Genomic DNA, 288,358 nt, shown 5'->3' with positions numbered 1-288,358 from the left:
TACCTCTTATCCATCAAAACTCCAATAATCATCAGCATCACATAATCTCAATACTGCAATAATACCTCTTACGTCGATACATATAAACCTTATCATCAGTATCATTTACCTTTTCTCTTGTCCACCAAAACTCCAATAATCATCAACTTCACACAATCTCAATACCTCAATAATACCTCTTCAATACGTCGATACATATAAACCTTATTACCAATATCATTTCACTTCCATAGCAACTCTTTCCTCGAGTCAGTCTCTCCGAACAAGTACAGATAAAATCCTAGTGCAAACTTCAATTCATCATCCTATACAATCCGAAGACACAATGTCCACACACAACCTCTGTGTAATCCATCTGACCTAAATCTTCTACTCATTATGAATTATAAGATACATTTTGGTTACCTTGTCCATCATTAAACAAAAGAAATGCATACATGACCTCTAACAGCCTTTGGTTCGAATAACTCTCAGTAAGTAAGTACGAGTACGTAGTATGAAAGATCACATAAGACTTTGACTGAATAAATCGTAATATTTCACAGTGTGTACACCACTTCAAGAATCATGGCAAATCAGAAACATACATGTGGAGTATTTCTTGTGTCAAGTGTCACTTCCTATTTCAATTGCTCACGAAGAATGCAGTGTAATAACTGTCAATGGTCTAAGCCTAGTGTTGGTATGTCATGTCGTTAGCTTCCTTCCTATTACATTTATACACCTTCCATAAAAACTCCAGCTCATGTGACTTCAATGAAGTTTCTTGTACCAACGTCGTTCGTAGAATTGTAGCAGTTCATTTTCTTATCTTAAAAATATAAGGCACTGAGCGTAAGCAAAACATGCAATAGATGGTAAATATACCAGTAGAGAACATAATGTCAACAAGTGGATGCAGCACAATTCCTACAACGAGGCTCTGCCAAGCGAACAATCTATAATTAATACCATAGTGTGACCTAATCTCCATGTTTGTACACCGTATATCAGCATTTCTATATACCAAATTAAAGAGTAGTTATGACAACAAAACAGAAATGTGTAAATATGTAATCCATACGCACAGCAGCAAACATATATCTTACGTAATAAACAGGTCATTAGCATCATATCAGCATAAGCAAATAAATGTTCGTATGTAATCTTAATAAGTAAACATGAAGGCGCAAGCAGATAAATCACAAAGTATAACTTACATACATAACCACAGTCAGCACAATTAATCAGGTGACAATTATAATTTAAATAAATAAGCACAGCAGGCACATAATTAAAAAATATGACATCAGTGAAAAAGCATAGCAGCCAAGCGATGCATAATATACATAAGTAACAGCCCTGTTCATTAATCAATCATTGTCAAAATCAGTAAACACAAAGTATAAATCACGTAATCGCGAGCAGCAAATTACGTCTAAAGTACGTACCTAAGTGGAAATATGTTACCTGAAAAATAAACTCAATTAATAGTTACCTTTTTAGTTTATTAGTTTCTTCTTCGAAATTACATTCTTCCTGAAATTTTCTCGATAGCAAGTCGTCTTAACGTCGGACACGCACAGAATTTACCTGAAGTTCTTAAATATTTTATAGAACCGTATCCTGAAAAATACTGAACGTTAATAACATAATTCATCAAGTCACTATAGCTTTATACTGAATTTAATCGGAGAAATTAGACTGTGTATTTGTTTACGGCTGTCAGTGCATTCGCACTGAGCGCTCGATCAGCTGTAGGCGCGTGACGTAGGAAGTAATTGTTTGCGGTCAACGACTGCCTTGTGCGGCGCGCAGACTTGACTGTTGCTTGGAGTATGTGCCGCCGCCAAAACACAGCGCGGTATCCTTGTATTCTCTGCAAGTTTACATGTAGCTGTTAGTTTCTCAAAAGTATGTCATTCCACAAAAATTTTAACGTTCGATATGTGATGTATTCCCTTAGAGCGCCGAGATTTAAGAGTTTCTACTTCGACAGTGTTATCATGAATAATTTTGCGAATTCTATATGTTGTAAAGCAGAAAAAATTTGCGACACAATCCCTTTCCTTTGTGAGACAGACGATGAGACTTAATTAACACCTTTTGACCAACTGACAAGGTCTTTAAACGACCAGGACGTTTTGCTGATTTCTCTCTTCTAGCAGCCGCAGATGCAATATTTTGTAGGGCCAGGTTGACAACTTCAGAATGCCGCAGTTTCCGTGCAGGCGGGAAAGGAACTACACTCCTGGAAATTGAAATAAGAACACCGTGAATTCATTGTCCCAGGAAGGGGAAACTTTATTGACACATTCCTGGGGTCAGATACATCACATGATCACACTGACAGAACCACAGGCACATAGACACAGGCAACAGAGCATGCACAATGTCGGCACTAGTACAGTGTATATCCACCTTTCGCAGCAATGCAGGCTGCTATTCTCCCATGGAGACGATCGTAGAGATGCTGGATGTAGTCCTGTGGAACGGCTTGCCATGCCATTTCCACCTGGCGCCTCAGTTGGACCAGCGTTCGTGCTGGACGTGCAGACCGCGTGAGACGACGCTTCATCCAGTCCCAAACATGCTCAATGGGGGACAGATCCGGCGCTCCTGCCGTCGTAGCGGAAGGAGCTCTCAGCCAGTGATGGCCGGTGCAACGGTAGCTATTGGGGTTTAGGCCTCGCTGGCCGCTCTGCTCTACAGAGAGTTCCTTTCGAGGCGCCAGTAGCGCTCGGTGGATCGGTGGAAGGTTGAGCTTGCTCCCTTTCGTCGAAAAGCCGCGTAGCTCGCGGAGAAGCTCTATTGTCGTCAAGAGTCACTGACTCACAGTAACCCGTAACTTCGGTTACAAACCTAGCGAGACTCTCTCGTTCTGTGTTAGGGTTGATCAGTGCCAGGGGCCCGTTCACGTCGGACCACCCCGCGTACTGTAGGCCACTTCTCTTCCTCCGCACCTCCTTTAGGTGCCGCGCCACTGCACCAACGGCGCACGGTAGGCCGTAGGGCATTCCCCCTCTTCTATAGGACCTACTATTAGCCTTTTCTTTTCAGAAAAAGCATAATTGTCGTGCCCACCCATACCAAATAAAGCTCCTGCAAACACACGATGGCAGATTCCGCCGGTGTTTCCCCCGCCCTAACCCGCAGCAAGGCTGCAGCTAAAGAGGCGCGAGAGTCGGCTGTTCCCGTCGACGTCAGCGTCCCGCTTGCCGCCGTTGAGGAGGTGTTGGCCGACAAGGACCGGCAGATCGCTGCGCAAGCGCAGGAACTGCTGAGCCAGCGTCGATTGATAACCGACCTCTGCGGCACAAGTGAGTCCCCCACGCGGACAAGTACACTGCACATAACATTACATTCACCTGCATCTGGTGACTCATGCACCACTGTCCCACTGCGGCAACCGACTCCAACGGCGGAACCGGCAGCCGCAGATGCGGACACAGAACAACACTACACTGGGCCCTGGCAGGTGGAGGGCCCACGACGCAAACAAAGAAACACCACGCAAACAAGCGAGCAACCACACTCGCAAGGTAGCCGAAAGGCGCTGCTACCTACACCAAAACCCGCGCTTCATGTTAGGAACACCAATACAACAACAAACACGACCCGACCTGCGGTCAGCAACACCACACAAGTACCAACCGCAGCTACGCCCACACAACAGAAGACTGGTTTTCCCCCAGTTGTAATCCAGAACTACGGGGACCTCAGCGTCCTCAACACAACATTCGCGGAAAGGCACTCACCTTGCACGCTACACACGAAGTACTCTGGGGATAGGGCCTCACTGTACGTATCAACTAACAGTGAATATAAAGATCTCCTTATCTTCCTCAAAGAAAAGGAAATCGAGCACTATACGTACAGGACCGCCGAAGAACGGACACAGCAGTACGTGGTAAAGGGAGTGGACCCCAACACCCCAAACAACACAGTACAAGCGGCGCTTAACTTCCTTGGATTCGACTGCAAAAGTGCTTCCAGGATGACAGGCTTCCGCTCCCACCACCGTCTACCACACTACCTGGTCGAGATGGCCGATACGGCCGCCTCCCGCGGCCTTCTGCAGATAAAAAGCCTTCTGCGGATGGACGTAAGGGTAGAAACCTACGAACCGCCACAAGTCCCCCAACAATGTAACAACTGCCAGCGGTTCGGTCATTCGGGCCTCCGCTGCGGCCTGGCACCCCGTTGCCGCGGATGCGCTGGCAATCACGCTTCCAACGCATGCACACTAATACACGAAAACATACGCCGTTGCGCCAACTGTGGCCAAGCCCATGCGGCCAACTACAGGGGCTGCAACGTATACAGAGAGGCGCAGAGGCGCAAAAACCAACAGTCGAAGCCACCCAACGTCATAACACGACCAAGGCCCGCACCAAACCCTGTCAGGAACGGTGTGTCGTTAGCCATGGCTACACGCCCTGGAGGAGCAGTGCAGGCCGCGGAACCTCTGCGCCCAGCACACACACCTATCACAACCGCTGCGACAGCAACACAATCGTCTCAGCCAACACACGACACTGCACCCACACCGGTACCAACACCAGCCCCCAGAAACAACACGACCCCACCCCCTGTAGCCACTGCCTGCGAACCTACACATGACACACAAGAAAACACACTAACACAGGGAACCCCAGAACCAAAAACCCAGAGAAGGCGTAGGCGAACACGTGGAAACAGGAGCGGGAACACGCGCGCACCGCAACAGAATGCCCAGCGACAGCAAAACAATGACACACAGACACACAGTCAGCAAGCCAGCAACACCAGCACACACACTACTCCTCCCCCCACCACATCTAATACACAGGCACCTCAAAATGTTCCACACAACAACAACACAAGCGCCAGCCCATCCATAACCCCAACACCGGCACCAGCAGCCGCTAACACCACAACTGAGCCACAGGCCGACACACACAACGCCAACACAACATCTGGGGGTTTATTGGAAACACTATTCCCCCGTCACACGACCACCCAGATCCTTCACAAGATCTGGGCGGCCGTCACCACACTCTTCACACAGCTCACGACTGCCCAACCCGGGCAGTACTGGGCTGCCATACAAACAGCGTTCACCACACTGTTTACACACATACATGGATAACACACCACACCCCGCCCCCATCGCAAACAACCAGACACTGACACAGATCCTGTTCTGGAATGCAGACGGGATCAATAACAAAAGGGCGGAATTCGCCGCGTTCATGGAGCGTAAGGGTATCCTTATCGCACTGCTGAGCGAAACTAAGCTCAAACCACGCAACCAACTAAACTTCACCGTCTACTGCGTCTATCGTACCGACCGACCGGACGGCTCCGGTCACGGCGGAACAGCCATCATCATACACAAAGACATAGAACACACAAACATAGTGCTCCCTGAACTCGAAAAACTAGAGGCAACCGCCGTCAGGGTCGTGTTCAACGGAGCCTACACTACACTGGTGTCAGTATACAACAGCCCTAAAAACATCAAAACACGCGACATCAGCACAATACTCAACATATCACCGCGCGTAATAGCCGCTGGAGATCTTAACGCAAAACACCCGGACTGGAACTCACGAATACGAAACTCCAACGGCAAGAAACTATACGAACATGCACTAGGACGAAACTACATCACACTAGCGCCGACCGAACCGACGCACATTCCCTACCGGAGGGGACACAGGCCAGACGTGTTAGACATGGCCCTCATCAAGGGCATAACAACGACACTCAACGTTGCCGTTGAAAACGATCTGCCCTCAAATCACCAACCCGTTATACTGTACATTGAAGAAACACTGCAGAACATGGAACAACGCAGGATGTTAGACTACAGGCGCGCGAATTGGACCCAGTTCAAGGAAACGCTTGACAGTCGCATCCCACCAACCCACGCGATTAACGAGACAGCCCAAATTGACGAGGCAGTCGAAACCCTCACCGGCGCCGTCCAGGACGCAATAGCCAACACCATACCAATCCGCACGCCACAACAACACAGTGCTGCTCTGCCCCAGGAAATCCTGGGCCTAATCTCAATGAGGAACCGCCTCAGGAGACACTGGCAGTGTACCAGGCGCCAGCACTTCAAACGGCACATTAACAGGCTCCAGGGTATAATCCGGGAAAAAAATACAAACATTCAAGACACAACAGTGGGACCAGAAACTCGAAGGGCTAGACACCACGCGGCCTGGCGTGTGGCAGCTAGCCCGACACTTCACCAGGGAGAAACTGTACACCCCCACGTTACAAGGGCCAGACGGACCAGCATATTCTGCGGAAGAAAAAGCGGAACTGATGGCCCTCACACGCGCAGCGTCATTCACACCGAACCTGGATCCCTCAGACCCAGCATTCACACTTGATACGGACCAGGAGGTCACACGCATCTTGGCCCAACCAGCGCGCAACAACATCCGACAAGCTAGTACAGCAGAAATCAAATGGGCCATCATGCATACCACCGCTAGGAAGGCCCCTGGTCACGATGGCATTCAAAACCGTGTCCTCCAGGAGTTCACGGACAAAGCTGTAGACTACCTAGCACACATTACGAATGCCATACTCAAACACCAACACTTCCCCGCCTTTTGGAAGACGGCCAAGGTCCTGATGTTCAGGAAGCCGGGGAAAGACCACTCCCTCCCACAAAATTACCGACCCATCAGTCTGCTGAGCGCGCTCAGCAAGATCGTTGAGAAGGTAATATTAAAACGACTCACCAGGCACTGCATCACAAACGACACCCTGAGACCGGAGCAATTCGGTTTCAGGAATCACCACTCAACAACACAACAACTCCTCCGCGTCGTTGAATACATAACACACGGATACAACACAAGCAAGGCAACTGGGGCGGTGTTCCTGGACATCGAAAAGGCTTTCGATTGTCTATGGCACAACGGCCTAATACGCAAACTCAGTGACGCAGGGTTCCCCGACGGGCTCGTACGTCTCATACACTCATATCTCACGGACAGGAGTTTCAACACTGACGTGCAGGGCAAACAATCGACACGACATGGTATACAGGCAGGAGTACCCCAAGGAAGTATCCTAGGGCCCTTACTGTTTAACCTCTACATCAACGACCTCCCAGCTACACATAACACGACGGTAGCAATATACGCGGATGACACTGCTATCCTCGCGCAAGATTGGAAGCCGTCTAACATTAACTCACGACTACAGACCGCACTCAGAACGGCGGAGCCTTGGCTGGTGAAAAGGCGTGTTAGAGTAAACGTCGACAAGTGCGAGGCCGTTCTGTTCACTAGAAGACCGAAGCAACTGCGCAAACATCAGCACTGCAACCCAATAACACTACACACACGCCCAATACGTTTCCGCGAGAAGGTCAAACACCTCGGTGTCTGGCTGGACAGGAAACTACTCTGGGGGGACCACATTCAACACGTGACCAACAAAGCTAACGCGAGGCTCAAACAACTCTACCCTATGCTTAACAGGCGTAGCACACTAAACAGGAGGGTGTCTAGGTCCATGTACATGACACTTATTAGACCCCTGATGACGTACGCAGCCCCTGTCTGGGGATACGCTGCGCCAACTCGCCTGCGCCGTCTGCAGCTCATACAGAACAAAGTACTCAAAATCATAAGCAACGCTCCGCGCTACACACGCATCGCGGACCTTCACCGGGAATACCGGCTAGATACTATCTTGCAGGTATTCCAAAAACTATCCACACGACTGTACAATAACACGAGACACTCGCGCAACCCGTTTATCCTTTCTCTGGGTAACTACGACCACAACCATAGATGGAAGCATAACAGACCAAAGACATTACTGGCTAGGAACTGAACATCTATGGTCTATAGAACGCTAACACGACAGTACTGGCGAGCCCCTGCAACACAGTTATTACTGGAAACCCAGATGTGCGACTAGCCGAAAAACAGGCAATCGCAGGGAAACAGTACTGTACACAGCACGCAAACCAGCCACACACACCCCCCTACACAGTCCGTGAGCCGATCTATGACCGATCGCCCACTAATCCACAACGACCTTGAACTGTTGCAGGGACGCAGCAACTGCAGCAAGCGCCGCAACAAGCTACAACAACGACAAAGGTAACGATGCACGATACCTCGAACTAACACAACCACACCTTGCATGCACTGTCGCAGATAGCAAGCCGCTACTGCCCTTACTACCCGTCCTACTGTCGCAGAGGTTTTTTTCCCTTGGCGCTGGCCTTGGCACTTTTTTTCCTCTGCTCTTACAACCGCTACCCTTCGATCGCTTTCGACCACTTCTATCTCCTGATGGACCATGTTAATGAGTAGTCTTACCCAGACGCATGGATAACATCACAACCTGCATCCTGTGACGCCTTGATTCAAAACTAACATGCATACGGAGGTGACAGTAGAACTTTTGTGTTGGTCACCACGTTGGTGCGGGCGTGGAGGGGCCCCATCCTTTATAAAAGGAGATCTTGCTGGCCAGGGTAGTTGACTTACACCTTTTAGAGCACGTTGGGTGGCACGGGATACATGCGGACGTGCATTGTCCTGTTGGAACAGCAAGTTCCCTTGCCAGTCTAGGAATGGTAGAACGATGGGTTCGATGACGGTTTGGATGTACCGTGCACTATTCAGTGTCCCCTCGACGATCACCAGTGGTGTACGGCCAGTGTAGGAGATCGCTCCCCACACCATGATGCCGGGTGTTGGCCCTGTGTGCCTCGGTCGTATGCAGTCCTGATTGTGGCGCTCACCTGCACGGCGCCAAACACGCATACGACCATCATTGGCACCAAGGCAGAAGCGACTCTCATCGCTGAAGACGACACGTCTCCATTCGTCCCTCCATTCACGCCTGTCACGACACCACTGGAGGCGGGCTGCACGATGTTGGGGCGTGAGCGGAAGACGGCCTAACGGTGTGCGGGACCGTAGCCCAGCTTCATGGAGACGGTTGCGAATGGTCCTCGCCGATACCCCGGGAGCAACAGTGTCCCTAATTTGCTGGGAAGTGGCGGTGCGGTCCCCTGCGGCACTGCGTAGGATCCTACGGTCTTGGCGTGCATCCGTGCGTCGCTGCGGTCCGGTCCCAGGTCGACGGGCACGTGCACCTTCCGCCGACCACTGGCGACAACATCGATGTACTGTGGAGACCTCACGCCCCACGTGTTGAGCAATTCGGCGGTACGTCCACCTGGCCTCCCGCATGCCCACTATACGCCCTCGCTCAAAGTCCGTCAACTGCACATACGGTTCACGTCCACGCTGTCGCGGCATGCTACCAGTGTTAAAGACTGCGATGGAGCTCCGTATGCCACGGCAAACTGGCTGACACTGACGGCGGCGGTGCACAAATGCTGCGCAGCTAGCGCCATTCGACGGCCAACACCGCGGTTCCTGGTGTGTCCGCTGTGCCGTGCGTGTGATCATTGCTTGTACAGCCCTCTCGCAGTGTCCGGAGCAAGTATGGTGGGTCTGACACACCGGTGTCAATGTGTTCTTTTTTCCATTTCCAGGAGTGTATTTCAGAAATGTGATTTGTCGGTGCTTTATTTTTTAATATCAATAGAGGCGGTAAAGAAGTTGAATCATTAGGGAGTTCATTCAGAATATTTTGAAAAATATGAAGATACTGATCCCATGTTCTATGATTCTGATGACAATAAAGTCGACACAACTTATTGATTTCCTTCATCCATCTCTCTGAAGCGTTAGATTGAGGGTGAAAAAGTGAAATGAAAATTGGTTTAATCTTATGACGCCGTAGAGTACAAAGCCAAATTTTAGAGCGAAACTGTGATCCATTATCTGATATAACCTTATCAACATGACCCACTTCTTTAAGAAAATGTTTGATGAAAGCATTAGATACTGAACGAGCTGTTGCTTTGCGTAAAGGTGTAAAACACACATATTTTGATGTCAATTCCACTGCTACCAAAATGTACGCAAAACCATTAGTAGAACGAACCACTGGACTGAACAAATCGACTGCAGCCATGTCCTTTAATTTCGCTGGAATGATAGGAAATAACGGTGCTCTGTGAGAAATAGTTGGCGGCTTAGCCTTTTGACATAATTTGCATTTGGCAAGAACAGATCGAATACGTTTTTCCATATTACTGAAGTAGCAATTTTCTCGTAATTTATGAAAGCATTTTCTGGGACCAAAGTGTGCATAACTGAAATGTGTGCGCCAAATCAATTTATTAATCCACTCATCAGGAATACAAACTAACCAAACAGAGTTGTCGACCGATTTTCGTTTAAAGAGAATATCATTGCGAACTAAATAATGCTGTCTAATCGCTACACTTTCCTTTCTCCTCCACTTCTCCTTAATGTCCTTCCAGACTGGATCCTTATTTTGCTCCTTAGCGATGTCCTGGAGCGAAGACGAAATAAAATTCTCAAACGCAACACCTTGAATATACATCAAACAATAATTGTTTTCCTTGCAGTCCTCCTCAGCACTTTGTTTCAAACCCACAGGTGCACGTGATAAAGCATTAGCAATAATATTTGAAGAACCCTGTATGTAAACAATACTAAAATCAAATTCCTGTAGGTACAGCGCCCATCGTGACAATCTTCCATGAGTTAATTTTGTTGACATAAGAAATTCCAGAGCACGATGATCGGTGTAAACCTTAGTATGTCTGCCAAACAAAAATGTCCGAAATGTTGTGAAAGCCCATACAACAGCCAAGGCCTCAAGTTCCGTAATCGAATAATTCTTTTCTGATTTAGAGAGAACACGACTTCCAAATGCAATAGTCTTCTGTACTACAACGCCGTTTTCTTCTATCTCTTGAAATAAATGTGCACCTAGGCCTTTGTATGATGAGTCCGTCGCCAAACAAAAATCGTTAGATAAATCCGGATGTGAAAGAAGTGGAGCAGTAACTAAAGCATCACGAAGTTGTTCAAATTCTGACTGAGCTTCCTCATCCCAACACCAATTAGAATTCTTTCCAGATAGTTCACATAAACGAGGTGTGGCCAAATCGTCCAATCTAACAAAGCGTCTCAGAAAATTACAGACACCAAGGAAACTACGAACATCACGTTTTGTGGTAGGAACAGCATAATTACGAATAGCGTCTAGCTTCTCTGGATCAGGAAGAATACCTTCTGTAGAAATAATATGACCAAGAAATTTCACCTGAGAACGACCAAATTCAGATTTTTCCAAATTCACTGTAATGCCAACTCTTGCAAAAATACGTAATAATGAATCCAAAATTTTGTTATGTTCGCTCCAAGAACGTTTAGCAATAAGAATATCGTCAACATATGAAGTAATATTGTCACGAAGATAAACAGGTAAAATTTCGTTTAAACTACGAATGAATGCTGCTGAAGATACAGTAAGTCGAAACGGTAATTTCCGAAATTGGTAACAGTTACCAAAGGCTAAAAAGGCAGTGTATTTTCTACAATCAGGGTGGAGTTCTATTTGCCAAAAACTTGCCCGCATATCAATCGTGGATAAAACTTAAATTCCATGGAAATGTTGAAGAAGTTCATCTAAATTTTGTGGACGGTCAGTTTCAGGAATGATGATATTATTTATCTGTCTGGAATCCAGAACCAAACGAATTGACCCATCCTTTTTAAGAACGACGTGTAATGGGCTGGTATAAGGACTGACTGCTGGCTCAATAATGCCTTGATCTAACATGTATTGAAGTTCGCTCTTAACCTTGTCTCTGTAAGCCAAAGGAATAGCGTACGTTTTCCCCCGAAATGGTGTGTGTTCCTTTACTTTAAATAAATATTGTAAGCCTTGTATAGTACCTGTGTGATGACTAAATACTGTAGCATGTGAAGTCAAAATTTGGTGCAGTTCTTCTCTTGCAACGTCATCTGGCACTTCAGCTTTCTTAACCTTTTCATTAATTAATTCTTCGCTATTAATTATATCATCCATCGCGTCTCTGTATCTATTGTCATTGTCATGAATGAACACATTGTCGTCATAATGCTCAACGAAAACATCAGAAGTAAGAAACCTTAAACATTTTGTATCTGATTCAGATCTGGTTAAACACTCGAAAAATTTCAAACATTTCGGCATTCCGGCAACAGTCAAATTCACACTTCCTTCTTTAAAGTTCAAAATTGCCTTATGTGTGTTAAGAAACTCCATACCTAATATAATTTGTGTACTGAGTAATGGAACAATAATAAAATTAGCAGAAAATTCGTATCCTTGACAAATGAAATTTAGGTTGGTCTGTTGTTTGACTTCCACACTTTTTCCAGAAATAGCTCCTCGAATTGTAGTTTTAGAAACAGGTAACACAGGACAAGCAATAGTTCTTACACATATACGAAAAACTAATTCACTAATGACATTCAATGGGCTCCCAGAATCTGAAACTGTAGTGAGCTTATTCTTACCCACACACACTTCAATAACAGGATGTAAAAATGCGTCTACATTATTTTCCTTTTCGTCTAGCAAAATGTCTCTCATGTCTTCCAGGCGTACATAGTGTAAAGTCGTAGTGTCATTACTTTCTGAACCGTCTATATTGCTGCCAGAACCCGAAGCTACAAGTCATTGTCGATTGCTTGCATCACGTCTTTGATTATTCGCGTCATTTCGCGAATCAATTTCTACGATTTGCACATGTCTCTCTGAAGTTCTGTCACGTGGAGGATGCCAATTAGGTCCCTCCTGTCTGTTAGATGCAAATTCTTGGTTGTGTCTGTTATTAAAATTTCTATTTTCCTGTCTGTCTGCATGACTACTTCTTGTGTAATTAAGACTGTCACTTCTGAAATTATTGTTGTATCTACTACCCTGGTTATTTCTGTAGTAAGAATTTCTATTACTGTATAAATAATTTCTGTCTTGATGATACCGATTACTGTTTCCGTATGATTGATCATTCCGGTAGGAATTTCCGTTATTATAACTGTCTGTGTAATTTCTGTTAGAACGTCTGTTATTGTCATAAGGCTGGTATCTATTGTCCTGTCTGTTTCGTCTGTCATTCTCAAAATTACCGCTATAACGTCCGTTCCGATCACTATCCCTTTTCTCTGACAATCTATTGTAATTACTGTTACTGAAAAAATTACAAGAAGTCCCGTCGTCGTTGTCATACTCAAGTTCTTGTAGCAAAGTCTTAAAAGTCTCAATGTCGTCTTTACATCTTCCAGCTAAAGCAATTTGTCTTATGGATTGTGGCAGCTTAGTTAAACAAATGCGAATTAATTCAGTCGGGCTATAAGGGCTGGAAAGGAACTGATTCTTTCGAATCATGTTTGACTCTGTCTTGTGTGTTTTCGGACCAATATGCCGATAGAAATGCATGATAAAAATCATTTAAATTATTACAATCTCTAATAAGTACGCGCATGCGCGTCGCCGGTTCGTTTTCTAAATATCCACACATATATTCCAGTTTGTGACTTAGTGGCCAATTTGGTGGAAGTGCGTACATAAATTGATCTAACCAGATGTATGTCGTTCTTAGAATTGCGAAAGATCTTAAATTTCCGAACAGTTAAGAAATGTTTATAGTCAAAGTTTTCTCCTCATGGCGACAAATACCTACCGCGTCTGTCCCAGTCCCAATGACGATTATTGTCAAGTTCGCGCGCCTGGCGCTCTCTTGTTGCATCCCGTAAATGAAACAAATTACTTTCTTCAAACCCTTCCGCTATCTGTGGTTCTAAATTTCTTTTGCTGTCTTTTCCTACGATTTCGCCTTCAATTTGTTTGACTTGCTTTTGTAATGCCTCAAATTCCCTTTTAACGCGTTCATTAAATTTTCCCTGATTTTCAACATGCTTATTTATGTTCTGGTACTCTTCGGTTTCTGCAAATGGCAATGGAGCTGTATCATCCGAATCTCCGTCCCCATTTAAACTAAGACTTTAAGTCACCTATTTTTTCTTTCTGTTTATTTACGTCTTCTGTAAGTGTCGCGACTCGGTTTTCAGTATTGACGCATTTAGTAGTTAACTGTTTATATTGCTGTGTTAGGTTATTTATTCTGTTATTTGGTACGGATTCCTCGATTCTCTCAAATATTTCTTCCTTATCGTGTGCACGTTGTAAATTTAACTCTGAAAATTTCTGTACTATCACGCGATCTCTTTCCTCCTGTTCTCTATCCTGTTCCTTTTGTCTGATTTCTATTGAAATTAATCTATTATTGTGAGCATTCAAACTCGGTTGTACTTCTTCTCTAATTTCTTTCTTTAATTCATCTTTCATGTTTTTGAAACATGTCCCTATTCGTGAGTCTAACCGTGTTTCCATTGTTTCCATCTCTGTTTTAATTGTTCCTATTTGTGATCCCAGTGAGTCTAACCGTGTTTCCATTGTTCCCATATCAGTTTTAATTTCAGATCGTAACTGTGATCCCACTGTTTTTAATTCAGATCTTAACTGTGTTTCCATTGTTCCCATATCAGTTTTTAATTCAGATCCCAAAGTTCCCATCTCTGTTTTAATTGTTCCTATATCAGTTTTAATTGTTCCTATTTGTGATCCCAAATTTAATATTGCACCCCTCAACTGCTCCATATGAACTGGTTCAAAATTCCTTTCGCCCCTAACATTTCCCACAAAACCAGCTTCCTTCGTCATAGCTGTAAAGCTATCTTTGTTCGATACTATTCCAGAATCTTCTGTCGTTAATCTCGAATTCTGAAAATTTTCTAATTGTGAAAAGTTTTGAATTGGTTCCGGACTATTTTCCCTACTTATTAAATTGTTTTCAACTTCATTATTCATCACACTGTTCTCCTGTGTTGGCGAGTTCGCCATGTTAACAATTTCGTCATTCTCACTATCCATCATTTTTGCCTTTTTCATCGATCGCGTAATCATTTACAAAACATACAAAACTCGTCACTATACAAAAATTTCACACAATGACGCTTTATCACCAACAATATCATTCACACGAAATGCTTCCCTCAAACACGATTAACGAACAATTGAAATCTTCCTAACTGCACAAAATTGTCAAACCCGTATACAAGACAACAAAAATTAAATTCTGCAAAAAAATACCATTAGAAGAATAACAATTACCAAATCTACACATGCAATATAGACTACAATTACTAAACTACAAATTACTACAACAATACTACTGTCTGCTATTTTTACAATCAGAAGAATTCCAAGGGACGATCCGAAGCAGCGGTCGCCACGTGCATGGGGGCTTACTTAAATAAGGAATGCAAATAATTTTTATTTTTCGTAGCTGTATGTTCGGTTACGCTGTCTCGTAAACGGTTGGCCCTGACTAGTTTTAGTACGCAATCTGACTGCATAGAATAACAACAAGGAATGAAAGGAAATTTCCATTAACACAATTAATTAATTAAGTCCCCAGAAACTATAAAACGTACGAAACCAAAGTACAAGTGTAACTGTTCTGTGTGTGGAAGTGTGATTCAACGTACACATCTGGCACGGTTCTTCTTCAATAAGACAAGAAATTTTAAATACCATTTATACTGAAGTAATTAAAAAAAAAATAGAAATACTATAATTGCGTAAGGAAACCAAAATTACACTCTGATACAAGAACACAAGCCAGATGCTTTGTTGACTGAACCTGTAATGACGCATTATTTAAGACATTGAAATAATAAAAAGAAAATGGAATTTTTTTTACCTTCATATATATTGACGAAAAGCACTCTGATCATTACAATATCTCCATTCGAACAACATCTGCTGTCTAGCCCATCAAACAACTGCATACGACATGGCCACAAATAGCACAGCTATCAATATCCTCTCAGCAAGATCTGCACAAGCACTCACTAAGACGACATCTCAACAACGACTTGACTCCTACTACTTCTCAACAAGCACTGACTACTGCCACATCTCGACAAGCACTGCCAGTGGAGGCGGCCGAATAAAACTCTTTGGCGCAATCTCCGGCGCTGTGGCTCAGTGCAGCCACCTTTCAACATGTGTCCGGAAACGCTTAATTTCCATTTTAGAGCTCATTTTAGTTTCGTCAGTATGTACTGTACTTCCTCGATTCACCGCCAGTTGGCCCAATTGAAGGAAGGTGATGTTGACTTCGGTGCTTGTGTTGACATGCGACTCATTGCTCTACAGTACTAGCATCAAGCACATCAGTACGTAGCATCAACAGGTTAGTGTTCATCACGAACGTGGTTTCGCAGTCAGTGCATTGTTTACAAATGCGGAGTTGGCAGATGCCCATTTGATGTATGGATTAGCACGGGGCAATAGCCGTGGCGCGGTACGTTTGTATCGAGACAGATTTCCAGGACGAAGATGTCTCGACAGGAAGACGTTCGAAGCAATTGATCGGCGTCTTAGGGAGCACGGAACATTCCAGCCTACGACTCGCGGCTGGGGAAGACCTAGAACGACGAGGACACCTGCAGTGAACGAGGCAATTCTTCGTGCAATTGACGATAACCCTAATGTCAGCGTCAGAGAAGTTGCTGCTGTACAAGGTAACGTTGACCACGTCACTGTATGGAGAGTGCTACGTGAGAACCAGTTGTTTCCGTACCATGTACAGCGTGTGCAGGCACTATCAGCAGCTGATTGGCCTCCACGGATACACTTCTGCGAATGGTTCATCCAACAATGTGTCAATCCTCATTTCAGTGCAAATGTTCTCTTTACGGATGAGGCTTCATTCCAACGTGATCAAATTGCATATTTTCACAAACCATCATGTGTGGGCTGACGAGAATCCGCACGCAATTGTGCAATCACGTCATCAACACAGATTTTCTGTGAACGTTTGGGCAGGCATTGTTGGTAATGTCTTGATTGGGTCCCATGTTCATCCACCTACGCTCAATGGAGCACGTTATCATGATTTCATACGGGATACTCTACCTGTGCTGCTAGAACATGTGCCTTTACAAGTACGACACAACATGTGGTTCATGCACGATGGAGCTCCTGCACATATCAGTCGAAGTGTTCGTACGCTTCTCAACAACAGATTCGGTGACCGATGGATTGGTAGAGGCGGACCAATTCCATGGCCTCCACGCTCTCCTGACCTCAACCCTCTTGACTTTCATTTATGAGGGCATTTGAAAGCTCTTGTCTACGCAATCCCGGTACCAAATGTATAGACTCTCCGTGGTCGTATTGTGGACGGCTGTGATACAATACGCTATTCTCCAGAGCTGCATCAGCGCATCAGGGATTCCATGCGACGGAGGGTGGATGCATGTATCCTCGCTAACGGAGAACATTTTGAATATTTCCTGTAACAAAGTGTTTGAAGTCACGCCGGTACGTTCTGTTGCTGTGTGTTTCCATTCCGTGATTAATGTGATTTGAAGAGAATTAATAAAATGAGCTCTAACATGGAAAGTAATCGTTTCCGGACACATGTCCACATAACATATTTTCTTTCTTTGTGTGTGAGGAATGTTTCCTGTAAGTTTGGCCGTACCTTTTTGTAACACCCTGTATATACACACAGAGGGCAGCTAACCCCCTGACCGAAGACGCTGAGCTACCGTGCCGGCAATCGACTGAACTGCCCAAGCGCGACTCACGACCGGCCCTCACAGCTGTAATACTGCCAGTACGTCGGCTCCTACGTTCCAAGCTTCACAGAAGCTCTCCCACGAACCTTGCAGGACTAGGAATCCTGGAAGAAAGAATACTGCCAAGAGATGGCTTAGCCACAGCCTAGGGGACGTTTCCAGAATGAAATTTCCACTCTGCAGCGGAGTCTACGGTGATATGAAACTTCCTGGCAGATTAAAATTGTGTGCCGGACCTAGACTCAAACTCAGTCTGCAGGAGAGCTTCTGTGAATTTTGGAAGGTAGGAGACGAGGTACTGGCAGAATTACAGCTGTGAGGAGGGGTCTTGCCGGCCGGTGTGGCCGAGCGGTTCTAGGCGCTTCAGTCTGGAACTGCGCGACCGCTACGGCCGCAGGTTCGAATCCTGCCTCGGGCATGGATGTGTGTGATGTCCTTAGGGTAGTTAGGTTTAAGTAGTTCTAAGTTCTAGGGGACTGATGACCACAGACGTTAAGTCCCATAGTGCTCAGAGCCATTTGAACAATTTTTTTTTTTTTTTTTTTGAGGGGTCTTGAGCCGTGCTTGGGTACCTCACAGTCTGCCTTCGACGGTGCTGCGGCACGGACGTCTGTTTACGTCCCTGCTGTGGAAGTTCGGGTGAACGCGGTTGTTCACCTATTCGGCGTACTCGCACGTTTCGAAGACTCGATATAGCATGGCACGTGCATACCGAAAGTCGTCTCTCAAGATTAGTTTTTCGAATATACGAGACCGAAAGCCTATGAAATTGAGAGGTTCATACGAGCCGAAGTTAAAATTGACTACAACGAACTTATTGGAATACACCTCTCCATAGTGAGCAGTGCCGTTTACGTCAAACTGATTATCGATGCAGTGTGTGGCAGAATCATTCGAGATACTAAACATGGACTCAAATTCCGTCACTATGATGGACATGTTGGAGAAGTGACTACTGATCACGCACGACTGGGCTTATGTGTAAGGTGACAACGGCCTTGCACCTTACATGAGTCCATTTAACGTGACACTTTAGGTTTTGTTAGAATAATACTCTAAATTACGGTGAAGGAAATCTATATGGAAACGCATCGGCACGCGAGAATTCCGCGATTTTGTAGTTATAAGATTTTGCGCAAAGGCAGTACGCGAGATAGAGCTCGGCTACGTCCCTGCCTAACCGCCGAAGGCCACAGCCTGACGGTATTAATGGTGAACTGGGGTATTTCTGTACGAGTAATCCGTTTAGAGCGGCCACAGCGGTCGCTAACCTTAGAGAGACGCGCGGCTGCAGGTGTTCAAGTGTTTACCAAAACAGAGCAGTGGATAGCTGGACGGGCTTTCCTGTGCGTGCTCTCGCGTATGTCCCACTAATTTTACGCCTTCGAGTAACTCAAGTGGGGCAGGCCAGGAGTTCCGAATAACAAACTTTCAATGCAAGAATCTGTGTTCGCTACGACGAATAATCTCGAGTGGTCTCCTGGGAGAAAACTTCCAGTAAATGTGTTATTGTCCACAGCTGTGGTTCTTCCCAGCCGGCGAGGGCGGAGTTAACTTGTGAAATTTTGTAGAAATGAAAGAATTGTGGAAAAGAGTTCTATTCCCAGTCCGTACATTGGTCGGCACTGGCAAACTGGGTATTTTGAGAGCTTCTCGTGATGTGATTTGTTCGGTAAAAGTTGAGGTGAGAAAACAAAGGTGAAGAGCGATCTTGCTGGACTCTCGATCGTGGTCTTCCGTTCTGGGCTCTCGTACTGAGAGGACGTTAGCCAAGTCGTCTCCCCTCTTGGTCATTCGTTCTGAGAGGACGTTAGCCGCGCGAGCTCATTGCTGACGGAAACATTGTGGCAATTAGAGAAGTTTACAGACAGCAGTCTGGTGTTCGAATACTGTAGGATTGTACTTTCCGAGACGCCACACGCAGATCGCACGGCCGTGCCCTCGCCGTCGGACACCGCCGCTACAACAGGAATATTACGGTGAGATCGCTCCCGCTTCGGCCTGTGTTAAGAGTAACGTTAAATTGTTGGATCAATTGCAATTGCTGTTTCCACAGAAGTTTCACAGCACTTAGGAGTGTAGTGGTTCTTCGTAAATATGTTATAAGAGATCGCGTTTTTGGACCGATTTTGACACAGTTACTGCCAATGCCAGTTAGAAGGATAATTTGTAAATTGTTCATTGTGTTTTATTCAGCATTGATCTGAAGGTTATAATAAAATTATTGTGATTCAGTAGAGCCTTTCCTTCAGTAGTTGATCCTGAATTCACCCTTCTGCTTTATTTTATTTTTGTGTATGTGTTTGATGTCATTGAACACCGAGTGTTCATGATCGTTCATGTTTGGAAGTAAAAATAGGTGTGATTTATCGTCAACATTACCACCGCAGATTAATCAGGGGTGACAGGGCCACTTTTAAATCTAGCGTTATCCATTTTCGCGTCCAGTTCCACCCCCAATTTCTCGGTAAGTTGTTTGTCAGGGGCGAACACACGCAAAAATCGGACCAGCAACGGGTGGGGTGTTACATATGAAGCATACGTATTTTCGAACTTCCCATCGAGGTTCCATCTGACTTTGTGATTGACGCCCTACGCCCCTATGGAAGAGTGCTTAGTCATGTAGAGAAAAAATGGTCCAGCTTCACGACCTACCGCGTTCTCAATGGGGTGCGTCAAATCAGAATAGAACTGACACAACATGTACCCTCATACTTGTTGATCGGCGGTTGCAGAACAATAGTATATATAATGGACAGCCCAAAAAATTCTTTGGATGCGGGAAAGAGGGTCACGACCGCTCCGAATGTAGGCAGTGGAGGATTGTACAAGCTCCAGTTGGCGAACCCGTGCCTACGTCCACGTTGGCGCCGCTGACACTAACGCATGCAGACGCATTTCGAACCGATCCTATCCAGAAGAATGACCAGCTCCAACATCCTAACAGTTTACAGCAACCGACTGCAGCAGAGACAGCCATCTGTAGCGAAACGACGTACACTTCTGCCACTCCGGCGCCAACGACGCTGTTAACCGACCGGAAAGGACCGGTAGGAGGTATGGGAATTGATCCTACGGTTGTGCCGACAGCTGCTTTCGTCCCTGAGCACCGGGAGTCACTTCCGTACTCGGATACGGAGGCGCACACGCGCAAACAACGATCGCCGAAGCACCACAAGAAACAACGGCTAGCGCCGTCGGACACCAGCTTAATGCATTCCACGTCAGATGGACTTGCATGTAACGACGATACAGTGAATACTGATGCGCAACGGGAGGTTCTACCTCCAACACAGCAGTACGACGCGAATCACACGAGACAGGGGTTCAATGCAGACCCACCGGACGATGACCCACTGGAAGGAGTCCCTCCACCCACCGCAGCAACACACCCACCTTCCGTCAGCCGGGCCGGAAAAACCCGACGAGAGATGGAGCTCCAACACAGGAACTGGGCCGACGAATCCGATACTGATCCACAGACCAATGTTGCAGCCGCAATGGCGAGTGTGGCGTCCACCGGATGTTAACCACACAGACGATGCAGACTGTCGCACAGACAACATGTCGCCGAGCAGCATCACATAAGTTAACATAAGCGTTCATGTGCACTTTACGCACTGAGGAACAGCGGCAGGCGCATCGAACAGCCTCTATTAATATTAATACAATTATAACGCCGGTCAAATTACAATTATTACGAGACATGCTGCATGCGTCAGACGTCGACATCGTCCTTCTGCATGGAGTATGTGTCGAGAGCTTCCCCGACCTATATGAGTACGATACATACATTACACCCACTACAGACGGCGGTAGTGGAACAGCGATACTTCTACGTGGCGGCATAGTAGCCGAGGACGTGGTGTACCTGCTGTCAGCGCGAGGAATGGCGCTCACAGTGCTAGGAGTATGGATCATTAACATCTACGCACCATCGGGGTCCGACAGACGGCGTGATCGATTCCGAAATTGTGCAGAGGAGATTGCACCGCTATTCTTATGCCGGTATGAACATGTCTCATTTGGAGGTGACTTCAACTGCGTGCTCTCACTAAAGGATCAACACGCTGCGGCAACTGATGCAAGACATGAATCTCATCTATACACGGGAGACGATACATGGCGACAGACATGGATATACCTACGTCACAAGTCACTCTGCAAGTCGCCTCGATCGAATTTACGTAACACATAGTCTCGAAATCTGCGATCTTCGAAGCGGAATTGTGGCCCGTTGCCTTTTCAGATCACATAGCATATATATGCACGGTCTCTCTACGTCGTCAACGAGTGTGGAGGAATCGCAGTGTTTGGAAATTGAATGCAGCGCACCTAAGGGAACCTGAGTGCAGATGGTTAATCTAAGACACTTGGCAAATATACACTGCTGGCCACCGTAAATGCAACACCAAGAAAGACAAGAGGTAGCACAACAAAATTTATTTTGTAGATAACATGTTGACCAAGTATCAAATGATTACGTTTACAGACGTCTGTGACATGTGGTTCCTGCCAGAATCAGTAGCCAGAGTAGCCGCCATTGTTGGAAATCACCGCTGCCACACGTCTCGGCCTTGAGTCAAAGAGACGTTGGATGTGTTCCTGGGGTACAGCAGCCCAAGCAGCTTCCACACGTTGCCAAAGATCATCTGGTGTGGGAGCTGGGGATGTAATCTGGGTCACTCGTTGAGCAACCATGGACCACATGTTTTCTATCGGCGAAAGATCCGGAGAGCGAGCTGGCCAGGGAAGCACTACAATCTGGTTATTGAAGAAGAGCCTTTGGACAATGCGTGCCACGTGTGGTCGCGCATTATCCTGTTGAAATATGGCTGTGGCCGAGCCCTGAAGGTAAGGAAGGACAACTGGCTCCAGCACCTCGGATATGTAGCGCCGGCTATTTAAAGTACCGGCAATGCGTACTAGAGGCGTGCGAGAGTAATATCCAATACCGCCCCATACCATGATACCCGGTGCAAGACCAGTGTGGCGGTGCATAATGCAGCTGTCCAGCATCCTCTCTCCACGGTGTCTCCACACTCGAATCCGACCATCGTGGTGCTGCAGACAGAAGCGTGCCTCGTCAGTAAAGACAACGTCATTCCATTCTGCCGTCCACATCCGTCTGTCATCACACCATTGGCGACGGAGACGTCTGTGGTTCTGCGTCAATGGTAGACGAAGCAATGGACGTCTTGCGGACAGACCACTCTGCTGTAAACGGCGTCGAATGGTACGCACAGACACTGGATGATGCGTTACAGACGCAATGTGCTGTGCTATGGTTCGGGATGTCACTGAGCGATCCGTCAGTGCCATGCGCACAATTTGCCTATCAGCACGCGCAGTGGTGCATCGAGGTGAATGCGATCGACCACGTCGGTCCGTCGTACCCTCCTGCATCCAACGGTCACATATCCGCATTACAGTTGTTTGGTTTCGTCCAACACGACTAGCGATTTCTCTGTATGATAATCCTCAATCTCGGTAAGCCACTATCCTTCCTCTGTCGAACTCGGATACTTGATCAAACGATGTTCGCTGTTGTCTACGAGGCATAACTGATCGTCTTGTGAAACAACCACAAGGTAAACACACGTGCCGAACGTACACTCGTCGAAATCGCCAAGCCTTAAATGGCGCTATGAGGTGGCGCCACAGGCGCGCGTGATGTGCGTCTGCGCTGAAATTGTAATCAGTTGCGTATCTCATCGCTGCAAACCCATGGTGTAAATTTCACTTGATTCGGATGCTTCCTTCAGGGTGTTGCATTTACGGTGGCCAACAGTGTAGTTAAGGCTAACCGATCATTGACCTTCTTCTTCTGTGCTGGATGCACACGCATTGCCCGAACTCTTACGGGACTCGGTAAGATTGTCTGCAGCGAGTAATGAGTGTAATGGGCAGGGGTATTACGAATGTATTGTGTGGACATTAAGTTGGGAATGTGGGTCTCACGGGGAGTGTGCAAGGGATAAAATCCCTGCAGTCGCACTATCCTCTTTGCGCTCAGTGGCTCACATAGATAGAGCGTCTGCCATGTAAGCTGGAGATCCCGGTTTCGAGTCCCAGTCGGGGTACACATTTTCAACTGTCCCCGTTCATGTATATCAACGTCTGTCGACAGCTTAGGGTCTTGATTTCATTATCATTTCAGTTGCAAATATGTGAACGACGCCTCCCGACATATCCGACGACGTTGCAGTGGTGGCTGGAATGCTTTAAGCCTGCATTGCGCCGAGCGTTAATTGCATACGGAAGAGAGCAGATGATGTGGAGGCGCCACACGACGGAATTTTATTTCACGATGCCCTGCAAACTTTCTGTACAAGCGCCTTCACATTCCCAAATAATTTCCATAACGCGCCGCCGTCTGGAGGGCGTCGCAGTCCACGCAAGGGCCTTTGGATGAGTCCGTGGAGAATCACAGTCGATGTATCACGTTGTCAGCGAAAAACAACATAGCCGCAGAACCTTAATACAGACGGTCGTACTGCCGGATGGTCACCGTATGGCAACGCAAAAAGACATTGCCAACGCCGTTGTAGAGCAATACCGTCATCTCCATGAAGAAGAGGAACACGATCAGGCAGTCTTTCATGAAGTCCGACGAACGCTATCCGCTTGCCTCGACGAGACGGCCAATCGAGAGTTAACAGGGGACGTCACAGTTGACGACGTAATGGAAGCGCTTGATAAGAGAGCGTCGCACAAGTCGCCAGGGCCCGACGAGTTTCCGTTCGAGATTTATCGTTTGTACATTAAAAGACCTCATGACTCCGAGATGGAGTGCCATGTACCGCGAATTGATGTCTCCCAATGTGCCCTTCTTAATTGCGATTACAAGATCTAAAATGGCTCTGAGCACTATGGGACTTAATTCTGAGGTCATCAGTCCCCTAGAACTTAGAACTACTTAAACCTAACTAACCTAAGGACATCACACACATCCATGCCCGAGGCAGGATTCGAACCTGCGACCGTAGCGGTCGCGCGGTTCCAGACTGTAGCGCCTAGAACCGCTCGGCCACTCCGGCCGGCTACAAGATCTACACCAGGATACTTGCAGCTCACTCTACCAAACCCAACTAGGAGGGGATAGCAATATACAAACGGCACTCAGCGACTACCGCCATGTTATCGCACTGGCAACAACATGTCGTCTCCGGGGTGCACTGGTATCAATAGACTTCGATCACACTTTTGACAGGGTGATCCATGCCTATCTCATAGAAGGGATGACGCATATGAAGTTTTGTCACCGTCGTTATGAGACTACTCCACGGCGCCTGATCCAGAGTACTCATCAATGGACGCTTGGTGGGGCCCATCACCATCTCACGATCGGTCAGACAAGAGTGCCCGCTGTCGACGATACTGTATGCCATTGCTGTCGAGACGCTGCTCTGCAGGCTCCGGAATCGACTCCAAGGAATGACGATAAGGCACAACAAGTTTATATACAGAACATACGCGGATGACCTAGTGTTTCTAGCACGGTCGGGCGACGAGGCAAGAGTGGCCTTGCATTGGATTAATTTGTATGGTATGGCTACGGGAAGTCGTATGTATATGGCAAAGTCGGGAGCGATGAACATCGGGAGAGGACTCCCGAGGGGAAGTGTAGCACCATTGCAACCGATAAACAATATGAAATGCCTAGGAATTATCTTCACTACAGACGTTCGACACACGACGGCACTGAGCTACAGACATCTTACGCAAACAATTCATACAAGTGTCCGAAGTCAAAGATTAAGGGCTCTGGACATGATACAATGGGTCACCTTTGCCAACACTTATCTAGCTTCTCGCATCCCCCACCTGGCACAAGTTCTTCCTATGCCGGTGGTGTTGGCGTGCCGAATCTGGCGGCATTAGGATATTTTGTGAGAACAGATCTGCTTTTAAGGTTGGATACGACACCCTCACCCTTCCTAGTAGTCGTGGAGGTCTTGGACTAGTCCACGTCCGCTACCAAGCAGCGGCTATTTACGTAAGCACGATGATAAAGATGTGGACACGACACCGGACAAGTTTGATGGGCACCTTGATAGACGAACTGGCTCCACCTTCTCGTTTGGCACCGGTAGCGGTGTCTCACATCTCACCATCGCTTGCCCCACATGCGAACCTTTTTTGTGGAACACAGTTACGTACACATGGAACTACCGACTACCAGGATGGCAACGGCACTTGATATATATCGTATCTTGACTCGACGATGGCCGAATAAAGCCGTATTGCGACGACAACCAACAGTTACATAGTCAGTGTTATGGTGTACAGTGCACCACCCACACCTTGACACGGGGACGCGAGCGTTGTGGTATCAGGTGGTAGATGAGAAATACGTGAGTCGTTCCAGGTTGCATATAATCCATATGGCGGATGAACCAATGTGTCCGCGGTGCTATGCTATAGACACGGAGGAACATCACCTGATATGCGAGCCTTCTGCAGATGTGTGGTGTTTGGTCCAAAAAATGATCGCCTTCCTCCTTCGGGTGGTGCCGCAAGCAATAGAACCGCGGATACTACTTCTACCAGATATGACCAATTATCCCTGAACGAAGAAAAACGCAGTGACTTGGATTCGGGGACTGACTGTCTTTGCCTTTTCCGAGACGGCAGTAAGAATGTACTCGATTTTTGGGCCTTACTACGAGAACGTCACTTATAGATTATGAAACATCCGAGGTATCGAACATATTACGCAAATTTTTTAGAGAGTGCCTTGCTTGATCCCCCACTCAGCTGGGGTGTCCTGGGTAGGAGAATGTAATTATTGCATATAAGTATTCAGAACAAGAAAGGACCAGGACAGTGGAGAGGATCCCCCACCATACGTGAAGACGAACCCGGTTCCAACGCGAGGTACAACGGGATTAGCGAGGAACGAGCCCAAGAAGAGTGATGTGGTCCATTATTGTTTTATACTGATAGAAGCAGTTTATGTTTTTATTGTTACACCATTATATACAAAAAGTCCACTTATTTACGTTTTCCAGAAATATTTGATTTTATGTAGGACATCATCTTATATTTAAAAAAATCGGTAGAGGGCTATCCCGCCAAACGGCAAAATCCTGCGTTCGAGTCTCGGTCCGGCATACAGCTTTAATCTGCCAGGAAGTTTCAATATAACGAGAATTTGTAAAAGGATTTTTATATCTGGGAAAAACTCATTTGTCTCTTGATGCGTCTCTGCAGTCCTTCAGATTTTTACTGTCTTTCCAAACCTCCTTCCAAAGCGTTATTTCTGGTGCTGCAGCTGTAAACACGTGAAGCGCCACTACCTACAGCGTTTCTGTTTTTACGAAGGCACTTGGTATAAGGGTGAACGGGTCGAGAATTGAAGAGTGCTCTGCCCTCGAAAAGCGACTCTCCAGCTGCCCTAGTACAACAAAATCGATGAAAGGGAGGAATACATTCAATAGGATACAAAACACCGCATGACGTTACTCTCGGGCTCGAAGGAACATAACAGAAAGAAAATGAAATGCTTCATCATGCATAAAGCATGTATATGAATTAAAGGTTTATTTTACCTATAGTATTCTTTAGCATCAAGTGTTTCTGTATTTAATCAATGAATTGAACGTTTGGCGATTCTGGGTGAGTGCACTGGGATGTCCAAAAGTTCTACAATACGACAAGCATCTTGAAAAATTTCTTCATATTTAGTTTCTTATTACATTGTCTACCATCCCATAGCAAAAGTTAGGATCTAATGCAACAGCTTGAAGACACCGTTAAAGCGTAACAGTAATGTCAAATACAGCAGCAGTACCGTCAGAGGTAAGACAAAATCGAATCGCTGAACAGAAGCAAAAGATTTACAACTTCCGATGACGGAGAAGTTCTGTACTTTCCTTCAAGGAACGGTATGATAGAGTCAAAGAGCTTTTTGGAATGAATGGGTGCCTTAGGCCTTTCAAGCCAGCGTGTTTCACTAAGACTAAGTAACTTTTTTCGGTTCCGGACAGCTCGCTAGATAAGTTTCGACCTGTTTGCAGACTCACGCACAAAATTGGTAAGAGTACTTACTACTCCCACCACACTGCGAACACTAAACCTTCACGACAGCTAGGTTTAGTTAGTGTTGTGCCCAATGCATATAACTCGCTAGCGCTTGCAGCTGCGTTATTCGAGATTGTTGATACCTCCGTCATAACTGTGACCTCTCGAATTCTCAACTTGTAGGCCGACTTGATTTAATTCTTGAACGATTCGATCGCCTAATGCGGTACCAGCCACGTCAGTTGCATACAGAGAGCATGTGAACTCTTGGCGTGCTATGCTCTTTTGTAAATCCAAATACCTGACACACACACAGAATTGAACTTTTGTATCCAGTGGCTTCGGTTGTTCGTCGCCAAGAACAGCATAATGATATCCTTCTTTAACTTTGTTGAGTGCATTTTTCCTTGTTGTTGTTGTTGTTGTTGTTGTCTTCAGTCCTGAGACTGTTCTGATGCAGCTCTCCATGCTACTCTATCCTGTGCAAGCTTCATCTCCAAGTACTTACTGCAACCTACATCCTTCTGAATCTGCTTAGTGTATTCATCTCTTGGTCTCCCTCTACGATTTTTACTCTCCACGCTGCCCTCCAATGCTAAATTTGTGATCCCTTGATGCCTCAGAACATGTCCTACCAACCGGTCCCTTCTTCTTGTCAAGTTGTGCCACAAACTCCTCTTCTCCCCAATTCTATTCAATACCTCCTCATTAGTTACGTGATCAACCCATCTAATCTTCAGCATTCTTCTGTAGCACCACATTTCGAAAGCTTCTATTCTCTTCTTGTCCAAAGTATTTATCGTCCATGTTTCACTTCCATACATGGCTACACTCCATACAAATACTTTCAGAAACGACTTCCTGACACGTAAATCTATACTCGATGTTAACAAATTTCTCTTCTTCAGAAACGCTTTCCTTGCCATTGCCAATCTACATTTTATATCCTCTCTACTTCGACCATCATCACTTATTTTGCTCCCCAAATAGCAGAACTCCTTTACTACTTTAAGTGTCTCATTTCCTAATCTAATTCCCTCAGCATCACCCGACTTAATTCGACTACATTCCATTATCCTCGTTTTACTTTTGTTGATGTTCATCTTATATCCTCCTTTCAAGACACTGTCCATTCCGTTCAACTGCTCTTCCAAGTCCTTTGCTGTCTCTGACAGAATTACAATGTCATCGGCGAACCTCAAAGTTTTTATTTCTTCTCCATGGACTTTAATGCCTACTACGAATTTTTCTTTCGTTTCCTATACTGCTTGCTCATTATACAGATTGAATAACATCTGGGACAGGCTACAACCCTGTCTCACTCCCTTCCCAACCGCTGCTTCCCTTTCATGCCCCTCGACTCTTATAACTGCCATCTGGTTTCTGTACAAATTGTAAATAGCCTTTCGCTCCCTGTATTTTACCCCTGCCACCTTTAGGATTTGAAAGAGAGTATTCCAGTCCATTTTTCCTTATGACATTATAAACAATCAATCAGTTAAGTCTGAGTTTGTTTCTCAGATATATAGCATTTCTCAGCGCTGCCTCTATGTCTTTTGGGAAAGATGAATCACCTGAGTCAATACGGAATTTTAAAATTGCTCAAAATTGTTTCTTGGCCAATTTCATCACTTAATGTTCCATAATCTCGGTGGTATATTTTCTCGACCACATAATGTCATAGTCTTTACTACAGAAATCAGCCGTTCTCTATTTGAGCTGTCCACAGCTCATGGTCTAGTGGCTAACGTTGCTGCGTCTGGATCACTGGGTTCCGGGTTCGATTCCCGGTCGGGTTGGGGTTCTTCTCTGCCCGAGGACTGGGTGTTTGTGTTGTCCTCATTATTTCATCATCATTCGTAACAGTGGCTAGACTGGACTGCGAAAAAGAATTTGGACTGTGTATAAATTGAGAATTTGTACGAAAGTTGATGGCCGCGCAGTTGAGCGCCCCACAAACCAAACATCATGATCTGTTTGATTTAACCATTTTCAGTTACTCAGTTTCAATTAAAATTTTGACAGCCCTTTCAGGATTTTCGTGTGAACTTTCGAAATATGTACTCTTTAACATAGCCATATTGTGATAATCGGTGGCGGAACGGTTTCTTACGAATGTTAGTGCTTTTTTATACTCTCTAAGACAGAAAAAGTGACACACCATGAAGGAGTTACGCAAACTGAAAGCAGATAAATATTAACGCTGGTATCGACGGAAAATGCGAAATTGTGTAGTTAGGAGGCCTATGGATGAATGTGTGACGCTGCTGTGCAGTTTCACCATGTAGCTGGCAAGGATTATAAACGGTGCCTTGTCAGGATCAGGGCATAAAATCTTTGACAATGTCATTCTGGGTACTCAGTTGGACAGTAATTATGCCTCGCAGACAGGCGAGTAAACAGGATAGACAGATGTTAGCATTTGAGACAGGACGTGTAGTTGGAGCAAAGAAGCCAGTTAGAGTAATCGACGAATCGCTCGACATTTGAATAGGAACGATATCACTATTCGACAATGTTGGCAGGAATGAGTGGACCATGACCGAACACAGCGTCAAGGAGGGAGCAGTCGGCCTAGATAACGGCATAATATGAGGATCGAGCAATCGTCACAGAGACACCCAGAGCACCTGGTGCTTCATTGACCACAAGGACCTGTTGATGGTTCACAGAATGGAGGCTGAGCACAATGAGCTTCTTGCACCGACTGCCATTGTCCTCTGCACACCAATAAGCCCGTCTGCAGTGGTGTCAGGCACATTCGGTGTGGAATCTCATTGACTGTAGTAGAATGATCTTCAGTGATGAGTCCCATTTCGAACTGAGCCCCGATTATCAGAGAAGTCCTGTCTGGGCACATGCCGGACAGCAATGCGACAGCAACCTGACTGTCGACCACCATACGGCCTGACAACCAAGGCCATTTCTTTTCGCCGGCCGGAGTGGCCGTGCGGTTCTGGGCGATACAGTCCTGAAGCCGAGCGACCGCTACGGTCGCAGGTTCGAATCCTGCCTCGGGCATGGATGTGTGTGATGTCCCTAGGTTAGTTAGGTTTAATTAGTTCTAAGTTCTAGGCGACTGATGACCTCAGAAGTTAAGTCGCATAGTGCTCAGAGCCATTTGAACCATTTGAACCATTTCTTTTCATAGCACGACTACTTTGGCTGTTATCCGCGTCAGCTCTCTAGCACAGTTGTGCGTCGAAGATATTCTACGCTCCGTTTTGTTGCTCTCCATGGCAAGGCATTCTAGGCTTACATTTCAGCAATAATGCCCACCCGCACATGGTGAGAGTCTGTATGCTTGTCCTGGTGCTCGCCAAACTCTATCTTGGCCAGCAAGGACGCTGGATCACTCACCGACCGAGAACGTTTGGAGCATTATATGCTGGGCTCTCCAACCAGCTCAGGACTTTGACGACCTGACGCGCCAGTTGGGTAGAATTCGGCATGATATCGCTCAGGAGGACATCCAACAACTCTGTCAATGAATATCAAGCCGTATAAGTGTTTGCATGACGGACACAGGTGGACCAACGCGTTATTGACCTGCTCAGTTTCTGAAGCTGTCTGTCTTGAATAAATCATCCTGTTTTTCTAGAGATGTTATTATTTGTTTGCCTGTGCATATACATCACATCTAGCTATTTCTTTATCTTTGGGATAATTCCTTCGTGGGGCATGGTTTTTTTTCTTTGCGTTTTTCCTTTTTTCTTAGAGTGTTCTTGCAAAATGGATACGTGACTAAAGATCTTAGAGCCACAGAATGCTTGCCACAGTATAGTATGCAAGGCAAACCATATGCATCTTTCTGTTGTTGGCTACAGACTTGCCAAGAGTATTCCTTTAGCCAAACCGATCGAAATTTCTTTCTTGTGACTCCTCTGTCTGCTCTAGATATCCATAATTACGAGGTGGTTCTGGAGACTCTTTCAGATGTTCACAATTAAGCTCGTCATTGAGTACTTTTCCTGTTACAAAAGAAATATCAAAACGATTTTCAGTGCAAGTATTGTATGCACCAGCCACTGCCACTAGCACTGGTTCGGGCTCTGTAACAATAGCAAACATAAACAACAAGTTGTACACAAAGTAGAGTATCTTCACAATCAAATCAATAACTTACCAACAACTAAAATAACTCTTTGAATCTACTCTGCAGGCGTATTTAAAAACGGTCAATAGCCGTTTGATCTGACTCCTCCCAAACAGGCCTCAGAAGGCCCAACGGTAGCGACAGACCGCCGTGTCGTCCTCAGACGACGGACGTCACTGGATGTGGATACGGAGGGGCATGTGGTCAGCACACCACTCTCCTGGCGGTTGTCAGTTTTCGTGACCGTAGCTGCTACTTCTCAGTCAAGAAGCTCCTCAGTTGACCTCACAAGGGCGGAGTGCACCCCGCTCGCCAACAGCGCTCGGCAAATCAGGACGGTCGCCCATTTAAGTGCTAGCCAATCTCGATAGCGCTTAACTTTGGTCATCTGACGGGAGCCGGTGTTACCATTGGGGCAAGGCCGGTGGCAATAGCCCTTTAAAGGTTTACAGTAGTTCTCATCAGTCAATAAAAACAGCTTTTCTATTATCATGGGAACAACTTAGAAAACGCGAAAAAAATCAGCTATTCCCTATGAAATTTACTTATTTGCTAACCTACTTGACTAAAATGTATGAAACAGCTGATTTTATTTCGCGATTTTGAAGCTGATTTTGGATAAATAACGTGGTATAAAACTATGAAATTTCACGGCAACGGTGGGCGCGTGAAGAAAGCTAGTTAGGGTTCAAAACCAAATAAACCTCCCTTGTAGGACAGGCAGAGAGGATCAAGTCTCCATGCTTCAGCCCATAGCCAATCACACCATACCGGCCAAAAGATCAACGGAATCAACCGAATAAAATGTCACAAACTCGACTAATCATTTTAATATGAATTTCATTTAAGTGTAGACAAAATAATCATAAGGATGTACCTGATAAATTTTTGAGTTGACAATGAGAAGTTGTTGCCATTGTTTTCAGGTAATATTGCTTCATTTTTTTCTTGATTCGCCCTCTTCTTTCTTTCTCTTCAGTATAAAAAAAAGAGAACGAAGATCTAGGTGTTTACGTTTCTATGTCTTTTTTTTAATATGACAAAAAGGACGCATCGATAACAATTAAAAACACTTGATAGCTCATTGTATTGTGTTCAAGTCAACAAACTGCACATAAGCCTATGAATACAACAGCGCTAACAGCACACTCATATCTGAAGTAGCACGTGCTGCCACAACGCGGTCGGGCGTGTGGAGATGGGAGTCGGGCTGCGTCTCGAATGAGAGGCATGCCGATTAAAAACTCATAACGCAAATAGTCTGTTATAGAAATTTAAAATTTGAAAACATATTATTCCTGCTTCAAATGGATTAAGTAAAGATAAGTTACGAAACTTGTACTGTAGGTAATACAGAACTAAGGAAGTGGGGTATTATGTACTTTAATTTGAGATTTGTTAGCGTTGGATCCAGAAGCTCTTATTGTGTGTGTGTTTGGGGGGGGGGGGGGGGGCTTGAGTCCCTTATCCCTTCCCCCCCCCCCCCCCCTGGATCCGCAACCGTGGGTAGCTATTATTTTATTCACTCATTTGCCTTCTCCTGGGAAATATTTATTTTATACATTCCTTAACTTCTCGGTTACAACCAGAACGGGTAATTTCCAAGAATGATTGCCTATCGAAGTCGCTGGGTACAAACGATATATATCGAACGTGCGATCGTAAATCGATCATGCGACTCCGGTGGCGGGCGTTACGATCAGTTATTTGTGATCGTCATTTTTATCTGTTTCCCGTTGTTCCCATAGTTGCTCTAAATTACATACCTCCGCAAATTATTTGTGAGTTGCTAGGGAAACCCAGACGATTTATGTCGTTAGTGAGTGGGATGAATAGTGTTCTTGATGTTTCTTCGGCGGATTCTCTAACATGGAAAAATCTAAATCCATGTTTGTCCAGCGTAGAAAATTGTTTGACTTTTTGTCGGAAATATGGAGTACTATCAGACGACGGAAGAAGGGACTGTGTAGACTGTAGACTGTGGTGTTGCGAAGTGTGTAAAACTTCGTAAGAACAGTATCGATGCTGAAATACCGTTACAATTCCATGGCGGACAGTGCGGAAAACGAACGAGTATCAGGAGGAATACATGGTTCGACTCTTCCAAACAATGCATCCAGACCACCGTAATGGACTTTAACATGACGAAAACACCGACGACGAGTAAGGTAAGTCGTCTCCTTTGCAATTGCATGTATTTTTGCAACGCTCTTCTTCTGTCATTGCTGTAGTGACAGCCGTAAAATTACTCATAACGCCCGCTACCAGTGTTGCATGATCGATTTACGATCGCACGTTCGATATGTATCGTTTGGACCCAGCGACTTCGATGGGCAATCATTCTTGGAAATTACCCCAGAACGACTAGTACACCTATAAACGACGCAAGCTAGGATTTTTTGATTAAACAGCTTTCACGACTTGTAACATTCAAAACACCTGAAGATAATGTTTCAAATGGCTCTGAGCACTATGGGACGTAACAGCTGAGGTCATCAGTCTCCTAGAACTTAGAACTACTTAAACCGAACTAACCTAAGGACATCACACACATCCATGCCCGAGGCAGCGTTCGAACCTGCGACCGTATCGGTCGCGCGGTTCCAGACTGAAGTGCCTAGAACCGCTCGGCCACTTCGGCCGGCGATAATGTTTCCAGACAATTAAGATGGCGGACATTGGCTTCAAGCTTCTGTATCTTTAATTCAAGTAATTGGTTTGTTATGTGTAAATAAAATCAACAGACTGACTTTATCTTGTTAATAAATATGTAATGATGTTCGCGTGTTTGTTTCGCAATAGGAAAGACACAATATTCAGTCTAGTTATATGAATGGTAACGGTAAGTGAGGAGACTTTTATTAGTGATTTAAGCTTTATTGTGCATGGAGAGGGTGTTAATGTGTCCTCTCATCCTACCCTACTGCCCATTAAAATTGCTACACCACGAAGATGACGTGCTACAGACGTGAAATTTAACCGATAGGAATAAGATGCTGTGATATGCTAATGATTAGCTTTTCAGTGCATTCACACAAGGTTGGCGCCGGTGGCGACACCTACAACGTGCTGACATGAGGAAAATTTCCAACCGATTTTTCATACACAAACAGCAGTTGACCGGCGTTGCCTGGTGAAACGTTGTTGTGATGCCTCGTGTAAGAAGGAGAAATGCGTACCATCACGTTTCTGACTTTGATTAAGGTCGGATTGTAGCCTATCGCGATTGCGGTTTATCATATTGCGACATTGCTGCTCGCGTTGGTCGAGATCCAATGACTGTTGGCAGAATATGGAATCGGTGGGTTCAGGAGGGTAATACGGAACGCCGTGCTGGATCCCAACGGCCTCGTATCACTAGTAGTCGAGATGATCGGCATGGCTGTAACGGATCGTGCAGCCACGTCTCGATCCCTGAGTCAACAGATGGGGACGTTTGCAAGACAGCAACCATCTGCATGGACTATCAGCTCGGAGACCACGGCTGTGGTTACCCTTGACGCTGCATCACGGACAGGAGCGCCTGCGATGGTGTACTCAACGACGAACCTTGGTGCACGAATGGCAAAACATCATTTTTTCGGATGAATCCAGGTTCTGTTTACAGCATCATGATGGTCGCATCCGTGTTTGGCTACATCGCGAAGAACGCACATCGGAAGCGTGTATTCGTCATTGCAATACTGGCATATCACCCGGCGTGATGGTATGGGGTGCCATTGGTTACACGTCACGGTCACCTCTTGTTCCCATTGACGGCACTCTGGCCGTTACATTTCAGATGTGTTCCGACCCGACCCTTCATTCGATGCCCGCGAAACCCTACATTTCAGCAGGATAATGCACGACCGCAGGTTGCAGGTCCTGTGTGGGCCCTTCTGGATACAGAAAATGTTCGACTGCTGCCCTGTCCAGCACATTCTCCAGATCTCTCACCAATGGAAAACGTCTGGTCAATGGTGGCCGAGCAACTGGCTCGTCACAATACGCCCGTCACTACTCTTGATGAACTGTGGTATCGTGATGAAGTTGCATGTGCAGCTGTACCTGTACACACCATCCAAGCTCTGTTTGACTCAATGCTCAGGCGTATCAAGGCCGTTATTACGGCCAGAGGTGGTTGTTCTGGGTACTGATTTCTCTGGATCTATGCACCCAAATTGCGTGAAAATATAATCACATGTCGTTTCTAGTATAATATATTTGTTCAATGAATATCCGTTTATCGTCTGCATTTCTTCTTGGTATAGCAATTTTAATGGCCAGTAGTGTATTATAGTTGAAGTCTGATGAAGTAAGTTCCATGTTAAGGCACCAGCTAATCTGAATTACTTTTTCTAGCAGATGATTTTGATGCAGAGTAATTTTAGGTGGTTTAACCGTGTGGAATTAGAGCCTTAACACTCCATATAAGAGATTGGAGAAACGAGATATAGGAGATAGGAGTAGTAGCCCGTATCAGTTCAAGAGCAGTTATTGCAGTATTGTGCTTACAACCAAAGAGCAAGTAGACATAATATTTCTTTTTCATTACTGGAGCAGTGACTCTGAGCTGTTGTAGCTATAATGCAGGGTAAGTCAAAAGGTGGTGGTGGTGGTGGTTAGTGTTTAACGTCCCGTCGACAACGAGGTCATTAGAGACGGAGCGCAAGCTCGGGTTAGGGAAGGATTGGGAAGGAAATCGGCCGTGCCCTTTCAAAGGAACCATCTCGGCATTCGCCTGAAACGATTTAGGGAAATCACGGAAAACCTAAATCAGGATGGCCGGAGACGGGATTGAACCGTCGTCCTCCCGAATGCGAGTCTAGTGTGCTAACCACTGCGCCACCTCGCTCGGTAAGTCAAAATGGCACAGCACATTAGTGATGCACAGAAGGTTGCTCGTGGGCAGTTCTGTGCAGAAATTATGCTTCAGATAGAGGACGACGAGACATTCCTGAACACATTAATCTTCAGCGATGAGCCACTATTTCATGTGAGTTGCATGGCGAACAACCACAACTGCAGAATATGAGGCAGCGAAAATCCACAAGCAATCCTAGAACACGTTTGTGACAGACCCAGAGTTAACGCGTTTTGTGCCCTTAAGAAATTGGAAATGTACAGCCCTTTGTTTTTCATGGAAAAAACCTGTCGGAAGAAACTATCGCTAGTATTGTGTATCTTGGTATGCTTGAAAACTTTTCAATTCCACAGATCGGCGAAGATGACCGAGAAGGGATGGTTACTACCAGCAAGACGGTGCACCACCTCATTTCCTCACGTCGATAATCGCTTCCCAGGTCGGTGGATTGGGTGTGAAGGGCAAATCGCATGCTCCCCAGACTTGACAACACAGGATTTCTTTCCCTAGGGTTTGATTGAAGATCGTCTGTATGTTCCTCCCCCACCAAACCGTTTAGCCGACTTGAGAGATAGGATCTACACTGTCATTGCACAAATTTTGCCATGTTTGCTGCTACAAGTGTGGGAGAAATTGAATACCAGTGGGATATTTGCCGCGTCACAAGTGGTAGTTACGTCGAACCAAAATGACACTTGATACTTTTATGAGAAACTTGAGGTTAAGTGACATTTCTATTCATTCTGTAAGTTATCTCAATACAATTCTGTATCATTCCAAAGTTATTGCGTCCTCTTTCATTCACCCTGCATATTGAATTATATTTATTACTGCCTGTAATAGATACCCACTGTCTACCTAAGAGAACGACTGTCAGGAGAGATTATTACAAATTGAATATTGAGATACGATTTCTTAAGTGCACCTGTAAATATATATGACGCGCTCATTGTTTCAGGAGTGTCGATTGGTTTCTTCGTTTAGCGTGGAAGAGATCTAGAGTTTAAGTATATCTGAAAATGAATCACCAAATTCGGCGGTTAGGCGCTTTTGGTAGCAGCAAGATCGATTATACCAAAGTCATGTAATGACCTTATCATTTATCTTTCCATTAAACATTTCATAGGACCCACTGAAAACCATGAGATCACTACCGAAAACGTCACCTTCTACAATTGTAACAAGACGTTTTGAATGACACGTAGCCCTATCTCTTGGTAGTTGCTATTATTACCATTACCATTATTGTTATTATTATTGTAATATTTTGGCAGTTGACTTAGCGTCATTTGCCTTCTAGTTTCCCAGTATAGTGTTGTTAAATCTGAATTACAATGATTTGATCTTGTACACTCCAAATGTTACTTTTTCATGATCTAACCAACCATGTGAGACAAAATAAATTCTGAAGACTACAGAATGAAGAATTTATGCAAGTGGGCAGCCAACGAATCATGTCCAGTAGCCAAGTGGAATACGGCGAATGGTTATCTTCTTGGTCGTCCATGAGGTTTTTCCAGATATCTCTCTCACATTAAATTTTATTGAATCGTTTTAATTCATCTTGAAATAACATGTTAATAATGCGTTTCACTGCAGAATACGATATGTCAGTTTTTCGAAACTGTTTAACTTTTGTGCCTTTTTGGCTCGAAAAATTGCTTTTTCTTTATCATCTCTGTCACTGGGAGTACTTCTGTTGTAGTGATTTAATTACTTCTTGGATTTCTTTAACTTGAATAATTTTTTGTTTTTGTGTGTTTATAATTGCTGATATTGTTACTCTGGAATTGCAAAACATTTAATGTGTGTAAGAAGTTATTCAACTGAGTTACTACAGTTCTGATTGCTTCAACTTTACCTTCAAAATTTGAGAGATGGTGTCGTAAAGTTTGACAGCAAGAGAAAATTTTGCTATATATTCCTACACCAACGTTTTTTTTCCATTATGAGCTGTAAATATAGATTTTGGCCTCTGATCTTCAGGGTATCCAGGTTCACTGTTTCCAGTGCTGTAGTTCTCATTAAAATTTATCTGTTTCACGTTTTATATCTATTTCGTCTAGTTGGTATTTTAACTGAGAAATCTGTAGAAAGTGGGACAATAAATTATTGAGCATCAACTTCTGGAAGCTTATGTTGTGATCTTACGCCTCCTACCTTTTGGATGAGGCCTATCTGTGTTTTCGGGTGTATATTACTATAATTATACTAGTGACCTACCTCGATTTCGCATGAGTAACACTAAGTATCTTCGACTGGATGATGTGTGGCGTATCGGTAATATTGTTTATGGACCATGGTATAGAGCTGTTAATAAAAGTCAGGGAACAGCGTTAGATAACTGCATAACGTCACTTCCATGTAACAAATGATTTAAGCAACGTATGATAGGAAAGTTCTCAGGAAGCATGAATGTCTTCTGTTACATGATTAACTGGAGTTTGCACTCACATCTCGCTATAATGGGGGGAAGCACATAGTGATTTAATCAATCTATTTACAAACAAAGTGTTATTCTATGTGGATTGTTGGTGTGTGTGTGTGTGTGTGTGTGTGTGTGTGTGTGCGCGCGCGCGCGCTCGTGTGTGTGTGTGTGTGCGCGTGCGCGCTCGTGTGTGTGTGTGTGTGTGTGTGTGTGTGTTATTGGATATGTATTTTATGCATAGCATGTGATGTATCAGTATGTGGCTAAGAGTGGATGATATCAGGAGGCCAGAAATGAAAAAGTAACAATAAAAAAGACACCATGCCTGATTTAGATGTATGGCCTCGTGACAGCTCTCCCGCTGTATCACACTGATTCTTTATATACTTTCACTGACGCAATTCTTTGTCGCAGATTCCTTGTGGTCCTGCCACCAATTGGGCATGCATCTAGGTCTGATTGAAAGAAAAGCAGAAAGCTGAAGGTTGAATCATATGCTGTGCTATTGAAAAAACTTGCGTTATGTAGACCAAGCAAGGCTTTAAAGTAACTGTTTAATTTTTACATCAAAAATTAAAAATCAGGTTTTGAAGTAGTGTATTTTTTCGCTATGCGTTTCTTGTCAAATGATTGCAGGGAAACTATTTAATTATTTAGCAACGTCACGTTGCAGCTGGACAAGAAATCAGTTATCTTTTTGTTTTTGGTCATATTTATTACGATATATCGAACTTAAATAACTAGTTGCCCATCGTTCAAAGAATTTGCTAATCTGACGGAAGCACACTTTGCCAAGCTGAAGTTGTATTCTTTCGAAATGTGTCCCTCAATCATCTACAGAAGTGTTTCGAAATTTTCTGTAGCCATTTGCAAGCAATTTCTGAGTCACATACCATTCTCTGTGTGTAAAGTATCACGAAGATGGTGCCCATGTCTGTTTCCTTCAGATAAAGAATAGGTGAATACCTTAAGACATGACCACAATGAGCACACTGCGCTGAACACGTTGCGCCTGTTGTTACATCAAATGAAGTATAGCAGATGCACTCCGTTAGATAGGTGCTTTGTCGTGTTGTGGAGAGCTGTACCTTCAAGAAGTCATACAGTCCACCGCTATATGGTAATGCCATCTTTTTTACAGCGGTGGTGGACTTGAATTCATAATAGTTCAGCTGATATGCGTCAAATATTTATACATTACATGCACAAATCTTCCTCATGAATCAGTCTATCCACTAAAGAAAACCGTATCAAAATCCCTGCAATAGCTCCTGAGGTTAACCAAAACTTAGAGACGGAAAGGGGCAGGTGACTTCAGTTTATATGTATATAGACAGATAGCTGGAAGATGGATAGATGAATATTTATAATTTACACATTTTACACGATTGGATAGATGAATCACCCTCCCCCCCCCCCCCCCCCCCCCATGAACCATAGACCTTGCCGTTGGTGGAGAAGCTTACGTGCCTCAGCGATACAGATAGCCGTACCGTAGGTGCTACCACAACGGAGGGGTATCTGTTGAGACGCCAGACAAACGGGTGGTTCCTGAAGAGGGGCAACAGACTCTTCAGTAGTTGCAGGGGCAACAGTCTGGATGATTAACTGATCTGGCCTTGTAACACTAACCAAAACGGCCTTGCTGTGCTGGTTCTGCGAACGGCTGAAAGCAAGGGGAAACTACGACCGTATTTTTTCCCGAGGGCATGCAGCTTTACTGTGTGGATAAATGATGATGGCGTCCTATTGGGTAAAATATTCGGGAGGTAAAATAGTCCCCCATTCGGATCTCCGGACGGGGACTACTCAAGAGGACGTCGTTGTCAGGAGAAAGAAAACTGGCGTTCTACGGATCGGAGAGTTGAATGTAAGAGCCCTTAATCGGGCAGGTAGGTTAGAAAATTTAAAAAGGAAAATGGATAGGTTAAAGTTAGATATAGTGGGAATTAGCGAAGTTCGGTGGCAAGAGGAACAAGTATTTTGGTCAGGTGAATTTTTTTTTTTTTTTTTGTCATCAGTCTACTGACTGGTTTGATGCGGCCCGCCACGAATTCCTTTCCTGTGCTAATCTCTTCATCTCAGAGTAGCACTTGCAACCTACGTCCTCAATTATTTGCTTGACGTATTCCAATCTCTGTCTTCCTCTGCAGTTTTTGCCCTCTACAGCTCCCTCTAGTACCATGGAAGTCATTCCCTCATGTCTTAGCACATATCCTATCATCCTGTCCCTTCTCCTTATCAGTGTTTTCCACATATTCCTTTCCTCTCCGATTCTGCGTAGAACCTCCTCATTCCTTACCTTATCAGTACACCTAATTTTCAACATTCGTCTATAGCACCATATCTCAAATGCTTCGATTCTCTTCTGTTCCGGTTTTCCCACAGTCCATGTTTCACTACCATACAATGCTGTACTCCAGACGTACATCCTCAGAAATTTCTTCCTCAAATTAAGGCCGGTATTTGATATTAGTAGACTTCTCTTGGCCAGAAATGCCTTTTTTGCCATAGCGAGTCTGCTTTTGATGTCCTCCTTGCTCCGTCCATCATTGGTTATTTTACTGCCTAGGTAGCAGAATTCCTTAACTTCATTGACTTCGTGACCATCAATCCTGATGTTAAGTTTCTCACTGTTCTCATTTCTACTACTTCTCATTACCTTCGTCTTTCTCCGATTTACTCTCAAACCATACTGTGTACTCATTAGACTGTTCATTCCGTTCAGCATATCATTTAATTCTTCTTCACTTTCAGTCAGGATAGCAATGTCATCAGCGAATCGTATCATTGATATCCTTTCACCTTGTATTTTAATTCCACTCCTGAAACTTTCTTTTATTTCCATCATTGCTTCCTCGATGTACAGATTGAAGAGTAGGGGCGAAAGGCTACAGCCTTGTCTTACACCCCTCTTAATACGAGCACTTTGTTTTTCATCGTCCACTCTTATTATTCCCTCTTGGTTGTTGTACATGTTGTATATGACCCGTCTCTCCCTATAGCTTACCCCTACTTTTTTCAGAATCTCGAACAGCTTGCACCATTTTATATTGTCGAACTCTTTTTCCAGGTCGACAAATCCTATGAAAGTGTCTTGATTTTTCTTTAGCCTTGCTTCCATTATTAGCCGTAACGTCAGAATTGCCTCTCTCGTCCCTTTACGTTTCCTAAAGCCAAACTGATCGTCACCTAGCGCATTCTCAATTTTCTTTTCCATTCTTCTGTATATTATTCTTGTAAGCAGCTTCGATGCATGAGCTGTTAAGCTGATTGTGCGATAATTCTCGCACTTGTCAGCTCTTGCCGTCTTCGGAATTGTGTGGATGATGCTTTTCCGAAAGTCAGATGGTATATCGCCAGACTCATATATTCTACACACCAACGTGAATAGTAGTTTTGTTGCCACTTCCCCCAATGATTTTAGAAATTCTGATGGAATGTTATCTATCCCTTCTGCCTTATTTGACCGTAAGTCCTCCAAGGCTCTTTTAAATTCCGATTCTAATACTGGATCCCCTATCTCTTCTAAATCGACTCCTGTTTCTTCTTCTATCACATCAGACAAATCTTCACCCTCATAGAAGCTTTCAATGTATTCTTTCCACCTATTTGCTCTCTCCTCTGCATTTAACAGTGGAATTCCCGTTGCACTCTTAATGTTACCACCGTTGCTTTTAATGTCACCAAAGGTTGTTTTGACTTTCCTGTATGCTGAGTCTGTCCATCCGACAATCATATCTTTTTCGATGTCTTCACATTTTTCCTGTAGCCATTTCGTCTTAGCTTCCCTGCACTTCCTATTTATTTCATTCCTCAGCGGCTTGTATTTCTGTATTCCTGATTTTCCCGGAACATGTTTGTACTTCCTCCTTTCATCAATCAACTGAAGTATTTCTTCTGTTATCCATGGTTTCTTCGCAGCTACCTTCTTTGTACCTATGTTTTCCTTCCCAACTTCTGTGATGGCCCTTTTTAGAGATGTTCATTCCTCTTCAACTGTACTGCCTACTGCGCTATTACTTATTGCTGTATCTATAGCGTTGGAGAACTTCAAACGTATCTCGTCATTCCTTAGTACTTCCGTATCCCACTTCTTTGCGTATTGATTCTTCTTGACTAATGTCTTGAACTTCAGCCTACTCTTCATCACTACTATATTGTGATCTGAGTCTATATCTGCTCTTGGGTACGCCTTACAATCCAGTATCTGATTTCGGAATCTCTGTCTGACCATGATGTAATCTAATTGAAATCTTCCCGTATCTTCCGGCCTTTTCCAAGTATACCTCCTCCTCTTGTGATTCTTGAACAGGGTATTCGCTATTACTAGCTGAAACTTGTTACGGAACTCAATTAGTCTTTCTCCTCTTTCATTCCTTGTCCCAAGCCCATATTCTTCTGTAACTTTTTCTTCTACTCCTTCTCCTACAACTGCATTCCAGTCGCCCATGACTACTAGATTTTCGTCCCCCTTTACATACTGCATTACCCTTTCAATATCCTCATACACTTTCTCTATCTGTTGATCTTCAGCTTGCGACGTCGGCATGTATACCTGAACTATCGTTGTCGGTGTTGGTCTGCTGTCGATTCCGATTAGAACCACCAGGTCACTGAACTGTTCACAGTAACACACCCTCTGCCCTACCTTCCTATTCATAACGAATCCTACACCTGTTATACCATTTTCTGCTGCTGCTGATATTACCCGATACTCATCTGACCAGAAATCCTTGTCTTCCTTCCACTTCACTTCACCGACCCCTACTATATCTAGATTGAGCCTTTGCATTTCCATTTTCAGATTTTCTAGTTTCCCTACCACGTTCAAGCTTCTGACATTCCACGCCCCGACTCGTAGAACGTTATCCTTTCGTTGATTATTCAATCTTTTTCTCATGGTAACCTCCCCCTTGGCAGTCTCCTCCCGGAGATCCGAATGGGGGACTATTCCGGAATCTTTTGCCAATGGAGAGATGATCATGACACTTCTTCAGTTACAGGCCACATGTCCTGTGGATACACGTTACGTGTCTTTAATGCAGTGGTTTCCACTGCCTTCTGCATCCTCATGTCGTTGATCATTGCTGATTCTTCCGCCTTTAGGGGCAATTTCCCACCCCTAGGACAAGAGAGTGCCCTGAACCTCTCTATCCGCTCCTCCGCGCTCTTTGACAAGGCCGTTGGCAGAATGAGGCTGACTTCTTATGCCGGAAGTCTTCGGCCGCCAATGCTGATTATTTATCAAATTTTACGCAGTGGCGGGGATCGAACCCGGGACCGAAGACGTTTTGATTATGAATCAAAGACGCTACCCCTAGACCACGGGTACAGCCCAGGTGAATACAGGGTTATAAATAAAAACTCAATTGGGGGTAATGCAGGAGTAGGTTTAATAATGAATAAAAAATAGGAATGCAGGTAAGCTACTACAAACAGCATAGTGAACACATTATTGTGGCCAAGATAGATACGAAGCCCACACCTACTACAGTAGCACATGTTTATATGCCAACTAGCTCTGCAGATGACGAAGAAATTGATGAAATGTATGATGAGATAAAAGAAATTATTCAGATAGTGAAGGAAGACGAAAATTTAATAGTCATGGGTGACTGGAATTCGATAGTAGGAAAAGGAAGAGAAGGAAATGTAGTAGGTGAATATGGATTGTGGGTAAGAAATGAAAGGGGAAGCTGCCTGGTGGAATTTTGCACAGAGCACAACTTAATCATAGCCAACACTTGGTTCAAGAATCATGAAAGAAGGTTGTATACATGGAAGACAGGTTTCAGATAGATTATATAATGCTAAGACAGAGATTTAAGAACCACGTTTTAAATTGTAAGGCATTTCCAGGGGCAGATGAGGATTGTGACCACAATCTATTGGTTATGAACTATAGATTAAAACTGAAGAAACTGCAAAAAGGTGGGAATTTAAGGACATGGGACATGGATAAACTGACTAAACCAGAGGTTGTACAGAGTTTCAGAGAGAGCACAGGGGAACAATTGACAAGAATGGAGGAAAGAAATACAGTAGAAGAAGAATGGGTAGCTTTGAGGGATGAAGTAGTGAACAGACGAGGACTAGTAGAAATACTTGGGTGACAGAAGAAATATTGAATTTAATTGATGAAAGGAGAAAATATAAAAATGCAGTAACTGAAGAAGTCAAAAAGAAATACAAACGTTGCATGGGGGCTTGATTATTTTTAATGCAAATATTTTTTTTATTTTTTGATTTAGTAGCTGTCTGTTCGATTACGAAGTCTCGTAAACGGTTGGCCCTGCCTAGTTTTAGTACGCAATCTGACTGCATAGAATAACAACAAAGAATGAAAGAAAATTTCCGTTAACACAATTAATTAATTAAGTCCCCAGCAACTATAAAACGTACGAAACCAAAGCACAAGTGTAACTGTTCTGTGTGTGGAAGTGTGATTCAACGTACACATCTGGCACGGTTCTTCTTCAATAAGACAAGAAATTTTAAATACCATTTATACTGAAGTAATTAAAAAAATAGAAATACTATAATTGCGCAAGAAAACCAGAATTACACTCTAATACAAGAACACAAGCCAGATGCTTTGTTTACTGAACCTGTAATGACGTATTATTTAAGACATTGAAATAATAAAAAGAAAGGGGAATTTTTTTACCTTCATATATATTGACGAAAAGCACTCTGATCATTACCATATCTCCATTCGAACAACATCTGCTGACTAGCCCATCAAACAACTGCATAAAACATGGAACAAGCACTCCCTACTACAACATCTCAACACCGACTCACTACTACCACATCTCGATAAGCACTCTCCACCACGACTTCTCGACAAGAACTTTTCACTACGACATCTCAGCAAGCACTGCCAGTGGAGGCGGCGGAATAAAACTCTTTGGCGCAATCTCTGGCGCTGTGGCTCAGTGTAGCCACCTTTCAACGTCTCAAAAATGAGATCGACAGGAAGTGTAAAATGGCTAAGCAAGCATGGCTAGAGGACAAATGTAAGGATGTAGAGGCTTATCTCACTAGGGGTAAGATAGATACACCTACAGGAAAATTAAAGAGACCTTTGGAGAAAAGAGAATACTTGTATGAATATCAAGAGCTCATATAGAAACCCAGTCTAAGCAAAGAAGGGAAAGCAGAAAGGTGGAAAGAGTAAATAGAGGGTCTATACAAGGGCGATGCACTTGAGAGCAATGTTATAGAAATGGAAGAGGATGTAGATGAAGATGAAATGGGAGATATCATACTGCGTGAAGAGTTTTATAGAGAACTGAAAGACTTAAGTCGAAATAAGGCCCCGGGAGTAGACAACATTCCATTAGAACTACTGACAGCCTTGGGAGAGCCAGTCCTGACAAAACTCTACCATCTGGTGGGCAAAATGTATGAGACAGGCGAAATACCCTCAGACTTCAAGAAGAATGTAATAATTCCAATCCCAAAGAAAGCAGGTGTTGACAGATGTGAAAACTACCGAACTATCAGTTTAATAAGTCACGGTTGCAAAATACTAATGCAAATTCTTTACAGACGAACGGAAAAACTAGTAGAAGCCGACCTCGGGGAAGATCAGTTTGGATTCCGTAGAAATATGGGAACACGTGAGGCAATACTGACTCTACGACTTATTTTAGAAGCTAGATTAAGAAAAGGCAAACCTACGTTTCTAGCATTTGCAGACTTAGAGATGCTTTTGGCAATGTCGACTGGAATACTCTCTTTCAGTTTATGAAGGTGGAAGGGATAAAATACATGGAGCGAAAGGCTATTTACAATTCGTACAGAAACCAGATGGCAGTTATAAGGGTCGAGGGACATGAAAGGGAAGCAGTGGTAGGGAAGGGAGTGAGACAGGGTTGTAGCCTCTCCCCGATGTTGCTCAATCTGTATATTGAGCAAGCAGTAAAGGAAACAAAAGAAAAATTCGGAGTAGGTATTAAAATCCATGGAGAAGAAATAAAAACTTTAAGGTTTGCCGGTGACATTGTAATTCTGTCTGAGACAGCAAAGGACTTGGAAGAGCAGTTGAACGGAATGGACAGTGTCTTGCAAGGAGGATATAAGATGAACATCAACAAAAGCAAAACGAGGATAATGGAATGTAGTCGAATAAAATCAGGTGATTCTGAGGGAATTAGATTAGGAAATGAGACACTTAAAGAAGTAAAGGAGTTTTGCTATTTGGGGAGCAAAATAAGTGATGATGGTCGAAGTAGAGAGGATATAAAATGTAGACTGGCAATGGCAAAGAAAGCGTTTCTGAAGAAGAGAAATTTGTTAACATCGAGTATAGATTTAGGTGTCAGGAAGTCGTTTCTGAAAGTATTTGTATGGAGTGTGGCCATGTATGGAAGTGAAACATGGACGATAAATAGTTTGGACAAGAAGAGAATAGAAGCTTTCGAAATGTGGTGTTATAGAAGAATGCTGAAGATTAGATGGGTAGATCACATAACTAATGAGAAGGCAGTGAATAGGATTGGGGAGAAGAGGAGTTTGTGGTACAATTTGACTAGAAAAAGGGATCGGTTGGTAGGACATGTTCTGAGGCATCAAGGGATCACCAATTTCGTATTGGAGGGTAAAAATCGTAGAGGGAGACCTAGAGATGAATATACTAAGCAGATTCAGAAGGATGTAGGCTGCAGTACGGACTGGGAGGTGAAGAAGCTTGCACAGGATAGAGTAGCATGGAGAGCTGCATCAAACCAGTCTCAGGACTGAAGACTACAACAACAACAACAAGAACAACAACAACAACAGATGAATCACTTTCTCATACGGAAACAGTACTAACAAGATGTATAGATTAAATACCGTCTTTTGCACCTGTAATGAATGTCTTACTAAGACCAAGCGCATTTCGCTTTATTCTAAAATATCTTCAGTCATCACTGTAGCAATATTTTTTTCCCTTATAATTCTGTTTGCTAGGATCACGAACAGTTCGCGTGCTTTAACTTATTACTATAAACTGTATTAATTCTGATCATTACTCACTGTTCTGCTCTTTCACGTATAAACACACAGCACTTCCATTAATACTAAATATATTCACGCGTTTGTGTCGTGAAGAACCACTGTCATTTCGTGTGCTTTGTTTTGCTATTGCGGGGTACATTTGTCTTTTGTTTGGTTTGATAGTGGTGGGATCGTCTGCTATTGCTTTGTGTGTGTGGGTGTGGGTGGTTGTGTGTGTGTGTGTGTGTGTGTGTGTGTGTGTGTGAAGGGAGCTAACACGTCCTAACTATTGAGTGTGTAAATTATTGCTTTACTACGACAGAGTGGTGGGTGATCCAAGTTGGGGATATAGCCTAATTTGTGATATTATTTTGTGATATCTAGGGGGCTGTTCTTTTTCTATAATGTGTTTTATTGGTTTAAGTAACGTATGGCTTTTGAAGTTTATTTGGTCGTTTATTATGTGTTTCTTCTGTATTACTATTTTTTGAATTTGAAAGTTCTCTCGTAAAGTTAAGAGATGTTTCTTGTTACTCTGACTATTTTCATGCCTTTTTCTATTGTGATAGGGTAGTGGTTTCCTTGCTGGAGGTATTCTGAAAATGTTGAATGGTTGGTGCCATATTTCCATGTATACTTTATTTCAAACGTTCTGCTGGTCTGTCCTTAAGTATATGCTAGAATTGGTAAAGCCCAGATTTTTTTGTACATGTCAATGTCGTCTGCCTTCTTTAGACATTTCTGTATGGAGTTATTGCTTTGGAATGCAGTTTTTATTCCTTGTTTCTTAAAGATATTTCCAATTCTGTGTGTCTGTCTGTTTGCATATGTGAGTGTGTACCAGCTTGTCTGTTGTGCCCTTGCTGTGTTGTGGTGGTGATGTTGGTGTTTGTGTTTGTGGTGCGTCTCTGGATTTGTGTGATGTTTTGTTGTTTTTATTTTTATGTTTCTCTGGAGTTTCTTGTTCAGGTTTCTTACAAGGGATTCTTGGTATCTGTTTTCCTATCTGAATGATTATGTTCAGCTCCTTATTACAGTTATGCTTGTCAAGTGATACTGTGTTTAGGGTATGGAACATATATCTGAGGGCAAATTCTTTTAGGGGTCTGTCTCTGGTTAGATGACTGATGCAATATAGTGTCTGTTGTAGTGTTTCTCCTCTACATGTTGAATAAGTGTTCGTTATTTTTGTGATGGATATATCTAGGAAGTTCATTTGGAGTGCTTGTTCAGTGTCTAGGGTGAACTTTATGTTTTTCTGTTATGTGTTTGTCCGCAGCTCGTGGTCGTGCGGTAGCGTTCTCGCTTCCCGCGCCCGGGTTCCCGGGTTCGATTCCCGGCGGGGTCAGGGATTTTCTCTGCCTCGTGATGACTGGGTGTTGTGTGATGTCCTTAGGTTAGTTAGGTTTAAGTAGTTCTAAGTTCTAGGGGACTGATGACCATAGATGTTAAGTCCCATAGTGCTCAGAGCCATTTGAACCATTTGTTATGTGTTTATCTCTACATGTAATTGTTCCCTTTTATTTTCTGGTTCATCTGGCAAGCAGAGGATGCCATCCACGTATTTCCACCAATACACTATATTGTATTTTCCTGGTAATATTTTCTGAAAGATTCCTTCTTCAGTTTTGTTCATTAAGATATTTGCTAATTTTCCTGAACTTAGGGATCCCGCTGACGATCCATCTTCTTGTAGGTAGAATTCTTTATTGAATTTAAAGCAATTTTGGTTGGTAATGACGAGTAGGAGTGTGTGTATGTGCCAGGATGTGTCAAAGAGAGTAAGTTGCCGTCCAGGATTCATCCTCTTCACTCTTGCATGTGGAACGAAACAAATAGTTGCCAGAAAAGTGGAGATTTATTCCCCTTCTCTTATTCTACGGGGTACATTTGGTCTATAGTCCGCTACGACCGCGGAAAGAACCGCGCATGGTGGCGGAGAGCATTTCGCCCTCAATGGGAGGAGCAGGCGGACGCGTCCATTAGGAGATGAGGGCTGGTAGACAGGAGAGCGATCTGCTGCTGTGGCCACTGTCTTGCCAGCTAACCCACACACCCCACGTGACCGACCTCTACTCTCCCATTGGTTGGCTTTGAACTTTGTGAAGGCGTTACTTACTCAGCAGCCCCGTGGATAGGTACCTAGCTCACCGGAATCGAGCATGGCATCCATCCCTGTTGCTGTGGAGCTGCCTGATTACTTAACCCACATCACGCCATTGAAGCGCAATGGTGGTCACAAGAACGCATTGCAAAATTTGAAAAAGAAAATAATTCTCTTTTCTACCCCTAACACCACTTTGGGCTGCACGGGTGCTCATCTCTGGTATGTGTTCTTGTGGTAACTAATTGTAAGTATCTAGGTGTTGCTATATTATCATGGTTGTTTCTTCTAACTCAAATGAGACCAGCATAGCTATATCTGGAATATATAAGCCTTTTATCTGGTTTATTAGTTCTTCTGTGTTTTTCACTGTTCTGTCTTTTGTGTTTTATGCCGCTGTGTGAGTACATTTAGCATGTGTTTGTTTTGTCATTTCTGACATGTGTCATGGGAGTATCTACTTTGTGAATCTTTGGTTGACTCAGAAAGGTTGGGACATTAGGTTTGATAGTCTCATATGAGCTTATTATCTGTCTTCAAGTATACACTCCATAGTCTTAGTATCTTTTCGTTTTTGTGCGGAACCTTTTTGTTAGGTCTGACTTTAGTTTCATGATTTTATTCTGGGAAATTAATTCTTGTATCTTGTTACTGTTTTCTGTTTATCCCCTTGTCCTCCTTTGTCATGATTATGTTGTCTCTGTGTAGTTTTTCTCTAAGGCTTTTCAGAGTTTTAGCTTCTGTGGTTGTCTCTCTTGTTTTATTTTGTTCATGTATCAATGGTGTTTTTAATTTCTTCGCCTATTAGTTCCCTTGTTAGGTCTATGTTCAAGGTGCTTCTGTCCTTCCTCTGTTCTGGAGACAGTATGTTCTCAGATTCTATGATTAGATTTTCTATGAAATGATCATTTACTTTTGTGTTTACATTGTGTTTTAAACTTTTCTGTAGTAACTACGTTCCTTCATCGTTAAGTTTTCTGTCTGTGAGGTTTATGACGTGTGGGGAGAATTGGTGTGGGCGTTGTTCGTCCATAAGTGTCTTTAGTTTCTTATTCTGTCCTTGCTTTGACTGTTCACGCGTTACATGTGTGTTCTTCAGCTTTGTGCGGTATATAGCAGAGAAGGGTGTTATTATTTATAGTGTCAGCTAAGTGTATTTCATACAATTTAGGAAACAGTTTGTTATTTTTGTGCTTAACGTTGTAGTATTTGTTGTGACTTAGCAAGACAGCCAAGTCACTACGAGAGGAAGCCGAAAGGCACGCGTTAAGCTCACGCAGATTGGCGTGAGGTCTGGAACAGGATACGTAATGAATGCTATAAAGAAAAGTACGTAGCTTCTGGAATACTTAACTTTAATCCACATTTGTAGAACATCGCTCTTGATGATACATTAATAGAATTCTCAATATCAATTGAATACGGCGCCTTGCTAGGTCGTAGGCAATGACTTAGCTGAAGGCTATGCTAACTATCGTCTCGGCAAATGAGAGCGTATTGGTCAGTGAACTGTAGCTAGCTAGCTACGTCGGCTGTACAACTGGGGCGAGTGCCAGTACGTCTCTCTAGACCTGCCGTGTGGCGGCGCTCGGTCTGCAATCACTGACAGTGGCGACACGCGGGTCCGGCGTATACTAATGGACCGCGGCCGATTTAAAGGCTACCACCTAGCAAGTGTGGTGTCTGGCGGTGACACCACAGTATTAACCTTTGAAAACTTATTTCAATAGCTTCTAATCCAGTCAGGACTCTCATGGATACTAAAGGAGTTGATCTTTGCTCCACCAGAAATAGTTCTTAGTGCTTGGTCATCGACTATCTCTAACACTGTATAACGCAAAGTGGTCTACATAAGATGATATTGTTGCTAGTCTTCACATATACATTCAACCTATAGCAGGAGCAGTGTAAAATTGGACTAGTTGGATCTCGTTCCATGATTCCATTGGTCTGGAACGCAGTGTTTGTAGTTCCTGCGCAACTGAGTCGCCATCTTGCATCACCTTGTGTGTATGATGTTTGTCAATAGCTCTTTTACCATTAATATTTACGCAGTACGTGTTTTGTGCCTTAATAGACCTGTTCTGTGTAATGTGCTTCCACTCATTAGTAACTTCCGTTTTTCTTCGCTCATTTGTTTCTTTGCAAATGAAAATTTCCCAAGAAGGTAGTGTGTTACCAGAGCCCTACAAAATTTACACAATCAGTGTATTGGGTGACCATTTCGGCCACTCTGAGTACTGCATGACCTAGAGCAATGTAGTCTTCTTCCTTATATCCTCAGGCATATTCAACTCATGAACTCATGGCCAAGGTTGTGCGGGCGCTGCCGCCACCACAGTCATTATTTTAGTATTACTACTACTACTACAAACGTGTTACACTGCAAAAGTATTTCAAAGTTTATAATTAAAATTAGTTAGATTACAACTTAAATAATTAGTGTGAAGTTTGCCGCAGCATGTTCGCTGTACGTTCAGAAAAACCTGGTGTGTAGCTGGAACAAGCTGTTTATAATGAGTCATCTAGATAGGAGGCTGTCAGGCTGTATCAGTATTTATTCTTGTTGATACTTATAAATCAAATGTGACCTCGGAACGATATGCTGAACCTAAGATGCATAAGTTCTCGAAGCAACACTAATGATCGTGGTATATTTATTTCCGTCCACCAGAATCCATTAACTGCATGAAGTAGCAAAACATGGTTTCAAAGATATATCTTCTTGAAGATTTAAAATTTCCATGAGGGTATTTTTGTTGTGTCGATGCAACTACAAAATACTAGTTTTTTTTCCGCCAGGCGCGTTTCGCTTTATTGAGGTAAAGAATCATCAGTGGTCTGTATTTGCGTTATTTGGGCCACGGAAATAGGCCTAGACATTGAATTTTCTTTACAGTTTGGAATATTGTATACGAATGTGTTTCAGCATTCGTCAACTGCACAAGCGACTCTGTCCTCTTTCACTCGAAATGATAAAGTGAGGTTTGCATACAGTTTTTGCTCTAAACCTGATTGACTGGTTTCACATACAGCATTTTAGGGCGTATCAAGCAGCTTCATCCTCATGTGGGCTACGAATTTCTCTGTAGCATTATCTATAAATGACATTTCCTCTACACGTTTACTTGAAGCAACCTTCGTAATTTTGCTACTTAGTTTTTCGTATAATTTTGTGAATCAGTTTAAGCAGGTCGAAGAAGTCTGGAAATCAGTAATTCGGTAATGTTCAATCCATTTCCAATTCAGAGGGCCCAGTCTAATACATCTCTCTTAGGTAGCGGTGTATTGACTGTTGACCAATCATCCAACAGTTTTTCTTTCACACTTTTGCGAGTATTTCGTGTAAATGTGTCTTCCATTTATACAATTCACGTTTAGATCTTGCGGAACGAAACCAACTTCAAGCGTATACTCCCTCCCTCACATACCTAAAAATTTGACAGCCTTAGCGTTCTCACTAAAAGCTGTTACTGTTCTTTTTTCTGGGCTTGGAAGATACTCTATTTTTGTTTTGGACTTATTAGCATCGTAATGATAGTTCGAATCACGATTCACGCAGTTTTCCAAGTTACTTCTGTTTTTTTCTAACGTTTCCACAATTTCTAACGAAATGTCGACATCATGCGACTAAATGTCCAAGAAATTAAAAATGAATAATATATATGTAGATCTTCAGGAGAAATAGGTGATTTTGATTGCTTACCTGGTTCTTCATATTTCATCTTCGCAACGTTAAAACCATTAATTGGATTCCACATTACTGGTGGAACTCTGGACACTGCACAAAAACGGTTCAAATGGCTCTGAACACCATGGGACTTAACTTCTCAGGTCATCAGTCCCCTAGAGATTAGATAAACCTAACTAACCTACGGACATCACACACATCCATGCCCGAGGCAGGATTCGAACCTGCGACCGTAGCGGTCGCGCGGTTCCAGACTGTAGCGCCTAGATCCGCTCGAGCACTCCGGCCGGCGACACTGCACAAAGACAGGTGATATTAGCAAGCATATACGAAGAAATCACATAGAAAATTAATTCAGCTTTATCTCTCATCGTTAACACCTAGCGATACCGCAAAGGCAACTGGATATTACATGAGTTGCAAATTCTAGCGACAATAACTGAACAGTTGCGTCAGAGAGCTATCAACGGTAATTGACATTCTCTTTACAAATTACGAACGTTTTGTGCTGCGTTACCTGTGTACCGATATGCCGACAACGAAGGTCCTGTGCCCGTCGTGTTGCGCATACGCTATCTTCTACAGATACAGCAGGGATGTACACTTCTCCAGCCGCCTGGCGAGCTACGAATCTGGTATTTTTAACATTTTTTTAAATACTTGCAGTGTGTCTTAGCAACTAAAATCTTGACGTTGTGTTTCTGTCGATATATTACAATATACTGGGCCGTTCCCTTGTAGGATTCCTTTTGTATCCCGCCTGGGAGGCGGCGTGTGGGTAAGGAACAGGAACAGAAAAAGGTACTAATGTCTCGGTACTGCCGATACTGTTAAAAGCACCTTTACTAGTGGATAAACATATGCAAACATATTACATAACTTGCAAGGTGGTGCGAAGTTGAAGCGAAGTGTCCTGGCTGGCTGCACCTGACGAAATGGGGCAGAATCTGTAGCTAGAGGGCGCTGCCGTCGGTGTCTCGTGATAGTGCCAACCTTTGAAACTATGTGTCATCGTTACACAATTCCATACTCATATTCGTCGATTTTGCCAATCTGAGATCTTGCACTATGCTACGTTTCATTCTGTCACCATAACCTACAATCCAAAACATAATAAAGAAACTAAATAAAAGCTGTATGTTTTGTTGCATACGTACAGGGTAACACGCAACGACATCATTTCGTCATGGGTCAAAGCCGGCGTTCCGTATCGACGGTACAACCCACCCGAACCCTTGACGTTTCATATTCGTATTGCAGAGGTATAACGTTAATAACATGTGTAATTCCTAGTAGTAACATAGCACATGACAGTGGCTAAAACTGCAGAGGAAGAGAATAAAATCTTTCTTGCGGAGCTACTCTCGCCGCGGTAAGGCTCGGGGAAGGAGGATTGTCAACAGCAACACGTGTCTCTGCGCCAGCGCTGTCCAACAACGCGACAGCCCCCTCCCCCCATGCCTACACCACTGCCGCAACCACGGCACCACGGTGTCCGTCGTATGTTCCCATGGCGCCTTCATAAGCAAATTTCTAGTCCGACGATTTCTAATATTAAAACAACTTTCAGAACAAAACTATTTCTGTACACTCAAAGTTTACTCATTATTATCCTGAACAAATATTAGACTTCAATTGTTGGTAGTTTGAAACTGTTTGGGACAGAGTCACTTTAATCTAACGAAACTTTGGCACAAACTGTAAATTCACTCTTTTTGAACATTGTTGTTTGTACCGATAGCTTCTTCCTGGGGAATGTTTTTGGCACCGTTCATTATAACCTGAGAGCTATTGAGTGTAGGTTCAGTTATGTGTTTTGTGTGTGATCGATTATTCTTAATATATATTGGTTAAAGACAAAGTACTTACAGTTATAACAGTGACTGGGAAGTGCAGTAGTGTTTTGTCGAATTCAAAGGACATACCATGTATTTAGTGTGTAAAAGCAGTGTGGCTGTTCCCAAGAAAAGTAATGCAAATAAGAATGTCATTCACTGACAAATCGCGCATACTTTAATAGTGATTTTCCTGTTAATTCTGAATTACGAAGACGAAGTTAGAGACTTAAATTCTATATTAACCTTGCAGCAATGAGAGTTTGCAAAGCCAACTCATAAAAATAGTAACATAAAACGGCCTCTTCTAAAATCTTATGTTTTAATGCAAAAGAGAAGATCTGTCAGTGAAGTAGTTAAGGAGCGATGATCAATGCCGCAGAATCTCTATTCGAAGGTCACAAAGAAAAATCTGCACTTATGTCTTCTGTAAAATGACTTCACTTTTCTCACGAAACTGTTGCTAGTCGTGTTGAACAGATTTCAAAAAATTTAGAATCTCAAATTTTTCAGGATTTGCAATCGTGTGAATATTTATCACTTCAGTTTTGTAAAAACATTGTATTTCCGATATTGAAAAGTTGTGTTTAATAGAATAGTGTTTCACAATTTTACGGTTATGGAGGTGTTTGTGAAAGTGTTGCCACTTCATGAACGTACTGGGGAAGCAGACACATTTAATGCATGACTGAAATTTGTGGAAGATAGCAATTTTGCACTCTCTAAACTTGTAGGTATAACAACAGTGACTTGAAAGAATTATGACTTCAATGATAGAAAGAAAAATGAGTTTCTTGCTCTTTTTCTGAAGTTGATTCATTTTCAAAACTTCTTTCGTATCATTGTATCATCCGCCAGGAAGTTTTATGTGCAAAGGTTTTGAAGTTTCATCAAGCCATGAAGGTTATTACTCGTGTAGTAAATTACATCCGATCATATTCTACACGTCACCGATCGTTCAGACATCGTTAGCTTGTATCAGATTCTGAGCAAAATGACATAATTCTTCATGCAGACGTAAGGTAGCTTAATACTAGGAAAACTCTGAAAAGACTCTACGGTCTTCTGAATGAAATAAGAGATTTTCAGATATCATCTTCTGTGCAATATTTTCAAGAACTTGACGAGATACCATTGCTTCTAAATTTAGCTTTCTAGGCAGCTATCATCTCAAAATTAAATGAACTAAACCTTCAGTTTCAAGGGAAAAATAGCAACATTTCAAACATGATATGTACAGTAATTTGCTTTTCAGAGAAAGCCAAAAATATAGATTTCACATTTAAAAAGAAAATCCCTCTCACACTTTCAAGCTTTGAATTCAAGTACGGAGTCCGTAAATGTCGTCGAATATGATTGTCTATCTTTTGCTAAGCATCCTGAATTCCTACTCACAGAATTTAGTAACAGGCTTAATGCAGAACAAGATAGCGAAGTGTGCGCTGATATGAAACTTCCTGGCAGATTAAAACTGTGTGCTGACCCGAGACTCGAACTCGGGACCTTTGCCTTTCGCTGTGAGGACGGGGCCTGAGTCGTACTTGGGTAGCTCAGATGGTAGTGCACTTGCCCGCTAAAGGTGAAGGTCCCCAGTTGGAGTCTCGGTCCGGCACACAGTTTTAATCTGCGAGGAAGTTTCATATCAGCGCACACTTCGCTGCAGAGTGGAAATCTCATTCTGGAAACATCCCCGAGGTTGTGGCTAAGCCATGTCTCCGCAATATCCTTTCTTTCAGGAGTGCTAGTTCTGCAAGGTTCGCAGGAGAGCTTCTGTAAAGTTTGGCAGGTAGGAGACGAGGTACTGGCAAAAGTAAAGCTGTGAGGACGGGCCGTTAGTCGTCCTTGGGTAGCTCAGTTGGTAGAACACTTGCCCGCGAATGGCAAAGGTCCCGAGTTCGAGTCTCGGTCCGGAACGCAGTTTTAATCTGCCAAGAAATTTCAGGTTTGATACAGTCTACGACACTTGAACCATAGATTACATTTGTCTGTAATCCATTCGTTTCAGCTGACATTACTGAACTTGAAGATAGGATATGTGAGATGTTCGGAAATTATGATCTTTAAGAAACAGAAAGGGAAATTTTAAATTCTTCATTTGTGTGGCCATAGTATCCGTAGTTGCTTTATAAGTCTTGAGGGTATTTTTGTTCTGTCGATGCAACTACAAAATGCGTGATTTTTTTCACCAGACGCGTTTCGCTTTATTGAGGTAAAGCATCACCAGTGGTCTGTAATTAATTTCTTTACATTTTAATTTGCTTTTAGATCGAAAAACAGTTCGATAAAAATAAGATGATTTGTACTTACGGTGCTTTTCAGTTGATTTCTCGCTTACATCGGGAAATGCCGTCTGCTAACACATCGTTGTGTTTCTGCGTTAGACACTGATAATTTTGGTCTAATTTTTAGTTTTCTGCAGCACTATGCATTTCTTATGTTTTTCAAGACACACTTTTATATACACCACTGTATTCTGTTTGCTTTTGTGCTTCTAAGTATGTGTTGTGGTTTGTGTTTTGTAATGTTGCCAACATACCCATTCCACTACTTTGTCTTTGACCTACAACATTTTTTTTATTATTAGATTTTTTGTAGGGGAAGGAGAAACCATGATGCGTGGACATAAGTGTGTAGTAGTGTGATGGAGTGTGAGTTACAGGAGAAATTGAGGAGCGAGAAGTGGAATGAAATAGTGAGTGGGTGGAGGAAGGGGGGGTTGTAGGAGGGGGTGAGGGATGGAAAAGGCTCTTTCCTTTTTCATGTAATTCCATCCATTATTTTGTGTAAGGTCTGGCCTCCAATACTTATTTGGTCATTGAGCAACTGTTTATTTTGTGTTAATGATTTTTGTGTATGGAGATTTTCTTGGAAAGGGAGGAGGGTCTATCTTTACTGATTTTTATGATATTCATATCTTTTTCAATATTGCTTGGTCTATGGTTTTCTTGTTTTAGATGATCCGCAAATGTTGAATGATTTGTACGGTATATGCCCCGATGCGTTCTATATATCTTGTGTCGAATGCCCTGCCAGTCATTCCAATGTATATATTCATACAATCTCTGCAACTGAGCTGATAGATACCAAGTTGCTGGTACGTGTATGGTTTTGATTTCAGGTATCTATCTGGTATCTATCAGCATTACTGTATGGTTAAATAACGATGACGTCCTCTTGGGTAAAATATTCCGGAGGTAAAATAGTCCCCCATTCGGATCTCCGGGCTGGGACTACTCAGGACGTCGGTATCAGGGGAAAGAAAACTGGCGTTCTGCGGATCGGAGCGTGGAATGTCAGATCCCTTAATCGGGCAGGTAGGGTTCAAAATTTAAAAAGGGAAATGGATAGGTTACAGTTAGATATAGTGGGAGTTAGTAAAGTTCGGTGGCGGGAGGAACAAGACTTCTGGTCAGGTGAATGCAGGATTAAAATATAAAATCAAATAATATCAAACGGGGGTAATGCAGGGGTAGGTTTAATAATGAGTAAAAAAATAAAAACGAGGGTAAGCTACTACGAACAGCATAGTGAATGCATTATTGTAGCCAAGATAGACGCAAAGCTCACGCCTACTACAATAGTACAAGTTTATACGCCAGATGATGAAGAGACTGAAGAAACTTACGATGCGTTAAAAGAAATTATTCAGATAGTCATGAGGGACTGGAAATCGACTGTAGGAAACGGAAGAGAAGGAAAAGTAGTAGGTGAATATGGACTGAGGGTAGGGAATGAAAGGGGAAGCCACCTGGTAGAATTTTGCACAGAGCATAACTTAATCATAGCTATCACTTGTTTTAAGAATCATGAAAGAAGGTTGTATATGTGGAAGATTCCTGGAGACACTGGAAGGTTTCAGATAGACTATAGAGCACTAAGACAGAGATTTAGGAACCAGATTTTAAACTGTAAGACATTTCCAGGGGCGGATATGGACTCTGACAACTGTTTATTGGTTATGAACTGTAGATTAAAAGTGCAGTAACTGCAAAAAGGTGGGAATTGAAGGAGATGGGACCTGAATAAACTGAAAGCATCAGAAGTTGTAGAGAGATTTAGAGAGAGCATTAGTGAACAATTGACAAGAGCAGAGGAAAGAAATACAGTAGAAAAAGAATGGGTAGATTCGAGAGATGAAATAGTGAAGGCAGCAGAGGATCAGGTAGGTAAGAAGACGAGGGCTACCAGAAATCCTTGGGTAACGGAAGACATATTGAATTTAATTGATGAAAGAAGAAAATATAAAAATCCAGTAAATGAAGCAGGTGAAAAGAAATACATACGTCTCAAAAATGAGATAGACAGGAAGTGAAAAATGGCTATGCAGGGACGGCTAGAGGACAAATGTAAGGATGTAGAAGCATATAGCACTAGGGGTAAGATAGATACTGCCTACAGGAAAATTAAAGAGACCTTTGGAGAAGATAGAGCCTGCATGAATATCAAGAGCTCAGATCGAAAACCCGTTCTAAGCAAAGAAGGGAAAGTAGAAAGGTGGAAGGAGTATATAGAGGGTCTATACAAGGGTGATGTACTTAAGGGCAATATTATGGATATGGAAGAGGACATAGATGAAGATGAAATGGGAGATATGATACTGCGTGAAGAATTTGACAGAGCATTGAAAGACATAAGTCTAAACAAGGCCCCGGGAGTAGACAAAATTCCATTAGAACTACTGATAGCCTTGGGACAGCCAGCCATGACAGAACTTTCATCTGGTGAGCAAAATGTATGAGACAGGCGAAATACCCTCAGACTTCAAGAAAAATATAATAATTCCAATCCCAAAGAAAGCAGGTGGCGACAGGTCGTAGAGGGAGACCAAGAGATGAATACATCAAGCAGACTAAGAGGGATGTAGGTTGCAGTAGTTACTCGGAGGTGAAGAGGCTTGCAGAGGATAGAGTAGCTTGGATAGCTGCATCAAACCAGTCTTTGGATTGAAGACCACAACAACAACTTAAAAGTATGACATTGTAAACATTTCACTTCCGTTTCAATGACTGCTATCCAAACTTAGACTATTTCTGGTCTTAAAGACGTATTCACGTCAAAAAGAAGTTTGAGTAAGTGCGTTAAGTAAAAATAAGACGTCATCGATGAACGATATTGTGCAAAAGGTTGTGTACGTCTGAAAATGCAAGGAGCGTAACTTTATTTCGACTACAGAAATGTGTAGCTCATGAAGAGCTGCTCCACCTTTGTATCCCATTCTTTTCAACTCCACAACTCCTCATCCACTGTCATTGAGCTGGACTACTGGTAGCATTTTGAAACTCTCTAGTGATTCCTTCAGCTGATCTCGTGCGACTTTTTACAGCCACACACTGCAAAGCTCAACGGTTCCTCTCCGTCAGTACATGAGATCTGCCCGGTCTTCATTTGGCCGTTGCTGTTCCTCCGTGTTCCACCTTTCATTCACACCACCACCAGTCAAGCTTGGCAACTTTAGAAGGGTTGAAACGTACCTGGTGGATTTGTTACTCAGCTGACATCCAATGATTATTGTACTTTCAAAATCACTCAGTTCTTCTGACCGACTCATACTACTGTTACTGATTCTCTACTGACAACACAACACCCCTCTTTTGATGTGGGTCTGTCCGCCTCTTGTTCCATCTAGTGGTCTATTCCTCAGTGCATAAAGGTTCTCCAATAGTTTTGTTCAGGTAGTGTGTGAATCTCAACTTGGTTCATTCTTTTCGCTGTATTTTTTTAAATCTTCAAGATAGAATATTACGCTTTTGTTACGAGCATTCAGAAATCTTAATTTTCAAGGGATAATGCACAGTAAATTGCTGAGCGCTTAACTGAAACTATACAACTAGAAAATGAAAATAGAGCAAGTACAGTCCACAGCACGACCTAACTCAGTATAACTCAGCGTCAGTTAGTAACCTACGCACGTCGATTTTCTCATTCTCGCAACCACGTATGAGTAATTTTCCCTACTTGAGCAATCGAATTCCATTATTCCTTCTCTGTTTGTTGCGGGCAACTAAAGAATTTTCAATGAAAGTTTCGTGGGACTGACAAGGCGTGTTGCTTGCAGAATACCTGCTGCGCAAGTCAGCCACTAACCGGAATTACTTCTGTGGCTCAGTGAAGTTTTTGCAGGAGGCAGTCAGACGAAATTCCCGTGGAAAATTTCTTTAGCAGCTCTTCTCCCCGCTGTGATGCGGTCGCTGCCAAGGACAGAAAACTATGGTGTCTGGCATGAGATCGGCAGTCGCTGATTCTGGATATTCCCTGATCTAACAAGATTTTGTTGTATGTGCTGTATACTCTTATCGCGCCTACAAATACACTACAAGTGAAATGTACTTGTATGATAGTGACATTTTACTGTACTCGCTGTTTAGATTGACTTTTGTAATTTTGTGGGGTAATTTTCGACCTCAAAAATGAAAACCATCAGAAACATATTTATTTATATGTTTCTCTAGACTGTTGTTAAAAAATGAATAAAAGGAAAGCTTCATTTATGAAAAATCAGTCCTTATTAAAAAAGAAAACATGATGTTACTAATAATCAAGACTCTTACATAAACAGTGGCCTCTTAAAAAGCATTTTTTGGAATTCAATAGGAAAACAAAGAAAATCTATTTCAACAATTTTCAGGATGATGGACCCCAACGGGACGTACCTTCGGGGACAATGGCCGCTGATTAGCATGGCCGGTACAAACGTTATACAGAAGTGTAGTGGCTGCGATGTAATCGGAACGGAACTGTAAATAAAAGAGTGACACGCGGGGTAATACATTACCCCACGTCAGTTAGTTGGTTGCGTGTTCCATTGATCAATCGCACGCTCTAGTAACATTCCCACTTGATAAGCTGAGTGTAACAACAGATGCCATCTAGTGGCTTTCTTGAAAATTACAACAGAAATAAAAATGGTGGGCAGAAACGTGGCTCCTCCTTGTAAGCTTATAGTTTTTATTGTACAGTGAAGTATATTTAATTTTTATGGGGAATGTAGAGTTTAAATTACATTAAGTGTGACTAGTGCAACAAGTTATGTCCGAAAAACTCTATAAGAATATTTGTATATGTTCACATCAAACTTGATGTACTAGAAGTATAATTTGAAAACTATGAGAGTAAGGTATATTTTTGTACTTTGTAGTCTAAATAAGTTCTTTCTGATAAAAAGTGCAAGTTATTACATTTTTTGTGCAAAAATTAAAAAATTAGCCTGGAAGGGTGAATGGTTAATATAACGGGTTTCACTTCTTGCCACATAGGTCCTGTCATTCAAGAACGACTTAATATTTGTAAAACTGACGCAGAACTGACCCTTGTTGATGAACAGGAGTACTGCCCACCATACAAAGCACTGGAAACTGTCACACGTCCCTTCATGCGCATGTCCCGTAAGCTCTGTTTGAGTACTTCGCTGCATCATTACGTTTTGTTTGAGTGCGAGGAGCACACGGGTTTAGTGAGCAGTTGAATGCAATACAAAATGTTGCTCACAATAAAAGAGCGCGTGTTCATTGTCGAGTCTTACCGCAAGGCACGTTTTGTGGACGACGTGTTTGCGCTCGAGTTTAAGTCTGGAAATGAGTGAGAAATCCGTGAACGGTCCTTGTTACCAGTGCTATACAGATAATTTTCATGGAAATTTTGGACCTTTTAATGTAACTATCATTACGTCGATTAAAATGTGAATGAATTAAGGATAAGATAGTGCTCTTTTCTTACTCATATTTGAATAGCAGCAAGTCTTTTGAAACCTACCGTGTTGGCTCCACTACGTTTCTACCCAAGACTGGAGAGAGGGAACCAGTTCTACAAACAAACATACTGAAGCCGTCTTTAAACCTCCGTCGTTCGCGCGGATGACACTTGTTATGCACATGACTTTCCCGCTCAATTTTGTCTGACTAGGCTGGACTGAGTTCGCGCCATTTTCAGTACCTTTCTGTTAACTCTCCGCTGTTAGCTCCAATCATTATTGGCTTTTAGTTACGAAAGATACATTGTTTATTAAACATTATTATAGTCTTGAGGACACTTGTACATCCGCGCGAACTCTGCTGCCACAATATGAAACAAAGTAAGTCTTTATTACTTTATTGCTTTCCTAGATTCAATCGATTTTTCATGTGCGTAAATTTAGACGTATTGAAACTGATTGCAGTTACCTTCCTTGTTACCTAATGTTCTCTTTATTTTTAAATTGTGGAAGAAATGTCAAAAGGCAAAAAACCTCGGACAGAGTTTAGTAGACATCCTAATGTATGGTTGGGATGGTTCAATGAGCTGAGTGATGAAGATGCTCAGTGATGGCGCTGACTCAGAGACTGAGGATTCTGTTCATGAAAGCGGTCATGATTCAGGAATAGAACAAGAAGTGTCAGAAAATGATGAATATGAATTACAGAAAGAAGTAACTCAAGAGGACGCATTTTTTTAGGGAAAGATGGAATAAATAAACGGAGGAAAAATAAATATCCTACCAGTGTTAGAAGCAGACCTTTTAATTTCATTACGCATTTGCCTGGATCAAAAAATCAAACTCGTATAAAAAAGACAGAAATAGAAATTCTGAATTTGTTCTTGGATGAAAACATAATAAGAATTATTGCAACATGCAATAATATATGCATAAATTCGTGATAACTTCTTTAGAGAAAGGGTTCAAATGGTTCAAATGGCTCTGAGCACTATGGGACTTAACATCTCAGGTCATCAGTCCCCTAGAACATAGAACTACTTAAACCTAACTAACCTAAGGACATCACACACATCCATGCCTGAGGCAGGATTCGAACCTGCGACCGTAGCGGTCGCGCGGTTCCAGACTGTAGCGCCTAGAACCGCTCGGCCATCCCGGCCGGCTCTTGGGAAAGGAAAGCTAAAGAAAAAGATACGATAGAGATCAGAGCTTTCATTGGTTTGTTATATCTATGTGGATCTTGTTCTGGGAAGAGTATATCGAAATTGTGGGACAACTCAAAGGGAAACGGACTTGAATCATGCAATTATGCATAAGTGAAAACCGATTCAGGTTTCTGTTGATATGTCTGAGGTTTGATAATACCCGTGATAGAGGTGTTCGCAAAGAGATTGACAGGTTGGCTGCTATCAGAGAGGTGCTTGAACTATTCAAGAACAATTGCCAAAAATATTTTTCACCTAGTGAATATCTTACTGTTGACGAACAGCTTTTGGCATTTAGAGGAAACTGCCCGTTCAGGCAATATATTCCTAGCAAAGCATCAAAGTGTGGGTTCAAAGTGTTTGCTTTGGTTGATGTAAAAGCATCTTACACTTTGAGTTTAGAACCGTACGTCGGTAAGCAACAAGAGGGACCATGATTTAATGCCAGTAATTCAGCTGAAATATTGTTCTTCGAATGGTCAAACTGTTTCAAACGTTAGAATATATTATACTGTGTACAAATATTAAATGTATTATATTTAGATTTATTCAAAAATCATAAAACCAGTAATAAAGACCGTTCAAAGTATACAAACAGACCGCTTGCTTTGTGAATGACACCAGTCAACCGAGCGAGTGACGATGTCACGAATTTTCGTGAGAGTAACGAAGGGTTAATTTTCAGGGATTATTGTCAGCAGCTAGGATTATTAGCAGTTTCTCACCTTGCAACGTCTTACGGTGGGCAATGTGCAGTCAAGTCTACTTAAAATGCGAGGTCTGCAACTCATTCCGGATGTTCTAATTTTCGTTATTGGTTTTCTTTTTTTTCCTAAATTCCACACTAGCAGGTATAAATCGAAAAAGCGTTTCAGCCCTGGCCCGTGAGTTAACCGACATACTTTGCAGTAGTATATAAAGTACTCGTACTATTCGTTCAGTTTCATTAAAAACTGTTGCAACTGACAGGGTAATAATGCGTGTACCTTCAGAAAATCATACCCACAATTTCATCACGTCCTCCACGCCTGCAAGTTGAGCACCATGTGCCTGTTTACGAACGCGACGAACATTGTCAACTAAATCTTTAAATTCTTTGCGCATAGTGTTGTGATATGTTTTTGTAGCAAATTCGCGATACCCTTCGACTATCCGGCAGCAAGGTAGGAGAAAACCCGTCCTTCTCTTCTGTCATTGGTATACATTTTTTAAGGGTTGTGACAATAGATCACTGGACACGAAAGAGTCAGTAGAGTGCAGACAGCCGCCGGACCTCTCAACTTCCGATACCATTAACTAACAGTGAATATTAAGCAGCGCCGGCACCACGGTTCTGCGGAGCTGAAGAATATCGAGCCGATAAACGAATGCTGCACTCTAATTTTACACTACTGTCCATTAAAATAGCTATACCACGAAGATGACGTGCTACAGACGCGAAATTTAACCGACAGGAAGAAGATGCTGTGATATGCAAATGATTAGCTTTTCAGAGCATTCACACAAGGTTGGCGCCGATGGCGGCACCTATAACGTGCTGACATGAGGAAAGTCATACACAAACAGCAGTTGACCGGCGTTGCCTGGTGAAACGATGTTGTGATGCCTCGTGGAAGGAGGAGAAATGCGTACCATCACGTTTCCGACTTTGATAAAGGTCGGATTGTAGCCTATCGCGATTGCGGTTTATCGTATCGCGACATTGCTGCTCGCGTTGGTGGACTATCAGCTCGGAGATCATGGCTGCGGTTACCCTTGACGCTGCATCACAGACAGAAGCTCCTAAGATGGTATACTGAACGACGAACCTGGGTGCACGAATGGCAAAACGTCATTTTTTCGGATGAATCCTGGTGCTGTTTACAGCATCATGATGGTCGAATCCATGTTTGGCGACATCGCGGTGAACGCACATTGGAAGCGTGCATTCGTCATTGCGATACTGGCGTATCACCAGGCGTGATGGTATGGGGTGCCATTGGTTACACGTCTCGATCACCTCTTGTTCGCACTGACGGCACTTTGAATAGTGGACGTTACATTTCAGATGTGTTACGACCCGTGGCTCTACCCTTCATTCGATCCCTGCGAAACCGTACATTTCAGTAGGATAATGCACGACTACAAGTTGCAGGTCCTGTACAGGCCTTTCTGGATGCAGAAAATGTTCGACTGCTGCCCTGGCCAGCACATTCTCCAGATCTCTCACCAATTGAAAACGTCTGGTCAATGGTGGCCGAGCAACTGGCTCATCACAGTACACCAGTCACTACTCTTAATGAACTGTGGTATCGTGTTGAAGTTGCATAGGCAGCTGTACCTGTACACGCCATCCAAGCTCTGTTTGACTCAATACCCAGGCGTATCAAGGACGTTATTACGGCCAGAGGTGGTTGCTCTGGGTACTGATTTCTCAGGATCTATGCACCCAAATTGCATGAAAATGTAATCACATGTTAGTTCTAGTATAATATATTTGTCCAATGAATACGCGTTTATCATCTGCATTTCTTCTTGGTGTAGCAATTTTAATGGCCAGTAGTGTGTATGAAAAGTTGTGCTGTACTGGGAACTTGCGCGAAGGACCGATCAAAGCCGAGCGAGGCTACACCTTAGCCCACACGTGTCCAGTATATCATGTTCGCGTGTAGTTATGCGTACCGTGACGGACAACTTGTTAGTATCACACCGAATAAAAATACATGCAAATACACGGCAGAGCTCTTAAGTTTTGGACACGACTTGGAATCAACACTGACAGGACCGTTATGAACCTAAAACGGTAGGCTATTTGAATACTGCGAGCTATGTGGAGTGTTACAAACAGCAGTAACAATGCGCACACAATTGCATATTGACTTTCGTCACGAGAACTAAGTTGTTTGCTGCTAAACGAGTTGCACAAATTATTGTACTTAAAGATTCTTATTCTAAAGGCAACATAATGAATATCTGCCCTTGTTAAATCGCATCGCTACAGAAACAGTAAAACTATTTACTACATTGAAACTGGTTCGCTAAAACGTGAATTCGCCAAGGTGACACGAAAGCTAAAAACAGACGAACTAACCTCAACGAACAGCGAGTGAAAATGGATTTTACGTTCAGCCGAAACCGTGTATTTGACGTTAACAATTGTATCGTGAGTGTCAGCAACGTTATTGGCATGTACTTCCGTACCGCCGATTGGATGGATACCAGGCAAGATGACGGGTACATGTTATCCCTTTCAGGGGAAGTGGTTCCGTTTGAAACCACCTACAATTTTCTCATTTTGTAACAAAAGGGTAGTGGCTACATTTGGGGACACCATTCAGCAGCCTAGTTGGTGCTGCCCTCTAGCGGCTGTCACTGGAACCGCTTCAAAATCTGTAAATATTTGCAATTAGTGAGGCGAGTTGGATAGCCATTTTTGTACGCTGTGCGCGAACGTCTTTGTTCTCAAATTGTGACTGTATTCTTCTGTATTAGGTAACTTTTATGCATGTATTAAATGCAGAATACTGTTCTGTTTACATTAATATTATATGTACTGCAATAATAACCAAAATAATGCATTTTATTTCCGTGAATGTTGTGGTGGTTCCATTTGAAACCACTGCTCCTGTAACGGCATCAGTGACGAATTTTTTTTCCAGTTTCACGTGATGTATTCTCACAGACTAAAGGATGAGAAAATTCTGGAGTGCCTTTTCGCAGATATTCTTTCAGATCCCGACTCTAAGATTGACACTAGCAGTGACAGTGAAAGTGATGTGTTAGCTGAACACAGCGATCTGGATTTGCGAATCAAAACACGTGTTTTATCTCAAATTATTTCGGAAAGTCAGAGTGAGGACCATTTTAACAATGACACTGATGATAGTTTCAGCACTAATGACGATTTGCCACTGTCTTCCATTGCGAATTTTTCATGGAGAAAGGACGTCAGTGCAATAAACTTTGCCGCCAATTTTTCAGAGGAAGCTGGTGTACGAGGAAAACTTAAAAATGACAGTGAAGATATCGCAGATCACGTAAGAAACAGATTGACCGTCCTTACGGCCGAACAGGCAACCGTAAAAATAATTTTCCCGTCGGTCAACAGATGTCGCAGGCGACGCTACAATGCTAACTGACCTGTCCATGTCGCGGTATTGGCAACGCTGTATCTTCGGTGACGTGAATGACGCTGATTTGTCTTCGGCTAGAGCGCTGCGCGCGAAATGCATTCGTCACACAGCTGACTGTAGACCATGATCGGCTATGGTTTTTCCCGAGTTTTCAATCGAAGAATGTAGATTAGCTCCTGTAATTCTACAAACCAAGTTTATTTCTACTGTAGGGATACTTCTCACAATCATATGCGAAATGAAAAGTAATACACAATCTGCACTCGCACAGACCTGTTACTATAGGCAGTGTTGTTTTCGAGAGAAAGCTGTGTGAGGATTATTAGCGTACAGATAAAAAAAATTAAATAGGCAGTGTCTATAGTTTGCGTGCTATGCTCGTTCTCTTCTATCCTCCTCCCTTCATTCCAGTATAAACGCTTGTTCACATGTATAAACGAATGGCAGTGAACATTGGCGAATTATCTATGAATACTCATTTGCAGCAGTGTAAACGAGGTTTTACACTCGTTCACTTCGTTCGCTCTAGTATATACCAGGATTTAGAGGGACCGATGACCCAGCAGTTAGATGACGGCTATTATTCATTTATTTCACTGCTGCAATCTCAGCTTTAGAGCCATTTTCAAGTACCAAGGGAAAGGTCTTGTAAGGTAATGCTTCTTAAATTGTTTACCAAATGTTACCACACTATGCTTTGCATTTTGTTATCCATATCTTATATTGGTTTCAGTTTTCACATTGCACAGAAAAACGCCTCTACAGCCAAAATTACGATAGTGAAGTGAATAAACAGTTTAAAAAAAGTCCAAATCGCAGCAAAGATTTCATTTAAAAATTATATGATATGATTCTTGTACAGGAAGGGCTGCCACGTTATATCAGAATAGAAGATCGACAAAATTTAGATAGGATCGAATGCTTAAGGCTCTTTATTAATCCTTACTCGTAACTAATTTATAGATTTACCTGAATTTAAAATCCACTCGCGTAACCTTTCTTTATTTTTGATGGGAATCTGAACATTTTTAGTTCAGGATTTGTTCGTCTACTCCTTCCACAGTTGATATACCCGCAGGCCCTCGGCATGACGACTCGATCCACTACCACCGGTATGTCAGAAACAGCTGTACTTCACAGACACCAAATAGTGGAAAGCTGCACGCGTTCGGCCAATGTTGCCACGTATTTCACAGAACGGAGTGCCATCTAGTGGTTGATTCCACAAGTAAGGGTGTGACGCTGTTGCCGCCTGGTGGCCGTTCCCTTACAAGGGTTGCCTGCTAGACCAAGCGATTGGTCAATCTGTTTCTTACGTGATCTGGGAAGATATGCAACCAGTAGATTTTTTTGTGTCTGTTTTGTGACACTATTTTAGAACACATAGTTTTCCAGTCTAACCTGTACGCAACACAGAAAGGTGGCAGTTTCAGGCCTCTTTCTAAAGCAGAACTAAAAGTATTTTTGGCTATAAAGATTCTAATGAGAATCAAGAAACCTTGTTATTATTGTGATTGCTGGTCATCCCATAAGGAACTTCAAGATGAGTACATCTCCTCACTAATCTCGGTAAAAAGGTTCAGCTGACTTTTGACACATATTCACATCAATGACAAAGCTGTTATGCCTTCAAGGGAGAGCAGAAATTATGACAAATTATATAAAATCCGTCCACTAATCAATCAGATACTGATAAACTTCAAAGAATTCTATGCACCTACTAAGGAGCAAGCTATAGATGAATGCATGGTGAAGTTCAAAGGACGAATCGCATTCAAACAATATATGCCCCAAAAGCCAATCAAGAGGGGATACAAAATCTGGGTCAGAGCTGATAAGCTTGGATATATTTGTGAGTTTCAGATTTATACTGGAAAAGTTGAAGGCATAGTGGAAAAAACCTTAGGAGAGAGAATTGTGAGAGATATGTGTAAAGGCTTGGAAGGAAAGGGATATACTTTGACAGTTTTTTTTACCAGTGTCTCACCTTTACAGAAGCTAAAAGATGACGGACTTTTTGCCTGTGGAACAATTAGATCACACAGAAAAGGACTTCCTACGCTAAAAACAGATGAAGAGTTGCAAAGAGGAGAGTTTGACTCGTCAGTTCGTTCTGATGGCATTGCCTGCATCAAATGGAAAGACAAACGTGTAGTCATATTGCTGTCTACAGTTGATTCGCCTGTATCTGTTGAAGAAGTCAGCCGTAAAGAAAAGGATGGAAAAATCACAAAGGTACCTTGCCCAAAAATAGTGAAATCATATAATGCAACTATGGGATGTGTCGATAAGGCAGATATGATGAACAGTTTCTATGCATTAGACAGGAAATCACGAAGGTGGTGGCTAAGATTATTTTGGAATATAGTTGATATTTCTATTGGAAATGAATTTAATCTGTTTCGATTATGAAATCCAACAGCGAGGCAAGTGCTAAAGGATTTTCGAAGACGTGTTGCCACAGGCCTGGTAGGCAGTAACGTCTTCCAAGATAGTCCTGACCATCCCAGTACACCGTCAGAACCATCTGCAAAAAAATTCAAAACTGTTGTTTCCCATGAGAAACGTATATCGGAACTTCTGCCAAAACATGGAACCTCAAAGCACTGTGTGCACTGCAGCACAAAGAAAGAATCCCACAGAAGCAGATGGACATGTAGTCACTCCCAGGTAGCCTTATGCTTATCTGCAGAAAGGAATTGCTTTTTGCTGTATCATCAAAAGTGATGACATTTAGTGGGCAGTGGCTCCATTTCAAACCACCCTGCATGTGTTCAGTTTATGTACATTTAATTTAATTTTTACATTTTTCTGTCTCACTGTATGAAAATTAATACAATAAAAACAAGGAAAAATTAAAATTTAATGTTTTTTTTATTTTGCCCCTGAAAGGGTTATCGCCGACGGATCTGCTTTAATTTCACTGTTAATAATGCCAAGCAGCCGTCGACTGCCCAGCTCACCAACTCCACACATTTTATTTTATTTTCGTTGTTATTGCATGTGTTTCTACATATCTTTTGAAGAGATGCATTTCTAAATATATGAGCAGTATTTCTATTAGGCAAATTTACGTATTAAGCTGCGGTATGTGGTAGATTGCTAGATTTGTGGCTTCCTCCACTATCTTCCAGGCTCCGACCAATAGAAATAAACCTACTTGCTTACCCCTGGTGCAACGCATCATATCGGTCGGAACTATAATTTTGACGGTTGCTCAACTACGAGAACTATGTTTACATCCTGCAGATCATCAAATTACAACACTCTCAGGAGCAAGTGGGAGTTAATTTGTTTTTCGTAGCTAGAAATGAGTGACACTGCAGTCTATTCCGCTATTGTTTACAAAGTGATAATAAAACGTAAACTCGGTCCACAGGCCCTGGCGGACCCATCGGTACCGACCAGCCGCCGTGTCATCCGCAGCCCACAGGCGTCACCGGATAAGGATACGGAGGGTCATGAGGTCAACACGCCGCTCTCCCGGCCGTATGTCAGTTTCCGAGAACGGAGCCGAAACTTCTCAACCAAGCAGCTCCTCAGTTTACCTCACAAGGGCTGAATGCAGCTCGCTTGCCAACAGCACTCGGCAGATAGGATGGTCACCCATCCAAGTGCTAGCCCATCCCGACAGAGCTTAACTTCGGTGATCTGAGGGGAACCGGTGTTACCACAGCGACAAGCCCGTTGGCACAAAGCGATAATAGGATTGGATAATTTGTTTATCACATTCTGATACAAATCATTTCAATAACTTTGGTATTGAAATGCGTTCTTTTGAGACTAAAATAATCAAATATTACTTAATTACAACTTTCCAAGAAAAACTTTCAGACAGACTCACAGACGAAATATTCGATAATCAGATCTGGAGCCAGTTTCTTTAAATGATCTTCCTGGAAACTATTGTAGTTTTCTTAGTCCAAGAGTTGCACAGTGCTGTTAGGTGAACTGTGAATGTGTAGAAACAATGTATTCGTGATGGAGCTAGAAACTCATGTCAAATGTCGAAAATATTTCTCTCTTAAATTATTGTTTCACGAATGCTACTATGCATCTCTGAGATCTTCATGAAAGAAATATCATTAGTCACATAGTTGTCACTTAGCACACGGACATAACATCAGATTTGGTGCATTGTAGCCTGTAACGACCAATCGCCAACATATATCGCCTATTTACTCAAAAACCAGAAATAGTTGGCCATTCTCATAACTTTAAAAATGATTTAGATACGTTAGTTGTACTCTGTATGCATCAATGTGTGATCCAAAATGCCTCGAACGTAAACTGATCCGCAACGATATTTCTCACTACAAACTCTTAGAAAATATTAGTTTTAAAATATCATAATAACTACGAGCAACAACGGAAAAAAAGCCAGTTTGTTATCAAGCTGTGATGTGGGATTATAAGACGCAAAGGGCTCAAATTCTTGTAACGAATAGTTTCCTAAAAATAGAATGAGAATGACTGGATAGCAGAAACACACACACACGGACTGAAAACCAGTGTTTTTTTTTATTTCCTACGCAAAACGTAAACATTTTATTGAGAAGCTAACAACAGAGACAGAGTTATCTTTGCTTTATTTACTTAAACAATTGTTTTAGAGATGCAAAAAATGAGTGGATATTTGGCTCTCTGCGTTCCATTGCGCTGCTTGCCACATGGCTAAGGACTGTGTGTCTCGCTACGGCTTACCTTGTGTTATTGAAACATTCTCTCGGTGTCGCCCCAGCATATCGTTTCAATTTTTTGCGCTGGTTTTTGCTTTATTCTAAATTTACTGCTTAACTCTTCCTGGTATCTCGTTATTTCATACAACTGTTATGCAAACGTTTCTTCCCTTTGTACTCCTGTTATTTGCCATCTTTTACCGCTCTTCTTTCTCCCTTGTCTTATGGCAGCGTCGACTACGAACCAGGAAACTGAATGTCATCGTCTTACACAATGTTTCCAATCGATGATGTAAATGCCTCGACAGTAACTCGGTGCTACATTGAGGGTGCAGCTTTCAGCCAGCTGACATAAGATTTCGCCATTTCTACAGCTTCCTGAATAGCGACCCTTTTCCCGGTCTCTGACGAACGTGCAGGAAGTTTCGATGACACTTAAGTATGCGCCATTCATTAACAAGCTCCCTCTGGTGGTATATATGCCACTTCTTTTAACTTTGCCTACAACACTCATATCCATCCTCCAATGTACTGTTCTTATTCTTTTCAGCTCAGACAGGTGTGCCTCCCTCAAGGCACAGACATAGACGGAATTGTATCTGTCTCAGAAAAGATAGGAATTTGGGGGAGGAGTGGTGGTGGGGGAAGTAGCTGAACGAGTTGGCACTAGGAGCTAGCTTCATGAGAAAAAATGCATGTGTGTTCTGGGTCTTTTCAATTCATGCAGTTGGGATACACAGACGTAGATGATCCGAAAATATTGTCCCAAACCTCAGCTGTGGCTCTGTCCTCGTCAGTGCAGGCACAGACATGTATGAGGATAAAAGGCCACACAGCCCCTGCGGTTGGTGTGACGACGATCACTACCCTCAGTCGAGAGGCATCTCTCAGCCCCTATGCTGTACAAACAGATGGAGACTGGCCTCTCCAGTGCTCCTATGCTGCTTGTTCCATCGCTCTTGATGCCTGCCTGTTCCAGTATAATTTCTTATATATTACATAATAATAGTAATAATAATAACAATAACAATAATACTGCATGCATCTCCAAATTATTGAAGGCACTCTCTGACAGTGGGTCAGAGGAGGGGGGGAGGGGGAAGGGGTATAGAGGAATATGGAGGAATCAGTGGCATTATGGGTATTCTAATGTAGCACAAGTGGGCTATCTGAAAACATAGTAGTAGAAATATGTATTTAAGGTAGCACAAGTGGGGTAGATCACCATCATGGATTTATGCTACACAGGTGTGAGGGATTGGAGATAGGAGGGAGGGGAGGAGGAAGATAAGGGGAAATAATGAGGGGCATGGACGAGTCGGATGGCTGTCTCCGATCTTAACTTGATTTTCCTTGAGAGGGAGGTTTCATATCGGCCCCTTATGACACTGACACAGACACTGTTTTAGAAACAGCAGTATCACACCACTAATGTTAACAAAAATATCTAACATTTATCTCTTTGCTGTTTGAAGCTGAGTAAATTCTACGATTTTCATTGAAGTGAAATGAGAGAATTTGAAAATTATGATAAAATATTACAAGTTTATTTAACAAAGTTTTTCTTACAGTAGCTGCTCTTTGTACAAAAATCTGTTTCAAAATTATACAAAAAAATAAAGTGTGTTATACAACCTGTTGTACAATTTTAGAAGATGTTTAGTCGCTAAAAAATGTCACACAATCAAGCAATATTTCAGCTGCAGCGATCAACCATGCACGAAAAGTGAGGTATTCAGTCGGCGGCTCCTGGCAGCTGGCAGTGACAGCAGGGTTATTCACCAACTCTAGGACAGAGAAAACCTTTTCGAAAGCAACATTTTTTTCCATTCTCTGCTATTGTATCGGCGATTTTGTTCAGTCTAAATAAACATCAGCCACAGGGATACAATCAGAGTTTGTGTGTACAATGAAAAGAGAGAACTCGGTAAATGTCTGTCCTCATGATCATGAATAGGTCCCGTACCGCATCATGCACCAGTTTAGCCAAACTATAAATATGCACAGATAAAATACGCTTATAAGGCATTTCTACAAATACAGATGATAACAGAATAAATTAAATTCAGACAAGTAGTATTATATCAGTAGCTACATCTATATTTCCCACTACAATGTCTAAAGCTGTCAGACTCTTTAATGTTTCAGTCTTTAAGTATTCTCTGCATTCACAGTCTTAACTGAGATTTGACTGTGAAAGAGAGAGCTCTAGTCTTTTTTTCCGAATGATATTATGCATTCAAAAGGTAAAGGCAATTCTGTCAGTTTACAACCACACTAGAAACTACTTCTGATACAATCAAGAGCATGGTCTTACGGAACATGGTAAGCTCTTTGACAGTTTAATCAAGTTTTCCTTTCGACGTTTGTCCTGTAAGTAAGGATACTCTGTTTACAATTGCATCAGTAATGAACTATGTTTTTATAACGGAAGCACGTTGTTGAGATGGAGTAAAAGTGCTTGTTCGTCCAAGTATAGCGTTACAGTGAAGCAAGGGGTCCAGCCATACATATGTTCATGAGATGGTCCGGTGATGAACTACAATTGCGAGAAAGTGATATACTTGGAAATATTCAACTTGAAGTACTATTGTGAAAAAGAACAGTAGTTTTGGAAAGTGAGATGCACTTACAATCAGATTGTTTACCGGCAATTATAAATTTATCAGTTTATGAAGGAAGTGGAAGAAGATGCCAGTTTCTCTAACAGACTAATAAAACCCTGATGTTCATCTAAGCTGAATGTCAGAAAGAGGAGATGTAATCTGTGACATCTGCACTGTTCGCTTGCCATGGATCATGGAGGAAGAAGGCGAATTCCTGAAGAAACGACCAGTTGTTAATGATGACACATGTGCACCTTCCTTGAAGAAAAGAGAGGAAGGAAGATTGGGGTTTAACCTCCTCTCGAGGTCAGTTCAAACAACTGACGAAAAGCTCGAGTATGTAAATTGTTATTGAGGTAAAAGACCTAATGGTTTATGATATTGTACATATAGAAAATTATAAAATTTTGTTTATCTTAAACTGTGTATTTTTATTTCAAAAGACAAAGTGCAGTTTAATTTTGTCGATTAATCTGAAAAAGCCACTGCAGCAAAAATTCAAATTACAGTGCAAATTTTAGCAGATAAACTGATCAAAGTCAGGACCAAGATATTTTCTCTGGACGAAACTGGAAAGCTACCAGCGACAGTAGAAAGATTATGTCGCAATAGATTACGCTGAAATATATGTTATTAATGCTGTGTATCTTGTATATAAACTGAGGAAATGGGCCACACATATTAACAATGTATTAAAACTACATGACAGATTAAAACTCTGTAGCAAAACCGGACACGACCCAGAAACCATGCCTTTCGCTACACCCTCCCAGTTCTGCTCTCCTACTTTCTGAACATCAAAATTGTTCTCCTGCAAACTTCGCTGGACTAACACTCATGGAAGGAAGTACACGGAGGAAAAATAGCTTGGCTGCAGCCCAGGAGCTGTTTCCAGAGTGAATCTTCACTGTGTGGTGGAGAGCGCGCACACTGCACTGCGGAATGAAGAGTTCATTCTTGATTAACAATGTAAGTTATTAAGAAAGAATACATGTTATTTGTCAAGCAACCAAGCGGTGAATTGCCTTTCCTTTTTGAAAAGCTGGCGTTATTTCCAGAAATAAATGTTCAACAGCTTCACTTTATATATTAAGTCACAAACAGTTCCAAGACCGAAGGAACATTATCAGGGGCTCCTGTATAAAAAGTTCATAGAGAGTTGAGTCTCAGCTGATATACAAAAACAAAGTTTTGAAAAATACATACATAAATACCCGGCGATTTCAGGCTCTCCAGATCACACGCTGCTTCCACAAACTGTCTCCATTCCTTTCTGCTTCGTGCATGGCTCCTCCAGATGTCTTCAATCCCCAAGACTGCCAGATCTTCGTCAGGTCGTCCATCCACCGCTGCCTTAATCGTCCTTTGGGACGTGTGGAGTTGCTTTCTCCACCTGTCTTTCTTCTGGCTTATGGGCTACATGGCCCGTTCACTGTATCCTTCTGCTCTTCAGCTTCTGTAGGATTGTTGCTTGTAGCATCAAGAAGTAGATTTGTTCACTCTTCCTCGCCTCCATACCTCGTTATCTGAAATGGGTCCCCAAGTATTTCTCATTACTCTTCTTTCAAAGATTATTAGTTTTTCCTTTTGTCATTTAGTTACGCTGCAGGTTTTTGAGCCATACATGACTGTTGGGAATATCACTGTGTTATATATTCTCATTTTAGTATTCGCAGAGATTGATTTTGAGCTGCGTGTCTCCCTAAGGGAATACATGCATTTGATTCCCACTGCTATTCTTTGCTTGGTGTCCATTCTTGTGTTTGTCACTGATAAACCAAGTTTCCATTACTTCAGCTGATGAACTTTCTTGAACCTCGTGTCATTTATCTCAAGAAATTATTGCTGCTCTTGTCTTCTTCCTAATCGCACGAATTCCATTTTGTCTTGATTCACCTTCAGCCCAACTTTCTGTACGTAGTTGTCCATTTTACGGTATATTTCTTGACATTTCAGCAGTTTTCAAACTTTGTGGCTGATTAAAATCGTTTGCTGGGCCGAGACTCGAATTTGGCTCCTTTGACTTTCGCCGGCACGTACTCTACCGACCTCAGTTATACGAGCAGACCTCACGACCCGTCCTCACAGCTTCAGTTTCCCCAATACTTACTCTCCTACCTTCCAGACTTCTGGGCTTATGTGAAGGTAAGAGAAGAGATGCAAGCAGAAGTGAGAGTCCAAGGCGGATCGTGAGTCGTGTTTCAATAGCTGTCATATTATTGTTGTTATTATTATTATTAATTCCGTGTTTCACGAAAATAATTTGAAAGATGTATTGACCGTCATTAAGCTACGTACACACATTTGTAAAAAAGTTGTAATACCTTGTATTTCAGGACAATAAAAGAGTTTAGTTTAATAAAATAGCTCAAACGGTGTATCCGTTGCTGCGAAAGGCGTAAGTCCTCTATTACAGTCCTGATGGGGCATACAGTTATAATCTGTCAGGAATATTCAAATCAGCGATGATTCCGCTTCAGAGTGAAATCTCATTGTGCCCCGATTTTTCGCGTAATAGGATATACTTCTTGATTATATTTATACTAGCCATATATGGAGTTTTTCATGACGTAATGACAGACGACTTTTATACAACTGGAATTTACTCTTTATCTATCTTTGATAAAGGAGTGCATGGAAATGGGGCTTCACCTTCGAAAATAACTACAATGAAATAAATAAACAATAAAGTGTAGATGTCGTACAGTTATATCAAGAAATACTATTAGCTGCAGACTAACAAAAAATAAAAATAAAATATCTTTACGAAAAAATGGACACTATTATGCTCACGTTATGCTTCGCTGTGATAACATTACAACGTAATGAATACACATGTTGTACTCGCAGGCAACATTGTAATACAAGAGTAACTTCAATTACACTTGAAAGACACGATTTTGGTATAGAGCTTTGGAAGGTCAGAACTGCAGCTGACTTAACGTTGCTTACTTTGTATTAATGAACGTTTATCAACTTCATTCCTTAGCAAATCCTGTACACTCTTCGTAGCGGAACATGTTAAGAAATAATTCATCCGCGATGCCTTTCCACATGATAAAACAAAACTTGCCCGTTACAGGGGCTGCATTAACTACAGCATAAAAATGTCTGGATGGGAGCTCGAAATGTGGTATGTGTTGGGCAGAACGTAATGAAGAATTTGATCTGCCGGAAAAGACAATAAATACGAGGTGGCAAACAAATAAATGAATATCGTTGCGAAAATGAAACTGGCGAAAGATGTATTAGAATGTTGTTTCTCTTCTGACTACTAGAGCATCAGTAATAAATGAAAGGGCTGAGCGAGGGGTTGATGGCCTCGTTATCCCCACCGAGTCCCATCGGCGACAGCACGTATCTAGACGAGCCCAGGCTGCAGCAGGAGAAGATCAGGGCTGGAGGTTGTCGAGCAACCAGTTGAGGTAGGCGCCGACGCGCGTGTAGACCCCGGGGAAGCCGTCGGAGCCGCAGCGGCGCGCGCCGAAGGAGACGACGCCGAGCAGCACGTGGCGCGGGTCGCCGGCGCCCGGCTGGTGGGCCAGCGTGAGCGGGCCGCCGCTGTCGCCGTCGCACGAGTCGACGCCCGGCGCGCCGCCGGCGCACACCTGCGTCTCGCCGCTGAGCGCGATGTGCGTGCGCCGGTAGGCGGCGGCGCACCCGTCCGTGGCCGCCACCGTCAGGCGCGTGTAGCGCAGCTCGTCACTGCCCGTACCTGCCAAAAGCACAGGGCTTCGTCAGACGGACGACCTGTCGCTGTCGTAAACGGCCTGCTTAACATCGATGCAAAATGCCGTTGAAGAGAAGTGCTAAGACATGTGACAGTTATACTGAAGGCCCAAAATCTCACAAGAAACCCCTTGAATGCCATGGTGCAAAAGATCAACGGTGTTTGTGGCATTCGACGCCCCACATACTGTCTACCGTGTTACCATAATATTGGCTGCTAATGACAGCATAAGACGGCACTGAAGGTATCCAAAGGTGAGCACATCATGATGCTAAGGGGAGTGGTTGAACTGTTTAGTTCGGGAGTAACTCACATCAGTGTTACAATGCCAGTGGTCTCGATACAAGGCAGAGCTATGGGAACTACTCTACTGGCCATTACAATTTGTACACCAAGAACAAAATGCAGATGATAAACGGGTATTCATTGGACAAATCTATTATACTACATTTTCACGCAATTTGGGAGCATAGATCCTGAGAAATCAGTACCCGTAATAAGGGCCTTGATACGCCTGAGCATTTAGTCAAACAGAGCTTGGATGGCGTGTACAGGTACAGCTGTCCATGCAGCTTCAACACGATACCACAGTTCATCAAGAGTAGTGTTGGCGTATTGTGACGAACCATTTGCTCGGCCACCATTGACCAGACGTTTTCAGTTGGTGAAAGATCTGGAGAATGTGCTGGCCAGGGAAGCAGTCGAACATTTTCTGTACCCAGAAAGGCCCGTACAGGACCTGCAACATGCGGTCGTGCATTATCCTGCTGAAATGTAGGGTTTCGCAGAAATCGAATGAAGGGTAGAGCCACGGGTCGTAACACATTTGAAATGTAACGTCCACTGTTCAAAGTGCCGTCAATGCGAACAAGAGGTGACCGAGACGTGTAACCAATGGCACCCCATAGCATCACGCAGGGTGATACGCCAGTATGGCGATGACGAATACACGTTTCCAATGTGCGTTCACTGCGATGTCGCCAAACACGGATGCGACCATCATGAAGCTGTAAACAGAACCTGGATTCATCCGAAAAAAATGACGTTTGGCATTCGTGCACCCAGGTTCGTCGTTGAGTACACTATCGCAGGCGCTCCTGTCTGTGATGCAGCGTCAAGGGTAACCGCAGCCATGGACTCCGAGCTGATAGTCCATTCTGCTGCAAACGTCGTCGAACTGTTCGTGCAGATGGTTGTTGTCTTGCAAACGTCCCAATCTGTTGACTCAGGGATCGAGACGTGGCTGCACGATCCGTTACAGCCATGCGGATAAGATGCCTATCATCTCGACTGCTAGTGATACGAGGCCGTTGGGATCCAGCACGGAGTTCCGTATTACCCTCCTGAACCCACCGATTCCATATTCTGCTAAAACTCATTGGATCTCGACCAACGCGAGCAGCAATGTCGCGATACGATAAACCGCAATCGCGATAGGCTACAATCCAACATTTATCAAAGTCGGAAACGTGATGGTACGCATTTTTCCTCTTTACACGAGGCATCACAGCAACATTTCACCAGCCAACGCCGGTCAAATGCTGTTTGTGTATGAGAAATCGATTAGAAACTTTCCTCACGTCAGCACGTTGTAGGTGTCGCCACCGGCGCCAACCCTGTGTGAATGCCCTGAAAAGTTAATCATTTGCATATCACAGCATCTTCTTCCTGTCGGTTAAATTTCGCATCTGTAGCACGTCATCTTTGTGGTGTAGCAAATTTTAATGGCCAGTAATGTGTAAACAAAGCAAATATTGCATTATATCTACAGCAACAGTTTCCGAAATTGACATTTCGTCTGAAAGGAAGCTAAGGGATTTCGCAGAGTGAGAAAGAAGTAGCATATGAAATATTAATGTTTCTGTAAGATGAGTAAGTGGAACGTGTGGTGTCGTATGCGCTAGACTGTGCGGGTAATGTACATCATGAGTACAATGATGACGATAAGTGCTTAACAGGTGAAAGTGATATTGAAACAGGTGTTGAGCCATGTAGTTCATCGTCCTTGTCGGACAGGGAGCCACAAATCCCGTCTCCAATGAAACGTAGTAAAGGACAATCGTTGTCCGAGGAGCAGGTACTAAATATAATTACATACATGTTAGATCACCCGCCAAAAAAAAAAGAAGAAGGCCAGATTTCCAATAAGTCCGCAGCCATGTGGTCGTGTAGTGCATAAGAAAAACTATGGATATTCACGGGAGGTAAAGGCGTACTTGTAGCAAAAACTAGTGTCTGCGCGTTTGAAGAATACTCGATACAATTTAGAGGATGTGCATGATAGTGATCTACTATGTTATTCGAATCAAGTTGCGTGCGATATAGATTACAGCGATTTTAAGGGAAGCACTGGATGGTTGCGCAGCTCCAGATAGTGCTACAGAAAAGGAAGACCTAAGATAACGGAATTTCAAAGCAAAGCGCCAGCTTGACGACGCACAACAAACTGCGGAATTGGCCCGAAAATTTGTAGATGAAGTAAACAAACTAATCCTATCGCTTGGTAAGGAACTTTTTTCCAACTTCGACCAATCGCGATTTGAATAGTAAATGCATACGAAAGGAGCCCTGGAAATTAGAAGTTCCAACAGAGTTATATCAAGATCAGCCAACATCGTAAAGTGAGTGGAAAGTTATCTGCCACGCTGCGAGAAGTAGGAGGTGCTCTGATCCCCTCGATTTTTCTCATGTGCGTAACTTTGCAGGGCTGTAGAAAATATTTACGTCACAGCGAGCAAAAGAGGGAAAATGGGCGTAAGAGAATTACAACTAAGATGTAAGAAATGCTTTTGTTCAATAGCCGCTCAAAAGAATTTGCTGTTGTTTAATTCCTGGTCTGAGTATAAAAGCCATACTACTTTAGGGCAAACTATCCCTCGTTAAAGGTGACGTTGCGATTCATATCACCTGGAAACACTGGACAAATTCAGCCTCTGGATGTTTGTTTTTTCCGTGCCTATAAAACAAATTATTGCACTACCTGCAGCTACGCCATAAAGGGTAGCCAGTTTCACAATAAGCTCCATGACAGACAGTTTTGCATTCGGTTGCATGCCATCACATTCCATCAGTTCTCGTCACCCCGCAGCACCACTATGACTCTATATGCATTTTTCTAATAGTGGATACCTAGCAGAACGTCCGGCACGATTTGTAACCCCCAAGGAGATCACCTATCTTGATGGAGCTAATCTTTGAGATCACTGTGACGTGCCATTTATCATTTAGTGTTGATGGTGTAAGTTAATGATTTGTTTTAACATTTGTGAAGCTGTAATACATACATACCCTAGAAGATTGATCTCGCACCTCTCGGACACTCATTTTCTGTCACGCTCCTGATGCACATGGTGAGTCGTTAACAGCTAATATTTTTCGTGTCATAAATGTTAACATAACACTTTCGAACGAGCCTTACTAAGGATTGAACTTGCGACCTCGCACTCAAGGGGTTACTTGTCAGGAAAGAAACAACTTGTACACCACTTTCACTTGGTGTAATGAATGACTATAACAAAGAGTAAGAACGGGAAAGTATCTGATTACATGAGTAGTGTTCACTTCACATAGTGTGTATGTACACTTGCTGACAGAAAAATTGAAGTACCCAGAAGAGTGGAGGAAACGGAATGGTTCAAATGGCTCTGAGCACTATGGGACTTAACATCTGAGGTCATCAGTCCCCTAGATTTAGAACTACTTAAACCTAACTAACCCAAGGACATCACACACATCCATGCCCGAGGCAGCAGCAGCAGCAGCGCGGTTCCGGACTGAAGCGCCTAGAACCGCTCGGCCACCGCGGTCGGCCACTGTGCGTTCCTCTACGTTGTTTCGCGATGCGCGATCGGTTATCTGAATATCTGCCATTTCGTCGTTCGTACGATGACTGAAAGAAGGGGGTGGCCGAGCAGTTCTAGGCGCTACAGTCTGGAACCGTGCGACCGCTACGGTCGCACGTACGAATCCTGCCTCGGGCATGGATGTGTGTGATGTCCTTAGGTTGGTTAGGTTTAAGTAGTTCTAAATCTAGGGGACTGATGACCTTAGAAGTTAAGTCCCATAGTGCTCAGAGCCATTTGAACCATTTTTTGAAAGAAGGGACCGTGTTACGATCTTCCGCGGCGAAACAATTTCGGAAGACCATGTTCAGTATTTCGGCCGCAGTCCGATGCGATCGCACACTACCGCCTATAAAAATGAATTCAGGGCCGAATGCACCCCCGGAAAGACGCACATGGGTAGGGAGTACAGCGTCACAATAACTTTGACTGATGTCAGGATACAAATTACAGGGTATCTGAGTAGTCAACATCAAATATTCAGTGATGACGAAGATGTGGACCACAAATGAAAACATTCAAAAGTATCGTTCAATTTGCCTTAGACATTTAGGTTTCACACAAGGTCTTAGGGAATGGGAAACGCCCACCGTGACTTAATATCGGCGTTAGAAAACAGCTACGTAAACAAAGATAGCTTCATCACAGATTCAAGAGTAGTTAAAGCGTAGCTGAGAAACAAAAGCTGAACGAAGCTAACGTGAGCATGGGGAAAACAATGTGAGAATCATTCAATGATTGTGGAAGTAAAATTTTGTCATCCGATGAATGCAAAAACCATAACAGCTATTGGTCTTACGTAAAATCAACATACTGGCAAAAAAAAATGTGTGTGAAATCTTATGGGACTTAACTGCTAAGGTCATCAGTCCCTAAGCTTACACACTACTTAACCTAAATTATCCTAAGGATAAACACACACACCCATGCCCGAGGGAGGACTAGAACCTCCGCCGGGAACAGCCGCACAGTCCATGACTGCAGCGCCTGAGACTGCTCGGCTAATCCCGCGCGGCCAACATGCTGGCACCGGAGTTGAAGATAACAGCGAGACGGCCGAAATACAGAACATGGTCTTCCGAAGTTGTTTCGCCGCGGAAGATCGTAACACGGTCCCTTCTTTCAGTCATCTTACGTACGACGAAATGGCAGATATTCAGATAATCGATCGCGCATCGCTAAACAACGTAGAGGAAGGCACAGTGGCCGGCCGCGGTGGCAGAGCGGTTCTAGGTGCTACAATCTGGAACCGCGAGACTGCAACGGTCGCAGGTTCGAATCCTGCCTCGGGCATGGATGTGTGTGATGTCCTTAGGTTAGTTAGGTTTAAGTAGTTCTAGGGAACTGATGACCTCAGATGTTAAGTCCCATAGTGCTCAGAGCCATTTGAACTATCTGAAGGCAGAGTGATCGCAAGGCTTTGGTAGCACCTATCACAACGGGTGTGACAAAGAATGTTAAGAAAGGTAGGAAGATATTTTTGGTTAGCAAGAGTGACAGGATACAAATTTCAGAGCATCTGAGAGTCAGCACCAAATATTCGGTGATGAGGACGAAGATGTGGGAAACACCTGTTGTAGAATAATGAAAAATGTTTTATTCTCAAGAATTACGAAGTTTTTAGAGAAATAAAATCTCCTCTGTAAATATCTACATGGCTTCTGTAAACAGAAATCTTGCGAAATTCAGCTCGTTCTGTTCCTTCATGAGATCCACAGTGCTATAGACAAAAAAAAGCGCTTCAGTTGACACCGTGTCCGTTGACTTCAAGAAGGCAACTGACACCGTCTCGCACTGGTGGTTAGTGAAAAAGCTAAGAGTTTACTGAGTATTGGAGACCAGATTTGCAACTGGATTCAAGACTTACTTGTAGATAGAAGTCAACACGTCACCCTCAATGGAACAAAATCGATAGATGTAAAGGTAATTTCCCGGGTATCTCAGGAAAGTGTGACAGGATCAGAACTATCTACAGTGTATATAAATGATAGTTGCCTGTAAGAAAATAGTAATCTCAGAAGGCAGTCGATGTGCAGAAGGACCTGCAGAGGAATGATGAATGGTGCAGGCTCTGGCAGTTCACCTTGAACACGAATAATTATAACATACTGCGTAGGCCTATACTTAGGATAAGAAATCTACTACTGTACAACTCCATTATTGATGGCAAAGTGCTGCAAACAGTGTCTACCGGAAAATATTTAGGAGTAACTATCCAAAGCGACCTTAGGTGGAATAACTACCTAATACAAATAGCAGGAAAAGTAGATGTCAGACTGAGGTTCATTGGAAGAATCTTAAGGAAATGTAACTAATCCAGGAAGGAAGTGGCTTATAAGCCGCTTGTTCAACCGATTCAGAAGTAGACTATTGTTCGTCAATATGGGATCCTTTCCCAGGCAGGACTAATAGAAGAGATAGAGTAGTTCCAACAAAGAGCGGCGCGTTTCGTCACGGGATCGTTTAGTCAGCGAGAGGACATTCCAAAGATGCTCAATAAACTCCAGCGGCAGACATTACAAGAGAGGAATTGTGCCTCACGGAGAGATTTACTACTGAAATTTCGAGAGAACGCATCCCAGGAACTCTCGGGCAGCATATTACTTCCTTCCACCATACATCTCGCACCACGACGAGAAAATTGGAGAGATTACAGGTAAAACAGAGGCTTTACGCCAATCATTCTTTCCACGTGCCATTCGCGAGTGGAAGTGGGTAGAAAGGATCAGTTCAGAAACACTCTTCGCCACACTTGCGAAGTATGATATACGAGGGTAGTTTGAAAAGTTCTCGGAACGGAATAGAAAATAAATACTCACATCACTGAAACTTATTATATTTTTCAATGTAGTCTCCTTGTAGATTAGAGCACTTGGTCCAACGATGTTCCAGTGCCTTGATCCCACATTGAAAATGAATTTCCTCCATGCCTCCAAAACAGTTGTCAATTCTGGCTATCAATTCTTCGTTTGAAGTGAATCTTCGTCCACCAAGAAAAATTTTCAGTTTTGGGAACAGATGGAAGTCTGATAGAGCCACAGTAGGTGAATAAGGCAAGTGTGGCAACAATTCATAACTTAGTTCGTTTAATTTTGCCATGGTGACAACACGTGTGCGTGGCCGCACTTTGTCTTGATGGAAGATGACTTTCTTCATTGCTAAACCGGGCCTTTTTTCGTGTATCTCTTGTTGAAATTTGTCCTGGAGGTTAGCATAGCATCCTCCAGTATCTGTTTGCCCAGTGGGGAGATAATCTACAAACAGAATCTCCTTCCCATCCCAGAACACTGATGCCATTACCTTTCCCGCCTTTGCTTTCTTTGGTGGCGGAGAATCAGCATGTTTCCACTGCTTTGACTCTTGTTTTGTCTCTGGGGTATAGTAGTGCACCCAAGTTTTATCTGTGGTCACAAACCGGCGCAAAACCTCTTGTTCGTTTCTCCTAAAACGGGCCAAACGTTGTTCCGATATGTCCATTCTCTTGCGTTTTTGATCCAGCGTCAAGAGTCGCGGCACCCATCTTGCAGATAATTTTCTCATTTCTAATTCTTCAGTTAAAATGTTATCTACCCTTTCAGATGAGATCCGGCAAGCGTGAGCAATTTCACGCACCTTCAATCGGCGATCCTCTATGACCGTTTTGTGCATTTTGCAATAATTTCTGGAGTAGTGACACATCTTGGGCGACCACTGCGCGGATCATCATCTAAGCTCTCCCGACCAAATTTAAATTAAGTTGTCCACTTGAAAACACATGAATATGAAGAAGCAGAGTCCCCTAGTGTATTCTGGAAATCGGTATGAATTTCCTTTGCTTTCATACCTTTCTTTACGATGTACTTATTACCACTGCTCGAATCAAGTTTTTTTCCATCCTCGCAAATCACTACGCGGGAACAACAACACAGCCACATCAGCGCCACAGCTCTCTTCCAAGAGCACTGACATGACACGTGTTTACAGACAGCAGTACAATGAATATCCTGTGAAGAACTCGTTGCACTACCGCTGACCTCTCGTGGTGATTCCGAGAACTTTTCAAACCACCCTCGTACGTGTAGACGTAAACGCGTGTACCGTGTTCAAAGATTTAGAAGTCAGTACGGCCATGCAATATTCGCCTCCTCACCAGCTGTACTACCAAAATGATCATGTTCAAAAGAGTTCCTGGGTGTATTACGTGTTCCCAACTCTCGCCGTACCAGGATACGTCCGGAATCACTACTCAAACTAAATCTACTATGATCGAAGAAGAGCAACTGACCTCACTCCTGCCCTGCTGTTATGGAGCGTGCATTGTGGTCATGTTGCGTGTGGTTGCAATTGAATCAGCTGTTTCATGTGGATGGTGAATGCCTTCTCGCCTGTTTCGCTATCTAGTGGTCATCTGCTGTTGTAGTTGAACGTGTTGGACCACCACCTCTCATTCGGGCAGCAGTGCCTGTATTTTCGAACATTCCCCATGCACATGAAGCAACACTGTGAGCAATTCCAAACTCCTACGCTGTAATCGACATACATGTCTTTCTTCTAGTTTACCGATGATTTTTCCCCATTTGAAGAGATGTTGTAACGAAGAACACCACCACAGTGCACCGTAATTACTCGTTGATTGACACATGCTGCCTTTTCCGTTTCCTTGATCTGCCTCGTGTTGCGGGGCCAGCCCGCTTTGGCGCTATAGTTGCGCTAACCTAACGCCACGTGAAGTCCAGCTTTCTGTGCACGGCTGACACGTCTCAGGCAACATGCTCCCGCCCTTTCGCTCATTTCCATCGAGTTATTAATGTGTTCCGTTACTTCACCCACCTCGTCCTTAAGTTTTGCATAGCAGTGTATGAGTTCTTTTATAAAGTAAATCCACAGTTACATTTTTCCAGATGTTTTTGCTCTGACAAACTCTTTTCGCTTATTAATTTGAAATATAATTATTAAATACTTTCAACAGTCTTTCATTTTCAAGACGTCTGAGTTAACGCTGAAGATGATTACGAAATTACACGGCAGTGTAGGAACGTCGTATTCGTCGACGAGCAATTTTAGCTAGTTCTTGACACTTTTTTTCAATTATTTTAACATATACATTCGTACAGAAGGCACTGTCGAAATGCAGGAGAAATCTGTGTTACGATAAATATGGAGTGAGCAGTAAAACTCAACGCATACCTGGGTCATTTCACGAACTACCGAAAAGCAATAAAAACATCACAGTTAGTAGACAAAAAGTAGTGCGATGAGCAATATTAACTATTGCTGTAATTACTGATTAGCAAATATGATATTAAATTCATCTGTACCTAATTTCTTGTGCCATTCCACAAATTCACCAAAACGTTGGTGTTAGGGGAGTTGTCAAGCAAATCTCAGAAATTTTTGGTATTTTTCAGAACAATTCCTATGATACTACTAACTTTTTCCTGTGTAAAATGTAATGTAATTTATCTCAGTGTGTGTTTTAGAAGTATTTTACTTTTAATTTTATTACACTTCTTGAGTGAAAGTTTTGATAGGCATCTCTTTGTATATTGACATCTTTGAAATTACTCCGCATAGAAGGCTGTGGTTTTCGTTTATCGATCGAGGACACGTTGCGTAGCCTTAAGTCAGACTCTGTACACCAACAAACTGTGAGTTGACAAGCCACTGAAGGGTTAAATATCTTATAAAACAGTAAATGAACTTCAGCCGTGATAATGCAATGACCATCAGGAATAAGAGAAATGATTTAGAAAACAGACTGAGCCATGTACTTCCACAAACATTCTCAAATGAGAGAAAGCCATTACATTTACTTTGTCCGCCTGGTCTAGAATCACGGTGTAAATTTCGGAAGGTTGAAGTCTTAGAAGCGTGTTCTCAACACAAGATTTCTATTTCTTTTGGACGCCATAAAGCCAATTTACAGGGACCTAGCTTATCCAGACTTCGTCTGGAAATATGTACTTCGGCACTCAAATCCCAATGACTCGTTCAGTAAAATGATTTGACATCGGTGCAGAAGAATGTATCTGCGGGGTGAAATACTCTGAAATGGAGAGCCAGTAATGCTGTGTTATCGTTTAATGAAACATGGGAAGAACAGGAGCGCTAAAGCATCGCAACATGAACTCTGGCTGTTATCCTGCCAAGGGATTACAACGTTTAGAGAAATTAAGAGCTGCCAAGTCGCGGCGTGCAGCCGAGTCCAACACCAAAGAAGCAATGTCAGCCTGAATGAAGCTGCTTTTAGAGAAAGGGACGGGACAAGAAAGAGGATCGTGACTCTGCTGATGAATGCTTTTGAGGTTTCATTAAAAAAAATCAGAAATTTTTATCATTTTCAACCTTAAACTCCTCAAAATGACTTTTTGTAGTAAAATTTCCTACCTCTGGAGAACTACTTGTTATAGCGGCATGAAAAATTGTGAGCTGCTTTATTATAACTTACTATTGCTATTGAAGCAAAATAATGGCGTTGGTTTGAATGGACGTGACGTTAGATGTTTGCATATACAAATACTTTAGTGCAAGAAATTGCTGATGATTTCTTGTGGATGATACATCCATTTGTCGATCAGAATATTAACACACGTTTTATTAAATTGTTTATCATTATTAGCTCATGGCGGTAGCCGACTATCTAAGCAGTCCCTGAACGAGATAACCTTTGCGCTATTTCTAAACATGGGCGAAATCGTTCTTTCGCACGTGACTTACGACATAGCATGACAGGCACTTAAGTAGCAAACAGAATTTCGCTCTCGATATGCGCTGACGTAGTCATAATTGGACTACCGAAAATGATGTAGTAACTTTTGTCATAGTGATTTCGTATACATGCAAGCTTTCTTTAGACCAAAAAATATAATTCTATTCATCTCTTCAGTCCATTAGCCTGTCAGTGCACTCAGTAATACCATTAGTTAGTTTCACTTTCTGTGGATCATTTTGCAAGATAAATCGTGTGGAACGACTCATTCACATCGCAAATTAATTTGCAAATATGGGTACATGCTGTGTAATACTGTTTTGGCAATTATTAATTTTCTTCTGATATCACACTTACAGCTTTTCATTACTCCGAGCGCAGTTATTGTGACATGAGAAAAAAATGTAAAATTCGGGACAATATTAGATTAAGAATTAGAAATCACTATGCACTCAAAATGAAACAGTAAAAGTGATTCTATATTACTCTTCTTATATTTTAAATATACGTTGAAAATTTCCCAGTATTATACGTATTTCATCCTTTATTTAACTGCTCTTTCATAATTACGAAAAATAGTAATAGTGATAAGGCAAATCGGAAAGCAAATGCACACTACTATTAGAAACTTTTACTGAGGAGAGAAACTTGAGTGAAAGATGTAAAGTTGTGAATCGTAATATGGTAGTTTGATACAGAAAAGAAAACAAAATAAAAGAATGAAGTAAAAACACACATGGCTCCTGTTACTGGCTTTTCGAGGCCCGCAGGGTTAATACGTAGTTGCATTGTCTTCGATTACGTAAATGAAACTTGGGCGCACAAACATCGTAATGGCCGCTGAGTGGAAAACAGATTATTCCATATGAAGATGAGAGACTCACTTAAGAACACGTGGACGGAAAAATAGATAACTTCATTAATTGAAAATGACATTATTTTATTGTAGACATAAAATGAACCATTATGGCGTGAAAATTTTATTTTGCTCCAGATTGTAGACTAAAATAAAGTCTCCTCCCAGCGTAAAACAAAGTGCCTAAACGGAGGTCGATCTCTGATCGTTTCCTTTCGCGGACAACGCTCAGTTAACTTAGTTGGAAGACCCATACAAAATACAGAGATCTGTAATCGACATCTGAGCCACAACACAGCATATAGTGAAGGAAGTGCAAAATACATAAATTACTTCCGTAGCAGTTCTGAAATATGTCGCTTTTTTCGCGAAACCACGATATTATAAACCAGTACTAGGCACAAAGAAACTTCCATTTTGAACACGGTGGCCGTAAATCATATCAGCTGCAGCTACAGTAAATGAAATATCTGTTCGCTCATATTATTAAATTCATCCCTTTTCATGTTCATCATCATTATGAAACGTGCCGGAAGATTTGAGTCTTTTTCATTAAGCAGCGGAGGCAAAAGTCATGTTGTTGTTGCATTACTATTCCTTTTCAGTAAGAGAGCTAAAAACCAGGAAGTATCTTCCTATAATCACACTAGTTACACGTTGCTTTAGTATTCGTAATGTACGCCTTCTGCAGACCGCTTCCGAAGATAACCATGAAATGAGTCAAAATTAGGAAAGAAAATAAGCAAATATTTAAACAAGTATCTTGTTGCAGCTTATCCTAATTGAAACTGACGCAAATTTCACTTCAAACCTGTAGTTTGCGACAGCTATACGTCAGTTCATGCTTAAAGGACTGGCTTTCTAAAAATTGCTAAGTTACTAAAAACACAAATTCCACTAACGATAACATTTAAATAAGTACATTGTCCAAAAGGTCTCAGGTTAACTAGTTTCAAAAGAAGCAAAATGAATGGATACACAGACGAACTGACTGATTACATTTCAATATCAACCATTAACAAGAATTCCATGAGTAATTCATAAATGTTTATATTCACCGTTTCAAGTACATCAACACATTCGAAAAAGGCTCTTTTTTTCATTTTAACCAGTTCTTTAAGCAGTCAGTCTGATTCTTATCTGTGCCTAAGACAGCCAAAGTATGTATTGTTGATATTATGGATCTCACCCCAGTGGCAGAGGGCGATGATATGACTTGAATACTACTGAGTGTTACCAGTACTACAAAACGCCTCGAGTTCCGTTTGCCAGTGGGATTAGATTTCATATCGTTTGAGCGTGCCATCGTACCTTCGGTATTTTTGGGGTGGATACGTCCGTACGATGTGTCCCTGTACCGATCTTCGGTCTCCCAATCCTTGCTCCTTTCTCTTCTGTACGCGTCTCTCTGACCGCAGCAATTAGATTCTTCGCTGGAATGCATCTATCTTCTATTGCATTCTTCGCTGCGTTTTTTTTCAGATGGTGGCTCTTCTCACTCTCTACGATCCTGGAATAACCTTTGGTCAATGCAAATCGCACTTTTGTACCTGTTCTTCGCAGTCCTAATATAGTAGCAGCTATCTTGTATGGTAGATAGTGGCTTCCTTTGCCTTTAACAACGCGGAGAACGAGCCTACTGTTATTACGATGTAGTCAGCATGGATCTCATTGACTTAGCCCTTTCTCAATTGAACTTGCCGCCATGTAAACTAACGCCTCTTTCAGTAGGAGATATTCTGTTTTTATTTTTAACTAAAACTACATTTCTATTCAAAGGTGATGTGCCACTAGAGACTCTACACAGGGCGAGTCAAGTAAGACGTAACACCCCTTTTGTTTCGTGAACGGCTTTAGATATCAAAGCGAGGTTTTCGGCAATGTATTTTGATATGTAATAAAGAATCTTAACTCTTGTATCGATCGAGACATTGAGGCATGCATGATCTTTACATAGAATGATACACTTAGCAGGTGAATAAGACTAAGACAGCGTACCATTTGCAGTAAATGGTGCTATTCAGTTAACTTTAATCATGGTTTCAACGGATTTAAACCCGTCTTCTTCAGAAGGCCAAGAATCAACCTTCACATTAGCAAACAGTGAGTTAGTAAACCGATCTAACATCTATAAATAAAATGTGTTGTGAACGATGTGCATATCCATTTGTATAAGTTACGGCCACTAACCTCAAGGGTCTGTCACATCAGTAAAATCAATCACATAAAATGCCAGCCCTTGTTAAGATCTACATGCCGACTGAGTGTATCTTTTACAAATTGATTTATAAGTAGTTGCCGACACATTTTATGTGGAGATCTTATTATTAAGTGACTGTTTGCTAATGTGAGGTTTTATTTCTCGTCCTTCTGAAAAAGACGGGTTTGACTGCGTTGAAATCGTGGTTAAGGTTAATTGAGTACCACCATTTATTGCAACTGCTTGGCTGTCTTGTTCACCTGCTATTCTGTAACCGTTGCTGAAGTGGAGCCATGTTCAAAATACTGAATGATATATTTTTAACGGCATCCGAAAGCGCTTGAATACACGAATACAGTGATATAATACTTGTTAATATAGGGGTTGAAACTCTTCTCAAAATAATACGAGAAATTCTAAAACTGAAAATCAAGTAGGCCGAAATCGACCATTGCGTTGTAAACACGCTCATGTAGGTGGTATGTCGTTGTATCAAGCCATTCGAGTGTTTACTTGGCCGCGCTGAAGGTCGTTTCTGCTTCAACGTTTCTCGCATGCAGACATGTAAAACAACGAGGAGAAGTTAGGCGTGCTAATTTTACTCGGCGAATGTCAAACAAACGATGTCGAAACGGCAATGGAAAACTGCCTGGCCATCGAGGTGGCGCTGTGGTAAGTACACTGGACTCGCATTCGGGAGGACGACGGTCCAAACCCGCGTCCGGCCATCCAGAATTAGGTTTTCCATGATTTCCCTAAATCGCTTCAGGCAAATGCCGGGGTAGTTCTTTGAAAGGGTACGGCCGACTTCCTTCCCCATTTTTCCCTAATACAATGGGACCAATGACCTCGCTGTTTGGTCCCTTCCCCCCAAGACAACCAACCAACCAAAACTGCCTGACGAAACTGTAGTTGTCTCCACAAAAACATGGAAGGGTATGCACGTTTAAAATAGTTTTCCTAAGCCCCACTTGCTGCCCTACAAGCTAGCGTATGCCTTAGTTCCAATACACGAAGATCATAGCGGACCCTGAAGCTAGGTCGTATGGAAAATCAGGTTTTATCTTAGCGTAGGGCTGTCTTGCTGCATCGACCATAACGACGGAGCCTGCCATGAGAGCTCTGCTTGGGGTCGTTTACAGCACAATCACCGACTCTGGCTGCATTGCGTTCCAATTTTGTGAATTTCTCATACTCTTTTGCGAAAGGTGTCTACGTCCATATTAACAAGCGCTACATCACTGTAATTGTCCTTCGAAGGGCTACTGAAAGCAGTTATGAAAGTGTACAGTTCCTTTAAAACAGCTGTACTTGTTCCAGTATCTCGGTTTATACCAGAGTTCACATTTCGAGTCCCTCAGCATATTATCAAATGCAGGAAATCTCGTTTCAATATCTGGAACCGTTCAGGAAATGAAAGGAATGTTACATCTTACTTGACTCACCCTGTATATATACTTAATAGTCTTACCTATATGACCAATTTCTTACAGTCGAGTGAGATGGCGCAGTAATTAATAAAATTGAATCATAAACGCATCGTCCCTATCTTTCATTTTCGTCCTATCAGTGTGGTTTAAACTTTTCGTCGGCTCCCCAGATAACTAGAGGTGAACGTAGGAATAGTTCCTTGACCAAGACCACGGCAGATTTCTTGGCCACCCCCTTCCATCTCAAATCACTTCGTGTCTAATGAGGTGGTCGTTAAACTCTGACCTTCTTTATCCTTCTAACGACTTCAACGGCCGGGGCGCCTGGACCCTTCCGTCTTCCGAGACGTCGTTTATCGCGGCAAGTGGCACAACGATCTGCTGGACTCACCATTCTCGGTGGCTCCCCACCCCGCCACGGTCACCTTCAGCCCGGTGTAGTTCTGGGTGGCAAGGTCGCCGAACGGCAGGCAAATCGGGATCACGTACGCTGAAACATACAGCAGAGATTTGCATGAAACAGGATCTCGTCATGAAGTACGGAGAAAGAAAAATGAAGAGTTTCATACTCTTAATCTTCATTTTGATGCAAAAAGTATGGACACAGTACAGCTGAACGAACCGACTTTATCAGTATAAGGAAAGAAATGGCGACTCACAAAATGCGCTCTAGAAAACACACCGTTATAAGATTTATATTAATTATTTCAAAGATCATATTCACAATTTCTATAGAAAAATTGGGGAAGGAATCAGTTCACAGGCTTTGTTTGCGTGCACAGCTACATGCTACTCGTTTCCGGAGTGCTAAATAGTAGAATATTATACCCTTTTACACTTTTAATGCTATTACTGAAACATATGCTAAACAACAAAGACAAGCAGTTTAATCTCTCCATGCAACACATGCGATTATTGACAATTCTAAAATTTAACAACTAAAGCAAACATTTTATGGTTTTTAAATACAATTCTATACAACAAAACGACTTGTTCAAAAGTAAATGTTCCAGTTTAGCAATAATGTTAGCTTTGCTTCCAGCTAGACATTTCATATTTTCAGTACTCCGAGGCACCACTACTTTTTAGTGCGACGAAATAATGCTAATTTTGATTCACAAGCAGCGACAGCTTATTAAAATATCATAATCATGGCACTTTGCTTTTATATTGCGAATATGATATGCAGCACAATGCAAAATTTTAAAAAATTAGTGCAATGGCATAAATAAATAACAGAATAAAATATTGCCACAAGTGTCGCTTGTTGGTCTAAGTAAGTTATCGAAGTTTAAAAATAGAGCATTCAAATAACTGTCACAAAAGTGATATAATGGTCTTCTAAAATCACTTACTACTTATAGATATCGCATGCTGGACGTATGCAGCAGCTGTAACTACTCACTGACGTCTCTGAGATAAAGCAGGTATGAGAAGAGCGCAGATGTGTAAATTCAATAAGATTAATATATGTTCCGAAGACATTTCAGCAGAACCAGACGAAACTGTAAATGGAACTAAAGCTTTCATTCTGTGATGAATCAGAAACGACGCGTTTCAAATAAGGCCTTATAAAGTTTCTGCAAATTTTACGCCATGCTAACTCATTCTTGTGTGCCTCAATTACTGTGACATTCTGAGATACTCTACCAGTCATGTACTACGCTCGCATTACGCACAAGGATTTGCTTGCAACTTAGGCGCTACCTAGTCTCGTGCGCTCTTGGTTCTTCTATTTATCACTTACTTCTCCACCAGGAAATGCTTCAAAGGATTCATTTCTGAATGCAGCGATGTTTTTGTTTGTGAAATTATTGTTATGTTTCGCAACATTTGTGAAGTTCCAATCTGTTCTGCGTTTTTATCTTCATTCTTATTTGGTAAATAAGATGAGCCCCTGTCTTTTTTTAGATATATTTGTTCTCAGATTTACCTACAAGGAGTTGCACATAATTTGCAAGCAGTTTATAGTTTGGCCGCTCTGATAGGTCCACTGCATTAGGAATTGTTCTGTTGATTCTACGCACAATCGTTTTGTCTCGACAGTAACTCTGATTGTGACTGTTCGAAGTGCCCAGTAGTGTCAACCATACATGCGAGTAAGATTTCTCAGACCATTCGTTAGCTTGTGTTATCTGATGTCTCTATAGCATCCTTAAGAAAAGACTGTACGCCTGCAGGCTCTCTTGCCTGCTAATAGCTTGTTTGTTCCCGTCGATCGGCGCCTGGTCTCAGGTGAATGTCAATACAATACAGTGGTGTGCCGCAACGTCTTGATGGGATGCTCCACGCATCCAAACATCCGATAAGCACGAGCCTTAATAAGCAGTCAAAGGCAGGAGCCATCTGGACAGCAGAAAGCATACACAAGTGTCGGAGAATTGAAATACCAAGAGCCAACATACCAGCAGCAGTAAAGATGCTCATTCTTCCCCTAGTCAGCTGCTCTGTACTGTCATCTGCCTATTTCCCCCTACTCTGTAATTCGTCTTTTTTTATGCAAACCAATCGCCCAAATAAAGCACGGAAGACAATGTTATCAATCCCGTAACATTGCGTTTTGCTTTGCAACTATTCTGGTATCGTCTCACCTCTAATAAATGTAGAGGACACATAGCTGCATACTAATATTCTGAAGTTCATTTAGTGCGCGAGGAATGATAATATTTTGCATATGTGAAAGAATGTACACAGTGAGTCATAATTAATAGGAAAAACTGCCACTGTTAAAGTATACGGTAACAGTAGCAAAAAAGTTTCCAGTAAACTTGCGCCTGCAGACAACCCGTTTCCGAGAAAACTGCGAATGAGTGTTTACGAGCCGCTACTGACTTCAGTATGAAAATCTGTCCGAGTTAGTTCACTCTAAGACAAAAAAAAAAGACTCGCCACGAAGGAATTATTCGAATGTACTGGAAAATCGGTAGATGTGACATACACGTACAAACAAACAATCGATTACAATTTCAGAAAAATTCGATGAAAAGAGCTTCACAAATTGAGCAACTCAATAACGCAGTAGTCCATCTCTGGCCCTTAAAAGCACTCCGTCTTCAGGCCACAAGTGGCCCATCGGGACCATCCGACCGCCGTGTCATCCTCACTGAGGATGCAGATAGGAGGGACGTGTGGTCAGCACACCGCTCTCCTGGTCGTTATGATGGTTTTCTTTGACCGGAGCCGCTACTATTCGGTCGAGTAGCTCCTCAATTGGCATCACGAGGCTGAGTGCACCCCGAAAAATGGCAACAACGCATGGCTGCCGGATGGTCACCCATCCAAGTTCCAGCCTCGCCCGACAGTGCTTAACTTCGGTGTCTAACGGGAACCGGTGTGCCCACTGCGGCAAGGCCGTTGCCACTCTGGCCCTTACGCAAACAGTTATTCGGTGTGGCATGGATGACAGAGTTGGATGTCCTCCTGAGGGATATCGTACCAAATTATGTCCAGTTGACGCGTTAGATCGTCGAAACCTCGAGCTGTTTGTAAGGCCCTGCCCATAATGTAACAAACGTTTTCAATTGGAGAGATTCCGGCTACCTTGCTGATCAAAGTAGCGTTTGTTGAGCACGAAGACAAACAGTAGAAACTCTTGCCGTGTGCAGAAGGGTAATATCTTGCTGTAATATAAGCCCAGGATGGCTTGGCTAGAAGAGCACAAAAACAGGCCGTTGAATATCGTCGACGCTCCGTTGTGCTGTAAGGGTGCCACGAATGGCAACCAAGAGGGTCCTGCCATGAGATAAAGTGACACGCCATACCACCACTCTTTGTTGTCGGGCCGCATGTCAGGTCAGGTTGGTATCCGAACGTTGTCTGGGGCGTCTCCAGACTCGTCTTCACCCTGGAATCTCGTTGATTGGAATAGAACTGCCTTCAGTTATGAGTCCTGCTTCGAACTGGGCCCTGATTACCAGCACAGACGTTGTCATGCAAGACAGCCTTACAGCACAATGGTACTTCGATGATATTCAACGTCCCATTTTAATTAATACAGTTTCAAGATCTTCTGCACTTTCAGCTGGGACTGCTGCATCACTGGCACATTTCAACTTTTTTTTTTTCTTTGGCCATGTATTAGTACGAGGGTCACTCCAAAAGAAATGCACACTATTTTTGTAAAAATACAGTTTTCATTCTGCATGTGTGAAAGTTTTGCAGTGTGTAGATACATCCTTCCTGCTTGTTCTCAAACTTAGTTCAACCTGTTCCCGTGAGTGGCGCCGTCACAGCATGTCTTCAAGAGGCTGCTACACCCGACGTTCGTCAGGAGCAACGTGCTGTCAAAGAATTCCTGTGCTGTGAAAACGAGACAGTGGGAAACATCCAAAAGAGGTTGAAAAAGGTGTTGGAGATGCTGCTGTCGATCGCAGTACAGTTGGTCGGTGGGCAAGCAGATTATGTGATGAAAGCGGACACGGCAATATTGATGATTGTCCTCTCAGCGGCAGGCCTCGTACTGTACACGCTCCAGACAATGTGCAGAGAGTTAACGATTTGGTGACTGCTGACAGACGCATCACAGTGAACGAATTCTCACGCTACGTTGGGATAGGAGAAGAAAGTGTTTGCAGAATACTGAAAGTGTTGGCGTTAAAAGAGGTTTGTGACAGGTGGGTTCCCAGGATGTTGACAGTGGCTCACAAAGAAACAAGAAAAACGGTATGCAGCGAACTTTTGGAACAGTACGAGAATGGTGGAGATGAATTTCTTGCAAGAGTTGTGACAGGTGATGAAACATGGCTCCATCATTTTTCACCAGAGATGAAGAGGCAATCAATGGAGTGGCATCATGCAAATTCACCCAAGAAAAAAAAATTCAAAACCACACCTTTTGCTGGAAAAGATATGGCTACGGTGTTTTTCGATTCTGAAGGACTCTTGCTTGTCGACATTATGCGAAGTAAAACCACCATAAACTCTGATGCATATGTGACGACACTGAAGAAACTTCAAGCTCGATTGAGTGGTGTTCGACCACATCGGCAAAAGCAGTATGTTTTGCAGTTGCACGACAATGCAGGGCCATATGTCAGTCAAAAAATCATGGAAGCGATCACAAAACACGGATGGACAACACTGCAACACCCGCCTTTCAGTCCTGACCTGGCTCCATGTGACTATCATCTCTTTGGGAAACTGAAAGACTCTTTTCGTGGAACTAGATGAATGACTCCCTTGTGCACGCTGCCAAACAGTGGCTCCAACAGGTTGGTCCAGAATTTTACCGTGCGCGTATACAGGCGCTGGTTCCAAGATGGCGTAAGGCAGTTGAGAGGGATGGAAATTATATGGAGAAATGAAAATATTGTTCCTAAAGGATGTATCTACACACTGTAAAACTTTCAAACATGTAGAATAAAAGATGGATTTAAAAAAAAAATAGTGTGCATTTCTTTTGGAGTGACCCTCGTATATCTATCTGTTAGTCATCTCTGACTTTTTAAAGTGCCTTTTCTACATACAGGTATGGACAATCGCTGCTAATGCACTGTCTTGTCGGTCGCTTTTTCTTTTCTGCTCTTCTTGTTGCTTTGTCCTTCCATCAAGACCGTAACAGCTGTTCCATTTTGGTAAAAGTTCCATGTTATTCTTCGATCTTTATAGTCTGTTCTTGCTTGTTTCAAGACCTGTTAGATTCCTTTGCAGTTGTTAATATATAGACGGTGTTGGAATTAGTACTGCTTCTCTGGTCCTCTGTTTTTCCAGTATAGAAAGTGATCTGATTGCAAAGCTCCAACTTCCTGCTCTATGCAGCCTAGTACAGTTGAGGATATTACTTCAGGTGCATGAACAAACAGACTCAGAGTTCTGTAGTATTCACAATTTATGGAATTTGGGAATGGGTAACATAATATTTTTTTAGAAATCTGTGTGCAGCTTTGCCTGTTCGTGCAAGCTGTACATGAAATTAAATATCTCATCAATACAATCATAATATTTTAAATGAAAACAGAGTACGGTTTTCTGATGAATGTCCCTGAACTGTTAAGGGAAGCGGAGGAAATTGTTTCAGAATAGATATTTAGAAATCTTATCCTTTTCAATCAATACTGTTTTATTACACGGACCTATGTCATGCGTGTTGTTTAAGGGAATGACTGGCGGTGTATTATTGTACTGAACTATTTTCAAGGCTTGGGATGGTTAGAAAACTTTCGAATGATAAAAAATACGTTACTCTTCCTATGCATAGAATAGCAAATATTTTATCAGCAGCTGAAGACTGTGTCTGAGACACTTTGGCATAAGAAATGCAGTGAGTTTAGAAGGTTCTAAATAGCCATCTACAAAGCATATGGGGCTATTACCAATGGGATCGTATTTGCTAATAGAAGATAATATAATAATTTAGGCATGTCTTTTTTTAAATAAGAACGAAATGTTCTCGCCTTAGTTTAAATAAGGGAAATGGATTACTTTCTAGTCTGTTCAACATTCCTTCAACACACAGAAAAGCACTTCGTTGTTACTTGCCAGCTCTTTAATAAGCAGGTAACAACCTAACCATCGAATAGGAACTCCAAAGCAGTTGAGCATTCACATGGACATAAAATCGGATATGGAAGCTGAAATCCAGCAACCAAACCTACATTTCGAGACTCGGTATTTGAGTGGTCACAGCGAGAGCAGTTGAAGAGATTGGATAATGTCTTGATAAGAGGTTATAAGATGGATATCAAGTAATACAAGTGTGAGTGAATGTAGTAGAAAGAAATCACTGGATGATGATACAATTTAATTAGACCATGAGACACTAAAAGTGGTCGATGAGTTTCGATATTTGAACAGCAAAATAACTGGAGATTGTCGAAGTGGAGAGGGTGTGAAATGTTTATTTGTAATAGGAAGCCGGCCGCTGTGAGCGAGCGGTTCTAGCCGCTTCAGTCCGGAACCGCGCTGCTGCTACGGTCGCAGGTTCGAATCCAGCCTCGGGCATGCATGTGTGTGATGTCCTTAGGTTAGTTAGGTTTAAGTAGTTCTAAAGTCTAGGGGACTGATGACCTCAGATGTTAAGTCCCATAGTGCTTCGAGCCATTTGAACCATCTTGTAATAGGAATAAAAGCGCTTTTGAAAAAAAGAAAAAGCTATTTTATTTTTCAGGTCCGCCTTGATCACACAAACTTTTACACTTCACTATTACCGGTTTCAGCTACTGCCATCCTCAGATCATAAAATATTCTGATGTAGTATCAACGTCAAAGCAAACATGTAGGTACATAGTAAGTGCACTTGCTATTTACCTACATGTTTAGTTTGATGTTGACACTACATCAGAACATTTTATGATCTGAGGATGGCAGTAGCCGAAACCGGTAATAGTGAAGTGTAAAAGTTTGTGTGATGAAGAGGGACTTGTAAAATAAAGTGCCAAAATATGACCACTTGCTCATTTTCAAACTTTATGTCTTCAACTGATAAAAAAGAGATTTCTAAACATAGAATATAAATTTAGGTTTTAGGAAGTCTTTTCTGAAAGCATGTGAATTGAGTTTAGCCTTTTACGGAGGTGAAACATGGACGATGAGCAAACAAGAAGATAACATAAGTGTTTGAACGTAGTGCTACAGAAGAAAGTTGAAACTTGATGAGAGGATGGAATAAATAATGAGGAGGTGCTGGAACGAACTCGAGAAAAAAGAAATTCATGACTCAATTTGACTAAGAGAAGCAATCGGTTTGTAGGACACATCCTGAGGCATCACTGCATCGTCAGATTCAGTAATGGAGGGATATGCGGGGTGCAAAAATTGTAGGGGGAGAATAAGGCTTGAATACAGTAAACAGGTTCAAGTGGATGTTGGTTGTCGAAGTTATGCAGAGATGAAGCGGCTTGCACAAGACAAAACAGCGTTGAAAGCTGCATCAAACCAGACTTCGTACTGACTACCTCAAGAACAACAATACAAGACCAACAGAAACGGGTATTAGGAAACTGAAATACAAAAAACCGTATCTAACGGCATAAGAGTATGTAAATGTAGCGACTGGGACAGTGGTGAGAATGATGACCTGCGAGCCGCATAACTTCCGTGCTGCTTGACGACTGTAGCTATACCCACAAGCATGCTAATCAAATGATCATTGTTTACGTTGGTGCTGCAGGAAGCAAAATTGAGATCAGAAGTGACGGTCTCTCCGGAAGACAGTTGCTGTCTGCGATAAAATATGAGAATGAAGGCCGACGGCGCAGCTGGTTACTGCGGCAGCGCTGGCAGCTGAGACTAACCTGAGAAGCGCGCCTCGCGGTCGAGGCGGACGAGCGCCACGTCGTGGCGGAACTTGGGCGAGTTGTACTGCGGATGCACCACGGCGGCGGCCACGGCGAAATCCTGCACCGGCTCGGCGCACTGCACCTCGTCGCAGTCCGGGTCTCCGCGCGCGTCCACCTCGCCCAGCCGCACCGCCTTCCTGCCGGCGCACAGACACAAGCGCACTGAACTCCAGACCTTCATGAGCACCACCTTGGACTTCGACAAGTACGTACACCCATTAACTGAAAACTATTAGCCTTTCACAAGTCCACCGAGCTTCCCATGTTTCACAACAACTGGACACATGTTAGCTACTGAATTAGCAGTGGTTCGCAACTTGGGGATGGTTGTAACACTTTCATGCCGATGCTCTCTTTCACCATTTATTATTGTATTTATACTTGCTTTTATCTTCATGTAAATTTATATGTACACGATGTATGCATTAATTTGTTTATTTTGCCGTATAATCAATTATGTTTATTATGTAAATATCGCTGAGTAATCGCTGAGGGAATGTTAGGGAAACGTTAGGTTTTTGTCAACGAATAAGTATCGTTGGAGTAGCGGCGTCTCTGGACACGGGAGGATGTTACGTCAGAGCGCGCGCTACACAGAGAGAGATCTCTGGTGTGAGACTTGGTGAAGTGCGGACGCATGGATGGCGTGCACTGTACTGGAGGAGTGATTGTTTAGCGGCACGTGGCAAGTGATGAGCGTGGGCGGTGGAAATATTGGCTGCAGCAACATCAAGAACCCGCCGCGACAATATCACTGCCAATAACTCCCGTGCTCGCTAATTATCATGGAAAGGAGCCAGCAGCAGTATCGTCGTCAGCAACTTCGTCACGGCGAGAATGGACTGAAGTTAAGATTGCTGCATCACAGCTTATTGTCAGCTAGTTTGATAACGGCGTTACTCAGCTTTGTGGTGTTTTGCGAGTGAATAATTACCATAGTTTAATCAAAACTGTTTACTGATGATTCTCCTAAAATCATTCACCAAGTAGGTTCCTGTCCTGTCCTATTGTTACAATAATCCGAGTACCGTTTACGAAAAATGAAAATTGCAGCGTCAGTTAAATTTGCTTATGAACTAAATGATTCAGTTGGATTAAAGATTTGAACTTAAAGCATTCAGTAATTTCAGTCTCACTAACTTTAAATTTGAACTTTAATCTGAGGCGATCTAATTGTTGCAAATAGTAAATCAAATTAAAATGATTCCTGGCACTATGAACAAAAGCACTAACTAGAATTAATGAGTGAGTGCAAATATCAGTGATTATTGTAATTTGTTGTTAGTAAAGTTCTGGTTCACATTCTGACTTGCAGTCGTGCTAAAGTATAATAATTACCTTTTGATACAGTAATTATCAATTTCTACTTCCCTGTTCAGAAGTCAATAGAGTTTCTTTTAATTATTTTTTGCCGTTTTCCAAAATTCATATGAAAATAGTAGACGTTATTGTGAGGTAGCGCCGGCCGGAGTGGCCGAGCGGTTCTAGGCACTACAGTCTGGAACCGCGCGACCGCAACAGTCGCAGGTTCGAATCCTGCCTCGGCATGGATGTCTGTGACGTCCTTAGGTTAGTTAGATTTAAGTAGTTCTAAGTTCTAGGGGACTGATGACCTCGGAAGTTAAGTCCCATAGTGCTCAGAGCCATTTGAACCATTTTGTGAGGTAGCGCCATTGTCACTTACAACTGTAAGTAACCATTAATCTAAGTGTTATCTTGTATGTTTTCAAAATTTCAGCTCTATCAGTTAATGATATTTCGAGTGCAAACTATTTTCTTTCTCGCTTTATTAGACAAATGTTTCAACTGTTTTTGCTAACGTGCGTGCAGCCCTCTGTTGCCGCGCGTGTTCGAGTAATTCTTGACATTGACTGTTCAGCTCTTTAATTCACATACCGAACAGAAATTTTGCCCAATTGGGCTGGCGACCATATTTCTTTTATCTATAATTATTTCAGTAACTCTTATTATTCTGTTCCGATCCACGTGATACCCCTTCTCGTTGGCTCAATACTTCAATGATAGCACAAACCTTTCGAACAACCATACTAAATTTTACAGTAATTAAGTAGGCGGAATAAGTTGTCCTGGAAGGCATCTTGTTGTTAACCTCCCCGTCATTTATCGACTTTATATTGAATCTTCGGAACGATAGCCTTTTCAAAATTTTACTCCAATTGTTTAGGCACATGGTTACACGGTCATATATTTCTAACATTGTCGATAGAAGGGGAGGGGGACGTTACATAGTTACCCCTTGAAGCGTAAAATCAAATTTTCTGAGAGGTAAAAACAAAAGGGTTCAGTCGTGTTTCGGTCACGGAACTAAACTATTTTAAAAATATTATTCCTATTATCACTTTTCATAAGACTCCAATAATAATTACATAAATTCCCAACGACCACATTTGTTTTTCAAATACTACGATTCACACGTGACACAATGTGGTGAATGTTACAGTTTGTAAAACGATTGTATGAACAACATCTTCTTCATATAGTCTACTCAGTACACACATATTCTGTACTTTGTACCACCATTCTGTGACAGTAAAACTGAGACATACACATGCTGAAATATCCTATCAAAATGGTTTCTCCAGGTTATAGATAGTACCCTAAATGGATTATAAATTGTTTCATTATTTACTTCCAAATAGATAAATGAAGTAATTGGCAGCGCAGCACAACAATAACTGCGTAACAGGTAATACATTGCTGTGGCGCCTACGCATCGTTATCATTATTATTACTGCTGAAATGAAATGTCGTGTGGCTAGGGCCTCCCGTCGGGTAGACCGTTCGCCTGATGCAAGTCTGAGTTGACGCCACTTCGGCGACTTGCGCGTCGATGAGGATGAGATGAGGATGATGAAGACAACACAACATTATTATTATTATTATTATTATTATTATTATTGGTGGCAATGGTTAGACACAAAAGGGTTGTCAGCCTGAAGTCTTCCAATTTCCGCCATTTCAGAAGTAAGGAGTTCAGCAGTCAAACGATTTACAAACAATAAGTGTATAGTCCACATTTTAACTTGTTTAATTTTATTAAATGAGGAGCCAGGGTCGGGATGAATCAATTGTCATTAGGAAGAGGAGTGCTGCAGACCAAACATGTTTTGTAACAATCGTGTACCCTCAATGTAGATAGTCAGCTTTATTCTTTCAGAAGGTGTTGTAGGCAGCATTCGCGACCCACTGACAATCGCATCATTCTGTACAAAAAAAAAAAGGTCAGAAATAAGCAGCGCCAATTGTCTCACTGACGCATTAGTTCGTTGTTTAATAAAACACCTACAAAAACTAAATACCATTTATCTTTTGTCATTTTAAGAATAAAAATGTTCAAAGAAAACTCATTTTCATTCTGCAGTTTCGTTAGGCGCTAATGTCGATGATGGTGGTGACAGACGGTGGTCGTGGGATTGGGTTATTACCTAATACCTGATTACACTTAGGGGCAGTGGTCTCAGAAAGGTTGGTGACAACTAAATTAGACATACTTCAGACTGGTCACCGTACACTTCAGCGCCGTAAAGGCGCGAACAACGACGTTGATCCGGATGAAGTGTACTAGATGCTTTATTATTTATTTGTTTACTTTTATTTTTTTCGCTGGCGTTCACAAATGACCTGACACCTGGTGACTAACAAGATGATCGTAAGAACTTCCCCTCACCGATTTGATTAATATTGACAGGGTGTGTAGGGCACTACTAAGGCTTAAACATATGTGGACAGGAAGACACAACTCTCAACCGCTTTCAAGAAAATCGAGTTAGAATATTTTAGACACGCGTATATACTTCGTGCAGTCGCTGGTACTCGATGAGTCCTCAGCCAAGCGAGTAAGCGCGTAGTTTCATAAGCATACGTATTTGATCGAATCTCGCTGCCGTGACATTTTTTCATTCCCATGTAAGTCTAACAACAGCTGTGCAAATTAAATATTTAATGATCCATTTATTACTTTTGTACTTGAAAGAAAAATGCTTTGAAGAGACAACTGGCTCAATTAAACCAAGAGTGAAAACATCAGTTGATGAGTAAGCATGTAAATATATCTGCAACGTCCGGCAAACTCACAATACCATTGAAAGAAATCATCCCTCGGTCACTAATTTTAATTCGTTAAAAATTAGTGACCGAGGGCTGTTTTCTTTCAATTGTAACTATTCACGGTCTCTGAACGTTCAGTCATGTACAAAATTTTGTGAAACTGACAATAGCACTACACAAGAATTTTCTGACTGCCATCATGAAGCCATACCTGAGAGAAGAACAATTTCTTTTTCTCCTTGATTTGATTCTTGGAGAGCCTGAAGGAACAAGAATCTGAACGACGATGGAGAGGGATCTGCCAGTGTACTCCGCTGGTGCGGCCTTTCGAGAGATCTTCTAGAGAAGATTTATATAAAAATACAACAAGTCAAACATCACCAGTTGTCTGCACAGGTAATCGATGATACGTTTCAATACACGCGATACGCCGCCAAATTGTGTGGTGAAAGAGAGGCGTTTATGAATGTAAACCAAGTTTATTTTGCAATAAGCCGGCCGTTGTGGCCGAGCGGCTCTAGGGGCTTCAGTCTGGAACCGCGCTGCTGCTACGGTCGCAGGTTCGAATCCTGCCTCGGACATGGTTGTGTGTGATGTCCTTAGGTTATTTAGGTTTAAGTACTTCTAAGTCTAAGGGACTGATGACCTCAGATGTTAAGTACCATAGTGCTCAGAGCTATTTGAACCATATTTTGCAATAGACACATCGAAAAAAACATGCAGATGCAAAAATTTGGCAGTCATTACGTGTGCTGTATGTCACAAAAATTATTATTTCCCATTTTTCTATGATCAGTATCATCTTGATTCGTGCAGTGTAACATAGGTTACATATTGGACTCGTCACAAATATACAGATAAAATAACCGAGGCCGGCCGGGGTGGCCGAACGGTTCTAGGCGCTAGAGTCTGGAACCGCGCGACCGCTACGGTCGCAGGTTCGAATCCTTCCTCGGGCATGGGTGTGTGTGACGTCTTTAGGTTAGTTAGGTTCCAGTAGTTCTAAGTTCTAGGGGACTGGTGACCTCAAAAGCTAAGTCCTATAGTGCTCAGAGCCATTTGAACCAAAATGACGAAACTAATCTGATTGCAAGTTCTCGTGTGTCCTCTGTTTCCACTCTCTTAACGAAAAACCTTTTGTCTTTATCAGTACAAAGATTTTCAAAATAATAAATGAATCATTAAATATCGATATTTTGCAGTCATAATAAATATTTTGTTAGAATTACGTAAGAATGAAAAAAAGTATCGGGAGCGAGATTTCATCCTAAGATCCCGCGCTTTTGAAACTAAGCGCTTATTCGTTCGACTGCAGCGTCAGCGTATGTAAGCGACAACTCAAAAATAAATAAGCACACCTAACATTTCTAACTCGATTTTCTCGAGAACCGTTGAGAGTTTTCCTGTTTACATGTTGTAGTCCTAATCGTGTCCTACGCATCCTGTCAATATGATTCAAATCGGCGTGGCGGAGCTTGTATGATCTCCTTGTAAGACAGTCTTGTTATCACAGTATTAAATTGTACATATACATAATATAAAACTTATTGAATTTCTTAGCGTTTGAACAAAGTTGCAGCTTTAAGTACTTGGGAAGTTAGTGCTAACTGGGTCACGGAAACGCTAAAACTATGTATTAAGAAGGTAGGAAAATAGAAAGGTAAGAAAGTATTCTGATTTAAAGAATGCTACCACCAATGCTGTGGATTAGCGAGTATCTCAGAAAAACGTTGGGACTCTATCGCCCCTAGGCAGCCACTGCCCCACTTGCTGCTACTCTCCATCAGAGAGCGAGGACCTCAGCGATATTTTGAGCTTCTTGCCCTCAGATGGCGTTACCCTACATCTGGGTTAGGTTATTCTATACAGCAGCGAGTGCTGTCCTCTGTTTCTACAGTCGTCTCACAGTCTAATATTATTGTCTAATAAGCACTTGTTTTCGTAACACCCTGGTGACCAGACGTTTAGTACTTATTCTATGGTTGTGTGTCTTTGCCCGTGTCGTTGTCATCTAACCCGCCACCACTGCCACTGTAGTTTGTCTCGCTAGTATTGTATGCAGATTCATTGGCCGCCTGCGTCCGTTGCCGCTTGTACTCTCGACGCTGTTGCAAGCACTCTTTATGCAGCTCTCTAGATATTCTGTCTGCCGAGTCGGTGAGATTGGCCCACAGGGTCTGACCTCTAAATGACTGTTTTATGTCATCTTGTGAGTGTGCTAGTCGTCTCTCCTGAGAGCCATGGGGAAATATACGACGGGCTTCGTAAGTATATCTACATCTACATCCATACTCCACAAGCCACCTGACGGTGTGTGGCGGAGAGTACCTTGAGTACCTGTATCGGTTCTCCCTTCCATTCCAGTCTCGTATTGTTCGTGGGAAGAAAGATTGTCGGTATGCCTCTGTGTGGGCTCTAATCTCTCTGATTTTATCTTCATGGTCTCTTCGCGAGATATGCGTAGGAGGGAGCAATATACTGCTTGACTCCTCGGTGAAGGTATGTTCTCGAAACTTCAACAAAAGCCTGTACCGAGCTACTGAGCGTCTCTCTCGCCGAGTATTCCACTGGAGTTTACCTATCACCTGGGTAACACTTTCGCGATTACTAAAAGATCCTGTAACGAAGCGCGCTGCTCTCCATTGGATCTTCTCTATCTCTTCTATCACCCCTATCTAGTACGGATCCCACATCGGCGAGCAGTATTCAAGCAGTGGGCGAACAAGTGTACTGTAACCTACTTCCTTTGTTTTCGGACTGCATTTCCTTAGGATTGTTCCAATGAATCTTAGTCTGGCATCTGCTTTACCGACGATTAATTTTATATGGCCATTCCATTTTAAATCACTCTTAATGCCTACTCCCAGATAATTTATGGAATTAACTGCTCCCAGTTGCTGACCTGCTGTATTGCAGCTAGATGATAAAGAAGCTTTCAATGTATTCGCAGCACATTACACTTGTCTACATTGAGATTTAATTGTAATTTCCTGCTCCAAGCATCAATTCGTTGCAGATCCTCCTGCATTTCAGTACAATTTTCCTTTGTTACAACCTCTCGATGTACTACAGCATCATCTGCAAAAATCCCCAGTGAACTTCCGATGTTATCCACAAGGTCATTTATATATATTGTGAATAGCAACGGTCCTACGACATTCCCCTGCGGCACACCTGAAATCACTCTTACTTCGGAAGACTTCTCTTCATTGAGAATGACATGCTGCGTTCTGTTATCTAGGAACTCTTCAATCCAATCACACAATTGGTCTGATAGTCCATATGCTCTTACTTTGTTCATTAAACGACTATGGGGAACTGTATCAAACGCCTTGCGGAAGTCAAGAAACACGGCATCTACCTAGGAACCCGTGTCTATGGGGGGGGGGGGGGGGGCAAGTTCCTTCGCATACTCAGTAATGCACCACGTCTTTTTTTTTGAAAGCAGGTTAATTTTATTCATTTTCCAATACAGCATATTATTTCCCACACTTTTGGCTACAGAACACTATTTTTAGCATACTCTCCGTTCAATACAACTGCCTTACGCCACCTTACTAGGAGAGCCTGTATGCCCGCATCGTCCTCTCTACTATTCGACGCCGCGGTCAACGTCGTGCTGCACCAGTAACCTCTCCATCATCCACGCACTGTTTCCTTCATGGGGCCAAACAGGTGTAAGTCGGAAGCTATGAGATCCGGCGTCTAGGGTGGATGAGCAAGAACAGTCCAATGAAGTTTTGTGAGCTTCTCTCGGGTGCGCAGACTTGTATGGGGCCTCGCGTTGTCACGAAGAAGGAGAAGTTGGTTTGCATTTTTGTGGCGACGAACACGATGAAGTCGTTTCTTCAGTTTCCTGAGGATAGAAAAATACACTTCATCTACATCTACATCTACATGGATACTCTGCAAATCACACTTAACTGCCTGGCAGAATAACCCACTCGGAAGACCGTCGCCTTGACTTCACCGGCTGAGGGTGCGGCTTTGAACTTTTTCTTCGGAGGAGAGGTGGTATGGTGCCACTGCATGGATTGCCGTTGTGTTTCTGGCACAAAGTGATAAACCCATGTTTCATCTTCTTTGACGATGTTCGACAAAAAACTGTCACGATCAGCCTCGTAACGAGCAAGCAATTCCGCACAGGTAGTCCTTCGTTGCTCTTTATGGCGGCGAGGAAGCCGGCGGGCACACACGTTTGACTATCCCAAACGTTGTACCAGTGTGTCAGCACTACCAATAAAGACGTCCAGTTGTGCAGCGTGTGTCTGACTGCAATGCCTCGGTCACCTCGAATGAGAGTGTCCGCACGTTCCAACACTGCAAGAGTCAGTGATGTGTGCGGCCGGCTGTCACGCAGGAAGTAGGACAGGACCGCGCGACCTTGCTGCGGTGATGACAGCCGCTTCGTCCAACGACTCACCGAGCTTTTGTTCACTGCCAGATCTTCGTAGACATTCAGCAAGAGCCTATGAATATCTGTGATCCTCTGATTTTTACCCAAAAGAAACTCAATGACAACTCTCTGCTTGGAACGCAACTCCTTTACAGACGTCTTTTTAAAGGCTTCGTATAGCGCCAACACCCATCGGAACTTCATGAAAATATAGGGACTGAAGCGGGAATATTCCACGATGTCCCACAATTCCGAATTTTTTCAACTGAAATTGGATGAGAAAAAATATATGTTGCACTGCTTACTGAATGCGCATCAGAGAAGAATGTGTTCTAAGGCTCCTCTCTCTCTCTCTCTCTCTCTCTCTCTCTCTCTCTCTCTCTCTCTCTCTGCCTCTCCACAGGCACGATCAACCTCTTAACCGAGATTTACATGCAGCAAATGCGTGGCCGGTTAACAAATAAAACATGCCCTGGTTGTTATTGATATGTTTCATCCTCAATTACTCCCTGACATTGGAGAAAAATGCACCTACTCTACGGGCCTTTTCACACTTATTCCACTCCTTTTGCCACCAATTCGCTCTCCACGTCCTGAGTTCTCTTAAGGTCTGTATCTCGTCAAAGAGGCCTCTCTCTTTGTCTGGTCTGTCCGTTTCCAGCCAATACGTTGCCGCGCGATACTTAATAGTTCTGTCTATCGGATATAGCCCAAGCACAAAGCGCAGTGCCTCCACCAGAGCGGTGCTGAAAGCCCCCGATAGCCCTCGGAGCATACTCTTCCGTTCGCGCCCGTAACACCGTAATATCAGCCGTGGTAGAGAGTCGATCTGTCCGTGGGCTTCGATATGTATGTAGGTGTGACTAACACCAACTACATTGTACGTATGAAAAAAGGTTTCGCAGCGGGTTTTTCATTCGAAATCGCATCTGAAAGATGGCTGTTTGTGAGAAGACTGTGTTTTACATCGTGTAAGCAGACCAGCACGTCCCACAACTGGACATCGGCAGGACCTTGGCCTATTGAGACTGAGGTTTATCGCGGTTTATGATATTGCTGCTCGTGTTGGTCGGGATACCACGAGTGCCATCCTAATGTCGAATCGATGGTTTCAGGGTACTCAGTTACATGTCAGATCTTGGCGGCCCATGCGACTAGTGCCCGAAAGGGAACACACATTGTTCGGTCGCCAGTGCAGTATTGCAACAGCCACGTCACGTACCTTGACTTATGAAATTAGCTTGACAGTGCGACGACGTGTGGAGCACCACGGACTGTCAGCACGTTGACAGTTGATGCAGCATGAGTGAGAGGCCCTTAGACAGTGGTGTACCCAACGACAGCACTGGATACAGAAGTGGCACCACGTATTCTTTCAAATGAGTGTCGGTTGTGCGCACTGCATCACAATGCACTTATCTACGTGTGGAGGCTCCGAGCCGTTGCCACATTGCATTTACAATCGTCATACTGGCGCTGCATCTCACGGTATAGGATGGCAGTGGATACCTAAAGGATCATTTCTTCTATGTAAATCCTGTAATTTGGACAGCAGCAGTTACATTTCTGTCGTATTAAGGCCGGTGGCTGTGCTCTATCTTTGAAGTATCCATGACATCTTTCAACAAGAAACACAAGACCGCATGTTGCAGCGATATGTTGACCTATCTTGACGCACAGAGTATTCCATTTTCAACCTGTGCCGTGCATTGTGCAGATTGCTCATTCACTGAAAACATCTGGTCAAGGATTGCGAAGAGGCTGCTATACCACCGCTTGACAGCCTCAGCAGTTTATGAACTCTGCATATAATTAAAGTAGCATAGAATGATCATTATCCATATTTCAAGTTCAGTTCCACTGGACGACCAGCCACATTACAGTCCTTGTTGATGGTTCAAATGGCTCTGAGCACTATGCGAGTTAACTTCTGAGGTCATCAGTCGCCTAGAACTTAGAACTAATTAAACCTAACTAACCTAAGGACATCACACACAGCCATGCCCGAGGCAGGATTCGAACCTGCGACCGTAGCAGTCGCGCGGTTCCGGACTGAGCGCCTAGAACCGCTAGACCACGACGGCCGGCCAGAGGCCTCGCTTTGTGTAGTACATATTCCACCCAGTATCCCCGCAAATCACCTTTAGTTAAATTGTGTTTTCTTCTTACTATGCACAATATGTAAAATTTCCTTATTTATTATCCTTTCTGGTGTTGCAATTTGAATGGCCAGTTGAGTACATGACAGTGTTTAGCACCCTGATACGCCTCTGATGACAGCTGCGACGCGTCATGATAGAAGGGATGATCAAAACGTTTCCGCCCGAAGGCCTTTTTCTACATTTAGGAGCTTATATACGAGCATCAGAGTCGCGCTGGGCAGCAAGTAAGCTGACGCAGCGCCTGAAAAGAAAAAATTTTTGTCACCTCTCATAGCATAGGGATTTATTAATGAAGACTATAAAGACATTGACAGTAATACCCATTTTATTTCGCGATCAATTCATTATATCGAAGCGAACTCCTCGGTAAATGATACTATTATTGAAGCAAATATAATTATTTTTGGCGTTGAAACTTTCCGCAAAATAACCTCAGAAATGAGCTGAAGTTGAATGGCCGGTCGACTGTTAAAGTGTAAACACCGTGAAGGATGGAGTGGTGTGGACTATGAAATCAGGCTTTGTTCTTATACGCAGGATCGCAATATCGGATATAGGCCACCTTATCTCTCAATTTTAGCTCTGTTCTTCTTACACTTCTGCGGAATACTTCATTGAAGACATTAAGAAGTAGTATATACAAGGCGTTTCAGAAGGAATACTAAACACTTTAGATGTGGTAGTATAGATTAATTCGATTAACACATTGCATTTGTTCAATTATTATTGTTTAAAGAGATATAGCTGGTTACAGTGATAAGTTCGCATTTCCAGTGTTGGTGCTCAAGTTACTAGGCTTTTTTTATATTGGTGTATGTATCTACATCTGATTTACACTGAATTAAACACCTTCGAGAGGGAGATAAAGGAAAATTATTAGAATTTTGTAGTTGGCTGAATGAAAAGAGTCGAGTAATCTCATCAATACTGTTTGCTGATGAAGCCATGGGGTATCAATCGAACTCATATCAGTGGTCCGACAGAAACCCACATACGTTGGTGGAGAGACATTTTCAAGAACACTTTTCTGTAAATATGTTACGTGACGTAAAAGGCAATCAGATGATTGGTCTATTATGTTACTGCATTGTCTTACAGGACCACTTTATCTAGACCTTCTTGAAAAAGAGCTTCCTGCATTATTGGAAGAGGATACTTCAGCTGTAAGGATTTGTATGTTGTTCCAGCACGACGGGGACCCTGTACATTCTAATTGTCAGCTGATATTTCATCGAAACCTAATATTCCCGGAGATGGACCAGCGAAAATGGTCACGTTTCTTGGCCACCAAGGTCAGCAGAAGTTGTTATTGTAGATTCTCTGTTTGTGGGGATGATTGCAAGGGTACGGTGATAAATTTTACAAAGAAAAAGTAAACATAAGAAATGATTTGGTCGTACGTCCTATGAACAATAGCGTCCTCATAAAATAATGTCAAGATCACCTCAGAAAGGCTAACGTAGTGTTTTTGAGAGAATTCGACAGTGTGTTGAAGACGGAGGTGAAATTTATGAAAATCGAGTTTGAACTTATTCCTTGCCTTTGCTTATCACCATCTGTAGTACTGGTTTGGACTGATTTCTAACAGATGCATCTCTGTAACCGACGGAAATTGATCACATTGAATATGCAATATTTTATTCGAAATACTCAGTATTATCACCTCTTAAAATATTTACTACCAGCTGCCAAACCCAGCATTGCCCAGGTATTCATTTCACCAATTTTCTATTAGAAACGAAAACAAAAAATGAACTATATCGAAAACCCAGAATGAGATTTTCACTCTGCAGCGGAGTGTGCGCTGATATGAAACTTCCTGGCAGATTTAAACTGTGTGCCCGACCGAGACTCGAACTCGGGACCTTTGCCTTTCACGGGCAAGTGCTCTACCATCTTTCTGGAAACATCCCCCAGGCTAAGCCATGTCTCCGCAGTATCCTTTCTTTCAGGAGTGCTAGTTCTGCAAGGTTCGCAGGAGAGCTTCTGTAAAGTTTGGAAGGTAGGAGACGAGATACTGGCAGAAGTAAAGCTGTGAGTACCGGGCGTGAGTCGTGCTTCGGTAGCTCAGATGGTAGAGCACTTGCCCGCGAAAGGCAAAGGTCCCGAGTTCGAGTCTCGGTCGGGCACATAGTTTTAATCTGCCAGGAAGTTTTATATCAAAAATTTTTCATTTCCATGTATTCTTGAAAGCATCTTCGAAATAATGAAACAGTCGTACAAAGAAATACGCACAATGTACGTACAAATGTACAAGTACGGTATCAACATTAAGAAACAATGCCCCCGGGCAGTTTTTGTACGCTAGGAGCAACTGCTTTACGTGTCTACAACGCAATTCTGTAAACATTTCTATACTGTAACACCTTTCATAACTCCATAGACGGTTTTCCTAGCCGGCCGCGGTGGTCTAGTGGTTCTAGGCGCGCAGTCCGGAACCGCGGGACTGCTACGGTCGCAGGTTCGAATCCTGCCTCGGGCATGGATGTGTGTGATGTTCTTAGGTTAGTTAGGTTTAACTAGTTCTAAGTTCTAGGGGACTGATGACCACAGCAGTTAAGTCCCATAGTGCTCAGAGCCATTTTTGAACGGTTTTCCTATTAGATTTTAGCCGTTTGCGCTTCGCAACTGAAAGCTGCCCAATGTTAGTGTTTCCTTCAGTTGACTCGACTGTAGAGATTCCTTTTTAGAGAAGAATAGATGTATTAAAACTTCGTGCATGATGCGACATTTTTTCACGTATCTCAGTGTTGGTGACATCATATCTATTGAACTATGTGTCGTACAATGATGTATTTGCGCAAGAACATTCATGGGCATATGGGGATACTGTCTTCGAAATACGTTGCGAATAGAGTTAGTAGCAAGGATGTAATAAGTTTCGTCATGCACAATGCGGCAGTTTTTCACGCATATCAGTGTCTACCTCGCTATATCTCCTGACCTATGTGTGCTATCATGATATAATTTTGTAGGTGCATTTAGCGGTAGATGTGAATGTTGCATGCAAAATTTATTGCGAATAGAGTTAGTAGCTGAGAGATAATAAATGTAAAAGTCAGGTATGACCCGGCAGTTTTTCATCCATCTCTTTGTTTATGACGTATCTCCTGAAATACGTCTGCCTTCTTGTGTGGGTGGTAACGTGCTCGCCTCCCACGCAAGCGGGCCCGGGTTCGATTCCCGGTAGGGTTGGAGATTTTTCCGCTCGTGGACAGAGTGTTGTGTTGTCCTCATCATCATTTCATCCTCATCAGCAGCACGCAAGTCGACCAATGTGGCATGGAATGAAATAAGACTTGCACTTGGCGGCCGAAATTCCCCGTATAGGGGCTTCCCGGCCAACGATGCCATACACTGATATCCATTTTCCTGAAATATGACAGGTAGGTGGCTCTTCCCTCCACAGCGACTGTTGCCTTACAGTAAGGAATCTGTATACTGAGTTTGGTTGAAATCAGCCCAGTTGTTTATGAGGACATGTCGAACGTATGTAAATACACAAAACACGCATAAATACTTATCAACGTCCATTTTTATAATATGTATGGATGCCTCTTGGAACGTATTGTATGCATAGTCCGTTTAAAGTTACTTGATAGTTGACGTCTGTGTGTTAACGGTGCTGTCACCGGCTGCTGGCTGCCGCTCTGTTATAGGCAACGCACAAACACGGCAAGTCACTTCACAACTGCTCTTAATGTGTAACGCGGAGCAATATTGGAAGTGGCGCCGCAAGGTATGTCGGAAAAGCGAAATGCTCTGTGGACAGCTGATTGTAAGTGACCAATGACTGATCTGCGGCAGGATAATGAAAATGGCGGGGCAAAGAATTAGAAATAAAGAAATTCTCTTTAAGCCAATTAATTGAATAAAAGTGATAATCTCTTTCGATTAGGTTTGGAAATAAAAAAAAATTCGCGACATTTAGTGAGATTCGAATCTACGATCTTTAACACGGAAATTTAATACGCTAACCATTGCGCTAAATTACAGTACCGGGACGAGTTGTTATATTTGTCACAGTCTTCATCCAGTCTCAATGGCGAATTGCAGCCTTCAAAAACTCAGTTTCATGCAATTTCGTGTGAAGCCTGTCATAAAAGAGTCGATCTCTGTGATTATAACTGCAAATGTGACTCTGAATTGTGTCCCATGCAGAAGTATCCAGTAGTGTTTACTAATCATGTGTATGAAACGTGTGTATTTCGTTTGCAACGGTATGTGAGTGCATTGTTTGTGGTAATGAAATACGAAATAAAAGTGCCAGACCCCTAATTCTGGATCCAAGCACTTCAAGAAAGAACGCCAGACAAGGAATTCGGAGTGAACTGACCAGTTGTTGTAACAGTTTGGCAACGGCGAACGGTTCGGGCGTGACGATGAGCGCTCTGATTGGAGGAAACCAGCACCAACGCGTGAAGTGTCAACAATCAATTAATTTTAATCAGAATATAGTTGTACTCGTCTTTTCAGTATCTTTAGGATTCCGTTAGAATAACTACGCCGTTCAATTTAAAATAATTATTACTACAATGTCTCAGCTGATACAAGAATTTCCGTATGTATTTCCATATGTAAAAAATTACGTGCCTCTTAACGTACTACTGTTTGCCGACTGCTTATTTCGATATGTTCAGCTGGCCACGAAATAATAGGGGTATTTGGCCTTACGCGACTGACGTTGTGTAACGCGTGCGATTAACAGAGTACTGTAACCGTTTACAGGCTCTGAGCACTATGGGACTCAACTGCTGAGGTCATTAGTCCCCTAGAACTTAGATCTAGTTAAACCTAACTAACCTAAGGACATCACAAACATCCATGCCCGAGGCAGGATTCGAACCTGCGACCGTAGCGGTCTTGCGGTTCCAGACTGCAGCGCCTTTAACCGCACGGCCACTTCGGCCGGCTAACCGTTTACAGAAAGAAGGGAATTCGAGAGCATTTATTTGCCTTCTGAACAATGGGGTATTCCAAGACCAGTTCGTGGACATCGATTACAAGGGAAGTGTGTGGCTGCTCCAGAGTTACGGCTTCCTCGTAGAGTGGAGCTACGACTTCAACGAAAAGCGAGTGAATAATGTCACAGAGCGCGACAGATCGAGCGTAAGCGTGCAGGCTGTAGCAGCAGCATGGCGATACTCACAGCTGGAAGTCCGACGGCAGCGTGGTGACGCAGTGGGCCGCCGTGATGACGTAGCGACTGCTGATGAGCGCGCCGCCGCACCGGTACAGCGTCCGGCTGCGCCCCTTCACTGCAACGCAAACACCGAGCACGTCATCACTTTCTACCGGCCGCCGGCCAGACCGGCGGGTCACGTTCCCACACGTGCTTCATCATTATAACAATAGTCAAAGTAAAGAACATAAATTAATATGGTGTACCCATAAAAGAATGCCCCACTTTCAATGGTGTACTAAAGCAGTTAAATTTAGGCTGTTTACAACAAATCTTACATCATACTCTCTTTCAAATTCTGAAGGTGGCAGGGGTAAAATACAGCGAGCGAAAGGCTATTTACAATTTGTACAGAAACCAGATGGCAGTTATAAGATTCGAGGGGCATGAAAGGGAAGCAGTGGTTGGGAAGGGAGTGAGACAGGGTTGTAGCGTCTCCCCGATGTTATTCAATCTGTATATTGAGCAAGCAGTAAAGGAAACAAAAGAAAAATTCGGAGTAGGAATTAAAATCCATGGAGAAGAAATAAAACTTTGAGGTTCGCCGATGACAGTGTAATTCTGTCAAAGACAGCAAAGGACCTGGAAGAGCAGCTGAACGAAATGGACAGTGTCCTGAAAGGAGAATATAAGATGAACATCAGCAAAATCAAAACGAGGATAACGGAATGTAGTTGAATTAAATCGGGTGATGCTGAGGGTATTAGATAAGGAAATGACACGCTTAAAGTACTAAATGAGTTTTGCTACTTGGGGAGAAAAATAACTGATGATGGTCGAAGTAGAGAGGATATAAAATGTAGACTGGCAATTGCAAGGAAATCGTTTCTGAAGGAGAGAAATTTGTTAACATCGAGTATAGATTTAAGTGCCAGGAAGTCGTTTCTGAAAGTATTTGTATGGAGTGTAGCCATGTATGAAAGTGAAACGTGGACGATAAATCGTTTAGACAAAGAGAGAATAGAAGTTTTCAAAATGTGGTGCTACAGAAGAATGCTGAAGATTAGATGGGTAGGTCAAATAACTAATGAGGAGGTATTGACTAGAATTGGGGAGAAGAGAAATTTGTGGCACAACTTGACCAGAAGAAGGGATCGGTTGGTAGGACATATTCTGAGGCATCAAGGGATCACCAATTTAGTTTTGGAGGGCAGCGCGGAGGGTAAAAGTCGTAGAGGGAGACCAAGAGATGAATACACTAAACAGATTCAGAAGGGTGTAGGCTGCAGTAGGTACTGGGAGATGAAGAAGCTTGCACAGGATAGAGTAGCACGGAGAGCTGCATCAAACCAGTCTCTGGATTAAAGACCACAACAAACTGAGGGTAAACTAACTAGTTTTTCTTACACATGTTCTATATGTGGGCCTCTGAATACATCCAACGTAAAATCCAATTCTACCCACTCATTGGTTAATAACTCTACTTCTATACGTACATACGTACTCCGCAAGCCACCATACGGTGCTTGGCGGAGGATACCTGCTACCACTACTAGCCATTTCCTCACTCTTATTACATGCAGGAGTCACCTGCGCTATTTTTCTGTCACTTGGGACTTTACTTTAGGCGACAAATTCGCGACAAATGCAAGGTAAGTAAGGAGCCATTGCTGTAGGGTACTCTCTGTAAAACTGAATTGTGTTTCCATCAAGACCTGGAGACTTGCATGCTTTCAACTCTTTCACTCGTTTCTCTCCGCCAGGGATGGTTATTACTATGCCCTCCACACGGAGATCTGTAATGGAAGCAATAGCATCTTCAAATCTGCGTGTGAACTCAGGTAAATCATTATGTAGTGGCGGAACGCAGACACAATTCTTTATAAAGCCCCAAAGGAAATAAACCGCATGCCGAATGATCTGGTGAACGTGGACGTCAGCGGGAAAAGAGTTTTTGAGCATTACAACCAAGCCAACGGTCAGAGACTTCAAAGTTCAATCACATTCATGCAAACAGATTCCAGTGGGGAAGGACTACATCTTGTTAACAAATAAATATTCGGATTCACTTTTAACTGGGGAAAGAACCGTTCTGGCAATGTATCCAGATAAGCCACCTTTGTTACTGTAGCTTCAGCGAAGAGAAATAGTCTGTACATTTGAAGTTGGGACACAACGCAGAAAACGTTTAATTTTGGGGAATCTCTTTGATATTGTACAGATTCGTGATGATATTCTGACCCCCAGAAATGAACATTGTGGGTATTAACCTATCCACCTATAAGAAAAGTCACCTTATCGCTGGACACACATGATCAACAAGGTCATCTTCCCTCTACAACACTTCATTTGCAAAGTTACAACGTGCACAATAACCATTTGGCTCTAAAGCATGTACCAACTGTGCGTGTAAACTCTTTCTTAAAACGGTCCACACTATCGTGTTTGGCACTCAAGTTGAGGATGTGCTTTCCGAGCAGAGTTCTTAGGACTAAGAGGGTAAGATGTTCTGATACAGTCAACGTGCTCTTTAGACACTTTTGGTGCTCCCTTTACACCCACATCGGCTCGTTTCGAACTGACTTTACCATTGGCGGATGTTTTTCCACTTGGGGGATCACAATTAAATTTTAAACGTAACGCATGTTGAACGGAAATTACAGATTCGCTCTTAACAAACTGCAGAAAACAGAAAACGCTTTATACTCTGGAGCCGCCACGCTGCGTATGTGGCACCGTCAGCGGGAAAACTAAAAAGCAGTACTCGCGCAAGCGTCAAACTAAAACTGTTTTGAGTTACTCAATAATTGTGACCGTGAACCAACACTCCGCAGCGCTTACAATTGATACTGTTAAAATTTGTAACTGAGACATTCTTCTGAGGACATTCTGTGTAATAATAATTTGTTTGCTTTCGTGCTCAGTACATGGCCTTACTACATCATCCAAGAATTTGCAGTTCAGACAAATACAGCAGATGAAAAGCAATGTTCTTTTCCTTTCTTTCTTGGCTTACTCAGATTCGTGTGTTTTGTCGGTACTTCCTCTGAACTCACGAAACTTGTAGGACTTGCTGTCGGCAGTAGGTAGGATCATCCTGTGAGTGGGATCCTTTCCCTGAATGGGCTGTTCGCTACAGGCGCTTCGGAGGCAAGCCCCATCCACGTCGGGAAAGCATCCTGTTTCAAATATAGCTTGTAATTTTGTAGAATTCACTGCCGTTTTGGAAATGGAAATTTGTCGTAAGTTCTATGGGACCAAACTGCTGAGGTTCTTGGTCCCTAGTCTTACACACTACTTAATCCAACTCAAACTAACTTACGCTAAGTACAACACACACACACACACACACACACACACACACACACACACCTATGCCCGAGGGAGGATTCGAACATCCGACGGGGGGAGCCGCGCAAACCGTGGCAAGGTGCCCAAGACCGCACGGCTACCCCGAGCGGTCTCCCTGCCGTTTTCGAAGCCCTTAGTTTTCACGCTACATTCTCGGAACTTCAAGTAAGAAACTTGGAAAACAATAGATGTAAAAATAGAAACACTTCGCTAAGCACTTGAATCCGCACCTTACTGTCGGCTCATGTAGCCTTCAAAAATACTCTTTCGGTGTTAAATATGAGTAATGAAAAGAATAAATATAAATATGCTGCAAATGAAACAGGCGTAATGGAATACACAGTCCATCCCGAAAGTTCCGAGACTGGTTTTATTCCTGGCGTATAAGCGACGTCAGCGCATAAATGCAGTAGCAGCTTGAATTAACAATTGTAAACAATATATCTTCATTTGACCAACCAATTTCAGCAGGCTGTGTTACGCAGTGGACGTCCGGCCATAGTGTGACAATATCGGCTCATAGATAAAGTATTCAAGTATCAAGTATTCAAGATATCCTCCAGGATGTTTCAACGAAGAGAAAATTGTGTGTAAAGTTTGTCCCGCAGATCATGAGTCCCGAACTAAAAAAAACGACGCGTGGACTTCCATCGCTATTTGATTGAAATGCGAAACACGAGCAATTCTTTTCTGAAAAAAAATCATCAACGGTGGTGAGACTTGATGCAACAACGCGAACCTACCACAAATCGATAAGTGCAGAAATTCGTTTCAAGGTTCAACACTTTGATGACATAACCGACATGCAAGCGAATATGACGCGCCAATTGAATAACATTCCAATGAAGGGCTTTTCTGGCAGTTTCACACTGTTGTATGAGCATTCTGTGCGTTGCACTCAAGTGGGGAGAACCTATGTAGAACACCTGGAACATTAAAATCACCATCTTAGTATTTATCTATTTTTTTTTTTTTTTTTTTTTTTTTTGCTAAACGAAACTTTTTGGATCGACGGGGCGATGCGCATAAGGAGACTGACAGTGGCAAAGCAGACATCGAACGCTGTAGAAGCCAGATGGTCCTGATAGGAAAAGTAAATAAACCTTTGTAGAAAAAGAAAAGCATCTGACTGAGCAAGATGCCGCAGTGGTAAACGCCTCGAACTCACATTCGCGGAGATGACGGTTCAGATCCACGTCTGGTCATGTACATTTTAGTTTTCTGTAGTTTCTCTACATCGTTCTACGCAAATTCCGAGATGGTTCGAATGAGAGGCAACAGGCGATTTCCTTCTCCTTTCTTGAGACATTCCGGGTTTGTTCTCCGACTTTAATGACCTCGACGTCGACAGGACGTCAAACTCTAATCTCCCTTGCTTACCATCAAGAGCTCAAATGACACAGATTCACAAAGAAGACAAAGTTGAAAGGTGGACGGGATGTAAATATCGACTGTATAAAGAAAAGAAACTGAAAGACAATCTCATGAAATTGGAAGATGTGGATGAAGGTGAGATTCGTGATCCGTTACTGCGAAAGGAATTTGACAAAAGACTGAAAGGCCTAAGTCGAAAGAAGGTTGTTGGAGTAGACGATAATCCTTCATTATTAGTAAAATCATCAGGAGAGTCAACTATGATCAAACGATTTCACTTGGCATGCGATATATTTGAGACAGGCGAATTACTCTCGGGCTACATTAAGACTCTAATAATTCCAATACCAAAGAAGGAAGATGCTAAGAGGTGAGAGTACTACCGAACAGTAAGTTTAATAATTCATGATTGTAAAATACTAATACTAATTATCTAGAAGAGAATAGAGCAACTGGTAAAAAACGGCCTAGGCGAAGAGTTGTTTGAGTTTTGGAGAAACTGAAGATTATGCGAAACAGTACTGACCGTACGCCTTACTGTAATATATATATCGAAGAAAGAGAAACCCACATTACAGTAGTTGTAGAATTGGAGAAATCGCAGCAGTTATAATAATGTAAAGACTTTAAAGGGAAGCAGTTGTCGAGAAGTGAGTGAGTCATGGTTGTAGATTATTTCTCATCCTATACACAGACAAAGTATATATAAGATTAAAAGCTTTCAGATTTGCAGATGGTATTGTAATTCTATCAGAGCCTGCAAAGGACTTGGCGATCAATTCAGAGGGATACATGGGAAAGAAGTTACAAGACGAACATCAATAAAAATGAAACGTGGGTAATAAAACGTAATCAAATTAAATGAGATGCTGCAGAAGGAATTAAATTAGGATAGCATACACTAAACGTAGTGACGAGTTTTGCTATTTGGGCAGCAGAATAACTGATGGCGTCAGAAGTAAATAGGATACTGAGAGCAGTCTGGCAATGAAAAGGAAGCCTTCCTGAAAAAGACAAGTACTTTAATATCGAATATAAGTTTGAATACTAGGAAGATATTTGTCTGCTGTGTAACCTTACAAAAAAGCTGTAATAAAGATATTTTGATGGCATTATGTCGGTACTAATAAGGAGGGCTTTTCTTATGGGATGGAGGAGGTGAGTCTACTGTAACGCCATGAAATAAGATCTGCCTTCTTGTAGAAAATATTCTGACAATGAGATCATTTTCATCCGCTGTATCAACAGACCTGTGGCCATCTTTATTCCTAGCTCTAAGGCGTGTCTCTAGTACCCTAGTGAAATCACTTATAAGTATTTTCCAGCCTGTCCCAAAATGTCCTAAAATGAATGCCGGGATGGTTCCTATGAAAAGAACACTACCGATTTCCTTCATCAACTATCGAACTTATGCACCGTCCCAAATGACCTCGACGTTGACGGGATGGTAAATCCTGACATTCCTTCTTCTTGTTTCAGTTTAGCCATCTACCTTTGGCACTCTTATTTTATGATGGTTTTTAATAAGTTCTAGCCTACTGTCCTAGTATACTGGACTACAGGCTATACGATAGCCTTAAGCCTGACATCTATTACTTCTGAAAGACGAAGAAAAGTTGTACGTTAAGTTCAGTGTATTGTGTCAGAACAGGTTTAGAGAAAAGCAAGTATTACAAATAACTTAACTATAAACTTCTATGAAGAAGATACTGTGAACGCGGAGAAAAATAAACTACATTCTAAATTTCCTGTTTTGCCGGAAGATGTACGTTAATATCAAAGGTTGGATAGATCTTCCAGAAGTAATACGAAGAGAGAATAATAATAGAAAAAATTATATATACTAATTATAATAGAATCAAGATAAAAATTTATTTCGAGTAACTCGCATTAGATGGAGTAAATGTAATTTATTCTTAGAAATCAAATGACTTCTTTGTAACAACGTTGTTTTGTTTGTAGGAACTCACTGTAATCGTTGAGAGCTGTGGTGATTTGTTTGTGCTTCTTTCAAGAATGTACGAACCATCGGACTACGTAATGCTGCAGAGAGAGAATCCTACAGTCTTTGTTGTAAATGGTGAGTAATGCCCACCCATCACAATATTAATTGTTGTACGGTATCTTACTTTTAGTACAAATGTTATACGCAGTATAAAAGAGCGATAAACGGTTTGGTTTATAGTATATCAGAAAAACAAAGGTATTTGTCCCAAGCGGAGCTGTCGTCTGACTGTTGGGTACAACTGAATGTTTTGTACAAGCCAGCAAATTCGATCGAAGATGTTGGCAGCATAGTAACTTTGACGTCACAGTTCACTGGAAAACGCAAAAGATATCATTAAGGCAAACAAGTATTATATAGCTATCTGAGGACAGTAGGAAGTTGGAGTCACAGTCGTTGGAGTTGTCGAGCGAGTGGCAACCCTCAAAAAAGAAAAAAAAAAAAAATAACTGAGACGAAAAAAAGTGACAAACTCAAAGCTTAAAGACTGCATTCGACGCTTGAGAAATAATGTAATACACGTTTTCAAAATCTCTTTGTAGCTATACAACAGAAGACAGTGACCGGAACAGTGAAACGGCGATAAAGTAATTTTGTGTTATTTTAGTCGCAAATACTGAGATGTATATGATAGTTATGTCCGCCCATTGTCGAGTTTCTAAATGTGCAGGAAAAGTGTGATATCCACATTGACCTCTCGATGGCAGCATAGGTTAAAGACAGCTATATTTATGGAATAATTAGTTTGAAACACTGCTCTGTAATTGAACCAATAGTTTTCTAAATTATCCTCTCCATTTCTTATGTAGATAATTAGATGTATGTAAAGTTTTCTGATTGATGAGAACTATTGCGAAGACGTGCTAACTGCAATCTTGCAGAGATGGAAATCCCGTAGTGCTCTGCTTACAAGACTTACGTAACGAGAAGAAGCGCATTTCGAGGAAGACCTATCGCTCTATCGCAAACCGTAGAGCTCACGTACTTCGATCGGGGTCTAGTGAAGCAGGGGATACAACCCGTCGGCTTTGACCAATGACGTCATACATTAGTCATAGTAATGCCTTCACTTCGAGGCATAGATAATAAAACAGTTCTGTGCTCCGGATAAGCGCTATCATTGTACATTAAAATAATTATTCGTAATGATATTGAGGTAATTTGGAGTATTAGTTTGTTATTGTAGAACAATATTAGTGTCTTATTTTCATTATAGGAATTGTGGGTATGTAATTTTCGTTACTGTCTGTCTACACGAGCTTCGGTTATTCCTCGATATTTCCGTGTGGTAAGTTCACTTTTCCATTTGCTTCTTTCACTGTATTTCACTATTTTGACGTATTTCACTGTTTTATTCCACCAATATGTGTATTTTCGTGTTGTGAAGTACGTAATAGAAATTTCTCAGCTGTCGATCTTCTTTCGTTTCCCAGCACTAGTATCAGTGACACATTTTCGAATGTGTACTTGCTATATTACAGGCGAAACCCCCGACACAACTAAAATTTGTATCCCGTCCTTCACTTCACTTTTACACTGACGACACAACTAAAATTTGTATCCCGTCCTTCACTTCGCCTTTACACTGACACTATATATGTCAATTGGCGAGCAAGATAACAAATGTAACGAATGGGATACTATTAGCGTCCAAGGCAACAAGAAAGCTGTACCCCATAATGAAGGACGGGATACAAATTGTAAATGTGTCGTCTTCTTGTCTCCGTGTAGTTCAATTGAGGTACAGGTTGCAAATGTAACGTACGTCTATTTCCACCTTTTCGTTTCCAGTGTACATATATAGAGGTCAACGGAAGTCTGGTATACATATATTACATACGTAGGTCCTTCTGTCATCAGTAGTAACAAAAGACTGTTAAAAATAGCTGAGACGAAATAAACAACACATCTACAATTTGTAACCCGTTTTCCACTTAGGGTTTGATACATCGTTCAAGTGAAGAACAGGACAGTAATGCTATTGAAAACGAAGAAATCGACGTAGGCTCAACTTGTATCCCGTACTGCACTTAAGCAATACAGTTCGAAAGAGTTTCGAGATACAACTGACACACATGTAACGTGATGTATTCTTTGCTAGTAATATATTTCATTCATTTCTTTCCATTGTATTTTGTGGAGAAATACTAAGATACAAACACGCGATATCGTTAACGTGAAAACACTACCGGCCCTTATACAGGGTGTTACAAAAAGGTACGGCCAAACTTTCAGGAAACATTCCTCACACACAAATAAAGAAAAGATGTTATGTGGACATGTGTCCGGAAACGCTTAATTTCCCTGTTAGAGCTCATTTTAGTTTGTTCTTCCACCTACGCTCAATGGAGCACGTTATCATGATTTCATACGGGATACTCTACCTGTGCTGCTAGAACATGTGCCTTTACAAGTACGACACAACAAGTGGTTCATGCACAATGGAGCTCCTGCACATTTCAGTTGAAGTGTTCGTACGCTTCTCAACAACAGATTCGGTGACCGATGGACTGGTAAAGGCGGACCAATTCCATGGCCTCCACGCTCTCCTGACCTCAACCCTCTTGACTTTCATTTATGGGGGCATTTGAAAGCTCTTGTCTACGCAACCCCGGTACCAAATGTAGAGACTCTTCGTGCTCGTATTGTGGACGGCTGTGATACAATACGCCATTCTCCAGGGCTGCATCAGCGCATCAGGGATTCCATGCGACGGAGGGTGGATGCATGTATCCTCGCTAACAGAGGACATTTTGAACATTTCCTGTAACAAAGCGTTTGAAGTCACGCTGGTACGTTCTGGCTCAAATGGCTCAAATGGCTCTGAGCACTATGGGACTTAACATCTATGGTCATCACTCCCCTAGAACTTAGAACTACTTAAACCTAACCAACCTAAGGACATCACACAACACCCAGCCATCACGAGGCAGAGAAAAAGCCGGGAATCGAACCCGGGAACCCGGGCGCAGGAAGCGAGAACGCTACCGCACGACCACGAGCTGTGGGCGGTACGTTCTGTTGCTGTGTGTTTCCATTCCATGATTAATGTGATTTGAAGAGAAGTAATAAAATGAGCTCTAACATGGCAAGTAAGCGTTTCCGGACACATGTCCACATAACATATTTTCTTTCTTTGTGTGTGAGGAATGTTTCCTGAAAGTTTGGCCGTACCTTTTTGTAACACCCTTTATATGTGAAGTACAGTTTTTCTCTCTTGCATTCCTTTGTTTCCGAACATTCTTCTCAGCTCTTTCCTCTTTGTAATACATGCTCTCTGGCCAATTCTGACGTCATTGGTCAAAGCCGACGGGTTGTATCCCCTGCTAAACTAGACCCTTCGATCGTTACAGTACATGCTTAACACAATCACAGCATTGAAAGCCCGTACTTTATCGTCGACACCACTCAAGAACAGATACGTAACCAGCTAACAACATATACGTGTACAGATTAGAAAGCACAAATGAACACATGCGTTACCAGCTAACAACTTATACGTGTACAAATTAGAAAGCGCAAATTGCCCGTTATCGCGACTTATAAGTTTTGAAGTTTTGTTGTTCGTCTGTTGCGATCATCTTTCACTCAGTTAATGACGAATATAATGAGTTGACTTAAGTCGTAAATTTTTTGCCAGAACAACAGCGCTGTTTTATTCGCAGATTCGCAGTTTCATATCTGGAAAGCAAAGGCAAATCATTCTTTCTAAGATGTAGCACATGAGAAAGGGGAAATAATGAGGCTTCTGCGGATCTTCTTTGAAGTAAATCAAACTTTTCTACGTGTGGAAGGTACCATATTTCTATGTACGTTGGTGCATTGTGTAATTATGGTTAAATTTCAAAAACAGGAAACAGGTTTCCCTTCAGTGTTAATAAACAAAACAAAAATGAGACTGACTGTTGTTCCGTAAAAACAGTGTTAACAGAGAACAACTTTGAGACTTACTGTTGTGACGTAAAAAGGAAATATCACTGGACCCTTTTCTGGACCCAGTGTTTTGTGATTTTTCAGTTTGTTTCCACTAGGCGTAACAGATGACTCAAAATTTTAATGTTTGCCAGTGTTTCATGCGTCATTGCGAAAAATGAGGAAGGGAAAGTAAATGATATGGAAAATGCGTGAGTAATGTCAAACCGTGATATACAGAGAACAGATCAATATCCACATCCATACTCCTTATGCAGCAGAGGGAGTAACACTATCTAATCCTATCTTATCCCCCTTCCCTGGTCCATTCGGGAATGGCGTGTGGCAAGAATGATTGTCCGTTAACCTCCCGATTACTTCTAAGTTTTCAGATATCCCCGTTGTCGTCATTTTGCGAGACGTATGTGGGAGGAAGCAGTACGTTGCCCTACTTGCGCGAAACCTACTCTCGGAACTTCAGTAGTAAACATCTTCGTGATAGATGACGTGTCTCTTGTAGATACTGCCACTGGGGTTTGTTGAGCGTCTACGTAACGCTCTCGTGCCGACTAAACGATCAGGTGACGACACGCGCTGTTCATCGTTGGATTTTGTCTAGCCGTTCTATTAATCCAACGTGGTAAGAGTTCCGGACTGATGAGCAATACTCAAGAATCAGTCCAGTAAGTGGTTTGTAAACCACTTCTTTCAGATTTTCCCAAGAATCTCATCCTGGCATTTGCTTTTCCGATTACTTATTACTAGCTGCGCCCCGCAGTGTTACCTGTAGTTAAACAATTAATTATAAAGAAATGTTAATTTTGAAATTCACTATCCATGCGTAGGTGTTGGGGCGCGAGCCACTTGCGACCTAGAAAACCGCGCGACATCGGAAAAAAATATCAAATTTTGAGACGATGGGAGAAGCTGACAGAATACATGTCGCTTACAGTTCACACGTTTAATTAAGGAATAAATGTTTACGCCAAAGAACAGCGAATTACAAAATGTGATAAGGAAGTAAATAATTTCACGACCGTTCGCGACATGCCTAGCACGGAAAAGAACATAATTGTCTTGGTGTGGCCGGCTGCTGTGGCCGAGCGGTTCTAGGAGCTTCAGTCTGGAACCGCGCTGCTGCTACGGTCGCAGGTTCGAATCCCGCCTCGGCCATGGACGTGTGTGTGATGTCCTTAGGTTAGTTTGGTTTAAGTAGTTCTTAGACTTGGGGACTGATGACCTCAGATGTTAAGTCCCATAGTGCTTAGAGCCATTTGGCTTGGTGTATATGGATAGTAGAATTCACTGTAAACAACGTCCCAAGACTCCTTGTTCTCTGCGTGGATGTAGAGATTTCTGGCTCTCTGTACATGTGAGCAGCCAGCCTAGAGCAGACCGTGCGAAGAACATGGTGTGCCCAGATGAATACCTGCCACTTTCAACGTTTGTCCTTGACTCATATTTATAGTGAACGAGGAGGACACTTTCAAAGGAAACTGCAAGCGTTTGAACTGGAAAAGCAAACTTACTGGGATGAAGAAATTCGTGGTGTCGTTACCTTCTCTCCTTTGGCTCTGCTGGTGACGAAAGAGGCCTGCACGATGTGCCTTCTCAGCTTCGAGTTTAGTAACCTAGCGCCATTGCACAACCGCGGTGCATCATGATTCTGCTTTAGTATGACAGCTCGAAATTGTTGGACGGCATCCCCTACAGCTCTAATAAGTTTAGAAACTTTACAGGATATGTAATGTAGTTATACATCCCATTCACGGAATGAGAGGTATCACTTCACTAAATGCGTATGTCACAGAAAAGATGTTTGTGGCTGAAAGTAGTCGATAAGTGGTGAGTACCCCACTGATGGGAGGTGTTTTAAATCGTAGGTGTTGATACCAGAGCTAACAATCCAACAGCTGTACGGAAGTGGGTAGCAGTCAGATGAGCCTACCTGCTAAGGTGGAGAAAGGAGTTCCATGGACCGGGCAGTGCGGAAGAGAGCTCCATGGAATCTAAGAACGTGAATGTCAAATATAATAAATGTATTGTAATTGTTAATCATCAAGTTGAATATCAGATTTGTAATGAACGTAGTACAGAGAGGCATTACACGAGTTGGTAGCTGACTTCATTTATCACGTTTTGAGTTGTAATTTTGAAGATAATATAAGAAGGTGAATTGCATCTTACTTCTTGTTTATGTGGTGGGGTGAATGGGAACGAGAAGTTAATTTTCAGCAGCTTTATCTGGAGGAGGGGAGGTCTGAGGTCTGAGCCAACTTGGAGGAAGAAGGCACACAGATTTAGGGCACAAGGTAGCTGGACACTGATTAATAATACCTAACGGCAACCGAATGTTCAATAAGCAACACTCACTGTATGTAAAAGGAATGTTCAGGTGGCAACTTATTTAAGTGTTTGGTGCATGAGATGAAGTACAACAAACCACGACGCAGCCCAAGCCAACCTGGAACACTTCAGTGGAAGCCTTGTCTCATGTCATCACTGTATCGAATGAGCTGCGGGTGGTCACCTCACCAGCTACTTCATAAATATTTTTTTTAATGGTGTCTCCTACCGATTCATTGTTGGGCGTCAATCTCTCTGCGCTTGACTTAATGTATTCATTTAATAGTTAACTTTCATCACGTTACCCATCCTACGGGAACAATAGTCACGTGGACCATCCCACAGGAGCAGTTTTAGGTTTTCGGAGTAAACGGTAGCATATTTGTTAATTCAGGGTATAGGCTACCTCCACCGCAAAGTTCATCCAAATCTGTCCAGCCACTTCAGCGTGAATTACTAACAAACGTACTGACGTGACGAAGAAAGAAAATAAGCTATTTCTAGCGCAATTTTTGTAACAATGTAGATGAGCACTAGAGGATTGGGTAATTTCCAAGAATGATTGCCTATCAATTCGCTGGGTCCAAACGATACATCTCGAACGAGCGATCCAAAATCGATCATGCGGCTATGGTGGCGAGCGTTATGAGTATGTTTACGGTGATCACTACAGTCTACACAGTCCCTCCTTTCCTCGTCCGGTGGTACTCAATATTTGCGACAAAAAGTCAAATAATTTTCTACGCTGGCTAAGCATGGAATTAGATTTTTCCATGTTCGAGAATCCGCCGAAGAAACGTCAAGAACACCAGACATCCCACTCACTACCGACATAAATCGTCTGGGTTTCCCTTGCAACTCACAAATAATTCGCTTAGGTATGTAATTTAGAGCAACTGAGGGAACGACAGAAAACATATAAAAATGATGATCACAAATAATTGATCATAACGCCCGCCACCAGAGCCGCATGATCGATTTAGAATCGCTCGTTCGATATGTATCGTTTGGAGCGCGACTTCGATAGGCAATCATTCCTGGAAATTACCGAGGATTGCTTCGCCTATTTATGTGCAATGTGTCGTATTTATTTACGTTCAGAGTCAACTGCCAGTCCGTGTACCAAGCATCAATCGTCTGCGGGTCTTCCTGCAGTACCCTACAGTCTTCCGGCGTTGCTCCGTTTTTATAGAAAGCCGTACCATCTGCGAACAGCCTCTAGGAGTTTCCGACGTCATCCTCTTAGATCAGTGGTAGTCAGCCTACCGCTCACTAGTTGGCGTTCCAGCTTTCATTGTGATCTCGTAAAAACATTTTCATTGGGTTTTCATAAAATTGTGACATATGTTAATATATGCTTTAATTTGCCGTGATCCTGCTGTATAAATTTTATAAAGTAAAATGCTTCCCAACTTTATAAATCACTAACACTGTGGGAGCGATGGGCGGTTGGAAAATGTTACTGTTAATAGAGAAACAAAAGCGGCAGGTCGGTAAAAAAGTTGACTCCCTGCTCTAGATGATGTATATATATACACTCCTGGAAATGGAAAAAAGAACACATTGACACCGGTGTGTCAGACCCACCATACTTGCTCCGGACACTGCGAGAGGGCTGTACAAGCAATGATCACACGCACGGCACAGCGGACACACCAGGAACCGCGGTGTTGGCCGTCGAATGGCGCTAGCTGCGCAGCATTTGTGCACCGCCGCCGTCAGTGTTAGCCAGTTTGCCGTGGCATACGGAGCTCCATCGCAGTCTTCAACACTGGTAGCATGCCGCGACAGCGTGGACGTGAACCGTATGTGCAGTTGATGGACTTTGAGCGAGGGCGTATAGTGGGCATGCGGGAGGCCGGGTGGACGTACCGCCGAATTGCTCAACACGTGGGGCGTGAGGTCTCCACAGTACATCGATGTTGTCGCCAGTGGTCGGCGGAAGGTGCACGTGCCCGTCGACCTGGGACCGGACCGCAGCGACGCACGGATGCACGCCAAGACCGTAGGATCCTACGCAGTGCCGTAGGGGACCGCACCGCCACTTCCCAGCAAATTAGGGACACTGTTGCTCCTGGGGTATCGGCGAGGACCATTCGCAACCGTCTCCATGAAGCTGGGCTACGGTCCCGCACACCGTTAGGCCGTCTTCCGCTCACGCCCCAACATCGTGCAGCCCGCCTCCAGTGGTGTCGCGACAGGCGTGAATGGAGGGACGAATGGAGACGTGTCGTCTTCAGCGATGAGAGTCGCTTCTGCCTTGGTGCCAATGATGGTCGTATGCGTGTTTGGCGCCGTGCAGGTGAGCGCCACAATCAGGACTGCATACGACCGAGGCACACAGGGCCAACACCCGGCATCATGGTGTGGGGAGCGATCTCCTACACTGGCCGTACACCACTGGTGATCGTCGAGGGGGCACTGAATAGTGCACGGTACATCCATACCGTCATCGAACCCATCGTTCTACCATTCCTAGACCGGCAAGGGAACTTGCTGTTCCAACAGGACAATGCACGTCCGCATGTATCCCGTGCCACCCAACGTGCTCTAGAAGGTGTAAGTCAACTAACCTGGCCAGCAAGATCTCCGGATCTGTCCCCCATTGAGCATGTTTGGGACTGGATGAAGCGTCGTCTCACGCGGTCTGCACGTCCAGCACGAACGCTGGTCCAACTGAGGCGCCAGGTGGAAATGGCATGGCAAGCCGTTCCACAGGACTACATCCAGCATCTCTACGATCGTCTCCATGGGAGAATAGCAGCCTGCATTGCTGCGAAAGGTGGATATACACTGTACTAGTGCCGACATTGTGCATGCTCTGTTGCCTGTGTCTATGTGCCTGTGGTTCTGTCAGTGTGATCATGTGATGTATCTGACCCCAGGAATGTGTCAATAAAGTTTCCCCTTCCTGGGACAATGAATTCACGGTGTTCTTATTTCAATTTCCAGGAGTGTATATTAAATAGTAACGGTACTAACACATTTCCTTGAGGACTTTTTGAAATTACATTTAAAGATGTAGATTTAGTACTGTTAAGAGCAATGTGTTGAGTTCTGTCTGCAAGGAAGTTCCGAACCCGCTCAAAAATCTGAGACGATTCTCGGCAAGCTCGTATTATCATTAAATTATGTATAAGGTTACAATATCTGCCGCAAATTTCGATCAAACAGATATTTCGTTACCACATCATCGGTCATTTTTAATTCTTAAGATTGGAAATAGATTGCAGAGTCCGTTGCAACCTGTGGCTGTACAGGTACGAGAAGCTCATAGTGGCTCGCTTTCACGCTTTCCTTTTTTATATATTTTGTGACTAAAGCTCTTCTGGCGTGTTAATTATTTTATATGTGACATGTAACAACCGCCTTTGTCTGTTATTGTTAGTCAGTACTTACACTTTTTATATAAAAACGTCTTTTCCCATAAATTTGTAACTATATTATAGGCCATTTTAATTGTTTTAATTCTGATGAAGGCACCTTAGAAGTGTTGAAACGTGGTCAATAAGACCGAAATAATTGTGACCCAGGGCTCATTTATTTCAATTTTAATTTGAAACGGTCACTGAACCAAGCAACCATGTTTAAAACTTTGATATCCTCTCATGAATTTCAAATGGTGGCTATCTAAGAGACACTGCACGGTATTTGCTCTGTTGACCGCTGTCATTTTAATCTCAGTTTTTCGTCAAAAGTTTTTGAAGACGTTGAGAGTACGAACGGCTGTCTGCAAACACCCGCGCAGCCGCCGTTGTACTTGCTTGCCGCAGCGCTGTGCAGGGATGAGTTGACGCTGCAACCATACGGCAACACAATTTAGAGATGAACTGATACTAAACTGGTTATATTTTTCAATATTTTTGGAGAAATACACGAAAACTGATGGTTGCTGACGATGCTAACCAGAGATTGTGATGTCCCATGTGATAATGTCCCATCCAAACTAACGCAGAAGATCCACGATTTGACGGGAGATGGGAGAGCGAGCATTGTCGTGGAGAACACTTATGCCCTTCCTCAGTACTCCTCTTCTTTAGTTTTGGATCGCCCGTCTGAAATTTTTTTAATGCCTGTCGATACCTGTTGGTTTCTATTGTTGTCCTAGGATTCATGAAGTCGACCAACAATATCCCCTTTGAAACTTCCTGGCAGATTAAAACCGTGTGCCGGACCGAGACTCAAACTCGGGACCTTTGCCTTTCGCGGGCAAGTGCTCTACCAACTGAGCTACCCAAGCACGACTCACGCCCCGTCCTCACAGCTATACTTCTGCCAGTACCTCGTCTCCTACCTTACAAACTTTACAGAAGCTCTCCTGCGAACCTTGCAGAACTAGCACTCCTGAAAGAAAGGATATTGCAGAAACATGGCTTAGCCACAGCCTGGGGTATATTTCCAGAATGAGGATTCTGGATTCTCAATATCCCCTTTCTTTCCCAAACACAGTTGCCACAACTTCATGGGCAGACTGTGTTCTTTTGAATTTGCGCGGGTTGGGTGAACCGGAATAGCTCCACTCACGTGATTCTTGTTTTGTCTCAGGTGTGAAGTGCAGGCCCAGCTTGCATCACACGTGACTACTGAATCCAGTTCTTTTCATCAGCACAGCGTTTAAGAAATTGGCGGAAAGTTTCAAAGCATTGCCGTTTGTGGTCTTCTGTCAGCATTTTTGGGACCAATTTAGCGCACGTCTAACGAAATTTCAACACTTCAGTGAAATTCCGGCGAATGGTGCTTCGAGAAACCTCGGCAACAACACTGCAGAGCTCATCGAGAGTGATCTTCCGTTCTTGGAGCACCATTGGTCTCTGCGGCAACTGGCAGTTTCCCGCTTCTTTCCTCGTGATCAATTTCAGTAAGGCCACTTGCTGCCGGCCGTGGTGGCCGAGCGGTTCTAGGCGCTTCAGTCTGGAACCGCACGACCGCTACGGTCGCAGGTTCGAATCCTGCTTCGGGCATGGATGTGTGTGATGTCCTTAGGTTAGTTAGATTTAAGTAATTCTACGTTCTAGGGGACTGATGACCTCAGATGTTGAGTCCTATAGCGCTCAGAGCCATTTGAACCATTTTGAGCTATCTGCAAATTCTATACACCACTTGCGGGCGCTTTTGACGTCTTACACAACTCTCCATACACTTCCGTCATCTGTCGATGGATGTCGATTAGCCGGCCGGTGTGACCGAGCGGTTCTAGGCGCTTCAACCTGGAACCGCGCGACCGCTACGGTCGCAGGTTCGAATCCCGCCTCGGGCATGGATGTGTATGATGTCCTTATGCTAGTTAGGTTTAAGTAGTTCTAAGTTCTAGGCGACTGATGACCTCAGATGTTAAGTTCCGTAGTGCTCGGAGCCATTTGAACCATTTTGATGTCGACTGGTTTAACGTCTTTTGCACTCAAAACCGAATAACTCCACGAACAGGTCTCGCGGTTCTAGGCGCGCAGTCCGGAACCGTGCGACTGCTACGGTCGCGGGTTCGAATCCTGCCTCGGGCATGGATGTGTGTGATGTCCTTAGGTTAGTTAGGTTTAAGTAGTTCTAAGTTCTAGGGGACTGATAACCACAGCAGTTGAGTCCTATAGTGCTCAGAGCCAAGCCTCCACGAACTTCGCACCTGGCGGTTGTGGCCACCGGGGAATCCAATAGAACTGGCTGCCAAGCCAAGACTGAAAGTTCCAACGGATATGCAGTGGTTTCTACAGAGAATGGAGGGAGCAAGGAAAAACATAGTGTGGTCAACAGCCACGCAAACAGTTTCCCTGCGGCCCCAATGCTTTGGAACCTCACTTTTGAGATTACGTGGTACATTTTCGATTATGTAGTTGAACCGAGTTGAAAATCTCATTTCATCCGGCTCTGGTTTGATTACTGACTCACTTGTAATCGTCAGATGCTACCAGCGGTGTTCAGGTGAGTGCTCCCTGGTTGTACTCCAATCATACAGCTTGATTGTGTATGTGTTTTACCATCGAAATTTACTCTATGCTCGTCTCCCGGTGCACATATCACAGAACAGAAAGTATACAGAATGAAAAGTAGGCTGCAACCCATGTTCTAAAATTTAGTGCGCATGCGCGAAGTTTGACGTATTGAAACCGAGGAAAGTATTTTGGTTTGAAGACGTCAAAGACGAACGGTTAGACATATACAGGGTGAGTCACGAAGATATGCAAATATTTTAATATGTTATTCTACAAGTAAAACTAAAGAGAAAAGTTCATATAAATATACGCCCACAAATGTTTAGTTACGGAGTTACGACTAATAAAAGATTTTGCCTCAAATTTAACAACTTTGCCAATATGAATCCATCGCAAAATTGTACGATGTTAAAGTAAAACTCGATTTCCATCGGTTGTTATCGGTCTGTTAATCTAATAAAACATGTCACAGACTTGTATCTGTAGTAGTTTCCCATAACATCCACAGAAGCACGGTAAGTCAACACACATTTTATTGGACCATTCATTTTCCCAGAACATCTAACTGGCTAAATGCATTGAACTCGTTGGAGACATTTTTGAACATTTATTATGAATGTACCGTGAAACTGTGTGTACACTGTACAACTTCTTTAACACTGAGCTTTGTTTTTTCCGGTTTAACATGAATTCACGTATTCTATGGTATTAATAAAAGCCGATTATCGTCCAAAATTAAATTCTCTACAACTTCAGTTGAAACCTTGTGCAAATGTCTGGAATTAAAAAAAAATATCTGGCCCAAGTAGTTAATAAATTAAAAATTTTACAAAATTACGTATTTGGTTCTCTGTATGTTCTGAAAAACTACCGCAGATACAAGTCTGGGACATGTTTTATTAGATTCACCAGACCAATAACAACCAGATAAATGGAGACCGTGCTTTACTTTAACCTCGTACAGTTTTGTGATAGCGAAGTTGCTAAATTTCAGACAAAATCTTTTATTACCCGTAACTCCATAACTAAACATTTGCTGACCTACGTTTATCTGAACTTTTTTCTTTATTGTTACTTGTAGAATAACATATTAAAATATTTGCAAATCTTCGTGAGGCACCCTGCATAGTGAGCAGGAAAGTAATGAGCGGTTCGCACGAAGCGGCTGATAGAAATACCTGGGTTTACCTATTTTCTTGATGGAAACAACAAAAGCTAATTAATCTGTAAAAAATACTGTATGTAAATGAAGCAGAGGTACATCAACTCCTACATTTAGTTTTCCGTTAGAGGTTCTCCGTTTTCTTTAAGAAAATTAAAAGCGACTTATTTCGCATTTGCGGGTTCTCTTCACTATTGTATTTAATACCTACCATTCAGCTGTGAGGAAACTAAACGGCACACACAGTTCATTTCTAACGCGTCTTATAGTTTCATTTTACAGCTTGATCACCAAGTGTCTATTTTTTCGGTATTGGTCATCTCATTTTCTGATTATATTGTAGGCAGCGCTCGGCGACGCCTGGTTGGCTTGTCTGTTTCAGACTATTGAGTTTTCAGTGTTTTGCACCTTTTCTTGATGCCTCTGATGTTCCCTCCCGCATTCGACATTACATATTGGTCCGGAATGCGGTATACGTTTGTTTTTTGGAGTCGCAGAATTTCTTTAACATTGCAGTGCAAACTTTTTATGATTTTTCATAAAATTATTCTGAGTAGCAGGCCGCTTCACATTGAAAAATGTTGAATTAACGTTTTCGCCACTATTGAAAATGGTCATTACTACTTACAATGCCGAAGACCACTTGCAATAGTGGCTAAAACGTTGGTTCAACATCTGACAGTCCATGACACTGTCTAGAAGTAATTTATGAAAACCTCAGCCGCGAAAATGCTCGAATGCACATCACCAACGTTTTGACTTTTTAGATTAGTGCAAAATACTCGTACTTTAGAAATCACGTTTTTTGTTGAAGCCTATCGTATTTGTGGAGAATAGGCTGATATAAGGAAAGCAAGCGTACGTTTGGATTTCTTCTTCTTTGTTTCAGTCACTGTGCGACGGAACAGACCTGAATTTTGTAGCCTCTTCTGCGGTAGCACCGGTCTTGATCAACTCGAAGCTGCAAGATTAAATGATTCAAATATCAGTTACTAATTACACTGAACAGTTATTACACTACGAACAGTAATTAGCGCAAGTCTTCAGGCCAACACGCATAATTACAGTTCCGAAGTTTGCCATTGTGGCACAAATTAAACAGTTCACTTTTAACATCGACTCGTCGCAGTTCACACACAGTCCTTTCATAATTTTCGATATTTCATTGAAGTTGGTCCATAACTATCAACACCGTGTCCATCAATCACTCAATGCCAATAATCTTTCATAGTACCTATTAATCACGTCACAGTTCAGGCAGATATCTTAATTAATTTTACAGACTTAATCACTCGAAAGTAATTAAACGTTAAATTTCGTGGGTTTCGTGGTAATATTCTCTTGTAGGATGTGCATAATAAATCGTGGCGTGAGTCAAAACGAGATCGCGTACGACTTAGCTGTTACTCGCTCACTTTCAAACCGCGGACTGAGCATTTTGGGTGACATGTGACTACCTAAAGACGGGCGCTAGAACAAACTGTTATTCTGAAAACTACACAATACTTTGAAAATGTATAGATGAGAATTTGCTATTTATGATTAACTACACTGACCAATACAATTTTGGATTATAGAAAATATTGCTCTTTTCGAATTTACAAAAATACATGAACACTATTTTTCTTCTGCAACGTCAATTGCCTCGTTTTCGTAGGTAGACGCCATATTACAAATAATGGTTAATTACGTGAATTTATGAATTATTGAGTTAATTAATGAATGCTATGTGTCAGATGGCACAGAAAAATGAAGGTAACACACGTCGGTAGCCGAAGACCGGTATCTAACTGTGGTTTTGATGAAATCTGCGGTGGAAAACGGAGGTGCTCATGAACTTCAAATTTAATTATTGCGGAGGATAATTAGTTTTAGGTAATTTAAAATACTTTACAGGGAAGTTGGAAGGCGTAACTTTCAAATAGAGTAGGTCACTTTAAGGAATTGTGCTAATTAGCTCATAGATTTTTTTGCATATAACGAATTGTATGTTAACTTCAGTTAACTGTAACTTTCAGTTCACAATGCACAAATGACAACTAATTTCACAAATAGAATTAGAACAAATGAAATCAGAAACTGAATAACAAATTTAAGTGAAATTTGGTTTAAATAGGAGCCTGTGATTTTTAAGTAGCTGCTAAATGTCGACAGGTAAATGCATTGAAAGTAAGACCAAATTTAGCGAAAAAATTGGTTATTTGTAGGAGTAGAAAAACGTAACAGATGAACTAATCCGCCTGTTTTGTCACAACTGCAGAAGTCGTCTCTGATTTTTGAGGCGGTACGAGCACCCACTCCTTTGTGTAATGGAATTATTCAGTAACCTGTTACGGAAAATTTAAGATATCATCTTTTATATTTTATCAATATCAAATACAAACTCTTAGTTGATTATCTTCCTAAACTAAAAACTTAATCTAAAAACTTCAGAAACGGGAAGTAACATCGCTAAACAGGTTAGTACTGCGAAAAGAAATTTGACAAACGTCACTTAGTGTTCTGCACGTAATGAACTGTTAGTGAAGAATTGTGCTCTTCCGTGTCTATTTCAGTGCTCATTTTATTTACATTTGCCATATCCTAAAAATGTACTGATGGATTTCATCACACGATTAAAACCTTGATTCGAATGTGACTGCGAAGCAGTTTTCCTTCTCAACATTAAAATTCAATATTATCTCATTCTCTCGCTGCAGGGAGCATGTTTGTGTTATTCCTGAGCTTTTATAAATCGATTCACATTAGCTCTGCTGTAGTTTCTTCATCACTGCATAACCATAACTCCTATTGATCAAGACGTCAAAACTCAGTATCCGGGAAAGAGCGAACCGCAGTGATAACAAGTACATACATTGATGTTAAAATAGTGCAAATAAAAACTTTAGTCTCAGTTAAAAAGTACTTATTAAAAGATAAACCGACACGAAGTTAAAATTGTAACAGTATGCTCCAGGTTATAGTGGTCATCTTGAGCACTGACTATGAGAGTATGAACCAGCCACTCTGAGATACATCTAAATTACGGGAGGCAGTCCGAATAGCACAAAAATTCTTAAAACCTGTTCCACAATAGTCTCACTGTTAGTTAAAACAGTGGACAAATTTTATTGAAAACATAAGTTGCTGCCCTCTTGTCGGAATATGAAGTGCAATCAAGCAAAATGTGGCGCACCAACACAGGTATTCCACAAGCACCGCACACTCGTGGTCGTCCCGCTGATTGAGGTGCCTGTGTGTCAAAGGAGAGTGCTCTGTTGCTCTGTTCCCGGCCACGTTAAGGTCTCTTGTTGTCTGAGTGACTGAAACCATGTTCTCCATGGCCACTGACACACAAATTTTCTCCTAGCACAAGCTCGCATTACGAAAGGTTGGGGAAGGAAATCAGTCGTGGCCTTTTCAAAGGAATCTTCCCGGCATCGCCCAAGAACGATTTAAGTAAATAATAACGATTCAGACAAATCATAATAACCCTCAAGGGACGAGTACATGATTTTTGCAGCAAGCTCCCTTGTTGCCAATTTTCGTTAGCTGCTCAGGCAGCCACATACGCCATGAAACAATCTTCATGACATTTTCTTCGAATACTCATTTTATTTAGTAATTTATCTTACGGCTTTCTTATATGAGAGGCAAAAGCATGACGTTGCAGGTAGACATTCACGTTCTAATGCTTGTTGACTTTTACCATCCATTTCAGTATACTGGTAAGTGAATGCTGTTTCTGCTGTTACTGTCAGGACTGGCTGTGAAGTCTCTGAGTTCATGAACCAGTGTCCAAAGAAGATTGCTTACGAGTAAAAGACCTTTTCCCTCTCACGAAGCAATTAGTTGTTATGCTGCATGGGCACCGCTAACACTGCCATGTAATCATTATCATCAACACGATTACCACCGTCGGATCCGGTCTGTTTCAGACTTCGTGCTTGGGGACGCGGAGAACGTGGCGAGGTTCGGCGGCTCGAAGCACGGCCCGCCGCAGTCGTGGTACCGCAGCCTGCTGCACTGGGGACACATCAGGGGCTTCCTCATGTTCGGCGTGGGGGTCATGCTCGCCCGAGCTGTTCACGCCAACATGGATCTCTTCGGCCTCGGCGAGGTCATGGTCGAGGAGTTTCTGTAACGTCGTTCGGTGACATTTTGCCAGAACCTGCTGTTATCTGGCTCACAATAATACGAATGATTTGCAATTATTTTACCGTGAGCATTGTTCCGTTATGTTTCCAGTTTCCCACTCGATCACTATCAATTAAATAGAACAGAAAAAACTTCAACAATCATTTCACAGCGATATGAAGGAGCGTTCTGTCGACTGATGGCTGCGCTATATACACTTTACGACAAAGTAAAAGATGATGCGCCACGAATAAATTATCCGAATGAGACGGAAATCGGTAGATATGATGCATATGTATAGACAAACAAATAATTACAGTTTCAGAAAAATTGGATTATTTATTCAAGAGAAAGAGCTTCACATGTTGAGGAAGTTAATAACGCGTTACTCTAACTCTGGCCCTTGCGCAAGCAATTATCCGTCTTGGCATTCATTGACAGAGCCAAATTCTATCCAATTCATGCGTTAGGTCGTCAGAATCCCGAGCTGGTTGCAGGGCCCTGCCCCATAATGCTCCAAGCTTTCTCAATCAGGAAAAGATCCGACGACCTTATTAGCCAAGGTACGGTTCGGCAAGCATGAAGACAACAGTAGGAACTCCCGATGTGTGCGGGTGGGCGTTATGTTGCTGTAATGTAAACCTAGACTGGATTGCTATTAAGGGCAATAAAATGGGGCGTAGAATATCGCCCTTCATGGCAAGCCATCCTGAGCGTACATTTCAGCAAGATAATACCGACCCGCACACGGCGAGAGTCTCTACTGCTTGTCTTCGTGCTTGCCAAACCCTGCCTTGGCCAGCAAGGTCGGCAGATCTCTCCCCAACTGAGAACGTTTGGAGCATTATTGGCAGGGCTCTCCAACCAGCTCGGGATTTCGACGACCTAACGTGCCAGTTGGACACAATTTGGCACGAATCTCTCAGGAACACATCCAGCAACTCTGTCAATCAATGCCAAGTCGAATAACTGCTTACATAAGGGCCAGACGTGGAGCAACGAGTTATTGAAGCCGCCCGCGGTGGCCGTGCGGTTCTGGCGCTGCAGTCCGGAACCGCGAGGCTGCTACGGTCGCAGATTCGAATCTTGCCTCGGGCATGGGTGTGTGTGATGTCCTTAGGTTAGTTAGGTTTAAGTAGTTCTAAGTTCTAGGGGACTTATTACCTAAGATGTTGAGTCCCATAGTCCTCAGAGCCATTTGAACCATTTTTAGTTATTGAAAATGGTTCAAATGGCTCAGATCACTATGAGACATAACATCTGAGGTCATCAGTCCCCTAGAACTTAGAACTACTTAAACCTGACTAACCTAAGAACATCACACACATCCATGCCCGAGGCAGGATTCGAACCTGCGACCGTAGCGGTCGCGCGGTTCCAGACTGAAGCGCCTAGAACCGCTCGGCCACAACGGCCAGCCGAGTTATTCATTTACTCAGTTTGTGAAGCACTTGTTCTTGAATAAATCATCCAATTTTACTGAATTTATAATAATTTGTTTGTGGTGTGCATGTACATCACATATACCGACTTCCGCGCCATTCACGTAATTCCTTCGCAGTTCGTCGTATTTTTTTCCCTTAAAGTGTACATACTTGTTAAGCTCACTGGACAAAATATTAGTCGCCCCCTTAAAAGAGCAGACAGGTCGCTTTGGGCAAGGGTAGATGGTGTGAAACTGGTACCTTGAGATCATATGACTCAATAGATCGATGTGGAGGCGTTACGGAATAGCAGATATGCTCATGATCACACCATGAATGTAGTTGCCTGATTTGTAACTGTAGGCTAAATTCCCAACGTATCTATAAGGAATGATATACCACTCGCAGCCATGTACCTCGGTATAAGAACAGTGGTCGTAAAAAGATCCTAACTGTGAGGGACCAGAGTAGAGCGTCATTGCTCGTGTATGACAATCGGTTTCAAAATCGACAGGAATTGCTGCTGTCAGTGAATGCGGATCCATTTCAACTAGTTGCGCAGTGAACACTGTGAAGATAACTATGTACAATGGACATCTGGAATACGGTACCTCGTAGGGTGCTATACTCACTCGGTACATGAAGGTGAACATCCTCAGTAGACCAATCTGGGCAGCATTAAACAATATGCGTATGGTGTCGTCCGATAAGATGCGATTTTGTTCTGTTCTTCATCTACATAAGCATATACATCTACATAGATACTCTGCACATCACACTCGAGTGCCTGGTGGAGGTTTCGTCGAACCACCTTCACAATAATTCTCTATTTTCTACTTTCGAACAGCGCGCGCAAAATACGAATACCTGTATCTTTTCGTACGAGCTCCGATTTCCCTTATTTTATAATGATGATTTTGCATTCTGAGGAAAAAATTTCGTGAGATGGTCCCGCCGCAACGAGAAACGCCTTTTCTAAAATGGTTTCCACCCTAAATCCTGTTTGATGTCCGTGACACAGTCTCCCCTATTTCTCAATAATCAACCGTGCTGCCCTTCTTTAAACTTACTCGATGTACTCCATTACCCCTATCTGGTAAAGATCCAACGCCACAAAGCAGTATTCCAAAAGAGATTGGACAAGCGTAGTATAGGCAGTATCCTTAGTAGGGATGTTGCATTTTCTATGCGGTCTGCCAATAAAATGCAGCCTTTCGTTCGTATTTCCCACAACATTTTCTGTGTGTTCTTTCCAATTTAAATTGTTTGTAATTGTAATTCCGAGGTATTCAGTTGAATTTACGACCCCTTAGATTTGACTGATTTATCGTGTAACCGAAGTTTAACAGATTTCTTTTAGCGTTCATGTGGATGATCTCACACTTTTCATTATTTGTGATCAACTGCCAATTTTCACACCATACAGATATCTTGGCTAAATCGTTTTCCATTTTGGTTTGATCTTCTAGTGATTTAACTACACGATAAACGACAGCATCATCTGCAAACCACCTAAGAAGGCTGCTCAGATTGTCTCTTAAATTGTTTATATAGATAAGGCACAGCAAAGAAACTATAACACTACCTTGGGGAACGCCAGAAATCACTTCTGTTTTACTCGATGACTTTCCGTAAGTTACTGCGAACTGTGGTCTCTCTAACAGGAAATCACGAATCCAGTCGCATAACTGAGACTATGTTTCCTTAGCACGCAATATGATTACAAGCCGCTTGCGATGTACGGTGTCAAAAGTGTCAAAAGCCTTCTTGAAAAGATTAAAACCATCGCACTATTTACGAGCGTCATGCTGCACGCATCTTATTGTTGACACTTGCAAATAACGCAACAGTTACAACAGCCTGAAGAAGGCCGCTAAGTGACCGAAACTGGTTAAGAAAATAAAATTTCTTTTATGCAACTGCTTGCTGATTGTTTCGATGTATACAGCTACATGAAACTTACTAGCAGATTGAAACTGTGTGCCGGACCGAGACTCGAACTCGGGACCTTTGCTTTTAGCGGGCAAGTGTTGTTCTATACAACTACAGTTGTGGGAGATCAGTAAATTGCTAGACTAAGGAATATTTTTGAGTCAGCTTCCATCATCTCCTTATGGTAAATTAGACTGCATTAGAGATGTTTTTCATTTTATACAGGCATCAAGATATTATTTCAGGTGTGTAACAGTTTTCGAGATATGTTATGTTAAGAAAGCTTTTCTGGACGTGAAAATTTCAATTACCAATGCAACATCGGTCCCAATTAAAATTAAGAAAAGATCTTTGACGTACTTAGACGAACTACTGAGAGCAATACTATACGTAAATTTCAGTATTGTACATTACTTTTGTAGTTTTGTAACACATAAAACGTTGAACTACATGCTTGTTACGAGTTAAATATTGACACAGTTGCATAAAAACGCCGTTTTCAGAATCTTATGTACAAGAAACGCAGTGCAATATGAAAATTTGTTAAGTCTTAAGTTTGAAGCTGTTTATGAACGGGAGAATTTAATCTATTTAAAAACATTTAACGTAACTCATGCCACAATTAAAATTAAGAACGAATTTTTGACATTCTGAGAGGCAGTGTAGAGATCCACATCGTATGTGGACTTCAAATGTTTTACTAAATTTCTTGTGGAAGGTACATGCACGCCGCAGAGAACGATGCGCTCTGGCGGCTGTCTGCAGTACTGCGGGCGACAAGGCCTCAACTTTGGATCTTAACTCTTTGACTGATATGTCTAAATCTGGTGACTGACAAAAACATCCCACTTATTCCAGTTATTTTTGCCCTTATTATACTTATAAAGCTTGAAAGTGTTTCATGAAGCATCAGTCCGATATTTGTTAAAAATCGTGGTAATGTTCATTACGTAGCGGGTACTAAATGATTAAGCTCACATTAAATTGGGAACCGATGTCCAGTAACGACAATAACATGGTGTGTGACCCCCATTGGCCACAGGCAAGAATACACACCGTGTTCGTTATGGCAGAAAAAAATGATCTGGGCCTTTTTGTAGGAAATTTAACGTACTTGAGTTTTGTACTGGGATGCTTTTTCGCTGGAGGACATGGTTTTCGAGTTATTCAACGAAAACGTACAAAAGTGACCTTCAAAAGCACTTCCACCCGCATTTCTAGTATGTTGTTTGTGACGTTCCCTTCTACCACTATACAAAAATTTCCGACAGCACGAACTGTTCCGGATATTCGACGTTTTTTAGTCTCTATTGACTGGGCGATTACGCCAGCAGCATAGTCTAGTATTTCATTGTTAATTTAAACGTGTCCATGAGGGTAATAAAAGAAAAACGACTTTTGTAAAATGAACTATGTTGAAAATTCAAACTTAAATCTTACAAGCACATAAGATTCGTAGTCAGAAGGTTCTGCGAATACAGCAATGTAATTATTTATTTTATTCTGTTAAAATTCACAAAACTGTTAGGTAATTTACGAAGATGTCAGTTTTACAATATTTAAGTGCTCCCTAGGCCGATAGCTTAATAAGGCCAGTCAATGAAGAACAAAAATGGTCGAATGTGGTAAATAATTCGTGTAGTCGCAAAATTTTTGTACAGTAGCAGGAAGGAGTGCCATGAACAACATACTAGAACTCCTGACCGGTGGGGACTGAATGTGGGAGAGGGTGTGCATTTGGAGGTCACTTTCGTACGTTTTCCTTGAATATCTGGAAAACTACGGCCTCCAGTGAGAACGTATCCCAGTTCAAAATTTAACGATGTTAATTTTTCTACAAAAAGATCCTGCTCATTTTTTCTGTAGGACCAATAGTTCCCACGTAGCGAGTGAGAGAATATGAAAATCTTGACCGCGGTTTCTGAAGGGCAGATATAACACTGTGGGTTGCAGAAAACGAGATCTGTAAGTGCAGCTGAATCACCTCGCATACAGCTGCCCGGACAAACTCTACGGACCGAGCAGGTCAGACAAGGATTCTTAAATATCTCGAGGCGTAAGCTGCAGTATGGGGGTGTGCACCATCCAGCTGGAATATACAATTTGGTACCCCAATCGCAAAGGATATGACAACAAGGTTTACCATTCTTGCTACGTACTGATGAGCATTCATCCTCCCTTCAATAATTACCAGATCAGTCCTTTTGTAGTCTCCAGTAGCTCTCCACACCACAATAGCTGGAGTTTCAGTGGTATGGGTCTCAAGAAATGCTGCTTACCGTGGCCTTTCACCAAGTCGTCTAAGGATACGTTGGCATCGATCCAATTATCACACACCGAAGTGAGTCTCATCGGTGAGCGGAACATAATGCCACGGCATGTCCCATGTTGACTCTGGCTCTACACTATACAAGTCTCTCTGTTTGTGGTCTAGTGTCACGGTACAAGACGCGTGGCAACTAGAAATCTCAACCCAGCTTCGAGTAATCTGTTCGGGACCATTCGTGGTGACTAACCCTTGGCGAGTTTTAGCTGTTGCCATCCGTCTAATAGAGAGAGTCGAACAGTCCTACACTCTTGTGGTGTTGTAGCCCTCCTGGAAGGGTCTGTGCCCACTCTTCTTGCCACACAGTTGTCCTAAGTGCATCTCATTCTGCAGCCATTGCACTACAGCCAACGGTTTGTGCTATCGGTCAGTACAATGCCCCCATGTTCCTCACACCACTAACTGGACCTTTCTCAAAATTCTAATGATGTCAATAAGGTACAAGTGCATATATTCTGAGTTGCAGTCGCCACAAGAGCAGTTCCAGTAACTTCACGAGAAAACGCTCCAGTTGCTAAAAGGAACTTTACAAGCTCTACGCGACCGATTTCGGCCATTATATTCGACCATTTGCCAGTGTATCTGAAACTTCCAATTTTAATGGATAATACGGTGGATATATAAGTACTTTAAATAGTGGGAGATAATAATATCGTGTGGCTCACTAGCCTGGTGCAAGTCGTTCAACTGGATGCCACCTCGGCGATTTGCGTGTCCCCAACCTACCCATTATCCAGCCTGTGAATGGGGACCTACATTTTAACGTGGAGTCCGAGCCACGTGTCGTTTTTGGCTACTCCTCACATCGTTGAGAGGTGAAAGCTAGGTTAAAACAGAGTCTGGAAAATCCAAGATCCGAGTGAGATTCGAACCCGCAAGCCGTTCGTTTCCACTCAAGCGCTTTACCGAAAGATAACCAGAGCCGCCTATAGAGGGAGATCAGAAACAAAGTAAATATGTACAGTATAAGTAGAGAAAGTACAACTTACGTTATCCTGTAGAGAAGCAAATTCAAATGATAAAAACGGTTAAAGTCAAGTGGACATAAAAAGTTACGTGCCCAGTGACAACTGTGGAATGGGATCACGTCATGATTACACAAAAAAAAGTACACAGTTCGATACATTAAAGTTATTACCATGCTTTAGCTTTAACAGATGCTCTATTTCGACATGTTCAAAATTTCAAATTCATGTCTTTCCAATAAAACAATAAAGGAAATATTTGAGGTTTAATAAAAATGTAAAATAGTTTTAAGCTGCGAACCTGGAGAGTATTTTTAGGTGAAGCTGTCGACAACGGGGAGCCAGATGTCTAAGAAATTGGTGTTTCTTAGTGTGGATTGCTTGCTGATTTTCTTTTTCTTCAGGTAGGTGTAAATTTCTAGAGCCCTCTGTAAGGCTCGCAGAATAAAACATCGAAACACATCACTATCTCATGTGTCATTGCAAAGTGCTAATGATTGTCCGTAACGAAAAACATGTCGCACTGGAACACGAAACAAAAATTTGTCAAAAACTAGTTATATAGATAAAGATAAGACTGACCATTTCGATATGACGTAATGTAAAGAGAAAAGATATTACATCGAAGCTACCGGTGACCACTTCTAACTGTTCATTGTCTAGGGTAAGTTAGATCCTGAGAGACATTTAGACATACTATAAGGCTATTTTCGTTTCCCTGTACAAGACATGGTAGTTGGTAATACAAAATCTTTCGCTGTAACACCGGTCAACGATTTCCTATTTGCTGAGTTATTTGAGCGATCGAGGCGATGGAGTGGATAAGACGCTGAATTCATGCTCGACTTCTCATCTTCATATTTCCTATGGGTCCCCTAAATTACATTTAGGCATATGTCACATTACTTTCTTAAATATGTCATCGTCGCTTTTCTTCGCTATCCATATGCAACTGAACAGTTTGTCTTTAACGAGCTCAGTGTCAACGGTACGTTGAACTCAAGCTTCCTTCCTTCTTGCATTCATTATGGCAAACTATTTCTTGTGGTGAGCTGTAAGTTCAACGAAAATGCCAGCTACCCATGACTCAGGAATCGTGACTGATCTTTTATTATCGATAGCTTCATTGTGTGGCACCATCACGCCACTGCCAAGGGGCATTGCCTTCCATGCCGTCGCTAGTGAGTCACAAACTCCCTACGCGCCAAGAACCGTATGATGTGCCGCTGAACGAATACTGAAGAGGGCGTACTATGTCATTACGATTCCGCCAAAACGCTACCGAGTGAAAGTACGGACCAGCTGTTGGTGAGTTTCCACGTTCGTTATTCTTTATTTATGAAAAATAGTCAAATTTCATCAACTACGACACTATTGGGCCTTTTGGTATATTTTATTAATCTTTGACTATGTTTTTAAAAAGATGTAACAAAAGTTAGCCTATGCTTATCCGTTTGACTCAGTCCTTATTTTCTTGCGTTTTCGCACTGTTACGTACTAATTCCCAGTATGTTAGACTTGCCACAAAACGCAAATTTGTTTCAACTTGGTACTGCCTTGAGCTGTGCGCTATGTCTTTATCATTCGCACTTACGTGCAGGCATTTTTAGAACATGTCACCTTCACACATCGATGAATTCATCAAACTTTGTTGAGGCATGTTGTATTTTCGTATGCTCTGATCATGACGACTTGAACAAATAAAATTCTCGGTGTTTCAGAATCTCATATTCTTAAGAGATAGTACGGCTCAAAACTATAAAAAAAGTGCAACAAACGTAAGTCTAAAAACAATTAGTTGTTGAGGTATGGGTCATTTTACGAGGGCGTGCTGAAAAGTAATGCCTTCCATACTTCTTATGTGAAAATTCTTAAATCTTTTTTTTTTTTTAATACTGCAGCCGTTACTAATATTCTACATCTTTACTCTTCATTCTACGTATTTGTTTCTCAACAATTATGGAAAGGACAGATTGCTGCGCACCGTAAAGAGACATGTTGAGTTGCAGAAAGGCACAACGAAGAGACTATTACACATTAAGCTATACGCCAAGCCTTCATCAGAAAAAAAACACACACACACGCCCATTCGCACAAGCAAGTACACCTTATACACATTTCAACCTGGACTTTACACTTTCTCATCATAGTCACCCTGGATGCAATTTTAGCGGATGACCCAGGAGCAGCTGCTCGCGTTCTTCGTTTTATCCACTTGACAAACCTGTCTAAGGACATTTTATTATGCTCTTTTCTTTTAATCCCTTGCCTGTTAATGTGCCTTTTATAGTGTTGTCCTTTTTAGTTGCTGTTTTAACATTGTGCCTCGCAGTGTATTCATAATTTAGTCTGGGCGCTAATGACCACTGTAGTTGTGCGCCCTAAAACCACAAAAAAAACATAGTCACCCTGGCAACGAACAGACTTCTCTCAACACGAGACCAGTTTGTTGATATCGTCGCTGGAGAATGTTTGGCTCTGTTGACATCACGTCTACATCTACATCATGCTCCTCAAGCCAACTACCGGTGGCTTGCACCGCTTCATCACTATCAAAGCGAAGTCCTCGAGGATGTTCCTTCAGTTTTGGAAACAGATGAAAATCAGACAGGACGAAGTGGGGACTGTATAGAGGACGATTGACAGTGAATCCAAGGCGTCTGATTTTTGCAGATGTCGCAGCGCTCGTACGTGGACTCGTATTTTCACACTGAAGGAGAGAGTGGATGAATTCTTCGAATTTAAAACCGGATTACAGCACGCTGTTTCTCACTCGCCGACATAGTTACGTTACACACCGCCGTGTTAAACGCTACAATTCAGAGATCTCTAGCGGCATAGAACGGCAAGTATGCAAACATGAAGAATAAAGATGTAGAATGTTAATAACGTTTTATAATTGAAAAACTTTCAAGAGTGTTCAAATAACAAAATTCCGTGGAACGTGAAAAACGTAAGCACCGAAATCTAGCTCTGTTATTCCAAGTGGGAAATTTCAGACGTGGTTTTTTGCTATGCTTTACCCAACGGCGTTACGCCGAATGACGTCTTCGACGCAACTTTCCGTCTCAAAATAGCTGAGCAGGTTTTTGCAGAAACCTACAGACATGGGAGTATTCATGGCGCGAGCTTAAGTCCTACAGTTTTTTCAATGGATTTTAAGACCGAGAGCTGCAGGTACGCAGTTCACAGCTTGCCTTTTATTTACGAACTAGCTGAGTCCCCGACGTTTCCTGGGTATGTATTTCATTTCCATTAGACGGTCTGCTCCTTCCGCCTCTCTGCCCATCTCTCTGTCCACCTCCTCCACCTCGAATTCTCGTCCATCTCCACCTCCTCCATTTCTCTGTCCTCCTCCTTTCTCACCTCCCCCCTCCCCCCCCCCCCCCCCCTGGGCTATGTGAATACTGTGTGCCAAATGGGTTGCGAGTAGATCTAACAACAAAGAAGTAATAAAATCTGGTGTCGTACACGATGCGGCAGTTTTTCACGCATCTCAGTGTCTACGACGTCATGTCTCCTGTACTATGTGCCGTACAACAGTATAATTTTGCATGTATATTCAGTGCTATATATGAGCACTGTCTGAAAAAAGTGTCGCGAATACAGTTCGTAGTAAAGAAGTAATTAATTAAAACGTCGTGCCTGACAGGAAAATGTACTCGTAGTGGCCGATTACGAAATGGTAGTGGGGAAAAGACGTAAATGTATCAAGCGAGGAGAACAAAGAATAAAGTGATGGAAACTGAAAGAAGAAGTGTTGCGAGAAAAATTCAAGGAAATAGTATTAAGAGAAGTGAAATTACCAGAGGATGTACAGGAGTGGTGGAGTTATAATAGCAATGTAATGACAAAAGCTGGAAAAGACGTGCTGGGTGTAGCGACAGGAAAGGGACCACAAAAGATAAGGAGGCATGGTCAGCGTCAGAAAGCGATGAAAGTGAAGAAAGAGGTAAAAAACAATGGGACTTAACAGGAAGACAGGAGGATAGGGAAGCCTACAAGATGGCAAAAAGAGCAGTGGCAAAAGCAAAGGCTGTGGCAATGGAAGAGGCGTATGAGGAGCTGGAAAGAAGACAGGACGGCAGACAACTCCTACGGATTGCTAAAGTAAGAAATAAGGTGACCAAGGACATAACATCAATGAGGCAGATAAAGAATGAATCAGATTTAGTATTACACGACCTGGAGAAAATCCTGAAAAGGTGATGGGAGTACTTTTGAAAGACTATTAAATGAGGAAAATGTACGAGAGAAGTATGAGGATGGAGATATAAATGAAGGAATGACCCAAAGTATAAGTAGGGAAGAAGTCAAAAACGCAATGAAGAAAATGAAAAATGGGAAGGCCATAATCTGGGATCTAATGCAGAAGATGTGGAAAGGAGAAAGAATGCCGCATGCGGTTCCCATGTATAAGGGGAAGGGCGATATCCAAAACTGTGGCAGTTATAGAGGGAAAACAATGATGTCCCACACAATGGATATCTGGGAAAGGATAATTGAGAAGAGGTTGCGTCTAGAAACAGTTTGGGTTTATGCCGGTAAGAGGAACAACCGATGCAATATTTGCACTAAGGCGAGGCACGGAGAAGTGCAAGCCGAATTGCTTATAGCCTTTATCGATCTTGAGAAGGCATATGACAGAGTGCCGAGGCAAGAGGTATGGAGATGTCTGAGAAGTAAATTCCTGCCAGAAAAATATATCAGGGAGGTAGCGGACATGTATGAAGGTGCACTGACACAAGTCAGGAGCAGTGCAGGTGCAACAAAGGCATTTCCAGTGAGAGTAGGACTACATCAGGGATCTGCTCCCAGTACCTACTGCAACCTACATCCTTTTGAATATGCTTAGTGTATTCATCTCTTGGTCTCCCTCTACGATTTTTACCCTCCACGCTGCCCTCCAATACTAAATTGGTAATCCCTTGATGCCTCAGAACATGTCCTACCAACCGATCCCTTCTTCTAGTCAAGTTGTGCCACAAATTTCTCTTCTCCCCAATTCTATTCAATACCTCCTCATTAGTTATGTGATCTACCCATCTAATCTTCACTATTCTTCTGTAGCACCACATTTCGAAAGCTTCTATCCTCTTCTTGTACAAACTATTTATCGTCCATGTTTCACTTCCATACATGGCTTCACTCCACACAAATACTTTCAGAAACGACTTCCTGACACGTAAATCTATACTCGATGTTAACAAATTTCTCTTCATCAGAAACGCTTTCATTGCCATTGCCAGTCTACATTTTATATCCTCTCTACTTCGACCATCATCAGTTATTTTATTCCCCAAATAGCAAATATCATTTACTACTTTAAGTGTCTCAATTCCTAATCGAATTCCCTCAGCACCACTCGACTTAATTCGGCTACATTCCATTATCCTCGTTTTGCTTTTGTTGATGTTCATCTTGTATCCTCCTTTCAAGACACTGTCCATTCCGTTCCACTGCTCTTCCAGGTCTTTTGCTGTCTCTGACGGAATTACAATGTCATCGGCGAACCTCAAAGTGTTTATTTCTTCTCCTTGGATTTTAATCCTACTCCGAAAAAACATCACTACACAATAAAAAAAACTTAAAATAAAACGCAAAAGTAACAGAACCTTGAAACCGACAACCAGAATAACTAAACAAAAAATCGATAAGATACACTAGCTGCCAGGCACGAAAGAGGCACTACCCAAATCAATTCTTCCCCGCCACCCGCCCCCAACCAGACGCAAAATTTTAAAATAAAGAAGACAAATTATATCACAAATCCATCACATAAACCCACAGGCACAAGACACAACACCCAACCCCTCGGCCCACCATTACATCAAAAAATACTAAAACGACAGAAAACCCTCCGGCCCAGGTTCGAGTCCTCCCTCGGGCATGGGTGTGTGTGTTTGTCCTTAGGATAATTTAGGTTAAGTAGTGTGTAAACTTAGGGACTGATGACCTTCTCAGTTAAGTCCCATAAGATTTCACACACATTTGAACACTTTTTTTTTTTTTTGAAAACCCTCCCCCTCCCCAGACAAACCAAAAAAGTACAAAATCCACAGACCATGAAAAAAAAGGAGAAAACAAGGAAAAAATAGGAAATTCACCCACACCTAACAAAACGAGGCTTGTACATTTTGCTGACTACTTTCATAAATGCTAGAAATACACAATAACCTTTAGGAATACTCTTCCTCCAACAGTAGTTATCCAAATGGCCTAACTAACACTAAAATCCCTCTCTTTCCCTGCCCGACGACAGATTCTACAGTTCCGCAATGCCCTCGATAGTGTTTGTACACGCCCCTGTCTTGTAATCTTTAAACTCAATATTGTGATTTACAACCAAATGATAACCCCTGTCATCCAACCTCTTGTAGGAAGCAAACCCATCCGATCTCACTAGTGAAATTTCTTTCCACATATTCTTCAATTAAAGACGTTAACAGTTCTTTCATACGAATTGGAACGATCCTAAATACATCTGCACAATCCCCTCCAGAAATTGCTACTCCAAATACCCAAAGCCCAACAACCTCATGCCCCCTTTCATACTTTCTCTTTTCAAAATTTGACTCGTCTATTTCAATTGTACACCCTACCCTCCCCCCTTCAATGATCCCCTTTACTTTATAAATTCCCGGCATACTTCTCTATTAAATGAAAACCAGTTAACTACAGTGCCACACGAACCGCTGTTTCGTGCGTGACACATTTAGAAGAATAATAATAGTAAGAATAGTAAGTTAACATGACTATTACTTCTAAATTTGGCCTCGATCTTTCGAACCAGGTCGCTTGCGTATAGACCTCCATATATTATTTTTTCTGCACTTCCACGTTTAATCACCGGAAGTTCTTGAAAATGGAACCTTGTGAACGCTATATAATTACCACAATCACTGCACTTGCAAAATTCTGCAATAACGCCCATTGATCGTAAAAATCTTAGTTGATTTACGGTCAGTCATCCTGCCAAGGGGCATTTTCACTGTAAATACAACTGACTCACCCATAATGAAAAGCAATTGTATAAGAAATCGGAATCCCATAAATCACGAATGCTTTCATCAACAAAAGATACCAAAAACAAATTACAATATGAAAACAAAACAATGTACATCAGATTTTTACTATACGCACGTAACGAAGAATTCCAGAAAAAGCATTTAACATTCATAACTACAATCTGTGGCATAAACAAAAAAAAAAAAAAACACGTTACGTCATTAGTCAAAGCCGACGGGTGGAGTCGGACACTAGAATTAACTCCAACACTCCACTATCTTCCACAACCTTATGATGTCACCTGGTAATAGTCACGAAGTGCCCAGTCCCTTGTACGCGCTGTTGCCCGGATGCTCCTTTGTTGAATCGACAAAATTTTGATTACATCAGCAGGGCAGTGTTTGTTTTTCAAAGCTTTGCCTGCCCTTGCGTCCAAACAACACTGTAGTAACATCGATAGTAATTCTTACAGCAATGTTTCGTTGTGATCGAAATGATAGACATATGACATGTAGCAGCGTGTACTATCGATGATTTAAGATCGGAAAATTTCCGAAAATTCACTCAAAATTTCAGAAAGATCGGAAAATTTCGGAAGATTTACACAAAATTTCGTATTATAATTAAAAAATCGGAAGATCTAACGAAAATTCGGAGGATCTGGCAACACTGCAACGCAGAAATAAGAATGACACGTTGTATAGAATTGTTGCGACCACAATATTTCGGTCCTGGATTCTAGCAGTGTTACCAATCCCTACGGAGAGAAAATGAAAAATTCCCTTTAAGTTTTTGACTTCCCCTCGTATATTCCGCCAGCGAAACCTACTGACTAAGAAAGACGATACTGTTTCTTACACTGATTTTGCATTTAATCATGTACAGCTTCTGCGAATAACTCTTACCCAACCAACCGACGTAATACTTCGTAACTCACAATTCATCACTGTCCAAGTAATTTAGGTGCGACGAGGCTACACGTGATCGTTACGCACCAAAATCGAACGACGATTTCCTCCTCTTATTCTGGCGCGTGACCAGTATGGCAGTATCAACTGGGCATTCATGGATGAACGCAAAACTGCAAGACAGTACCTCTGCCGCACAAAAGGCGCGCTGCTTCGAAATTTCCCGAGAACCAGCGATATATAAGGGGTAACGTATTTTACGGACTATTAGCCACTTTTTTCTTCGAAAAATTGCCTTCAAAATTCAGTTACCTCTTATACTCGAAATTAATATAAAAAGTCCAGTGTTTGTTTTAAAATCACCGCCACTCTTAAAAATGGCTACATATTCGACGCTGCAGGAAACCTATCTCTATATGGCAACATTAGATTCAACTGGCAACCGATGCGACGAACATGAGTTGCTGGAATTCACAAACTTGCTTAACACCGTCTCCCTCAGCCCCGCCATCACAAACCCAGAACACTGTCTAGCCTATGATGCGTCGTAGCAGTCTACCGTGCCAGTGAAGTTGAACTGAAAGTGATTTGTGTTGCCGGTAACAGTACAACATTTTTGTTAGTAGCTAGTTTCGTTAGGAAAAAAGTAAAAAGTATTCATACGATGCAGGCATAAATTGAAAATAATATCATATGCAGCAGAACATGGAAACAGAGCAGCTGAGTAGCATTTGAGCCCTCCACCAACAGAAAAAAACCATTCGTGATTGGCGTGCTAGTAAAGAAGAACTGAAAAAAATGAGGAAGACTAAATGTGCAAACAGAGGACTGAATGCAAAATGGCCAGAACTAGGAGATGTAGAAGGTGAGCTACTGGAATGGATTCAAGGACACCCTCAAAATGGCACTCGAATTAATACAAAAATGATTGAAATACACGCTCGTGAGCTAGCTCCACAGTGGAACTTTACAGACTTCGAGAGAGGGTGGAGTTGGTTGGTGCTACAGGTTTATGAAGTGTCATGGACTTAGAATGCGAACCAAAACCAAAATATGTAAGAAAATGCCACAAGAGCACAAAGAGAAAATATTATCTTCCCATCGCTTTACTATTCAACACGAAACTCCTCTGACATTTGACGTGCTGAGTAGCACAACTGCTGCCATGAACTGTGCTAAAACTGTAGCTACAAAAACAAATGGATACGAAAAAACGCACTACACTGGTGTCCTTTAATGTTGTGCTGACGATACTAAACTTAATCCAACGATCATTTTCAAGCGCCTTCTGAAATACCGCCAGGTGTTGCTATTCACGTACATGACAGGGGTTGGTGGACGAGGCTGGTATGAAACTAGATTCACGCCGAAGGAAACTTTAAACAACCTACAATCAAACAAGTAGTCAGTGGATAAAACAGTCGTGGTCTAGAGTGCGAGAAGACATTATTGTTGAATCTTTCAAGAAATGCGGCATAAGTAACGCTCTCCATGGCAGTGGATACTATCACATATATGAAGAGAGCAAGTATGACGACGAGGAGGAAGAAGAAGAAGAAGAAAGTTCTGATAACGATCTTCAAGGATTTTAAAGCCCAGTTCGGTTTTATAAATTAAGAATTTTTTAGTATGGTTTTGCAGTACAATAAAAAAAATCATTAAAACGTTATTATTTTAAAAACTGCTTAAAAATTAAGGTGCGTCTTACAATCCGTGGCGTCTTATAATTCATACAATACCGTATGGTTAACTACATTATACTATTATCGATTTAATTAATAAATAAACAAGGGCTGAAGAATACTTGAGAAACAGTGAAAACCCCACTGAAAACATCCTGTAGTGTCAACAGACAGCTGACTTATATACATATTTCTTTAAATGATAGAATTTACCTTATCTTAAATATGTAAATTTGTACGTATGTATGTAAGCGTTGTATATTTTCTGCTGTATGAATGCTACGCCCAGCCAGACTAATGAATGAAAATCCACTCCAGATTGATACATATATCATAGGTAATTTATACTTATATAATCATCATTTTTATGAAAGATGCACTACTTCTTGTTTCTAATTATATATCACACGCAAAATTCCAGTTTTAATTGCATATATTAATTCTTACTCATCGAAATTTTATAAAAGATTGTTAATAAAAAATTTTTAAATTAGGAAAACATTACAAATCAAATTTTTAGGACAAACATGAAAAATAAAATTCTCTTTATTTGGTGTGTGTCCATTGTTTTATATCACAGATGTGGTGTTATAAGTCACAGCGACTTTAAAAGTAATAATTTCCGCGACATCGAGCATACAGTACAAATGTTCCATTTTTACAGTTGTGCAATTTGAACCCAAGTTAAATGATTTGTCGCAAGTAGTAACAAGATATTTATGTTGGCAGTCGTACTGGAACTAATGCACGAATCTTTGTCATACATCACTGCCGAAGGCTGGCGGGATGCAGAGCAGTGCGTCATATAAGAAGAGGAGGAAACGTGGCGCTTGTGTGTCTTTCGTGGATTTTGTTGTTGACATTATGAACGTATCAGATGGCAGTTCCAGTACCGTACTGAAATGTATGCCTCGGATTGAGATATGGAGGGAGTTCAAATTTTACCATATTCAATATTTAACTGTACTATGAAATCCCTGCAACATACTTTTCGTCACACATAGTCACGCAGAAATATTACCCTATGTTTAAGATAGGAATTTTCATCACTCTTATTTTCAAGTACAGCACTAAGTTACCTAAGAAGGAGAGCCTGCTATGTTTTCCGTCTGGTCTCAAAAACGTGGGTAAAATGGCTCTGAGTACTATGGGACTTAACATCTGAGGTCATCAGTCCGCTAGAACTTATAACTACTTAAACCTAACTAACCTAAGGACATCACACACACCCATGCCCGAGGCAGGATTCGAACCTGCGACCGTAGCGGTCGCGCGGTTCCAGACTGAAGCGCCTAGAACCGCTCGGCCACACCGGCCGGCCCCTCTGGTCTCCTAAGAAGCGTATTACTGGCGATTTGCCGTATATTATTTCATTCTGTATACAAATTAAATGACATTAGAAGCTATGCTGTGTCTCTGCTCGTCTCTTTGGCGTCTTAACTGCATCCGTTCACATTACCTCAGGTTAGTTATACCCACTGCTTGGACAGCGTTTCCCAAGTTAAAATGCGCTGGTCAAGCTGTTGTCGCGTATTATCGCTGAATCGATGTGCACCAAACACACAGCACAGAACTTATTATCGTACTTCACTGCACTCGAGACAGCTTGGCTTTCCCGCCACGGGAAACGAAGTCCAGTGAGATTCCAGCGGACGCGAAAGAGCACACAGTCTAATATTTACATCAGATTTATTCTTATCACGAACGTAGTATAGCTGTACGATAATGACAAAATTTTTATAGACAGCAATGAACTCGGTCACATCGTGTAGAATCTCAACTGCTACCAGAGTTGTTTAAAATCACGGATATTCTATAGGTGTAAATAGGAAGAAAGCAAGACTGGGTTTAACGTCCCGTCGACATTGAGGTCATTAGAGACGCAGCACAAGCTCGGATTGTGTCAAGGAGAAGAAATTGGCCGTGCGCTTTCAAAGGAACTATCCCGGCATTTGCCTGGAGCGATTTAGGTAAATCACGGAAACCCTAAATCTGGATGGCCGGACGCGAGTCTGAACCTTCGCCCTCCCAAATGCGAGTCCAGTGTGCGAGCCATTGCGCCACCTCGCTCAGCATATTCTACAAATGTCGATGTCGTGCATTTGAATGATCATAAGAGGGTAATCCCAAAAGTAAGGTCTCCTGGTTTTTTGTAAGACCATAGACCTGTTTATTTCTACAGTGGTTTACATCAGTTTACAGCTTGAACATTTAGCTATTTCTCGACATAATCACCATTTTTGTCGATGCATTTTTGTAGACGCTGTGCCAGTTTTTGTATGCCCGTGTCATACCAGCTCGCCGCCATGCTGTTAAGAAAGTTACGAACCTCTTCTTTCACCGCGTCGTCGGAGCTGAAAATACTCAAACGGGCAATTCAGAACCGGAGAAGAGGAATGTTGACCAAGGGTGTACACATTATCCATGACAACGCTCGCCCACACAGCTCTCGGAAAACCGTTGCTCTCCTGCAACAGTTTCAGTGGATCATAATCACCCACCCACCCTATAGTCCAGACTTGGCGCCCAGTGACTATCACCTGTTCCCTAGGTTAAAAGAACATTCGGCCGGAAAGCGATTTAGCTCCGACGACGAGGTGATAGAAGAGGTTCATAACTTTCTGAACAGCATGGCGGCGACCAGGTATGACATGAGCATACAAAAACCGGCACAGCGTGTACAAAAATGCATCGACGAAAATGGTGATTATGTAGGAAAATAGCTAAATGTTCAAGCTGTAAACTGATGTAAAACATTGTAGAAATAAAGGTCTACGTACTTACAAAAAATAGGAGACCTTACTTTTGGGATTACCCTCATATGTATCATCTGATACCTAAGTAAAGTAGCGAAAGAGCTTTAGTAAAGATGTAAAGTAAAAAGCCAATACTACACTACTGGCCATCAAAATTTCTGCACCAGGAAGAAATGTAGATAATAAACGGGTATTCATTGTGTAAGTAGGCTGTTTAGGTTTTCTTATTGGTAACGCCACGTAGCACTCTGTGTGAGAATCACTGGCTGTGCTGTGTGCTGTCTGTGGCTAGTTTGCATTGTTGTCTGCCATTGTAGTGTTGGGCAGCGGCAGCTGGATGTGAACAGCGCGTAGCGTTGCGCAGTTGGAGGTGAGCCGCCAGCAGTGGTGGATGTGGGGAGAGAGATGGCGGAGTTTTGTAATTTGTCATGAACTGCTATATATATTATGACTATTAAGGTAAATACATTGTTTGTTCTCTATTAATATCTTTCATTTGCTAACTATCCCTATCAGTAGTTAGTGCCTTCTGTAGTTTGAATCTTTTATTTAGCTGGCAGTAGTGGCGCTTGCTTTATTGCAGTAGCTCGAGTAACCAAGATTTTTGTGAGGTAAGTGATTTGTGAAACGTATAGGTTAATGTTAGTCAGGGCCATTCTTTTGTAGGGATTTTTGAAAGTCAGATTGTGTTGCGCTAAAAATATTGTCTATCAGTTTAAGCACAGTCTTGTATAAATTGTTCAAAGGGGACGTTTCATATGGCGTAGTACATCTATAAAATTTTACTTTAACCAATGCTGCAGTGCAGCTAGAAACTAGATATCAAATGAAATAAGCAACTATGTACAAAGTAAAGCATAAGAACATCATTCAGTAGTCATTAGGCATTTCATAAGTTAGTAGAAAAATCTCTCAACTAGAGAGACAGTAGTCATAATCAGGTGTATAGACATAAAAATATTTCTCGTCATTTCATTAGGCATTTCAGTAAATGATAAATTAAGAGCTCCACAGTGTAATCATATGTTATCAAGTTCGACCATGTCGTTTTTCCGATGCTTTCTACAAAGGAACGTCAATAGCGAGGATAATGGCCTCCCTTTTTTTTCCACCTGTGCCTCTGGAAGGCACACGCTAATGGCTTTTTTTTTTTAAGGCGACTGTCGCCCAGCTGGGTGCCCACGACGCATTAGGTGCAGGTGGTCACTTAACTTTCTTACCGAAATATTTACGACACCAGTTTCCGCTACAGTGACAGTCTCATATAAAAATATTTCACAGGTAAAGAATTTGGGTTACAAATCTGTAGAAACAAAATCCTATAAATATAACAGCGTCCAAAAAATTTTCGCCAGCATTGTGATACATTCATGCATATACACACATTTCATAACTCTTAAAGTACGATTCTTGGTTTCCAAGAACCTTTTTCACAAACCATAGTCCCTAACCACTACTCATTATTCCTTACCTTATTCGTCGACACTTCTTCAATATTTCATCATTACAGATATGTAGCATAATCAAATAACTCATATAGCATCAGCTTACTGATCATAAACATACCGCAACAGCATAATACACATAGTCATCATAATAATAACATCATAACACCTCAGTCAACTCTCAAAATCGTCGTAGCTTCCTCCAATAATTTCAAAACCTAAAAAAATTCTCTGCTCATGTCAAAAGTGTCATCTACCTCAAACGCACTTTAAAAATCATAATCCCATACCAAATACATCATTCAAAGCTCTCGTAGTATCACAATGGTTCCGAAAAAATATGAACAGTTCACAAAGTACAGGCAAAATACAATTTCGTAAGTGTGAAGTTATCCAACTGTGTAATTGCGTAAACATGTGTCACTGATGTAGTAAAAAAAATGTTTATCTCTCAGTTAAATGATCAGATAGTTGTGTAATTCTGTCTTAGAGAAATATGGTACCGATGTGCAAAGTTGTATAAGCAAATACCATATTAGCTAGGGCTCCTTGTGCTTGCCAAACACATGGTACACAAAGTAAGCGTGTACCCCCCTGAGGATTAATGTAATTATACCCTCAGGTGTTACAGATTACAACAATGGAATGAAATTATTACAGAAAACCTTTGTATCATTGTACTTCAAATATCTTTAAAAATAAATGTTTTAAGTATAAAATTAATCACACAAATACGTGTACTGTAGCGCTAAACTGTGCGTCTTGTTGTGAGATAATCTCTGTGGAAGTGTCGTAGTTATTGTCCTCCGAAAGCTAAGTTCTGCAGAAGTCAATGTACTTACCTCATGATAAACAAAAGTGAAATGCTTTGCGTATAGATATCTTAGTTATTACGCTTATTGCCGTGATGAGGAAAGTACTGTGCTGTAACGTATTGTTGTCCTACGGAAAAGGCTGTCTCCTTGTAGCTATAGCACAAAAGTTATTACTAAAACATGTTTTACTTTCCAGAATAATTCAGAAGAACTGTGCAGATATAAAACAGAAACACCGCAAAAGCAACATTGTAAATTGTCACTCATTAGTAGCGTCGTGATAAAACCGTGTAGCTGTCACATAAACTAACCACTGTGTCATCTGGTATCTCACAGAAAGTACTTTAATTCAGAATGTATTTTCAAGTAAACCAAAATGTTGCATTAAAATCTCATTAGCAGTACTGGTAAATGTTCTAAGTATGTGAGCCTTATAGTCGTTACGTAATCGTGCAACTAACAAGCAAGAATGTACAAATACAACACTGTGTCGTCTGTTCACTATAACAATGCATTCGTAATTTCTGTTTAAAAATGTTCCCTAGGTTCTAGACTGGATATTTAACTTCAAACATTGTTGTATGTTAACAGGTTCTGAGTCTGACAAAGCATACTAGCAATGTAAAGTGAAAAGTTATATGGCAAAGACAAAGTTAAAAAGCAGATTATCTTTAAATAAACGGTTTTACATGTGAAATGTGGTGTAAACCTTTACTCTTCCTAGTACGCAGAGTTTCAACTTCAACGCAATTATCATGTGGTATACGTCGGATTCTGTAAGGTCCATTGTAAACTAGAAAGAATTTGTGACTCAAGTGTTTCGTCTTATGTGACAATGAAAGAGCTTTAATGAGAACTTTCTGACCAATATACAATTTCTTTGCATTTGCTTTACCGTGTAGTTCTCTCCTTTTGTCTGCTGCAGATTTTATATTTTTAAGAGCCAAATCAATTATGTCTTTGTGTCGAAGTTTACGTGTATTCGGGAAAGGTACAAGCTCTCTGATTCTGTTCGGTGGTTCTTCATTCTTCAGTACAAGAGTAGGTGGTAAAGCAGCGGAATCATGAGGCATTTCATTCAGCACGTTTTGAAATAAGTGTAAATATCTGTCCCAATGCTGATGCTTTCTGTGAGAATAAAGTCTGCAAAGCTTATTGATTTCTTTCATAATCCGTTCGGAGGGGTTACAATGTGGTGAGTACAATGAAATAAAAACAGGTTTGATTTTATGATTGCGAAGCATGCGTGACCAAACAGCAGATCTGAATTGCGGTCCGTTATCTGAAATGACTTTACTAACGTGTCCAACTTCACGTAAGAAATTTTTAACAAAGGCGTTGGATACAGACCGTCCAGTGGCTTTACGTAACGGTGTGAAAGAAACAAATTTTGAAGTAAGTTCAACAGCGACTAGAACGTACGAAAATCCATTAGACGTTCTGACAAGCGGTCCCAAGAGATCAACAGAAGCAAATTCTTTTAATTTAGAAGGAATGATAGGAAACGGCGGAGCACGATGGGAGATAGTAGATGGTTTCGCCTTTTGACAAAGTTTACAAATAGACAAGGCTCTTCGAATTCTCTTTTCCATATTGTTAAAATAACAAGTCGTTCGAATAATATGATAACATTTTCGTGGGCCAAAATGTGCGTAGCTGAAATGAATGTACCAAATGAGCTTATTAACAAAATCGTCAGGAATGCAAAGTACCCATAGCTTGTCATCAACAGTGCAGCGTTTGAACAGTATGTTGTTTCTAACGAGATAATAATGCCGAATCTGTGTGTGTGTCTTTTCATGCCATTTGCTCTTGATGTCTTTCCAAATCGGATCTTTATCTTGTTCATGAGCAATGTCCTTTAAAGATGTGGTGATGAAGTTTTCAAAGGCGACTTTCTGAATGTAAAGAATACTGAAATTTTTCTCGAGGTTGCCTTCTGTGTTACTTTTCTCCAGCCCAGCAGGTGCGCGTGACAGTCCGTCCGCAACAATGTTCTCCTTGCCGGGAATGTAGACTATTGTGAAGTGGAATTCTTGCAGAAACAATGCCCAACGTTTTAACCTGTCATGATTTAATTTTGAAGACATAAGAAATTGTAATGCACGATGATCACTGTATACTTTTACGTGCTTACCAGAAAGAAAGAAACGGAATTTTTTAAATGCCCAAACGATTGCTAAAGCTTCTAATTCAGTAACGGAATAATTTTTTTCAGATTTTGTTAGCACTCGGCTAGCAAAAGCAATGGTTTTCTGAACAGTAGTGTCATTCTCTGTGGCTTCTTGAAATAAATGGGCACCAAGACCGACTTTAGAAGAATCCGTGCTAAGGCAGAAATCTTGTGACAGATCTGGATGAGCTAGTATTGGCGCGTTAAGTAGCGATTCTTTCAAAGAATTGAATTCCAACTGTGCTTGTTCGTCCCAGTTCCAAATAGTATTTTTTCCAGTGAGAGAACCAAGTTTTGGTGTAACAAGAATTTGCATATTCAGAAAACGACGGTAAAAATTTACGAGACCTAGAAAACTGCGGACCTGTTTTTTTGTGGATGGAACTGGAATGGCTCTGATTGCTTCTAACTTTTCAGGATCCGGCTGAATGCCTTCAGAAGAAATAATATGTCCCAAAAACCTCACCTTTGACCTACCGAATTCAGACTTTTCCAAGTTAACTGTAATTCCAGATTCTGTTGAGGATGCGATTATGTTGTTCCCATGAAGCTTCTGCTATTAAAATATCGTCCACATATAAGGTGATGTGACGTTTTAAGAACTCAGGTAATATGGAATTTAGCCCGCGAATGAATGCTGCCGAAGAAATGTTCAAACCGAAAGGAAGTTTCCGAAACCGATAACAAACGCCGAAACAAAGGAAAGCTGTGTATTTTCTACATTCTGGATGAAGATCGATCTGATAAAAGCTGGATCTGAGATCAATGGAAGACAACACTTTTACACCATTAAAATTTTGAAGAAGTTCTTCCAACGTTTGCGGCCTGTCTGTTTCAGGAATAATGATAGTATTGATTTGTCTCGAATCTAAGACAAGCCTGATCGATCCATTTTTCTTCTGAACAACATGTAATGGATTGTTGTATGAGCTTACTGCAGGCTCAATAATGCCCTCGTCAAGCATAGATTGTATTTCTGTTCTAACACGGTCCCTATAATGTGCTGGAATTACGTATGGTCTAACACAAAAATAAGTATGCTCACGAACACGAAATTGGTATTGAAATCCCTTGATTGTTCCTGTTTTGTGAGTAAAAACTGTGGAATGTGCTTGTAAAATCTCAAAAAGGTCCTGCCTATCAGTGTCCTTACAATTCTCAAGTGTTTGAATTTTATTCTGAATTAACTCATTAATTTCAAATATGCCGTCGATATCATCCCTGTCAGTACTTGCAGAGTGATTGTTAGCGTCTAGTTCCGTAGAAAATTCCGAACTGTTGTCTAACAGAAGGTAAAGCCGATTAATTTCCTCGTCATGGTTTGAGAGCCAATCTTCAAATTTCAAAGCTATTGACTTACCTTCTTTCTCTAAACTTATTTCAGCATCGTGAAAGTTTAAGATTGCTTTGTATTCATTCAAAAAGTCTACTCCCAGTATAATTTCCGTCGACAATAATGGAACAATGAGAAAGTTCATAGAGAAGCTGTGGCTTTGACAAAAGAATTCTAAATTGGTTTGTTGGCGTACATCTACACTTTTTCCAAAGATTGCAACTTGTAATTTAATCTTACGTAACGGAAGTGTGGGGCAATCGTTCGATTTGTTGCATTTGCTAAAAGCTGTTTCACTAATTACTGAAATGGGACTGCCAGAGTCAAGTACTGCCGTAAATTTTACGTCATTTACAGTAATGTGAATCACAGGATATGCAATGTTGTTATGTTTTATGTCGTGTTCCTGGAGTAAGATGTCCCTAATGTCTTCCATTTTTACGTAATTACTAGCTACGGCAGCTGCGTCGTCAGTTTCATACGTATGTTTTGTGGCTGCCAGCGGTATGAGTCATTGCCTATTGTCTCTTTGTTGCCGCGCGTCGTTATTGGGATTTGGAGACCTAACTTCTACAAATTCACCTCCTCGAGAGGGCCCTGCTCTGTTTGAATCCCGCCAGTTCTGATGCAATTCAGGTCTGTCGTTACGATCATATCGTCTGTCGTCATGTCGGTAGATTCCATAGTTTCTTTCTTGTCGGTCACGTGGTGGAGAATTTCTCCCTGAATCGTAACTGTGCGCTGGATCGTTGCGTCTAAAGTTATTCTGTCTCCCGTAATAATAATTGTTTTGGTTCCCATATTGTCTGTTTCTCTGATTGTCTCTGTGATAGTCATTACTGCGGAGAGGTGATCTTTCCCTGTAATTATTACTACTCTGCCAACGATTGTCATATGGGTGGTGTCTGTTTTGGTCACGATATGTGTTGTGAGAATAGCCTTGTCGTGTCCAGTTTTTATTTCTTTCATCGCGGAATTGTGACGAATGTGATCTGTAATTGTTGTGCTCCTGTTTTCGGGCTCCGCGATTGTCAGTGTCAATTTCCAGTTCTTGTAACAGTCCCTGAAAAGCTTCAATGTCGTCTTTGCAACGTCCTGCTAAAATAATATGTCGTAAATGTTCAGGCAATTTGAGTAAGCAAATGCGGATGAGTTCTGAGGGGCTGTATGGGTTTGAAAGATACTGATTCTTATGCAACATGTCTTCAAAATATGTCACAAGACTGGAAAATTCAGATTGTTCGAAATGTTTCATCATTATGTTGCTATGTTTTACTCGGTCTTGTGTAGCTTGAGACCAATAGGAAGGCATGATAAAAATCTCCTTCACTGTGACAATCGTGAATGACCGATCGCATTCTTACAGCTGGTTCATTCTCCAAGTAGCCACACATAAATTCTAACCTGTGCTCCAATGACCAGTTGGGAGGAAAACAATGAGAGAATTGATGAAGCCACGCTTGTGGATGAATGTCGTTGCCAGAATTCTTAAATGTTTTGAATTTACGTGTAGTAATGAACAGCTTATAGTCAAAATCATCGTGTCGGCGAGTCGCATATCGGTCATTGGTAGGTCGTGTCGGCGGTTCCATCTCAAAATTCGGTGCACATTGCCAGTTTCTTTCATAACTTCTGAAATGCCCTGTGTTATTATTTTGCGTCTTTTCCGTATTTCTAAGTCCCTCATCCCGTGTTGGAGCGTGAGTGTCCTCTGAAATTTGTAATTTTTGTATCACTTGTGCCAACTGATCTTATACTTCCCGGATTTCTCTTTTGTACTGTATATTGATTTGATTTTGATTGAATTTCCTAATTTGTTCGCACTCTTCTGTGTCATTAAAGACTACTGGTTTTGTGTCATTCAGATTATCATCTACCTTCGTAGATAAATTAGTAAACTGATCCGAAAGTTCGGCTACTTTCTCCGATAGTGTACTTATTTCCTCAGTGTGTTTTTCTGAACCAAGTTTCAGAGTATCTACTGTGTCCTTTAAGTTTTCCTGAGTTTTTGCAAGTTGCATAACCGAATCGGTAGATGCAACTGAGTCAAATTTAGCTTGCAAGGTCTCATGATTTTCATGAACAATAGTTTGCAGTTCTTTTATGGCTGCTTCCTGATTCTGTAATGCATTTTCATGCCGCGAAAAAATAGGTTAAAATGCTCACAAATTTGTGTTTTTACGTCATTACAGACTTTTTGACATTTCGATTCAATGTTATGTAACTCAGTAGTTAAATCTTCACGTGTTTGTTCAAGAGTTTGTTCCAATGAGTCTAACTTTTTAAGATTTTGTTCCACTGTGTCTAACTTTTGAAGCTTTTGCTGTGTTTGTCTCTGATTTTGTTCCGTTGTGTCTAACTTTTGAAGCTTTTGCTGTGTTTGTCTCTGATTTTGTTCCATTGTGTCTAACTGTTGCTGTGTTTGTCTCTGATTTTGTTCCATTGTGTCTAACTTTTCAAGCTTTTGTCCCATTTGTTGCATTAATTGTAATAACAATGCACTGGTGTCTGAAACATGTTCCTCAGTGCTTTTCGGCAGTGAATTTGCACCAGCAACATTCACATTTTGACAAGCGGAAAATGTGTCTTGACTCATTTCAGAAAACGGTGAGGACGGAAAACCTGAATCTACAGTATTTGCAAAATTGTGTCCTGTCATTTCGGATTCCTGAGGCGAGGTGTTGCCCAGCGATCGATCGATAATGCTTCCCTGTTCACTACCTGTTTCACTGTCTACGCCATTGTTTGCAGCCCGCTCCATTTCCCTATGCACAGTTACCAAATTACTACTTTGAACGTCTGTTAATTCATTACACAGTGGTGCTGGCAAGCTACGCTCGTCGTCACTATTATTTCTCAGTTTACTTTGGAGCCTAGTGTTACGTTTTTCACACGCCATTATTGTCACAATATTTCACATGATAACACAGAAAAGCACAATTTGAAGAGAAAAAATAAGAGAACACATTAACATAACACTGAAAATAATATCTAGTTAATTGCAAGCGCAGCTGCGAAATACTTGGTGCAAATCTACATGCATGTCACAACTGTTTTACTGTACAACAATGAAAAACTGCAACTACAAAGGAGATTCTCTCTACAATTATGCGCTAGCAAAAAACAAAATCTACACTAATTACACAAACTACAAGAAAAAAATCAGAAGATTCCAGTGAGGTATCCTGGAAGGGTCGCCATATGAAACGACCCCTTTGAACAATTTATACAAGACTGTGCTTAAACTGACACACAATATTTTTAGCACAACGCAATCTGACTTTCAAAAATCCCTACAAAAGAATGGCCCTGACTAACATTAACCTATACGTTTCACAAATCACTTACCTCACAAAAATCTTGGTCACTCGAGCTACTGCAATAAAGCAAGCGCCACTACTGCCAGCTAAGTAAAAGATTCAAACTACAGAAGGCACTAACTACTGATAGGGATAGTTAGCAAATGAAAGATATTAATAGAGAACAAACAATGTATTTACCTTAATAGTCATAATATATATAGCAGTTCATGACAAATTACAAAACTCCGCCATCTCTCTCCCCACATCCACCACTGCTGGCGGCTCACCTCCAACTGCGCAACGCTACGCGCTGTTCACATCCAGCTGCCGCTGCCCAACACTACAATGGCAGACAACAACGCAAACTAGCCACAGACAGCACACAGCACAACCAGTGATTCTCACACAGAGTGCTACGTGGCGTTACCAATAAGAGAACCTAAACAGCCTACATACAATTGGACAAATATATTATACTAGGACTGACATGTGATTACATTTTCAAGCAATTTGGGTGCATAGATAGAGAATGTGCTGGCCATGGCAGCAGTCGAACATTTTCTGTATCCAGAAAGGACCGTACAGGACCTGCAACATGCGGTCGCGCATTATACTGCTGAAATGTAGGGTTTCGCAGGGATCGAATGAAGGGTAGAGCCACGGGTCGTAACACATCTGAAATGTAACGTCCACTGTTCAAAGTACCGTCAGTGCGAACAAGAGGTGACCGAGACGTGTAACCAATGGCACTCCATACCATCACGCCGGGTGATACGCTAGTATGGCGATGACGAATACACGCTTCCACTGTGTGTTCACCGTGATGTCGCCAAACACGGATGCGACCATTATGATACTGTAAACAGAGCCTGGATTCATCCGAAAAAATGACTTTCTGCCATTGGTGCACCCACGTTCGTCGATGAGTGCATCATCGCAGGCGCTCCTGTCTGTGATGCAGCGTCAAGGGTAACCGCAGCCGTGGTCTCCGAACTGATAGTCCATGCTGCTGCAAACGTCGTCGAACTGTTAGTGTAGATGGTTATTGTCTTGCAAACGTCCCCATCTGTTGACTCTGGGATCGAGACGTGGCTGCACGATCCGTTACAGCCATGCGGATAAGATGTCTGTCATTTAGAATGCTAGTGATACGAGGCCGTTGGGATCTAGCACAGGGTTCCGTATTACGCTCCTGAACCCACCGATTCCATATTCTGCTAACAGTCATTGGATCTCGACCAACGCGAGCAGCAGTGTTGCGATACGGTAAACCGCAATCGCGTTAGGCTACAATTCTACCTTTATCAAAGTCGGAAATGTGATGGTACGCATTTCTCCTCCTGACACGAGGCATCACAACAACGTTTCACAAGGCAACTCCGATCAACTGCTGTTTGTGTATGAGAAATCGGTTGAAAACTTTCAACATGTCAGTACGTTGTAGGCGTCGCCACCGGCGCCAACCTTGTGTGAATGCTCGGAAAAGCTAATCATTTGCATATCACAGCGTCTTACTCCTGTCGGTTAAATTTCGCGTCTATAGCACGTCATCTTCGTGGTGTAGCAATTTTAATGGCCAATAGTGTATTATAGTATCTCCTGTGCGAAAGTGAAACACTTTTTTTAAAAATGTCCTGTATAAACAGGTCTAAAGAAACTCAGATACGCCATTTGAAGGCTAGTTTCAGAGTGAAGCAAGTCTGGGAAAGTTGCAGTAATACATAAACTGAATGCCGCTTCGTAACAGCGTCTGTTACTCACCGGAGTAGCCGAGCCTGGCGATCCAGGGGAAGGAGCCGAGTTCTGCTTTGCTACCGCCGACGATGCGGTCTTCGAGCAGCGTGGCGCACTCGCTGGGCAGCAGCGACCTGTTGGGGTGTTTCTCCGGGTCCCCGCGATGCTTGGAGTCACCATTACTCGCCTGGTGGTGTTTCTCCACGGCGCGTTCCTCCGTCCAGCGCTTTCCGCCGTGGTTGCCAGTCTCTGCGGAATCGGGGAAGACGATAGCGTCGTCATTGTAGGCAGATGGCGGCCGGCTCGTGGTCGTCGTGGTGGTAATCGCCTTCATCGGCCTCTTGGTCGTTGTGGTCGTCGTCGTCGTTGTTGTTGCCGCCGTTGCGTCGTTGCTGTGTTCTGAGGGCGTCGACTCTGTCTCGTTTTCAAGAAACTCTGGAGGCAAAAGTGGGATAGGGTTTGGTCGTCTCTCGTCCTCTGGCAGAGTCTGGGAATGTTCGACGTCTGGAAATGAATGGGGATGATAACCGTCAGAGTGTTGATGGTGGTGGTGGTGAGGATTGGAAGGGAACGGATGCTCGGGGCCGTGTATCTGGTGCGGCCAGTCGGGTACTGGGTTTGGGTGTGGATTCTGCGATACTCGACGTGTGTCGTGTCGTCGTTCAGATTCGGGAAGAGCACGAGGTGGTGGATTCTCGTGTGGTACTCTACCTCTGCCGTGCTGTCGCTCACGGTCAGTAGCATCACGATTTGGTGGCTTCCTCTGTGCCACTCTGTCTGTGTTCTGGTGTGGTTCAGGTTCGGTGAGACCGTGATGCGGTGAGCTCCCCTGCGGTGCTCTGCCAGTGTTGCGCCATCTGTCTGACTCGTTGGGACCACGATTTGGTGGCTTCTCTGGCGGCACTCCTGCTGTGTCGTGTAGTCGTTCAGGTTCGTTTACTTCACGGTGTGCTGGCTTTTCCTGTGGTGCTCTGGTGATATCGTGGCGTCGGTCGGATTCGAAGATGCTGCGATGTGGCGAGTTATCTTCATGTGGAGAGCTGATATGTCTGGGTTCTTCCTTCACACCGGGCTTCAAATGGGGAGTTTGTGCGTGCGGTGGAGTTTCGTCACGATGGACTGGCTTCTCCTGTGGTACTGCGCTGGTATCGTGGCGTCTTTCAGATTCGACGATACCGCGATGTGGAGGGTTACCTTCGTGTGGAGAGCTGGGTTCTTCCTTCAGAGCAGGCTTGAAATCGGGAGTTTGTGGTTGCGATGGAGTTCCGTCACGATTGTCTGGCTTGTCCTGTGGTACACTGCCGGTGTCGTGGCGTCTTTCAGATTCGATTATTCCGCGATGTGGGAAGTCATCTTCTTGTGAAGAGCTGAAAGACGTGGATTCTTCGTTCAGAGCAGGCTTGAAATGGGGAGTTTGTGTGCTGCTTTCGCGCTGAGCCGTATTCTTGCGGCTTTTGGTGGTCCCGCGGTTATTAGTATACTGAGTCTGCGGTTCTGTAGGACTGAGAGTCCAGGAAGAGAAGGGAGAATTCGTCGCTCCAGAGGAATACGGGTCACTAATAGTTCTCACTGGCGACGTCGGCGTCGCTGTGGGCGAGATTCTGATGAAACCATCGTCCGGTCCACGAAAATAGCCAGGGTTACTTCCGTAATCGAAGCTGTGATGACCGTCGTAGTGCGGCGAACTGGAGGAAGTAGTCGTCGGTCGGTACACTCGTCTGTCGTACTCGTAGTGCGGCGAACTGGAGGAAGTAGTCGTCGGTCGGTACACTCGTCTGTCGTACGGCTGTGATGTGGCGTCATTTCTGCCTGCAGACCCAGGTGCAGGCACCCGGTAAGCGTTGCCGCGTTGTCGGAAGGGGACCTGTAAAGAAACTTCGTGGCCACCGGGCGCAGTCGCGTGCCAGAGGTCCGGCAGGTCGAGCGCGTGGCTGTCGTGCGAGATGTCGTTGTCTTCGACGGTGGGCGGCCTCTGCGTGAAGGGCAGGCGGCGCGCCAGCTCGTCGCAGCAGACGTAGGGCCCGGCGTCGCCGCGGGCGCAGGCGGCGGCCCTCAGCAGCGCGGCAGGGGCGCGCGCCGCGGCGGCGCAGGCGCTGCTCTGCACGCACCAGCAGCCGGCGGGCGGCGCCACGATGACGCCCGCGCCGCGGGGGCGGCCGGCCGACTCTGCGGGCAGGCCACACGAGCCGTCACTCTCGTCAACAACACTGCAGCGACTGGCCAAAATAAGTTCAGTTCCTCTCTAGCCGTCAGCAGCTTGTCAGTCTACACTAGCGTCCAAAATTAATTTTCGCATACGTGTTAACTTTCAAGTAATACAGCTCTATGAACCTTGGACCACATATAGAGAACACTGCTATAGTATGGTACAGATGATAACTGAAAGAAAGACGCAATGAGATGAACAGAAATGATTTTTTCCAAAGACAATAATTACACTCAACTCACCACCATTCATGACGGGTCATGATTCCTGAAAGGGTGTGTGATGACCACGAACGGACCGCCGAGCGGTTCTAGGAGCCTCAGTCTGGAACCGCGCTACCGCTACGGTCGCAGGTTCGCATCCTCCCTCGGGCATGGATGTGTGTGATGTCCTTAGGTTAGTTAGGTTTAAGTAGTTCTGAGTTCTAGGGGACTGATGACCTCAGCAGTTAAGTCCCATAGTGCTCAGAGCCATTTCAACCATTTTTGAACCACGAACGGCAGTGTATGCTCTGCAACGGGCTCCCATTTTGGACACCGGGTTGGTAAGTAGTTTTTGTGGCAAGGCGTTCCATTCCTCTACTAGCACGGTTGAAAACTGCTCAGTCATCGTTGGTGCTTGCGCACGTGCTACAGTACGTCTCCCCAAGATATCCCACTCGTGTTCGATGGGATGTAAGTCCGGGCAATGCTGGACATACCATCATACGGCGAGAGGCGAGAATACGACATGCATCCAGCAACATTGTCGAACATGGTCGTTTTGGTGGTCCAGGTGTTTTAGTGTAGCGAGATATGACGTTACATGTGCACACTGACTTCTAAATCTTTAAACACGGTATTGTGTGTATGGAACTGGGGACCTAGAAACGACGGAGAGGCTCCGTCCTCGCCATAGCCTCAGTGGTTCACAATCCCAAAAAAGGCTACAGCAGTTCACTCACCTCATATATGAGGTCATCATTTCCCTAGAACTTAGAACTACTTAAACCTAACTAACGTAAGGACATCACACACATCCCTGCCCGAGGCAGGATTCGAACCTGCGGTGGCGTCGTTCCAGACTGAAGCGCCTAGAACCGCTCGGCCACATCTGCCGGCCTCCAGGAATCGTAATACGAAGTAAACATAGCGATGAACTCTGGTATTAGAGCTCTTGTTTATTCATAACTAAAAAAAAAGCTCTACATTTTCCCTCAAGTTTTTTGCCTGCACGTTTTGTCTTTTCGAAAGTTTCATAAATATGTCTCTATTGCCTATCAACCTCTCCATCAGAAACGTTCTTTATTACATTTCACAATTTCATAGAAATCTGTAGGTTGTCGAAGAATAATATTTTCCAGTGATTTAAAACGTTTCGCAGAATCTTTGACGAATCGGCTCTTTAATGACGCCAACAGTTGGTCGAAAACTTCAGAATATGGTTTTATGATAAATTTTTCGGTTTTACTATTCACGTATATCGTTTATTTTTTAGTTCGAGTTACACATTTTTTTTTTTACAATATGAATAGTTTTCTGTATTATCTTCGATTCTGTATAGTTGCGTCAGAAACCGGTCGTTTCTGTATCCGAACTACCCATCACAACTTTCTGAAATTTCACTAGCCGGCAGCACTAAAGACAAAGCACCGTCCGATGAAAAATAATTTCGTTAATTCTTTTTATATTATAAAACCAGGGAGCGATTTGCAGCTAAGCGCATAATACACTGAAAAACGTCTGTTACTGCCCTCTTTAGGTAAGCGCCTAGAATAAGTATCGGAATACGCTGTGAAACAAAAAGAAGGAAGTATTGGGCTTACCTACGCCACTTCTTCTAGTTCTTTTTTTTTTAGGTTAATCTGGACATGTATTTTCATAAGTGCAAGTGTAGCTGTAACTGTTAAGTCCGTAAGACGAAGCTGTGAGGAAATAAGTTCGGGAGAGAACGTTGATAGAGCTTCTATCCCGATCCGAATGGCTCCTACACTGTACCTCTCGGTGATTGGCAGCGATCCCATAGCTCGGGTATGCTGCTCTCCAGTTTGGGACGGCAGCGTTTCCAAATGTGCACCTGCAAGCTACACCAGTATGTTAAGGTTAGCAACGCCACCACACGTTCGTGATGCTACTGCTCCACTTTGGGATGGCTGGCTACCGTCTGAGGCAACTGTCCGGCGCCCTGGAGAAGACAGGAGCTCTCCCAGAAGTAGGAGAGAACTCTCACTAAGATGTAAGTATGTCTTTGTAACTGCAAGCAGCTCCTGCTCAGTGTACGTATACTCCCCCAAATGCACAGTGGGTACTTTACCACTCTGAATTTTGTGAGTGGTTGAGTTACCCACTATACTCATACCAGCTGCCGGCCCTGTAGTCTCGTGCTGTGTAGTGTTGTGTAGCATAATGTAGTCTAGAATTATAAATTACAAAATCTGTGTTGTGGGGTAATTTTGGAAATTTGTGGTAAGTTCTATGGGGACAAACTGCTAAGGTCATCGGTCTCTAGGCTTAAACACTACTTAATCTAACTTAAACTAACTTATTCTAGGGACAACACACACACCCATGCCCAAGGAAGGACTCAAACCTCCGACGGGGACAGCTGCGCGAACCGTGGCAAGGCACCTGAGACCGCACGGCTAGCCCGCGCGGCTGTGGGGTTGAGTACAGCAATGCATGTGACAATACGTAGGTTGGAACTTAAATAGTGGCAACACTGCTGTAGAGACACTATGCAATGAGATCTACTATTGTCGCTGATGGCACACGTTTTCGACATACCTACCTTACCTCCGAGCAAATGGACTCGCCCATTCCACGTCACCGGCGTGCGCACAATCGAGGGAAACAGTCACCTGTGAACAAGTGGTCTAACGTAACGGTGCCACTATGTTTTACAAACAGGAATAATGGGGTTGGATCAAGATTATACACAGTATTACTGTTCGTTTTTTGAGCATCACCTGCGACCAGCTTTGCGAAAGAAGCGGCGACACTTTCTGCGCAACCCACCCATCATTTTGCATGACAATGCGCGGGCGCAAACAGCGCAAGCTGTGGCTGCTCTGCTCGGTCGGTGGGACTGGGAAGTACTGTACCATCCACTATACTCCCCGGACTTAACTCCTTGTGACTTTGATTTGATTCCGAAGATGAAGGAACCACATCTTGGCATTCGCTTCAAAACTGTTCCAGAGATTCGACAGGCAGTAGACCGCTCCATTCGCACTATCAACATAACAGGCTCAGCTAACGGTATACTACGCCTTCCACATCGTTGGCAACTGGTTCTACACAGCACTGGTGACTACTTTGAAGGACAGTGACAGGTGCAAACATGTAACTCTTTATGGCCGCGCGGGATTAGCCGAGCGGTCTCAGGCGCTGCAGTCATGGGCTGTGCGGCTAGTCCCGGTGGAGGTTCGATTCCTCCCTCGGCCATGGGTGTGTGTGTTTGTCCTTAGGATAATTTAGGTTAAGTAGTGTGTAAGCTTAGGGACTAATGACCTTAGCAGTTAAGTCCCATAAAATTTCACACACACTTCAACATTTTTTGAACAACTCTTTTTGTATTGGTTGTGAATATATAGTTGCCACTATTTAAGTTCCAGCCCTCGTAAATCTGTACGCCAGACGGACAAAGGGTAGTATGTAGATTTTTTTTAGTATAACTGTCTTATTTAGAGATTTCTTTTCTCATCAAACAAACTGAGTTACACTAACACATTTAAAATTTTGTGTTAGAATACTAATTCGTGTTCAACATTGCTCTATTCTTATATCTAGATAATAGGCCAAACAAGAATAGCAAATTAATAAATATCATCAGATTGTACACGTATCACGAAAATATTCGTGGGGTAGTCATAAAGTCGTAATGGAAGGGGCTGCACTATCGTACAAGACGGATCATCGTCACACAAGTTAAACAAAACAGCCAAGAGTTCAAGATTCGCCTGAAATTTTACAAGGAAGGAGAATGACTTTCACTTTAAATACCGGCTATCAAATAAATATAAATGAAAGTCAGGATGAAGAGATATTCACAACTACTGCATTGTGTGTGTGTGTGTGTGTGTGTGTGAGAGAGAGAGAGAGAGAGAGAGAGAGAGAGAAGCAGGGGTTGTGGAGTGGGGGGAGGTGTGGGGGGGGGGGGGGGTTAGAGGAGTGGGTAGACGTCGAGGCGAAGGGTTACAGACCTCACTAGAGTCACAATTTCTGTGGACCCCAGTGTTGTACGCGACATGTTGCGGTATAGCGATCACAGCGGAAAGAAAGAAACTGTACGACCGGCTTATGTGTCAGGGTAAGTCGTTAACTGCAATTACTCATGCGAATTCTGTGCCGGAGGGCGTACGGCGTCGATGATGGCACGAAGTGTTAATGTGTGAACGTATTGCACATCAGTGGACCTAGAAATATATGGTTCGAATGGCTCTGAGCACTATGCGACTTAACTTCTGAGGTCATCAGACGCCTATAACTTAGAACTGATTAAACCTAACCAACCTAAGGACATCACACACATCCATGCCCGAGGCGGGATTCGAACCTGCGACCGTAGCGGTCGCTCGGTTCCAGACTGTAGCGCCTAGAACCGCACGGCCACTCCGGCCGGCCCTAGAAATAACCTGATCTGGACTCTGGTCGAGATTTTCTGGATTTCAGAAGCACTACCCGAGTGGTGGATACCGTAACTCTGGCTGTATATGCAGGATACCCCTCCTAACAGTCGTCAGATGCATATTCTCCGCTATTTCGCCAGATACTTGCAATTTCGTTTTTGCAGTCTGTAGCTGGAGTCAGCCCAAACCAACACTGCTCATCATGTCTTTCTTGTGACGCTCATAGTAGACGGAAGGCGTCGGTTTGTTTCCCATTATAAACAAAATTATTTTTGAAGTGGAGTTTTACGTGTCCTTTCGATAGAGCGGTCCCACATTAGTGTAGTGTGATATTTGTTTTATGGATAGGTATTGACAGTAACATTAAAACACGATGAATAACCAGTACTCTAGCAGCGGCTGAGCAGCGCTACTGCGTGTTGGTAGCAGTCAGTGAGGGCGGGCCAGGGCAGTGGTGCCACTGCTGCAACCCTGGTCGTATTTTAATGTTTCTGTTAACACATATCGATAAAACGAACTAGACTAACTTGGGACCGCTCTATCAAAAGGGCAAGTAGAATTCCACTTGTAACGAGAAACAGTGACACTTTCCGTTGACGCCTGGCGCCGCATGAATGGCGTGATGAGCAATATAGTCAAACCTCCGTATAACGATTACCAATACAACGACAAGCCCGCGTACAGTGATAATTTTATGTGGCCCCGGCCGATGTCCTATATGTATTTCGTTAATTACCCCTCATTAGAACTATGAAGTAAATTTAGCAACACCCTGTTATAACGAAGACAGAATTTCGAGGAATTTACTGTTTCCTACCTCTAACAAGCTCACTATAGCGGTAGGTATTGTTTATTTAGCTACTAAGACTTTCGGGCGCTTCATTTCCAGATGCTACGCTACATACTACATTACTGTATTTATTTTAGCGGTAAAGAGAATAGCGTACAGCCGTGGGCGAGCTGTGCTGAGCGGCAAACGTCAAAGAGCTCCTTTGTTTGAACGAGTGTTTAGTTTGTCCGTTGTTGAGCTTCAGTAGCAGACAGACGTGTTTTGTTGGGCTCGTATGCAGCTTATCTCCGCGATTTTTGCAATCTGTGAATGTTTTTAGTTGATGTAAACGCTTTGGACTTAGCTTAGATTTGGATAATGGCTGGAATTCGGAAACAAATAAGACTGGAGACAAAAATAGATGTTTTCAAAGACACTTATAACGGAAAGAAACATATAGACGTGGCGATGAAGTATGGACTGCATAATCAACGTTATCTACATTCCTTAAAAAAAAAAAACGAAAAGAACAGAATAAAGTTTTGTAGGTGGCAAATTTAACCATTCAAGAAAATGAAGACGGCTGCTGCTGACGATGTGGACAGAGCTACACTGCGGTGGTTTAATGAGATGCGTGCGCAGAATGTATCAATTAATGGCCCGTTGATATGTCAAAAAGCCTTAGATTTCTCTAAGTTACTTGGCAATTCTAATTTTAAGGCAAGTAATGGATGGTTGCAAAGATTTAAGGACAGGCATGGGATCATTTTTAAAGTGATTTCAGGAGAAGAAAAACCAGCACCTTTAGGTGATGCAGAATTTTGAGGAAAAACACCATGTGTAAACTCGTACAACGCAGATGAGGACAGGGTAGTTTTATCATCTGATGCCACAGAAGACGATGGCCTTTAGAGAAGAAAAGTTAAAAGTGGGAAGCAGTCTAAAGTACCCCTAACTGTTCTTCTCTGCAGCAACGCGTCAGGGACACAAAAAGCGAAACCAATGGTGATCGGATCAGCGAACCCGCTGTGCTTCAAAACCTTAGGAGCTTACCAGATAAGAGTACACATACATTTTATTTTGTTGTTGTGGTCTTCAGTCCTGAGACTGGTTTGATGCAGCTCTCCATGCTACTCTATCCTGTGCAAGCTTTTTCATCTCCCAGTACCTACTGCAACCTACATCCTTCTGAATCTGCTTAGTGTATTCATCTCTTGGTCTCCCTCTACGATTTTTACCCTCCACGCTGCCCTCCAATACTAAATTGGTGATCCCTTGATGCCTCAGAACATGTCCTACCAACCGATCCCTTCTTCTGGTCAAGTTGTGCCACAAACTTCTCTTCTCCCCAATTCTATTCAATACTTCCTCATTAGTTATGTGATCTACCCATCTAATCTTCAGCATTCTTCTGTAGCACCACATTTCGAAAGCTTCTATTCTCTTCTTGTCCAAACTATTTATCGTCCATGTTTCACTTCCATACATGGCTACACTCCATACGAATACTTTCAGAAATGACTTCCTGACACTTAAATCTATACTGGATGTTAACAAATTTCTCTTCTTCAGAAACGCTTTCCTTACCATTGCCAGCCTACATTTTATATCCTCTCTACTTCGACCATCATCAGTTATTTTGCTCCCCAAATAGCAAAACTCCTTTACTACTTTAAGTGCCTCATTTCCTAATCTAATTCCCTCAGCATCACCCGACTTAATTAGACTACATTCCATTATCCTTGTTTTGCTTTTGTTGATGTTCATCTTATATCCTCCTTTCAAGACACTGTCCATTCCATTCAACTGCTCTTCCAAGTCCTTTGCTGTCTCTGACAGAATTACAATGTCATCGGCGAACCTCAAAGTTTTTATTTCTTCTCCATGAATTTTAATACCTACTCCGAATTTTTCTTTTGTTTCCTTTACTGCTTGCTCAATATACAGATTGAACAACATCGGGGAGAGGCTACAACCCTGTCTTACTCCCTTCCCAACCACTGCTTCCCTTTCATGTCCCTCGACTCTTATAACTGCCATCTGGTTTCTGTACAAATTGTAAATAGCCTTTCGCTCCCTGTATTTTACCCCTGACACCTTTAGAATTTGAAAGAGAGTATTCCAGTCAACATTGTCAAAAGCTTTCTCTAAGTCTACAAATGCTAGAAACGTAGGTTTGCCTTTCCTTAATCTTTCTTCTAAGATAAGTCGTAAGGTCAGTATTGCCTCACGTGTTCCAGTGTTTCTACGGAATCCAAACTGATCTTCCCCGAGGTTGGCTTCTACTAGTTTTTCCATTCGTCTGTAAAGAATTCGTGTTAGTATTTTGCAGCTGTGACTTATTAAGCTGATAGTTCGGTAATTTTCACATCTGTCAACACCTGCTTTCTTTGGGATTGGAATTATTATATTCTTCTTGAAGTCTGTGGGTATTTCGCCTGTTTCATACATCTTGCTCACCAGATGGTAGAGTTTTGTCAGGACTGGCTCTCCCACGGCCGTCAGTAGTTCCAATGGAATATTGTCTACTCCGGGGGCCTTGTTTCGACTCAGGTCTTTCAGTGCTCTGTCAAATTCTTCACGCAGTATCATATCTCCCATTTCATCTTCATCTACATCCTCTTCCATTTCCATAATATTGTCCTCAAGTACATCGCCCTTGTATAGACCCTCTATATACTCCTTCCACCTTTCTGCTTTCCCTTCTTTGCTTAGAACTGGGTTTCCATCTGAGGTCTTGATATTCATACAAGTCGTTCTCTTATCTCCAAAGGTCTCTTTAATTTTCCTGTAGGCGGTATCTATCTTACCCCTAGTGAGATAGGCCTCTACATCCTTACATTTGTCCTCTAGCCATCCCTGCTTAGCCATTTTGCACTTCCTGTCGATCTCATTTTTGAGACGTTTGTATTCCTTTTTGCCTGTTTCACTTACTGCATTTTTATATTTTCTCCTTTCATCAATTAAATTCAATATTTCTTCTGTTACCCAAGGATTTCTACTAGCCCTCGTCTTTTTACCTACTTGATCCTCTGCTGCCTTCACTACTTCATCCCTCAAAGCTACCCATTCTTCTTCTACTGTATTTATTTCCCCCATTCCTGTCAATTGCTCCCTTATGCTCTCCCTGAATCTCTGTACAACCTCTGGTTCTTTTAGTTTATCCAGGTCCCATCTCCTTAAATTCCCACCTTTTTGCAGTTTCTTCAGTTTTAATCTACAGGTCATAACCAATAGATTGTGGTCAGAGTCCACATCTGCCCCTGGAAATGCCTTACAATTTAAAACCTGGTTCCTAAATCTCTGTCTTACCATTATATAATCTATCTGATACCTTTTAGTATCGCCAGGGTTCTTCCATGTATACAACCTTCTTTCATGATTCTTAAACCAAGTGTTAGTTATGATTATGTTGTGCTCTGTGCAAAATTCGACCAGGCGGCTTCCTCTTTCATTTCTGTCCCCCAATCCATATTCACCTACTATGTTTCCTTCTCTCCCTTTTCCTACACTCGAATTCCAGTCACCCATGACTATTAAATTTTCATCTCCCTTCACAATCTGAATAATTTCTTTTATTTCATCATACATTTCTTCAATTTCTTCGTCATCTGCAGAGCTAGTTGGCATATAAACTTGTACTACTGTAGTAGGCGTGGGCTTCGTATCTATCTTGGCCACAATAATGCGTTCACTATGCTGTTTGTAGTAGCTTACCCGCATTCCTATTTTCCTATTCATTATTAAACCTACTCCTGCATTACCCCTATTTGATTTTGTGTTTATAACCCTGTAGTCACCTGACCAGAAGTCTTGTTCCTCCTGCCACCGAACTTCACTAATTCCCACTATATCTAACTTCAACCTATCCATTTCCCTTTTTAAATTTTCTAACCTACCTGCCCGATTAAGGGATCTGACATTCCACGCTCCGATCCGTAGAACGCCAGTTTTCTTTCTCCTGATAACGACATCCTCTTGAGTAGTCCCCGCCCGGAGATCCGAATGGGGGACTATTTTACCTCCGGAATATTTTACCCAAGAGGACGCCATCATCATGTAATCATACAGTAAAGCTGCATGCCCTCGGGAAGAATTACGGCTGTAGTTTCCCCTTGCTTTCAGCCGTTCGCAGTACCAGCACAGCAAGGCCGTTTTGGTTATTGTTACAAGGCCAGATCAGTCAATCATCCAGACTGTTGCCCTTGCAACTACTGAAAAGGCTGCTGCCCCTCTTCAGGAACCACACGTTTGTCTGGCCTCTCAACAGATACTCCTCCGTTGTGGTTGCACCTACGGTACGGCTATCTGTATCGCTGAGGCACGCAAGCCTCCCCACCAACGGCAAGGTCCATGGTTCATGGGGGGGGGGGGGGGGGGGATTTTATTTTACCTTCCTTTAATTTATAAGTTAATTCAGTACAATATAGCTTCAGCTGTAATGTTTTGCTACAGTCGTATAGTAAATGTGATTTCTTTTATTGCAGTCAGTTACAAAGCAAATCGAAAAGCATGGGTGACGCCTACTCTTTTTAGTGAGTGGCTGCTCTCGCTTCATAAAGAGATGTCAATGAAGAATCAGAAAATTGCATTGATGGTGAGTAATTGTGGTGTGCATAACAACATGCCAGCGTTGAAGAACGTACTTAGATTCTTCAGCCGCTAGATATGGAGATAATTAAGAACTTTAAGACAAAATACCGTTCACGTTTAGTTTAACACGTGATCGCAAATACTGAAAGAAAGGGGAGCAATTCCTACGGTTTCAATGTGAAGCAGGCTTGTGACATGATTGCTAATTCCATGGAACAGTGTACAGCCGAATATGATTGTCAACTGCTGGGAAAATGCAAGAATTTCCGAAAGTGAAGATGTAGGTGAGAATGTTGTGGTGGATGAAATAACACAGGATGATATTCAAAGTGACCTAGAGATTGATTCAGCAGTTACTGGTATATCTATAGATGCTTCAGTGGATGATGAGGCGTTGGTGTTTGAACCATATATCGACGAATCTATCATCGAGGAGTTAAAGGGTAATTCTGACGATGACAGTGATGCGATAAGTGCGAATTCTCCTCCTCTGATGGAGCTAATAGGTTAGTTGCAAAACATTCAGCAAGTAGCATCTTCAATCCTCAGTGTTTCAGCGCAACAATTGATTTCGTTAGAGGAGATAAAGACAATATTCACAAGAGAATCTTTAAGAAAAAGAAACAAAGGAAAATAAGTGAATTTTTCTGTACACAAAAGTAAGATATTCTACAGAAATGAAGTTAACAAAATGTGTTTCATTATTTGTCTTTTAATGTTATTTTTCATCAGAAAAGCACTACAGTAATGTACTTCTCAGCCACGAAAGCATGACTCCTTGCTCCAAACCTCATTATAACAATAACCCTGGTACAATAATTTAATTTTCGTGGTCCTATGAAATGCGCTATATCGAGGTTTGAGTGTACTTGTTTGGGCTGACATTATTCACATATTCCAAAAAAGCCGCGAGGGGTAACCGCGCGATTTGAGGCGTCTTGTCACGGTCCGCGCGGATGCCCCCGTTGGAGGTTGGAATCCTCCCTCGGGGATGGGTGTGTGTGTCGTCCTTAGCGTCAGTTAGTTTAAGTTAGAGTAAGAAGTGTGTAAGCTTAGGGACCGATGACGTCAGCAGTATGGTCTCATACGATCTTACCACAAATTTCCAAATTCCAAAAAAGAAACTGAAAATATATGCCGAAACACCAAAGAAAATGTGCTTGACGACTCTTAGGAGAGACCCATGTATATAATCAGTACTGTAGCAGCAACTGAGCAGCGCTGCTGGCTAGTGTTAGTAGTCAGCGAAGGTCTGGGTGGTGCTGCCACTACTGGAATACTGGATATTCTTTAAGTTCACTGTCACTGTTAACATACATCGATAGAACGAATATTGTACTACCCTACTTTGGGACCGCTTTATCGGATGATCACGTAAAATTCCTTCTTAAAAATAATTTTGTTTGTAGTGGGAAAAATACCTACGCTTTCCGTCGACGTTGGGTGTAGCGTAAAAGGTGTAATGAGCAATATTTACTTGGGCTAACACCAACTACACAATGAAAAAACGAAATTGCAAATATCTGCCGAAAAATAAGAGAAAATGCGCTTGATGACTTTTAAGAGGAACTCCCAGTATTGGAAGTACATTTAAGTTGAGAAGGGACAGTTATCAGTAAGTGCCGAAATATGCTATTTAGTCACTAGCAAATAAATTTAAATTATCTTATCTATTTTATAACAACCTACTTTTCAGCTTCAGACACGTTTAATAGCGACAGCTAGTTTGGCACAATGCTGTGCCTGCTCCCACCATGATCAGGAGCCTATCTTCTATAACGATGTTATAGAAGAAATCTGCACAAATTTCAAGTATGATGTGCAACAATCAAAAGAACACTTAATTAAAAACTCAGAAAGATTCAAAAATTAAAATTTCGAAAGCTACAGAGAGAAAGTGAAATGCTGTACAAAAAGAGGTTTAATTAAAAATGAAGTAGTTTGGTGTGAACTGAACATGGCATTAATGAAGAAATAACTGAATACAGAGTTAGGTGCCGTCCAGAGTGGCCGAGCTGTTCTAGGCGCTACAGTCTGGAACCGCGCCACCGCTATGGTCCCAGGTTCGAATCCTGCCTCGGGCCTGGCTGTGTGATGTCCTTAGGTTAGTTAGGATTAAGTAGTTCTAAGTTCTAGGGGACTGATGACCTCAGAAGTTAAGTCCCATAGTGCTCAGAGCCATTTGAATCATTTGAACAGAGTTAGGTGGAAACAACATGTAAATAGAATAATAGGTGAAATACTGCCCAAGCAACTTCTAAAGTACAATCCGAAAGAAAGGAGGGATATAGGTGGTTCAAATGGTTCAAATGGCTCCGAGCACTATGGGACTTAACATCTGAGGTTATCAGTCCCCTAGAACTTAGAACTACTTAAACCTAACTAACCTAAGGACATCTCATACATCCATGCCCGAGGCAGGATTCGAACCTGCGACCGTAGCAGTCGCGCGGTTCCGGACTGTAGCGCCTAGAACCGCTCGGTCACCGCGGCCGGCGATATAGGTGGACCAAGCCGACAACGGACACAAAATTTGTGAGGACTCGACAGGTTGATGCTTAATCATCGTATGCAAGGCGACACAAAGACGACGGCGATACAACCTCGCTACTTAAATTCAATTTCACACAACAACCTCGACAACAACAATGAGAATATCCGACCTAAGGCAGCTGCAGTCTTACAAGATAATGTATAATTAATAGACGTGGATCTGGTGATGGCATCATGATGCCGAAATGCCTCGCGAAATACTAAATATTTGCAGTTTAACATGACAGAGGTATCAAACCGGCCAACGCTTCTTAGCTAGCTTGAATATGTTCTGGTACTTGACTTCAGAAGCCGCTCTAACCCGGATGAAAAGCAGCCGCTGTTGCAACGCTACCTAAATTAGTTTTCCCATCACTCAGGAATCCTTGACTGACTGTCTGCTGTTCTCCATTCCTAGTTGTTCGATACACTTGTTGTCGGTATGGAAGCCGTCTCACACTGTTTCCTTTCTCCGAAACGATTACGTCAGTGGGGGTCCCGAGGTTATCGCCCGCGATTTCACTACAGAGTGCTATTCCCTCCCAGTTTATGTCACACACCACGTTCCAAGTAAATACGATTGAACTCCTCGTGCTTCCGTAATAAAAGGACGTGAAGCTAATTTAAGGTGTTGAAGAATTTTTGTTCTAACGACTCGCTAAACTGACGCTGAATGTACGGGAAGGGATACATGTGAAGAAACTAGAAAATAGACCATTGTAACAATCTGACTGAAGTATTTTTCTGTCGCGCAGTGACTTAACTGATATCCAGAAGGAAGCCAGTCGAAACAAAAGTTAGATCTGAGCCTTTTTTCTACCCTTTTCAATTTCAAGTCACCAGATAAACATAGAAGGAGAACTGCTGAGTTATTTGAAGGCTCCAGAGAGGGAACTGATCGACAACCTATTTGCTACATAATGCCCACATTTCTTTATCTTCTCTCAGATTTTCCCCCTCCAAACTATTTTGTGTTTTATCTGTCGAACAGCTACTTTGTTTGCTTTCAGTCCTTTCTGTGGTATGTGATCTGACAGTGTACTTAAAGCGAGTACACACGACGCTGGAATAGGAGAGTGAGCAGTCGGTACTTTACATTGTACCTCGAGACATTCGTGTATGAAGGGCTGCGGGAGTGATTTCTCAGTCTTCTGTTTTTCATGCGACGGCAGAGAGACCATGAAGATTATAATGCGCAACCTGCTTCCCCAAGGAGATCATGATTTTGTGATTGGACATATACTGGACGATACCCAACGTATATTACTGGGGCTTTCACTATAGAAACTTTCCCTGTCTCCTCCACAGACTTCAACGTGTTCAACAACGGGAGGTGATTTAAATCACATACTCTTTCCTATGAGTCGTGTAGCGCTCAGTAACTAACTTCGTGCATGATACAAATTAAACACCAATTTTCCACCAATGTCACCACTACACTCACATCACATAAGGCGACATTTTAAGAAATAGTAAATTGGACGTATAATTGAGTGTTATTCCTATGGACAACTTACGTACCATGACACGGACTGTCTGCCATGTAATACTGCCGTATCTTGTAGATACTGCTTCATCTTCGCCCTCTGGAAGGTATCATATAACCAGAAGATAATGTCCCAAATTCAATTGATGTATATGTATTCAGTGCTACCTTTACGTCAATATTCTAAAAGAACTGTACTTATTGTCCATTACCGCGGTGTGTTATTATGATATGCTATTAAATACTGTATGCTCTGAGAGTACTTCCATAAAGTTATTTTAAAGATCACTAGTACTGCTTATGTACTATGGTGGTAGCTGTATATTATGTACACCAGTTGCCAACGATAACATACAAATGAAAATAATATCCTGACAGCCCGTATCTCAATTTTATTTAACCACGCCTTCGTCTTATGGACTTACAGCTACCCTTTATTTTTTACCATATTTAGTTTTTTCTTTCTTTCTCTGGATGATGACCATATTGTGTGTATCCTAAACTAAACACAAAGAACAGTAATATTTTCCTTGCTGACATCTGTGCTGCTGCATTTTTCTCGGAACATCCACACTATACTACTTTTCAGCTCACTTGGTCGAAGTAACACTATCTCACGCAAACGAAAGACAGAAGGGCCTCAGTTGTTTGACTAGGGTGATAAAGTGTTAAGTAATCATATTTACATATTCACTCACCATGAGTAAACGCCGCCCCGTATTCCAGTCCGTGGCAGAAGACCAACAGGAGTGTGTATATATACATCGAAGATGCCGATGACGTAACTGAAAAGAAGGAAAATTGCGAGTGAACAACGGCGTCGCCACGAAATCACTGTTGTATATTAGGTACTTTACCTTCAAATCAGAACATTTATGTCTGTTCGACACAACAGCTGTCGTTTCTGATTTGCAGATGCATACAATCGAAATATAAAAGTAATAGTTTTCTCTTTCCTCTGTTCAAAATGTTGTGTTCTTACAATTCGGATAAACTGATCATTTACACTCATTAGTTCTTTCCCCTGACACTTTTCCCTTCAGGCCAATACAGTAAAAAAGTTACAAGAAACATTTTTCTTGAGAGTACCAAAACAACCTTTCCCCTATAACGATTTGTAGATACTAGGGTAAGGTTAAGTAGAATATGTCGATCGGGATACAAAACTACCATCTCTCGTGAATATAGCCAGTATTTCTCCGATAACTCACGAAGTTAAGGAAATCCTGAGCCAATTATGTCTTTCAAAGTCCTCCTCCAATTCCACCCGTCATCGATTGGACGCAACCTCTACTCACAATATACTAAATAAAACAAAGTGATTAACATTTAATATAATCATCATCATCATCATCATTTAAGACTGATTATGCCTTTCAGCGTTCAGTCTGGAGCATAGCCCCCCTTATAAAATTCCTCCATGATCCCCTATTCAGTGCTAACATTTGTGCCTCTTCTGATGTTAAACCTATTACTTCAAAATCATTCTTAACCGAATCCAGGTACCTTCTCCTTGGTCTGCCCCGACTCCTCCTACCCTCTACTGCTGAACCCATGAGTCTCTTGGGTAACCTTGCTTCTCCCATGCGTGTAACATGACCCCACCATCTAAGCCTGTTCGCCCTGACTGCTACATCTATAGAGTTCATTCCCAGTTTTTCTTTGATTTCCTCATTGTGGACACCCTCCTGCCATTGTTCCCATCTACTAGTACCCGCAATCATCCTAGCTACTTTCATATCCGTAACCTCAACCTTATTGATAAGGCAACCTGAATCCACCCAGCTTTCGCTCCCATACAACAAAGTTGGTCGAAAGATTGAACGGTGCACAGAAAACTTAGTCTTGGTACTGACTTCCTTCTTGCAGAAGAGAGTAGATCGTAGCTGAGCGCTCACTGCATTAGCCTTGCTACACCTCGCTTCCAGTTCTTTCACTATGTTGCCATCCTGTGAGAATATGCATCCTAAGTACTTGAAACCGTCCACCTGTTCTAACTTTGTTCCTCCTATTTGGCACTCAATCCGTTTATATTTCTTTCCCACTGACATTACTTTCGTTTTGGAGATGCTAATCTTCATACCATAGTCCTTACATTTCTGATCTAGCTCTGAAATATTACTCTGCAAACTTTCAATCGAATCTGCCATCACAACTAAGTCATCCGCATATGCAAGACTGCTTATTTTGTGTTCACATATCTTAATCTCACCCAGCCAGTCTATTGTTTTCAACATATGATCCGTAAATAATATGAAAAACAGTGGAGACAGGTTGCAGCCTTGTCTTACCCCTGAAACTACTCTGAACCATGAACTCAGTTTACCGTCAACTCTAACTGCTGCCTGACTATCCAAGTAAAGACCTTTAATTGCTTGCAAAAGTTTGCCTCCTATTCCATAATCTCGTAGAACAGACAATAACTTCCTCCTAGGAACCCGGTCATATGCCTTTTCTAGATCTATAAAGCATAGATACAATTCCCTGTTCCACTCATAACACTTCTCCATTATTTGTCGTAAGCTAAAGATCTGGTCCTGACAACCTCTAAGAGGCCTAAACCCACACTGATTTTCATCCAATTGCTCCTCAACTAATACTCGCACATTCCTTTCAACAATACCTGAGAAGATTTTACCCACAACGCTGATTAAAGAGATACCTCTGTAGTTGTTACAATCTTTTCTGTTTCCATGTTTAAAGATTGGTGTGATTACTGCTTTTGTCCAGTCTGATGGAACCTGTCCCGACTCCCAGGCCATTTCAATTATCCGGTGTAGCCATTTAAGACCTGACATTCCACTGTACTTGATGAGTTCCGACTTAATTTCATCCACCCCAGCTGCTTTATTGCACTGCAATCTATTGACCATTTTCTCCACTTCCTCAAACGTGATCCTATTTCCATCATCATTCCTATCCCATTCTACCTCGAAATCTGAAACATTACTGATCGTATTTTCACCTACATTGAGCAACTCTTCAAAATATTCCCTCCATCTGCCCAAGGCATCCACAGGATTCACCAGCAGTTTTCCTGACCTGTCCAAAATACTTGTCATTTCCTTCTTACTTCCCTTTCGAAGACTGCTAATTACACTCCAGAATGGTTTTCCAGCAGCTTGACCCAATGTCTCCAACCTGTTTCCAAAGTCTTCCCAAGATTTCTTCTTGGATGCTGCAATTATCTGTTTGGCTTTGTTTCTTTCTTCAACATAACTTTCTCTGTCTACCTGAGTTCTAGTATGTAGCCATTTTTTATACGCCTTCTTTTTCCTTTTACAGGCTGCCTTGACTGTGTCATTCCACCAAGCTGTTTGCTTCCTCCTACTTTTACACACTACTGTTCCAAGACATTCTTTAGCCACTTCTAGTACTGTGTCCCTGTACCTTGTCCATTCCTTTTCCAATGACTGTAATTGACTACATTCAACTAACTGGTACCTTTCTGAGATCGCTGTTATGTACTTGTGCCTGATTTCCTTATCCTGAAGTTTCTCCACTCTTATTCTCCTACATATGGACCTGACCTCCTGCACTTTCGGCCTCGCAATCCCAATTTCACTGCAGATTAAATAATGGTCAGTGTCATCAAAGAATCCCCTGAATACACGTGTGTCCCTCACAGCCTTCCTGAATTCCTGATCTGGTTCCCCTGCTTTCCCAAGTATACCGGTGAATGTTCTTATGTTTAAAAAAGGAGTTTGTGATTACTAAGCCCATACTGGCACAGAAATCCAAGAGTTGCTGCCCGTTCCTGTTGGCCTCCATATCCTCTCCAAATTTACCCATAACCTTTTCGTACCCTTTGTTCGATTTCCAATCCTGGCGTTAAAATCACCCATGAGCAGAACACTGTCCTTGTCCTTTACTCTAACAACTACATCACTGAGTGCCTCATGAAAACTATCCATCTTATCTTGATCAGTCCCTTCACAATGCGAATATACTGACACAATCCTAATTTTCTTGCTAGACACTGTCAAATCTATCCACATCAGTCGTTCGTTTACATACCTTATTGCAACTACGCTGGGTTCCATTTCTTTCCTGATGTAAAGCCCTACGCCCCATTGTGCTATTCCTGCTTTGACTCCTGACAAGTAGACCTTGTATTCTCCCACTTCTTCTTCTTTCTCACCCCTTACCCAAATGTCACTAGCAGCTAAAACGTCCAGCCCCATCTTACTTGCAGCCTCTGCCAGCTCTACCTTCTTCCAAGAGTAGCCCCCATTGATATTAATAGCTCCCCATCTCATTACCATTTGTTTGCCAAGTCGTATCTTAGGAGTCCCTGGTTTGTCAGTTAGAGGTGGGGCTCCGTCACCTCCAAAGGTCCGAGGCCTTTTGCTCTGATTGTTGCCAGCATCATATTTAAAGTACCAGGGAAGCAGGTTGCTAGCCTTGCTTGCCCCGAGTCCCATTGGGTTTTACCCCTAACGGCTGAGGGACTAACCGGTGGATTTGGTAGTCTTTGCCTATGAGCACAAAGGTGACCACGACTCAGAATATGTCCGAGATGCCCAGCCTTATTCCAAAGTAACTGGTATCCCGACTGTCGGGACCACTTACTTGGCCACTCATACGTTGCCCGTGGTTCATGAACTAGGACATGACTACAGGAACCCACACCATGAATTTTAATATAAAATTCAGTTTAATACAACCTGATGACGGCGGGTTGCAACAGCGGCTAGAACGATGGAGGAACGAGATAACACGTTCACAAAGCCGGAAAAAGTTTGATGGAACTGAATCCAGGCGCGGATGTGTGTAATATCTTTAATCACATACTGTACACCTTATTAGTTAAGAATACGTTTCCAAACCGGCTGAAATACTCGATCATTGAACTTCTACAAGAACAGTCAGTAACAACTGACCAATTTCTTCACTCACATTTTCTTTTCTTTAACGTTGTAGTAAAGATAGTAATATTTTGTAGCTTTGAGAAACTTAGTTCAACTGAGAAAGCAAAGTACATATCGAATAACCACATAACAATTTTAAATGACCAAATAGCAGTATCGGGGATTTCTGCGACTTTTTTGAGTCATGTAATTCTACCAAGACACAACCATTTTTCGTAAGCAACCAAATCCTGATCTTTTACAACGAAACTGGTACGGGCGCATTGCTTTTTTTTACGGTGTTGGTCTCTCCAGAATGTGAGTAAATTTTCTCTCGCCGTTGATGTTCAGAGACCGATTTTACATCTACGGGGTGTTTCATGACCTGACCGACAAACTTTGACGGATGTTAGATCACACAAAGACGATCATTTTTCGTGTCAATAACCACACAACAATTTTAAATGACAAAATAGCATACAAGATTTGGTCCGTCGTTTATGAGTTACATGCACGGTCATTACGCGCATCGCCATTTAGAGACGTGTTGCGCAGCTCCTAGTGAGGTTGTTCTGTGCAGTCGTACCAGGTGTGTCACTCAGCTCGTGTTGTTGTAGTACTGTATCCGCTGTGGCATGCATCTAATCAGTGCTTCATTCAGCTTCTGTTGTTGTAATATCGTAATCATCAGTGCCGCTTATCTTATTGCTCCTGAATTCAGATTTTCTTGGTTCAAATGGTTCAAATGGCTCTGAGCACTATGGGACTTAACATCTGTGGTCATCAGTCCCCTAGAACTTAGAACTACTTAAACCTAACTAACCTAAGGACATCACACACATCCATGCCCGAGGCAGGATTCGAACCTGCGACCGTAGCAGCCACGCGGTTCCGGACTGAGCGCCTAGAACCGCTAGACCACCGCGGCCGGCAGAGATTTTATTGCTGTTAGTACTTAATGAAGCATGGAATACGGATTTGTTGAGCTCACTCGTATGACATGATTATGTGTTAAGGTGAGGCCAGGGCAAATTGAAGAATAGAGCTTCATATTTACGAAAATATACCAGAAGACACCCACTCTACCGTACCTTTGCTGCAGTTCATGGACACTTACAAGAAGCAGGGAGTTTGCTTGCTCACCATGTTGGTAGTGGTCGGTGTGAGGTGAGAATACCAGTTTTTGAGGATGAAGTGATTCGTAGCAGTGAACCTTCTGGCAGGCTGCGTGTTACAGCCCTTACTGTGGAAACCAGTCACGTACCGGTTTGGAGAGTATTACAGGAGTACAACCTACATGTGCACCATCTTCAAAGGGTGCGAGCTCAAGGACCAGCTGATTAACGACATCGCATGCAGTTTGTGTAGCGGGTTGTATACCAAAGAGTAAATGATATTGCCTTCCACACACGTGTTTTATTTACAAATGAGGCTGTCTTTACACTTGGCGGGTAGTTTAACTGCAGGAACAGCCACATCTGGGACTATACGAACCCGTACGGGATAGATGTTAGAGTGCACTAACGAAGGTTCTCTGTATACACGTGCTCGGGGATTGCGGATAATCATCTCCTAGGACCTTTGATACTACGACCTACGTTAACTGGAACAGTTTAGTTACAGTTCCTGCAGGCCATACTGAAATACGGCGAAAGTGGAAGTTTCGTCGACGTTTACGAGGGTAACCCCAAAAGTAAGGTCTCCTATTTTTTTGTAACCACTACCATAGACCTGTTTATTTCTACAGTGGTTTACATCAGTTTACAGGTTGAACATTTAGCTATTTTTCGACATAATCACCATTTCTGTCAATGCATTTTCGTAGACGCTGTGGCAGTTTTTGTATACCCATGTCATACCAGCCCGCCGCCATGCTGTTCAAAAAGATATGAACCACTTCTTTCACATCGTCGTCGGAGCTGTTTCGCTTTCCGGCCAAATGTTCTTTTAACCCAGGGAACAGGTGATAGTCACTGGGCGCCAAGTCGGAACTATAGGGGGAGGGGGGCAGGGGGTGGGGGCTGATTATGTTCCACTATTGCAGGAGAGCAAAGGTTTGCCGAGCGATGTGTGGGCGAGCGTTGTCATGGAGAATGTGTACGCCTTTGCTCAACATTCCTCTTCTCCGGTTCTGAATTGCCCGTTTGAGTTTTTTCAGAGTCTCACAGTACCTGTCAGCGTTAATTGTGGTCCCAGCGATTCAGCTCCGACGACGAGGTGAAAGAAGAGGTTCATAACTTTCTAAACAGCATGGCAGCGAGCTGGTATGACATGGGCATACAAAAACTGGCACAGCGTCTACAAAAATGCATCGACAGAAATGGTGATTATGTCGCAAAATAGCTAAATGTTCAAGCTGTAAACTGATGTAAACCATTGGGGAAATAAACAGGTCTATGTACTTATAAAAAAATACGAGACCTTACTTTTGGGATTACCCTCGTTCATAATCGATACATCAAGTATTTTTTTAAAAATTTTTATTCAAGATTATCCTATAGCGGTTACCCATGTTTGTGGGCAGTTTATTTCTTGAGAACTACGTTTGGCTGGGCTGGCAGTTTCACAGACAGACAGAAGTTCAAAGCGAGCTGAAGGGCGCCATTAACTTAATGCAGATTGTAAAAGGTGACGTCGACACCAAGTAGGGCAGCCGTATACTGGTACGGAGTCATATAGTCTTAACATAGGACATATTCCGACATAAAACAAATTTTACGTCCTCAGTATGCCGAAACGAGTAAACACGGCGAACATATTGCCATTCCTCTGAGGACAGCGCACATTTTGTATTTCTCTGCGCTACATGACATCTGACAGCCACATCCTTTTTTTTACCGCGCTCTTGCCCACCTAGCCGCCTCGTGAACAGGCCTGCTCTAGACCATTCCTTGCCAAGTTCATGAACCTTTGGGCAAGTTAGTGACGCCACCACTGACGTCACAAGTGGCGCCGTCAGTTGCCTGCGGCTAATAGCGGTCTTTGGGAGGAGAGATACGCCAACAAAAAGACAACATCTGATGTCTGTTGTAATTCGGGCGAGTATCGAGCGTGATCTGGTTTCCCCTTCCGGCAGCGAAAGAGTGAGGTCGTGTCCGTGGCTGCGGGAATTCCAGACACGGCATCCGGCCACGGCCCGTTACCAGAACACACAGCAGACAACACCACAGCACAGCACGGCAAACGCCGGCCCAGTTCTGTGCCCGCTCTTCTCCGGCGAGCTACGAGAACCGGGGTCGTATGTAAACCACATGACGCTCCAGAGAGACACCCATAGGGACACAACGCCGTGACAGTAGTGAAGCAAACTAAGCAACTCTCCAGCATGTTTTATGCTGTCAAAACAAATGGTTGCGGTGTACGATAGTGACAGATAATATGTCAAGCAGCTACGAAACAGCATCGTACTGTTATTGTTTAGCGATTATTGGCAGAAACAAAGTTATCCCTAATAACAGCAGTTTCTATACACTGTCTTTCAGCTGTGACCATACTTATAAATACGTTAGTCCCAGACAATCGGTTACGTATCACCTCAGAATGACAAGGCATTATCTGGAAAATTTTATATGGTGTCAGTCCTCGTGTGGTTTGGTACACCCTTTAACAGACAAAAGACACATTTAATACAAAAAATTTTGAAATCATTAGGAGATATGTATTATGCACAAGTTTACGAGAACAGTGCGTTCAAAGAGAAAAGTTCTAGAAAAAGTACACTTTTATACAAATTGTATGAGCATGTGGTTAAATTTGCATTTGAATTTCAAACAAGCAAACAGACTTTGTGTTATATGAGTTGAATACTGAACGTCAGTCCATTGTGCAACAAGCCTTTTGGCTGATCGTAAGTTTCTGAAATTAATACGTAAGATACTACCGAGCTAAACTGTCTTCCTCCCCAATCAGTTTATCATCTGCACATTTTGATACAAATTTTGCAAGTTGCAACCCATCTAGAAAAAAAATAATAATACTAACATCCTTTTATGGAGTAATTAACACTTTTTACTTCACGTACAAAGGACACCAATTATATGTTAAAATTTTTAATAATCTTGATCAAAAAACTAAAATTACAATTTGCTAATTACCTGTTTCGGTAGACTAACAACCATTCTCAGACCATGCTTAATAAAGAATCGGAATCTATGGACAATGTTGGCCGCAAGTCATCGTTACAAAGTGGGTGTCGTCAGTAGTAAAAACTTAGTCAAAGATGGGCATCAACGTACTCGTATAAAACCATCAGAAAACCATAACAAGTCTTCTGATTGTTTCATACGTTAAGAGTCTTGCTTTGCCCAACTTTCTATCATCGACGAGATACACTTTTTAACGATGATATCGTGGTCAGTTCTGTACATAGATGGTGACTCAGCAAATTGTTATTCTATTTTTAATTCAATCAAAACCATTAAAATTTTAACAAATAATACACACCACTCTATCTCCTTCACCCGATGATCTAACCCTATAAACTACAATCACAATTTGTAGTTGTAATTTGAAATTGCAAGTTATTTGTTCACAAAAAATTACAAGCTTTTCTATCTGTTATCTATACGTTCTAATGTGAAAGCATACTTAATTTACATTTAACAGAAAACTGCAAGAACACTTAAAGGAGTAACGTCTATTGCAAATGTAAAGACTGAATTGACTACTTTAGAAGATTCATACAAAAAGACGTATTTCCCCAATCCTTCTATCCAGCAAAGAAGTTTGCAATCACAACAATAACTTACGATCTCATGCTTTTGAAGTTTTGAAATCGTGAAAAATTATACTGTAAGCCTCTTTCAGGATTCTACAGTCACGAAACTGTGGAAATATCATGGGGCTTCAGGTATATGATAGGAGAACTTAGAGAAAACAAACTGTGCTACACAAATAAAGAAATACATAAATGTACTCAAAATACAGCACAGTTACAGCACGTATCGTCGTTGACGAAACAATACGGCGCAGCAACTCTTTCGAGTTGCTGCGGGTTAAGTGGAAAGCCGCGCGCAGTCACAGTACACAGTGCTGTTTCTTGTTACGTATCTCTTCGTGTTGGAAAGCAGTTCTTAAACTGACGTTTCAGTTGGCGGAAACGGAGAGCGCTTCAGGAAACGATCTTTTCACGGAGAAAGAAATCGCTGCTCACCTGAAAGTTAAGTATGAAACTGGAGAATTGTATTTGAAAGTGGTTAACAGCGGCCAGTCACTGCACCAGAGCTCAATATTTTTCAGTTCCTTTATTGGCATTTTGCTACGGTCTTCTGACATCACCACCTCTCTACCCGAACCAACGAGATATACGAGCCCTGCAACGAACTTGTGACGTCACACTAGTCGGCTTGTCCGCCATACTTCGCGAACACTCAGCTCACGGGAAATCCAAATTTAACTGAGACGATACCCACTGAAGGCCTTAAATTTCTTGTATGCTATCGAGAGCTTGCGTGTATTTTAACGAGCAGTCAACAATTTTTAAACTCGTTTGAAACAGTTACTGGCTCCTTGCCGGAGACGGCTGCTGGCATTCGGAAGGCCTGCAGTGACACGTGCTGTGACGTAGGCGCCATGGCCTGTCCTTCTGGTGGGCCTCGCTCTCTACAGACAACAGCATCGTCCGCGAACAGCCTCGTGGAGCATCCGACGCTCCAGTTAGACGGAGTTTCGATTTTCGTTATGCAGTGATGGACAATTCAGAGATTGTTAAACATTGTCTCACTTACGAGAGCTTCATTTTTATCGTAAATAATAGAAAAATCATCATTCAGACGGTAAAAGCAGGTGCGCTGAGTTAAGTATTCCAACTAACCGAAATCTGGAAAACTCATTTACCTGATACTGTTACTTTAACGACGATATGCAGGAGTATATACACGAGTCTTCAGTCGTATCTCCCGATACTTGCGTACGTTTATAAGTTAAGCAATCGGCAGGTATGATTCCTAAAAAAAAATTCAACGTCTGTGTAGCTTACAGAAGCAAACAGCAACTCTCTCGCATTCAGAACAACTACAGATTCACCAAGTAAAATATGGTGGCTAATAATACGGCGTGACACCGCAGTGAGCGCAAATAACATGTTCAGTATTAATAAAGTGCAGTACGTCGCTTGGCCGGCCGAAGTGGCTGCGCGGTTCTGGCGCTGCAGTCTGGAACCGCGAGACCGCTACGGTCGCAGGTTCGAATCCTGCCTCGGGCATGGATGTGTGTGATGTCTTTAGGTTAGTTAGGTTTAACTAGTTCTAAGTTCTAGGGGACTAATGACATCAGCAGTTGAGTCCCATAGTGCTCAGAGCCATTTGAACCAAGTACGTCGCTTCTAGTTCACTGTCGAACGCCAAGGAGATGCACAAAGCACTTGTGAAAAAAGATCTCTTCATTGTCGTAGTTCCCTAAGTAGTAGTATTAAACGATGTCATAGACATGAAACTGGATAAGTAGAAGCGTATTCAGGTGACGGTGCTCAACAGAGAAGGTTAACGCTGGAAGCATAGTATGTGCTACAAAAGAAACCTGCCAAATTGCACATGGAATTCTCCGGAAGAAGAAAAATGGCAGAAACTAGAACAACATGAAATGACTTCATTGCTCTGAAATGAAAGGAATGGATCGATGGGATGAAGACAACTAAGCCGCAATGAACTGAGTGCAAACCGTCAAGTACACAGTGTGCCCCGCTTCCGTTAGGACTGTGGCTGTAAAAAGTAAAACTCATGGACTATCTTCAAAAAACCACTGTATTTATTCACAATAGTTTCCACCGAAATCAATACATAGCAGAATCGTTTTAAAAGTGTTTTGAAGTAGTCACCGCAGTCCTTTTTGTAACTGCATTTAGCACTGCAGTACAATTGTCTTGTATGTCCTTAATTGCGTCGTAATCGTTTGGATCTGCAGCTCCTTGTGTTTACCGCGTTTGCAGTTAAAATTGTAGGATGTAAGGTCCGCCAGTTATGCAAAAGACCACTTGGTCCTGAAAAATCATGCACACCAAGTGTAATGCCATTAACAAAAAGAAACGAATTATTGTTTGAACTAAATGTCCTCACAATTTTGTAATCATTTAGTAAAAATGTTCACATTACAGATTAAATAAAACGGAAACCCACTGATGACAGCACAGTGGTGCTGAAGTATGTTTGGCAACTTGGGAAAAAAGGTGTTTTGCATCGTAATGCTGTCCTTTCATTGCCAACTTCAGTTTGGAGAACAACTGGAAGTCGGCCGGGGCCAAGTGCAATGAATACAGCGTGGTATGCAGTATTTTGATCCGTTATCTGACAAAAACTCAACGCACGTTCTTCGCGTTGCCTTCTGGAGCGTTGTTGTGGAGGAGCGACCAGGTGCCTGCCTCTCGGCGGTTGTTGTTGTTGTTGTGGTCTTCAGTCCTGAGACTGGTTTGATGCAGCTCTCCATGCTACTCTAAGCTGTGCAAACTTCTTCCACTCCCAGTACCTACTGCAACCTACATCCTCCTGAATCTGTTTAGTGTATTCATCTCTTGCTCTCCCTTTACGATTTTTACCCTCCACGCTGCCCTCTACGGTATTCAGGTCGAATTTGACGAATTCTCGCCAGCGAATACAAAGCTCAACACAAAACTTGATATTAAATTACTTCTCCACCGCCGTTTTCTGACGGGTGTCAAACGCATACCGTTCCATTCGCAGCTAGGGCGGATCGTAACAGCGCAACTCACAACGAGATAGTATTGCAGTTTGGAATATCAAACAAGCAGTCTTGGACAGACTGCGTATGCTGAATCTGTAATGTGAAGAATATTGTGGGGTGTCGGTTGTGCTGTTTCACGTACCCCTGTGATGCTGTTGTCCGATCTCCCATGATTAACGGAGAAGGGAAGCAGCCAAATGATAGTGCATATTAATTACAGGAAATGGTAATTTCGTGCGACGACAATGTCTGGCGGAATGATAACTAATAGTGGTGGCCAAATCAAACATAGCAATATGGGTACCAAACCACGCATACAGGGGTGCGCTCATGTGATTTGTAACAGAAACAAGTGGTCACTATAACAATTAGATCTATTATCGAAAAGCAAAACACATGAGTGATCCAGTGAGATGAAGAGCTGAACAATTAACGCTTGGACGAGGAGGTTCTCATGGTGAACACTAACCTTAGCGCAGGTGGATGGACACGACAAAAAAAGTATGCAGATAATACACTAATACGACCAGTGACTGTAAGCATGGTTAGTAAATTGTAGGAAGAACGCAAAAAAATATATACGAACAGTAAGATCGACAAAGTGCATACTGAAAGCAACTAGCTGGCTATGAAGCATTAAAACGGAATAACGGGCTCCTAATATCGCGTCCCTAAGGAATCGGTGGTTGCAACGATGGTCCATCTTATCAAACTCATACCGCAATGCGGAAGGTGGCGGCAGTTGCAGCTGGAGACAATGAATTCAGCTCTCTCTACGTACTCAGTACACAAGAGGACATCTTTCTTTGCGACCGCAAGGCTCGCCTCACCGCTCATCCGACAAGAAGTCTTTACTCCACCATCTCCTAGCAGCGTCTGTCATTACTTTTCCGTAGCGTAGTAGCATGTGTCTTCAGTGTAAATGCTCTGACACTTGGCTGTTTCTGTCAGAACAGGTATCTCGCTGGCCAGTGGTGGCAGATATTGTGAGTTCAGTGCAGTAAAACGTAAGTAAAGATGTTAAACAATGCCCTATACATGCAGATTTACACTGTGTTCAACCAGTGGAGCCTTGGGGTGGGGAGGCAGGCAGAAGGTCTCCCCACGCCATGGTACAATTTCGAAACGGGTCTATGAGACCGGCACGTAGGCACAGCCGTGAAAGTGTGTGCTCTACGAAAAATAACAGTAAAAACGAATCAGGACGCTGGATTCTGAAATTAAAACAGAACGTTATTTTGTGGGGTCGCTCCTAAAGGAACAGGGACTCACACGCTTCCCACGGCAAGGCGACACCTGGCTAGAGGTTTATTATCGTCCTAAACGTCTTCTTTCGACAATGCTGCGGTTTCTCTGGGCGATATCTGTTTCGTCCACTGCCTGGAGTGCGGGGGTGAAGGAAGTGAATGCCGTGTCGGCTACCTGAGGTGAGACCCAGTCACGGACTCTGAACATTTTTATGGTAGTCTGTTCCTTTTAGGAAGACTCTTTATCTTTTGCTAGCCAGCTAATGCACTCTCATCTGTACGGCTCTTAACTATACTAAAAAGAAAAGTGAAAAGAGAGCAATAAAAGGGACAGTCACTGGAGGTATTGACTCTGGCCGGCCGGGGTGGCTGAGCGGTTCTAGGCGCTACAGTCTGGAACCGCGCGACCGCTACGGTCGCAGGTTCGAATCCTGCCTCGGGCATGGATGTGTGTGATGTCCTTAGGTTAGTTAGGTTTAAGTAGTTCTAAGTTCTAGGGGACTGATGACCTCAGATGTTAAGTCCCATAGTGCTCAGAGCCATTTGAACCATTTATTGACTCTAGCTTGCAGTTATTATGTAGTGACAGAGATCGACTGCTTAGTCATGGGAATGAGCATAAAATATTCTGAAATACGGGGTGTCCTTGTTAAATATACAATGATATAAAATGTAATAACTAGAAAAGTAATTGAGATATTTATTGACGGTAAATTTCTGCAAGTATGGTAACTCAGTATCTTTTTCTGTAGATCCATCCTGGCCATGAGACATCAGCTGGTTAAGTAATTGTCAATATCAATGAAAGTCTCCGACTGCTGTGTAACTAACATGTTATTTTATTTTATTTTATTTTTACGACAACCAATTTCGGCATTCCACTATGCTATCTTCAGGCCGCATATGCATCTCACAAAATAAACGAGAATGCCATACAGTGCCATATATCCCTAGATTTCGTGAATTCAAACCGTTTCACAAGTGCTTTCTACCAAGTCTTCGAATCAAACACTTGTGAAAAGGTTTGAACCCACGAAATTCAGGGATGTTTGCCACTGTATGGCAATATCATTTATTTTGAAAGATGCAAATGGGGCCTGAAGATGGCACAGTGGAATGCCGAAACTGGTTGTCGTCAAAATAAAATAAAATAACATCTTAGTTGCACTGCTGTTGGAGAATTTAATTGATATTGACAAAACGTTTTTACACACCTAATACACCTCGATATGGGCATCATTAGTGGCACAACAGACATCTAACGTATATTCCACTTCTCTTCAAGTATTTTGCAACATTACAGGCGTAACATTTCCGATACCTGCATAAATGCGGTGGCGCAGATCTGACAGATCACAAACTGTTGTCTGATACACTTGATTTTTGATAAACCCTCACAGTAAACCATCAAGTGGCGTAACATCTGCGGTTGTAGGGGGCCTCTGGAACTGTGTGCTTAGCGTGGTGGTCCGACATCGACAGCAAACTCCCAGTTTCCCAAAGTCGCTTGCCCCAATTTATTGACTGTTAGGTAATTGGGAACATCATCAGTTGGTCGCAGTCCATACTCATGCCGAAAATGGCGTCGTACCATTATAACAGGCTATAGCTCCGTGAAAGAAAGCACACAGAACACCTTCTGCTGTGGAGTCCACATGACTGTTGTGCACGCGGTACCAACTACCGCAAGGAAACACGGGAAACATTTTGAGTTACCATACTTGTAGAAGCAAACCACCAATAAGTAGCTTCATTACGTCTCAAGTAATTACGTTTTATATTGCTATATTATTATGTGTCTAACCTAGAGATGCTGTCTGACAGTTTCAAAGAAAACTGACCATGTAACGTCATGTAACTGAAAACATGTACCAAACAAGGGTCGGAGTTTCTGTGACAGTCTCCTGTGCTACGCTTATTTTTGCAATATCATGTTATATTCCTTTTAGACAGCCAATTTGTGTCATCCTGCCTTTCATATATTCAAGGATACTGCTTGACATTCGTCGCTGTCTCTCTCGTATTGTTCAACTCGAGCATACTGATGTATGAGACACGTTGGATTGGCTACATCCGAACTGAGCTCATCTGGCGAATCAGTGACTGTTGGTCTTTTACATGAGCTAGTCTGAGTGTGGTCTTTTAAGTGGTTTTCCACGCTCGGTTAGGCAAATGATGAGCTGTTCCGCAGTCTCCATCGCAGAAAACACGCTACGTCGAAAATCAAAATTCGCCAACACACACAATAAAATTTACGCGACTCATAGACAGAAAATGTATACGATATCTGAGCACAAGTAGTAAGATCTGCGTTAATATATAAAGGGGAAACGTTGCTAGCGAAAATCTCGAAATGTACTTGGACCGATTTACTTCAAATTTTATACGGTATTAAAATAAACCGTCTGTTGAACATACGTTACATATATTTTTAAACAATGATAATATATAGGTTTTCTGTTATGCCGGGTGTTCTTCCGTCCGGAAATTTGAATCGCCGCGTTTATGTAGTGCGGGGTCCTTCCTGCGGTAAATGGAAATGAGCGTTTGGCGTCAGTGGCCGGGAGGCCCCTTACGGTGCAGGTCTTAATTACATTCGACGCCACACTGGGCGACCTGCGCCCCGGATGGGGATGAAATGATGATGAAGACAACACATCACCCAGTCCCTGAGCGGAGAAATTCCCCGACCGAGCCGGGAATCGAACCCAGGCCCGCAGGATGGCATTCCGTCACGCTGGCCACTCAGCTATCGGGGCGGATCCTTCATGTGGTGTTCCAGGCTGAGGAGGCGAGATCGGCCGGCGTGTCAGTCTCTCTTTTCGTCGCGTGGTGTGGTGGATGTGCAGCTTTTACAGGAGAGCTATAGTTTTGTGGCAGTGAGAGCCAGAAGTGGCTTCGTCGGACCGTAGGCCTTGTCTGTTCAGACGTCACATAAGCTGTTGGATGCCTGCGGTTGTGCAACAAGATGCATAATATGATCTTCCAGTTACTTCACTGGTGAACAGAGCGAGCTGCGAAACTGAATCGCGAGTGTTGTTTTATAAGGAGTGTTCAAATAAAAAGCTACGAAACATCGTAAGAATAAACCCGGTTGCAGTCTGCATATCCCGCTTTGGGAAAAAATAGTGACACATCTGGAGACAGCATACAATGGATGCATGCGTCGTCAACTGCCACTAAAAGTTCAAAGCTGTGGTCTCAACAGCTAAGGTCATGATCACTGTCTTTTTCGACGTCAGTCCGATAATCATCGAATGCCTGGACCACGGAAAGCTCATTAACACTGACGCATGCTGCGAGACACAGCTTAACCTACGCAGTCCACCAAGAGCGAATGGCAGGGGTTGCTCACGGAGGAGTGATTTTGCTCCACGATAACGCGCTTCTACACGTCTCCAAGATCACACAAAGTGTAATGGCTAAGTGGAAGTGGGAGCAGCTTGGGCAACCACCCTACAGCTCCCACGTGTCGCCTTTCAGGTATTTACTTATATGGATATGGTGTCTGTTCTTTCGGACATGATGACCTGCAGCCGTCTAGAACGAAATTAGAATTATATTAATACCTTCAGCTGCTAACGGGCGTTGGTATATATCTCAACGGGGACGGGTGAAAATGTGTGCACCGACCGGGACTCGAACCCGGGATCTCCTGCTTACATGGCAGACGCTCTATCCATCTAAGCCACCGAGGGCCCACAGGATAATGCGACTGTAGGGACTATCTCGCGCACTCCTCCCGCAAGACCTATATTCTCACCTTGAATGTCCACACACTACATTCGTAGTGTCCCACCCCAACACACGCATTACTCGTGAAAGACATTCTTACCAAGTCCCGTAAGAGTTCGGGGAATATGTGTGCACCCGCACAGAAGAAGAAGGTCATGGCCGTTGTTGCCAGAACTATATGCTTGTATGGATATGGTGTCTGAAGGTATTAATATAATTCTAATTTCGTTTCAGGTATTTGGTCCGCTAGAAACAACTGAAAGGGAAGCGCTTCAAAGAACTGAAGGACGATATATTTTAGGCATGTGACAATGCATGTATCTGTTCGTTCTATCAAATGATTACTGTAAATTCACTTGTAGAGTCTTGTCCTTGGTTCTCATTCTGTTTGTAATCTGTCTTTGTATTGCATGGTTGATAAGTTAATAATGCTGTCATTACTGATCGTGCATACAAGCCAGAAGATGGCGCACTGAAGCGCCGAAACTGGTAGCTACACAATAAATAAGATCATAAGGACGGCTGTACGCGTTTCATTTTCTTATAGCGAAAGGCTGTGATTCCTCAGACCTCCAATCAAAATGATGGACATACAAAAAGTTAATGTAGTCGTTTGCTGTGAATTGTCTTGCTAATCTGATCACGAAGCAGTCGCTTCTAGTTCACTCCTGTGCTAGTGGCTTTCGTTCAGTCCGCCCTAGTGGGCTGATGATGTGACTTGCTTTTGGTACTCCGTTTGGTGATCGATGAATGCTTTAACATGTCGTGTTCATATTGAAGACTGAAGTCAGTAATTCTTGTATGTGCCTGAAATTCGTTAAGACATCTCAGGCAGAACATTGTGCTGGCCGTTATTGTCGAGAGACTGACCTGTGGGTGTGCCCGAATATTGGTTTATGTCCTTAGTGCTGGTTACCGTGAACGGCATAAGTAGCCGTGCTTATGGCTGTTGATTTGGTTACATGTAATAAAGCGCCAGCCTTCTGGTTCCTTAGTGTAAGCTACACTCACGTACGTTGACCGAGCTCTGTAGTTCTAGGCTAAGGTTAATTATCGGTCTAAAATCTAAATGGTGAATAGAGCTAAACCCTCATTACTAATTAAAGGATTGCATATTGTAGTTTTTCCGCATTAGGGTAGAAAGGTTAGTATCTGCCTACATTAGGTTTGTGCATAAGTTCGTAGCGCTTTTGTTTTGCACGGTCGTATTCCGGTTGCTATTGGTTTATTTACTGATTGTCATTTTTTGTTTATAGTCTACTGTTGCTATTCGAATTAATACAGTGTCATTTTGTCATTTCGAAATAGTGAGTGGCGCTGGGGATGCTAAAAACTGGAGCGCCAAGTGGAGAAATCGGAACGTTTCCGAAATATTCTTCCGTTGGAGTTCAGTAGAGGGGTAACACCAATAGAAGCAGCCAGAAACAGAGAACGACAAGAAAACGGTTCTCTGGTTTTAAGCAGGATCGGTTTGACGTTAGCGACTCTCCATATTCAGGGAGACCTTCGGGGTATGATGATGAACGTTTAAATGCATTAATCCACAATGATCCATGTCATTGTACTCTAGAACTTGCAAATGTGAAGGACTGAGATCATTCCACAACCGTGCGGCATTTGTATGCAATGGAGCAGGCTAAGAGATCGGGTGTATGAGTACCGTATGCTCTGAGCCAAAATCACAAAAATCAGCGGATGATCATATGTGCATCTCTATTTGCTCGTCGTCAACTGGCTCACGAACAACACCGACCAATCCTATCCGGTAGTGTTACTGGTGACGAAAAACGGTACGTTTATGTTAACCTTAGGAAAAGAAAGGAATGGTTCAGCCCAAAAAAAGCAACAGCTCCCTATGTAAAGACCTACGCACACCCACAAAAGATAATGTTATGCATCTGGTGGAACAGCGGCGACGTGGTGTACTACGAATTGCTTCCTCGAGGAATAAACATCACTTCTGATATTTATTGTCAAGAACGGAGACGTTTTGCAGACGCAGTCCATGAAGAACGACCTGGAATACTGCGGGGAGTGGTGCTGTTCCATGATAACGCCTGCCAGCATTCTGCTAGACTGACAAGAAACACTATACAAGAGGTAGGTTGGGAAATCATTCCGCACCAACCTTATTCACTTGGTCTCGTGCCCTCAATTTTCACTTTTTCCGCTCTGTATTGGACAACTTTAAAGGAACTTCCTTGCCAACTGAAAATGTGCTGCAAGCATGGCTCGACGATTTCTTCGCCTTTGAAACCAAGTGATTTCTAGAGTCGCGGAATCGAAAAGTCACATCAGAATTGGCGAACTGCTGTAAATAGTGAAGGGTTGTATATCACTGATGATTAAAGTCTCTGTTATGCGTGTTTATTAAACTTATTGGGAAACGCAACGAACTTATGCACCTGTTGTTGTTGTGGTCTTCAGTCCTGAGACTGGTTTGATGCAGCTCTCCATGCTACTCTATCCTGTGCAAGCTTTTTCATCTCCCAGTACCTACTGCAACCTACATCCTTCTGAATCTGCTTAGTGTATTCATCTCTTGGTCTCCCTCTACGATTTTTACCCTCCACGCTGCCCTCCAATACTAAATTGGTGATCCCTTGATGCCTCAGAACATGTCCTACCAACCGATCCCTTCTTCTGGTCAAGTTGTGCCACAAACTTCTCTTCTCCCCAATCCTATTCAATACTTCCTCATTAGTTATGTGATCTACCCATCTAATCTTCAGCATTCTTCTGTAGCACCACATTTCGAAAGCTTCTATTCTCTTCTTGTCCAAACTATTTATCGTCCATGTTTCACTTCCATACATGGCTACACTCCATACGAATACTTTCAGAAATGACTTCCTGACACTTAAATCAATACTGGATGTTAACAAATTTCTCTTCTTCAGAAACGCTTTCCTTGCCATTGCCAGCCTACATTTTATATCCTCTCTACTTCACCATCATCAGTTATTTTGCACCCCAAATAGCAAAACTCCTTTACTACTTTAAGTGCCTCATTTCCTAATCTAATTCCCTCAGCATCACCCGACTTAATTAGACTACATTCCATTATCCTTGTTTTGCTTTTGTTGATGTTCATCTTATATCCTCCTTTCAAGACACTGTCCACTCCATTCAACTGCTCTTCCAAGTCCTTTGCTGTCTCTGACAGAATTACAACGTCATCGGCGAACCTCAAAGTTTTTATTTCTTCTCCCTGAATTTTAATACCTACTCCGAATTTTTCTTTTGTTTCCTTTACTGCTTGCTCAATATACAGATTGAACAACATCGGGGAGAGGCTACAACCCTGTCTTACTCCCTTCCCAACCACTGCTTCCCTTTCATGTCCCTCGACTCTTATAACTGCCATCTGGTTTCTGTACAAATTGTAAATAGCCTTTCGCTCCCTGTATTTTACCCCTGCCACCTTTAGAATTTGAAAGAGAGTATTCCAGTCAACATTGTCAAAAGCTTTCTCTAAGTCTACAAATGCTAGAAACGTAGGTTTGCCTTTCCTGCCAAATATTATTATCAATATCAAGGCTAGTGTCGAAAACCGGGAGTTGCCTGATACTAAGTTATCCAGAATAAGTAGTGCTTTTGCGATGTGATTATGTACACTAGCGGGCCAGTTTGGCAAACTTCTACAGCTGCCATAGATACTGGGTATCGTTTAAGTAGCTTGATAATTGATACTCTGCTTATTCGTAGTCACAGGTGTGTTAAATCGTCGTGATGTGTTTTATGTCTTTGTCGCCGATGCTGATCGGCAATAATATCAAGTTTCGAAGCCCAAGAAATTTAGAGTAATTTAAATCGTTTGGAGATCTTCTATTTATGTGTTCAAGTCATATAATTTTTTACAGTCTAAAAATTCAGATTTAAATATCGCAGTCCTTTAGAGTTCTGAAGTTGCATAACTGTATCAGTGGGTTGTTTTAAGATGAAGAGAGAATTGTTGCCAAATAATCGAGAGTTGGTAAATCACAGTGTCTTTGGTAGATGACATCAGCCTGCCTTCTGTGGCAAGGCCCAGAAATTAAACTGTTGTTGGCGCTGCCAGTTAGGGCCTGCGACTTATAGGGATCTCTGTTTCAGAAAGCTGTTACAGCTGATTTCATATGGTGCAGTTACGCCCTCGCTACTAGGACGAAGGTACGACTAGAGTTCCGATGAACATCCACCTGTCAGTGAATGTAACGTAAACCCAGCTCTCAAACCCTTAACATGTACTCGCTACACTCTTCAAAACAACTGTGAGAAAGAAAAGGACTGTGCTGTGCAGGGAAAATATTCGGTTTCGTTTTCTTTCTAGCAGTCGCTTGTAACTACGGTAGCAGGGCATTTAAATCGTTAGAAAAATTGTTTATCCTATAGTTATATTTTTTCTCTGTATATGTAATTTCAAACAAAAACTGTATACCCAACTATGTGCTGCTTTGTTTTCTTCCCCGCAGGCTTCCGAAACTTACTAATACCACCCGTTCTCAAATTAAGATACGAGAAATGTCATTGAAAATACTGTTCTCACAGATCCAGCATCTGGAGAAGTCTCTCTCACACCCCATATGCCAGTAATCCCAACTGATTTACCTATTCCGTTTAAGTGAATCAATGCTTCATTGGCAGTAACCATAAACAAGATCTGTCATTCAAATACGATGAAATTTGCGACCTGTGTTTTTCGCATGCGCATTTCTAGGACATCCTGGCACCAAAACAACAAAAATGGCAATAATAACACATATCAATTTTGTTCTCGTTATAATGTAATAACTATGGCATTCTGTAACTTATAGAAAGTTTTTATGTACGTAGTAAATATTACAATCTAAGTGTTTACCTTTTGCATGACTTTTAACCAACATTAAAATTATGTTGCCAATATAAAAACGCACCTGCAACTAGCAAAATGTACTGAAATATAATATCTGTACTAGTAATATTTGTACTGTGATACAATGTATTTTATGCCAAAGTCCATGCTGTGGTAAAGTGTAATATCTATAATATCCATATTCGTTGTAAAAAACATCCAGTGTTTGCTTCTTGTGCATCAGTGTAAAACCAAGTGCAGCTAAATACTGCGTATGTTTGTGTGCGTAGCTTAATAATGTACATGATAGGAAGAGATCTGATATGGATACCACAAGCTAAGCGGCTGAAACATAAGAAACGTTCAGATTTGTAAAAGTTTCCTCACCGATTGCTAAATTTCCGTCATTTCTGCCAGCAGCATTAGTACTGCATCTAGGTACACTTAGTCTACAGCATAATGTTCTTGTACATCTCCATCCTATGATGAGCCTGCAGTGGCTCGAAAATATGTGTATGGTGGAATAAATCGTATCAAAAAACTAAAAAAGCGACTGATTGCATAATTATTACCAGATAAATCACCAGTTCATACTGTTACCACACAGCATACAAAAATCGGAAAATATTATATAGTCTGAGGTACAGACAATCTGTAAAATCTTAGGAAGCAATGAAAACAAAAAACCAAAACAAAGTAGTTTTTCATTCGTATCCTGTACGATTTATTACAAATTCGAGTTCTATACCTTCAAAGTGGGCGAAGTAGCAACGAGGAGCCGAATTTCACCTACTGACGCAATTCCCGGTGGTACCACACATTAGGACGTATATCCAGTTCCCAGAGATATTTTGCAATTTGCCAAACCATGAAAATAGCTGACTTCGCACGGCCGGGTACGTCGCTACGAAAGCTACTGTTAGGTATCCTGTCTGGTGCCATTCTTTAACGCCTTCGTAATACAGTCTTTTTTCATTAGATGTCATTTTATCAGGTGCACAGCTCTCTGTGTTGTAGCAATTTATTACGTAGTATTAGTCTTTTTGGTTATACGACTTCTTCTGGAATTTTCCCTCTGTTTGTATATTCTCTAATACACAGACTTTGTTCATTGTGTTGCGTCAGATCACATAGACTTTCTATACTTCTTATAGTTCGATCACGACTTCGTTTTATTTTGATTGAGATTATATCTTGTTACATAAATTGCAACGGATACGGAGGCTTACTAGCAGTCATTGTTCCATGGTCTCGGATGGACCAGGAAACGTGAAAATGATAGTAATACCTGAAATATTCTCCGCCATGCAGTGTAATGTGGCTTTTGGTATTATTGAGGTAGATGTTTGTGGAAGATTGTTCCAGTTTTCAAGGCCTATTGCATAATGTTAGTAGTAACATATCCTGTAGTCCCGTAAGACAACGGCTTTTTGGCCTTTTAGTTACGTTTATCCTCCTTTATTCGTCTCGTCTTCCGCTACGAGATACTAAAACAGTACATTGATTGGTGGATGCGGAATCTGTTTGGTGGCGTCCTTATCTCTCGCGTGTGGATGCCTCGGAACTAATATGACATTTACTCTGGTTGGCTTCACACTGAGCGGGTAGGGAGGAGGTTCGAATCCTCGTCTGACCACTCAGACATAAATTTTCCATGGCCGGAGAGTCCCTTTAAAAAGGTCTCGCTCGATTTTCTGCCTCTTTCTTGCTTTATCAAAGCTCGTGTTTTTTCTCCAAATACTAAGTACTCGATAGGAAGTCGAAGCCTAACCACACTTCCTCCCCCCTCCCTCCCCATTCCCACAACACCGACGGATACATTAATGCAACTTGATATAAACACAGCTTTTATCATATAGAATTTCAACTTCGTCTTTGTTTCAGTTGTTTTAGGACGCTGATGTAGGTATTTACCAGATTTTGCTTCACACACATTCCCAGTTCCGTTAATTTCTTCCGCAAATCGTTCTTATACTTTCGTCTCGACCTCCGGCTTTATCCATTATTTTGTTAAACATTTATAGTTGCAAACCTATTTCCAGCTTATGCTCATGAAACAAGTGAAAAAATTAATGGCGCTACAGTCGCTAGTACGCTCTTCGAAGCACTTAATGCCACAAATTCCGCGACTCTTTTTCGAGTACATATAACCGTTGGGCAACTAATGGCTGTGGTTACCGCGAATTCTTTCTAATATTCTTCGCGTTTCTACAGAATGAAAACTAGTACCTAGTTGGACGCTTACAATTTAAACTGACGCCACGTCATTCTCTTGGCGTAGCCAGAATCTTTAAGGAAAGAGACAATCCACACGGATAAAAGACTCATAATGGGTTATTAAAACATAATGTGAGACCGTAACGTGGACTGTGGAAAGGGCGTCATTAAATTCAAGGTAGCATTACGCTACTTATCCAAGTTACGGAAGAAAAAAATATTCGCTTGTGAACGTTCCTTTATTTTCCGGCGAGTATGTAGGGGAGTAAAGAAACAACGTGTCTCTGGTCAACAGGGTGCATCCTCTTTTCTAATTATATGGTGCAGGTCTTACTTGTTACTGTAGTCGAATCACAATCCTAATCCTTGCACAATGAACGAATTCTTTCCATCGTCGATTCCAAGATAGCAATCTTTGTCAATAGTACGGTTTTTAAAACGAAACTGAGACGGAGAAACGTGAATCGTGGATTAGAGAAAGCAGAGCGATTAAATCAATCACTTACACTGCCAGACATGCAGAAAAACACGAGATTACATAATCATAAGAAAGCAAAGAATCCCATTCAGAAAGAATGAAAAAATACTGGGCTGAAATGTGGGCTACAATTGACGTTATCAATCAAGTAGTAAAAAGAAAGGTACTAGTGTATTCACTGAAGGGATGGAAGGGACTGAGCATTTAAAATCATTTCCGGTGTTATAGTTCCGAACAACCGGTATTTTTGTTTTTGTTTGGTCTCAGTTACAACAGTTTATTTTTCCCTATTACCAGGAAACAAAACCTATTTATCAAATTTACACAGCAATGATACTAAAATTTTGAGTGTTAGATAATTTTTTTTAAAACATGAATAATGTTTATTCGTAAAATTTGCAATGCTTTGAAATATTTGATTATTAAAAAATGGGAAAAGCGATCAGTGTTGTTTTATAACAACTCAGAAACGAGCAACATGTGAATAAGAATCGGTACAACATTACTTGCGGCCGTGAGTCGTGTCCTATTGGACGGTACGCATGTACATGGAGTGTGGAAGACTTGCCTCCACCTTCGCTGACCATCGGTTGTTTTGTAGAATGGCGGCATCCATAGCCTGGAAGCACATTAAGTTGACAAAAGTCGTAAATAGTGACATGTGCATATAAAGATGGTGGTAGTATCGCGTACACAAAGTTTAAAAGAGCAGTGCATTGGCGGCTCTGTCATTTGTATTCAGGTGATTCAAGTAAAAGGTTTCCGACGTGATTATGGCCGCACAATGGGTATTAACAGGCTTTGAACGCGGGTCGGTAGTTGGAGCTAGACGCATGAGATATTCCATTTCGGAAATCATTAGGGACATCAGTATTCCGAGATCCACAGTCTCAAGCGTGTGCCGAGAATATCAAATTTCAGGCGTTAACGCTCATCAGGGACAACGCAGTGTGCGACAGCCTTCACTTAAAGACCGAAAGCAGCGGCGTTTGCGTAGAGCCGTCAGGGCTAACAGACAAGCAACACTGCGTGAAATAACCGCAGAAATCAATGTGGGACGTGTGATGAACATATTCGTTAGGATAGTGCGGAGTGCGTTACTAGGCTATGGCAGCAGGCGACGGACGTGAGTTCCTATGTTGATAGCACGACAGAGCCTGTAGCGCCTCTCCTGGTGTAGTGACCATATCGGTTGAACCCTAGGCGATTGGAAAACCGTGGCCTGAATCAGATGAATCTCGATTTCAGTTGGTAAGAGCTGATGGAGAGTGTGGCGCAGAGCCCACGGAGCCTTGGATCCAGGTTCCCGACAAGGAACTGTGCAAACTGCTGGTGGCTTTATAATGGCGTGGGCTGTGTTTCCATGGAACGGACAGGATCCTGGTTTATGTTCGGCTACTCTCGAGACCGTTTTCAGGCATTCATGGACTTCCTGTTCCAAAACGCGCGCTGAAATTTTTACGGGTGATAATGCGCTATGTCTCTGGGCCACAATTGTTCGCGATTGGTTTGAAGAACATTCTGCACAATTCATGCGAATGATTTGGCCACCCGTATCGACCAACATGAACTCTATCGAACATTTATGGGGAATCATCGAGAAATCAGTTGGTGCACAAAGGCTCTGAACCGGCATCAGTTCCGCTATTCTGGACTTCTATAGAGGCAGCATGACACAATGTCCGCACGGATATGCCACGTCGAGATGCTGCACTACTTCGGGCAATAGGAGGTCCGACGCGATTTGAGAAGGTGTCCCATGACTTTCGTCACTCAGCGTAATGTTTGTTCGCTACTTTTTGGTCTCACACGTATTCTTCCTTTTCCTGGGCTTTTCGATATGGAGTCGTCAAGATTAATCTGGATTTCGCCATTTTAGTGCTAGAAGGTGGCTGGATGTCCCTCCTGTTGCCACCACTTTCTGCTTCCTGGGAATGGAATTTGTGTTCCTCACCTGTCTGCGTCAAGCGTTATCCCACGTGGAAGTGTGAGAAGGTTTTTCGAAACTTCTGTGAACCACATCAAGGCTGGCCATCACACCGGCCCACGACGTTAATCCGCCGGGCGGATTCGATCTATGACCACCGCGCCTCCCCTAATCCCAGTAGCGCGGTGGCAACGTGTGCGCCTGTCAGGGCAGGTCTGATGGTACACATGATATTGTGGAGTAATAGATCTTCTAGTAACTGTTTGACCTAGAAAAGCCTCGAATATTTTCAGGTCCGTGCAGAGCATGCTTAATGTCATTTTCTTCATTAAATACACTTAAGTGAAACTCTTACAATGTTGTGTCCCAACCTGATTCTGCCGTTCGAACAACACACACAACACGTCACTGGACCTACGTTTTTGGTGTTTTTTTTTTTTTTTTTTTGTTGTTGTCATGGCTCCACTCGTACCATAATCTTTCGTATGACACGTAGATATGGAACCCCACAATTGCGATCTAAGTACTTGTTTACGTATTGGCTGTACTTCATTCTTGCATGTATTCGACTCCACCATCACTTGCACATTACAGCATAACACCATTGACGTCTTCAGCATGTCCACCCCTTACACATTTGTGCGCTCAGTGACATCTGCATTGTTGTTCATCGCCTATCTTCTGCTGACATATATTATTTGAAGAAATTTCTCTAAAGTAAATGTCTCACTAACGCTCGTTAACACTTGCGTCTCGTTCACAGGCGATTCATTGCCATGAGCTTTTGCTTATAAGGGACGTCTGAGAAGCACTTTATAAGAGGATGATGCCACTGAGATAGGAAAAAGAACAGATTTTTTTTCCGCCTAAACCAGTAGCCGCAGTATAAATATACAGCCATTTCTTCATGACCACGAATTTGAGAGTTTGGCTACAGGTGGAGACGGTCGTCATTAATTCGTGTTATTTATGTTCATCACTTCAAAGATCCATTGCTGGCGATCTACTTCTTCCTCACGAGATGTTTCTTATGCATTTTATTCACTGTGAAATCAGAAACTATAGAGAGGAATTGGATTGACTGGTAAGAGGTACAGTGCAACAACTGATTTGTAGCTACTGTGTGTGGCATCGCTAAAACTTGGATCAAAGGGAAGATAATACGCTACGTGATCAAAAGTATCCGGACACGTGGCTGAAAATGACTGACAAGTTCGTGGCGCCCTCCATCGGTAATGCTGAAATTCAATATGGTGTTGGCCCACTCTTAGCCTTGATGACAACTTCCACTCTCGCAGACATACGTTCAATCAGGTGCTGGAATACTTCTTGGGGAATGGCTGCCCATTCTTCACGGAGTACTGCAAAGAGGATGTCGGACGGTGAGGCATGGCACGAAGTCGGCGTTTCAAAACATCCCAAAGGTGTTCTGTAGGAGAGGTATCGATGTCGGTCGGTGAGACAAGGCACGAATTCGCCGTTTCAAAACATCCTAAAGGCGTTCTATAGGATTCAGATCAGGACTCTGTGGAGCCCAATCCATTACAGGGATGTTATTGTCGTGTAACCACTCCATCACAGGCCGTGCATTATGGACAGGTGGTCGATCGTGTTGCTATTCAATAGTGGGAAGCAAGAAGGTACTTCAAATATCAATGTAGTCCTGTGCTGTGATAGTCCCACGCAAACCAACAAGTGGTGCAAGCCCCCTCCATGAAAAACACGACCACACCGTAACACGCACGCTGGCAGATGACGTCCACCGAGCATTCATCATACCCACACCATGCCATCGGATGACCACATTGTGTACCGTGATTTGTCACTCCACACAACGTTTTTCCACTGTTCAATCGTCCATTTTTTACGTTCCTTACACCAAGCGAGTCGTCGTTTGGGGTTTACCGGCGTGACGTGTGGCTTATGAGGGGCCACTCGACCATGAAATCCAAGTTTTCACACCTCCCGCCTAACTGTCATAGTACTTGCAGTGGATCCTGATGAAGCTTGGAATTCCTGTGTGATGGTCTGGATAGATGTCTGCCTATTACACATTACGACCCTCTTCAACTGTCGGCGGTTTCTGTCAGTCAACAGACAAGATCGGCCTGTACGCTTTTGTTCTGTATGTGTCCTTTCACGTTTCCAGTTCACTATCACATCGGAAACAGTGGACCTAGGCGTGTATAGGAGTGTGGAAATCTCGCGTACAGACGTATGACACAAGTGACACCCAATCACCTGATCACGTTCGAAGTCCGTCAGTTCCAAGGAGCGCCGCATTCCGCTCTCTCACGATGTCTTATCACTACTGAGGTCGCTGATAATGGAATACCTGGCAGTAGGTGACAGCACAGCGCACATAATACCAAGAACGTATGTTTATAGGGGTGTCCGGATACTTTTGATCACATATTGTATCTATTATAAGTGTGCATATTAATTGACATGTCAGGTATATACATATATATAATACATATTTGCTGATTAAATGTGAGGCGTAAGGATAAAATTCTAAAGAAAATTAGTACATGCTAGCTTATTCATCGAATACTGAAGGAAACTCTAGCAGCTGCAGATTTTTTTTTTTTAAGAAAGATATTTGAGAGTTAGTAGTAATGTAGATGATGAAACATTAAAATAAATTGAGTAGGAAATATGCTCTTGACGCCGTCCATGTTGTCCTGCGTTTGTACTCGTTTCTAATTATCCCAGTATCAAGGAGATATTATTTCTTAACCTTTCTCACTTCTTTTTTCTAAAGATAGGCTCTTATTTCAGTGTAACATCAATTCAACAGCCATGCCATACCATACCAAAATATAGTATGTGTGGAATCCATAGCTCAGGTTTAATTTATATTTCGGACCATCTACGTATACTGCTTGAGACGGGTGTAAGAATGGTTCCTCACGCAAGATCATGACCTCTCTAACGTTGTTTACCAACAGACAAAGTAAAATACTCATACTGTGAAAAATGGTATTTTGATAGTTGTCCTATGGAAGTAATATGTCATTCATTCTCCTAAAACAATTATTTTATCGTCAAACTCGAATTAAAGCACCATCAATCAATGAAACGAATAACGATCACTGGATTGGACTATGGGCTATAAGTTATCTTACACCATAATTTCCCTCGTCACCTTCAAAATACACTTACGGAAAAAATCGCAAAACCAAAAAGTAAGTAATCTAGAGTAACGAAATTTCGAAAATACGTTTGCCTAGGTAACATTTAAGTAATTGCGAGACCACAGGTGAACGTCAGTGAGAGATAAGTCATTGCAAATGTGACATGCTGGTACATATACAACCGGTGTAACCACCAGAACGTTGAATACAAGCATGCAAGTGTGCATGCATTGTATTGTATAGGTGCCGGATGTCAGTTTGTGGGATGGAATTCCATGCCTGTTGTACTTGGTAGTTCAATGCAGGGACGGTTAATGTTATTTTTGGATAACGCTGGAGTTGTCGTCCGATGATGTCCCATGTGTGGAGACAGATCAGGCGATAGAGCAGGCCAAGGCAACATGTCGACACTCCGCAGAGCATATTAGGTTACAACAAAGGTATGTGAGCGAGCGTTATCCTGTTGGAAAACTCCCCCTGGAATGTTGTTCATGAATGGCAGCACAGCAGGTCGAATGACCAGAGTAACGTATAAATTTGCAGTCAGGGTGCGCAGGATAACCGCGAAAATTCTTCACACCCCAGACTGAAACTCCATGCAGCGTTCCAGTGTGGGTAGCACACAGACAGCTCCTCAACTGGCCTCCTTCTAAACAACACACGGTCATCACCGGCACCTAGGCAAGATCAGCTTCCATCAGAAAACACAACGAACCTCCACGCTGTTCTCTAATGCAGCCTCAAATGGCGGTGGTTTGGGGATAGTGGAATGCACGCTACAGGTCGTCTGGCTCGGAGCTGTCCTTGAAGTAACCGACTTGTAACAGCCCGTAATGTCATTGTGGTGCCAACTGCTGCTCAGATTGCTGCTGCAGGAGCAATACGATGCCCCAGAACCACAGGCCGAACACGATTGTCTTCCCTGTCGGAAGTGTCACGTGGTCATCTGGAGCCCGGTCTACTTACGACTGTACATTCTTGTAACCACCTCTGCCAGAAATCATGTACATTGCCTACATTTCTGCCGAGTCTTTCTGCAGTAAGAAGGAACTTCCAGCTTCTCGTAACCCTATTACACGACGTCGTTCGAACTCAGTCAGTTGTTGAAAACGGGAGACATTCGTGGCTGACATCAACTCACCACGTCCAGTCTCAAAGATAACTAACGGTGGCGGCCTTTACAGCGTATATTTAAAGCAAACCTGATCTGCATCCTCATAGTAGCGCTGCTAGCGCCACTCATACGACTGACACGAAATTTGAAAAGATGCCATCTTTCAGATCTAGAAACACGCCTACCAACTTCCGTTTATGTCGCACGACTCCTTGGTGCTGCGATTTTTTGCCGTATGCGCTTGTATGCAACGCCTCCAGCGATTTTCTCAGCGCTGGAAATCGTGGAAAATCTGTTGCGATTCGCATAAATCTCTTTTGTGAAGTCAGTGCTTCAGTTTCATTTTCGGGAATTGGAAGAAATCGCAAGGGACTAGATCAGGTGAGCTGTCTAGATGGGAAGATAGTTGCCACGATTCTTTTTCAGGAATTATCTCACAACGAGCGAGGTGTGTGCAGCTGCGATGCACCAGCCCTTGTTCTCCCATCTCTCAGACAGTTAGCGTCCATCTTACCTCAGTCTCTTCAAAACATCGCAGTCAAACTTCCTTATGACTCAATTCCAATAATGTTAAAAAAATCGTTAGCACTGACCTGATCTTGTGGTGAACTTGACGATCGTTTTTGCGGCACGAAGAAGAAGACTGCTATTTAGTTCCACGTTCGTAACTGTACACCCATGATTCATCGGCAGTTATGACTCTGGACAGAAAAACTGAATCTTTTCGAAATATTGTTAGTAGCTCAGTGCACATCAGCACTTGATGGTCTAGTCGCTCTAATTTCAAATATTAAGGAACGGACTTCGCTGCAGTTCGTCTTATGTTCATCAGCTACAATGTGTTGATATGTCGCGAATGAAATTACGATTTCACAAATAACATGGAGTGTCTGCCTTCTGTCTTCGTGGATCACTTCGCGAACTTCAGCGATAGTTTTCGTAGTTGTGCGTAATGGCGGTCGGCAGAGTGTTTGTTACCTTCACAGACTGCCGGACAATTTTAAACCGCTTAAACCATTCAAATGTTCTTGTTTGGCTCAACGCTTGCTCACCAAAAGCCTCCCTTGGCATGCGGTGGAGTTCAGCTACCATTTTTCGGAGTTTATAACAAAACTTAAATGCGGGTCCTTCCTCATTGAAGTCACCGCTTTTGAAATTCACAGGTGTAGTAGAACACGATGTAAAGATATTAACAATAATATTCACAATGATGCAATCACAGTCGCGCCACATGACAGAGTGTCGGTTGAAAGACTCAACTAGAGCGCCTAGCGACGGAAGTTTGTACTGCTGACTGACTGGGCGCAATATTCAAATTCTTGGAAATTTTGGGTGGCAACTCGCATTTTCCGTGAGTGACTGCTTAATTTCGGATTAAAAGCCTCATTCCACCAAACCTCCTCAGTTCTTCTAAACACTGTAGAATATACATAAAACATGAAGATGGAACCACTCAGTTCTTTTCTGTTCACACACTAATTTTGTATAGTCCTTTGCATGCGTCTTGCTTATCCGCCACTCGCTGCACCGCAACAATGTGATTAAACTGAATTGAGGAATAAAGAAGAAGAAATGTTACAAGAATCTGAACACAACGAATTAAAAACATACTTGAAATGTAAGGAAATGTTTCAACGATATATCAGGCAACATTCTTTCTCATACATAAGATCTCGTGGGAGAAGAAATTTTCATTGTAAGGGTTACCTGCATGGGGAAGAGAGAGACGGCATTGTAGCATTCCTGGTCATCAATCTTTGCGCTAATGTCCTGGCTTAACTTCCAAACCTCTCCGCAAGAAGTGAGGGCGTGTCACACTTATGGTGGTCATCCGCCGTCGAATTGGGACGTTAATCCCGGATGTCCCCTTGGTACTATTCGAGAGTAGTAGGCTGTGTACCAACATCGGTTTTCACCCTCTCCCTTCTCATACCACCACACAAAATCACACTGTACACGTGTGCATTTGTTACCTGACACAATTCTCACACACCGTGAGAAAGAGGCCATTTTGCTTGGAAGAAGAAAACAGTTTGCGATTTCGTGCCCGAACCTACCTGTCGCTGTCTCCCACCCAACAATGCAATACGACTTTCAGTCTTCCTTTACTGGGCTAAGAAAGGGAGTCCATCTCACGGCAATCGACCGGCAGTTCAGTGATGGTAAGAGATGGAGCCAAAGATCACCTATAAACCCGGAAGAATACCGTCCACTTGGAGCAATGGAACATCAGGGGAAGCAGAGACTCAAGGAACTGGCAAACTACGATACCACCATCGGGCTCTTTCGTAGCGCTCCTGAAAATAAATATGTCAAAAATCCACCTCAGTTGCGAAATGTTACTGGTCTTTACCCAGGTTTCAGCTAGAGTAATCTAGCCTTCTTCAGAAGCACAAAAAAAAAAAAAAAAAAATAAGCCAGAATAAGGCACGGTCATACATAAATAGCTAAAGTACCTTGGTACCATGTCAAGCTACGTTACTTAGCTGAGGAACAGCCCCGGCCCCACTTCGTGGAAAGCGGTCGGTTAGCCGCGGACGCTACGTTGATACTGACCAGTTCTTGCCGGGGCTGCTCCTCAGCTAAGTAACGTACCACGGTACTTCAGCTTTTTATGTTTGACCGTGCCTTATTCTGGCATGTATTAGTTTATTTTATGCTTCTGAAGATGGCTAGATTACTCTAGCTGAAAACTAGGTACAGACCAGTAACATTTCGCAACTGATGCGGATTTTTGACATATTTATCACAGTTGCTGACAGGGCTGCAACATGTTAAGAAAATCTCCTGAAAATAACACCGATGCCTGGCCGCTACAAAGTGAGTCCAGTCACAAATGACGCACGCCAGTCTGCAGCAGAAGACACACACACACACACACACACACACACACACACACACACACACACACTGACGAATCTGCGCCAATTCTGACCTCGCAGACAAGGTTCATTAGCTTCGCCTCGAACATCGACCACTGAAATTGGGATTTGCTTTTGCATTCATCTCAGACGGAGTAACGTGTGAAGACTATGCCCCAGAATTACTCCTTAACAACCACTTTGTCAGTGATAAACCGCAAATTTTGCCGCGTAGCCTACGTAATTTTTTCGCTTCTTGCTAAACGCAAAAGCAGTGGGATTAGGTTGTATTCAGAGACACGGACAGAATTATGCTAACAGCCAAGTACAGTTTAGAGGCCTTTTGGGCTTTCATGCATAATTGCCCGGACAACATACTCGAGCCTATATTACACAAATATTCACACTTCAATGCGTACTGTCGACCTTGTGACGAGATAGCTTTTCTGGTATTCGAGTGTAGCAAGAAGCCGTTAAGGAAACTGAGACTGCAACAAGATACGTTTCAAGAAAGACAGAAAACTGAAAATAGGTAGGCGGTAATTGAAACTCACTTGGCCCGGTCTCAGCATGATGTTTCCAGTGGTTGCCGCAACAAGGTTAGAACACAAGCTTTTCTTCTAAGGTAAGAGTAAAATAATGTTGTTACGGGTAAATACTGTTAGTCACAACTTGTAAGGCGTGAATGGAAACCTCCAACATCAAAATGAAAGCCAAAGCATTGTAAGGGAAATCCACGAGACACTAACTTCGTTTAATGTCGTCTCACTTGAAGACAAATAGCATAATAATGAGTATCACTAGCATGGTGAGGCATTTCAAAAACTGGAAGTCAGTGATCTCCCACGCCCTGATTCAACTACTATTACACCGGGCCCCAAAAAACGTGGACAGCCCTTATTTTTCATAAATGGTACACTGTATCGCAACCAGAATTCAGACAACTATATAGTGCTATGCAAAGATGGGGTTATTACATTACATGGTTCACATTCGCCACATTTTTATTTTATCAAATTGCTAGCAAATTTGTGTCTTTCTTGTATGTTTAGTAGGATTTCAAAGGGTGTAATGGGTATAATTGCAGATATTGCTGTTGTTGACTGAGGTTAGTATACTGAACAGCATTACATCAGTATTTACATCATCTGCAGACTAATAATTATAGCTATTATAAATCATCTGTTTTTAGATTGGTTAGTACCTCCAAGCACACGCAGCAAGAGCAAGCCATTAATGGTTATTTTCTCCTGTACAGCAGATAAGGTGTTGAAGTGTGGAGATATGGATCCACAACATTTAGTCCGTATTGGCAGACTGAGTCCACTAAGTGGTACAGCTACGACCGTGCAGAAAATAACAGGTAGTAAATTATGTGATGTGTTTGCAGGACGACTTTCGAAACAATCAGCTGACTGATGTATATACATATTAAGGTAGCACTTATAAAAATATGTACACTTATACCCGTTAAACCCTGTATACATTTATAACGCTATATATCCCTATGAAAAAGCGACCGAGTGGAGGAGCGCTAAGGCATTATTTTATAGACTCGTATTCATGAGAATCCGGGATACAAATTCTCCATCCAGCAATCTCGATTCATCTTAGCCTTTATTTTCAACATATTTCTCTACTATCTTGCGAATAATTACACTCCAAACACTACGAACGGCTTCAGAATAGTCAAAAATGTACAGCAAGCAAACCATATTTGTTTCAGTAAGTTAGTAGCTAAAACAATAAGGGTATTAACGGTTCAGCATAATACTCGGCATTTATTGTACGAGGGTCATTCAATAAGTAATCCAACACATTTTTTCCTGAAAGAGTTTGGTTTTTTCAGAATTCCGATCTACCACATTATTTCCCACTTTTTAGCTACAAAACCCTGTTTTTCAACATAGTCTCCGTTCAATCCGACGGCCTTACGCCACCTTACTGGAAAGGCCTGTGTGCCGGCGTGGTACCACTCTACTGGTCGACGTTCGGAGCCAACGTGCTGCTGCATCAGTATCCTCCCCATCGTCCACGTATTGCTTCCCGCGAAGTGCATACTTCATTGGGCCAACAGGAAGGTGTGGAGATCCGGGCTGTAGGATGGAGATCGGACAGGTTTGCGCGACCTTTTGCGATTGTGACAGATGCCTCGCCAACGACTCACCGTACATTTGTTCACTGCCAGGTCTCCGTCGACATTCTGCAAGCGCCTACGAATATCTGTAATACTCTGGTTTTCCTACAAAAGAAACTCAATGACAGTTGTCTGCTTGGAGCGCGTTTCCGTTACAGATGAAATTTTGTACGCTACATATAGCGTCACCACCTATCGAAACTTAGTGAAACTAGGGGGGCTGAAGCAGAAATATTTCACGATGTCCCACAACAAATTCCGCATTTTTTCAGTCGAAACTGGCCGAGAGAGAAAAATGTGTAGCATTACTTATTGAATGCCCCCATTATTATGTAAATTGGCGGGAAACTTGTTTTGAGAAGTGGATTACAAGAGGCAGACAAATGAAAACGAGACAGATGCAGAAAAGGATGTAAACGTTTTATTTCGAAAGTAATCGCCGTAACTGTTAATTCACTGTGAGATAAGCCGGTCAATGGCTTCATGGAAAAATGTTTGCGGTTGCCCACAGAACAATAAACGTTCCCAGGCGTGCACCTCTTCGTTCAAAGCAAATCAATGGCCACGAATATCTATCTTCAGGGCTACAAAAATATGGAAATTGCGTGGTGAGAGATATGGGCTGTATGGAGGACGAGTTAGAGCATTCCAACGAAACTATAAATTTTATTTGTTTTTGTTGACCACAACTGGCATATATTTCTCATTTTGGAATACACATTTACCAAAATCGCTCATGAATTTCACTCTTCATTATATAAAGAACTGTTGTAATTTTTCATAAAAGCTCGTCACATGGAAGAAGGAAAAAGATATTTATTGTTTTAACGAAGTGACATGCTTCATAAACATTACAAAAGTTCCATTTCAAAATTATGTTCCATAATATGTAAATATTTTATTTCTATAATTTTGTTATATCAAGATTCAAGTTTTCTTGGTAGATGTTAACTCAGGTATGCAGAAAAATACGTACATAATTTAATTTGTTTAATTGCTGGTTCTGGAAAGATATAGATTTTCAAAGTTTAAAATATATTATAGGGCTACAGGCCAAAATTCGTAGTCTTTATTTAGCTTTCACGTAAGACAGTCTCTATTCAAGCAAGGAAGTCATTGTTCTAGAAGTCGCCCTGTACGTTTGATTTGCGTAGTGTGAATTAAATGTGCATCATATGTGTATTTTATTTAAATTTGTGACTTTTAATTGGTAATGCACCTCAAATGTATTTCAGTCTCGTCAGTTTGCATGCAGTGTGTATTATAAAGAAAAGTGGAAGGCTCTCTTTAGCAAAGTGCATAAAGCTGAAAGATGGAACTGATTGTCATGTGTGAAGTGAAAATAAACGACGATGTCTTAAAGCTATGAATAAATATCTTCACTAATTCTTAAAATACTGGACGCAAACATCATCCGTTAGACAACATCAAGACGACGGTTGGAGCTGCAAATACTCGTATTTCGACAAATATGAGTAGTAAACAGTCTTTCTAGTCTTTTTAACAACAATTTTAAGACAACACATTTACATAGCAGTTCATCTTGCCGAAGAAATGCAAACAAATCGGTAAAAGTTTACCTGACAAAGACAAATAATTGAAGTTTGGAAATGGCAGTGCTGAGAGGTGCACATCTAATAGCTCCCAAAAGTCAAGAGTGTGCTTGTGAGGCAAACGCACACTTGGGTAGCACTCCCAAGTGTGTTACACCCAGAGTGACGTTCCTTCTTGTTCTTTTGTGTTCTTTGATTGCAGAGGACAATAATACGGGTTGTAAAAGGGTATACTTCGTATTCTATTTTCTTTTTTTTCGTCGTGTATCCACGAATAAACCCATTTGTCGTCTTTTTCAGCTTGCATGATGACGTATGTTGGAGACGTTTAAATGAAGCTGGATGCTTCGTTGCAGCCAGTTAGAAACTTTCATGACAGACAGTAATGTACGGCATATTCCTAGCGATGTTTACAAGCTAAACGATACCGATAGTATAAGAGATAGGTTGACCATCACCTAGCTGATGAGCTCCGCTGTGACTACCAGTACGATGCTACATCTCCATTCAGTGCTAGAGCGACGGTTTCAGCTATCTTAATTGCTATGATATGTGATCGTGTTTGTTTCCTGGCGCGCTACGGGACTGTTAATGATGTTAGCCTGCGGAGTCTCTCTCAACACTGTTTCTCTGTTGCCGGAAGCTCTTCAGGAAATTCTAGTAGCTGTATATGTTTCACAATCATATACCTTATAGAGTACACAAAAAATCATTCAGACCATATCAGAATTGCTTCAACGAGACTGAACGCAGGTTCTGAAAACAGGTTTTTATGGAGATCTTATACAGGATGTATCATAATTAATGGCGTAAACGCATATAGTTGAAACTACACGATCGCCTTCTTTATTTTCTGTTTGAGACACCGGCCTTCTGAGTGGCTTGTCGCGGCCCGCCACGAATTCCCCTTGTTGGATGTACGCAAATCTCTGTTTTTCCCTACACTTTTCGTCCTCTCTAGTACCAAGGAGGTTATTCTGTCATGTCTTAACATCATCCTGTCCCTTCTTCTTGTCAATGCTTTCCGTATGTTCCTTCGCCAATTCTGCGGAGAATCTGTAAGTAGGCTGTTTAGGTTTTTATGTTGGTAACGCCACGTAGCGCTCTATATGAAAATCAGTGGCTGTGCTCTGTGCAATCTGTGGCTGGTTGGCATTGTTGGAATATTCGCTATTGTAGTGTTGGGCAGTAGGATGTGAACAGCGCGTACCGTTGCGCAGTTGGAGGTGAGCCGCCAGCAGTGGTGGATGTGGGGAGAGAGACAGCAGAGTTTTGAGAGCGGACGATCTGGACGTGTGTCCGTCATAAAAACGAAATTTGTAAGACTGGATGTCGTGAACTGATATATATATTATGACTTTTGAACACTATTAAGGTAAATGCATTGTCTGTTCTCCATCAAAATCTTTCATATGCTAATTATGCCTATCAGTAGTTAGTGCCTTCAGTAGTTAGATCTTTTATTTAGCTGGCAGTATTGGCACAAGCTGTATTGCAGTGGTTTGAGTAACGAAGATTTTTGAGAGGTAAGTGATTCATGAAAGGTATAGGTTATTGTTAGTCAGGGTCATCTTTTTGTAGGGATTATTGAAAGTCAGATTGCGTGAATATATATATGTCAGTTTGCTGTTGATCAGAATAAGTAAAGAGAGAAATGTCTGAGTACGTTCAGTTTTGCTCAGCTGTTTGAAACTCAAATAACGTAAGAGGTTTACCAGCACTGTCATTCTTAATTTTTCTAAGGGGATGTTTCAAACCTCATAATTCCTTATCTTATCAGTCCACCTGATTTTCAACATTTTTCTGTAGCACCAAATCCCAAGCGATTCGTTTATCTTTTGTTCCAGTTTTCCGACTGTCCATGATTCACAGCAAACTCAGTAATTTCTTCCTCAAATCAAGGCCAATGTTTGATACTAGTGCGCTTCTCTTGGCCAGGAATGCTCTCTTTGACTGTGCTGTTCTGCTTTTTGCATTCCTCCTTGCTTCGTCTGTCATGGGTAGTTCTGCTTCCAAGGTAGCAGAATTCCTTAACTTCGTCTGCTTCGCGATTCCCAATTTTGATGTTACGTTTCTCGCTATTCTCATTGTTATTACAGTTCGTTACCTTTGTCTTCTTCCGGTTTACTGTCAGTCTGTAGTCATTAGACCATTCCATCCAACAGATCCTGTAATTTCTATCTACACTCACTCAGGATAGCAATGTCACCAGCGAATCCTATCATTGGTATTCTTCCACCTTGAATTTTAATCCCACTTTTCAATCTTTCTTTTATTTCAGTCATTGCTTCTTCGATATATTCACTGAACAGGATGCGCGAAAGACTATATCCTTGTCTTACACCCTTTTGAATCCGAGCACTTCTTTCCTGGTCTTCCACTCTCATTGTCCCCTCTTGGTCCTTCTACATACTGTATATTACCCGTCTTTCCTTACAGTTTACCCCTATTTTTCTTAGAATTTCGAACATCTTGCATCATTTGACGTTGTCGAACGCTTTGTCCAGGTCGACAAATCCTATGAACATGTCTTGATTTTGTGATACCGTGATCGTAGTACGTTAGTGTGTACCCACTTCAGTGGGTTAGTTGTTTTCTCTGGGTCTAACAGTCTTCCTGCAAACAAATCACATAATTTTCTACCTGATATTTTCTGCACGGTTGTAACTGCACTCTGAAGTGGAATATGTCGGTCAGTATAGACACTCCGTTTTGCGTCCTCATGTCTACAGTACCCGATCTTCTGCCAATCTCACTTGGGGCGCACCTACTTGGAGACACTAACCAGCCCACAAACATATATTAGCCTGCAGTGAACTACATATTGATGTTATGTTATACCCATACCATCCTGTATAGTGCTTGGCAGAAGTTACGTAAGACCAATACTATCGATTTTATTTTCTATTCCATTCATGTATTGAGTGAGAGAAAAATGACTGTCTATATGCTCCTCTATGTGCGCTAACGTCTCTTATGATGCTATCGCGAGATATACGGTGTTGGCGGCATAATGATCGCACAGTCTTCTTCGAATACAATTTCTTTAAATTCATCCAGCAGGATTTCGCGCCATTCTTCCAAGGATTCCCCTCTTTGTCCTCCGAGCACTCCTGTTACACTTCCTTTGGGCTATGCCGACCTGCTCCGATCGTAGCAGAGTGTCTCTGAATTCATTTGATGTCTATTGTGAAGCCAAACACTGCAACAATAATCTCGATTTCGTCGGACTTACGTCTTGTGCGCTGTTTTCTTCACAGATGCATTACGTTTTCCCAGAAACCATCCACCAAATTCTATACGCCTTGCCTGATACAGATTTTACGTGATCATCCCATTTCATATCGCTTCCCACCGCTTGGTGCGGCCTTCAATTCGAAAACAGCCTTTATGCAGCTCTTCACGCTGTTCTTCTGTGAACAAGTTTCTTCATCCCTGCACAACTGCTGCAACCTACACCCATCTGAAACTGCTTACTGTATTGAGGCCTTGATCTCTCTCTACAATTTTTACTTTCTCCTCCTCCACCGCCACCTCCGCCATCCACGTACGCACCCATCCATCCACACACACGCACACACGCACACACACACACACACACCATTTCTCGTTGCTTCATGATGTATCCTGTCAACCGATCGCATCTTTCAGTGTCACAATTTTTTTTTCTCCCTCTCTATTTCATTCCGTACCTCAGCATTAGTTATCCGAACTACACATCTGATCTTCACATTTTTCTGTGGTACCAGATTCCAAAAGCTTCTATTCTCTTCTTGTCTGTGCTAATTATTGTTAGCCGGCCGCAGTGGCTAGCGGTTCTAGGCATTTCAGTCTGGAACCGCGTGACCACTACGGTCGCAAGTTCGAATCCTGCCTCGGGCAGGGATGTGTTAGATTTAAAAATGGCTTTGAGCACTATGGGATTTAACATCTGAGGTCATCAGTCCCCTAGAACTTAGAACTACTTAAACCTAACTAACCTAAGGACATCACACACATCCATGCCCGAGGCAAGATTCGAACCTGCGATCGTAGTGGTCGCATGGTTCCAGACTGAAGCGCCTAGAAGCGCTCGGCCACACCGGCCGGCAGTTAAGTTTAAGTAGTTCTTAGGTCTAGGGGGCTGATGACCTCAGATGTTAAGTCCCATAGTGCTCAGAGCCATTTGATTTGAACTAATTATTGTTCACGTTTCCCTTCCTTATAAGGGTACATTCTATAGGAACTCCTTCAGAAAAGGCTTCCTACTATTTAAATTTATATTCGATCTTACAAAGTTCAACTTTTTCAGAAACGCTTTTCGTGCTATTTTCTTTCCGTATTTATTCTCTACTTCGGCTCTCGTCAGCTATTTTGCTGCCAGATTAACTTAGTATTTGATTTCCTATACTAATTCTGTCAGCGTCAGCAAATTTAATTCCATTACAGTCCATTATACCTAGTTTTAGTTTCGTTGATGCTCATCTTATCTGTTTTTCATTCCACTGTCCTTTCAAGTCCTTTGCTGTCTCTGACAGTAGTGCGATGTCATTGGCTAATTTCAAAGTTTTTATTTCTTCTCCCTGAACTTTAATTCCCTTCTCGAGTATATTGATACCAAGTAATTAAACGATGTGAGATGCTAAAGATAGCCACCATTGATCTTGTAGCCAGAACTGGTCAACTTGACGTGTAAGAGAGCGGTGCTGGGTGACAGTCACGCTCACAAGTACACTACTGGCCATTAAAATTGCTACACCAAGAAGAAATGCAGATGATATACGGGTATTAATTGGACAAATATACTAGAACTGACATGTGATTACATTTTCACGCAATTCATAGATCCTGAGAAATCAGTACCCAGAACAACCACCTCTGGCCGTAATAACGGCCTTGATACGCCTGGGCATTGAGTCAAACAGAGCTTGGATGGCGTGTACAGGCACAGCTGCCTATGCAGCTTCAACACGATACCACAGTTTACCAAGATTAGTGACTGGCGTATTGTGACGAGCCAGTTGCTCGGCCAATATTGACCAGACGTTTCAAATTGGTGAGAGATCTAGACAATGTGCTGGCCAGGGCAGCAGTCGAACATTTTCTGTATCCAGAAACGCCCGTAAGGACTTGCAACATGCGGTCGTCAATTATCCTGCTGAAATGTAGGGTTTCGCAGGGATCGAATGAAGGGTAGAGCCACGGGTTGTAACAAATCTGAAATGTAACGTCCACTGTTCAAAGTGACGTGACCGAGACGTGTAACCAATGGCACCCCATACCATCACGCCGGGTGACACGCAAGTATGACGATGACGAATACACGCTTCCAATTGGCGTTCACCGCGATGTCGGCAAACACGGATGCGACCATCATGATGCTGTAAACAGAACCTGGATTCATCCGAAAAAATGACGTTTTGCCATTCGTGCACCCAGGTTCGTCGTTGAGTCCACCATCGCAGGCGCTCCTGTCTGCTATGCAGCGTCAAGGATAACCGAAGCCATGGTCTCTGAGCTGATAGTCCATGCTGCTGCAAACGTCGTCGGACTGTTCGTGCAAATGGTTGTTGTCTTGCAAACGTCCCCATCTGTTGACTCAGGGATCAAGACGTGGCTGCACGATGCGTTACAGCCATGCGGATAAGATGCCTGTCATCTCGACTGCCAGTGATACGAGGCCGTTGGGATCCAGCACGGCGTTCCGTATTACCCTCGTGAACCCACCGATTCCATATTCTGCTAACAGTCATTGGATCTCGAACAACGCGAGCAGCAATGTCGTGATAGGCTACAATCCGTCCTTGATCAAAGTCGGAAACGTGATGGTACGCATTTCTCCTCCTTACACGAGGCATCACAACAACGTTTCACCAGGCAACGCCGGTCAACTGCTGTTTGTGTATGAGAAATCGGTTGGAAACTTTCCTCATGTCAGCACGTTGTAAGTGTCGCCACCGGCGCCAACCTTGTGTGAATGCTCTGAAAAGCTAGTCATTTGCATATCACAGCATCTTCTTCCTGTCGGTTAAATTTCGCGTCTGTCGCTCGTCATCTTCCTGGTGTAGCAATTTTAATGGCTAGTAGTGTATATCAACACAAGGATCAGGACGGTTTTTGCTATAGTCGATGAAGTGTAGTTGGGCTGATGAAGAAATGAAGCCCAGAGCACTAGATGAGGTCGTTATAGACTGAGGATGAACTACCTCGGACGAGAGTGCGGAGATAATAGGCTGGGCTCGTTTAAAAGAGAAACTACAGTATTCATCTGGAGTGACTAGGGACCGACGTGAGATGGCTGGACGTGGGTTTGAAGCCTGATCCTCTGAAAAGAGGGAAACGAGCGCCCACAGCTCTTGAGTCCTCAGTGCTCAGTTGACACGGCCAGTGGTCGCGCTTCCGTGTCTCGCCGCCGGCCTTGGCCGCTTCCGTGAGAGACCGCCGCGCCGCGCCGCGCCGCGCCGCCGAGAACCCGCTCACAGAGGCTACGCGGCGGTGGAATGACGGCGGCGCACCTCGAGACACAGGCAGTCAGCGCACACTGCCCTTCTCAAGCGATTCACTGAAAGAGGACCGGCTGAGACGGAGCTGTGGCAAGACACGTCTAACTATCCCACACGTGATATTAGTGACAACAATCGAAAAAAATTATAGCATAAAATTTCAGTGACTCATCGCCTTTTTTTAGCATAAGAAGTGAGTGGCAGTTATACAAAATGTAAATCTCTACTTATCTTGCTTGTACTGCAGTATTCCAGGCGCTGAATTGACGAATCCTTATATGACGGTCCGTGTTTTTCAATTACGACCGAAACACATTTTTTATTTTTATGTCGGTGTCGGCGCTTTATCGTGTCGACTTCTGTTCAGACGCTTGTGAAAACAATAATTTTTACACAAACAAATCAGTCACAAAAAATAACCTTCATTCTTAAAAACTTTGGCTATTACAACTGGAAACAGTCTGAGTTAAACGTGTCTGATTCCTTCAACCACAGAAAACTAGCCTCATGTCCGACAGACAAGTAACTGAGTTACAAGTATACGGTTTTGGCACGGACATGAGTTCTTAGATAACATTACATCAAAGACACATATTTTAATGTTGAGATCAAAATAAACGCTCTCTGTGCGTTACAAAATTGTCCACCGAACTTGCATTTATGCAATAATTTGTTTCATTCAATTATTTTTACTTTACGAAATGTATGATTTTATTTATTAATAACTGTAAATATGTAAATTTTTGGTAAGATCTTATGGGACCAAAAAATGGTTCAAATGGCTCTGAGCACTATGGGACTTAACTTCTGAGGTCACCAGTTCCCTATAACTTAGAACTACTTAAACCTAACTGACCTAAGGACATCACACTCATCCATGCACGAGGCAGGATTCGAACCTGCGACCGTAGCGGTCTCGCGGTTCCAGACTGTAGCGCCTAGAACCGCACGGCCACTCCGGCCGGCAATATGGGACCAAACTGCATAGGTCATCGGCCCCTAGCTTACCCTCTACTTTTTTTAAAATCTTTTTTCAACCAATAATATCATTCATGATTACCCACCACCTTATACATTAGTCGGTCTTAAGATCTACAATACATTCAATGATATTTAGCAGCATTTACTAATTCTAGTTTTAACCTTCTTACATGCTACAGGATGTGAGTCGTTAGTTATTCAATGGGTAAGAACTAGTCTCTTTACTAATCTAACTATTCTAGAAGCTACCTCCTGCAGCGTTATTACACACTACTTAATCTAACTAAAACTAACTTTTCACACTACTTAATCTAACCTAAACTAACTTACCCTATGGACAACACACACACCCATGCCCGAGGGAGGACTCGTACCCCCGACGGGTAGAGCCGCGCGGACCGTGACAAGACGCCTCAAACCGCGCGGCTACCCCGCGCGGCTATTAATTATTAAACTCAATGTAAATGGTGTCAGGATGACTCTATCCAAGAATGTGGGCACTAAAAAAACCTAAAGCATACCGAATGTTCTCATAATTATCAAGAAGGATAAATCTCCTGTGAAAACGTGAACAGCACAAAAACGACCAAATGTGCTACCGGACGATTCATAAATTGAGAGGCCAGCATCGAACAATTCAGTTCGCAAAAAAAAAAAAAAAAAAAAACAGCCTATTATTACACACTGGACGAGTAGTTTGGGTACGGAAGTTCAAATCCCCTAACGGATTTTGGTTTTTCATGAGTTTCCAAACTCACTCAGAACAAATACCGAGATGGTTCCTTTGAAAGGAACGCGTCACATTCCCTTCACAAAACTGACCTTGTGTTCCGTCTCCAATGATCTCGTCGTCGACGGGACATTACACTCTTCTGTTCTTTTTCTAAAAGCGGACGATCATACTTATCACCTATGGCTAGGTTAATCCTTATTAGTGACTTGTGAAAAGGAAGTTGTGAATGAATTATGTTAATGTAGTCAATGCCTAGAGGTATGTGCAGATACGGCTATCCGCAGTACTTTGTGGATATAAACCTACACTATGTGATTATATGTGGGGATATCCGAAGTAATAATTACTTAATGGTTAAAAGTCAAAGCACTGATATGAATAGGGAGACAGAAACAGCAGTGGTCTCAATCGCTATTGCTCGCACCGAAACACGGTGTACTGTGCGGTTTCACTGCCTGTGATTCTAGTAAATCCAGCCAGTACCCATAAAGAATAGTAGGAGGCTCTTTACTAGTTCTTTATTAGACACAATTTCTTCAGGACTTGATGTCCTCAAATATTGTGTGTCAACAACACTTCGCAATGAAAGATTAGGTGTCGTGCGGTTTCATCACCGTCACCACACAGCCTACACTCAGGGGCGTTTGCTCTATACCCATCGTGTGTAGTTTTTTCTTAAAGTTGCCATGGCCTGTCATTAGTTCTACCATAAGTTTAAACTGTTTCCTGTTCAAGTCCAGGATTATGCAGCTTCTCTTAAAACACGACGCCGACCGCTGTGGCCGAGCGGTTCTAGGCGCTTCAGTCCGGAAGTGCGTAGCTGCTGCGGTCGCAGGTTCGAATCTTGCCTCGAGCATGGATGTGTGTGATGTCCTTAGGTTAGTTAGGTTTAAGTAGTTCTAACTCTAGGGGACTAATGACCTCAGATGTTAAGTCCCATAGTGCTTAGAGCCATTTGAACCATTTTTAAAACATGGCTTTGGCTTTATTAGCATGCCATATTTTTGTTTTTGGACCATAGTCCAGTATTCTACGAGTGCTGCCTTCTGACTCAGCTTCGTAGTTTTGATTTTACCATCAGTGACCAGTGACCCGCAGCAAGTTTTCCCTGTTGCTTTCCCCTAGTGCTCTGTGGCACTCTGCAACGATTTTGGTCTCGTTGCAGGGGCTGATAAAGATTTCAGATCTGCTTGGCTGTCTGAATAAATGTAGATGCTATTACCCTTGTACCACCTACAACAGTCTCCTCCACACCCTGATAGCCTGGTATTTCCGCCTGGAATACTGTGGCCAGTTTCCCTTCAGAGACTGCTCTCTCCAATCTAGGCTGTACTACATGTACCCCAGCCCCAGAGCCTTCGTCTGTTGTCGGGTCATCAATACACCAGACTATGTTTCCTGCACGGTATCGTGGTTCGTTGTTTCACCGCTCCCTACTTCCAATTGTTACACTGAAAAGTTTATTGGAGCAGCTTGAAGTTACTGTCTAGTCAGCCGGCAATTCCCCGAACATTCTTATATTTACCGCATTCCCTGTATTGGTGTGGGATTCAGGATATCCTAAAGGCATCCAGTTACTTCTAGCTTTTAGCCTGTATGCCATTGCCTCCACTGTAACCCAAACGTGCAATGGGGACATGTCCAGCACGGTCTCCATACCAGCAGTGGATGTGCTGCTGATTCCACCTGTTCGGGCTAAGCAGGCCAATCTTTGCACCTTGCCAATCTCCTTACCAACCACCTTCTGTTCCACTTTGTTCCGCCATACTGTAGCTCCATAAGTTAAACGTTGATTTTTAGAAAATCAAGGTTTGCACACGTCTGTATTGCCACATTATTAAAAACAACCACCTTCGAACAGAAACGGACCATCGTCAGGTAAAATGTGATATCAATTTATCATATGCATGACAAATTAAAACTGGAGTACCCACAGCACACACTAGATAACGTATCTAAGCACATGGCAATACCGAAGTGGCATGTGATCTTGACAGATAAGAAGGTGTTGTTATGGGGAGCCTGAAATGGGACACCCTCCTCTAACACTTCCTTTTTTTTATAGAAATAACCGATACCATGTATATTATCGATTTTTGTACAGGCGAACATTATATCAGTTGTTTAACTGAATGCACTTCATATGATTTTGTATACGATGTGTTATGTTTCGGTCTAATATATGTAAAAAGAAATTAATTTAGTAGTACTATGTACGTACAGTTAAAATTGCTCTTCTTTTAGAAATATTTGAAATTACGAAATATATGGCATATTTAAAACTCATATTATCAATTGCATAATCTAATGCTAATTATTAAATTAATTTCTGGATTCATTTATAAAAAAATGTTATATCTTGATGATGATTCTTTTTTTGTCAAGAAAGTTCGTAAGCTCTTTTGCTTTGTAAACTCTTTGCAATATTGTGAGTACCGCAGAATATAAGTAGTAGTGGGTATGCCTCTGATGGGGACAGATGTATTTTTTTAATGATCGACACTAACAATGTAATTTGGAATATTAAGTGGAAATTATAAAGAAGGTACGATATTGAAAAATGTGACAAAGAATAAAATTCAAGAATAATACAGGCAAATTTTTATCTGTTATTTAGTCATCGGGAACCCACAACATTAAATCAGAATTTCAGCCGCAAGAATGTACTCCTAGAAGTAAGAACAGGAGCCAACGACAAGAGAAAATGAAGATAAGTAAAAAGATTTTCTTTTGTATGTCTTACGCCTCTCGAAGCTTTCAGAACTCGTGCAGAGACAGAGAATTTTAATAGTGATGTGTGGGAGGGAAAGATTACAAGCCCTTTGTCTCCCGTGGTGGCCAACTTTTTTTATGGAACATTCTGAGGAGCGAGTCCTCTGCTCATCTGTTTTAAAACCAACAGTATTTAGGCGATACGTTGTTGACACTTTGATAGGTTTCCTTCATTGTTTGGACAGTCTCCGAGAGTTCCTGCAACATCCGAGCTCTATTCATGAACACACAAAATTTATTATCGAGATGGAGAAACAAGGTAGTTTGACATTTTTTGACGTCTTGGTGTGACGAGAGAGCGATGGCACCCTTGGCTAACTGTTGCCCCCATCCTGCAAAAACAATGGGCGTTCTGGAGACCTTGATCCACCGACCCTGCACGATCTCAGATGCTGATAATCATCAAATTGAACTGAACACCTACAAAACGTGTTCCTGAACGATGGATATTCGTCTCGACAAGTACAGAGAGTGTTACAGACGTACAAACGGCAGAACAAGGAAGATGACGGGCTTGTTTCCACGAAAATAGGCAGAGTATAAGGTTAAAGTGATCTTTCGTTCTCCAAAAATCTCGGTGCGTCTGGGATCTATCAAAGATGACTCAGAGTTACGCAAGGCAGATGTTTACAGGAGGCCGTCTGAGTGCGGCAGATCGTAGGAGTTACAGGGCAAACAAAAATTGTGGCCCATTCGTCAAACTTTTGCAGCTGCATCATCAATGAATAACTGGAAATACGACTGCCTCCATCCGTTATCAACCGGAACGGCAGCTTCCAGTTAGATTCTGCATGTAATTCTGTCATAAAAAAAACTTCTCGCTCTGTGTAGTAAGCGTCGTACTGCGAGTTTACCTTCCAAAGACAACAGCTGCGAAGCGAGCTTTCACCTTGGAGGGCATGCGGCGCAGCGCAATGACCTGCAGCAGCAGCTCATGTGCTCAAGCAGCGCACATGCAGTGACAGCTGGGTACATCACCCATATGCCGGCGGTTCCTCAAATAGGTGAGTTCACTGTGCAGTTCCGCTATTATTCACCTGCCCATGTCCAGAACATTCTCCGCTGAAATATCATGGCAGCAAATTACAGACATCCGACAGTTCACCCAAAATTTCATGGAACAAATGTATGGATAAATTGGGATGAAATCAACGAAGATGCAATGGGGGTTGCACCCCTCTACCATCCTCCACACCTACAAATCCTTAATGCGTCCCATCTTCTGTTATGCCAGTCCAACCTGGATATCCGCCCCCCCCCCCAAATTCTATAAGTCCCTCCAGATCCTCAAGCACCATGCACTCCGCCTCGCCTTCCGTATACACCTCCCGTTTCCCACGTGGATCCTCTACGACCTCATTCCTTTCCCCCATCTGCTCCTATTCCTCGAACATATCCGCATACTCTACACCTCCCGCCACCTCTATCCCCCTCAACCCCTGGTTGCTCCTCTCCTCTCCAATCCCCGCCCTCTCCATGCCTTCACTGTTGTGTCCCCCCTACCCTCCATCTCTACACCCTTCATCTCCTTTTCCAAGGTGGCTTCAGTAAACTCCCCCTCCCAGATGATGCCCTCTGTCCCTCCATTTATCCCTCCCATCACCTCTGATCCTCACTCCCTCTCGTTTCCTCGGTCCTTTCCCTGGGCTCCCTCTTGCCCCCCTTCCATTCTGTTTTCTCCCCACCTAACCTCTCTCTGCCTCCCCTCTCCCCCACCCCCCACCCCCGAGTCCTTTTGTGTAGCCCTCCTCTGCCTTTCCCCACGCCCTGTCGCGTCTGCCCAGCACCCGCCCCCCTCTTATGGGTCCTCGTCCTCCATCGGCTCCTTTCCCCCCTCCCCCCACTTCATTTTTTCCTCTCCTTCCCCCCCTTTCCTTTCCCGTCATCTGTCCAGGTTCCCCCCATCTTCCCTCGGCCATGGTATATCGTATTTGTGCCAATTTTTTAGTGCAGTGTTCAAGTGAATGTTCAGTGTTGTTTGTCTTTCCAAAGTGTTGCGAACAGAAACCATGCTGTAGCTAGGTGTAAATTTTATATCTCTTGCGAACAGAAAGCAGACTGGCGCCGTGTTTTTTTAATTGTCTGTCTATTCTTTTACCTGTCTGCGTCATATGTATTTTATTAGCATCATCAACCCATTGTTCTATGTTTTAAGTGCCACGATTTTCCGCCATTTTACCATTTAAGTCACCGATTTTATCGCCTGCTTTTATTATTTATTATCTTCATCTTTTTAAAACAAATTGTGCAGGCTGAAGAGCGGCGTACTAAGTTGCTGCCAGCCCTCCCCCTTCGGGGGGGAGGGGGGGGGGAATCGAAACTCAATAAAGTAAAAAAAAGAAAAAAAATGAAGATGCAATGACACGACAAGATATCAGCGCAAATCCAACTGGTATTTATTTCACTTGCATGGTTTTAATTGAAACGCGTTGTATGACAGTTTGACGTGGTATGTGCTTCATTCGTCATGAGGTGTGCAATGTACATCTTTAAAAAAGATGTTGACTGTCCCTTTGGCAACAAGACTATCCTTTTTGAAGAAGATGTAATGTAGCCATTTCTTAATATGATGTCATTCACGATAATAATCAGATGATAGTTACATTGGCTTTTTGTTCATGGCTCTTTCCTGTATGGATGTATTTGCTCAATATGACTTGGCACTTGTTCTTCAGCGGATCGTAAAATTTATATCGTGATGTTCCTGTTCCTTGGAGCTGAGTGCCAATACATCACGCTAACCCAGCTTCTATGTTAGCGCTCTCGCTAATTAGCATTAGAGGAGCTATGGGGCAAAGCACCTGGCACAAAGCACGAGGCCTTTATCCAGTGCGTCACCTACAACCATCTCTGACGGCCCAGTTCTGCGTTCACCGCTGCAAGGTCGTTCTGTGGCCTGCGCTCAGCTACGTGGCGGTCGTCTGGTACAGTCACGGCGGCACGCACCTATCGATTCCAGACCTTGCAGATCACGCCTCCTCTCTCCCCCCGCCTCACCACCACCACACACACACGCACACTTCCGATTGAATCACAGAGGTTCACTTCTCAAAATCATGATCTGCGGAGAAGACAAGGTCAAGACCACAATTAGATGTATCTAGAGCGTTTGCTGAAGATCATGTGCGCAGCAGCCTACATTAGCCATATCTGGTAAATGGTTCAAATGGCTCTGAGCACTATGGGACTCAACTTCTGAGGTCATTAGTCCCCTAGAACTTAGAACTAGTTAAACCTAACTAACCTAAGGACATCACACACATCCATGCTCGAGGCAGGATTCGAACCCGCGACCGAAGCGGTCTCGCGGTTCAAGACCGCAGCGCCTAGAACCGCACGGCCACTTCGGCCGGCCCTATCTGGTAACATGTGGAAATGTGCTATTTTGATTCCGGGCACGGGAAGAAACATGCAACCACAGAATAGAGGGAACCGAAAAAAAAAATCAGAAAAATGGAAAGATGGGCACGCAAACTTAAAGCACAACTGGCGAACAGCCTGGAACAGAGTTGTGTGACGCTTCAGATACGTTCTTATGTCACTCGATTCCATCGTTACTGTGATTCAAGCTAAGTTTCATAAACTAAAAGTTGTAGGGGACTGATGACCTCAGATGTTAAGTCCCATAGTGCTCAGAGCCATTTCAACCATTTGAGCAAGGAGGAGGCAAGCATTTGACCGTAGGTTTACCAAGGAACTGTTCCGGCATTTCCTGTATTCTGAAACAAAAACCGCAGAAAACCTGTATCTGGATGGCTAAAAGCGGATTTAAAACTTTCTCATTCATTGCGTTAATGCAGAATGTTAACTAATTAATTTGTTATGGCTGGGGTTCGCAGTCATTTGCTGTAGAAGTTATTTATTTCACAATTGCAATTATGACCTTAATGCTATTATCAATTAAAGAGTGTGTAAGAACAGCAGTTTATTGTAATTTGTGTTAAGGATAATAACATTGATAATATTTATATAATTTATATCACTACACGATGGACGGAACTTCACTCTCGTTTAATGTTGCTGTATTCTGATAGTGAAAAGGCTCTTTTCTGGGGATGAAACGTATACATGTGGCAGGATTTTAAAGTTTGACATGTGCTGGAGCAAAACCTTTTGTAGTATCACTTGATAATGGCCCTAACACCGAAATTGCAATTGTGAAATAAATAATTTCTACAGTCAACGGCGATTATGGTGTCCTTTACAGGATATTAAATACTGCGCCGCGTGGCTCAGTTTTAGAATACAGCCTGAACTTAACCAATACCGACTAAAGGACAAAAATAAGGAAGAATGCGCTTTCACAACCGCGAGTCAATAAAAGGTGCTAGCTTGTTTCTTTTATATTAAACATGATGTTGCGTCGTGGAGGGGGTCCAAACTGAAGCACAGGTATTTAGTAGTAGACAAGTTTGTGACTTTTTTCTGTAGAGAACAAGTCTAATATTAGCGGGAGATCATTGAACGAAATAAGTCGAAAGGCAAATTGTGTGTTTCCGTTCTGTCTTTGAAACACGGAACTCTTCGAAACGTACCAAATGTTTTTACCTTTGTGCTCGCTGATCGGCAGGTGCGCAGGTGTTTAACAGATGTTTACAAGCAGACTAAAACCAAACTGAGAGATTTTCAAAAACTTTTCACTGTCGTGCCATTTTGTTGACTAATAGCCGGCCGGTGTGACCGAGCGGTTCTAGGCGCTTCAGTCTGGAACCGCGCGACCGCTCGGTCGCAGGTTCAAATCCTGCCTCGGGCATGGATGTGTGTGATGTCCTTAGGTTAGTTAGGTTTAAGTAGTTCTAAGTTCTAGGGGACTGGTGACCTCATATGTTAAGTCCCATAGTGCTCAGAGTCATTTGAACCATTTTGTTGACTAATAAAAGCATACGAGAGTATCTTCTGACAAATGTTACTGGCTCACAGAAGATTTACTTATACATACATCAACAAAACTGTTGCACCACCCCAATATGTCATATTGGTGTGCTGCTATTCTGATTGTTCCTGTACCGGTAGGAAGGTCTCCCCTGACGTTGTAAGAAGTTAGAATCTAGCCTACCTAATACATAGAATAGATCTTAACTTAGCCTAACGTAACCTATTGACCCTGCCGAAAACTGACGGAGATCGGACGCACTTGCGACCAAGCTGTCGGCTGACGTTGCCGTCGACTACTGGCGAAGGTATCTGACTACTGCTGTCAGTGCCACTATGAACGCAGCCTTATTCGGGGGGCATGTCAACCACGGAATCTGCCTGATGTGTGTGCTCGAGTCAAACTGGTGTGGTGCAGACATGGGATCGGTTCCTACTGGCAGGTGGTGTTGAGGACTTATTCACTGTCCGCCCACATTCGACAGGTGCACGGGATGATCGATCTCTACTTCCACTTTTGAGCTAAAGTAACCGTGGGCTGAAAGCACCAGAACGGAATTCGGTGCTCGAAGGGGCCACAGGACGTCATATATCGCATCAAACTGTTATGGGGCGATTGCATGATGCGAATCTCCATTCCCGACGGCCATGGCAAGCTCCATGTCGTACACCACAACACCAAGGACTGCGTTGCAGATAGACAAGAAATCATGCAGAACGGATGTACAAGGATCGACGTTGGATGTTGTTTGAAAACGAAATTCGGATCTGCTTGTGCTCTGATAACCACAGAAAACGTGTTTGGAGACAACCGGGTAACACCGAACGCCTCCAAGACTGTGTACACGTATGCAACAAGATGGTGGTGGAGTGTTGTTCTGGGGTGGCATTGCATGGGACCTCCGTACACCCGTCGTGGTTGTTGATGGCAATTTCACTGCTCTACGGTACAGGGACGAGTCTGTGGAACCAATAGTGGGATCGCATCGCCAAGATTGCGGTGACAATTTCGTCTTGACGGGGTATAACTCGTATGCACATCGCATTGTTCTCATATATACTTTCCTTCAGCATCCTAGGATTACTAGAACGGAGTCGCCTTGAAGAGTGGGACAATATGCACCAGGGTTGGCTTGATGAACTCATCGATGGTATGTCACGACGGATTCGAGCCTGCATCAGACCAAGGGGTCGTTTCATTTCGTACTGATGTTGCTCAGGAGTGCTGTCAAAAAAAAAAAAAAAAAAAAAAAAAAAAAAAGAAAAAGAAAAAGAAAGAAAACCATGGGGAACAGGCGATTTTTATGCATGCCATGAATTTCGAAATTAACTGTCAATGCCAAACTTTTGCTGATGTGTTTAGAACTCAGCAATTGGTCCTGGGCGACGTGCGCTCACAGGAAATAACGTATTCGGAATGTTTGCGGGGAGTGTGGCGGGGCCGCTCTAATTCATCAATGCACGTAAACGACCTTTCAGGGACAGCACCTCACTTAAACTGTTTGTCGAAGACGTTGTTTTGGAAGTAAAAGTAACCTAGTTAACTACTTGAAAGAAAGTTCAAAACAGCTCAGGTAAGATGTGTGTTGGTATTCTAAATGGTAACTTACTTCACACGTCAGTATCTGGGAAGCAGTGTGCCTGAGTACAGTATTAGCGGTGTACCGCAGGACTCAGTCTAGTCCATTAAATATCTGGCTTTCACACAGCAAAAGGGTTGAAGCAGCAGAAAAAAAGAAATATTTTATAGGTAGGGCAAATGGACAACTTCGATTTACAGGTACAATTCTGAGAAAGTGTAATGCATCTGCATAAGGTGCTACACGCAAGGTTCTTGTGAGATCTATGCTTGAGTACTACTAGAGCCACTGGGCTCTACGGTAGCTGATATTAAAATAGCAGTTTGACCTTCTCTCAAACTTTTAGGAGTAAGCACGATAGAATTGGGGAGATACTTAGGGTTCTTACATGAGAATCTTTGGAGGAAAGTTAGCGTTACTTGGTGAAATACTATTGCGTAGGCTCAAAGAATCAACATTTCGATTAGGCACTAAAAAGTGTCTATCCACCTACACTTTGTTTAACTATTAAGAAATATTATGACGTACACAGAAGAACACAGTTAGTTGTTTTTACCTCTGTCCATATACGAATGGGAAGGGAGAGAAAAATGATATGAATTCTCCATTGCTCACTTAACTGTGGCTAAAATATGCGCTGACGTAGAACCGATGGGTGCTGTATAAGTATACACACACTTGCTTCGAAGGCAGTAATGTCCGCAGAGCAGTTAATTTCCTTACTAATGGAAAGAAACTCAGGGAAGTCAAGCAATAACCATGTGATACCGCACATACCGAACGCTCCAAGAAGCTAGAATAGGATATTTGGGTAAAGTAAGTGTTGTGTTTCCTACCTCGGTGTGCGTTGTACTGTTCACGTTCCTACTACAGATCTATGGAAAAAGGTTTATGTTTGTTACTGCAGCACTTCATGTGGTAACCTCTACACAACATTATCATCAGCCATTTTACATACTCTTCTGGATGATGTCCTTCTTTAAACTTTTCCAGCTTGTTGCGGCATGTTTGTAATTCCATTTATTCAACGCTCCTTAAGCCAAAGTTGCACCTAGTTCTTGGAATTCGGCATTGAATTTCGTTAGTCAAGTTACCTCCCAGTTGCTTGATTACGCGTTTTGCCAACCACCACTTCATTTTCGTGATAGTCATAGTCACGTTTCGCACTCCACTTTGTTACGTGATACATCTATTTTCTACCTCATACCATCTGGAATTAGAAATTATGGATGCATTCCCAGGGTGGGGTAAGAATTTCCAAATGATAGACTCAAGGTCTGGAATAAGAGAGAGAGAGAGAGAGAGAGAGAGAGAGAGAGAGAGAGAGCTCTCGCGCTAAAGCGAACACAGGTAGCACGTGGCTGACTATGGATCTCGTAAACGCTCGGTGTCTGCCGTCAGTTACGCCAGCTGTGGTCTTGCGCCATTCAGCATTGTTCTCATCACACCGAGCGATACAATACATTTAAAGTCTGTCCGTCTCGTGTTGAGAGCATAAACACTAATAGAAGTCTTCCGATTCGGACTTCCTGCCAGTATACAGCACAAGGTCGAGACAGGTAGTATAATGGTCTACAATTGCCCCATTATTAACTGTGCAGACCACGTGATTGCCTTTTAGTCCTTAAGGCATACAATAACTAAAATTTACACTGGAAAGCCAGAAAAAAATAATCGTTCCTCTGTCGTAGGAATAAGTCGCATGAAAAGCATGCCATGCGTTACAGGTTGAACATTTCGTTGAACTAGGTCGGTGCATACTTTCGTAGTATTTCTGTTTTGCATCTTGGTATTCTGGTTGCTACTAGTTTATTCATCGATTGTCATTTTTTATTTGTAGTTCACTGTTTCTATTTGAATACTTGTTTGGCGAATCAAACTGCCTTTTCCTGCTGCTATTTATTTTATTTAATCCATACGCGTTTCGCCTTCTACTGTTTTAAGGCATCATCAATGGGATCTATAATGATACAGTTTTGTTAGTTAGAGATTATCAAACAGTTCACTTCGCGATTTTTTGTAAAAAATGTAATTACTAACGATTTGTTGATTTGCCTTTCCTCACATCTGGTCTGGAGGTCGCACTACCTCTTTCATCATTGTTCTATATTCACCTCTTCGTGTTTTCGCCATCCACACACTGTTCAGCATGTTTGTCACTCTTTTTTGTGGTGGACTATCGTTCTTCTGTCACTCGATACAACTATTTCGTCGTACACTTCTTTTCACAGCGTAAATATTGCGACTCCATTACGTGCTTCATCGTCTTTGGTATGTTTAACTATGTGTCGCCAACCTAACGAAGTGTATGTTCGTTACTAACTTCTGTTTATGCTGTTTATACCGTCTGTGTGCGTATGAGTGAGAGAGAGGGGGGGGGGGATAGAGCCGATTATTATTTTTTTTTGGGGGGGGGGGGGGGGGATGGCGATTGTACTAGCTGTTAGCGAGAGGCTGAAACTTTGGTTGGTGGTCGGTGGTTAGTGTTTAACGTCCGGTCGACAACGAGGTCATTAGAGACGGAGCGCAAGAACGGGGTAGGGAAGCATGGGGAAGGAAATCGGCCGTACCCTTTCAAAGGAACCATCCCGGCATTTGCCTGAAACGATTTAGGGAAATCACCGAAAACCTAAATCAGGAAGGCTGGAGACGGGATTGAACCGTCGAATGCGAGTCCAGTGTGCTAACCACTGCGCCACCTCGCTCGGTAAAACTTTGGTGACAGCTGTTTTGGCTTACCGTTTCAGTACTCTGTGGAGGGGTCATGGATGAGTGAGTGTAAAGATGTTGGTTTCTATTATTATTACATTCAACACTGTTGTTATATTTATCCTTTTTGCGAACATTATTCTATTATTTTATGTGTTAGTGTAAATAATGAATTGTTTGGCATGTGTACTTGGTCATTCAACAGCGTTTTCACCTCTGCTTTGGTTTTTTGTATGTGGTAATTTTCTTGCATGGTCAGAAGGTGCATTTTATTGTTGATTCTAATTATTCTCATGTCATCTTCTCTAGTGGTTGGTTTGTGGTCATTTTCTCTCAGGTGAGAGAAGATGGCATGAGAATAATAAGAATCAACAATAAAAGCACCTTCTGACCATGCAAGAAAATTACCACATACATAAAACCAAAGCAGAGGGGAAACTGCTGTTGAATGACCAAGTACACATGCTAAACAATTCATTATTTACACTAACAGATAAAATAATAGAATAATGTTCGCAAAAAGGATAAATATAAAAACAATGTTGAATGTAATAATAATAGAACCCAACATCTTTACACTCACTCATCCATGACCCCTCCCCAGAATACTGAAACGGTAAGTCAAAACTGCTGTCACCAAAGTATCAGCCTCTCGCTAACAGCTAGTACAACCGCCAACACCCCCTCCAAAAAAAAAAAATAATAATCGGCTCTATCCCCCCCCCCCTAATCTCTCTCACTCATACGCACACAGACGGTATAAACAGCATAAACAGAAGTTAGTAACGAACATACACTTCGTTAGGTTGGCGACACATAGTTAAACACACCAAAGACAATGAAGCACGTAATGGAGTCGCAATATTTACGCTGTGAAAAGAAGTGTACGACGAAATAGTTGTATCGAGTGACAGAAGAACGATAGTCCACCACAAAAAAGAGTGACAAACATGCTGAACAGTGTGTGGATGGCGAAAACACGAAGAGGTGAATATAGAACAATGATGAAAGAGGTAGTGCGACCTCCAGACCAGATGTGAGGAAAGGCAAATCAACAAATCGTAAGTAATTACATTTTTTACAAAAAATCGCGAAGTGAACTGTTTGATAATCTATAAGTAACAAAACTGTCTCATTATAGATCCCATTGATGACGCCATAAAACAGTAGAAGGCGAAACGCGTGTGGATTAAATAAAATAAATAGCAGCAGGAAAAGGCAGTTTGATTCGCCAAACAAGTATTTATATGCTTGCTGCGGAGGATGGCCACACAAAGAAACGTGTTCCTATTTGAGTTTACATACTATCATTTTGTTATTTGGAAATAGTGAGTGGAGCAGTGGACGCTAGAAAATGGAGTGCCAATTGGGGAAATCGGACCATATCTGATATACGCTTCTGTTTGAGATTAGTAGAGGAATGAGAGCAGCGGAGGCAACCAGAAACTTTTGCGCTGTATATAAGGATAGTGCCACTGGACAGAGCATGGCAATAAAATGGTTTATTCGTTTTAAGGACGATCATTTTGACATAAGTGTCTTTCAACGTTGAGAAAGACCTTCGGGATTTGATGAAGGTCGTTTAAATGAATTAATTAAGAATGATCCACGTCAGTGTTCTCGATAACTGGAAAATGTGATGAACTCTGACCATTCCACCATCGTACGACATTTGCATGTAACGGTGAAGGTTCAAAAATCGAGTATGGGTACCGCGCGCTTTAAGCCAAACTCTCAAAAACCAGCGGATGGGCATATGTGCATCTCTGCTTACTCGCCATCAATTGGCTCATGAACAACACCGACCATTCCCAACCTGCGTCGTTACTGCTCACGAGAAATGGAGTTTTTGTGCTAATATAAGGAACAGAAAGAAATTGTCGAACCCAAAGAAAGCAGCAGCTCGCCATACAAAGACCTGAGCGCACCCAAAAAATAAAATACAGGGTGTCCGAAAAGTCTTTCCCTGATTACATAAATTGATAACTCAGGATCGAAGTAAGATACAAATATGAAACTTGTGTCGAATTGTTTACAACTATCAAAGTTTTTTCCTGTTTTAGGTTTGCAGTACGTAAGTAGTCGCGGAGGTGCAGTGCCCAAGAAGCCATGTTAACCAATCAGGAGAAGGCACAGTGTGTCCTGTGGTACCATGAGACACGATCACCAACCATAGTGCAGAGACACTTCCAGACAACACTTGGAAGGAATCCACCTGATGTCAAGAGCATTAAAGCCTGGTATGAGAGGTTCAAGAACACAGGATCGGTAGCTGACCTTCCGGGGTCTGGTCGACCAAGAACCTCAGCAGACAGGGCGGAAGCTGTAAGGCAGTCTTTTCTGCGAAGTTCGAAGAAATCGGTGCGCAGGGCCTCACGTGAATTGCAGATGCCAAAACGCTCTCTCCGTGACATTTTACACAAACGTTTATTGTTTCGTGCATACAAAGTGCAAATCGTTCAGGTCTTGTTGCCCAATGACAGTACACGTCGATATGACTTTGCGGTCGAAATGCTATCACGTATTGAGGACGATGATGGTTATCTCAGACGAATTACCTTTTCCGACGAAGCGACCTTTTTTGTCAGTGGAGGAGTGGATCGCCATAATGTGCGCATTTGGGGTTCACAACCCCCCCGGCGAGGTCATGGAGTGCACAAGAGGCAGTCCAAAGATGAATGTTTGGTGCGCGCTATTGCACGGTCCAATTATAGGGCCATTCTTCGCTGAGGCTACCATCACATCTGCAGTGTATCTGGACATGTTGCAACTGTATGCTCTTCCTCAGCTGCTTCAGTATCACTCCGATGTCTTGCTCCAGCAAGACGGTGCACCGCCCCATTGGGGTTTGGACGTCCGTGCCTATCTCGATATGACCTTTCCTGGACGATGGATTAGTCGTGATGGGCCAACGGTTTGGCCTCCACGCTCTCCTGACGTAACCCCATTAGACTTCTTTTTATGTGGTTATGTCGAGGACGAGGTCTACCGAACACGGCCATCGTGATTTCTACAGCGGAATAGAAAAGTCAGCCCGACGTAAATAGTGAAGGAGAATATATTATAGCTGACTAAATTCTCTGTTATGTGCATCTGTTGTGTTTGTAAAAATTATGGAAAAGCGTTACGAACTTATGCACCAACCTAATACATATCATTCTGTTGATTCCTTTTCCGGAGAAGGGAAAAGCTGCTGATATAAAAAACGTTGACTTTTAGCACGCTATGGCAATTGAAGGGATGGGCACGAGTATCTTGGCAACACCTCGGTACATCACACATTAATGTCATACATTCGTTGGCTGGAACACGTAAGTGTCGTGTGACGTGGGACTCCGTGTTCAACCAATGCCTCTGAACGGCGTGCTCCGAAACACTAGTGCCTGCACCAGCATTGTGCCCTGTCATCAGATCTGCCAGACATCGCCGCTGCCTATCCTGGATTACACAGTCGCGGATTCTCTGACCTACGTTTTGTGACGAGACTTGGGCGTGCAGTATCATACAGCCTACGCATAATTCCGTCGTCCTCCAACCACGTCCCGTGGGTGCTCACGGCAGTAGCGCGCAAGCGGCGGACCGGCTTCACCTTTTCAGGGATTCACCTTTTCAGCCGCAGCGCGACAACAATGTGCCCTTTGTTAAAACGGCTCATCTCAGTGGACTTCCGCATTTGCGGTTCGTATCTTCTTTACAATGACTGCCCATTCGTCTCTCTTCCGAATACATTCTTTCCTTACTGCGTCACGTGCCCGTAATAGCACCAGGACGCATTCAACTTGGGCAACGGTAGGCAGCGGTCAAAAATGTTTTGGCTCATCAGTATATTTTTCGCACTTTTGTACCAAATTTTAATATATTGCGAATACTTACATTTTCATGCGAGCAGAAATTAAAATTAAAAAATGTTACTTTTATTACAAATTATCATTCATTGCTTATTACTGAACATTTACATCTGGTAATAAATAAAGAATTTCAATAAAAGTAAAAAAAAAGGTGCTACAAGTGAGATTTGAAACGTCGTCTTTTCGATTAAAAGACTAAAGCGGTTTTTTTCCTCTGGATTCGTGCTGTTTTAGGTGACTGATGTTACTGTATTGACCTTCAAATCCCACAAGTATAAGGAAAATCGAAGAGGACAGAGCAAGTCATAAAGTCCGCTTGTAAGGTGCACAACGTCTCCACCTACAAAATAGTTCCATACAATCAAGAAACCGCAGTGAATGTGAGACAGATCTGGCCCCTCAACTACTGTACTTCAAACGGAAAAAATCAGTCTAGTCACAAAGTTTTTGCAATTTAGTATTTATAAAATAGTGCCCTATCATAATTTCGAGGAATACTCGTATGCTTTCAAACCCCTAAATCCTACAGGGTGACAATCATTGAATCGTCATAACTTCTGAGAGGTTTGCAATAAGACGTTCAAACTGCAATGCTGGCCGTGGGGCATGATGCGAATTAGTTTGCGCATGCGCATGGTTTAGCGACGTAGCCCACTTTCAGTTGGACGCGATCGTCAATACGCAAAATTGGCGCAATTGTCGGACTGGGAATGAGCATTTCACGATAGAGAAGTCTCTTCACCCTCAACGGCTGACTGTGTGATGTGCAATGTCTAGTCATGGAGTTATCTGTGCGATATTCGTTGATGGCACGATGACCACCGAACGGTACGTGAAGATTTCGGAAGATGATTTCGTACCCATTATCCAAAGCGACCCCGATTTCGACAATATGTGGTTGGTGGACGACGGAGCTCGACCCCATCGAAGCCGGAGAGTGTCTGATATCCTGGAGGAGCACTTTGAGGACCGCATTCTGGCTCTAGTGTACCCAGAGGCCACTGGCATGCCCCTCGATAGGCTGCCATATTCTCCTGATCTGAACACATGCGACTCCTCTTTGAGGGGCTATAGTAACGACAAGGTGTAGAGCAATAACTCCAAAACCATTGCTGAGCTGAAAAAACAGCCATTCAGGAGGTCATCGACAACATCGATGTTCCGACACTTCATCGCCAATGATGGCGGGCATGTCGAACATGTCATAATCTAAATCCGAATATCTGTTGTGACGTTTAGATGTTGAATACAGTGTGTAAACGCTATGGTTTGTAACTAATTTAAGTTGTTTTTCACTTAATTCAATAATTTTCACCCTATATCTGGAAGCTAGAACCAATTCACGTCTACTCCGGGCAATAATTCTAGCGTTTCTTTTTCTTTGTGACATTTATATCTATTTGAAACTTAATTTGCTACTTATAACCAATTTACATATTTAGCTTCCATAGGCACCTTTCCTTTGCGAGTTGACGATGGATACCTTTGCCTAGAAGAAACTCCGTTGTACATCAAGTTGTCATAATGAGGCAATTTCCTTCCAAACTCCTATAATTCCAGAAAACTTCCAGGACAAAGTACCGATAGTCAGTAGTGGAAGTTAATAAATAGTGTGTTTCATCTGTAGCGTCACTAGTGGCGCGTGATGGAGGCCTAACGTGCACGTGGAAGCACGTAACACCAATTTGCGACCGCTCGCAGATCGGCAGGTCTCGATGTGTCGTCACCGAGCGAGGTGGCGCAGTGGTTAGCACACTGGACTCGCATTCGGAAGGACGACGGTTCAATCCCGTCTCCGGCCATTCTGATTTAGGTTTTCCGTGATTTCCCTAAATCGCTTCAGGCAAATGCCTGGATGGTTCCTTTGAAAGGGCACGGCCGATTTCCTTCCCCATCCTTCCCTCACCCGAGCTTGCGCTCCGTCTCTAATGACCTCGTTGTCGACGGGACGTTAAACACTAATCTCCTCCTCCTCCTCTCGATGTGTCGTCAGAGTACGTGGAACCGTGTCGCGCATTCGTCGCGGAGTTCTAAACAGTCCCGAAGTCGGTCTGGGTTAGACATAAATACGCATGCAGAGAAAAAGTGGAAAGATAGGCAGCATTTGATGATTCGGAATGACAAGGTATCCATATCGGTGCAAAGGTCTTACACTTATGAAAGCACGTCACGGACCGAGGTGCAACGCTGGCTAAGATACGGGAATCGTCTTCGAGATGACTAAGGTTCAAATCTCCCATCCACATTTATGTTTTCCATAAGTCTAAAATGGTTCAAATGGCTCTGAGCACTATGGGACTTAACATCTATGGTCATCAGTCCCCTAGAACTTAGAACTACTTAAACCTAACTAACCTAAGGACAGCACACAACACCCAGCCATCACGAGGCAGAGAAAATCCCTGACCCCGCCGGGAATCGAACCCGGGAACCCGGGTGTGGGAATCCATAAGTCTTCTAAATTACTTCCAGTGGATACTACGATAAAACATGACAGTTACGCACAAACGGGAGATTGAACTTTCATCCTTCCCTTTCTGTATGAAGGCGCAAAGGCATCAACAGGCCACTAGAAAATACGACCTACTCCGTCTAAACACGCAGCACTATCGACATGAAAAGTTTGTATGAATCCACAATACACTCGTTTCATAACAAATCAACCCGACATTTGCAAGAAGTGATTTACAGTTACCGAAAAGAGGACTTTGGGATGGGGACCCGAAAACCACTGCTGCTGATCTTTCCAGGGTCTTAAAAAATGTTGCACTCGCTCATGGGAGTTTCCGAGTCAAAATCAAGCCGTAGTTATTTCTCTCCGCCGTTTCTCCCGCTATATGAGTGTGTTTAAAGGTGGACTACCATTCATACACAATCTAGCAATTATTTTATCTTATTTTTGCTTCCCCTTTCCTGTTGCCATAAGCGATAGTTACCCTGGAAGAGTGGTTCCCAACTTGGGGATATTTACCCCTTGAGGTGTAAAATGAAATTTTCTGACGGGTAAAATCTAAACGATTCGATTCTGTTTCAGTCACGAAACTAAATTATTTTCAAAAGATTATTACTTTTATCACAATTTAGGAAGACTTTAATCTTGATTATATACGTTACGAATAATTACTTTTTCTCAATTAGTAGCATTAACGCGATGGCGGTTACAAATTCCTCACGTAGTACATCCACTATATTGTACTTTGTCCTGTTCAAAAATGGTTCAAATGGCTCTAAGCACTATGGAACTTAACATCTGAGGTCAACAGTCCAGTAGACTTAGAACTACTTAAACCTAACTAACCTGAAGACATCACACACATCCATGCCCGAGGCAGAATTCGAACCTGGGACCGTAGCAGCAGCGCGGTTCCGGACTGAAGCGCCTAGAACCGCTCGGTCACAGCGGCCGGCTATTCGTCCTGTACATCGCTGATGATAAAGGTGAGACATATACGCAAAAATGCTAAATATCTCAAGAAAATGTCTTCTCCAATTTGTAAATAGTACCTGCACCACTCCAGAAATTGCTTCATTAATCGCTCCGAAACAGATAATGGAATTAATTGACAACACGACTCAGTGGTAACTAAGTAAGGGCTACTATAGTGCAGCGCACAGTTTATTATTATTATTATTATTATTACTATTGAAGGCTCTGGTGGCCGGCCGAGGTGGCCGAGCGGTTCTAGGCGCTACAGCCTGGAACCGCGCGACCGCTACTGTCGCAGGTTCGAATCCTGCCTTGGGCATGGATGTGTGTGCTGTCCTTAGGTTAGTTAGGTTTAAGTAGTTCTAAGTTCTAGGGGACTGATGACCTCAGAAGTCCCATAGCGCTCAGAGCCATATATATGATGGCTCTGATCAGACACAAAGCATTAACAGCTTGAATTCTTCCAATTTCTGACAGTTCAGAAGCAAGGCGTGCAGCAATCGGCTGATTTACGAACAGTAAGGATAGTGCACACATTTTAACTTGGTTGATTTTAAAAGAGCTTGCAGTGTGCGGATCAAGAAAGCGCCGCAATTACCGAGCGAGGTGGCGCAATGGCTAGCACACTGGACTCGCATTCGGGAGGGCGACCGTTCAATCCTGCGCCCGGCCATCCTGATTTACGTTTCCCGTGATTTCCCTAAATCGCTCCAGGCAAATGCCGGGATGGTTCCTTTGAAAGGGCACGGCCGACTTCCTTCCCTGTTCTTCCCTACTCCGATGAGACCGATGACCTCGCTGTCTGGCCTCCTCCTCCAAACAACCCAACACACACGCCACAATGGAGAGGAGTAATGCAGGGGAAGTATGTTTTGTAACAAGTGTGGATAGTTATCTTTCTTATCTGAGAAGAAGTTGTGAGTGGGACTTGGGATCACCACGAATTACTTCGTCATTCATTCTAAGACACACACACACACACACACTCACACACACACACACACACACACACACACACACACACACACACAAACGAACAAACAAACAAAATATCGCAGTCTTGCATCATTTTAACAACAAAAGTGTTCCAAGAAAAGTCTTTCATTGTACAGTTTAGTCAGGTGCTACAGTTGGCGATAATGTGGGGGGGGGGGGGGGGGTGGAGGCGACAGAGGGCGGGAGAGGGGTGCAAGGTGGAGGTACTAGCTAATGTCCAATTGCACTCAGGGGTAATGATCTAAGAAAGGTTGGGCACGACCGCCTATAGGGAATGGAAAGGGTGTGTGAATCGTCTAAACTTTTCAATCTTTGTTTTCGTGTTTTAATCGTTTATTTTCACTGTCAGAGGAGGAATGACGAATCGGCCTATATGACTACTGAAAACCTGCCTAAAAATCAGACTCGAGTGACTCGTGTTTCAGAACAACAACCCATACCGGTGTGCGGATTCAATCCGGATGTAGCAGCTCCCAGTCTCGGATGTCAGTGCAGTGTGTGTTAAACTATGAAAACAAGTTTAATGCCTGCTATACACAAATGAAAAATACCTGACTTGCTTGAATTAAGCAATGCAGTAGTATTGTCAATACTGACAGACCGGTCTGGGGCTCCACAGAAACGAGTTTAGGTTTCTCCTTATGCATCTGATCAATTCAGATCCATACGTAACATGGGCTTTGTTGAAAACCTTGTGCACATATATTATCCTCCGTTAAACCAAAAAAGTTAATCAAGCAGGATTAATAGAAACAAAGAAAGTTGTTTGTCTAAGCACAGATGAATAGACATATTTTCAACACGCCGAACGCTTCCTGTTTACTTGACTTTGGTGTTACTTGTCCAACTGTAAAAGAACAGATGCCGATCTCCGTAGTTAAGAATTGCATTGCTAGGATACGGTGGTAAAGTTTCGATATAGGAACAATTCCGATGAACATAAGGTTTCGCGCCAATTTCCGGTTTAGTAGTGTGTGGCGCTGCTGCAGTGCGGAAGGTCTGCAGCTCCTCCTGTCTTTTCTCTGAATACACTAGTTTGTGCAACAGAGATTCAATTCTTTTTCTCGTTGAGAGATAAGTGAAGTTACTTACTAGGGAACCTCCCCATCGCACCCCCCTCAGATTTAGTTATAAGTTGGCACAGTGGATAGGTCTTGAAAAACTGGACACAGATCAATCGAGAAAACAGGAAGAAGTTGTGTGGAACTACGAAAAAAATAAGCAAAATATACGAACTGAGTAGTCCATGCACAACATAAGCAACATTAAGGACATAGTGAGCTCAGGAGTGCCGTGGTCCCGTGGTTAGCGTGAGCAGCTCTGGTGGGAGAGGTCCTTGGTTCAAGTCTTCCATCGGGTGAAAGTTTTACTTTCTTTATTCTCGCAAAGTTATGATTCGTCCGTTCGTTCATTGACGTCTCTGTTCACTGTAATACGTTTAGTGTCTGTGTTTTGCCACCGCACCGCAAAACCGTGCGATTAGTAGACGAAAGGACGTGCCTCTCCAGTGGGCACCGAAAACATTTGCTCGCAAGGTCATACGTCAACCGATTCCTCCACAGGACAACACGTCTGATATATTCTATACGACACTGGTGACGGCATGTGCGTCACCTGACAGGAATATGTTGTCGACCCATCTAACTTGTACACTTGGCGAATGGGTAAAAAGATTCTTCTACCTTGCCGATTTAGGTTTTCTTGTGGATGTGATAATCACTCCCAAAAAAGTGATGAAAACATAAGAGTTTGTCACATGAACTGCAACAAATAACTGCAACAGTTTCACAGTCGCACAGTTTTCCCTGTGCTCTGTCAAAACATATGTTTCTAACGTTTTCAAATTTTTCCGTGTGTAGACCGTCAAATCCTGCATGTGTCCAAGCAAATCTGAACATGTCCTGGAATTTTGGAGAGCGAAGTTGATTATGTTAGAGTGCCTTAACTTTGATAATAGTCTGAAAATAAAAAATTTTTCACACGAGAGAGTCTTGAACCGAAGACCTTTCGTTTCGCTAACCACGGGACCACGGCACTTCAGAGATTACAATCCCCTTGATGCTGCCTATCTTGCGCATGAACTACTCAGTTTGTATATTTTGCTCATTTTTTTCATAGTTCCACACAACTTCTTCCTGTTTTCTTGATTGATCTGTGTTCAGTTTTTCAAGGCCTATCCACTGTGCCAACTTGTAATTAAATCTGAGGGGGGTGCGATGAGGAGGTTCCCTTGTTAGTTTTAAGCACTGCCGGCCGATGTGGCCGAGCGGTTCTAGGCGCTTCAGTCCGGAACCGCGCTACTGCTATGGTCGCAGGTTCGAATCCTGCCTCGGGCATGGATGTGTGTGATGTCCGTAGGTTAGTTTGGTTTAAGTAGTTCTAAGTCAAGGGGACTGATGACCTCAGATGTTAAGTCCCATCGTGCTTAGAGCCATTTGAACCATTTTTTTAAGCGCTCTTATAAGCTAACTGATTTCCTTGTGCTTGTAAATTCTACAGTACTGAAGTTAGAGACTTGTTTTCATTTTCTGCGTTTTCTGAGGCATCCATAGAGAAAGACTGAGTGACATGTGCTCCCATCTCTTGACACAGCTCATTACTATTTACTCGTAATTTCATTCTCACCGATAGCACCTTTTTGAACAGGAAAAAGGTACAATTTCGATACCTGAATACAATTTCGATGCCCTAGTACAATTTCGATCAATGCAGTTCAGTCTCAAGACTGGTTACTGTAGACATATTATACAAAATTACTACAGATAAGTTCTGTATACTTAATCATATTTTCTCGCGAGAGTTTTTAAAACAAACCCTTATTTTTTCTCTTAGATATCCCCAGAAAGATAAGAGAAGAAACTCTACAATAATTAGAGTCCAAATGCATTACACGATGCAGTAAAGAGTTTAATGGACGGACATTTGAGCCTTCAAGCTGCATGAGAATTACACGACATTCCTCACAGCAATATGCATGGTAAAATGCAAATTAAAAACAAAATGCAAGCTGGGTTATCTCCAACTATAGAAAACAGAACTGGTCATCCATCAGTACTCAATTCTGAAATGGAAGATGCTTTGATCCAGAGAGCTTTATTTCTAGAACAGCGAGGTTTGGGTCTGTTGCCACTCCAGTTAACAAGAGCCGCATTTCCGTTGGTTGAGAAAAATGGTTTGAAACATCCATTGAACTTAGAAGACAAGGTTGCTGGAATCGATTGCTTTAGAGCATTTATTCAGAGACACACTAACCTTAACCTGCGAAAACTTGATGGTTTCTCACGAGCCAGAGCTAAATGCTTAAATAAACCGGAAGTAAATAAATTTTTCCAGAATTTGAAAGTAATCTTAAAGTAACGTGATATGCTTGATAAACCAAAGTCTATTTATAATATGGATTACTCCAGCTTTCCTCTCAACAACAGACCGCCAAAAATAATTAGTCTTAAAGGTAAGTGAGAAGCTGTTTCAGTAACAAACGTGGAAAGAGGACAAACAGTGACTGTTGCTGCATGCATAAATGAACGCATCTGGTACGTATTGACCACCAATGGTAATTTTCAAAGGAGTGAGGAAACGCCCAGATATGAGTGAATCAGAGTACATTAATGAAGGAGTGTTTATGATCTGGTTTCAACACTTCAAGAAATACAAAAAATTGCGCATGTTACAACCATGGCAGCTTGGATGTTGTAGAGTGCTGTCAGGAAAATGAGATATAACTTTTGGGATTGTCTCCACACAGTACACATGTACTTCATCCATAAAACAGAACTTTCTTCAAGTCTCTAAAGACTCAATATCATAAAAATACAACTGTGTGGATTCCTCATAGTCCCATAGAAAGCATTACAAAATAAAGATTCTGTACTATTCTCTGTGTGCGTGTAATCAAGGAATTCGAGTGCACAGCCCTTCTGCAGAGACGTTGTTCCTGTGGAGAAATTTGCACCTTCAACTTTATTCGAGGCTCCTGCTCCTTCAACCTTCACCAATCAAGCTACTACCAACATTCTTGGTGAAGAGCGCATACCTTGAAAAGATATAACTGAATACCATGGGAAATCATAACACCAGCATCCAGTACCATTTCTCAGCACGATGCTGTCAAGGACATTTTGCCAACTCCAGAGAAAAAAGCATCATTCCAGGAAAGAAAAACGCAGACATCAATCGACTCACTTCAGACGTAAATATGGAAAACCTCTGCAGTAAAAGAAACCTTTTTCAAGAGAGAACAAAGAAAGGAATACACAAATGCAACGAAAACAATAAACAGAAATGTAGGTCTATCTACATCTACATCTATACTCCGCGAGCCACCTTACGGTGTGTGGCGGAGGGTACTTATTGTACCACTATCTGATCCCCCCTTCCCTGTTCCATTCACGAATTGTGCGTGGGAAGAACGACTGCTTGTAAGTCTCCGTATTTGCTCTAATTTCTCGGATCTTTTCGTTGTGATCATTACGCGAGATATATGTGGGCGGTAGTAATATGTTGCCCATCTCTTCCCGGAATGGGCTCTCTCGTAATTTCGATAATAAACCTCTCCGTATTGCGTAACGCCTTTCTTGAAGTGTCCGCCACTGGAGCTTGTTCAGCATCTCCGTAACGCTCTCGCGCTGACTAAATGTCCCCATGACGAATCGCGCTGCTTTTCGCTGGATCATGTCTATCTCTTCTATTAATCCAACCTGGTAAGGGTCCCATACTGATGAGCAATACTCAAGAATCGGACGAACAAGCGTTTTGTAAGCTACTTCTTTCGTCGATGAGTCACATTTTCTTAGAATTCTTCCTATGAATCTCAACCTGGCGCCTGCTTTTCCCACTATTTGTTTTATGTGATCATTCCACTTCAGATCGCTCCGGATAGTAACTCCTAAGTATTTTACGGTCGTTACCGCTTCCAATGATTTACCACCTATGGCATAATCGTACTGGAATGGATTTCTGCCCCTATGTATGCGCATTATATTACATTTATCTACGTTTAGGGAAAGCTGCCAGCTGTCGCACCATGCATTAATCCTCTGCAGGTCCTCCTGGAGTACGTACGAGTCTTCTGATGTTGCTACTTTCTTGTAGACAACTGTGTCATCTTCAAATAGCCTCACGGAGCTACCGATGTTGTCAACTAAGTCATTTATGTATATTGTAAACAATAAAGGTCCTATCACGCTTCCCTGCGGTACTCCCGAAATTACCTCTACATCTGCAGATTTTGAACCGTTAAGAATGACATGTTGTGTTCTTTCTTCTAGGAAATCCTGAATCCAATCACAAACCTGGTCCGATATTCCGTAAGCTCGTATTTTTTTCACTAAACGTAAGTGCGGAACCGTATCAAATGCCTTCCTGAAGTCCAGGAATACGGCATCAATCTGCTCGCCAGTGTCTACGGCACTGTGAATTTCTTGGGCAAATAGGGCGAGCTGAGTTTCACATGATCTCTGTTTGCGGAATCCATGTTGGTTATGATGAAGGAGATTTGTATTATCTAAGAACGTCATAATACGAGAACACAAAACATGTTCCATTATTCTACAACAGATTGACGTAAGCGAAATAGGCCTATAATTATTCGCATCTGATTTATGACCCTTCTTGAAAATGGGAACGACCTGCGCTTTCTTCCAGTCGCTAGGTACTTTACGTTCTTCCAGCGATCTACGATAAATTCCTGATAGAAAGGGGGCAAGTTCTTTAGCATAATCACTGTAGAATCTTAAGGGTATCTCGTCTGGTCCGGATGCTTTTCCGCTACTAAGTGATAGCAGTTGTTTTTCAATTCCGATATCGTTTATTTCAATATTTTCCATTTTGGCGTCCGTGCGACGGCTGAAGTCAGGGACCGTGTTACGATTTTCCGCAGTGAAACAGTTTCGGAACACTGAATTCAGTATTTCTGCCTTTCTTCGGTCGTCCTCTGTTTCGGTGCCATCGTGGTCAACGAGTGACTGAATAGGGGATTTAGATCCGCTTACCGATTTTACATATGACCAAAACTTTTTAGGGTTCTTGTTTAGATTGTTTGCCAATGTTTTATGTTCGAATTCGTTGAATGCTTCTCTCATTGCTCTCTTTACGCTCTTTTTCGCTTCGTTCAGCTTTTCCTTATCAGCTATGATTCGACTACTCTTAAACCTATGATGAAGCTCTCTTTGTTTCCGTAGTACCTTTCGTACATGATTGTTATACCACGGTGGATCTTTCCCCTCGCTTTGGACCTTAGTCGGTACGAACTTATCTAAGGCGTACTGGACGATGTTTCTGAATTTTTTCAATTTTTGTTCCACATCCTCTTCCTCAGAAATGAACGTTTGATGGTGGTCACTCAGATATTCTGCGATTTGTGCCCTATCACTCTTGTTAAGCAAATATATTTTCCTTCCTTTCTTGGCATTTCTTATTACACTTGTAGTCATTGATGCAACCACTGACTTATGATCACTGATACCCTCTTCTACATTCACGGAGTCGAAAAGTTCCGGTCTATTTGTTGCTATGAGGTCTAAAACGTTAGCTTCACGAGTTGGTTCTCTATCTGCTCGAAGTAATTCTCGGACAAGGCAGTCAGGATAATGTCACAAGAGTCTCTGTCCCTGGCTCCAGTTCTGATTGTGTGACTATCCCATTCTATACCTGGTAGATTGAAGTCTCCCCCTATTACAATAGTATGATCACGAAACTTCTTCACGACGTTCTGCTCCCTGCCGCCGTTGGATAAGCAGCTGCAGCAGCAAGTCGTATACTCCTAGCTCACTCATTTGTTACATAGTTTAATTCTTAATTTCTTTGCGTGTTTTCGGTACTTGCATTGTTTAATTCATAAATTTCGAGCGTATTATAGTATTTGAGAGTTGTAGCATCGCGTTTTAGTACCTGAATAGTGTAAATTCGCGTAGTCGTTTGTCTACTGTTTTGTTTTGAACGGCCAGTGTCGGTTGGTCGCAGTCAGTGTGCTCCCTGCCGCCGTTGGATAATCAGCTGAGCAGCAAGTCGTATACTCCTAGCTCACTCATTTGTTACATAGTTTAATTCTTAATTTCTTTGCGTGTTTTTGGTTCTTGCATTGTTTAATTCATAAATTTCGGGCGTATTATAGTATTTGAGAGTGTAGCATCGTGTTTTAGTACCTGAATAGTGTAATTTCGCTTAGTCTCCTTCCGCCGCCGAGCAGTGTCAGCAGTGCGCAAGTAGCAGCATTACTGCATTTACTAGGCAATCTTGTATTTTAATAACCGTTTAAATTTTGTCGATTTGTTTGCGCTCTCTGTAGATTAGTTCAGACGTCTTAGGAAAACAGTTTTTAGCATGGATAGGGACTGCAACTGCTGTGTTCGGATGCAGGCTGAGTTGGCATCCCTTCGCTCCCAGCTTCAGGCAGTGTTGGCTTCGGTCACACAGCTTGAGGCTGTTGCCAATGGGCATCACTGTGGGGGTCGGGATGGGGGTTTGTCGGGGACGGCCAGCTCGTCCCACGCATCCCCTGATCGGACTACGACTGTGGTTGCCCAGGATACTGCCCGCATTGAGGCTGATCCCTCACCTGTGGTAGAGTGGGAGGTCGTTTCAAGGTGTGGCAGGGGGCGAAAGACATTCCGGAGGGCTGAACGGAAAGCCTCTCCAGTTTGTCTGACGAACCGATTTCAGGCTCTGTCTCAGGCTGATACTGATCTTCGGCCTGACATGGCTGCTTGTCCTGTTCCAGAGGTTGCCCCTCAGTCTGCAAGATCCGGGCAGTCGCAGAGGGTGGGCTTACTGGTAGTTGGGAGCTCCAACGTCAGGCGCGTAATGGGGCCCCTTAGGGAAATGGCAGCAAGAGAGGGGAAGAAAACCAATGTGCACTCCGTGTGCATACCGGGGGGAGTCATTCCAGATGTGGAAAGGGTCCTTCCGGATGCCATGAAGGGTACAGGGTGCACCCATCTGCAGGTGGTCGCTCATGTCGGCACCAATGATGTGTGTCGCTATGGATCGGAGGAAATCCTCTCTGGCTTCCGGCGGCTATCTGATTTGGTGAAGACTGCCAGTCTCGCTAGCGGGATGAAAGCAGAGCTCACCATCTGCAGCATCGTCGACAGGACTGACTGCGGACCTTTGGTACAGAGCCGAGTGGAGGGTCTGAATCAGAGGCTGAGACGGTTCTGCGACCGTGTGGGCTGCAGATTCCTCGACTTGCGCCATAGGGTGGTGGGGTTTCGGGTTCCGCTGGATAGGTCAGGAGTCCACTACACGCAACAAGCGGCTACACGGGTAGCAGGGGTTGTGTGGCGTGGGCTGGGCGGTTTTTTAGGTTAGATGGCCTTGGGCAAGTACAGAAAGGGCAACAGCCTCAACGGGTGCGGGGCAAAGTCAGGACATGCGGGGACCAAGCAGCAATCGGTATTGTAATTGTCAACTGTCGAAGCTGCGTTGGTAAAGTACCGGAACTTCAAGCGCTGATAGAAAGCACCGAAGCTGAAATCGTTATAGGTACAGAAAGCTGGCTTAAGCCAGAGATAAATTCTGCCGAAATTTTTACAAAGGTACAGACGGTGTTTAGAAAGGATAGATTGCATGCAACCGGTGGTGGAGTGTTCATCGCTGTTAGTAGTAGTTTATCCTGTAGTGAAGTAGAAGTGGATAGTTCCTGTGAATTATTATGGGTGGAGGTTACACTAAACAACCGAACTAGGTTAATAATTGGCTCCTTTTACCGACCTCCCGACTCAGCAGCATTAGTGGCAGAACAACTGAGAGAAAATTTGGAATACATTTCACATAAATTTTCTCAGCATGTTATAGTCTTAGGTGGAGATTTCAATTTACCAGATATAGACTGGGACACTCAGATGTTTAGGACAGGTGGTAGGGACAGAGCATCGAGTGACATTATACTGAGTGCACTATCCGAAAATTACCTCGAGCAATTAAACAGAGAACCGACTCGTGGAGATAACATATTGGACCTACTGATAACAAACAGACCCGAACTTTTCGAATCTGTATGTACAGAACAGGGAATCAGTGATCATAAGGCCGTTGCAGCATCCCTGAATATGGAAGTTAATAGGAATATAAAAAAAGGGAGGAAGGTTTATCTGTTTAGCAAGAGTAATAGAAGGCAGATTTCAGACTACCTAACAGATCAAAACGAAAATTTCTGTTCCGACACTGACAATGTTGAGTGTTTATGGAAAAAGTTCAAGGCAATCGTAAAATGCGTTTTAGACAGGTACGTGCCGAGTAAAACTGTGAGGGACGGGAAAAACCCACCGTGGTACAACAACAAAGTTAGGAAACTACTGCGAAAGCAAAGAGAGCTCCTCTCCAAGTTTAAACGCAGCCAAAACCTCTCAGACAAACTGAAGCTAAACGATGTCAAAGTTAGCGTAAGGAGGGCTATGCGTGAAGCGTTCATTGAATTCGAAAGTAAAATTCTAGGTACCGACTTGACAGAAAATCCTAGGAAGTTCTGGTCTTACGTTAAATCAGTAAGTGGCTCGAAACAGCATATCCAGACACTACGGGATGATGATGGCATTGAAACAGAGGATGACACGCGTAAAGCTGAAATACTAAACACCTTTTTCCAAAGCTGTTTCACAGAGGAAGATCGCACTGCAGTTCCTTCTCTAAATCCTCGCACAAACGAAAAAATGGCTGACATCGAAATAAGTGTCCAAGGAATAGAAAAGCAACTGGAATCACTCAATAGAGGAAAGTCCACTGGACCTGACGGGATACCAATTCGATTCTACACAGAGTACGCGAAAGAACTTGCCCCCCTTCTAACAGCCGTGTACCGCAAGTCTCTAGAGGAACGGAGGGTTCCAAATGATTGGAAAAGAGCACAGATAGTCCCAGTCTTCAAGAAGGGTCGTCGAGCAGATGCGCAAAACTATAGACCTATATCTCTTACGTCGATCTCTTGTAGAATTTTAGAACATGTTTTTTGCTCGCGTATCATGTCATTTCTGGAAACCCAGAATCTACTATGTAGGAATCAACATGGATTCCGGAAACAGCGATCGTGTGAGACCCAACTCGCCTTATTTGTTCATGAGACCCAGAAAAGATTAGATACAGGCTCCCAGGTAGATGCTATTTTTCTTGACTTCCGGAAGGCGTTCGATACTGTTCCGCACTGTCGCCTGATAAACAAAGTAAGAGCCTACGGAATATCAGACCAGCTGTGTGGCTGGATTGAAGAGTTTTTAGCAAACAGAACACAGCATGTTGTTATCAATGGAGAGACGTCTACAGACGTTAAAGTAACCTCTGGCGTGCCACAGGGGAGTGTTATGGGACCATTGCTTTTCACAATATATATAAATGACTTAGTAGATAGTGTCGGAAGTTCCATGCGGCTTTTCGCGGATGATGCTGTAGTATACAGAGAAGTTGCTGCATTAGAAAATTGTAGCGAAATACAGGAAGATCTGCAGCGGATAGGCACTTGGTGCAGGGAGTGGCAACTGACCCTTAACATAGACAAATGTAATGTATTGCGAATACATAGAAAGAAGGATCCTTTATTGTATGATTATATGATAGCGGAACAAACACTGGTAGCAGTTACTTCTGTAAAATATCTGGGAGTATGCGTACGGAACGATTTGAAGTGGAATGATCATATAAAACTAATTGTTGGTAAGGCGGGTACCAGGTTGAGATTCATTGGGAGAGTGCTTAGAAAACGTAGTCCATCAACAAAGGAGGTGGCTTACAAAACACTCGTTCGACCTATACTTGAGTATTGCTCATCAGTGTGGGATCCGTACCAGGTCGGGTTGACGGAGGAGATAGAGAAGATCCAAAGAAGAGCGGCGCGTTTCGTCACTGGGTTATTTGGTAACCGTGATAGCGTTACGGAGATGTTTAATAAACTCAAGTGGCAGACTCTGCAAGAGAGGCGCTCTGCATCGCGGTGTAGCTTGCTCGCCAGGTTTCGAGAGGGTGCGTTTCTGGATGAGGTATCGAATATATTGCTTCCCCCTACTTATACTTCCCGAGGAGATCACGAATGTAAAATTAGAGAGATTAGAGCGCGCACGGAGGCTTTCAGGCAGTCGTTCTTCCCGCGAACCATACGCGACTGGAACAGGAAAGGGAGGTAATGACAGTGGCACGTAAAGTGCCCTCCGCCACACACCGTTGGGTGGCTTGCGGAGTATCAATGTAGATGTAGATGTAGATGTAGATGTAGATGTTCTGCAGGTTCTCTCTGAGGCGCTCAACTACTACGGTTGCTGATGCAGGTGGTCTATAGAAGCATCCGACTATCATATCTGACCCACCTTTGATACTTAACTTAACCCAGATTATTTCACATTCGCATTCGCTAATAACTTCACTGGATATTATTGAATTCTTTACTGCTATAAATACTCCTCCACCATTGGCGTTTATCCTATCCTTGCGGTATATATTCCATTCTGTGTCTAGGATTTCGTTACTGTTCACTTCCGGTTTTAATCAACTTTCCGTTCCTAATACTATATGCGCACTATTTCCTTCAATAAGAGATACTAATTCAGGAACCTTGCCCTGGATACTCCTGCAGTTTACCAATATTACGTTAACTTTTCCTGTTTTTGGTCTCTGAGGACGGACGTTCTTTATCAACGATGATAATGTCCTCTCTGGTAAGCCGTCAGGTATTTTATCGTTTCGCCCAAGGGGGGTCCCTCTAACCTAAAAAAACCCCGTGTGCACGCCACACGTACTCTGCTACCCTAGTAGCTGTAATGAGTAATGATGAAAAAGTATTAAAAGTTTCAAATCGCTAGTAAGCAATGAGAATAATTGTGGATTTTGTTTATTGAATTATTATAGTGAGAAATCATTGGCAAAGGGTGACTGGATTGGCTGCAAAAAATGTAATGTTTGGTACCACGAAGTTTGCGTCGGTGCCTGAGAAAAAAAGTGATTTTTATTTGAAGAAGCCAATGATCAGAATTGTACTAAGAAGTGATCACAGTTCTATCTACTGTGGTACATTTTCGAACAATTTTACTCAGTTCTGTAACCTTGTGTTTGAATCAACACTTGCAATGATATAATATTTGTTGTGCATATTCATTAAACGTCAGAGAACAAGTATCATAATAAATTATTTCTTTCCTTGACATGTTTCTAGTTACAACACCATTTGTCCGAAATGATCGAAGTTGTACCACCTTACCTTACCCCGCAAAATGGAATTTGCTGGTTCAAACCTCGATTAGGGTATGAGCAGTACTGAGTTTCTGGGGAGACGCTCAGGAATGCGCCCCCTTTAACTTTTTGAATCTACAGAGGGGAAAATAATCTACATTTCATTAATACAAAAAGACATAAAAATCATACATCAGTGACATTATTAGCAAACTCAGGCAGTCATAGATTATATCTAGTGCATTTTTAAATGGTGTGTTTGTACTTCTTTCAGGTGTGATGGCAGCCAGTCTCTCAGCCTTGTCGACATGTGACTAGAATGTCGGCTTGTCCACATGTACGTAGGTACTTCGCAAGCCACCGTACGGTAGCGGAGGATACCTTGTACCACTACTTGTCATTTCCTTTCCTGTTCCACTAGCAGATAGAGAGAGGGAAAAACGACTCTCTCTGTGCCTCCGTATGATCTCTAATTTCGCGTATCTTATCCTCGCGGTGCTTACGTGCAATGTACACTCCTGGAAATTGAAATAAGAACACCGTGAATTCATTGTCCCAGGAAGGGGAAACTTTATTGACACATTCCTGGGGTCAGATACATCACATGATCACACTGACAGAACCACAGGCACATAGACACAGGCAACAGAGCATGCACAATGTCGGCACTAGTACAGTGTATATCCACCTTTCGCAGCAATGCAGGCTGCTATTCTCCCATGGAGACGATCGTAGAGATGCTGGATGTAGTCCTGTGGAACGGCTTGCCATGCCATTTCCACCTGGCGCCTCAGTTGGACCAGCGTTCGTGCTGGACGTGCAGACCGCGTGAGACGCCGCTTCATCCAGTCCCAAACATGCTCAATGGGGGACAGATCCGGAGATCTTGCTGGCCAGGGCAGTTGACTTACACCTTCTAGAGCACGTTGGGTGGCACGGGATACATGCGGACGTGCATTGTCCTGTTGGAACAGCAAGTTCCCTTGCCGGTCTAGGAATGGTAGAACGATGGGTTCGATGACGGTTTGGATGTACCGTGCACTATTCAGTGTCCCCTCGACGATCACCAGTGGTGTACGGCCAGTGTAGGAGATCGCTCCCCACACCATGATGCCGGGTGTTGGCCCTGTGTGCCTCGGTCGTATGCAGTCCTGATTGTGGCGCTCACCTGCACGGCGCCAAACACGCATACGACCATCATTGGCACCAAGGCAGAAGCGACTCTCATTGCTGAAGACGACACGTCTCCATTCGTCCCTCCATTCACGCCTGTCGCGACACCACTGGAGGCGGGCTGCACGATGTTGGGGCGTGAGCGGAAGACGGCCTAACGGTGTGCGGGACCGTAGCCCAGCTTCATGGAGACGGTTGCGAATGGTCCTCGCCGATACCCCAGGAGCAACAGTGTCCCTAATTTGCTGGGAAGTGGCGGTGCGGTCCCCTACGGCACTGCGTAGGATCCTACGGTCTTGGCGTGCATCCGTGCGTCGCTGCGGTCCGGTCCCAGGTCGACGGGCACGTGCACCTTCCGCCGACCACTGGCGACAACATCGATGTACTGTGGAGACCTCACGCCCCACGTGTTGAGCAATTCGGCGGTACGTCCACCCGGCCTCCCGCATGCCCACTATACGCCCTCGCTCAAAGTCCGTCAACTGCACATACGGTTCACGTCCACGCTGTCGCGGCATGCTACAAGTGTTAAAGACTGCGATGGAGCTCCGTATGCCACGGCAAACTGGCTGACACTGACGGCGGCGGTGCGCAAATGCTGCGCAGCTAGCGCCATTCGACGGCCAACACCGCGGTTCCTGGTGTGTCCGCTGTGCCGTGCGTGTGATCATTGCTTCTACAGCCCTCTCGCAGTGTCCGGAGGAATTATGGTGGGTCTGACACACCGGTGTCAATGTGTTCTTTTTTCCATTTCCAGGAGTGTATGTTGGCGGCAGTAGAATAGTTCGGCAGTCAGCTTCAAATGCTGATTCTCTAAATTTTCCCAGTAGTACACCTCGAACAGAACGTCAACTTCACTCCAGGGATCCCCATTTGAGTTCTGAAGCATCTCCGTAACACTTAACTGTTGTTCGAACCTACCTGTAGCAAATCTAGCTGCCTGCCTCCCAATAGTTTCGATGTCTTCCTTCCATCCGACGTGGTACGGATCTGAAACATTCAAGCAGTACTCAAGAATAGGTCGCAGCAGCGTCCTATACGTTGTTACCTTTACTGACGGACCACTCTTTCACAAGATTTTCCCAATAAACCGAAGTCGACCATTCGCCTTCCCTACCACAGTTCTCACATGCTCGTCCCATATCATATTGCTTTTCAACGTTATGCCTAGACATTTAAACGACTTTATTATGTCAAGCAGGACACTTGTAATACTGTATCCGAACGCCACAGGTTTGTTCTTCCTACTCATCCGCATTAACTTATATTTTTCCACATTTAGAGGTAGCTGCCATGCATCACACGAACTGGAAATTTTCTCTAACTCGTCTCATATCTTACTACAGTCACTCACTTCGGCATCTTACCGTACATTGCAGCATCATCGGCAAACAACTGCAGATTGCTACCCACCCTATCCGCCAAATCATTTATGTGTATAGAGGATAATAGCGGTCATACCATACTTCTCTGGGGCACACCTGACGGTACCCTCGTCTGCGATTAATACTCGCTGTCGAGGTCAATGTACTTACTTAAGAAGTCTTCGAGCCATTCACATATCTGTGAACTTACTCCAAATGTTAGTACCTCCGTTAACAGCCTGCAATGGGACACCGTATCGAATACTTCCCGGAAATCTGGAAATAAGGAAGCTGCCGGTTGCCCTTCATCCATTATTTCAGTATATCATGTGAGAAAGGGCCAAGCCGAGTTTCGTATGAAAATTACTGTCTAAAATTACGTTGATTCTTGGACATAAGCTTCTCAGTTTCAAGAAAGTTTGTTGTGTTCGAACTGAAAATATGTTCTAGGATTCTGCAGCAAACCGAAGTTAGTGATATTGGTCTGTAATTTTGTGGGTGCGTTTTTTTTTAACCTTCTTATATTCTGGAGTGACTTGTGGTTATTTCCAGTAATTTGGGGCTTGAGGCTGGGCGAGAGATTCACGATAAATGCAGGCTAGGCAAGGGGCCAGTGCCGTAGAGCGCTCTTTGTAAAATCGAATTGAGATTCTATCCGGATCTGGTTATTTATTTGCTTTCAAATCTTTCAGTTATTTCGCTACGCCAGGAATGCTTACTACTATGTCGTCTGTGTGGGAGTCAGTCCGATGATCAAACGACGGTATGTTTATATGATACTCTTGTGTGAATGATTTCTTGAACGTGAAATTTAAAACTTCTGCTTTCGTTTTGTTATCTTCAACTGCAACACCAGACTGGTCTACAAGGGAGTGAATGGAAGCTTTTGGCCAGCTTATCGATTGTACATAAAACCAGAATTTTCTCAGGTTCTCCGTTAGATCTTTTTCTAAGGTGTGACCGTGGTAGTTTTGTATGCTTCACGGAGAGATCTTTTCGCAGACGCATGAATCTCTATTAACCTTCGCTTGCAGTCATTCGTGTGTTGCCTTTGGAGCAGGGGGTGCAAAAACCTTTGCTTTCTCAGCATGCTCTGAATTTCGTTATGAAACCATGGTGGGTCTTTCCCATCCTTTAGCCACTTACTAGGCACATAACTCTCCAGACCACGATTTATGATCTGCTTAAACTTTGCCCATAAATCCTCTACGTCCATTTTACTGGAAGTGAGTGTTGTCAATGCGCTGTCTAAGTGAGATGCTAACATCTGCTTTTGTGTTCTATCTAGCACAAACACTCTGCTAGCCTTCTTGACTGATTTATTAACTTCCGTAATCATAGTTGCTAAAATGACAACATGATCGCTAGTCCCCGTTTCTTTCCTCACATTGTCAGTGAGATCCAGCCTATTTGTAGGTACACAGTCTAAGATATTGCCATTGCGTGTGGGCTGCCGAGCTAGCTGCTCAAGACAGTTGTCAGAAAACTTGTACAAAAGTATTTCGCATGTCTGTTTGTCAGCACCCCTTCCCCGCTCCCCTGCCCCTAATGAATCCATAGACATCTCAGTCTACACTCGGTAGGTTAAGTCGTCTCCAACTAGTACTACACGATCGGAGTATTTACGCGCTACTGACTACAGACTTTCTTTGAATGACTCCTGTCACAGCGGAGTCCGGTGGCCGGTAAAAATATCCAACAATTAACTTGGTTTCACCTCCACCTGTTGTACGTGACCAGATAACTTTAGTGTCACACTCAACTTTGACCCCAATAGAGGCCCTCTAATCTATCTTTCCGTTATACGTTCCACGACTCGCTATATATCTCAGAGCTTTACGCTTCGGGTTTCAGCCAGCTCTCGGGCCCAAAAAAAAAACACGAGAACTTTCATGGAGGGCAGTAAATTTGGGAACTTTATTACGAATACTTCAACAGTTTCCTGATAAAAATATGACAGTTGAGGTGTCTTTATTCTGAAAGCCGTTTGACTTCCCTTGCTGCATATCGATTGGCGAGTCTCTGTCGAAGCACTTCAGACTACCGCCTAGCCTAAAAATCCCTCTTGTGCACTCCACAAGCACTCTGCTACCCGAGTAGCTGCTTAGTTTGTGTAGCGCACCCCTGATCTATCAAGGGGAGTTCTACAAATCCCCACAAGCTAACGCAGGTCTAGAAATCTGCAGCCAAGACTGTCACAGAGTCGATGAAGCCTTTGGCTGAGACCCTCCACTCAGCTCCAAACCGAAGGACCGTGATCTAATCTGGGAACAATGCTGCAAATTGGGAATTCTGCTTGCACCTTGCACGTGAGACCAATAGTCTTCACCACCTCTGCCAGCTGCCTGTACGAACTGAGGATGGCCTCAGAACCCATGCGACAGGCACCATTGGTGCTGATGTGAGCCACAACTTGCAGACGAGTGCTCCCTGCACGATTAGTAGACGCAGGCAAGGCCTCCTCCACATTCCTGATGAGGCCCCCCAGCAGACATACCGAGTGCACATTGGCTTTCTTTCCAATCCTGAATGTGATTTGCATAAGTGGCTCCATAGCGCACCTAACATTGGAACTCCCAATAACTAGTAAACACCTCCCCCTTGTGCCTGCTCGGAAACTGCTGAAGTAGCGACCACGTGTTCACTCACAGGGTGAATAGGCGAGCCCAGGCGGCCAGTCTCCACGTTAGCCCTCCGCCTCGATCGACGTGGCCGCGTTCCCACCCGCCACCCATCCTTCTGTGAGGTCGGGTCCACCGCGTCAGGTGCACTAGGAGGTGCCTCGGAAGCAGAGTCGGTGGGCAATACAAGCGACAACTGAGGTGACCCATGCGACGCGCCGGATTCTCCACCATCGCTACATGCCGAGGCAGCAGCCTGAAGGTGATTGACCGTAGCCAAAAGCGCATTCAGCTGTTCGCGAACTTCGGCCAGCTTCTCCGTCATCCACTCACAGTGCACACACATCCTAATGATCCTAGCAAGACTAATTGAAGAAGTAAACTATAAAAGTGGAGAGAATCCTATATGTGCAACTTGCTACCCTCCTGATGTGTCACGAATGGATACTGATACGTTAATTAGCTATGTAGCTGGCTGCTCAGTGACCAGCTGCTGCGCTACAGACTAAATGAATTTACATTTACAAAAACACGAGATTAAGCCTTTTAAACAAACACATCACAAAATTTAATAAATATACTGCGACGAAAACACAGAAAAGATAAACAGTCAACTTGCCTTTCTGTAGTTGTATATCGTACTTTAAGGTACAAGTTAAAAGATTGTTTTACTGTGTATGGGTTAGAGAATCTACGGAAAACAAGCGTTGCGTCACAGAGACAGTGAACGGTACAACGTGGGAATCGTCACACACACGGCACGCCAATACGAGAGCTCTTAGTGCACCTGCAGTGGTGGATGTGAGCTCTTGGGGAAAGCACTTCTGACTTCGTGTTATGTGCGTTTGGCTTAAAGCAATCTGTGAGATCGAATTTTCTCGTGACATCCTCTATAAAGCATTCTCGTTTTACTTCTCGCGACAAATATGGGTAATTCTACGTAATCCTCCACAGTTTTGCCAGAAATAACTGGCTGCCGTTCTGGTGACCATAGACGGATCGTGATGTTCACCGTACGTCATGCTGCTAGAGGTGCTGCTAGAGGTCATTTCTGCATACTTGGTGCCAGCGACCCGCGTGAATGTGGACAGTTCCGTGCATTCTCCGTGTCTGCTCAGCACCTAAACCTCGCTTACTTATAGCGGCGTCCCGATTGAAGCTGTTCTCGCACTTTCTGACTTCTACTGTTCCTTTTATAGCAGAATCCCAGTATGTAGAAGTGTGGGACAAGATTTTTATTTATCAAACATTAGTCTGTGTTTTATTGTGAAACTGACTTCAGCAACTGCTGAGTTCTCTAGTTCTCCATTTTTGATGTGCCTTTGATTTTCCGCAGTCGGCAGTCGGCAAAGGTACGAATAGGCTGACCGACGTAGTTCTGAACACAGTCTTTCTAATAAAGAAAGAGTAAGGTTTGATGAAACTAGGAGAAAGATAGACAGCGCCTCAGGAAAATTAAAAAGGTCTTTGGAGAAAAGAAAAGCAGCTGCACCAATATCAGGAGCTCAGATAGGCAACCAGTCCTAAGCAAAGAAGGGAAAACTGAAACGTGGAAGGGGGAAGATGAACTTGAAGATAATATTATTGGAATGTAAGAGGGAGTAGATGAAAGTGAAATACGAGATACGATACCGCGAGAAGAATTTGACAGAGCACTGAAAGACTTAAATCGAAACAAGACCCGTGGTGTAGATGACATTCCGTCAGAGCTACTTACAACCTTGGGAGAGTCATCCGTGATGTAACTCCTCCATCTGGTGTGCAAGGTTTTTGAGGCAGGTGAAACGCTATCAGACTTGAAGAAGAATGTTATAATTCCAATTCCAAATAAAGCAGTTGCTGACAGGTGTGACAATTACCTAACAATCAGCTTTAAGCCATCGTAGCAAAATAATAATACGAATTCTTTGTAGAAGAATGGAAAACCTGTTAGAAGCCGAGCTTGGGGAAGACCAGCTTGGCTTTTGAAGACATGTAGGCATATGCGAGGCAATACTGACCTACGACTTCTCTTAGACGACACGTTTAAACATGGAGAAAACTTTTGACAGTGCTGACTAGAATACTCTGTTTCAAACTCTAAAATGGCAGGGCTAAAACACAGGGAGCAAAGGCTATTTACAACCTACACAGAAAACAGACGGCGGTTATAAGAGTCGAGGGGCATGAAAGGGAAGCAGTGGTTGAGAAGGATGTGAGTCATGGTTGTAGTCTACTCCCAATGTTATTCAGTCTGTACGCTGAGCAAGCAGTAAAGGGAGTAGGAATTTAAGTCCAGGGAGAAGAAATAAAAACTTTGTGGTTTTCTGATGACGTATTTCTGTCAACGACAGCAAAGTACTTGGAAGAGCGGCGATTTTGCCTGATTGACATGCCGATTCTTGACTGTACACCCTTCGAATGGAAGCTTGGTGATGGCCCCTTATACATGCTGGGATTCTGCTGTTAAAAACGCAATAGAATTTAGAATGTGAGAGGATAACTTCAACCGGGACAGCTGCTATAATCTTGGTCGTACGTGGCAGCGATCTCATGATGATGAAGAAGAACAGAGAAATGCACTGAATTGTTTATGGTCCAACGGGCGCTCCGGCGCCAGCATTGCACATATGCGCACAACTCTGGCGGCCTCACGTAATTATGACGTACGCCAACCAATCACAAACTTGTTGATTGTCCTGCAAATTTGATTAACCTTATTGACTTCATTTTGTATATCTGTATCATAATCGTGCATCATGTCGCAGAGGAGATAGGTGAGGTATTGTATTTGTTCTGTTATTATTATATTGCTAAGAACAGTTTTAGTCAAAGGCAGATGTTTATGTGGAAAAGCCATAGTTTTAGATTTCTGCATCGATATTTTCAGATTCCATTCCTAACATATTTTAATCAATTCATTATTAGGTTGTAGAAAAATTTCCGCTACCAGTCTCAATAAAAGGTTATTTATTTGTCACACAACCGGTTTCGGGCTTGCGCCCATCTTCAGGTGTTTATATATTCATGTACATGTTTATACGCTGGAGATCACTGTATAAATACAAAAAAATTATTTGCTGATGACCAAACAGATACAAGTTGGACAATTGTAAGTGGCAGGGCAGCATTTGTCGAAAATATATCTGTACTTACATAAAGCTGGAGCATCATTATTACAGTTACGCTGTGGTGACCTTTTTTCCACTTAGTTACACACTTATTATCATTTTCACGTCCATATTTCAGTTTTATGGAGTTTAGTTGCATGTTTCACTATTAACATGTGCACTCGTGAATACTCTGTGTTTTCATACAAACATGTGGGCTGTGGTCAAATAACTTAGGTGCAGCAGGTGTAAACATGTTGCTCATACAGACACATGTAGGTTATATTCAAAGAACTTAGCCACAGGAAGTGCAAGGGTGTTTCACATATAGAAACTTGAAAAGCTATTATAGTCTGCGACGTTTTTTGATACACATTATGAAATTTTTTTATCCACATTTTTGTTGGAGAACTTAGAGCAATGAAGTACAACGATGTTATATATATGAAATTACTAAAAGCTGTAACCTGCTCAAAGAGCTAGTAATTTATATCCACAGCTCTAACTCACCAGAACTTATTCTCAACGAACAAGCGGAGCTTGCAAACAAATCTTATCTACAAAGATTAAATTAAATATTCAAAAACAAAAACTAATTACCCCTCTGATGTAATAACAAAGTAATATTCTATGGAAACTCGATGTAGCAGTCATACAACAGTTCAAGTGTCGTTATCGTAATTTGCAATAGCCATATTGTAAACACAAGCTGTAACCGTATAATTTGTAATAGCTTTCAAATTTTCATGTGTGTAACATCATTATACTTCCCAGATCTAAGTTCTCTGACAGCACTGTGGCTCAAAACAGTTCTAGCTGTCATTTTTTAATTTGTAACAGCTTTTAGTTATTTCATATATACAGGGTGAAAAGTAGTTAAACCGACAAACTCTGGGAGGTTGTACGAGACATCAAAACAAATATTTTTCCTTAATGTCATTTTTTCCTATGAGGATTATTTAAACCGGTGGAGGCCGTATTACGCTCTTCAGTTGTTACAGGCCGTATTACGATCTTCAGTTCTAGGCAACTACTGTCCACCAGTGTAGTAGTGCATTGTCTCTGTTTACTAATGGAGCGATACTCCTGGAGTGAGTACACTGATATGGTTGGTGCGTACTACGTAGCGCACCACAACGGACGAGCTGCACAGCGGGTTTATCAACAACAATATCCTAATCGCCGTCTCCTGCATCATACGACCTTTGCTGTTGTGTACCAATGTCTGCGTGAGACCGGGTCGTTTAGCAGATTACCTGGACAGGGACGCCATCGCACGGTAAGAACACTGCAATTTGAGGAAGCTGTCTTGAAGCATGTGGAGCGGGATCCTTCTATCAGAATTCGTGCAATTGCACGTAACATGGGGACGAATCAGACGAATGTAAGAACAGTCCTTCGAGAGCAGTTGTTACGTCCATTTCACTTACAGCGTGTCCACAACCTGTAACCAGTTGATTATCCACCCAGAGCACAGTTTTCGCAGTGGTACCTGGAACAGTGTGAAATGTATCCTACATTTCCATCCTCTGTGTTGTTTACCGTTGAAGCAACGATCGGGCGTGATGGAGTCTTCAACATGCACAATTCGCGTGTTTGGAGTGAGGATAACCCACATGCCACAGTTACTAGCGCTCATCAAGTGCGGTTCTTCGCTAATGTGAGGGCTGGTGTTGTTGGGGACTGTTTAATTGGGCCGTATCTGCTACCTAGGCCATTAAATGGCAGGCACTATTACAATTTTCTCGCCAGAGCATTGCCAGAATTGCTGGGAGATGTCCCGCTCCCAACAAGACAACGCATGTGGTTCCAACATGACGGGGCGCCGGCACATTTCAGTCGTCGTGTGCGTCGATTCCTGGACCGACCGTTCCCAGACATGTGGATTGGCCGAGGTGGTCCTGTACCTTGGCGTGCTCGATCCCCAAATATGTCCCCTCTGGACTTTTTGTGTGGGGAGAGATGCGCAACCTTGTTTACGCAACTCCTGTTGCATCAGAAGAGGATCTGGTTGCCCGGATAGTAGCAGCAGCAGGAACAGTTCAGGATACTCCTGGGGTCTTTGCCCGTGTCCGACAGAACATGATCCGACGGTGTAACCTTTCTTAACTGTCAATGGAGGCATTTTTGAAAATCTACTGTAATTGAAATTGGGTTGTGTTAATGTCTTGTCTCTTGGACATAAAAAATGGAAAAGTGTTTGTTGGTTTAATTAATTTGCCGCCAGAGAAATCTTCCTCTACCGGTTTAAATACTCCTCATAGAAAAAATTACATTAGGGATAAATGTTTGTTTTGATGTCCCCTACAACCTCCAAGAGTTTGTCGGTTTAAATACTTTTCACCCTGTATAACATCACTGTACTTCCTAGCTCTAAGTTCTCCAACAAAATTGTGGATCAAAAAATTTCATAATGTGTATCAAAAAACTTCCCAGTCTATAATAGCTTTTCAAGTTTCTATATGTGAAACACCCTTGCTCTTCCCGTGGCTGAGTTCATTGACCATACCTACATGTTTCTGTATGAACAACATCTTTACACATCCTGCATTTTAGTTCTTTGACCACAGCCCACATATTTGTACGTAAACACAGTGTATTTCACGAGTGCACATCGTAATAGTGAAACATGCAACTAAACTTTATAAAACTGAAATATGGACGTGAAAAGGATAATAAGTGTGTAACTAAGTGGAAAAACGGTCACCACAGCGTAACTTTAGAATGATACTTCAGATTTATGTAAGTACAGATATATTTTCGACAAATGCTGCCCTGCCACTGACAATTGTCCAACTTGTATCTGTTTGGTCATCAGCAAATAATTTTTTTGTATTTATACAGAGATCTCCAGCGTATAAACATGTACATGAATATATAAACACCTGAAGATGGGCGCAAGCCCGAAACCGGTTGTGTGACAAATAAATAACCTTTTATTGTGACTGGTAGCGGGAATTTTTCTACACCCTATAAAGGAACAGTCACGGAGATCAACAGCATCCACTATGGATAAAATTCATTTAATTCATTATTATTAGTAGACCATTTTCTTTCTTAGAAATCAGTGTAAGATCGTCAACATAAAGCAGTGCTTGTGGTATCGAGAAATCATAAAGATGTTCCCAGTACTTCCATCTGAAAATATCATCACCATGAAGGTATTAAAGAGCGTGTAGGATGAACAACATCTTTGTCTCATTCTTTTGTTGGGGTTTTGACAGTTTTGCAGTTAGATCCAACAGTAGTTACGTGTTTGCGCACACGATCTAATGGTTGATATTAGATAATAATGATATCCTCTTTTCTTCATGATATTCCACAGCTTTTCTTTTAAAACTCTATTGAAGACTTTCTCAGAAGCTACAAACATTGTACCTATCGGTTGAACTCTTGTTAAGTAAAATTAGTAAAAGGTAGCTTAGATCTCACAGTCATTTGTTTATTAAAAATATGATCGGTTTCGGTCTCTAACAGTTTTGCGACCGGGATCAGCGCAACTGCTCCAAGCATCGTCATCGGCAGCCGGATTGTGCGTTATCTGAAGGTAGCCTACTACTAGAGACGGAAACGGGTCACATTTTTAGTAAGTGTCTATGAGATCAAAACTGTTTTTCACTAATTTAACTTAACTGACAGATCGTTTGTTCCCAATAACGTTATCTAAAATTACGACTCAATTGTCAAGTAAAAATAGCAGCAATAGCCAAATGTCCTTTTCCTAAATCCCGCTGGCTCAGAAACAACAAAACATTTAGCTAAAATCTGGTCTCTGTTGTTTATAACTCTTTTGTATTTAAATTATTCTAATAGTTTTTTGTCATTAATTTTACAATCATTTCACATATGTTAGAATTTCTCAAATACAGAACACGCAGGAAAGTAATGGCATATTCCATCAGAATATAGACATCAGTATATTATCTCATTTGTGGGCCTTGATTCACGACATCTATAGTGCGCTACCGGTGTGCATGGTTTTATCCTTGCATTATAATACCTCTAGAAGTACCCTGCGCTTCAGCACGTTTGTAAGTGTTGTGGTGATACAGTCATAGAGGCTCTAGCGAACTTCCAACTTCCTCTGCTTAATTCACACATTCGTAATAAGAGTCACAAATATGCCGTTGGTATCTAAATTTACTGCACTTCGTGACAAGTCTGGATGCAGAGTTTATAGTATATCACCTTGTACTGAAGCTGAGAGTGGAACGGTTACAGTAGAACGCTACCAAGGATGGTAACATCTAATAGGATTATTATTCTGAAAATGACTGCTGATTTCTGCGTCGAAATACGATATCAACGAAAACAGTACACAGGAACAATACAAACTAAACATGTAGACATGTCGACTGTACAGCTGCTTCTGTCAAACGTCTATTAAATGAGGTAAATTCAGCAAGAAGGTTTCAGCTAGGTAATTCATACGAAACCTGGACTACTGTGACGCTGGTAATATAATCCAGAGAGTATATTTTTAACACTGGAAAATAACAGGTCAAATGCACAACCCAGATTATCTTCTTGCTTTTGAGAAGTGCAACTGAAGTTTCTTAATGGTTTGGGCGGTCAACGATTGATTAAAGTAATTCATCTAATTACTGTAAACGGAGAGGTAGGTGATAAAGTTAATACAACTAGTTTAGGTAATCAGGGGCCTTTGATGCAGTAAGAATTGTTCTCAACCAGTGTATCATTTTCCAATATGATAACGCCCCCCACTCACGCTACAGAAAACATCTGAGACCGATTTCATGAATGTGTGTAGATCAAGTAACACATTGTTCGAAGCCTACACAATCATGAGTCTTTAATACTGTTTAGCGACTGTAGCATGTATTGCAAAAATAAGGGGGGCCATGTTAGCCTATTCTAGCATCTCTGGAGGAATTCAAGAATTTTCTTCCTAAGGACTGATGTAAAGGCCCATTGATAACTAGGAACAAAATAAAAAAAAGCTGATGATGTAGTTAATTCAACGAAACATGTCTGGATAAAAGTAGATAAAATGTGTTTGCTCATGGTGGACCTCATCCGAAAACAAATTTAGTATGGGAAGAGTTTGGTTATCGCCTGGATGTTTGTCGTATATCTGGCGGAGGACATATTCAGTGTTTGTAAATGAAACTTTTGATCCTAAAATTGATTATAAAAATTATCACCATTAGACCCACAAGAAGGCCGCTGCAACCGTGGCCAAAACGTTGGTTTTTCTCCAGCAGCAGTAGTTTTTCACATTATGACGCGGTACCATACCCAGAACACTTTTATGTCGACTCATCTGAAGGTTGTTTGTGCATACATACAGGCCTTGCAGTCATGAGGATAAGTTAAAATTCATCCCAAGTTTCTATCTTCATTCTACATTTACATCTACAGAGGTTGGAGAAAAATATGGGTCGGCCGGGGTGGCCGAGCGGTTCTAGGCGCTACAGTCTGGAACCGCGCGACCGCTACGGTCGCAGGTTCGAATCCTGCCTCGGGCATGGATGTGTGTGATGTCTTTAGGTTAGTTAGGTTTAATTAGTTCTAAGTTCTAGGGGACTGATGACCTAAGAAGTTAAGTCCCATAGTGCTCAGAGCCTTTTGAACCATTTTTGAAAAATATGGAAAGACCGCGAGGAACGCACCCTCGAACATAAATGCAGATGCTAGCCAAGCCTGCACGATGCTCGCTTGTGTTTGATTACGAAACGCACCTGTGCAGTGACCTCAATACGTTACAAGTGTCAGTCGTGGTCAGAACTGTGAATTCGTCTGTGGGCGAACTGTTGGTACATGTATGGTGAGCGCTTCCTTAACCAAGGGAGCTGAAGCGTTTGATGTTCCGGGAGGCACCGTATCGAAGATTTGTATCGCATACAGGGAAAGCGGAGAAACATCATCCACTAAACCACCAAGCGGTAGAAGGAGTGTGTAGAATGACCATGACAGCGGGCCATTGAAGATACACTACTGGCCATTAAAATTGCTACACCAAGAAGAAATGCCGATGATAAACGGGTATTCATTGGACAAATATATTATACTAGAACTGACATGTGATTACATTTTCACGATATTTTGGGTGCATAGATCCTGAGAAATCAGTACCCAGAACAACCATCTCTAGCCGCAATAACGGCCTTGATACGCCTGGGCATTGAGTAAAACAGAGCTTGCATGGCGTGTACAGGTACAGCTGCCCATGCAGCTTCAACACGATACAACAGTTCATCAAGACTAGTGACTGGCGTATTGTGACGAGCCAGTTGCTCGGCCACCACTGACCAGACGTTTTCAATTGGTGAGAGATCTGGAGATTGTGCTGGCCAAGGCAGCAGTCGAACATTTTCTGTATCCAGAAAGACCCGTACAGGACGTGCAACATGCGGTCGCGCATTATCCTGCTGAAATGTAGGGTTTCGCACGGATCAAATGAAGGGTAGAGCCACGAGTCGTAACACGTCCGAAATGTAACGTTCACTGTTCAAAGTTCCGTCAATGGGAACAAGAGGTGACCGAGACGTGCAAACAATGGTACCCCATACCATCACGCCGGGTGATACGCCAGTACGGCGATGACGAATACACGCTTCCAATGTGCGTTCACCGCGATGTCGCCAAACACGGATGCGACCATCATGATGCTGTAAACAGAACCTGGATTCATCCGAAAAAATGACGTTTTGCCATTCGTGCACCCAGGTTCGTCGTTGAGTACACCATCGCAGGCGCTCCTGTCTGCTATGCAGCGTCAAGGATAACCGAAGCCATGGTCTCTGAGCTGATAGTCCATGCTGCTGCAAACGTCGTCGGACTGTTCGTGCAAATGGTTGTTGTCTTGCAAACGTCCCCATCTGTTGACTCAGGGATCGAGACGTGGCTGCACGATCCGTTACAGCCATGCGGATAAGATGCCTGTCATCTCGACTGCTAGTGATACGAGGCCGTTGGGATCCAGCACGGCGTTCCGTATTACCCTCCTGAACCCACCGATTCCATATTCTGCTAAAAGTCATTGGATCTCGACCAACGCGAGGAGCAGTGTCGCGATACAATAAACCGCAATCGCGATAGGCTACAGTCCGACCTTTATCAAAGTCGGAAACGTGATGGTACGCATTTCTTCTCCTTCCACGAGGCATCACAACAACGTTTCACCGGGCAACGCCAGGCAACTGCTGTTTGTGTATGAGACACTGGTTGGAAACTTTCCTCATGTCAGCAACCTTGTGTGAATGCTCTGGAAAGCTAATCATTTGCATATCACATCATCTTCTTCCTGTCGGTTAAATTTCGCGTCTGTAGCTCGTCATCTTCGTGGTGTATCAATTTTAATGGCCAGTAGTGTAATTGTGAGAAAAATTAACAGGACGGCAGCTGAAAAAGTCACGGCAAAACTGAATGTCGCACTCGCGAACCCTGTCAGCGCAAAGCAACACGAAGGGAGCTTCATAAGCAGAGACTTGCAGGGCGAACTGAAATTACAAAACCACTCATCAGTGATGCAGTGATGCAGATGCCCGTAACAGGAAAACGTGGTGCCAGCGCCATAAAACCTGGCTCTGGAGAAACGAAAGAATGTCATTTGATCGGATGAGTCTTGTTTCACACTGTTTCCAACTTCAGGCCGAGTTTAAGTCCGAAGAGTGAAACATGACGAGGTTTCTGTGACGATTTGGTCAGCCATATCAAGGTATTACTTGGGACCCATGGCTACTCTTCAAGGCCACATTACTTCAAGGATTATGTGACCATTCTGGGTGATCAGGTCCCTTCCATTGTGCAATGTTTGTTCCCCAATGGTGATGCTGTCTTCCAAGACGACAGGGCCTCAGTTCAGCCTGCATTGTCCAAAACTGTCTTTGTGCGTTCGAGATTGAATTGGCGCATCTGCTTTGGCCATCACAGTAACCAGCCCTCAATATTATTGAGCCTTTGTGGTCTGCTTTGGCGAAAGGAGCATGATCGCCTTCACACGCGTCACCGTTAGCTGAACTTGCCAATATCCTGCAGGAAGAGTGGGATAAGATACCTTTGAAAACTTTAGACGACCTGTATTTATCAAGTCAGAGATGACCGTTTTAGACATGATAATGTGCTGTGTCCACATTTTTGTCCACCCCCTGTATACTATGTGATCAAAAGTATCTTGACACCTAGCTGAAAATGACTTGCAAATTCGTGGCGCCCTCAATCGGTAATGCTGGAATTCAGTGTGGTGTTGGCCCACCCTTAGCCTTGATGACAGCTTCCACTCTCGCTGGCATACGTTCAATCACTTGCTGGAAGGTTTCTTGGGGAATGACAGCCCATTCTTCACGCAGTGCTGCACTGAGGAGAGGTGTCGATGTCGGTCGGTGAGGCCTGGCACGAAGTCGGCGTTCCCAAACATCCCAAAGGTGTTCTATAGGATTCAGGTCAGGACTCTGCGCAAGCTAGTCCATTACAGGGATGTTATTGTCATGTAACCACTCCGCCACAGGCCGTGCATTATAAACAGGTGGTCGATAGTGTTGAAAGATGCAATCGCCATCCCCGAATTGCTATTCAACAGTGGGAAGCAAGAAGATGCTTAAAACATCAATGTAGGCCTGTACTGTGATAGTGCCACGGAAAACAACAGGGGCTGCAAGCCCCCTCCATGAAAAACACGACCACACCATAACACCATCGCCTCCGAATTTTACTGTTGGCACTACATACGTTGGCAGGTGACGTTCACGGGGCATTCGCCATACCCACACCCTGCCATCGGATCGCCACATTGTGTACGGCGATTTGTCGCTCCATACAACGTTTTTCCACTGTTCAATCGTCCAATATTTACGCTCGCTACACCAAGCGAAGCGTCGTTTGGCATTTACCGGCATGATGTGTGGCTTGTGAGCAGCCGCTCGACCATGAAATAAAAGTTTTCTCACCTCCCGCCTAACTGTCATAGTTCTTACAGTGGATCCTGATGAAGTTTGGAGTTCCTGTGTGATGGTCTTGATAGATGTCTGCCTATTATACATTATGATCCTCTTCAACTGTTGGCGATCCTTGTCAGTCAACAGACAAAGTCGGCCTATACGCTTTTGTGCTGTATGTGTCCCTTCACGTTTTCACTTCACTATCACATCGGAAACAGTGGATCTAGGGATGTTTAGGAGTTTGAAAATCTCGCGTTCAGATGTATGACACAAGTGACACCAAATCGCCTGACCATGTTCGAAGTCCATGAGTTCCGCGGAGCGCCCCAGTATGCTCTCTCACAATGTCTAATGACTAATGAGGTCGCTGATAAGAGGTACCTGGCAGTAGGTGGCAGCACAGTGCACCTCATATGAAAAACGTATGTTTCTTGTGGGTGACCGGATACTTTCGATCACATAGTGTATGTCTGCATAATCTGCGAAACACCGTATAGGGCACGACAGAGGGTTTCTTGACGTTCCAATCTTCTTTGTACGCGGTAAGAATGACCCCATAAATGCCTATGTGCGAGCTGTAATTGGCCTAATTTCGCCTTCGCAATCCCTACGGGAGGACTGAAGAATATCTTTAGATTATTTTGTTTTGTAAATAGTCTTTTACGAGATAATTTGCGTCTGTCTTGAAGAATCTGCCAGTTATGGTATTCATGACACTCTACTGTTTATCCTTCTTTGTATAAATTCAGTATCCCTTGTGAGCCTTATTTGGTTTTGTCCCCACAAAAAAAAAAAAAACTAAACTGCTTCCGAAGAGGCCATGAAGGCCCAACGGCACTGACCGGCCGCCGTGTCATCCTCAGCCCATAGGCGTCACTGAATACGGATATGGTGGGGCATGTGGTCAGCACACCGCTCTCCCGGCTGCATGTCAGTTTCCGAGACCGGAGCCGCTACTTCTCAACCAAGTAGCTCCTCAATTTTCCTCACCCCACTAGGCAGACCGAATGGTCACCCATCCAAGTGCTAGCCTAGCCCGACAGCGCTTAACTTCGGTGATCTAACGGGAACCGGTGTTACCAGTGCGGCAACGCCGTTGGCTTTGGCCCCACTTGAGCAATATTCTATGATAGGACACACAAGTGATTTGTAGGCAGTCTCCTATGTAGAGTGACTGTATTCCCTCTGCATCTTACCAATCAACTGAAGTCTGCCATCCGACTGAATTTGTAGGAGTTGACTGATTCTAATCGTGAATAATTAGTATTGTAGTGAAAGGATAGTACATCTTTCAGTTTTGTGAAATGTGTAATTTTACACTTCGGAACATTTAAAGCAAGTTTCTAATCTCTGAACCACTTTGAAATGTTTTCAAGATCTGATTTTTTTCAGACAGTACTTCATTATAGATAAATGCGTCGTCTGTAAAAAGTCTAAGGTTACTATTAATATTGTCTGCTTGGTCATTAACTTACAACTTGAACAAAAAGTGTCCCAAAACAGTTCCCTTGGGTACTCCTGAAGATATTTTGACTTCTGACGATCACTCTCTATCCGAGATAACATGCTGCGTTCCATCAACTAAGAAGTCCTCAGTCAAGTCACAGCTTTTGTTTGACATCCCACACATTCATAGTTTTGGTAATGACCGTTATTGTAGTACGGAGTCAAATGTTTGAAACACTGTAACTGCCTGATTTCCTTGATCCATAGGTATCATGTGAGAAAAGGGCAAGTTGGCTCTCGCATGATCGACGTTTTCGCAATCCATAGAAGAGTCTATTCTGTTCGAGATGCCTCATTATGTTTGAGCTCTGAACATGTTCTAGACTTCTAAAAAAGGTGAACGTAGATGATATAGTCTTGTAAAATCGGTGGAAATACCCTATGTATTACATGGGCTCTAATATTATTACTGCCCAACCCCTAAATATTATTTTTTTTTTTTTTTAGTCTCTAGTCTTATGACTATTTTGGTGCGACCGACCACGAATTCCCCCCTTGTACCAACCTCTGCTTCTCAATCACTCGCGCCCAACGACGTCAATGATTTGTTGGAAATATTCCAATCTGCGTCTTCTCTGACAGTTTATCTACCCTACAGCTTCCACAAGTGCCACGGAAGTTATTCCTTTATGTCTTAAATTACGTCTAAACATCTTACTCCTTCATTTTATCAATGTTTTCCACATGTTCCTCTCGTCACCGCTTCAACGGAGGCCTTCCTTATTTCTTATCTTATCACTGCACCTCTTGAACTTGTCTATACTACCAGCCAACTAACGCGGTGCATAGTTCATGGTTAACTGTCCCGGTTCCAGGTTGACTATTTAATAGCTTCCAGGGGCGACGAAAATTTGATTTTTAATATTTCATATAACTGGTGACCGAATTCAAAAATTAAAACTGCTGTTACAATCTACTCATAAAGATGTATAATGTTTTTGTTAAAAGGTTTAATATAGCAACTGCTTACAGTTAGAAAGCCTGTACGTATTCACTCACTACGCGCAAATTACTCCGACTGTGTTCATCCAGTATTTGAAAGTGAGAGCACTTAGCGACTTCCAACAAGCTGTAAAAATAATTTCAAATCTTTATGAAACATTTTTTCGCTGGCGCCCTTACAAAATGGTCAAAGGAAAAAAATTTATCACTCACAAGGTTTTCGATGCTCTTGCAGTAAAACTTTAGCGTTCTGGGATCCTTAGCACATAGAATCAAAGGAGTACATCGAGAAATAGGGGAGAGAGTGTCACGGATGTGAAAGAGGATTTGGGTGGTTATCATTAAAACAAAGGCGTTTCTCGCTGCGGCGGGATCTTCTCATGGAATTTCAATCACCTACGTTCTCTTCCGAGTGCGAAAATATTTTGTTGACGCCAATCTGCACAGGGAGGAACGGTCATTATAATAAAATAATGGAAATCAGAGCTCGCACGAAAAGATACAGGTGTCCGTTTTTGTCGCACGCTGTTCGAGAGTGAAATAATAGATAATTATTGCGAAGGTGGTTCGATAAACACTCTGACAGGCATTTAAGTGTGGCTTGCGGAGTATCCTTGTAGATACAGATCAGCCATGACATTTATTCCTTATTTACTAGCAACTCTACTCACGACAAATTCTGCAGACGGTATCGCATAAAGCATTGAATGTAACAGCGAAATTATCATCGTGCGACTCAAAGTTCAGGAAATACTATGTCAAAAATATTGAGATGCGTGAAAAACTAGCTTCTGCTTAAAATGGAGCACAGTAAAGCTTCAGCATCAGGAATGACGTTTTAACTTATTCCTTCTTTATTACTAACTCTACTGGCAGCACACCTTACAGACAATGTCCGTAGATACCACTGAAGGTACCCCCAAAATTATACCGTTGTACCACACATAGTTCAGGAGATATGACGCGATGCGTTGAAAAGTAGCTTTTGCTTACAATGGAGCGTTTCGTGATAAGAGCAATTCAAACGAACTTAAAACATAATTTGAAACTTTTCTTAGCGTTTTCTCGCTTACGCCGTAACGTGAAATATTTGACACATTATCTGATTTGTAACGTCATCAGGCGTTTGAAGCTGTTTTATAAGTGAGAGTTCCATTCTTTGAAGAATTGGGGGCTGGTCGTAACTTGGGTACATCAGGCACTATAAACGAACAGCGAACACAAGAGCTTGGGAAATCGGGTGCAATTGGTGGAGAGCCCGTGAAATAGGTAATAAAGACCCAGTGAGCTGTGTGTTAGCCTCTCACCTGTCGCTTTTTGCACGGCGCTCGAGGACGACGCAGGAGAGCCTGGTGGAGAGTGTGCAGCGAGGTGTCGCGTCCAGCCGGTCTGCTGTGGTGGGCGCGTTGCGGGCACAGGTCTGGCGTGACGCACGCGTCCGCATGTCCCCCGCGACTGGCAGCAGCGGCTCACAGCAGACGTCACCGGCGGGTGGAAGGGGCGGGGGCGGGGGCGGGGGCGATCGCGGCCGCGGCCGCGGCGTACACGTCCCCACCGCCTCACCGCCAGCCACGCCGTGCTCGTGTTTTCCCCGATTAATGCTCTGCGTTACTCAGGCCTCCGCGGGAACTCACATCCGAGTCCGGTCTTCTCAGGACCACACTCCCGATACTTA

The 288,358-nt window shown here is 42.8% G+C and overlaps 1 protein-coding gene and 1 pseudogene across 1 annotated transcript; both read right to left on the bottom strand.

Annotated features, from left to right (window-relative positions):
- Window positions 1–74,762: 74,762 nt before the first annotated feature.
- On the bottom strand, window positions 74,763–288,127 carry LOC124721087. The gene is made up of 6 exons (XM_047245932.1): window positions 287,991–288,127; window positions 172,634–174,822; window positions 118,641–118,749; window positions 102,821–103,002; window positions 94,981–95,079; window positions 74,763–79,558 (listed from the first exon to the last, which is right to left on the bottom strand). Exons 1-6 carry the CDS (start codon window positions 288,125–288,127, stop codon window positions 79,236–79,238), a joined length of 3,039 nt encoding a protein of 1,012 aa, XP_047101888.1. The 3' UTR covers window positions 74,763–79,235.
- On the bottom strand, window positions 97,833–97,948 carry LOC124723238 (annotated as a pseudogene).
- Window positions 288,128–288,358: the final 231 nt, after the last annotated feature.

Source organism: Schistocerca piceifrons, chromosome 1, assembly GCF_021461385.2.
Source record: "Schistocerca piceifrons isolate TAMUIC-IGC-003096 chromosome 1, iqSchPice1.1, whole genome shotgun sequence".
Classification (NCBI taxonomy): Eukaryota; Metazoa; Arthropoda; class Insecta; order Orthoptera; family Acrididae; genus Schistocerca; species Schistocerca piceifrons.
Note: the sequence above shows the minus strand (reverse complement) of the source record. Positions and strands in the feature narration are given on the sequence as shown.

Coding starts and splice junctions, on each gene's coding strand:
- LOC124721087 (XM_047245932.1), bottom strand. CDS start 288,127: ATGCGGACGCGTGCGTCACGCCAGACCTGTGCCCGCAACGCGCCCACC. Junction 174,823..287,990: donor CGCCGTGCAAAAAGCGACAG/GTGAGAGGCTAA, acceptor TATTTTGGCCAG/TCGCTGCAGTGTTGTTGACG. Junction 95,080..102,820: donor CCGCGAGGCGCGCTTCTCAG/GTTAGTCTCAGC, acceptor TGTATGTTTCAG/CGTACGTGATCCCGATTTGC.